We start from the raw sequence: 240,140 nt of genomic DNA, 5'->3' as shown, positions 1-240,140 counted from the left end.
AGGTGCCACCGGAGTCCTGGATGAAGGACATCCAGAGGTATGCGGTGCACGGCCCTGTGGTTCCTGTGGTTCCTGTGGCTGTGGGGACAGCTGGAGGATGTCATGAGGCCCTCCCGTATCCCAACAACAGCAGAGCAGGGAGGAGACCTCCCAAAGAGAAACAATGTCTCTCCTCACCCTGCGTCCACATTGTACTAAAATTAGACAGGGTACAGCTGGGATTCAACACAATGGAGCCTGTCTGACACTGTCTTATATTTAGCCAACTGATACAGTTTTGCTGATCAAACAAAACTTTTGTGTGATTTTCCCTCATTAAGCTAGTAAGGGATTTCTTTCACAGAAACCATTGAGGAACATGAACGTGCCAACAGGTTAAAGTTTCTCCCGGGTCCCTGGTAGATGCTTGGTTTAATCTGCTCCACAGCTTCCGCTCTGTGAAACATCAGGAAGTTCAGGCAAGTTCACTTCCTGAACTCACCAAGAGACTCATCCCCAGCAGGAGGAAGGGAGCAGTAGTGTGACATTTCCTCCTGCAATACAGATGAGATAACAGGCACACAGTCGCAGAGCATCCTACCCTGAATGAATAGAGATGGTCCCAGCCCTGATTTGGTTTTAAGATAAGTGCAATCCTGCTGTCTCTGTTGACAACTCAGAGCTAAATATAAAACCGTGTTTTAACTCGGAAGCAGAGCTGACTACTCTATCTGCATGGCACCAGTGCACATTCTTGTGTACGTTTCTGCTTGAAGCGTAACACGTCTTGATTCATTGCGCAATTCCCTGGTCACTGGATGCAACGGGGATGAATACGACATTGTGATGTACAGGATGTGTGCAGATGCCATCTGGACAAAGACATGCTCAGAGAGATCATCAACTCACATCATCTCATCAAAAGGGAATCCTCGTGAAATAATGTCCTCATGAAATGATCGATAGAAAGTGACGGGAGGGATTGTGGCTCTCCAAATGCTCACCTGACCAGAGAGACAGGCGACGGAGAGATGCTCACCGTCCCTGTTGTTTATCTTGGGGAGATGGTGTGGTTTACTTTGTTTCCTCTTCCAAAACACAGGGTACAAGATGCTTTGATGTCATCAGATTTGTGGTCCCTGTTCACCATTTTCATACTTTACCTCAATCTGGCAGTGTTGTGACAAACAGAACACTGTTAGAAAAGGAGAAAAACATAAAATAAACTCAATTTGCACTCCGACTCAAGGCGGCTTCATTCAAACCTAAAAAAAAGAAGGAAAAAGGAAAATGTTCTCTAACGAATCAGTGCAGAAATATTTGCGAAACCCTGCCAGAGTCTGAGACAAGTCTTCCTTTATTCCCAGCCTGGTGAGGCATTTCTGCACCAGAGGATGTCATCACTACTGTGGACTTGGTTAGTCTTTGTTATTCTCCCCAGTGAAGTGTGTCTATAAAACAAGGCTTCAGCCCTGCGCTACAAAGGCTACAACAGCTGAGGACAGCACCCTCTGTTCTGTGTCCTTCCGAATCCCTGACTTGGCATTAATCCCAACACAGCGACACGCATTGATCCAAAAAGAGGGAATGTATGCTGTTCCCGAGGTACGAGCCTGTACCCACCATGTAAATGCCCAGTGCAGATCGATACATATGGCTAACATGGAAGACTCCTCAGCCTCAAGTCTGTCTTTGATCCATTATTAATACTGCTGAGGTGCTTTTAAGTCATCCAAGGGATGCCCTACTTGGGTAATTAGTGCCTAGAGAGGGCTGGTTTTGTGCACACTGCTCATTTTCCAGGAGAACACAGAGGTGGCAGAATAACAAATCATGTAAACATGCAACACACTGGAACCTGAAGGGTAGTTTCAGCTCCTTTTCGAGATTCTCTCGACCCCTTCAGGTCTATGCCTGGTGAAGGCTTCCAGGACAGGGTGTTCCAGAGGTCGTTGGTGGGAGACAAGTAGGACAAGAAATCCCTCCCTACTGGGTGGGTGTTTAGAGGTCCAGGAATTACATAAGAGATGTATGAAGGACACTCAGGCCTGAGGGTGTGGGGAGGGGTTCCTGTGTACACCAAATCACACCTCATCGTCCCCCCCCCCCCCCTCTTGACCATGAAATGAGAGGTAAGTCAATACTTAGATGGAGACAGAGGGATGGAGGGAAGGATGGATGGACAGAAGGTGAGTTGGGTCACTGGAAATCCAGATGTTACTCAAAGGCAGGAATGTGGCCTCTTTTTTCTGGGTGTAACCCCTGGGTTCATCAGGTTTGGTCATATGGTAGTGGGTCGGGATCCTCCATGACTGTTTTCAAACTAAAGGAGGAGGAGAGCGGTAGGCTTGCCTCCAGCGGTGACATCAAGCCCCAGACATCTCCTGGTGAACAGCTCCCTGGGGCTGCTCTCTGGGATTCTCCACGGTTCTCTGCATCTCCAACTCTGGAGATGTTCAGAAGCGTGTCGTTTTCCAAGAACCCAACCCTGATGGACATGTTCCTGAGTGTGGAAAAACTGCCCTTTCTTTGAGGTGACCTCAGTCTCTACTGCCCATTTATCACCAAACAAAAGACTTTTAAACTACACAACTGTGACACCGAGACACGGAGTAGAAGAGGTCTGTGTATTTTGAAGCATGATAAACGAACCGAGGAATGAACTCTCTCGACACCCTAACAGGGAGTCAGACTACACTGAGCCCTGCAAGGTGACAGCACAGGAGGGTGACAGGCAACATGACGCTTGCTACATTGCTACTGCAATATTTTTTCTAGACAAAACAATTTATACAGCCATGGATAAAACATGGATACAAAAATTATGAAGGAAATGTTTAGCAAATAACTCTGAATGTACCATATGGATTGCTCTTTAAAATAGCTAACAGAGAGTTCAATCATCATCTGTTTGACCTTTTGGCGACCTCAAGGGAAAGATTATGCATGGATCTGAGGGCAAAGCCACTTTATATAATGAGAGGATGGGAATGACAGAGGTAATAGATTGTTTGGTTGTAGCACATATTGATCAGGATACATCTCAAAGGATGGAGGCAAAGGGTTGAGGCTTGAGCTGACCTTTGTGAGGCTGTGGTCTTCTAGACCATTGTGTTGCCCATTCTCTCATTGCATCTGAGTGGCATCTATGGACTTGGATGAAATGTGATTGATCAGAGGTACGATTGGAGAGTTCAAAAGCATTTTCCTGAATTCCGAGGCCTCCTCCCACTGAGACTGTGAACCCTGAACAAAATAGATGAACTAGGGGCCAGCCCATTTCTAATTCAATTTTACTTGGCTTTCTTTCCTCCTGCCCCACCCATACCCTTAACATGATTTAATTGGTCTCGGCTGTCGAAGACCCTAGAGAGAGAAAATGGCTGCCGTTCCAGATTCCTGAATGGAAACATAGTTTTAAAACGCCTCAACATTGAGGTGGAGCTCCTTACAGACAAGACTGTCAGGCAGAGCTTGAAGCTGGAAAAAAGCAGCATTGAAGATTATGCCCTTCTCAGTAGTTCTGGCAGCGGCTTTCAGTAACCACAGATGTAGGTAGAGATGACAAAGCAATAAAATAGTTGAATGCATCAGATGCATTGAAACAAATGTGTTAAACTGTAAGACCAATTGCTATTTCATCACGAAATGAAAGCACTATCAAAATATTTCACAGTTATCTACAAGACTTGCACACTGTCTGCCACACTGCTTGCAGTTAATGGATTGTGTGGGATCCAGTGAGCTGCAGAGAGGTGATAAGCCCAACAAAGCCGTCTGAACAGGACAGAAACAGCCTTAATCTCACCATATTTCGCTCCCACCTTGTGCCTCAGTTCTTGGCAGTGTGTCCGGTACTGGGCCTTCACTTCTAGCAGGGTGGAAAAGATCTTATCTCCTAAAAAATGTGTGTGTATGGACAGAAAGAATATGAGGAGTAAAATATGAAAGAAAGCGAGAAACAGACCGACGAATGGTCTCTCTAACTGCTCTGCAGACACGCTGGATGCTGATGTGGCTGATCAACAGTCCGCAGCCCACCGCTGGGCCTCATCATGACTGGAGTGTTCCTGGAGGACTCTTCACTTCCTGCCCTTACCAAGCCATTTCCCCCCCTCCGCTCCCCTCTCAGTGGGACACATGGGGGGGGAGCCCTCAAGGCTATGGTGCCAGAGCAAGAACCTGATTGCCTTTGTCTGACACACACAAAGACAAACAATAGCAGACCACCAGATGAAGCAAAGCAACTTCAAAGCTTTACAGAATGGTACACACCCTGCCCCCTATCTAGATTTCACTGGATCTGTGAATGAGTGTGCAGATTCATCACATGCAGAATATTCCCACATCATGATATAATGTATCTCGATGTTATCACAAACGTAATATCTCGGACTCCTGTTCAAATGAAAATGAATAGCTTCCAATGGGTTTCTTTGTCTCCCTCAGGATACACAGTGGGACCATGGCATTCTCTAAAGTGTACATAATTAGCAATTATTCTATTCCTCAGTAAAAAGATGTAAATGTCAACACTGCAGTGTTCTCTACTATTCATGAAAGGTCAGGCACAGTAACCCCAAACAGCTCTTTCAAACTGGTACCATTTTCTAAAGAGTCCATTACCACTGATAGCGTCCATTCATTAAATGTAAGAGGACTATTTGGACATTATAGATGCCAGATAATTGTTCGAGATTGACATACAGTCAGCTGTCCGGCAACAGATAATTACCCTTCTGTGCTTCGCGACGGCTCGATGGGAGAATTGGAGATGTCGGCTCTCGCCGTGTCAATCACGGTACTGCGGCCTCAGCTCTGCATAATGTCTTTCTTTCCCCCTGGATCTAAGCCCCATAATAGGAGGCTTTCACCCTCTTGACCAAGGCCTTGAGAGCCGGGGGGGGGGCGTCTTTGTCCTTGAAATACATGTGAATAAATTACAGCTGACCCTCACTGAGAGGAGTAACGGTGGGGGTGTGTGTGTGGGGGGGGGGTGGGGATGGGGTGGGGCGTAATATACTGACAGAGGTAGTACAGAGCTGATAAGACTGTTTGTTGTACTGTAACAGGGGGTCTGTGGCACAGTGGGGAGGTTGGGGGGGGGGGGCTGGTGGGGGGGCTGGTGGGTGGGGGGGCTTTGCATTTGGTTCTATGGGCATACCCCAGGACCCGTCCAGGGTTCATCCATGCAATTAAGGAGGCAGGTGTGAATACTAAGCTCCCCTTTCACTGATAAGAAAACACTCTCTCCGGGTGGTGGCGGTCACACGCACACACACACACACCAACACACACTGGTGGTTAATAAGGATCTGTAGCTGTGCTGTTTTAGCAGGGGGTCCCTCCTCTCCTGGAGATAACTAACAAATAAATAAACATGGAGAATGGGTGGAACTTAGATTAGGGGTCGTGCCTCAGCTGGAGAGAGAAGTTGGGGCAGAGCTGAATTTTCCTTTGGATATGGACTTCTTCAGGGTCTGAAGTAAGAGGCTGAGGAGAGGCTAAGGAGAGACTGAGGAGAGGCTAAGGAGAGGTTGAGGGAGAGGCTGGGGAGAGGCTGAGGAGAGGCTAAGGAGAGGCTGAGGAGAGGCTGAGGGAGAGGCTGAGGAAGAGGCTGAGGAGAGGCTAAGGAGAGGCTGAGGAGAGGCTGAGGAGAGGCTGAGGGAGAGGCTGAGGGAGAGGCTGAGGGAGAGGCTGAGGGAGAGGCTGAGGGAGAGGTTGAGGAGAGGCCGAGGAGCAGCTAGGAGCAGTGAGGAGGCGGGCGGAGCAGAGTGGTGCAATGAGACTGAGGCCGGCGTTCTTTGAAATATCCACCTTTTCAACCAAATAATAAACCCCACAAAATACATTTGTTTGCTGTATTTAACTGTCCCAGTGCTATATTAATGTTACTAGTATGATTTTAATCATGTTAAAGTAGCTCAGTCACCTCACAGCTAAAAGGTCTTGGATTTGGGGGTTGTTTGGTTTGAAACCAGGTCTGGAGAAGCAGACTGCTTTAGACTGAATGCCAAGACAGGTGTTCAGGCAGCCAGTCACCATTTGGACCCCTGTCAAGCAGGCCAAGCCTGGGACCAGATGGTCAAGAGAAGAGTGGCCTTGGAGGTCTAGGGGGCTCTGGCCAGCCTGAGGACCCAGCATATGGTAGACAAGACAGGGGGGAGGAAAGGAAGGGAGCGGGACAGTGAAAGCTGTGGAGCTTGGTGGGAATGTTCACACAGAAACAGCAGCAGCAGAAAAGCCTTGGCTCCCTCTCTGCACATCGAGGCAGGGGGTTGGCAGCAGGGGGGGGTATCCAGCTGTGCAAACCAATGCACCCCTCTCCCTTTCACCTCAGACAACATATTTTCTCAAATATCACTTACTCACCCCTCATTACCACATTCAGGGTTGGCAAAGTTAGTTTTTTTAATGAACTACGGCAGATCTTTTTGCAATGAGTCATTAGAGATTCTGTTATGTCCAACGGTATCTCATGGTAAAATAAATTCAGTATGAAACATAATTGAATGTGTTTCTTTTATGCTGCATAGTTGACGCAGTTGGGAATACTTGTCTCATATTGTACAAAACCCGAGGAACTGAGAATGTTTTGTCTTTAAGTCTCACAAAAAGGGGGGGGGGGGGGGGGCATCCATTTCTTTCCAACTCTTTTCACAGCATTTTTTTTCAGCAGGAGAGCAAAAACCCAAGCTTTTCTGTAAAGCGGCCATTGTTTCAGTCCTCCCCTGTCTCTATTCCACAGCTGTGCATGACTGATTCTCTCAAGCGAGAGGTTTTGGGGAACAATGCCCCACCGGCAGAGACTATTGATCCAGCCTGCGCTGCCGGTCTGTGGGCCGCCACAGCTGCTGAGGATGGTGGGCAGACCAGCCCGGCCCTCACACACACACACACACATACACACACGCACACATGCACAAACAAAGCAGCAGGAGTTTCAGCCTTGAACTGAAAAAACAATGCCAGTAATATTTATAATTTCCATAGATCACAAGACTTGTAATACCTCTGGGTAAAGATGATATATAATGGTGGTTTTAGACGTTTTTGTATTGCTTCTGTGTTGTTCATTGTCCATTAATAATCCGCAATGTTTTTACTGTAAAAGTTTAAGGAAGTTTTCTCTAGTCCCAATGGTAGAACATACCTACATAATTTAATCTAGCTCTTATTATAAATACACTAAAACACAAAGAAAAAACTCCCCCCTGGTTTCGGATATTAAAAACATTCATCAAACACTTATGCTTCCAATTTACTTGTTTCAAAAAGGTTTTTAAATGACTCTCTATGCACTTTGAGTACAGACAAGTACATGCTGAAAGGGTTATGTGTATCGGTATTGGCAGTAGTTGGCAGCACTCAATGCAGAATTGAGAAAAGTGAATTCAGGAGTGGATATTGCTTTTTGATTTGCTATACTGCTATGATTCCTGGTCTGGCTTGTCTAGACTAGCAGGCTACACCAAAAGAAACCTGTTCAATTTGTGAGCTGACTAAGAAAAACATTTAAAGGCTGACCACTGCAAACAAACAGATTTGACCACCTCAAAACTCTATCCTAACAGTTAACTCTTCTTTGAACAAACTTTTTTTGTTATTTCACTGCTCACCTGGCTGATCCACAGATCATCGTCACACGACAGGGCATGAAACCAGGAGTCATCTTGGGCCTCCTATTCAGCAGAATGGAGACAGACGTCACTGGTCTCTATTCTCCTTACGTCGTTTCATTTTTTGTGTTTTTCACGGCCAAGGGACGATAGGCATCTCAACCTTTTAACACGGCTAAATGGGAAATGAACAAGTGTCGCAAATATGATCCGATGAGATGTCCGACATTCCCAGCTCGCCCTGGGCCGCAGCGTGATGAGTGTGAGTGGTGTGCAGGTTCACACACTTGCCCCGAGATACATTCAACCCAGACGAACCCACTCTCACAAAATGATTCATTCCACCTATTATATGAAAAACACTCTGTGTTACGTTCAAACTGCTCATAAGTGCTGGAATGGGAAAAACCTTTGAAATATTGGACTGTACCTAGTGCATAGGCCTACATGTATGAAGGTATGGCGTGGACAGCTAGACAGAGATTAGAAATCCAACAGAGACATGTCAGAATGGACTTTAACTGACATGCCACCCTTTGTTCCTTCCTAAACGATGCGCGCCGACAGAGAAACACGGGCATTTCTGTTCCTTGGTGTCTGTCTGGCCTCGTGCAGGCTGAGGAAGCATGGGAAAAGAATGGAGGTGTCTGAGCAGCCCTCCTTCTGCTCAACAGGTGCTGAAGCTAGACTTGATTCCACTACAGGCACACTGAGACTCGGTTGGATCTAAACAGAACTTCCACCACCCCTGACCCCTGACATACTGTACGCGTCTGCTGCACATCCAGTGTGAGATGTACTAAATTAAAACTAAAGCTAGAAGCCGTGAGGCCAATTCTCACACATGTATGTTCCATATCTGCCATTATGTAAAGGCATCCACGTGACTGCAAAAATAAAATAAAATAGGAAGATACAAGGCAATGTGATGTGACACATAGTGTGACTGCTTTAATGTGTTATTGATTCTTATCAATGTGCCTCAAAGACTTAGCTATGTGGTGATATGAATTCATTCGAGGGTGAAATGGAATCTTCCATAGAAGTCCTTGATGCTCTGACAAAACTGACAATACGTTTTCCGCATGCGGTTGTCTTATTGTTTGGATTTGGAGAAAGAGAAGAGAACAGAAGAACAGATAACACTGCCAGTCGTCTGCATACTTTGTAGTGAACATCTCACCATGGGAATGTGTGGCAATTGATCTTGAAAACTGGGTAACCCCATATGCATATATATGTTTGCACATGGGAGTGTGAAGTTATTTACATCAAAGCCAAACAACCACAAACACTTTTGGATGCTCTCTCTGCAGACCACACTGTGTGCAGATGTCACTGTTCTAGCTGCATCATGCGAAACACCGCTGGGAGGGTCTGTGACAACCGGACAGCTGTCATCAATCTCATCTCTAATTTCTTCCTTCTTATGTAACATCGCAGTATAGAAAGGGTTTGTTTGATACAAAGGGCCTTGCAGAGACTAATTCAATTTATGGCCAGCTGCAACACATTATTGAATATTTGCAAAACGCTAGAGGACAGGTGCCCAGTTCTGTAGGTTACTTGTCACCAGATCACTTCTGTCGAGACACAATTAAGTATTTTTCTGATTCACTTCAAGCATTGCTTTATTTTCTAAGGCCGTTCAAGCGTAGATATGCACCTGTACATCTATCACCTACGATATGTTGATCCCGTCCGCTCCAGCATCGTTATATTAGGGTTCTCACTCAGGTGCATCCTGGAGTACAGCGTCATCATTTACGTCGGCCAAGCACTCCTGTGACAGTCTGATCGGTGCCGTTCGCAGTGACATCATCTAGGAATTACTCATACCTGTCCAAACATGCTTTTTGACTGATGGCTTCTAAAAGGGTGTTGTTTGCAGGTTCAAGACTAATAGCCCCCAGTTTGACCTCAGCGCCCTATGCATACACATCTTCTCTAAGACATAGATCTTTTGAAACGATATTTGGTTTTATTCCTTGAGTGCATTGACAGACAAGATGTTTTGTCTCATATTTTCTTATGTTGCCAGGCTTTTATAATGTCATGATCTAAAAATATTTTCACAATAGAAGAAATACAACAGCGAGCTTCACAAGAGCCTTCTGAAATGATGCATGTCTTTGTTATTTCCAATTTGGGTGAACTGATGTGTAAACTTGACATTGTTTTGAAAGTGAAGGCCTTGTATAAGGTCATGTGACTGGTCGAGAAATTGACAAAATAATTGGTTTCATTTGGGATTTATTCAAAAGGGAAAATATACAATTCAATAAATATTGTGGCAACATCAACGTGACAAACATACAAAGTGGACTTCAACATTCAAGACAAAAGTGATTAACTACAGATGAAACACTTCCTTATAAACAGTATCTTGTAATTTAAATACATATGCTACTGTACTGTAACAGCTGTCAGCTATCTGATAACACGCGCTTATAAAGATACTGATTCCAGAAAAGCACAGCCAGTTACTCTAGTACAACAGAAACAATGTAGCTTTTCCTGCAAAGCAAGATCCTTAAAAAGTGCATCTCTACCTTGAACACAGGGAACAGGAGTAGGGTACTCATTAATAACAAACATGCTTGTTTTGTCCAGAGAAAAAATGCTTGCTATTTGATCGGGATTTCAAAACCAAAACTTTGGCTGTCCTTCAACCCAATGGAGGAGAGTTTTCGATTCATTGTTCATTACTCTTATGTGGCACAGATTCAGACTATATGCCATACTTTAGAGATCTGAGATCAGTAATGGTAGTCTAGCTTATTCAGAACTATCTTTCCTTGAACAACTGTCTGTCTGTAGTAGCTGCATATGGTACTACAGATTCTCCTGTAGCCTGTGAGCATGACTGTATACCATGTATATCTTTACCTTCATCCCACTTGTAGTCTGAAAACCTTCAGGTATTTGAGAATTAGCTTTATACTGTTGTCAGAACAGAAAAGGACAAGAACACAATAGATTCACTCGCAACAACATAGAGAAAGAGATGAGAAAGAATTGATTTAAAACACACACAGTGACAGGAATTCATTTCAATACCCTCTGTTTAGCCAGGCCTGGGATCCAGTGCAAGACGGAGGCTTGTCAGGTTTGGTCAGGGTGCAATCAGAATAGTCAAAAGTCACAGTTGATCTGGGAAGGGGAAGGGGGGGGGGGGGGGGTGTAGGGGGGGGACCTCCCATGAACTACAAGCCAGGAACTCAACCTTTCCGAAATGACATCACTTCTCCTACACATTTCCCATGGAAGGCCTTGACCCCCCCCTTCCTCTTCAACCAGCTGGAGGAAGCCATGTCACTTCCTGGCAGCTCGCTGACGGGGGCTGATCCCGCTTCCTGTGTTGGGGGGTGACACATGTGAGGGTCAGGCGGGGGGGAGGGACATGAGGGAGGCTACGTGTAAAGAGTCTGAAGTCTTGGTTCGTACTGTGTACTCCAGTGACAGTTCACTGACACGGTCTGATGCATATTAAAGCCCACTCCAGGACAGGCCAAGGCCTTAAAGTGCAGGAAGGAGCTACACCCACTAACATCCTCACGCCACGCTCCATCCCCCCCCCGCCTCCACTCCCTCTAATGGGGTGAGCCTGGTCACATGACTGAGCAACTCTTGGCTTTGTCCTTCCGCAGATCTGCCGCCACCGCAGCCAGGTCAGGCCTACCGGGCATGTGCGAGATCCTCTTGGCGGCTCGTGCTGATTTGTTGCGTTTGACGTTCTTGGTGTTTTTGTTGACGCAGGCCAAGGTGGCCACGTGGAGTATGTCCCTCACGCTGTTCTCCGACTGCTGGGCCGAGCACTCGATGTAGGGGGCCGAAATCTGCTTCGCCATGTTGGAACCCTGCAAATGGAAACCGAAGGAAATAAATAGGAGCAACGTGGATGTCAACTTCCCATAAATACAGTACAGCACCTTTATTGGACAAACTGGAATCAATTTGTTATTTACTTTTCCATTGTACACTCGCTGCAGCAGAGTAACCTTATGTGGATGAGGTGTACCTGATCATATGACACCGGCGTCTGTCTGTGATTGGACAGCTCCACAAGGGTGTTGAGGTCTGTGCGCAGGTCTGACTTGCATCCCACCAGCAACATCTTGGTGTTGGGGCAAAATTCCTGGATCTCCCCTTTCCACTGTGGAGGACAATGAACACCACTTAGATGGTTAGACGGTGGATAGACGGCTAGACAAACAGGCTAACTTGTCTGGACTGAGTCAAGCCCCGGATGTTGGGGACAAAGGTCAGCACCACCACCTCCCTCTCTCCTTTTAAGAGGATGTGTGGCTCTTTGAACGTGCAGAATCTACAGATAATCCCTGCGTTTCCTCCCCAGATACAATAAGCAGTCTGTGATCAACCGCATTAACTTCTGGATTTAATCTGCGGCTAATGCAGGTCTCCAGACGGGGGAAGTTCAGGGGAACACAGGCAGGTGATTGTTTCGACCAGCTAGGGCCGTGCATTCTTAGAAGCCTTCCCATGGTCCTTTGCGAGGCAGTGTCAAATCTGAGGGCACTAAAAGCTCTCGGGTCTTTCTCCCCAGAGTCCATTAGTGGTGTTAGGGCATCACGATTCTGGATGTCTTGAATGAGCAGGAACATGCCTCAGAACTGCAGGTAGTGTTATGAGCACCCCACAGTGTCTCTCTCAACAGTTTAAAGGCCCCTTGACCCGGACCCAGTCACAGTCGGGAGAATCTTTCTGGAGCAGGTCTAGAAAACAGGTCAGCTCATTCTCTGACGCATATTCGGGTCTTGTGTGTTTTCTTTCCACACAGTTTAGAAGAGATGGGAGGTTTATGAAGGAAACAAACCTTTTTCAGTACACTGTCCAGGGTCCCCGGGCGACTGATGTCAAAACAGATGAGGACAGCGTCTGAATCCGGGTAGGAAAGAGGCCTCACGTTGTCATAGTACGGTGACCCTGAAAGAACAACACAGACACAAAGGTCAACACATAGAAACAAAAGCTATTGTAGCCCAGATACAATAGAAACGATGGAACAAAGGCATGTGACAGTGGAAATGTGCTTGAATAACCTGATATATTAATTGATACCATTCAGTAGCTCTACATTTTCCCAGAAGCGTCTAGCTTAGTCAGCAACACTTTACAGTACATATAGATGCCCTGCTTTGTGAGAGCATCTTTCAAGCAGTGGTATTAAATGACTACACATGCTTTTTGAGAAGTCTTTCAACCACAGAGAATGATAATTGAAGAAAACGGCTTAATTTAGACCCAGATGGTTCAAGGACAAACAAGACGGTTGATTCAAACGGTTAAAATGGTGAAACAGACAGCATAATTTAGGAATGTACAGCAAGACTTGACTTTTTACCGTTTAAGCACCACAGACATAAACGTAATTCAAGATTTTCAAGGACACAATCCTCGGTCCAAGTGAACATGCTGACTGACTACAACAGGACCAGACGTTAGGGGAGGGGGGAACTTCACTTAGGAGAGTTGTATTTTTTCATGGGGCCATTCCAAACCCCTAACTGGGACCATGTGTGAGAGAAACGTCCCGTCTACCGCTGGAACAACTTGTGCGGACAGAGCATGGCGCATACATCAAGGTGAGCGGGGTCACGTGAGCAGCTGTGGAGAGTCTAGGGGCGAGCCCACATGTAGCATAGCCCGCCTCGAAGAATTTGGGGAACTTTGTTTTGTTTTTTTACATGTCTAACGTGACGCCCTTGGGAGGTCTTATCCACAATGTTCTGCAGAGTGAAACGGGGAGAGGGGGCAGAAAGACATTAAAACACTCTATCCATACCATGATCCCCCCCACACACGCACACCCTCCTCATCCCCCCCCCCTCTCTCTGACTCAGCGCAGGCTTCCATTGGATGACGGGGGTGAATGGGGGAAACACTGTGTTTTTACGGGGCGAAGCCGCGGGGTGGGTGTCGGCTACGCTCGAGCCACAGCACAGGAAAGTGTGAGCTGCTCGACAGAGAGGAACGCAGAAAACAGCCACAAGTGTTGCTCTCGTATCGGCCCTGGCAGCCGCTCGCCACCACATCTAGACTTTCGTACAGCGGTCCTCCCCCTGGGACGGAGGGGAGATCGGAGAAGATAAGAGCGGTTACTGCTCTTTCACTCTTTCATTACATAAGAGATGAGAGGGTGGAGAAATCGCTTCTCCCAGAAAGAATTGACGAGCCTCTAACCGTTCTGACGTCCGTTCACTGTCAAATACCAGAAGAGCCTCAAATGCTCAACAGACATGGCCACCAGCAACGACTTCAAGGCTTCCTATGTGGGGCCCTGTTCTAATCTGTCATCCAGCCATCACGGATCCTCTTTGAAACTCCAGAATGACAAACAGCACGCCACAAACAGATGTGTTTCTCACAGCACATGGCTGTGAGTCTCTGCATGTTAATGGATGTCAGAGGACTTTCACTGGATGTTTCTTTCATGTATAAATGTCTGAGTGGTTAGTGTATTAGGTCTTCGGTATGTTTCTGTTTATCCCAGCAGTGGCAATCCCTCCCTGAGGTCATAGCCTGCCTCACATGCCTGCCTAGTCTGCATAGTCCAACCTAGACTGTCTGCCTGCTTGCATGCCGGCCTGACCCAGCAAGGCAAGTGGCAAAGCAGCTGAGGCTCTGTTGACCGTCCCCTCATAAGCTTCCGTCTTTGTCTCCCTCTGGCCTTTGAACAAGGAGAGAAAGAAATATGGTCAAAATACCCACTAATCTCTCACTCTCAGTGTCTCACTCTCCGTGTATCACTCTCTGTGTCTCACTCTCTGTGCCTCACTCTCTGTGCCTGTGCCCTCACTCTCTATATCTCATTATGCATCTCACTCTATGCGTCTCACTCTCTGTGTATCACTCTCTCTATGTCTCTGTGTGTTTTACTCTCTCTCTCTATGTCTCTGTCTCTCTCTGTCTCTCTCTGTCTGTCTCTCTCTGTCTGTCTGTCTCTCTCTGTCTGTCTCTCTCTGTCTGTCTCTCTCTGTCTCTCTCTGTCTCTCCCTCTCTATGTCTCTCTCTGTCTCTCTCCCCTCATTTGCAAACCCTATTCACTATTTCTTTCTTTCTCCTTCAAAGACACAGGCACGCCCTGCCACACACACAAACACGCAGGCACACACACACACACAGACAGACAGAAAGGAATGGGCAGCTGTCGACATATGCTCCCAGGGGGACAGGCAAGGTGGTAGCCTAACCATAGGAGCCTCGGTCTGGTGATTTACGAGGTGGTGGGGGGGGCAGGGGAAGGGGTGCCGAGTGGAGCCCAGTGAGGTCACCTGTGGCAGTGTAGACCACTGCAGAACAGGGAGTGTAGGGAGAGAGAGAGCACAGAGAGAAAATGAAAAAGATATGAATCTGTAATCATATCTAGTCTGTAATCATCAGAAATTATTACAGACTAGCCACTGATACACCACTGACTGTATTCGAGTATTTCAGAAGGTCACAGAGTGACAAGGGGATAGAAGCCGTGAGCAGCTATGAGACAGCTGTACCATCATCACCTGTTCTGGATCCATAGATGCCACCGCGCAGAACAGCGGGATGCGTCCCTATAAGCAAGCCCCTTGGCGACGCTTCTCGTGCTGCTAACTAGTCTGAAATCTCAAGGTTACAAAAATAACCTAATTCAATTGATTCCATTTCCGTTCGGCTTAACGAGGTAAAATCTTGACCGTAACGTGCACTTCTCGGAGGTTCGAGATCTTCCCAGCTCCTCGCGTACAATAGACGCTTTGTAGGAAGGAAGTAGCAACCTTTCGTCTGAGGAATGCGAGACATGCGGCTTCAATTCGCTGAGCTCAGAAATGTGATCCCCATACAACAATGGCTGCTGACAGTGGAGGGGAGGCAGGGGGAAAGGGGCATGCAGAGCCCAGTAGAACCAGAGCCCAGCTGTCCAGTGACAGGCCAGACAGTAAAGGTGCCTAATCGTCCCCAACACATACTTAGTGCTGTGTGTATGTGACTAAGCAGCGTACCACAAGCTTCCTCAGACACAATTGAAGCAGCATTTCAAAGACCAGGCATCCCCCCCAGGGGCAGGAAGTGGAGTCAGCACCATGGGACAAATGGGAGTTAATAACTCGAGGGCATTACCTTAATGACCTCCATTTTGTTACAACCCGACTCCCCCCCCAGCCTCTGCGACTGAGGTTCGTTAACTGCCTCTCAGACTGACAGAGAACAAAAGGCCATCCCAGTATGATGTCAGGGGGGGGGAGAGGGGCTTGAACTGACCCCCTTATTGCAGACAAAGGCAGAGGAACATATTGATTGGGGGGAGGGGGTCAGTTAGATAGGCATCCTTCAAAGGGCCAGTCAATCTGCTGCTGCAGGCACCTCCATATCAATCAGAGGACCTGGGGAGGTAGTGGAGGTGGGGGGTCTGTAGCTGGGCTGGCTGAATCTAAAAACAAGCAACCCCCCCCTCTCTCTCTCTCTTCTACCATTATCTTGACCCTGGGAGGATGTGGAGGAAGTCTCAGGAATGCCTCATGGTCTTCCACATCCCCCAGGCCTCTCTTCAGAAGTGTCAAGAGACAGTCAGCTCCTGTCATGGGTTAGATCTATGGAGGACACACAACTCCCCGCAGAGAAAATCAAGCTGAGACTAACGTCACGGAACACAACACAGGACAGAGCATCCTTTCAGCGTTTCCATCCTACAGCCTATAGGAATCCCAACACCGATCGATTCCTCACTCGAGCTCCCCCTCGATGTGGAAACCGTCAAGTCGTGGGGTCAGAGAGGCCATCGGTCGACCAAGGGACCAGAGCAGCTGGTAGCCGAGCAGGTCCTCCACCCTTCACACAGACACATCACGCATGGCTGCTAGCTTATTCACCAACCGGGCAGTGATGGATGGACTTGTTGGTGAGTTGACACAGTCACATACAGCTCCCCCTAAGCAGCGCTCAGAGAGAGGCCCTGAAGACGGCAGCTGGACCAAGCTGGGCGCACAAAGAGCCCAGTTACCAATCCCGAGTTGACCTCGGTGTGATTGGCATCTCACATGCTCCATGAGCACTGGGGCATTTCAGCTATTCCAATTCCTTTGCTGAAACCAATGCAAAATATCTACAACACATGTAATTGTGTGGGTGTGTGGGTGTGTGTGTGTGCGTGTAAGTGTGCGTACAGTACTGTATCGCTCCTTTGTATTCCGACCAACAGCTCTTGTCCGGTACATTTCTCTCTCTCCTTATCTGCACCTCAATGTCTCGCTCTGTGTCCTCAGTACGCCTCTTTCCATCTCCAGCCAGAGAAAAAAAATGGCAAAATAATGGGAGAGAAACGTGATAATGAGCAGCTCAGGTGTGCTGCAGACTTGTTAGTGCCTGGACGGAGGCGTTAGATCAAGCCTGCTGGCAGCTCTGAAATCCTGCTCCGTAAGAGACATTCCCTGTGGTGTGGGGGGTTTGAGCTGTCAGGACCTGCTTGGTCGTCGGTCTGCCAACGCTGAACCAGGTCGTCACCCGGAATCCAGTCTCCATGACGGCCAACAGCGAGTTTCCCGGTCCCATCCAACGTCTATAAAGCCGAACAATGGATTTTGGTGTTTCAAAACCCATTGACACTGTATGACTATGTTTAGCTTGTGTTCTGATCCTCTCTCTTACCAACCGTCTCTGGAGGAGGGGATCCCTCTCTGAATTGCTCCTCCCAAGGTTTCTTCCATTTTTTCTCCCGGTGGGAGTTTTTCTGGGAGTTTTTCCTTGTCTTCCTTGAGGGTTTAGGTTGGTTGAGGGGCAGTTCTATGGGCGCATGTGAAGCCCTCTGTGACATGCTTGCGTGTAAAAAGGGCTATACAAATAAATTTGATTTGATTTGATTTGAAGAGACACAGATCCCTGTGGGCCTCTAGTACCCCTCCTCTCCTCTCCTGTTCCCCAGCACACATGCTCAGTCTCTGGCCGGCTCACTAACCCCCACCGCCCCTCCTCCCAAATCACAGAGCCATGCAGGAGAGAGACTCGGGAGACTCCTACAATACCAATCAGTTAGACCGTCTCACTTCAGGCCGGGCTACAGCAACACTCCCCCCCCCCCTCCCTCTCTCCTCATGTGCACCCCCAACATCAGAGGCAGTATGCTGGGGACTGGGGGGTGGAAGGGGGGGTGGGGATTCCGCTCATGGGCTGGGAGAGACGGGTTAGAGCAGGTAATCACTTCCAGGCTCCAGCATGGAGATCCCTGGAGGGTTTACACTCCAACACTGGAAAACAGTCTCAGTGAGAAGCAGGTTGAGCTGATCACCTTGTACCAGCTAGAACACTGGGGTCTGCAAAGCACAAGGACTGCTGAATGAATGCGCTTATCTGGGAATAGCACATGGATTCACATGGAACTTCTCCCAGCATTGGTTACTGATTATTTAGACGTCCCCCCCTCCTCCCCCATGTTCAGATGAGGTTAACTTCCTCAGTGAGTAAACCCGTCCTAAAGCAATGGCTTCACATTGGAACCTACTGGGTTGGTTCATGACAAGAGAAATGTTGAGTAAAATATTGAGTATGTCTGTTTGACTAGCCCATCCCTGGCCTTCCTGAGATACTAATAGATTATACTGTATGTCAAGTGACTTAAATAAACTTCATGCTAATAATATAGTTTCAAAGCAATTCTTCATTCAACAGATGTAGGTCTCTCTAAACAGGATGGCCCCTAGTTTGCTAGTGCCCGCAACCAACAGGTCTGGACATGTCGGAATGCAGGCATGAATATCATTAGGGGGATACAAATATCTAATAGAATATAAATATTTTACCTGAAGTGTCCCACAAACTGAGTTCAATTCTTTGCGTGTCTATTTCAAAACTGGCAGTGTAGTTTTCGAACACCGTTGGCACGTAGTTCTAGAGATAAAAAGAGAAATAATCATCAATATCAACATAGATAATACAGCAACACTCATAATATGCTTAACATAAAACTACAACTTATAATAATAATAATAATAATAAACAGTCATGGAGATATTAAGCAAATAAACAACGATGGTATAAAAATGTGTTAGCTACATAAAGTGTAGACTACATTACAGTCATAAACATTCACATAACGATAAAGGTCTAACGATGGCATATTTGGTTTAATCCATAAAACCATGTGATGAACGCACCTCAGGAAAGCAATCCTTTGCAAAAACGTGAAGTAAGGCGGTCTTCCCACATTGGCTGTCCCCTACAACAACTATTTTGCATTTAACACTCTGACTAGGATCCATTCCGGATTTAAGAGATAACTTTTGACAAGATCTTCTCTCCTTCATTGATTAAGTTTATGGTCAGTCCGCAAGAGCACCAACTTCTTGGAATGCAGATGGAAAATTTAGAAACGAAATATCCTTTCAGTGTGTGATCAACGGCAGTTCAGAAGCTACTGTGTACATCGGGAAAGCGGCATTTGCCGGTATTTATACGCGACCGGTCCCTCCCACAACCTCCCTCGTGCCCGGAGCGTAGGTGATTGAGGTTTAAAGGAGGTTTAGCGGTTCAATTGTGGTCTTATACACAATGATGGCGCCCTCTTTTGGATGACATTACAACATTTCTAATATAGACTCAATAGTTGACATCGTTCAGAAGTCACCCATCTGTCATTTAACGTGATACATACACTTAAATACGGATGGCCAATAGTGTAACTGGAAAAACATGTTTTTTAAATAAAGGACTCACAGTCCTTACAACGTGAAACGTTTAATGGGAAGGACGTATGTTATTTGCTTTACTATGATATGCTCCTTCTCTTCTCTACTGCATTACCAGTCCTCTTAACACATGGTCAGAAATGCTGATGAAGTCTGACTACAGAGAGCCGAGCATTTCATCTCCTGAATGAAGGATTAAAAAAGCCCAGAGCATGTTAGGAACAACCCCAGAATAGTGCTGCTCACATAACATCGCATCAAATACTATTATCTCACTGACTCCATAACAGAACTAAAGAACAAATGAGAGATTGTTAAGTTCCAGGGCAAGGGCTTCTCTGTGTTGGAAACCTGGAAAATGACATTATGCCTGGACGTCATTAAATTCCTATTGTAGCCCTTAACTTGTTGACACCTTAGCCAGAATCCAGTTAGGTGTAGGTAGATTAGGTACTTCCCCAGGACAGGGCCCCTCATGGTGATTGGGGGTTCCATCCTGCCCTCAGCCTAGCCAGGCATACAGGATCAGGGAGTCATACACATTTACAGCCGATGACTTGACAAGCATCATACAGTACAGCTACATTGTTTGTTTGTGTGCTGCAGTGTGTTGAGTATCATGGATGCTGAGGAGACCGTGTGGTCCTGAGGTGGTGGATGACAGTGCTGGGTCAGTGGGTGGAGGACCCCCTGACCCAGCACACCCCCGGCACGCGCTGCTTACTGCCCTTCAGCCAGCGCATGTCTGGGCGCATGCTGTCACAGAAGCACTGACATTTACCGCTGGCACAAAATGTGGCTCACGTCTGTTTGGGAAGGGGTGGGGGGGGTTCTCTCTGGTTAGTCATGGCAACTTGTGTTGTGTTTAGATTTCAGAGCAGGAGGTTGAAGGAAAGAGAGTCATGGAATCCACATTGCTCGTCCTTGCTTTTGTGTACTGTTTTAATCATGGAAGGGAAAAATGATTGAATGGTACATTTTGTGAATTTGTGTGTATTGTTTATACTAGTGTTGATAATACTGCCCCCTCCCTGAGAAAGACCCAGGTCAAGATCCCCCCCCCCCACAACACACTCACATGCCCACCCACATCCACCTATGTCTTCCATCTCTCCTGCCTCCCACACAGCCTGGGTGAAAGCATGGCCCTTGGCAAGGGCTTGACATTTCCCTTTAGCAAGCTATTAACTAGATATGGTTCAGATCACAGACAGACGAGTGCAGGGAGGAAGATTAACGCTGTTTACACATTAGTCAACAGGGATCTGCCTATTACCCCTCACTATCTAACTGGGTTCCCCAGGCGTAAACACACATTGTTACTGTACATTGAGGAGGAGCCCCATAACCCAGTTCACAACATTGGAACATGAACCAATGTGGGGAGCGACCCGATGCAGCAGAGCGATCTGTGTAATTACAGATGAAATTGGTTTGCGTCGCTATTAGCATGTCCTCTGGTTGATCCGCATGATCAGCCAATAATCATATCTGTCTGTTACATTCAGAGAACAAAGGAATGCGTGTATGTATAAAGCCAGGCTTTTAATTCCCCAAATCCTCCTGAAAGGTCACAAAAACAATGCCAAGTTCTTGTCAAATTTGAGATGAGGCTCTCAGTAGCCCTCTGATGTAAGCCACTCCCTACTACCTGGTCTCAATAGAGTATAAGATGGCAGCATGCCTGGCAGAATTCTGTCAAGACAAGAGTAATTACAATCCTCAGTGAATAGTGATAGATGTAATAATGACCTTTAGTGAGAAGGTCAACGAGTGAAGTGACTCTTTATAATGGCCAGGAGGAAATTGGTTATTGGTTAAAACTGGTGATTGTCACCCAAATAGCATGATCATTCTTCTGTTTCTAGAAAACGATACAACGCATGTCCTGCACATGTTCACGGCTGGAAATGAATACCAGGACTCGTCTCCGCTCCGCTCTCTGATCTTCTCCAAAGCGTCTGGGTTGGCTGCAGAGCACGGATGTGGGACAGGAAGGCTCTGGTGGGACCCACCGCAGTGTGAGAGAGGCCGACAAGGGTCCCGGCGTTGCAGTGTTCGTGAGGATGATTTGCGAGGTGGAGATGAGCCTGACAGCAAACGGTTGGCCTCTGGTGTTTCCCAGCTCTTCCTCCTCTCATCAGAGGAGACGTGGCCCTGGTGTGCGTTAGCGCTCTGGTGTGCGTTAGCGCTATGTCATGCCCTTCATGTCAGACCTGATTAACTCTCACCTCAGATCACATCAGTCAGAGCACCAGTTATCAACTGCATCAAACAGCTGGATGACGTTCTGACTCCACATAACGCAGCAATACAACACACTATACAATGGGATGACATGTTTCCCTTGTCAAAAGGTCAAGATTTGACCATTGAAGATTGACTAGTATAGATTGATGAAAATACTAAGCCATATACCCGTCTCTGACAAATAATATTAATGATGAAGGGAAAGTCAGACATGGGATGCATTTCATAGTATTAATACAACACCATCTGTGTTCATTTTACTCGTTGAGTGCTTACATAGTTCCATTTAGATTTGAGTTTCTTTCCCACTGTATTGGATGACATGTATGAAAGTATAAGCATATGGTCTCTATTCATTAACGACTAACTTACCTAAATGTTTGATGTTTTGCAGTAAGGATCTGCCTTCTGGTGAGAGAGCCAGGGTGAGGGGATGACAGGCTGGACTCTCCTGGTCCTGCACCCCCACTATCTGGAGCCGCTCCACGGCCCCTGACGGTCAGGCTGGCCGCCCTGGAAACCCACGGCAGATGAAGTGCGGGTGCAAGGGTGGGGGGTGCACAGGATCATCCTTCCCTGCCCTAGGCGGAGGTCTGGAGAGAGGTGGTGGTGAGGGGAGGGAGGGTGGGGGGGAGTTACCCTAGGTCTGCGTTCACACCAGCAGTATGGTGGGTTGGAAATGCCGCCTTTGATCCTCAGAAGTGTTCTCAGATCTCTGGGGGGCCGAGGGCGGTGGGTGGAGTGGAGGCGATCGTGGGGGAGGAGGATGGGTGTATTGCAGAGATGCTGCTCCACGATGCTGGTTACTGTGGAAACTGAGCGGGGGGGGGGGGGGGCTTTGGAATCGGTGGTCATGGCAAAGTAATGAGTGGTTGCCACGACGGAAACACAGTTCTATTCAGATGGATGAGCAGTGAGAGCACAGCACATCCCTGGGCGCTTCACTACACGTGGACGTGAAGGCTGGCTTCTTCACCGTCTTCTTCCTGACTGTTCCAAACCTGACACAATCCTCACGTGCGAGACACCATCAGACTTCAGCAGAGCAATCAATGTGCAGCTGCGCTGCCATAGAAACCAACGCATCCAATAAATACCTGTACTGTAACCTTCCAGACGTTGCAGGAAAACGTACCAACAGTGGTAACAAAGCGACAGAGCTCTGGGGGCACAGAGGAGGAGGTAGAGGAAATGTCCTTGGCCTCTTGTGCCGCTTCTCGCTCCCCCTCTCTGCCTAAAGGAGTCCCATAAAACAAATAATGCTGTGCAGATGCAGACGTTCTGCCCGACAGCCAGCAATATAATAGGAGCAGTATGGCAGGAATGCCTTTGATCCAGGCTTTTATTAAGAAAGCAGCCCCTTTGATGATTTTGCTGACATTTGACGGGGGAACTTTTAAGAGAGCCAGGGATCTAATCAAAACCAGTGTGTTCTTTCCCACCTTTGACTCTGACTTAGTCTTTTCTAACGTGTCCCAGGGGATCTGACAGATCTGCATCCATACTTGGAGAACTTGTATCTTCCAGGGTGAATCAACTAAAACATTCGATTATATCATTATATCAAGGCCACAATCGTTACATTAATGGAGCTCCTCCTATAATTGACTGTAAAAGGGTTAATACTTTATTATATAATACTCTCAATACTTTGAGAGTTTCCTTCTCAAATGGCCAGAGACCTGGGTCTTCTGAAGTTGTTTTTCCCTCCAAATCTCTATAAACGACCACCATTCATCATCAAGAGATTCATTTGAGATGCTGTCAGAAGGTGCAGGTCGACGGTGAGACGGTGGCTGAGGTATAGAGGCTCCTCCCGCCGCCATGAGACGTTTTCTAAGGCCCAGAGATACTCCTCCCTACTCTCAGATCAATCATCTCCGCAGTGACGACCGTGAGGGATGAGCCCAGTGGCCGGGTGTATTTCTGGCGTCTCCCCATTGTCTGCACGCTCACCTGGAGGTCAAGAGGGGCATGGGTCTGCTTGGACAGAAGATTGCTCATTGGGAGGTATACAGTGACCTTTGTGAAGACCTCCAAGGAACAATGTTAACAGCTCAATGAGCAAGCGCAGAATGCCCCCCCCCCCTTCTCCCCCATCCCCGATGCTCTGTCTTGCTAAGTCAACCCATGTCTCTGCAGTGCAGCTTAAAATGTGTGTCAGGACAACAGAGTGAGTCAAGAATGGAAGCAAACACCATCCTCCCCACCCCACCCCCTGACACACACCCTTGCCAAAACAAAGTTATCTTGCTGTACAGTTTATTCCACTCTAAATAACACAAGATAGGGTTTGGGGGTCTCTATAAGAAGTGAGTCATTATAATGAGGTCACAGCCTTTATATTGGCATTATACTTCACACTCATCCGGTATCCTGACAGATAATTGGTAATAAAGCACTGTGCTCAACACGAGATGCAGTGCATCTAAACCCATTACTCGATCCTGTCAGATAAACAGCAGGTCAGTATTCCCAGCTGTGTGAGTCTATCTATGGGTTATTTCCATAACGCCACTGGGAACGAATATAAACCAATACAGCTTCCAGGACTGACAGGTGGAGAGAAGATCGTCAATATGGATGAAATATGATAAGATGGCCTGGTCTCCCAGGCATGATGATTGGAGGAATTTCTCAATTAGTTAAGTCATTGACAGGAGTTTTTTTTTAATGAGTTGAATGTGTTGAGTTGTAGACCTATTGATTATAGCACTTGAGGAGTTCAATGAGTTACTTTTGTTTTCAGATATCATCTGCGTAAAAAATCTTCTCCTTCACACTGCAAAGACTGATAGACTTTTGCATCAACCACCTTAATGGAGATAGAATCAGTTCCATATTATACCAGGGAACCACACCTCATAGAAAAAATGCTCATGGTTTATTGAATGAGAAAAGATCATTTACAAGGATATCTAAAGACACCATTATGGACTGGTACTATTGAATGTTTCCTCATTTCATTCCAAGCTACAATATCATCTGGGTTCACGTCCTTCTCATCCACAACCTAACAACACCGTATCCTCCTTTGTTGTCACATGTGGTACCCGCATGCATTAAATACAGTAGCCATAGGCTATGTACTCCGACAGGGTACTGCATTCCTCTTCCCCACATTTACGGTGAGCTATTTGCTACGCTCTGAGGAAAAGCTGCTTATTAAAGTGCTTCCTGGCTCATGCTTGTTCCAGGGAGGAGACGTGTATCTCTTTCATGTTCTCTCTCTCTCTCTCTCTCTCTCTCTCTCTCTCTCTCTCTCTCTCTCTCTCTCTCGCTCTCTCTCTCTCTCTCTGCGTTTGTTGTGTGGACAACTGGGGCGATCAAACCTTCAGTGCACTCAAGATAGTACCTGTTGGAATGAGCGTCGAGGTCTGCAAACGGATATTTGTGGAATAGAACAATATCAAAGGGGAATGAAATGGACACATTGCACTTGACAAACTCAACTGGAAACATCACTGATATTTCTGCCAGAGTAAGAATCAGCTAGCTCTTTCCTTCTCCCTCTTCTTTCTGTGTCTTCATTTCCATGAGTAGGACTACAACACCCATATGTGTCAGAGCAAGTGTAAGCCGGGTGGCATGTGATGTGGCACGTTCAGAGGTGATTACTGAGTCAACAGCCTCATCACACCAGCAATATGCATGAGAAAATGGAAAGCTACTATGGAAGATGCACCCACAGACCAGGCCATTTAGACAGCATCACCACAGAACAGGAGACCCAGTCAGACAGGATGCTGTACAGGGTTTGGCCACAAATCAAACTGAGCCTGTCAACACATATTAACCTGGCCTGTCTGTTTCTGGCCAAGTTACATGGAAACATGTCATTTATTGTTTAAAAGATTCCAGCTGCATTCCACCGTGGCCTACAACCTTCCTAAGCCTCTTAAAATAGCTATGGGTTGTTTGCAACTGGAGGGTTTAAAGATAAGCAACTGACCAATGATTTTAACCAATCAGTAATGGTTAGTAATGGGGTATGGCAACCCAATTGAGGGTAACACCACATGCATGGTTTGTATATTATTATCAACACATCACTTCATTAAGCGCATTCGGTCTTCTCTGACATTGGCTGCATGTTTGTTTACGTTCCCGAAAGGGCCAATTTCCTTAACAACCCCCATTCCTCAATTCGAAAACAGCACCCCCAACATGTTTGACAATAAGGCCGAACACAAATGTGGCCCCATCAACCCCTAACTGTGTATGGTCTGCAGGAGCCCATCTCCCTCATCCAGAGCACACTCCTATTCTAACCCCTCCATGCTCACCCTAAACCCCATCCCACCTCAATTTCATTAAATGTTTCCTTAAGGGACGAAATATCTTCTCCCCCCCTACCTTCCTGTGGGACGCTGCCCAGAATGGAGCCTGGTAATGGAGCTATCTGTCAGAGGTCCCCACTATCACTCACAGCTACAGCCCTTCCACCACCCTGGGAAGGACATCCATCAACCGCTACCCCACTCAGCCAGAGTCTGGTAATGGAACATAGATCTGTATGGAAATGTCCCCAGAAGCATGGACCTTCTACTAACATCAGGACTGGTGAATACAGCACAAACGTACGTGTGGCTCTTCGAAACTGTACTCAACATAATGCATCAAGATGTTCAGAGGCTTCATGGGGTTGTTAAAACACTAAAAAGTCAGATAAGACGTGTCTTCATAAACAAAATGCAGATGAATAAAATGCAGTGTGTTGTGTTCATGCATTTCTAAGATAGATGGCTGTTGGTTCCTCACTAACGACACTGTACTTTCACCTGGTCCTTTTCAATGCAGCCAAAGCAGTTTGATGGATAAAACCTATTAGCCAGTGTGTAATTGAAAAGATAAAGGCACTTTGAGAGGGACAAGAGGAAATGGAACACAGAGAAAGGTAAATGTGGGCGTTTGGGTGAGACAGAAAGAGAGAGACGGAATGAGTGGCTGGGGGCAGAGAGCTTCCTGAAAGAGGTCCTGTCTTTGTTCTGCAGGTCGTACTTGAGAGAGCGAGTCCCATTGGCCTGGGCCAGTCTGATGGATCTTCGCTATTGGACCATCTCTGGGTTTCTATAGTAACAGGCTGAGCTCTTAACTGAGAGAGAGGGGGATGTAATAGGATGTTTTACAGATGTACTGACAAACTATAATTAAAATGCTGTTCATCTAGCATACAAACAAATGAATAGACATATTGAAGAAAATTTTGCATCATGAAGCTAGACAGCACCTCCCATTTATGATCCAACTTTTCTATACATTAGCATTATTAAGTGACTGGTTGAAGTTGAGTACGTGAGCTATTTAAAGTGTTATTGTTGCCATGAGAACAAAGCTGGGTGTTGTGAGTGTAGTTCCTCCAGGTGTCCTCTGGTCCCTCCTGGCCCAGCCTGCCTCCTCACCAGTCATTGGACAGTGGGCCCTGCAGCCAGGGATGGCACCACCCAGGGATGGCACCACCATATGCTACCCTGGTGGCAAAGAGGCTTATCAAGTGTTCTTCAAGTCTGCACACAAAAGATATATGAATAATAATGAACTCAGAAATATACAAGTCAAACTGTGTGAATGGTTACACTTTTTTTATTATTATTTTTTTCTTACTGGTGACACAGACACACGCACACTTCAATCATCTCTTTATGAAGCATACTGGCAAGATGCCCATGTCCCTCCGTGTGCTCTAATCATTCTCCATCTGTCCCCAAATAGATTTACTCTGGCAAAGTCACCAAGAGGTTGGAGCAGGTTACTGGGCAATAAAAATGTGCTTGTTTGGCAAAACCCTTCTATCCTTACTACCCAGTCTCGTCAACACAGAATACAATGTTCAGGAAACTTGTTCTCACCACAATGCAATATGTAAACAAATGCAATTAATGACATGGATACCAAATCTAACATTTGACTGTACTGTACTGCTCACAAGAGATGGGTCAGCATCTGTCAGGTCTATACTGAGGTATTAATCATGAGCTTATCTTTTCTAATTAAAGGCTGGCTTCATAGCCAGGAGGCGTGATTAAAGAATGGGTGCCAACAAATAATTAACCAAGAAGACTGAACACATTGTATCAAGAACAAAGCTGCAGAAAGGGGTTTCTGCCATGGTAGCAGTGTATTTCAATAATTTAATTCGCCTGACAGCATGTACAAAATCACGTGCAATATACTTAATTTTCCAAGTATATTTGAACAAACAAAATTATCTTCAGGATATGGAATATGTGTTTGCAGGAAAGAAAAAAAACTTAACACAAGAATAATACACAGTTCAACAGCACCCTCTAGTGTTTAATCAAATTAAAGCATTAATGAGGAACACAAAGGACCATGTGTATAAAAGGGACAAAAATTAACATCTTATGTCTTATATGACACTTTCATGCTACATAATAATAATCTCTGGACTGTAAGGGACCTTTTGAAAGCAAAATAGGTACCCTAGTAAAGTGTAGGCCTACTGAAGGGAGCTGTATTTATACATGGTTCAGAATTAATTTTTCATATAACAGATAACTAGCCGTAGATGGACCAATAACCTTGATGCATGAGTCCAGCGGCACGTACAGAATATCCTTGTAAATAACACTGGCCTCGTTACAGAGCTGCAGCAACATCTGTCTCTCTCGCAGGTCATATCTTGTGCAGTTGATAATGTGGACTCTCAGTGTAGATTGTTGTCTAGACACCAGTGCATTCAGGTCTAACGCGGCTCCCTGCACACCGGAGCAGCCCGGGATGAGTCCTCTTAAGTGGACAGCGGTCAGGTCTGTTCCCTGCTCGAATCGAGCCGACACGTTGTGCTTTCTTAAACACCTGTCAAACTCCTCTTGGTTGAACTTTTGAATGTACATGAGCGTGCAGCTGTCCACCCAAACAGAGTCCTCCTCCCACTCCTCTTTATCTTGGTCATTAAACCTGCTCTCAGACCGCTGTGGCCGAGAGCACCCTGCAATCGAGCTCAGAGTGTTATCTGGGCTCGGCAATCCTCCCTGCTCCATCCGAGAAGAACAGCTGTTGGTTCTGTGTTTACCGATTAAATCTTCCCTCAGGGCTTTGACAGCAGTGAAGGGCCCCTCCATGGTAACTCTGTTCTGTTGAAGAGTGCAGATTCTCACTGACCTGTGTGCTGACCGCAGGCTCTGAATCAACGCCTTCGGGGCACTGAAGCCTGAGAGGTTTACCTCAGTGCTGACATAGATGAACACCTGTTGTAAGAGATTATGAGTATCATTATATGAATGGCAAGGTTAGTTTTACTATACACCTTTTATAATACCAATACTTACATCTGTCGTGAATTTAAATACAGTGAGTGTGTAGTCTTTGGGGAACTCCTCATCTCTCATTGATTGTTCTTTTTAACGACCCTCTCCGCATCTGTTGAAAATTCAGTTTTAGTGGGGCTCCATATTTCTTTGAAATGGCTGTATTGATCGTTTTTTAGTTTGTTATTTGACATACCTGCAATATTGTCAAATGTAACGAATGCAACTCCTTTACAGATTGTGGGATACAGTACATTCTGCACGTCTCCTCCATTACTTCTTAAACTCTGAAAATGGATGACCAACTTGTCGACCATCCGATCGCGGGGCAATATATCAGGCACTCCTGACACCACCACAGTCCTAATATCATCCACAACGTCCATGGCGTCCTTGCCGTTTACACCTACGAAGTATAAGCAAACCCGTGGAACAGAGTATTGCATAATTCTATATAAAGCAGTAGGGTTGAAACAGAAGGTCCGTTATTATTTTTAAATAAGATGCTTACCGTTCCAATGACTTTGAAAGGTAGACGGACGCAGACCACAACAAAATGCTGCAGCAGTTTTCTTTTAGTTTCAGTTTCGTCATGAATGTAGAAAAGTGGCGCTGGTGGCGAATGATTGAAATTCAATTCCGACAGGGGGCGCCATCTGCTTGACATGTTGCTCGATTTGACAAGTCTCACCGTTCAAGAAATAAAGATGCTAGTCTTGTGTCTGTCGTCATTGTACAGATTAAAAGGTACTCAGGATAACGTTATCATTTGAGGATAATCGTGCCTTTTAAGAGATACATGGTGTAAGACAGTAATCATGGGTCAATTAACAGTAAAGCCCTGTGTGCATCATAAGTAGCTAGACATTCCAACCTGCAAAAACAAAAATGCAAGACTCCCGGAAATTCCGGGAGACATGGGATGTCTGGATGGAGGTCCACATCGGAAATGACAGATTTGAACACATTTGGTGTAAACATTTATTGGTTTCAAACAGAAATAAAAACAAATCGCACCAGCCAACACTGTACATCTCTCATGAATCCACACATAAATAAATCTAAGGGGGGAGGGTGGACTTTGCTGTGTAAATCAACGTGCACACATCTTTCCAGGGACCCTAATGATGAATGAACATTTCAATTCAAAATCATAGGAATTGGGTGTTTCAACAAAACGGTGTGTAGTTCTAAGGACAGAATTGTCACAATGTTGTGATGAATTATCATAATAATTCTGTTATGATATGCTGTATTTTATCCTAAAACCAAATCAAAAATCAAAAACACAATCAAACCAACGCCTTCTCCTTGTGCCAGTGCAAAGATAACATTCAAGGTGTAAAATGGTGACTGAATAACTTAACTTGGTACAACTAGAATTTTACCTTGGGAGTAGTCCACAATTTACAATTGGCATTGGATGTTTTTGGGCTTGTTGGAGACAGCGGAACCCAAGTTGTGAGAAGGCACACAAAACAATGACTAAAACATTCTGTAGCTGACCGAGTAGGAGACTCTGATGTGGTGTTTACACGGCACACTTGTGGAAGGAGAAGGGCTGAACCACTTCCCACCTTGAGACCTAAACACACTTTTATTGAATGGTGCTTTGCTGATTGAAATGGAACATTTGTGTAACAAATTGAGTCAGAAACCAAGCCGGATCCGACCAGTAGTGAGGAGTACTTACCCGAAAGAGTGCGTGTTCCAGAATGAGCAGTTTTAGCAAAATTATAATCAAACCAAAAACAAAAGTTAGAAACATGCTAACCCCAAATCCATTAACGTTCTCAAGCCAATTTGGTATTGATTAATGTTTTTGTATAGTTTTTTTCTCTTAAACATTGGTACTGGCAGGTGTTTATTTTTGTTCATTCTCCAAAAGTAGGGGTCGGTACAAAAAACAACACATTCTCAAAGCTTCTAGAACCCGTGAAAACCTGTGACGCCAACGCTAGTGTCGTGAGAGTGGGGTGGTGGTGTTGGTGGGGTAGAGCGGAGGTTGGGATGATGTTGGTAGAAGCAGGAAGGGGGCATCAAGTGGCCAGAGAGGAAGGGGGTGTTGAGGGGTGGGGAGGAGGAGGGGGGGGGTTAGGCCCAAGAGCCCCCTTTCCTCCACCTCCCCACCCCCCCGTTTGGCACGCTGCTACTGAGAGCTCGCCCTCTCCACGTCGGCGGTCTCCTCGTGTTTCTTGCTAGTTCGGAGTTTGAAGGTGGTGAGGGGGCTGGCGTGGCGCAGCAGGGCGCTCTGTGCCGCGTGTCTGGAGGGGAACGTGGCCAGGATGGTGTAGGTGGAGGCCAGGTCGCTGCTCTCAGTGTTCCTGTCCCCGTTGGTGCCCTCCTCGGCCGGCCCACAGCGAGGCCCCGGCTGGCCCTCAGACAGCCACCTGATCATGGCCCCTCCTTTGCTCAGCTCCCCCAGGAGGCAGTGTGCCTCGTTGCGGCTCATTCCCTCCGGCAGGTCCGTCACCTCCAGGACTCGACCGTTTACTGAGCAGGGAGAGAGACGGGCACGTCTTCAACGTGACGGCAAAGAAGACACTGGGAATATTCCTTGACAAACAATAACATCAAAATACAAAAACTGACAAGGGCTCATACACTATTACAGAAAAGAATCTCATCCCTAGACAAAATCAGCACATTTCTGGTGCCTACTTTAGGTGCTGTGGTTTCATTTGCCAGGTGCGAAATCTGCCTCGTCTGAGAAATTATTCTGCTTACATTTACAAACACCCACCCCCTCAGCACCTTCAGTGCACAGCAAGCACATTCTCCCCCCCCATAAAGTGAATAAATGGATGCTGTATCAATATTTCTGCCCCCAACAAATGTAAGAATTGCAGCAAAATACAATATACTTTAAATCTCCCTATACATTTTAGTGGTCATTTTTCCAAGTTGAGGATGTCTGATTTGATATAGAGACAGTTCTGTTTGAGTAAGCAGAAGCTGGGAGTGAAACCATGACCATCACCGTCAAGAGAGACCTACTAGCCTAGAGTGAGATCCCTCTCTATTACCTGGTTCACCTACACTGAGATCTGTAGACAGAGATTTCCTGGTGGGCTTCCTCCCTCGGCCCCCATGCCGGACTCCCATGGTGCCCTGTGGGAGATAAGAGGCCTACTTCAGACGTGTGGACTGGGCTGTTTGGGGGGACACTGAGCACTGAGCAGAGAGTCCATACAGCGGGTGGGAACATACTCTGTTGATGCGATGGAGGAAGCCAAGGCTTATGAGCGTCAATGTCCAAACAGATCAAAGCATTGCGTCATTGTGTGTGTTGTCCTGGTTACCAACCTGGTGTCCGGGGAACATGTGTGTGCCGTGCAGCAGAGGGGAGCGGATGGAGGGGTTGTACTGGAGGGGCTGACCCAGAAGGGGGAACCTGGCATCACCTGGACGCGTCGCGATGACGTGACGAGACAAAGAAGCAGTCATGCCACACTTCCCTTTCAAAATCACTTGAACCGTTAACGCTAAGCGGGCTGGGAACGTGAACTACATGCACCCATCCAGGGGCGGTCCTCACCTTGTCCGGGGCCGAAATGTCTGGGGAAGTGGTGCGTCATGATGGGGATGGGCGCCATGCTGGCACGGGGGTTCTTCATGGAGGTGAGGTGCGCCGAGGTGGGGGGCGGGGCCGGGGAGGAGGCGGGGCTGTTCTACACACATGCAGGAGAAGGAGGGGTCAGGGGTGCAGGCTGGAGGGGGGGGGGGGGGACTGGATCAGCACTCTGTGGGTGCCCGGGTGTTGACGGAGAAGGAGGCAGCTGCCAGATACCTGGGAGTTGTCCGGGGGGAGGATCTCCATGGACCTCTGGCTGCGTTGGTGGTCCAGGCTGTAGTATTTGTTGTGTTTCCACTGGGGGGGGGAGTGGGCTCGCGGCTGGTGGTTGGGGGGGAGAGCCAGTTGCATCATCACCATCCCGCTGCCATGGGGGGGCGGGTGCATACCTAGAAGCAAGGGGGGGGGGATCATTCCTCTGACTTAGGAAGGTGGGAGCAGAATATCCTACCCATACACGTGTTCTCAGCCATTACACAGAGCTGTGAGTAATGAAGTACTGTTTGTATAAAGGCCTAGCTCAAATGAGGTGCTCTGCAGGGGTTATTGGACAAAACATTTACGCAGCGACGCACCCGTGTTGACTTAGGAATGATTAAGCTGCCTAGTCGTCCCAAATCCAGTTCCAAGGACAATGAGCTTATCGGTAGCCATCATCCCTGAGCACCCCAAAAGTAGCCAATTAAATGTGTTTACTGGAAACTGAAGGTGAAAGCGTCTGCCGACTTTCCTGGCCCCCCCCCCCCCCCCCTCACCTCATTACCGTCCAGCTGAAAAGGATGCCTCTTTGGTAATTATAATATGAGGATAATAGAAGGTGGAAACGTGGGCAGGAGGAGTCATCTCAAGGGTAACAGAGAAGTGCAGAACTGGTTTTTAGGGGGCGGCTGGCTACACTAACACTTCACACTTGGCCAATAACTATAGCATTGTATACAAATTAATAAAAAAAAACATCTCTACCGAGAAAGTTGTTTAAAAATCCAAGGGTGTTTGAAGGTGACGGTGTGTGTTCTCACCTGAACACTGCTGTCCTGGGTGCTGCTTGGATCCGCACGGAGACGACGCCCGAGGAAACTGCATCTGCTCCGACCCTGGAGGGGGTAAGAAGCCCACCGTCGAACTGTGGAAACACACACACAGTCATCTAGGCTGCCTAGGGATACAATGAGCCATTACCAGGCTTGCAGGCTGCTTGAGGTGTGCCCCTGTAGCAGCTTTGGCCTCTACAGCGATGGATGAAAGGAGAATCCTGTGGAAGCAACCTGGGACTGCAGCTTGTTACATGAAGACAGGCTGCAGCCTACCTAGCACATAGTATATATCATCTTGAAGGCTGCCCCACTAACAAAGGATGCTTTTCGTTTGTGAGGAGGGGGGTGGCGGGGAGAGTGTGACCCCCCTGCTTCTCCTCAGCCCCCTCTCTCTGCAGCTCTAATCCCTCGGCCTGGTCTCTGATTGGTTCAGGGCCTGTGCCCTGTGCTTGCCGGAGGAGGAAATTAATTACATGTTTGTTTTCCCAGGACTGGCACTATTAATCAGAGATAATTACAGACCTTTCGACACTTGAAAACTAACGCTGGAGATGAATATGGGCTGGAGTTTCACAGTTGAACAGCGAACAGGGAGTTGAAGCTGCAGAGGTTCCTGGCCCGCAGAGCGACGAACACACACACACACAGTGGATGGTTTGTGCTGCGTACCTCACGGTGCCAGGCTGACTGGGTGGCATCATGCTGTAGTAGACCTGCATGCTGGTCATGGGCACGGGGCCCTGGCTGGAGTGGCTGGAGAGCACCATGGGCTGAGGGTAGGCCTGCTGAGGGTAGGCCTGCTGAGGGTAGGCCTGCTGAGGGTAGGCCTGCTGAGGCATGCTGGGGGATCCCTGGGGCATGGACACCTGCTGAGCACACCCCAACACCACACTTTGGATCTCGCACTGGATTTGTCACGACAAAACAACGAGTAACTAAGGTGGGTGTGAATTCACCCCTTTTTCAAATTTGGGGGGCTTGGGTTATTCAATTTCCGGAAGGGAAAAATATGCTCACATGAGCATACTAACATGAGTGTGTGTGTGTGCGCGCGCGCGTTTGTGTGTTACCTGATAAGAAGGCATTGAAGGATACTGGACCATCATGCCTTGCATCTGGTTTCCCATAATGCTGTGCTGCTGCTGGCCTCCCACTAGATTGGGATTGGCTGCTTGTTGCAGCCCCATGACACTCTGGTAGCTCTGGGGAGGGTTTGGCATCACGGTCTGATAAGCTGAAGGAGAGAACGAGACGGAGAAGCACACTTGCCGTGACCACTCGCTTTGTCGACAAACAAAGCACACGAAAGAAGGAGGCCAAACAGAGAAACTATTGTCCACGATGAATATGCATGGGAGGACGGATCAGAGATCGCTGTGAATAGGTTTATATTCGAGCAAAAATAGTCGGGCTTTGAAGCAAGTGAATAGGTTGATGCAAATCATGAGATGACTGAGGTTTCCAGCGTGCTTAATGGCTAGAACTGGGATTTGGGAGGCGTGTGTGGGGCGCTGAGTAAATGTCAAGGTGAGGCAGGGGGTGAGGCAGGGGGTGGGGGTGAGGCAGGGGGTGGGGGTGGACCCCTCCTGAGACAGTCATCCTGACGAAGGAGAGGCGTCCTTTTGGAAAGGTGGCGGAATCCTTCATGTCAATGAGGAGAAAGTGGAACGAGGTGATGAAGGGTGAGAGAGAGAGAGGACAAGAGAGAGAGGGAGAGAGAGGGAGAGAGGACGAGAGAAAGAGGACGAGAGAGAGAGAGAGGACGAGAGAGAGAGACAGAGCGAGAGAGAGGACGAGAGAGGGAGAGCGAGAGGCTACAGGGTTGGCTATTTTTACCATCAGTCATCCGCCTCCACTTGCAAACCATGCATGAAATGACTATTATATTAAACTCACACCCTCCTGACAGAGAGCAGTGAAGGAGATGTTTGAGAGTGTTGGCCTTATAACAGAAGAATAAGTGAAGGGGACGCTGCATATTGGGAGACCTTCAAATCAGTAGGACCACCGAGGCCAAAAGAGGAACCCTTGATGATGCCAAAGACACCCGAAGCAGAGGAGTGAGGGGCTGAAAAAGAGACCGGTTCACTGTGAGAATCATAGGCCTCTCAGACAGCGTCCCGGCCCCGGGTTCAGCCTCGCTGGTTCCACCTCCCTGGTTCCACCTCCCTGGTTCCACCTCCCTGGTTCCACCTCCCTGGTATGGCTCTTCTTAGTTCGTTGCTTCCGTTCTTCATCTGGATTCAGGTTCCCATCCCTGCAGCACCAGCCCCGTGCCCAATTATGACCAATACATCTGAAGACTTGATTGCACAATTTGTCCACTCAATCCTCACTTCCAATAAGTTGGTACACCTTTATTTGAAGCATTCCATCTCATCACGGCCAAGTAGCCCACTGTTTCACCAAACGACATCCCCCGGCAGTGGCAAACTTGATGATGCAAGTCGTTGGAAACAGCTATTAGCTGCCGTGTGATTGGCTGGGGAATGGCGGCGGGAGAGGCCGCGTGCTGCAGAGAGTAAACAGCCTCATTTGTCCTCCCGTGACTCGCCCTGGCTCCCCTGTCCGGGGGAGGCTCCTGATTTGGGAGCGGACGGCTGATGGAACGGTTTGGCAGCCAGTAAAAAGATGCGAGCTGGCGCTAACTACCCTGTCCCCCGCGGTGCCGGGGAAAAAAACGGAATACGGAATGAGAACGGGGGCGAGTGCCCGGGAGAGAGCTCAGCTCATAAAGACAAACATGATGGGGGGGGGGGGGGGGGTGGAGAGGGTGAAACAGATGAGGTGGTAAAAGAGAGGGTGTATGAGAGAGAGAGAGAGAGAGAGATAGAGAGACTAGCTGCTGCAGTCCCTAGCCCAACCAGATTGATGAGGAGTGACAGTCTGGAGCCGTAAAATCAAAAAATGACTGCCTGGTACCATATGGGCGAGTGAAAGTGGAGGCTGTGCTTGTGTGTGTGATTACCTGTCGGCGTGGGGGGCAGGGGCTGAGGCTGGCTCTGGGGGTTGTTGTAGTGCACCGGGGTGACAGGGCGATAGTGCTGGTTGGAGTGTGAGTACTGAGCAGGGGCACAGTAACACGTAGTCATCTGACAGAGAGAGAGAGAGAGAGAGAGAGAGAAACAGAGAGACAGAGGGTCAGTGTTGTTCAGCCTGGACTGTACATCTGTACATGTCTCAAAACATAACTAGGGCAACACTAGACCAGGAGCTCCGAGGTTTGACCTACCTGCTGAACAGGCTGCTGGATATAGGTCTGCTGCTGCATGACTGGCTGGCTCACAGGAAGGCCAGGGGTGGGGTAGGCCTGGGCCTGGCCGGGGGGGCCCAACATGAAGCCGCTCTGCTTTTGGGGTGCCTGGAGGACCACCTGGGTGGGGTACATGGTGGTGTGGGGGTCGGGGCCCTCGCCGGACGCCTGACGCACCAGGCTCATGTGGCTGAACTGAGCACCCAGCCCGTCCTGTTGCTGCACAAGGACACACACAAGCACACGGTTCATGGTGGAACCCAGGAAGACCAGGCTGCCAACTGGATCACCCCTATCATCTAAGAAAAGCTGTTCTGTCGGAAGCGTTTTTACTCGTGGATTATTTAGCCCTCAGCATCTGGTGGGATCAATTATTCAAAGCAGTTTCCACTCCTTTAATTAGTCATAGAGGGATATCTTCGGTTTGAGAGAAAAAAAATAAAAAAATAAAATGAGGTCAGAAAAGAGGTCATCAGAAAGCATGATCCAAAAGGGTGGTTGGGGTGTGTGTGTGTGTGTGTGTGTGTGGGGGGGGGGGGGGGCTCCATATGGCTTCAAATGTAAACTTGGTGTACACGCACCAACTCGACACAGAAAACCCCTAATAAGGACTCATGTCTACATGTGGCAGTGTGCGTTTGTCTGCCGACTCGTTAGATAAAGGGTCACCACACAGCAGGACCCTACGTTAGCATTCGACAAGGTGCTCAAGGAGGCCTAAGGACATGGATGAGGAGAGAGAAGAGAAGGATAGGTACCACAGTGTATTGTTGGTTAGGGTTGACAGGCAGGTACTGAGGAGGAGGAGGAGGAGGGTAAGAGATGGTTGAGTACTGGAGAGGCTGAGCCGAGGACTGGAAGGAGCGGGGCGGCTGGTGGAGGAACAGGAGACAGGCACAGGACACAGGAACAGGACACAGGAACAGGACACAGGAACAGACAGGAGAAGGAAGACTCCGTGAGAGAAGGCAGAGGTTCAAACGATGGGAGGGCTCAACACCAGATCGACACACGCACTCGCTCATCATTACCACACAATTGGAACAACAGTCACCATATTCAGCGATGAGTAATGTGATAATGATGAATGCTCTACACATCGCCCTACTGTAGGACACAATGGCCGTGCTTCTGCGAGGAATATGATGTCAGAGGCTACAGAAAAAAGACTGACAGACGTTTCTACTTTGAGAAAAGGCTCCTATCGAACAGAGACAGCAGAGGTGGGTTCATGCAGAAAAGACCTCGGTCGAAGAAGAAACAACGTGCGTACATCACAAGCACTTAGAGTCCTTGTCAGATCGTATCAGTGTTGTAACTGGCTCTCTCCTTTCCTTCCCTCTGTGCTTTCAGGAGCTGTCTCAGGCCAGAGGCAGCCCTAACTGACTGTTTATGACTGGTACGCTTCTTCTACATTGGTGGACTGCGGCAAACGCCTCTGTCCTGGAAGGCCTTATTAAAAGCAGCCAGCCCTATTCCACCCTGCTGAGAGTCGTTGGGAAGAAACGGCCTGTGTTGATGGTGTCTGAGGCACTGAAGCATCCAGGAGGCAGGGGTGTTGGGGGGCAAGCAGATGCACACCAAACTGACCTGGGAGAGGAGGTGATTGGCTGGGGGGTGGAGGGCAGCGGGGGCTGGAGGAGGGGGCTGCTGGGTCCTGGCCTGCTGGGAGCTGCTGCTGGAGGGGTTGTACACCACGGGGCTGCCATCTGGGTTCACAAAGGGCTGGCCTACACAACAGGACACACACTCGTTGAGATGGATCCAGAAATGCATCAATACATCCTGCTGAACAATCCTCAAAATGTTTCCCCATTTAAAAAGGTTTAATAACATTGCGTGATAAGCAAAGAGCTCAATAATATTTAACTCCAACCCTTTGAAAGTGGAGATACTGAATGACTACACCATGCTTCCTCATTACATGCTATGGAACAAACCGGAATAAGCAGGCAGCAAGTACAAGATGAATGAGTAGTGTTAGTTTTACAATGCATACATCTGGGAAAAATACATAAATGGGATGATATCGGATCCCCCCCCCCCCCCCCTAAAAAAAAAAAAAAAAAAAAATGGTACACGTTGAACCAAATGCAAAACATGACACGGTACAACCAAACACAGCCAGCAGCACACAGAGAGGCTGCCCTGGCCTCAGGTGGGACCAGCTCAGTGAGATGGGAGGAAGCTTGGTTACATGGTACCAACCTGTGTGTGGGTTGACCAGAATACTGCCAGGCGGTATCCCTGCGGCTTCCAGCGGAAGCAAATAGTAGCTAGCGTTAGCAGCGGCCGGGGCCGGGGCCGGGGCCAGGGCCCCCCTGCCCCCTTCGTACTGCCCGGGGCAAGTACTGCCGGCGGTGGGGTAGGGGACGGGAGCGCCAGGGCCGGCTTGGGTTAGAGCTGGGGTAGGCGGGGGCAGTTGGGGACGAGAGAGCGAGCTTGTCGAGGAACCTACACTACCGGAAGATTCTGAACCTGTAAACAGGGAGCAACGAGAAGAGCTTTACCTACAGACACAAGAGGTTAGCATGCTTAGAAGGCTTCTACAGGGGGGAAGGGGGGACTTCCAAGGGCACATCCAGGCAGGGTGTGTGGGCAGGGGCGGATATGGAAGCATGAACGGCAAGAATAGAATTTGCTACATATCTTCTACGGACTTGCAGGCCTAGGAACATGCAGTTAGTGTGTTAATTATGCAAGTGTATGAGTGTGTCATATTTCCGTTCCTGCAGCGCACTGCTAAAGACCATTTCATGGATCTCCCCTAAACTTTTCTCTGATGTCGGACATCAAACGTATCAGAAGTGGGGAAATCAAACGACCAAAACCAATTAATTCAGACTTGTAATGACGATGCAATCTATCAGGTTTGTAAAGATGGATACAAAGAAGCTAGAGCACAGTTTGTGTGCTGGTGCATGCAGGTTGCTTTTGAAGGGGCGTTTCAACCCTGAATGATGGGTTTCATGGAGAGATGAGCACATGACAGAACTAACAGGCACAAGATGTCTTCCACTGCAGCACACACTCTGCTGTGCAAAGTGATGGTGCCTAGCCTCGTCGTAAACAACTTCAAAACAACCCGAGCAACAAACAAAAAAGAAGCTGGGTGCAGTGCACTGTGAAAATGGTATTGCACCCCCCAAAATAAAAACACGATATAAAATCCTTTGCATGATAGTGAAGGCAGAAAAAAAATAAAACTAAAGTGGATTGAAAGCTGAGAGAAAATTGGTCTCCTGTCTCTCATCCATCTCCATTTTTTACCAGGATGCTCCTCACAAGCACACAGTGAGAAAACCATTTCAACCATCTCATCCGGGAGGAACCTCTGTATTACAGTGGAGCAAAAGTTATCCCAGCGGCTCTAAGAACTAGTAAAAGAAAATGAAAGATGCCGTCTTTGTCATAGAGAAATGTTTCTGTCGATGGACTTACACAACTGTTAGAGGAAAAAAATGAGAGAATTCTTCACTGTGGTGTGTTTACAAAGCATATTGGACAGGAGGGGCATGGTGGGGGGGTGGGTGGGTTGTCATGGATACGGCCCACCATGTGTGCGTGAGGGGCTTCTCCACTCGCCTGTCTTGGAGAGGCGCCCCGTGCCGGTGCTCTTGCTGCTGGCTGTGCTGTCCCCCCGGATCAGGACCGAGATGCCGCTGAAGCTGCTGGCCTTGGTCATGGCCGGACGCAGGTTCCGGTTGGAGCTGTCAGAGTCCGTGCTGCTCCAGGGCCGTGGGTCCGAGTACTTGGGCTCGTTCTCCGAGCTGCTCTGGCGGCTGTTGCCAGAGCGACCATCCCTCAGTCTGGGGGGGGGGGGGGGGGGGGGGAGGGGGAGCGAGGGGGTTTGGTTAAATGGATCAACAGTGTCCAGTGTCTTCTGAAGAGGTGTGGTGCTCTGCTCTCTGCTCTGCTCTCTGCTCTGCTCTCTCTGCTCTCTCTGCTCTGCTCTCTCTGCTCTGCTCTCTCTGCTCTGCTCTCTCTGCTCTCTCTGCTCTCTCTGCTCTCTCTGCTCTGCTCTCTGCTGGGACATACCTGAAGATCTGCCGCCTCTGTTGCGTGCTGATGCAAGCCTCTTCTTCATGCATCCTGGGTGGACATATAAAAAAAATAAAGGTTAGCTCGCTAGAGGGTTATGGGAATGTAACCATTCATTCATTCAAATAACTATAACACGTTGCAGTAGATAGAAACACATCACGCATCTTGATCTGACTGAAACACTTACCGTCTGTCTAGATGAAAATGATCACCCTGAGGGAGAGAGAAGAAAAAAAGAGACAACTTGATAATGATGATACTTACTTAACATACATCTTTTAATGGAAGATCATGATAGTACATGATAATTAGGTGTCATATCACTCAACCGTAAATCTTGATCAAGTACACAAAAATAATGTACAGTATTCCTGGTATTCACAACTGGTTTTACTATTAGGTGGTACACCATTTTCCCCCAAATTCTCACATCTTGTGCAAATATCCTATCTCTGGCTCTTTGGTACTCCTCCTCTCTCTCCTCAATAGATTTGCTTCTCCTGTCGTCTTTCAGGCGCATTCGTATCTGCAAGGACATGCACAACTTAGCAGCTGTGGCTGCGGCACCAGATTGTCACGCTTTCACAAACATGTCACAGAGAGTGACGGTGCAGACAAACACCTACCATGCTGTCCTCCCGATCAAAGCTGGAGCTGTCTCTCTTCAGGATGTAGCGCTTCTGAAAGTCCTCGCTCTTGTCGTCTTTAATGTGTTCTGAGAATTTCTGATCCGGGCTGAAGGAGAGGATTTGTACTGTTGTTGTTTCGCGACATTCTTTTGACAATAAATAAAATGTTTTTCTAAACATTCAGCTATTTGTACTTATTAAATATGTACTACTGTGTACTCCAGCTTGTTAGCCGTTTTAAATTCATTAAATCTAAAACCAATTCCAAAAGGACTTACATTCTTGTATTGCTAGTTTTGTTAATGATGACCGATTTCCCTGTTGGATCCACATTGTGATCCATCCCAAAGTATGCTGCGACTCTGTGTAAGAGCATTCTGTGGTACGATGTCATGGGAGGAAACTTCCTCTTCTGGCTTCTGGAACAAACAGAAGGTTGGTCTATATGAGGCTCCGGTATGTAAACAAACATCAACAGAATGAATTTGAATTTAACTAGATTTATTTATATTTTTTCACTTACTCGTTATTGTTGATAAAATCCAGAATGTCCTGTTCCAACTTCAACAGCATCATTCTGTCTCTGTAACATAAATGGTTAAAAAAGTATTAATTGACATTGCATAATAGAAATACAATTGCCATTAGTCACAATGCAAGAAAATAGTTCAAGAGATGTTGCCATAATAGTCACAGAGTACACATACCTAGGGTTGTTCTTTAATGTATTGACAAGGAACTCATGGAGGTCTATGCCAGTGGAGTCTGTATAGTCTTGACTGGAATCTAAAACATAAGGCAAAACTTGGTTCAATACAACAACAGTGAGAGTGTGTGTGTGTGTGTGTTTGAACAGTGCTTTAACAAGATTCCATTTTCAATATTTTTCCCTGAAAGCTTCTAGACATTTCTTCTCTTGGGAACCCAGTTTATTAGCTTGCTCTAGGCGCTTCTGCGATCTTAGTTCGGTGGTCTCTCATAGCTACATGCTGTGTTTGCAAAGGTTTCTCTTGTCTGAAGACAAGGTTGTTATTTCCCCTTACTGAGAAAAGTCCAACTGTCCTTTCCAGCCCCCCCCCGCCCACACACACCTCTTGACAGCATTTTCCGAGGCATTTTCTCTGGCTTCTCCATCTTGTCGCAGCTCTTCTCCTTTTCTTCTTCATCCTTGGAAGACACTTCCTCTTTTTTAAACGACTGTGAGATTTGAATATGAATTCTATCCTGGAGACAGAAGGGGGAGCATTAACGTTATTGTGCACGGTTAAAGAGGAATTCAGACAGTCATTAATAATAGACATTTTGGAAATTTGCATTTAATTCTCGGCAATCTCTCTCCCTTTCCCTCGGTGGGAAGTTAATTAAAAATGGGTTTCTAAAGTGTTCTACTCAGCAAACAAGGACACCCCGAATACGAGCACATCTCTAGTTAAGCTGGCTGGGTTATTACAGGAAATGTGTTTAAATAAGAATTTAGGAAAACCTCACAACGTCTGTTGTGATAAGCCTTTATACATAATCGCCTTGCCAATTAATGTAAGGATTAATCTTGTTGATTTGGCACCTTAAAAAAAAAAACTATTTGGAGGATGATCAAATAATGGCCTTTTTTTTCTTATGACAATAACAATGTTTTCTTTCGTTTTTTTGTTGCTAAATTCAACAATTATTCTGTGAGATGTTCCCTTGAGCTTTAAATTGGCCTACTCCTCCAATTTAGTATCTGTAAATTCTCCAAAACCCTGATTGACATCATTCAACCCCAGTAGACTTTTCCTCTCATTCTTGTCCATCTGCACCACAACAACACCTTGAAGACTGGTTTCCTGAGTGGCCAGTGAAGGATTGATTCGACCCCTCTTCTCCACCACCTCCTCTTTAACCCTGAATGTCACTCCCACAGCTGAAGCTCAGGTTTGCTTTATTGTTGTTAGAACAAAATGGCAGCTGAGTGGCCGGATGAACACAGGTCATTTCGACGCAGCACCTGGTTTTGGGAGTGACAACTGAGCTTGTAGCCAGGAGGACTAGGCCTTACTGAGACAGGTGCAACAACCTCACTTACTAGTCAAGGACATGACACTGATTAAAGAACAGTTTTCCTTCAACACCAACAAGGTTCTCAAGTATCTCTTTTATTGGATTTACTGTCACACCAAAATAGATGGATATTTGTATTTTACGAAATAAACCTTAAAATATGCATTGAATACCGTAAAAAAATGTTTTAGGGTGAAGGGAAATTCGATTAGAGGCATAATACAAACATTTTGCTAGAAGAAATGCCATTTTCCTCTCTGAGAAATCTTGTCTCAAAGGAACAGGTGGAAACATCCTAGCTGAGGGAAATATCTGTGGAGCGGGTATTCAATTATACCAATCCACATACCCTCTGTCGCTGACATGTGAAAATTGTATTTCCCAGAGATGATTGATGTGAGTAATACCACACAGTAATACTATACACACACACACACTCACTCACTCCCGCGGTGGTGGGGGAAACAGTAGTGGAAGGTGGTAAGGTTTAGTGGTGACTGCATGGAGGCGTGGTCCACTGAGAAGAGAACCAGCACTGTGACACCAGCAACATGAGCCAGAGGTAATAGGGGGGGGGGGGGGGGTTGGTACAGTTGCTACTTGGTTTTGACAGAGCGTGTAGAGAGCCAGAGTTCCTGATGTCGCTACACTGCAGCGGTCCTGCAGGCTGGTGTCCATGTACCATCTCCGCAACGAGATAGCGCTAGCACTGTGCTGCAGCCCTGAGTGGGGAGGAACATTTGGCATTCACACGGACGACATCCCATAACTCCCATCTGCTACCTCAGACCGCGGCCAAGCTGATCGAGCTCGTCCACTACATTCAACTGGCCCAGTGAATAAAGATGAGATCAAGTGTCCCTGTGTACATGCACTGCCATGTTTACATTCAGACGTTTCCTATGACACCAAATGTGAGCGAGGGGACTTGATATCCGATTTACCTGAGGTTCTGCAGGCAGTTGGGTAACGGGAGGAGGAGAGGACTCTTCACAAACAGCCAGGCTCCGCACTAACTTTAACTTTGTATTGGACTGGGGGAGGGCGAAGACGCATGGAGTTAAAGGGATTCCTGATTTGACTGAGAAAGCTTCCAACTCAACACACACAGAGAACGGTGACAAGTCCAAACACAAAGCACAGGGTGGACACAGCAAGGCCGGGGAGCAGACAGTGTGCATGAGACAGGGGAACGTTTCCCCAGACCACATGGTCAGCGGGATCACGTGTCGTTCCCTTCAGCAGCTCAACTCATTTGTTCTCTCTCGAATGTCATGACAACCATGCTGCCTACAAAGAGTGCAGGGTGGGGGGGGGGGGGGATTGCCAAATACATCAGTCATTTTAAGAGCAGGCAAAATCTAGGATCTCCTCAAAAATGATGAGGCTAATTAATCTTAACCGACAGAAAATTGCAGAAAAAAAATAAAAATAAAAAGTGGGAGCAAAACCGGTGGGGCTCCAAGCAAAGACAAGCATCTCTACATGCGTCTCAACTGTACCTTTGACCTCTTCCCGGCCTGCCCAGGTGACAGAGCGGGCTGCTGCTGCTGCTGCTGGGAGGGCAGCAGCGGAAACAACAGACCGAAGAGAGGGAGAATACAGAAAGAAGATTTGAAAAGGTGTTCCTCCCCAGCACAGGAGGAAAAGGTTACATGAATACAGATTTTAGGGGGGGGGGATAGATGCATGTCAAATCATTACCCCCCCCCCCCCCCCCCCCCCCCCCACCCCCCCCCCCCCCCCCCCCCAAAAAAAAAAAAATTGATGAATTGCAAATCAAAATGAGCCACAACAACTTTATATTCTTTCAGCAGTGAGAATAGAAGTGGATGAGCTATCAATGCACAGCAAAATAAAAGAAATACAGAAAATAATTGACAACTGCCTGCTTAGCCCACCCGCTGTGCCCTGTTTCCTTGTCGAGAAGAGCAGAGGACTGTTCTGAGGTGAAGAACGGAGCAGGGAGAAGCCAAGCGGGAGTGAGACTGTGTGTGTGTGTGTGTGCGTGTTTGTGTGTGTGTGAGGGAGAAAGACAGCTCAGTGCCTCTGTGCTTCATGCACCAGCAGTCGTGTGTGCAGTGTGTGTGTATGTATGTATGTATGTATGTATGTGTGTGTAAACAGACGGTCTCTCAGTGGCAGCCTGAGAGAGGCTGGCAGGAGGGAGGGAGGGGAGGTAGGGGAGGGGGCTGACAGGAGCTGTTGTCTGAACTAGAAGCAGCCGTTCTCCTCTGCACTGTGTGTGTGCACACTCGAGGACTTGGTCCTGACGACACCTGCTCATGCCCTCTAAAAACCAAGCAAAGGACACATCCCTGCCGGGCCCCAGGGCCAGATAACAAGAATAGAAAATTGAAATTGAACGTTCACATTTAGTGGTCGTGTGACCGACGAGGAGCACGGGGCGCAGGGGGTGGGGGGGGGGGGCGGACAGTAGGTAATATGTATCGGTGAGGGGAACGCGTGCACTTTGAGCGCACCACTAGACCAGCTAATTGAGCAACGCGGAGAGGGGCGCAGTGAACAATGTGAGGGAGATAAGAAAGCGCTGGAGTCAGCACAAACGCACCACGAGGCACCTGCCGCGCTCAGGGAAAGTGCCAGAGGCAGATGGCGGCAAAGTCACAGAGCCTCGCCTCCCCTCCTTCTCCTAACCCCCTCTCTCTCTCCCTCTCTCCCTCTCTCCCCCTTTCGCTCTCCCCCTCTCCCTCTCGCTCTCTCTCCCTGCTCTGCTCCCATTCCGTCTCTCAGGGTGACACACAGGAAGTTTGCAGATAAGCCAGGATTTGAGATCAAGATGATCTGGCTTCCTTCTGCCTGGCTCCAGCCACCAGCCTGGCCTGGCCTGGTTCCTATATATACACTCCTGTGGCCTGGCTGTCTGTCGCATTATTATTACTTCCCCTCCCAGACACAGCCCCAGTTCCTCACGGACAGACAATGATCTATTAAAACATCAAAAAGATCCTTTATTTTCATCTCTAAAAAAGAATTTGAATGGCCGGTTTTCAGTGTGATTGATTCAGATTCATTAGCAAGTCAAAGCCCTTTGAGGTCAGACTTCCCTTTGTAAACAAAAAATAAAATAATAAATCTGCCATAACAACTCCCTGACAAGACCCTTTCTTAATTCCCACTAACCCAAAAAATATATCAATAATAGTAATAGCACACTGAATGACATCTGAGGGACTCTAATGACTGCGGCCTGTGCCGCTAAACTTAAAAAGGTCTCATCATTTGTCTGGGGAGAGAACAGGCTTCTTGTCGCTGGCCGTTTACCTGTGCCTCCCTCTTGTTGTCGCGGTGGCTCTCGTCTCCGTCTGACCCGTTGGGTTCCGTCCTCTCAGACGTGCTGGCGCCCGCCTGGGGCGTGGCGTCCGTGTGCGCCGCCTCCGACACCCTCATGGTGTCCGTCTGGCCCTTTCCAGTAACAGTATCAGACATCCTCATCAGACACGCTTACTGGGAGGCTTCACCAAACGCTGGGAACCTGCAGGACACCACACACACACACTGCTTTTCTCTGCTGGAGACACCGGAAAGGGCAGCAAAGTACAGCAGGCAAACACGCTGAATTAAAAGAAAAAGATGGCCAGTTCGGAGAACCAGCAAGCAGGGAAAAGCTAAATATATATACAGTATTGTTTTAATGTATCCGTCATCAGGGAATAGGGCGACCTATCCATGTCAAAGGGGCTGGCGAGGGAGTCAGTTCTTGCTACTAATTATGCAGTGGGTTCTATGCAGTAGCAACGTCGAAGGAGGGGGAGACATCTGGTACATGAGAGCTATGATTAATGTGTTAATTAGCGCACAGCCCATCTGATTCACTGTTTGACACTTGAGCACAGCGAGACACACACACACGAGAGAGAGAGAGAGAGAGAGAGAGAGAGAGAGAGAGAGAGAGAGAGGAGGTGGTGTGTGGCTTTCGCGGCGACAAAGGCGAAGAAGTCCAACCACCATTTTCATCAGATTTATAATCCACCCCTCTCCACCGTCTAGCTGTGTGAATGTGTTTATCAACTCCTCATACATCCACCAGCCCTCCCATTTTCCAACCTCCATTACATCTATTTGGCTAATGAGTGCCTGTTTCTGCGGGAGTGATGTGTGAGCAGTCTGAAAGGCCGTACGGCGAGTGGAACTTGATCAAGATTAAATTGTCATCTGGGAGCGGTGACAGTGGGTGAGAAACCCTCCAATGTGGCAATGCCAGTTCCTTTCTATTGGTCTGGGTAATTGACTTCCAGCTAAGCATAGGATCTATTCTGACACTCAGACACAGCACGCCCCGGTTCAAGCTGACTTTGAATAGCTGTCGTTTTCGACGGGGGGAGGGTTCAGGGCAGAGAGAGCCCCCACACGTACTTGGTGCTGCTGGGCCGTGGGCGAGGTGACGTCCCGCTGGTGCGAGGGCTGAACCCTGGGTCCCTTTCGAAGCTGTCCGCCGGGTTGTCACTTGTGCTGAGCCTGCCGCAAGCTCTGAGAAAGAGTCCCATGTCCCTATCGCCGGGCCTGAACAACGACCACGCTGCTGCTGCTGCCCTCCAAGCTGCTCATTCCCCTCAGAGGCCTGTCACAGAGAGAGAGGGAGAGAGAGACACAGAGGGAGAGAGAAGGGGCAGGGTCAAAGGGCATGCTCTTTCAAGACCTGCTACTTCAGGATACAGGGTTATAGGTCACTGACAGGCCGGTCCACGTGGACCGGCAAAAGATCACAACTGTGTGTGTGTGTGTGTGGCTGTATATAAATCCTGCATGAATAGAATCAAGAGATGGGATGAAAGCAGTGAACTCTGCCAATGGCAGCCATGTAAAACGGAGCATTAAGCTTTCTGTCTGCAGCAACAGATTTATCAAAAAAAATAAAAAAAGGAGACCAGCCAGCATTTTTCAATGAATACGCAATGATATCTGAAATACCAATTTGCGTAAGTCGTCTGCAGCCAGTAACACCCTTCAGACCAGCCTTTGGAAAATAGACAAGGCACACTGAGCTCCTTCATTCTTCATGGCTAGGCCACAGAGGACCATATTTGCCCAGGCTGGCTCCCTCCCCTCTTTCCTCTCCCTCCCCTCTTCCCTCTCTCCCCCCCCTCTCTCTCTCTCTCTCTCTAATCTCCATGCCGGCTCTGGAGGCCGGGCAGAGCGCCATTGCGCTAGTACCTGGTGCCAGTCCAGGCTCCCGGTCCGACACACCGCCCTGGCATGGAGCCGCATGCTAGAGAAAGGTCAAGTGGATTCCTGCTTTACTTTATAACCCCCCCCCCCCCCACCCCACCCCCCCCGAGGTCTGAGGTCAGACTGACTATAGGACGCTCTCAGACGACTACAGATTGGGCTGTACTCCCGGCTCCAGTCATTTCTCAACACCGACGCGACTAGCGTACACGGGTGGAGCGGTGTGCCGCGTGAGCTTCCTGCAGGCTGCAGAACACCGGCAGAGAGCTGCATACTGATAGCCTATCACAGCAAACATCCAGTGGCAGCGTGCTGAGGTGACTGTGAGCCCGGCCCTGGGAGGACAGGGGGGAGCTTAAGAGAGGGACAGGAAGAGGCGGCAGGGTTCAGGAGATCACCAAGTGTCACTGTCAGTTCTGCGTCGGTGACACAGGGGAGAGGGAGTCAGTGACAGGGACAGGTGGCCCCCGCGCATGTTAATGGACCAGACGCACGCAAGCACGTCGACAAAAGCAAGCCGCTTCACCGCGAGCACAAACGCACACCCTCGCATACATAAGCGCCGATGTGCAGATGTATGACGTTTATACACAAAACCCTCCGCTGTTTTTTCAAACCCCACGGATAATCTTTTGTCTCCCTTCACTAAAACAGAATCTCATCTGTATTTCAGAGGAGCGCTGGGAGGATGAACCTTAAAGAGCTTCCCTGAGGCATTGTTCTCTGTCAGAAGCCCCTCTTCAAACTGCCTTTATCTACATTCCCATAGGTGGGTAAGTACTATGTACACACACACTTACTTTAGAGTCTCTCCATTTGCCTGGAATGAATTCTGAAAAGTCTACAGTGGAGGTCAAGGAGGCCAGACGCAGAGCCAGCGGCGCTAATCACACACCTGCTCTAAATGGACCACTCTACAGCAATTATGTCTGTTGGAGTCAGTGAATAGGGAATAGCTCCACCGCCGTGCGCGAGGCCGTTCATGCACCGGGCCAAGAGCGAGCGACCCCCACGCTGCCCACCCCCCTCCCTCCCTCCATTCTTCGCTGACCTTTCCATCCTACGCCCCCACCACACAGCATGCACACTTTGCCGAGGGCTGGGGGCTGAGGAGAGCTGGTTGAAGAACCGTTCTGCAGAGCCACAGAACAAATAGATCTGCGGCGAGAGCACCCGGGGTTCCGAGCAGATGTGGAGTGACGGGAGACAGACAGAGCCCAGCCTGCAGGGCGGGGGAACATCAGGAGGGGAACCGCACACACAGATGCTCCTCCTGTGTGTGTGTGTGTGTGTGTGTGTGTGTGTGTGTGTGATGGAGATCAACAGCTCCAGAACAGAACCCAGATAAGGCATATCTGCATTGCTCTATGTGGGCTGAGCCTACAGGGGGGTCATGAGCTCTGCTTGTATGCTGTCTCTTGCACTGACGAGCACGCACACTACAAGTTGTGTTACACCAGCAAAGACTTAAACGTCATTATACAGGTTTAGGTTAATTAGTTTGCGTAACACAAGAGGAATAGTATTAATGGGCTACCACAGCTCTGCCTATAAAAGCTGATTACATGATACAAAACGCATCACACATTTACTGTTCAGACTGACAGTTACTGTTACAATCTGTATTGGCACAATACAATTTAGAATCCACCCCACTAAAATGACAAGATAGTAAAATTACTGAAAGTATATTCACATGATATGATTTCAACGTCCACACAAGGAACACATCAATGAGATATCCTCATTAATTTGTACCATTAGAATGATTAGTTTATTGTGAAAGTCAATGGTAGAGGCAAACAGACAGACATCATCAAGTGAGCTAGATTAACGCATCTGTGGTTTAGACTAATTACTGCTGCTCGTAAGGACTTTAATAGCAGTCCTCAAGGAGTACGGTAATCGATATGATTGATTTCAATGTTACACTTAACTTGCTTTATAATCCCATATCTTTCAACAGGGTTTGCTAATTGCAAATGAGGAGCGGCTGTCGACATAGATAATTGGACCTAAATCTCAGAGCAAAAACAACATTTAATTTCCACGCCTGTCGAACTAATTTCAGGTATAAACTATTATTGCCCAACAACATATTGCAATGTACAACACATCGAATTAACAGTAAAACCACGAAAGAATTAATCGCTTGTACCAGAATGCTATTTTTCAGGAAGGTGTCCAATTAGGCGGAAAAACTATAAAAGGGGGAAGTAGAGCACAGATAGTTATGATCTACAGAGAAGTGCGATACATGCATAATAGCGCTGCGTCGGTAGTCATTAAAACCATATCAACACACCTGCACAACAAACGTGAAGACGGAGAGAGCCGGGCCAGCTCCGGCGAAAAACAATGCAAGCTTCTTAATGGCTTATCTATGCTAATGAGCGCACTTATGGAGAGACAGGCAGAAAAGCACTAGGAAGCGGAGCCGCAGCTTCAGTTCACTCACAGGCAACCTTGCGTTGCTTCATTAAAAACAGCCATTAGTACCATGGCATTAGAAATATATTGCCTGTCAGATAACATTTGGCTGTCCGGAGAAAAAAAACTAACCCCCAAACAGCACTCATTGTAGTAACACAGCGTTATCCATGACTGTACAATGTCAGCTAAGAAAAAATAAAATAAAAATAAGACAGAAGTCAATGATGAAAATAGACAAAAGAGACAGGAGATAATGCAGTCCGTCTTTCTCTGTAGACAGGTATAAGTAGAAGTAAAAGAACATGGAAATAATAATTTACCAGAGGCATTACATTCTACCATTGCCCCAGACAACCTCACCACTCCCTCACCTATAGTAAAGCGCCAATCTAGCCTTGCTGTTACACAGGACCTACCTGCCACACACTCGCCCTCATCATGTCCACTGGTTGAGGCGGGTTTAGTTTCCATAGTACAGGAGGCAGCATTTGCTGAAGGGAGGGAAGCCGCTTGGAGCCAGCTCCCAGGCAGCAGCCTCTCGTAGGCTTGCGTGTGAGAGTGTGTGTGAGCGTGTGTGGGTCGCGGGGGTCTACCTGCCAGAGCCCATCACCCATCCACTCGGCCCCAGCCTCAGAGACAGTGCCAAATCAACAGCTGGCCTCTGTGATGTCAGCTCCAGCTCAGCCACTCACAGCAGCCTGCAGCACAGCGCAGGCTAAATTGGGCTCTTCATTAACCATTCTGTTGCCCTGCCGTAGTGTGCGCTACTAGTGGAGAGGAGAGGAGGCGTTGGGACGGGAAACAGGAGTCAGGAGCAGAAAAGGGTGGATAGATAGAAAACGGGAGAATGAGGGGATGAATGAGAACACCGGAGGAAAATGAGTGGTGAGGGACAGATAGGGGAATGGAGAGATGGAAGAGACAGGGGGAAAAGGGCAAAAATAAGAACAGAAAAATGACAGTGTGGCAGCGTGTTGGGCAAACAGTGGAGATTGGAGATGCCTTCATGGAGCCAGTTCTGATGGCCCAGGTGGGCACGCGATGGGAGGGGACAGCCACCAAGAACACCGGCTGTTCATGGTGCACCTTGCCATTACAGTTGGCACACACTGGCTTTCGACAAGACCGGGCAACAACAACCGCAAATGTGCCATTCGATAGCACTAGTAAAGTGCTCTGAATGACTCACATTAACAAAGCAGGTCTAAATGACCATGATACAGTAGTTTAATAAAGAGAAGCATAGGAAGAAAATATGCTAAATAAAGATAAGGTTGTCAACTTCTGAGGATGAATATAATCGAGACAAATGTTGACTGCTGTTTTGATTGTTTAATTCGGTTCACTCCCTGAGCCCTTAGAAACAAAAGCTATGATAGACAAGCTGGTGGTGTGTGTGTGTGTGGGGGGGGGTCCCCTTGTCCCTTAGCAACAAGAGCAAGTCACTGACAAGTGATCTGATCCAATTCTGTGGCATTCGTTATGCTCACATTATTGTTGCTGCGCATCTGATGAGAGCCAAACAATATAAAGACTTTGCGATACAGAATAAGAGGATTATACTATTTCAATGATAACCATATTGGTGGGAAAAATAAAGAATGCCCATTCTCATGAAAAATGTTGATTTCCCCTGAAAACCATTGAATTATTAAAGCCTTCACTTTAGAGAAATCAGACTACTGCAGCATCTCCAAGCTTATCAATACTTAATAACTCCTTAAATTCCAAATGTCCTACATCTATCACTGGAAAAGGTGTGCTGTTACAGTAGTGGCCTACTGTGCACTAGCTTTCCTTTTCATTTCAGTCACTCCACAAACAATAAGATACCTGGTAGAACATCCATGTTCCTATATTGGAAGGCATGCTTGCGTGGTGCTGTCATGTTGAATACCTGATGTTTGTTTTAGCTGCAGAAAGGCATCAGCATCGTATGTGACTTCCTTTTGAGCAGTCTAGCATTCCTAGATCGGAAAGACAAAACTTTCTTTTTTGGGGGGCTTAGCCGAGTACCAAATCAGTGAAGAAACAATTGTCCCCTCCGAATACGCACACATACAGTAACTTGAGTTTTTTTTGTTCCATTTCTTCCCATATTTATAAAAACTTTAAAAGAATAAATGACAAAGGCTATTAAATATTCTGAATTTACACGCCTAATTCAACCATAAATCAGGGGTTGTGTCAGTGCACTCCTAATTACAGACCCTCTGGCTCTGAAACCAAACTGTCAAGCCGTGCATCAACATTATTAATGGCAGGGTGAGACAACCAGGATTGATTGTTAAAAGCTACAGGGAACTCACACTCATCACAACAGTAGGCACAGTAAAGTCAGTGAAACTGTTTGGTTAAGACAACATAGGCTCAGTCTAGAAAGCCTGGACTTATCATTAAGCTTGTCATTTCTTGATGACTTTCACATTTCAGCAGAGCCCAGAAACATGTTGATGATGACTGAGGTCACTGAGCGAATCTTATCGTCTGGCCACACAAAGCAACAGCCATGAATGGATTAGAAGAACATAGTGCTATGAAGGGACGTGTTACATTATATGTTGAGACAGTCCTCTAATGTTGCAAGAAAGCACTTCACTTGCTAAATGCAGTTCATTATTAAAACTTTTCAACCGCAAAAAACAGGTATATTTTCAGACGATAGTTCTCAAACTTTCCTAGCTTCTGTCACACAGGTACTAGTACTTCTGATGAACAAGCACCCATATAAAGAAGTGGACAGGCCAGCGTATACATACCATCTCCAATATCGCAGACAATCAATGCTGACGTTCTACCGGCACTGTAGAACAGCTACCACAATCTGTTTGCAGCTAATGTAGCTAGCTAGTTAGTTGGTAAAGCACGGTACAGTTGGCTGGTTTGGTAATGTTACTTTTCTAACATATGCTGCAAGCTAGATCCCTAAAATGTTGTAAGGGCCTTGCAGGGTTGGTAATATGCTTCTTAGTACTGGAGAGAGCTTGTCATTGTGTACCTAGGCCTTTGGCAAACGATTGACAGTGACTCAAATAGAAACTAGCTAGCTTCTTGACAATATTACATTGCTAGTCTTGCAAGGTACCGGTAAGTCATTAAGTTAGTTAGCTACAACACCGTGGGCCATTTGGTATCCAACAGAGTATAGTCAATGACAATGTGTTGTAAGAGTTCTTCGTTTAGCAGACATATATCATGGTCAGTTGTGTAAAGCCGAGGGCGGTGCGGCCAAGGATGTTTTTATGTACATAGAATTTAAACATCGACAACCCCACTGCACTGCCAGGAGACCCGGGCACCGTAAACGAATTACTGTGTTAGCTATTACTGTGTTAGCTACAGTATTGCTAGCCTTCATTGCTATGCTACCAGCTAGCTAGCCTAATAAGCTTCGGAGATAATGCCATTTGCCAACGTATTTACATTTCGTCCTAATCAATGACAATGACACAGTACGATAAAAAAAGCTAATGTTGCCTTACCAATCGCTTCAGAAGAATAGTGAACGTGGGTGGACAAGTATTGTAGCTACTTCTCACTGTAGAAATCGGCAACAAGCGTTAACAATCAACCTGACTGGGTAGCTTAGCTAGCTAGTAGTAGAAAGAGTGACAGCATATCCGGTGTTATGCCTAAAAGTGAATCCATGCGGCACTCACTCTCAGCATGTGCGCGCGCTCCCGCGTCCGGTCAAATATAATACTGTTTATGTTGCTAAAGTAATCTCGATTTAAACTCGTCTGAGAATTACTTTTCAAGAAATGTGGCCTCACATTCATGTGCGTTGTAAGTTCGAAGTTGACTTGTTCCACGAGACACAATAGCTAAAAAAACAAACAAATAAGAAACACACCACAGATGTCTGTCCATGTGTTGGTCCAGATCCCGCCTTGCACTACACATTCATTGGGTGAGTGAGATATGCATGTCGAGACAGAGCACCATGAGCTAGCAAGCGACATATCGTCGTAGCAAGTTTCAAAGGTTTTAGTAGTCGACTCGAGATAAAACATAAATCTGCTACTGACAACTTTACAACTAGTTTTCAATGCTTCATTTTGCAGCCAACAGTCTCGGAATCTTCTGGTATGTTGTGTTTCCTATTAGTCTTTCTTGTATCGCCATAGTTTTAGTGGCACCGCAGCAAGTAAAATGGTAGATTACTGTAAAGTCAATATTAGTATTGGTACTACAAAATCTAACCCACTGAATTCATATGCCAGCTCAGCGGAAACTTTTACTTGAGGCCGGGTGCATTGTTCTTGAGTATATAGCCACCAGCCAGCATAGCTGCAGATTAACTAGTGAGTCCTTTACCGTTTCTAATTTTCAAGATAAAGTATCTGCAACCAGAAAATGGAGAGTGATTCACCAACGGACCTCCAAAGATCACCCGATGAGAGAGGATGTGCCAGCCACTTGTCAGTGCTTCCTGAGAAGCTACAACAGAGACTGATGCCGTTCCAAAAGGAGGGAGTAGCATTTGCGTTATCAAGGGATGGAAGGTAATTAACTAATTGCTTCACAAAGGAAATTGCAACTCAATTCAAACTCTGAATCCCATCAAAGCTTTTAAACTTTCTCCATTTGACTTAAGCCAAAAAGGAGATTTGTCGTTCTTCAGCTTGGGCAGCAGAAATTGTCCAGACTTGTTAATTTCCTCAGCCTAGTCAATGTAAGCCTTTGGGGATGGGGAGGTCAGGGGAGTCAGCCTGACAGTGCTGGGATAAAGCATCTGATCGATGCAAGGGGCAGTGGGAGTGCTGTTCTATGTGAATGGGCCAGCCAGTCAATTGGTTGCAGGCATCAATGTGACAGGAAACACTGTCTGTTCCCCCACCTGGCTCTCCCAGGAGATGTAATGGTGGTGATGCAAGCTGTTGGCAATCAGCAAAGCAGGTACAGTTTATGTAGTAGCGTCATCACTGTACTATACCTCAAACAGAGGTCCTTACATGTTCATGGATATCTTTTAAATGGAAAAATTATATACATGATCTGCTTAATTGTGTAAGGATTATATTAAGATCACTGAAAGACAACACAGTGTGAGCCGTTAAGATGTGTGGAGTGCACAGTTCCTGAGGTGGAGTTTAATTGGCCTAACATGTTCGTTTTGGAGTATGGCAAGTGGAAATTGTATATTGTGTATAATAGAAATGCTTGAGAAACCAAACTTGACTCTAGTAGTTCAGAAATGATAAGGATCATTGCTAATGGGATGCCTGCTAACTGCAGTAATGACTTCAGCTAGCATCAATAATAGATGTGTGAATTAAGGTGACAATTTATTTGTAATATCACAGATATTTTATTTACACGCCAGATTCACATTTGCATGATAATTGTAGTCTCAGTCTTGTTCCATTCAGCTATAATTGCATTAAAACCATTTAAATCTGAATAAAATACCTTCCACATTTGGCTCAACCAAAGTGTTTTCATTAGCGGCTTGTTGATATGAGGCTAGCCATGCGGATGCCATAACAAATCGATAAACAGCTGAGCGTTGTTGTGTGCCACCGATCTACTAATGTCCCAGTGACGATCAATACCAGGGTTGGTGCTGACGCTTTCATCTGGCCAAGATGGGTCACGCTCCACGCGCTCTCCAGATATGGAGAACCGCAGGGAAGGTTGTTGCACTGCACGTCACATGTCCCTGCTTCACCCGTCACGTGGAGTTAATGTTGAGGTTTTGCCAATGGTTTAACAACTCTGATTGAAGCACACCTTATTTAGTTTGACTGCCAGCATGTCTCACATAGTTTCATTACAATGGTGGCAACGGCTTATTCAGAACTCCTACCTTGTCAGGTCAAGCTGTCCCAGTCTTTTTGGGTAATCATTTTTGTCAGACAATTATCAGGTAATGTTCCCTCACACACCACACAAAGTCTCTGCAGTCGTTAAAATTGTATTGATAAAATAAATTCTGACACTGTTGATGGAATTATCATAAACGTTTGGCAAGGACACAAAATGGTGTTTGTACAGTTACTTCAGTCCCAGATAGTGGTGACAAGTCAGCAAAGCTGACTGCTGATGCAAACCAAGCAGAAAGAAATCAACATCAGTTGCAGAGGAACATGAAAATGCCAATTCATCATCACGCAGCATTGAAATTGAAAACTGAAACAACAAGAATGTCTAACAACTTTCTTTGTATGCGGGCACAGGCTAATTGCCTTGTTCAATGATCCCACAGATTTGACCAGAAGCAAAGTGGTTGTTGTGTACTGTAGGCCTACTCCCACCAACACAATCAGCTGATTGTATTGTTGAGACTTGGAATTTATAGCAGGCAGCTTTCATCAAATAGCCCCACTAGAATGGCTGTAGTGAAGGTAAAGGTGAAGAATGAGACCTTATTCATCGTCGACAAGGCTGAAGCCGATTATTGTTTCTAGTAGGGTCATAGCTCCCACCGCCCCTATTCTTTGACACGTTGGGCCGGTGGGCTTTGTCAAGATACCACAACAGAAAAAACATATATACTTCTTTTTTTCATGGCGTTGTCAAGCAACAGAGGCTGAGCATTCTCGGTGATGGCAGCCGTCTGGCAGGAGTCAGGGTATTTAAAGAAGAATGATTAATGCGCTGAGAAATGGCAGGCACCTGCCCCAGTCTCTCCCATTGTGTGCGTATGCATTACGCTGACTGAGCCCCGTGTGCAGGCAATTAGAAAAGAACACCAGTGGCAAGGTGCACATTAATCATGCTCTTCAAGTGAAGGGGGAAACTGGGGCAGGTGTGGGTGGGTGTGCGAGTGGGTGTAGGAGAGTACAACTGCAGCTTCTTTCCATGTCATGGGCTATCATTATCACACTGGCCGGTGTTACCTGGTTGCTGGAATCATTTATGAATAGGAAGGTGTGGAATGGATAAAGGAGTTTTGAAAGGGGTGGGAAAGCCAGACAAGGCTTATAACGTTGTGAGGTGAAGATAATAAAACTGTCAACTCTGATCAGTAGATCGCCGCGCTAGGGACTGGCTAGGGAGAGCGAGACGCCTGTTTGATGTTTTGAATAGCCGGAGCTCAATAGTTATTTATTCGTTTGGAAAATCGTCCGTTCTCAGTGATATTTTGGTTTGTTTGTTTGTAGAAGTGATGAACTGTCAACTGAATCAGCAAAGGGATTCCGTTATTTGGGCTGAATCCAATTGTTGACCGAAATATAGCTGTTTTTCACTTAGACTCTCCTGAATATGAAAGTGTGACATTAGAACGCTTCACTGGGTCGAGCTTTAAATTGACTCAATGCAAACCAAACTCAGTTGAGTCCAGACGGCCTCATTAGTCAGAAGAGCTCATTGTTTGCAGATGCTTTAGTGCTACTGTTTCATGATTTCTATTTCATGATTATTCTGTGGTTATGGTAGCACGGCTTGAGATCAGATCTTTCTTGCAAGTGTGTGTGCTTACCAAACACTGTCATCATTTCTGAACCCTTCCTGTTTTCTTTTATACTTTTCAGGTGCATGATCGCAGACGAGGTAAGCACACAACCAGCCAAGGGGGAAAAAAACAACAACTCTAGGATGTATTCTGAATTTAATTTGTCAAACTCAAGCAGGGTTCCCAGTCGTGTAATCATTTTTGACACCAGGTCATTCCAGAACGTATTGCTTTCAGCTCTCGTGAAGCAGACTCCGTGTCATATGCAATCTGCCTGTGAGCCTGGCGTGTTTGGGTTTTAGTTTGTTTTGAGACCGGTGGGCTCTTCATTTGATCACCCAGATGGGTCTTGGGAAGACGGTCCAGGCCATCTCGGTGGCCTACTCCTACCGGCAGGAGTGGCCGCTCCTCATCGTGGTGCCCTCCTCCCTCAAGTACCCCTGGATCGAGGAGATGGAGCGCTGGATCCCGGAGCTCAACCCCGGAGACATCAACCTGGTGGAGAGCAAGAGCGATACCACGTGGGTCCCCTGCTACTGCTCACCAGCTCACAAGGTTATACGTTTGGCTGGACGGAGAAGCTGTTGGGAGACCTGACCGTCTGTCTTTGTCCACTGCAGGGGCATCGGCACCAGTAAGGTGACCGTGCTGGGTTACGGCCTGCTTACCACCGATGCTCGCTCCCTCGTGGAGGCGTTGACCAGGCAGAAGTTTGCCGTCGTGGTGGTGGATGAGTCCCACTACCTCAAGTCCAAGAACGCTGCTCGCAGCAAAATCCTGGTGCCGCTCATCCAGAGCACCAAGCGCGCCATCCTGCTGACGGGCACCCCCGCCCTGGGGCGGCCGGAGGAGGTATAAAACAAGTGCACTCCCTGTAACAGTACCTCAAACAAACGCACAAACCTAACATTGGCATCCACAAACTCAAAAAATTGGCCATGAAACTGATCGAAATGAACAAGTTAGAACCACTGAGCTCTGACAGCCTACATATTCGTCTTTTCTTATTTGAGGTTTTCCAGGTTTCTATTTTGACCGAACAAATATATTCTGCTGTTCGGTGCCAATTTTGAGCAGCATATCAGCAGCTTTGTTTTTCTAGGAGATTGTTATCCTATTCTTCCCAGAGGGTTGCATCGTTCTAAATGGGAATTTTCCTTAAACTGACCTCCATCCGCCTTGAGTATTTCACAGACACAGATCTCTGTTTAACCTGTTTTCACCTCGGATCAGGAGCCTGGCGCTTTCACACTGTCTGGGATTTGTTGCTAGAAATGAGATGACTTTATTATAAAGCCACCCTAAACCCACCCGCAATATGCCTCTTCTCTCTGTCTCTGTCTCTCTCTCTCTCTCTTTCTTTCTGTCTCTCTGTCTCTCTCTCTCTCTGTGTCTCTCTGTCTCTCCATTTATGTTCATGTTTAGTTTCCAACAGTACCTGATTCGTAAACCGCAGGCCTGTCTTCTTTCTGCCCACTCGTCGCCAGGCCTTTCATCTCAAATGGAGAACTAGATTCTCGGCGTGTGGAGCAGAGCCACGATTTGATTAGCACCTTCACACAGTCTAGTTATTTCCGACGCCTGGTGAAAAAAAGAATGTATTTGAATAATTGCCCATTATTATCCCGGCGAGGTTGCTTTCCAGTTAGTGCTTTCAACTGCGGCACTAAACACAGATGGCCCACTCTGGATTGGCACTGTCGTTTTTTTAATATAATTTTATTTCCAGACAGAAGTTGCACAGCTAATGGTGTGGCGTTTGAATCGCTTGTGATGAGCTAATGGATCTTCCGCTCTCCGTCACAGGCCAAAAGGGCTTTGATACGATAACATAGAGTACACTGTCAGGTCCTGGCCACTTCTACCATCCTCACACGCACACTGTACACACACACACACACACGCACACTGTACACTGTACACTGTACACACACACACACACAGATAGGTTTACACTGTATCCTTTGTGCTGAAGGGCCAGAGCTGGATGTTCTTCCCTTCTAAGTTGGTTGTGATCAGATGTATGTCTACAGCTCTTCACACAGATCGACTCTCTGTACCCCAAGAGGTTTGGAACATGGAGTGACTACACCAAGAAATACTGTAACGCTCATTACAGGTAAAGAGCCCAGACGCACACACTTACAACACACGCAAGCCTCCGCCAAATGAGACTTTCATATTGACGTGTTGGGAATCATTAAAGGGCTGATTTCATTAAAGAAGCATTGTGTCTATGCTGAGGGTGGGGGGGGGGGTTAGAGGTGGGGGGACATCAGTGCAGAAGAGGCAGCGACAAAGGGGGCCCCGCGCCCGTTATCTGTCCCTCCCAGGTTCTTTGGCAACCGGAGACAATGGGACTGTCGGGGGGCGTCACACCTGGAGGAGCTGCATCAGCGTCTGAGCGAGATAATGATCCGCAGACTCAAGACCCAGGTCCTCACCCAGCTCCCCCCCAAGATCCGCCAGCGCATCCCCTTTGACCTGCCCAAAGAAGCTGCCAAGGTATCCACCTCCCCATCTCTTTCTCCCCATCTGTCTGTCTGTCTCTTTCTCTCTCCCACTCTTTCACCCTCTTTCTCATTCTCTCTCTTGTGTATCTCCATAGTTCTCTCTCCAGCTCTCTTTTTCGGTTTCTTTTTCATAATCCCCCCCTTCTCTCTCTCTCTCTCTCTCTCTCTGTCTCTCTCTCTCTCTCTCTCCTCTCTCCTCTCTCTGTCTCTCTCCTTCTCTCTCCTTCTCTCTGTCTCTCTTCTTCTCTCTCTGTCTCTGAGGAGGAGGAGGAGGAGGCTGCAGCCCAGAGACAGTGGGTGGGGCTAAATATAGCGCCCTATTATTACAGCCTTGCCTCTCTGTTGCCCAGCGATAGAACCCCAATTCACGCTAATTATCATTTTATCTCTCACGGCCATATGGTTTTTATTTCCTTCTTGCCCTTTTCGTTTCATCCCCCTGCCCTTTGTCGGGGAACCGTCCAGCTGTCTGGCAACTGTCACCGTAAATATTCATTCAGGAGCATGTGGATGCGTGTGCCATTTAACAGAATGAGCAGATTCTCAGTGAAATCTTTTTACACCTGCGTATGTTGTCTTTATTTATATATTCATTGGCTTTTGTTTTGAGCTTTTATCCGGCACACACGTTGTGTGTGTGTGTGTGTACGTCGTGTGTGTGTGTGTGTGTGTGTGAGGTAGCCTCCCTGTCCCCCCGTGCTGTGTGTGAATCTGCAGTAATGAGGCTGCTGAGGCGGCAGGGCACATCCTCTCTCACTCGTATCCTCGTTCTTTCTCATCTACCTTCTCTCTCTTTCTTTATCTCTCTTTCCTCCCTCCCTCCCTCCCTCTCCCTCTCTTTCTCTCTCTGTGTCTCTGTCAGCTGAAGGAATGCATGCCCAGCACATTCCCCTGCTCTGTGCCAGCCTCCCAGCAGTACAAAGAGCTCTCACCTACTGGTGAACACCATAAATCACCCGCTGTCACAGACACACACACACACCCCCACATGCACAGCCCCTCATCTGCCTACATGCCCCTTAGGCTGATTAATTAGGGACTTTGCGTCATGTATTTTATTCAGTGTGAATGATGGAATTCACAGCATCCCTGCACCATACAGCATCATTCAACTCTGTAGCTTTTTCCAGTGTTCTTTAAAGCACAGACTCGACGTCTGAAACAATAGTTTTCCTTCTAAATCACATCTGGTCGTTTTGTTGATCTGTCCTGGCCTATATGTCCTCCAGCTGGCTTAGAAGTCTTCTACGCCTGAAGTGCCCCCATGTTCTGCTATTGTTTCCCCTCCACTTTCTATCTTCCTTAAATACTCCTCTCGTTTCACCTTGAGAGGCGAACTATCCGTCTTTGATTTATCGTAGCGGCCCGCCGCGTCCTCCATCTTCAACCCCGGGTTGTCACGGCGCCTGCTATAATTGGGCCAGCGTGTGACCCACCTAGGCAGCGCCGAGGCCTCCTGGTAGGAGCGGAGCGCCGTCTCGGGGAATTGTCTCTCCCCCCTCCACCTCCTCTCTCCCAGCTGAGAGAGAAAAGTAGGGCAGCGTTCGTGGGCACCATTAATTGTTCCGCCCTTTTATAGCTGAAACGAGGAGGAGGAGGAGGAAGAGGAGGAGAGGTAAAGAATCATCCGGTGCGTTGTGTGACTTCCAGGAGGCGTGCGCCAGCTTGGAGGAGTGGGAGAGGCTGATGAAGAGGCTGGGCTCGGGGCCAGCAGCCCCCGACACTGACGGCAGCCCCTTCACCCAGGTCATGGGCGTCATCACGCGCATGTACAAGCAGACCGCCGTCGCCAAGGTAATGCAGGGCACACGGGAACGCCCCCCTAGTAGGTTTTAAATCCACCCCATACACACACACACACACACACACACACTGGACCCCTGACGGAAGCTGAGGCTGCTGGGAATCAGAGAACCACATACTTTTATTACTACTTCAGATAGTGTGGGTGTGGGTGTGTGGACGTGATGGTTGGTGTTTGAGCTCAACCCTGTTCAGCCAGGGATACAAGGTTGTCCCATATGTGAGATCACGACTAATGGATCATATGGTCCAAAATATACACAAGGTGTTTGAAGTCTATTTCTTGACGGTCCAGAGAGGAAGGGATGGCTTCTGGGCTCCGGGGTAACATTGAATTGAAGTTAATTGAACTGAATTGAATTGAACACGATGTTCTCCCTGTATCATTTTTCTTTCTCATTTTTGGCCTTCATGTTATTCACAAGACCGATCTTTGCCATGGTAACAGACCCCAACAGGCGCAATGCAGTCAAAGCACTCTCAAGGTAGGGATGCAATAACTGTGGCCTTTCAGTTTCCTCCTGAAGTCTTCTACGAGTCTCTTACAAGCCCCCCCCCGCACACACACACTCATACGCACCAACCTAAGTACAGACCTTTTCCAAGCTTGTCTCCATGGTGTCATCGCCATGGCAACGTGGGAAGTCAGCGCTGACTTTTATGTGACTTTAGAGGAAGTTGAATGAAGGGAAAGGGGGGGGGGGGGTGACACAAGCCTGATGCTGACTACTGTGCCAAGCCCTGAGAGTTCATCCTGCACAGTAGCTTCACAATAATCCCCCTGCTGACACAGTCCATTTAGGAGGTTGGTCAATATCACCAGCCAGGTGCAGACACAGCCAACACGCCCCTCAGATGCAGGGAGGGGGGGGGGGGGGGCATGGTGGAAGTTACACAATACTGTAAGGTCTGAAGTTTTGACCACCTTTCTAAAATAGTCCACACCCAGCCTCAGAGCCTGCATGATAAGAAGGTGGAGCCCAGGGGGAACTTTAGGCAGAAGAGCGCTGGCTGAACGCAATCATGGAAGCAACACCCTCCTCCACCCCTCCAGCGTCAATGCCTGGGTTTCTTGCGGTTGGTGTTGTTTGCTGATTGGATTTTCGCTCAGCTTACCTTTTGGCCTCCCATGATTAAAGGTCCGGCCGTGTGTGTGTGTGTTTGTGTTTGTGATCCTGTCTTGTTTCTTCTCCCCTCTGTCTATTTCTGCCTCCTCAAGAGACCTGTGGATGAATTCACACATCTGTGTCAGTCGAAGGCGTAAACACCCCCTCCTGACTGGCTGGCGACCGCTTCGCGAACATGCCCAAGGTTGGGGGGGGGGGGTATTTTTACCCCGGCAAAAATCTGTTCCCAATTACCCAGGGGAGGGCGCTTCTGATGCCGGACTTTAAAGAGAGCTAACGCCGCTTCAGAGCGGAGGAACTTTTGTGCCACTAATTAAACTCCACAGAGGCAGCAACTCGCAGTAGGCCAGGAGAATGAGAACCCCCCCCCCTTCCACACCACAGTCTGGCTTCACTTCATTACGGACCCTCTGAGCAGGGGAGTCATTATGGGGTGTGGCGGCTCTGTCCTCGGCGTGGGACAGGTGCAAAGTGCAGGTCGTCGGGGGCGGGAGCTGTCAGCCTCCCGCAGCCACGCCAGGCAGGCAGAGTCATTTTGGGTCAACTTATTATTTTTAAATATTTTTTGGTCAGAAAAGAAAATGTTACGGGGACAGCTTCTCGTGTTCAGTTCAATTAACATGTCACTGAATACTAGAACATCAATATTAACATCCACTTATACCTGGGGAGGAACTGTCATTACTGTGTCATAGCCTCCCTTCCTAGTATCATTAGAACATGGACTTACTGCTACCGATTGCTTGTAATAATCTAATAACAAACCTTTCTGGTACAGTTCTGTAGGTTGTCATTGGGATGGTAACAAGGTAGTTTTTTTGAACCAGTTTTCTCTGACTCATGGCATTGTGCGGGTGTAGGCTGGGGCAGTGAAGGACTACATCAAGATGCTGCTGGAGAGCGACAAGCTCAAGTTCCTGGTGTTCGCCCACCACCTCACCATGCTGCAGGCCTGCACCGAGGCTGTCATCGAAGCCAAGGTACACACACACACACCACCTCCCATCAGCACTCGCTGACGACGGCGGCTGGGCTCATTACCTGGAAGGTTAGGCGGGCCGTTGTCTTGCCCGCGGCGTGTACTCTTTGGGTGCGGGGGAGGGGGAGGGGAACTCCTGTCACTTGAGATGTCAAGGAGATGTTCAAGCAACACTTTCTCAGCAATTACTTGTGGCCGAGTGACCATGGTAAAAGGGTGGCCAGCTGCATGAGTTGAGGCACTAGTTAGCATCTGTAGCAGATCCACCTGTCAGATGTGCCCTGTCCCCGGTCACAGATGGACGACGCGCTGCATGCCCAGCACACAGTCATCACGACCATAGCCAACCTCTACCTTGAGAGTTACAGCTCAACCAGTTTTTTGGGGGGGAACCAAACTTTTCTTCTTCTTTTTCTTTCCTCACAGTTTAGTCTTTGAAGCCAGTTTCACAACTCATGAGCAAACGATTTTCTCAGCTCACAGGCAGGAATGTGTGAGGCAAGGGGAGGGGGTTTGGAGTGGGGGGGGGGGAGAGAGGTGTCTGCTGGATGTGAAGTATGCGATCCCACCTTCTAATGTGAACGCTGTCCCGCTCTCTGACTCATAATCACCAATTAACAGGAAGAGGGCTAAAAACAGGAGCGTCCACCGTGATGAACGCCAGGCTGCTGGAAAGGGGCTGGGGGGGGGGGGGGGGGGGTGAGGATAGGTAGGGGGAGGGGGGGCGAGAGCAGAGAGGGGTGACTAAACGAGAGCTCATTAAAACACCATGAAATTAGTCACGTCAGTAGCACAGAACGCCTTCCTTTCACGGGCACGCGCACGCCTTTCCGATCGAAATCAATTTTAGGGTTTGCAGCAGTAGCCGTTTCTGGAAATGGGTGGAAGGGAATGTATTCCTATCATCCTTTCCTGGACAGTACTTCTCTGTGGCTTTTCAAGTAGTCTACACCAACACACACACTCAATCCTCTTGTCTTCCCAGGCCGGTTACATCCGCATCGACGGCAGCGTCCCGTCGTCTGAGCGCATCCAGCTGGTTCATCGCTTCCAGAACGACCCCAGTACTCGCGTGGCAGTCCTCAGCATCCAGGCAGCCGGTCAGGTACGCACACACACACACACACCCCTTTTGTTTATTTACCAGCCAATATTACTGAAGTGTAAGGGGGACATCATGTGTGTTGTGTGTGTGTTGTGTGGCCAGGGTCTGACGTTCACAGCGGCCTCTCACGTGGTGTTCGCTGAGCTGTACTGGAACCCGGGCCACGTGAAGCAGGCCGAGGACCGCGCTCACCGCATCGGCCAGACCGCCTCCGTGCACGTGCACTACCTCATCGCCAAGGGAACGTTCGACACGGTCATGTGGGGCATGCTGAACCGGAAGGTAAGCGCCAGCAGCGACGAGGCACATCTCCAAAAAGACCAAACTCTCTCCGCTACCCTCCCCCGCCCCCTTCTGTCTGTCTGACCAGCAAAGCCTTTCAGAGCTCCTTTGCCGTCCTCGTTTTGACGTTGTGGTCGTAGCTCCACGTCGCGAAGGACGCTTTCTGAGGCTGGCTTGTTCCACAGGAAACGGTCACGGGCAGCACCCTGAACGGCAGGAAGGAGTACCTGAATGCCGAGGTCGGGGATAAAGACAAGTGGGACTTCCTCAACTTCTCCAGTGCCTGGACACCCAGCACGGTGCCCGTGGGAGGGGACCCAGACGCGGACACAGACGGCGTCTTCTTCTCCCACGTGAGTCACCATCGACGATGTCTGCGAGTGCCGTTGCCGCGGGGGATTGTTTTGCGAGCGCCTGTTCCTGCGGTCAATTGTTTTTGGAACAGATGCGTGTTCATGTTGTGTGTCCACCTGTAGTTTGAGAGGGACAAGCAGCACGACATCCGCTCCTTCTTCTCTCCAAACGCGACCAAGGAGAAGAAGAGGAAGAGGACCTCGCTGGAGGGAGAGGGAGCCAGGCCTGCGCTGGAAGAGGAGGGGACCCCGTGTCCAGCACCCAGCCAGCCAGACCAGGACTTCTCCCCCCAGGTGAAGAGGCTGCGGACGCCCGGCCCCAGCCCCAGGTCTCGACTGGAGGCCAAGAGGAGGTCCTGTGCTGGGGGATCCAGCCCCCAGTGCCCCCTGTTTGGCCCCCACAGGCTCTCTGAGAGAGCCCCGCCCAGGCCCGAGGTGGCAGGGCAGGGGCTAAAGTGGAGCTGTGGGGCTTGTACTTACTGCAACAGCACTCTGCTGCCCTACTGTGAGATGTGCGAGTCCCCACGCCCCACCTCTGGTGAGTACAGTGCACACACACACACTCGCGCACGCGCGCACACACACACACAATCAGGATAATGGCGTGCTTCATCGACAGGGTCGTTACTGAGCTTATCAACCTTTCTTGAGAAGAAAAACCGCTCACACCCGCAATGAATAGATGAATCAGTTCTGCCAATTAATACCAATTTTGTTCATCAACATAACTTGGTGTTGCCAGTGCGTTTCCACCCGTTTGGGAGGCGTTTGGAGTCAGAAATAGATTACATTGGGGAATGTCTCTGCAAGATGACAAGCCTGGCATCATTCTCACCTGACAGATAGTGCAGAGACCCTCTCTGCGTGCCAAGAGTCTCAAAGTTTCGGGGGAAACTTTATACATCCGCTCAAACCAGAAGTTTGGCGAGGAGCGCCCTGTCACTCTGTGATGCTACCTAATAAGAGAGAGTGGGGAGGCAAAGGGGAGACAGGGAACAAAGGAGACTTCTATTCCTTTTCCTCAAACACGACAGGTTTCAGTCGGCCTCGTGTGACGGGGGAGGAAGTGGTGTGGGGGAGGGGTGGGGGGTGCCACACTGTTGTTCCATCCGTCAAGACGCGGCACTGCGAATTCGCGCACACACGACACCCTGCCCCCACCACCCCCCCCTCCCCCGTTTTGCCTCTCAGAATAACCCTTCTGCTGCTGCCTGGGCTTTGACTCCGCCTGCCACTTTAGTACAGGCTGCTGTCATGCTCCTCCACCCCCCACCTGGCTGCCGTCTCAGCCCCGAGCACAGGCTCAGGTGTGGGGGACGAGGCAGCGCGCCGCTGGCCTCTCGCCAGCGCTCTGGACATGGCCTTGGATGTTGGAAGTCAAATGTTTCTTTTTATTTCATTTATTTGTACAACTGGTTCAGTTGTCTGTTAGCAATATGAGCACACGTTGTACACAGTTTCCTGTATGTGTGTGAGTTTGTTCAGTTTATCTTGAAACCCGCTGTCAGAATAAACAGCTACTTTATCCTTACCATAGTTAAGTAGTCCCCTCTTTGGGATCCTTTAGCAGAAAAGCCCATCAGTATGGGAGGAAGCGGCTGTTTTCTCTGCTGCGTCTCTGAATGGATGAGATGATCGTACACAGCTCAGAGCCACCTCCTGCACAGCCCACTGACTACATATTCTCTGGTTCCTGCTGGGTCGGAATGATTAATAACATCTCATATGAACCAAAGAATAAAAACTGTCTACTATTCTCTCTGGTATATCGGTAGGGCAAAAGGTACCGTAAGTACCATCCTAAATTGATGCAAAAAAAATATATAAAATAGGTGTGTGAATATTTCCGGCAATCAGATGTGGACTAAAAGTAGGAGATCCCTGCCAATGGCATCCTTATTGAGCATGTTGTCCATTACAGCAAGGCTTTTTAGACTGGCGAGTAAAGGAAAGGGCATGATGTCGCTTCAGTGTGAAGTGTGAGAAAAAGCACTTTGTTTGGCCTCATGGTTTAGTAGTAATTACTAGTTACATACATATTATATTGCTTTTTTAATCTTAGTATAACTACCTCATTAGCAAGATAAGAGCATTTAAACACCCTCTAACACTGTCATCATTAGACAATAAATCACCCCTACTCATAAAAAGGTACTAAAGGTACTTACTACTTGTGTAAAACGAGATCAGCACTAAATCTACACGTCCTTTTCTCATGTTCTTGCGAATAATGTGAAACTTAGGGGACATGCAATTGAACTCATTTCCAAGCGATATTTTTGAAAGGCGAGACATTCTAGAATTATCAAGATTATGTCTCACTCAGTACGAAATCGAGTCCCTTGTCCCCGCAGCTTGTTAGTGAAGCAGCCACTGGGGATCACAGGTGTGTGGGGGGGGGGGGCTGGGACAATTCATGTGACATTTGAGAAAATCTATAAGAGGCTGGCCTTTCAGAAGCACACCTCCAAGTAGAAAGAGCAGTAATTAGCAGCATGTCTCAGTCTCTCACAAGTTCAGACTTCCTCACAAACTCAACAGAAAAGGCTCTTCAGGAAGTCACATTGCTAGAAAAGATTGCTCCTTCTGTCAGTTGGGTTAGTGCTACACATGGTGGAATGTTTTGAAGACTTCATTAGCATATCAGCCAGATTCTCTCAGCCAGATTCTCTTTCCACCTTATGTTTCTGGGTTGTAAATGTTCATACATGTTGTATCTAGAGGGTGGTGAAGCTCCTGAAAGCTCGTCCTGAGGGGGAGGGGGGGGGGTCTCACTTGGGGGGTCTCAACTCGTCTCACGCCAAGGTTTTTGGAAAAGTTGGCAGCCCTGACATTATTAGAATCAGCTTTATATTCGGCAAGTAAGTTTACACCATCAAGGAATCTTGCTGTGTTTTGTCTCCATGTTCAGAGCCCACTGCCTCTGCCGTAACACAGCCCCTCAGCCCAGCAGAGCCCCTCAGCCCAGCAGAGCCCCTCAGCCCAGCAGCGCCCCTCAGCCCAGCAGAGCCCCTCAGCCCAGCAGCCAGAGACAGAGACCTCCCCGACCCGTGTGTCGGCCCAGCCGCCAGCCAACCACAGCCCAACCCTGGCCCACACCCCGGCCCACACCCCGGCCCACACCCCGGCCCACACCCCGGCCCAGCTTCTCACACAGCACCTGAGCCACACACAGACGCACCGCAACCAGAGGAGGACGAGAGGCCTGGAGGCAAACAATCAGCGCTCTGTGATCACACGGAAGGTAATCCACCTGGAATCCACCCCACAGACCGCCCAAACCCCCACCACCCTCCCACACTTCATATGTAGGGAAATGATTTGGGATAACTTGTCCCCCCCACTGGTATAATACAGTAATACCATCATTCCAAATAAATGTGGGCATATCAGTATTCCATCTGCTGCCTCAGAAGGAAATGGGTTAGGGGTGCATCTTATTATTATTATAATCTGGCAGAGGATATTGCCTATCTCACTGCTTCACAGTAGACCTCTGGATTGAACACAGCTAGGGATGGTATTTATTCTTTTGGCCTTCTATCGCTTTTTCTCTCACTCACGTGTTTTGATGCTTTTCATTATTTCACTACCATCTGTGTAGATACAAATTTCATTCTTTGCACAGCATATAAGCCTACGTATAGTCCCTGAGAGAATTTGCACCCGTCATTAAAAAATCGGTATTCATCGTGTGAATAGCCTATCCAGAAACGTATTGAAGTGTCCAGGTTATGGTGAATTATTGAACAGCCTGTGAGGACTTCTATTCAGTCCTGTTTTCACGACTAAGCGTCAAAGTTGCTTCACAAAAAAAAGAAACCCTTTTCGCCAGCCTGTCAGCACATTAATTCACACCCTTCGCAAACGGCGCCAGATCGGCACAGGGTCCTTTCATTCCTGAAGAACCTTTGCACATGGCAACCCATAAATATGGCTTCAGTCACAAAAAGAAAAACACACACACATACACAAACACATACACCAAATTCAGTTTTCACACAAAGACATGGTCTTCAGAGAGCTCCTAACGTCCTGCCTCGGCTTGTTACCATTGTGTACTTTTCCCCACAAGCTGATTGATGGCAGCTAATGGCCTTATGTGATTTCCGATGTCACACGGTTGTGGGCTATTTTCAGACGGCCATTCTTCAGTCTCCGGGGGCGACGGGTTAATGCGAAACACAGCAGCGGGCCAATAAAAGTGACCTATGCCATCCAGAAGGGCGTCTAATGATTTCCTCTACCTGAGCGTGGCATCTCCGAGGCGCGGTGCGGACCTGTCTGCAGCGCTCGCCACCTGATTGCCCTGAGATTAGTTTCCTTCGTGGCAGAGATGAGCAATCAGTCCTCCAGGCCCTGTCTCTCTCAGCCTGGACCCCCCCGATCCACGTTTCTGAAACGATTGAATCATGTTGCAGCAGTGTTGCTTGTTACTTGGAATGCACAATTAGAGTTTTTAGGAAGAGGATCGGGGAGTGGGGGGGGGGGTGGACACACAGGCAAACAGACTCGGTCCAATTAGTGTCTCTGTTTTCTGCTGTGGAATGACAAGTAAATTCCCACGGGTCCGCGAAGGGCAGCATTCATACTCTCTAAGTGACAGCCTAATAAGACTGCTTTGTAAGATAAATTACCCCCCGTCTTATAAATGTCCCACTTAATTCACCCGCATTCCACCACAGGTAACCAGCGAATGTGCTGATAAGCAGTATTGCCGGGGATCCGCAGAGATCTTGGAGCTCCCTCTCCAGCTGAACCCACTCTGGACGGGCCTCTCTCATTTACTAAAAGGCATTAGCACGGCGTTAGAGGCCATCATCCAAAAGGCACCTCGCTGTGTCGCCACTGTCTCATCCCCAGCAGGCTGACCTTTTCCTGCGCTCGCTTTGATTGGGGGGCCTCGGTCTAGACAGTAATGACCTGCCCTCTCGCTCCTCCTTTCCCTCCCCCCCCCCCCCTCCATCCCTCTCTCTCTCTCTCTTCCTCTCTCCTCGCCCGCCCGCAGCCCAGAGAGACAGAGTGTGTGCGTCCAGTCCGAGTGAGGAGCACAGCTCAGGCGGTCTTCCTCTGTACCCCAACCTGAAGTTCTGTACCAGCAAGAACACAGACAGGGTCTACCTCTACACCAAGGTACCACCTCTCATGCGCACTGTCTGCACAAAGGCTTTGGTCATCTTTGCACACCCACCCCCCCCCCCCCCTCCCCCACCCCCCCTAGCTCACACCTTACCACCACCACCACCATCTATCCCTGTCCAACACACTCTCCGTCACACTAAGCACCACCCTCACACACACACACCACACCCGCACAATTCCAATGTGGAAATATCACTATGGTGTCACTAAAGATAGACATCAGTCGTCTTTTCACATAATACCCATCAAAGCCAAGGAGGCGAGAGCCTGAAGTTCCAGTAAATCCGACACCACTCACACAGCCTATCACACAGCCCATCACCAGGATTTATCTCTGCGGCTGAAACCCCAAAGAAATATTATAAGTCTCTCGCTCACAGAATTCATCGTCAAATGTCTTTCTCTTCCTCTCCCCCCCCCCGAGCTGCAGTGGTATTGTTGTCCTGTGATATCCCAGCTTGTGTTATTCTTGTTTAAGCGTGTTGAGGTTGGGTAATCCGTGGAGGCATTTGTGCTGGGCTCAGTTTACAGCCACCCCCGTGTATTTTCTGAAATCTGCTCAATGTGAATCAAACTCAACCGTTCCCCCCCACCCCCACCTACTCCCGTCTTCCTCCCCCCCCCCCCACAGGATGGTGCTCCCCTCAACTGCAACTTCATCCCCCTGGACATCAGCCTGGACAACTGGGAGGACCTGCCGCCGGCCTTCAGACGCAGGGAGAACAGCACCCAGGTGGGCCTCGGTCTCTGGGAGTGTGGGTGTGGTAGGAAACCAAACCACATTGCAGGGGGGCTATCCAATACAGATGGAGCGAGGGAACCTCTAGCCACGCTGTTGTAACAATGTCAAGACGAAGCTGGTGGAACTATACTACCTAAATGGACTGCGGCAGATTGCCGCTCCACAACAGATGTCCGGGTTTTACCGCTTGAAGAGGGGTGGGGGGGGGGGCTGTTTTATGGGTGTCGTTAAACGAGGAGGATCATCACCTTATCGCCGCCGTGCTGGGGCTGAGCTAGCATCTGCTGCATTAGCAGGCAGCCATACCTGCTCAGCAGGAGCTGCCAGCGACGCTAATCACAGCCAGGGAGCGCCGAGGACACAGACAAGACCCCAGACCTGAAGCACATGCAGGCACGGAGGACCCCAAGCAGCCTGCTTCAAATAGTCGAGGCTACAGCAGGTCCTGCTCCAAGAAAGAGAGGCAGACATGCTACTTGTCCGCTGGTAGTGACAAGTGCTAGCAGCGTAAACAGCTGTGTGTGTGTGTGTGTACGCGTGTTTGTTGTGTGTCCAGGTGCTGAGGTTTGTGAGGGAATGGACCACTCTGACAGCCATGAAGCAGAGGCTGGTGCGTCGGAGCGGTCAGCTGTTTCACAGTCCCATCCTGGCCCTGGACGAGCTGACCAGCACCCAGCGCAGACACAGCAGCACCAAGAGGTAGGCTCGCGGGCGGGCAGGCAGGCAGGCATACGCGTGTGGGGGGGGTGGGGGGGGGGGGGAGAGGAGAAAACCACTTGCAAGTGAGTGTTTTTACAAAGAAGTGTGTGTCTGTGTTTGGGTGTCAGCAAATAAAAGATGCTTTTTAGTGTGGGCTCTGAGCTTGCCGATAGGGAGTGTTGAGGCTCGCTGGTCAGTGGGAGGGGGGCAGCTCGACCCAATCAAATACCTATCCTGAGACAGGTTTGTCTGTCTAAACTCAATCAAACAGTGAGTCTGGGGGAAATCAGCAAGGCTGATTCGACAGCTGTTAGATTTATACTTTAATCAGGGCCAATCATGACCGTCCCATTGACTCTCAGGAATAAACACTGCTCCACATTCAGGTCATGCGTATATAGAGTTACAGACTGATAATGCATGTGTACCCAGCACGTTATGACAGTGGTAAACCAGACTGAAACAGGATGAAGCTGCTGGAGGCGTAGAGAAGAGGGTCTTGATGACCACTGAATGGCCGAGTGGGAATCAACCGGCCTCTAGAATCCCTACTGCGGCTCGCACCCCCACCCCACCAACGGCTTTCATGTCATCCTGCTCGTTTCATCCGCCCAACGGCTTTGAAGCCAAGGAACTCATACCCCCCCCCACCCCCACCCCGATGCTCCTTCCTCCTCCTCACCCAGCACTCGCTCCTCTTTGATGTGTCCTCCTCCTCTTCCTCCTCAGGTACCTGAGGCGGGAGGACGTGGCGGAGGCCTCCCTCAGCAGGGCCCAGCAGGAGGGCGGAAGCGTCCGTGTGATCGCCACCGAGCGCTTCTTCTCCAGGAGGAGATCTGCCCCCCAGGCTTCGCCCCCCGCTGCCCCCCAGGCTTCGCCCCCCGCTGCCCCCCAGGCTTCGCCCCCCGCTGCCCCCCAGGCTTCGCCCCCCGCCGGCCCAGAGAGGTACATTGGTTGGCCAGAGCTGGAGGGGTTTGCTTCTGCAGTACCTGACCAAGTCAGGTCTAACGTCAAAGAGAAAGATTTTAAGCTCACTGGATGAGAACATTGCTATGGCAACCGCAGCAGTCTCTCTCTCTCTCTCTCGGCCTGTGAGCCTTGCTGAGGACCACAGGGGTGCCGAGGAGAGCGGGGTCCATCTGTCCCCAAACACATTGGCAGGACCCCACTGGAGCACTGTGGCAACCGCCCAGACTGTGCAGCCCTCCTCTGCCAAGACACACACACACGCACACACACACACACCATATGCCCCACTGACAGCTTGGAAATGCTAATATACAGTACTAGATGTGACATTCCTGTGAACTGTTTTACTTTACCCGTGGGCAATTGTAGTTTTATAAGCAGACTATGAGGTCAAGTCCTCAGTGTTGACCTGTACTTCCTCAACCACCCTGCCTCCCTCCCCCCTCCCCCCCCCCCAGAGACAGTGAGGCTCCAGCCCCTCCCACAGGGGACCCCTCCGAGCCGGGGTACCTGCAGGCGGTGGACAGCGCGGGGGTGCCCCTCTGCCTGCTCTGCCAGAAGGCCTGCCCCCCTGTTCCAGAGGGGGCCTCGGCCGACGCCCGCTTCTGCAGCCAGGCCTGCCAGGAGGAGTTCCAGCTGCGCTCCAGCCAGGCCTACATGAGGGCCCGCGTGCTGCAGACGGAGCAGGGGGTGTGTCAGCACTGCGGCCTGCAGGCCCACCAGCTGTACCTGAGGGTGAGGGACGCTCCCCCCGCCCACAGGAAGGAGATACTGGAGGGAACCTGGCTGGAGCAGCTGTCACTCAAACAGGTGGGCCCCCCCCCCACACACACACACTTTGCCCACTATAAATAGCTAACTCTATTAAGAGCACACGTAAGGAAGGTAGAGTGGTCCTCACAGCCAACATTCCCAGGGAGGGGTTGGGGGGGGTACATAAATGTCATTATCTCCCCCTCTCTCCCACGGTGGAGCCGCCTCGTGCTCAGAGGAGATAAACGATCAGGAGCCGCATATGATGCTGTCTCTGAGGAGACAGGCAGCTATGCGGATATGGCAGCGCTTCACATCCAGGACAGTGTGTTTGTGAGGGGAAAGGCTAGTGTGTGTGTGTGTGGGTGGAAGAGGAGGAGGTGTGTCCAAGCCCAACCACACAGGTTCATCCAGGCTCAGGGTAAATGGATTGCCGGTGCCTCTCAGATCCCCGCATTGATTTTTCACACAAGCTCAGTGCTGCCGAGAGCCTGTTTGATTTGGTTTGCCATTTTCCTGCAAAGCCCCCCCAGCAGCAACGGCTCGCAAATCAATGGGCGGATTTAGGCTAACTGGGCCTTGCAGAGACCTGGCCATAGCCCCTTGGTAATAAATTCCATGGGCGGTGCGTTCGAGTGTTGGCGTGGAGCTGGGGTGGGGTGGGGGGGGTATTGACCTGAGGGGATGCAGGGAGATAGCAACTCAGCTCATGAGCACTGCCTTTCCCTGCCTTTCCCTGTCTGCTTGAGTATCTCTCTTTCTCCCTGGGTTATGATGAAAGAGAAAGAGCGAGGGACACACACACACACACACCAAGTATGGAGATTGATTTCTCTAAAATCTCTGGCTGCATCCCCAGGGGCTTTTCTTCCATCTGAACAGAAGAAGAAGAAAAAAATACAACTCTGATTGAAATGCCACCATTTTAGTCAGGCATGTGATTTCCTGCCCCCTGTGCCCCCCTGCTGGTTTCTGCTACATTAGAGCCTTGTCAGTCCCCCTCCCAGGCCTGTACCTAACCCCCAGGCCAGCCAGGGGCCCTGCAGGAGCTGGGCTGCTTACACGAGGAGGAGAGAACATTAAGCAACACCAATCAGAAGTCCTCTGTGTTTCAGTTGGTCGCATCATTAGTTTTTCTGCAGGCGGGCTTATTGGGCTTTTTGAGAACCTGCTGTATGGTTTCGAATGATGCCGTCATTGACTTGATCCATCCTTGAGATATTTCTGTGTCCCCATCTGACCGTGTGTGCGTGTGTGTGTGCGTGCGTGTGCCCAGCTGAATGAGATGATCCGTAACCCAGTGGAGGGCCACTTCTGGCAGGTGGACCACATCCGGCCGGTCTACAGTGGGGGGGGGCAGTGCTCCCTGGACAACCTCCAGACCCTCTGCACTGTCTGCCACAGATCTGTATGCTACCCCGCCTGTTCACACACACATGCACTCTCACTCTGCCCCATGGCATGTTACTTCTTGACAAGAAAGTGTATGACAGTTCCATACCTCTGGGGTCTGCTTTGTGTCTCTCAATTAGAGACCGTTTAGTCCAGAAAGAAAGCATGCAGCAATACATTAGCCGTCTGTATGAGCCAGTAGGGTCTCCCTGTAGTCGGACTAGAAGCTGTGGGCCCTTGGATGCTGTAGAGAAATGCTTTCTGGACATCTAACACCAAACTCAGCTGCACATTTGGCCCGGGCACTTAATGGATCAGTGGAAATACAAATATATTTGTGTTTGGTTTTCCAGAGGACTTCTCAGCAGGCCAAGGAGCGCAGCCAGATGAGAAGAGGACTGTCAGCCTCCAAGGTTACCTCTGACATCAGCAGGTTCTTCATCAAGAAATGACATGGTGTCACCGGGGAAGACACCGTCTCTTCTCCTGACGTGTAGGCTTGCTTAGCCGTCGCTTCCCCGTGTCTTACGATCACGTTCAGGTGAGGTGATGGAGTGAGTTAGCACAAAGGCTGTTGCTTCAGGGTCGCTGTTGAGTTTGTCGAAAGAGGTTTAGCTAAACAATGCGGCGTGCATCCGTCCTCGCCCTCGAACCGTCAGCAGCGAGCCATGGCTTGATTTATGATGGGCCTATCTAGCTCAGAGCTGAGCGGAGCTTGTTTCAAACACTGGGGCTATTTTAAGGTTGCGCAGACTTGCTGGGCAAAACGCATGAAGAGAAACAAATAATAATTTGATTCTTCGCATCTTTGCGGAACCCACAAACAAATTTTTCTTTTTAAGCTTGCACAAGTGTTGGTTTTTTTTGTGTTCGGTTACCAGGTGTATGGAGGAATGTTGACTGAAATAAAATACTGAAATGTTCACCTCATTCAGTGATTCACTGTTAGTTTCCTTTTCATGTGTGAGTCAGTCATTTCTTTACAGTGCAGACACTAGTGTTCTTGGCCTGACAATGCTAGAACCTGTGCTTGGTGAGATAGAAAAAAATGGAGAGACTCAACAGGAGAGGAAGGTAGAAAATACATTGCCTGCGGTGAGAACAAAGAGTTATTAATGTGCACCCTCTGCCAGTTCTATCCATCTTCCTGCAACCCCCTGTGTTCTTCTAAAAGGAGTTAACTCAATATAGAGGCTGGAGAGAGAGGAAGTGGTGGAAAGTTACTATGGAAACAGACCTTCACAATCAGCATTGCGGAGAGTATCGAATCCTTTTTACAGCCTCCGTTTAGAGAATGGACACACACACACTAACTCCATTTACTCAACAACATCTCACTCTAGTTTCAGAATGCTGTCGGAACCGATCCGTCAGTGTTAGTTGCCCCGACCGTTCCCATCAAACATCTAGATACACACACACACATACACCAGTGCAGTAGCTTACAGAAGCAGCACAGGCTACCTCCAACCAAATGCTTACAGTAGCACTATCTCCCATCCTTCAAGCCCACCTGAGCCTCCGAGGCACAACCCCCAGCCCCCCCGCTCAAAAGGAGAGGGGCTGGCTGAGAGAGACCCCCCCCCCACGGGTGCTCCAGGTCTCCACTTAATAAGGCTGTTGTCCCTCTGCCTGTCTGAACCCACAGGACCCTGGGAGTAATGAACATCTCACAGAGCACCTCCTGACACGGCCTCTCAGCCTCCTGTCAGCTGCCAGCTCCCTGCCCACACCTGCCATCGCCTGGCTGCCTTCACCCCCCCTACCCCCCACCCCTCCTCCCTAAACACACGCGCGCCTCGCTCCTTTATTACACACGAAGACTGGAGGACTTTAATAACACGGCAGGCAGAGCTGTATTGAGTGGAGTGGAGGCTTGGGGGGGGGGGGGGATGCGCCTGAATCCCTCCCTGAGGCCCTGTTGAGTAGAGAGCAACCTGGAGCCGTGTCACGACGCTCCTGTTTGCTTTAGGCAAACTCCTTGCCCGCAGAAACGACAACAACAGTGTTGGTGGTGATGATGTGCAGATGCATACAGAGAGGGCCGTAATCAGAGATGGAATCATATGTGTGTGTCTTTTATTGGGAAGGTACATCCATAGGGGTAGTGGCTTTATTCTCCTCTAGTTAACACGCAGCTTGTGGCAATGGCTTTTTACATTGATATTGATGCTGTTGTTTCAGGGACTATAATGGAGAAAGAAAAAATCACTGCAAGATATCAATATCAGAATTCATTTTTATCGTCTGGAGAGACAGATGACAGGATCATCATTCAGGCCCAGGGAGGTACATACAGTAAGTGGTTGACTGCAGGATCCACATTATAATTACATTTTCACGCAAGTGTTTAGTGGAATGATATCGAGGACTATCAGTCAAAAATGATCCAATTAATCTATTAAAAGAAAATTGTTGATCGGATTACTTTCACTCACCAAAAAATCAATTATTGTGCAGTGTATACTTTGTCACTGAACCACACACCATTTAATGTGTGTATCAAATTACACAATTATTTAGGCTACATCCTTTTTTATTAATGTCATATGGAGGAATGATCTGATGTACAGCGGGACGTAAATGCTCTTTCAGCTGAGCAAGAGGTGGCTCTCTCGCATCCTAAATCTATTCAGATGGCGCGCTATCGTTCCCTAAAATGCATTGCATGCAAGGGATTATTTCCGAAAACGCAATCAATTCCCACAGTGGGGAATCAAAGCAAAATAAGACAAGGCTCTTAGCATAATTCAGACATTTCGCAATCTGTGTGGATTAATGTAGGCCCTATAATGCTGGAGCAGCTCTGTCTCACCTGGTGTTCATTACAGTGCGCAGGGCTCAATGACCATTTGTGTCCCGGAGTTAGAGTGCTAAGGTATTGTTTTGGGGTGGACTACATCCAAGAGTTTACAGTTTCTGTGACAGTGATTTACCAATAACGAGTTATGAATGGCACAATTGGGGCGGCCAGAATGTAGCGTAGGTAGAGTGGAATGTGTTACTGCCAAATGCGTTGTGGTATCACTCAGCGAAGCCAGTGATTAAAAGAGGAGCTTGTGGTCAAATGTTCAACACCCTGCCTTGTGGTTTCGTTCAACACCTTTCTTGAAATATTTTATATCGAGGCTAGAACCAAAAATTAAAGGTCGTTAATTATGAAAAATAAAACGATGCACATTCCCCGTCTGTTGGTGCCATATAAAAGTCCAGGCAAGTGAGGGACAGTGACAACATCATTACTGGGGTATAGCAGGCGGTCCCCTCCATCACCCCCGTGCGACAGGCAGACACCCTAGCACCATGACTGTCACCTCCCTAGTGAACATGCAGCCAATGACTTGCATCTAATGAGGACCGTATTCGAACAACACAGCCTATGGGCTGCAATTGGTGAAGGCAGCAAACAATCAGATGTGCCCAGCTCTAGGCTACAATTTCTGTTCAAGCTGATCAAATATCCAGTGGTTTTCTATATGAAGCTTACTTTGATTGTCAATTGTTTTGATGGTAAACGACAGGGAAACTGTGTAGGCCTTGTCTTTCATGCGGGGTGGACATGCTGTATGCGGAGAAAATAGAAACCACAGTGAGAAGCTTACCAAAATCTACCGTCTTTGAAGTGTCCTTTAACCCAGACGGAAGGGTTATTATTCTGACTATAATGAAACAAAAAACCTCTCCTTAGCTTGAGGAACCATTAGCTGTGCTCTTTAGAGAATATAAATAGGATGGTCTTGGGGAACAACACTCCACCCTCTCGCAGACTAATTAAACCAGGAAAGGGTGAGACTGTAGGGTCCTCCGCCTCGTTATAAATGAGGAGGCGATGCCTTGAATTTCAAACGAACCACCCAGGCAGTAAGCACACCCCTGGCCAGCCAAGCGTGTCCACAGAGGCGTGTGATTGAGAATGTCTGGGTAGTACCGGAGCACATAAGTCAATGTTTGTTTTCGCTGGCGAATACTCGAAGGCGTGGGTAAAACGCCCTCAAGAATTCCATGGGCCTGCACCTGACAAGATATAAACGCTAGTCTTCGGTAGGTAGCCTCGGCTATCCGTTCCGTCATGGTAGCCTACACCAAAATAAAAAGCAGCAGTCTCTCCATGTCTTTCTGGACCCTGTTCAACTCAAATAGGTCACTGATGTGCCATAATTAGTTCAAAAGCCGAGGTTTGTGAATAATTGATGGTCAGGACATTTCCCCCACGTTTTGAATGACAGCTAGTAGAGAAATAAAGTAAAGTAGCTAGGCTAATGTGTATGGTGGAATTGAGGAATTAGTATTGGAATTTAAAATCTAGACCAGAATACCGGAGGGATCAGTACATGATAGATCCATCTTGGATCGCGTCTGATCTTGTGGATTTATCTCATGTTAACGCCTGCATCCTTCCGGGAGCTGGTGTCAGCAGGAATCCAGGACACCCCAATAACCGTAATTGGAGTTATGGCCACCAGAAGAGTAGTCAAACTTGGAGGGGGCTAACTGCGATCTGGAAGTTCAAACAGAAAGGGTGCAGGCAGGGTTTGGCTCCTTCATAGTGGGTCACGGACTTGGATTAATTTTACATGTACGTACAGTTAAAGCCAACCCTAATTAACAAGCCCTTAAATATTCAGTGAACTGCAGAGCACATGTGATCAGGAGACCTTGGTTCTTGTTCTTAGACGTACAACGGTTGAAGCTTAATTTGATCATAGTGGAACGTGCTCTTCCATTTCCAGACATGATTTGCGCTTGTTCTGGATACTTGGCACTCACATTTTACATGCGAATGACTTATTTCGCCAAAAGTAGTCTATATTTGAGTGCAAAAGATTGTAATTAATTCAATACATGACAAATTGGACAAAACACATTAAATATAAAATTCCTTGCTACAGTACATTATTTCTAGAGTATGTACTGTATTGTATGTTGTCTTTCTGTGGTGTCAGGTATGCTGTTTGTTGTATTTTATGATGGATTGAATGTGTTTTCAGACCTGTCTATAAACACATTTCCCCTAGTGGGATCAATAAAATTGACTTGACTTAATATTAAAGTATACCATAGTATTATAACTTTGAGTACCCAGTTTTGCACTCAACTATTTCATGTCCTCAACTTTACTGACAAGACTGCATTGTCATCTCTCCAGAAAATAATGACCAGTTCTTCTTTGATAGCAACCAGTGACTGTCATGGAGACACTTGTGCTAGCTTATCCCTTGGCTGACTCACCTGCAGTTTCTACTGAGTGAACTGGGCCTCAAACAGCACCTGGCTAGTCTGGGAGAAGCCAGACATGGCCAGTTCTGAATGTTATACATGTTGAATGTTATGAGCACAGCATTCAGACCTGAGTAATTAATCAGAGCCTTTTTCATAGACATATCTGCCTAGTCAACAGGGTTAAAAGACCCAACATTTTGTACCATCTGTCCCTCCAACCAGTGATGGAATATCCCCACCTAGTGGAGATAAAAGAAATACATTGTTCAAGAAGTTGTACATGGTTCACATTGACATCAGACAGTCCTGTGTTGTGTAAAATTGGGTTTTACACGTTTATTAGGGCTCCCGGCACACAAATCAAGAATATGTTCATCAATACAGAAAGTCTGCTTTAGGCCCTCATAATACACTGAATGACAATGTTTGGACTGGGCCAACTGTTTATAACTCTGAACTACAGTCCTATATACAATCTTATACAGAGGTCTTTTCAGATGGTTAATTAGACATTTACCATTTTGAATAGCAATTGACAACTTACAATCACAAGGCATTTTGCAATTTTGCTGAGATCTCAAATGCACTTCACAGCAGATAGTTTTTTTTAAACGTAAACTTCATTTATAGCTCTAGAATGGTCTGCGTTTAAGCTTGGAGGCTGTCTCAACGAGCAGTTTCAGGACACCACCAGACAGTACATGGCCTCGACTAGCAGTGTGAGATCAGTCCCACTCTCATCATACAAACCTACAATTTGTGCCCTCTTGTGGACAAAGACACAAGCTCCGGAGACAAAAGCTGAGCCTCGCCCATAGCAACAATGGACAAACGTTATACATCTCCACAGATAAAAGGCAGGACACCCAAGGAGAGGAAGGTTCTTTCTCATATCAAAAGTTTCAAGACCTGAGTTTTTTTTTTCTTTTCGTTCAAGGAATAAAACGGTAACCTAGACAAATGTACACAACATTAAACTGTCAACCATCACCTGCCTAGTTCTTCCCTTTTGTGATTGAAACATGCACGTCACTTAAAAACAACATAAAAAGATGGCTTGCATTAAAACAGAATTGAAATCCTCTTTTTCATCTTTCCCCCCCCCCCCCAATCACAGAACCAAACCTGGCACACACCTCGAGTTCTCAAACAGGAAGCTCAAAGCTTTATGTCGTACGAATCTGGCTAACCTTTAAGGATACTCAATAATTAACACAGGAAAGGACTGGGGATGATGCGGAATTGACATAACTTAAGTCATAAAATTATTTTTTGTTCCTTACTCCACATTTCTTAAAATCATGAAAACCTAATTCTTAAATCTATCCGACGCCTCCCTCCATGGACCCTGGTTCACAGGTTCATCCCTTGGGCACTTAGCAGAGAGTCCAGCATGTCGAAAGTGTCTTTGTAGTCAGTGTGTTGGCCGTTGGAGCCAAGCGTTCCGTTAGTTCCATCGTGGCCGTGTCTCTCCACCGTCCTCTGGTTGCCCTCTGAGGAGTAGTGGGCGGAGCCCCCGGCATTCTTGGAGCTCCTGCTGCTCTTGGCAGAGTGGTGGTGGTGGTTGTGGGAGCTGTCAGGGTGGCCCCTTTTCCTGGAGGAGCTGGAACCAGAGTCGCTGCTGTGGCCCGTGGGACCCCTGAAGGCCAGTGTGGCCCCGTCCGCCCCCCCTCGCCCGTTGCCGCTCATGGGGTAGGGGTGGGAGTGGCCGTGCTTGGGGTGACGGTGGCTCGAGTGGTCTTTGTGCTTGTCTCTGCCGTGTGTGGCCCCGCCCTGCTCCGAGGCGGTGTGGGAGCGCTCTGACGACACCTTGATCCTCATCTTAAGCTCTTCGCTGCTGGCGCTGCCGTTCTCGGCAAAGGACGGAGGAGGACGGGGTTTTTTCGAGCTGGTCTTGTCCCTCCGCTCGCCCGCCGGAGGGGCTTGCTGGGGCTGCGAGCGTTTCTTGTGGTGGTGGTGGTGATGGTGGTGGTGACCGGAGGGAGTGGGGGACAGGTACACTTCCCCCGGCTGCTCCTCACGCCCGTTATGCAGGGCCAGGTCTGCAGCGTGCTTCTCTCTGTACCTGTCCAGTGTCATTTTCAGAGGACGGTTGAAAGTTGGGGGGTTGCTGGGCTGTGGGTGCTTCTCCCCACCACTGCCCGCTTTATGTTCGTGTTTACTTGGGGTGTACTTAGAATGGGTGACTAGTGAAGGGAAAAAAGGACCCTGGTCGAAGCCGCAGGCATCGGATGGGTCTCCGAGAGCTGGGTAGGAGCCGTAAGACGCCCCTGCTCCGTCCAGGGAGAGCATATCTCCAGAGTCCAACATGGAGGTGGAAGGGAAAAAAGAATTGCTGGTGACACCAGGAATGCTGTCCATGGAGGAGGTCCCCTGGAAGGCATTGTCCCCCGACTGGAAATCTGTCTTTGGCTTCTTAGCAGCTTGCGTGGCCTAAGGGAATGGGGTTAATGTTGGTCAAGATCGGTTCAATGACGTCCCACAAAACAACTGCTTAAATCACTACTCTTCGGAAAAGAAAAATCGGTCATTTTCAAATCAACGCGACAGCACTTACCCTCCAGTTTCGTATCCTTTTCAACCTACTGGGCGTCTTTTCTAGTATCTGCAGGAACTCGTGGGTCAGCTCTACACAGACGAAACACAACTCCATCACTAGACTGGCCCGCTTTGGAAACTGCTGATTTGGGTGTCTATATTTGAGATTATATCACTACTGGTGTGGAATAAAGATGGGGTATCTGACTGATTTTCTACAGAACACCTGAACACAATTCTACAGGTTTGTTGACGAGGATTTGGCGCAAAATCACGTCTACACAACACCCCCTAAAGACACGGTGCTGACCACGAGTGGAGCCAGAGTAACGTCAGGGAGAGACAGTCTGTATAGCGGCGGGACATACCATCCAGCAGCTGCAGCGTGACGCTCCGGTCCAGGTACTCCCACCAGTGCTTGCCGTCAGTGGAGACAGGGATCTCCCAGTTGGACCACTTGCAGGCCAGGTGGATGCAGACGCAGGCAATGACTGTGGGCTTGTGCTGCAGGCAGAAGGTGGTGAGGTGCAGGCTGAGAGAGGAGACAAGAACACAAAGGAGACACACCGTCATTAACCAAAGGCTGGAAACGGAAGGGCAGATGACATGATTATTATACACATCATGCATGCACATAGTACAGCAGTCATACGCAAGTCTTTCTCAACCGGAGACTTGAAGTGAGGGCCGACTGTCACATAATTCATCTTTTCCGAGAAACAATTATGTTCTTGACACATACACACCCTTACCTTATCAACTTTGATACTTTACTTTATGACAATTCTAGGTGGTCACTTGTTCTTTGAATGTACAATGTCTGAACATGGTCCCATTCTGTTAAATAACAGTTCCCGCTTTGTTGTCTATTTACCCATTTCAGTTCAGACATTTTCAGATACACGGTTAATTAAATGGTCCTGAATTATTGGTCTTGTTGACCAAGTCTGACTTGTTATACATTCATATAGCCATTTAGCAGAGTAACATGACTCCATTCACATTATACAAGATTACAATTGTATTCAACTCATTGAAAAGTCATTTACACTGTCCAGACATTGTATATTGCAGCTGGAGATCAATTGCTACGAAATAGTCATCCATGGCAGTGTAACTGCTGTTTCTAAAACAAAGTGGAAAATAATCAAAACTAAATAATATAACAAACTATCAATTAATAGAATTCACATGTTAACTCAAATATAAAAGTGTTTCTCAACCCTGAGTGTGTAATGATGCATCAGTTAGAGGATAAAACAAACAACTATTCAGTTGCAACTTTATATTTTGGATGCTAAAGAATAAACCTTAACAGACAAGTCTTTACACCAAATAAGATTGAGAAACACCACTGTTTTTGAGACTACTGGATTTGAGACTCAGGTTAAGAAATGCTCTTGCCCCAAAACTGGACTGCAAAGGTTGTGTAGCCATTTTATGTGCATACAAAACTAGATGGTTGGTCTTTGTTTAAGTTTTATGTTTCTTCCCATTTGACAGATTTGTTACATTGTCGAGAAACCAAGTCATGGTCTGTGTCTTAAAGGCTCCAATTGTCACTAGTCAACTGTCACTAGATGGCATCTAACTTTTACAGTGTAGTTCTTCAAGGGGCACTGATTTCAGCCTATAACTTAGTCAAACAAATATATAAACAAAAATTAAATTAATATCCTTCATACTTACCAGGACAACTTCTAAGTTTACATCTTTGCAATCTTTAGTGGCAATCTATATTCAGGCTACCAATTGTGTTTTTTTGACATATGCACTCTGTACCAAGCAAACGTGAGGTAAACAGCACCACTACACTTCACATTGTGCATTCAACCCCTATGTGCCAACATTGAGCCCTTGTACAATACACCGCACTGCAACCTGGCCGGTACAACCCTGAGGGTTTCCCAGAAACCTGGCGCAAACAGGGCGTTGGACACAGGAAGGGGGACCCTGCAGTACAGGAAGCTATAGTGTGCCATCACAAGTGCAACAAGTGGGAACAGGATAACAACCTGTTGGTAGCCATGAAATAGGAAGTCTGTGCCAAATCCTTGCTTGCTGCAAGAAAGAGGGCAAAAGAAAGGTTAGGGTTCAGCATCTTGCTGTGAAAGAGTGATGTCATGGACTGGCAATACAACATGGCTATGAAATGTAGTTTTTACAAGACAGATGATGAGAAGTGCAGAAAGAAGCCTCTACCTCGTACTAGCTGGGAACATCTCACAACATCAGTGTGAGGATGTTCAATTGTTATTTCAAAACCTGTAAAGATGGATTCCATATGAAAAAAAGTATCCAGCTAATTTCACGTTGAAAACAATATACAATGTATTCATAACATAATGTTAACACCGATTCATTGCTCGTGTAAAAGTAGGATGTTAAAACTACATAAACAAGATTTATGCCCCCAAACAACATGATTCCAAAACTGACAGTTCCATAGAACTTACCCAGCGTTTGCAGTACTATCGTTTCTAGTAAGACCAGCTCTTGAGCTTGCTGATGGTATGCCTGAAGTTCAATGGATTATATATTTATAAACAGTTTCAACATTTCCGTGACCAAGGTTGACTTGGGAACATTTTGTGTGAATCGGGAACAGATTGTGGATGCCATAATGACACAATTGCCGCTAGAAGGAATGGAACTACAGTGGTCACTGAGCAGAATTCACAGTGAATGTCCCCTTCAGTCTCTATCAGGAATAGATGGTTAAACCTAGATTTGCCCTTTACATGAACCATTAACAGGATGTTTTTTTTTGTTTTTTTTTTACAGTTGCTGTGGTTTGTGGTCAGGGTGACCATACATTTAACTTTACTGATAATGAAGCACATCCCACCCATAAACATCACTTACATTACTCTTTGTATCTAGAGGGGGATCTTGAGGGTTGACACAGGCGTGTGCGACTTTAATCACATGTTCAAGCTTCCTAGGTTGTTCCTCGACCTTGGCGGCCAAGAATAAAGTTGTTTGAGATATTATCTGTAGAGACATCAAATTGAAAATTAGACAGGCTTGATTTAACATCAGTTTATGTTAGCGTGCAAAATTAGAGTGTCATAATGAGGTACAATTAGAAGAATCACTTACATTTCTGTGAAATTTGGCGAATGAGTGAATCATATAAAATCTGTGCATGTAAACAATTGCTGTATTGATAATTAGTTGAGACCTGTAAACATAAGTTAAGGAATGCATCAACTACAACTGCACAAATTAATTATGCTCCAGATAGCTAGTCAAAGAGCTAGCTAGCTTGCAACATACTAGTCAAAGTATTTAGTGCAGTAATCCTTGCTTGATACGCACGGTTAAAATTGATATGATAGCTAGTAGCTAGCCAGATTGCGTAGACTATATATTTTAGAACGCTTAAATAATTTGATGTCGAATAGCTCCTACTAATACTAAAACAACAACGTTGACACTAGATTTTTTAAATATTTCTAGTTAAATTATGCAGTTGTTCAGCAAAAGATGGCTGACTTATTATCTATAAATTGGTGCAACATCTTCCTAAACGTGTGCATGTGATACGCCCAAGAAACTAGCTAGCCTAGCTGCCGTTGTACCTAACCAACAGCTAACGTAGTGCTAGCTAGCTAGCTTTACCTTGAAGATTAAAAATCAACGGTAGCGTGACTGGTAACATTGTATATACTAGTGCTAGCCAGGTCAATATTAGCTAGAACCATCACATTGATATTGAGCAGATATCAATTGAACTGTAGTATTAAAACAATCATTAGACGTGATGTGGGAATCGCCAGTTTGTCATGCAAGATACAGAACAACCAACAATGAACGTGGAGTCATCATTATCACGTCGGTTAAAAAGCTAGCTACCTAGCCTTAGCCTCACAAAGACAAGGCCACATCCCAAGCAACACACAAATAAGGCTCAGTCTATTTGCTGAAAACACAGCGTGCTAGCTAAGGTACCATAATGATGAAAGCTCCAATAAGCATAGTGGACTAGGACCACAATTGCATTTAAATGCTGATGTGTGTACACCTGCAATGTGACCAAACTTCAAATTAACGTATAAATCCGCCCTCTTGAAAATGTATAATGTTTTTTTTGGTAGAATATATATTGATTCTAGTGGTTCTCCAGGAAATATACTGAGCAAATTTCCTTGATGAAATGCTTTTCTTTGAATCAGAAAGGATACACATTAAGTCTCTGGCCCATATCTTGAATTAGGTTGGCGGCTTGCTGCCGATAGGAAAGTTCTCTATCGGATTCCACCCCGGTACGACGAGATGGTGTATCTTCGAGCTGCTCCCGGGAAAAGAGCCATTTCGAAGAAGGTCCCCGGTGCGCCGCCATTACGCTCCAACATCAGCCCCGGCGACGTTGGCGGACAAGGAGCGGAAACTTCATTGGCGCATGCGCAGCTCCATCTCACACTGAAGCACATTATTTTCTTCTTCCGTATCACTTCAGGATATCTGAAAACGTAACAGGCTGGACTCCTCCAAGTGCTGTTCAACTTTTTATCAATTTGACTTCTTATCTGCAAATAAATGAAAGGAGCTCTTTCTTTTTCAAAGGTAAAATTAAAAACAAAATTAATCTAGAAATTCTTAATATGGACAAAGCACCTAATATAATTGTATAACAGCACTCAATCATATTGTACAGTGACCTATAGGCTATGATGAACTGTAGAGAAACGTTATACATTTGTCAGCGGAATGCACATTTATTTATATACATGTATATGAATGTCTCCTTATACCTAACAAAAAGTTAAGATTCTTGAAAAGTCACAATTTGGAGGTTTGTACCACAGCCATGAGGTTAGTTGCTCAAGTCTCTGGAGCATATCCAGTTGGTGAAGTTCCCAAGGCAACACCAGCAGGCTTTTCACCACCAGCTACCCTCTTTGGCCAATCCTGCTATACCACATTTTCCATAATTGATGAATTGAACCCAGTCCTGCAACCCACTAGTGCCTGTCATCCCACCTCCTTCAGCTCTCACAGATAAGTTTGGCCACAGAGAGGAAGGCTTGCATCAGCCCTAGGCCCTTTAGAGCGCTGCATGCCTGGATTTCCCACATTCGGTCCTTATAGCTGGGAAGCTCCAGCAGGTTGGACACTTCCCGGATGGTCATAGAATTGGGAAGGTCCTTCTTGTTAGCCAGCACCATCAGAGGAACATCCTTCAGGTTCTCGTCTGCCAGAACTTTCTTCAGGGCTTTTTGGGCCTCCCCCATACGAGCCCGGTCATTACTATCCACCACAAAAACCAAAGCCTTACAGTCGTCCAAGTAGTACCTTAGGTTAAGATAATGTCATAGTTAAAAGGTGATAGCAGTGGGAATGATAATATAGTTCATATGTAATAACTAGTGGAGTTGGGTTATATGGTTAGCAAGCTGTGCATTTAATGGAGAAGATCATATGTTTAATAGTATAATGTTAGAATCATGTTTGTATGCTAGTATGATGTTTTACATCTACATTCTTAAGGTTGTAATGTATCGCCACGTTGTGCATCTGAAAGAGTAATAAGCTGATTTCTTGAAAGAGGTGTCAGTAGGTGTAACTCTAGTTAGTGTAATTCTTTTATACATTATTTAGAGCCTAACACTGATAAACAACTGACATATTTTATGTACATGTATTAACCAACCTCTATCATTCCATCACTGTCATGTCCCCAACACAGAGAAACTAGAGCCATACCTCCAGTTGGATCTCATCTTGCTTTGGCCTCCCACGTCCCACACAATGAGAGATGTGTTCTTGTTCAGCTCCAGAGTCCCCACATTGAAGCCCACAGTGGGGGAAGTGTCCATGACCAGACCTGTTTGGAGCATGGAGAGGAGGGTGGACTTTCCAGAAGAATCCAGACCCAGTAGAACCACCTGAGGAGGCTTCTTGATATTTCTGGACAAAAGTTGACCCATGATGACACCTGACAAGCTAATCCAGCTGTTGATGGTCAAATAAAACAAGGTACTTTCTCTCTCAGCAGTCTTTCTGATTCTAAACAATCTTTTGGGTCCTCAACGTAAATATCAGGAGAAACCATCAGTTAAGACAGACTCCTGTCAGTATAAAAAATAACTAAGCCAAACTGTATCTGAAACAATTACAGGTGTGTGAACACGGACGTGTCCACTCTCTCACTCTCACTTCCCTGTTTAAACATGAAGTCCTCAGGGAGGTGTGTGTCTCCAGTGTTAGATCACATGACAAAACCAGTCTTTCCACATTTTTACGTGGACGGGTTTTGTAGGTTTAACTTAGGTTTAACTTGGCAACCTGTACAGCAGAAAGATGCTGCAAGGTAGAGGAAGAGAGAATTGATCGCAAGAATAGAGTGATGATCAGTCTGGCTGTGTTTAAGGTCAGCTATCATGAATGGTCTAAAAAGAATTAAGGATTTTATGAATACCTGATGACAATCAGGTGTGTGACTGATGTGATTGGCTGAGCAGTATGAAGTGTGTGTTCATAAAATGGCAGATGAGAGTTGCGGTGTGGTTTTCTCCTCTTGAGCTGTACTTGAACTTGATATACTTTGTAGCCTATTGCCTGTTGTATTAGAGAGGCGTTCGGATCATTAATCACAGACATAATAGAAGCTAACATATGACCTTGTATCGATGTAGCACCATGGGCACAGCATGGCTGCAAAATGTTGCGAATGGAACGCTGTCTAGTCAATGATGACGTCAGTTATTTTCACAAGAATACATGTCATGAACGCAGAAGTCGGGAAACTGTTTGTGTTTTCTCATCGTTAATGCCTAAGTGAAAGGACTATTTCTGGTAATTTACCCACGAATCAGATGCCAGTGAGGTATGCCAATGAACTGGATGTTGAATGTTTCTTTTTTGTCTCCCCCCTCAGTTTTCTTGGTGATAAGATGATGGAGCGATGCTCTAGGTAGGCTACGGATAGACTGCTAGCTAGGTATTAGTTCTTCTGTGTTTGTAGCGCTAGTTTGTACTGCCTGGCTGTCAGCTACCAAGCTAGTTAGCTAACTAACTCAAATTCTGAAAGCGTGGGCGGTTAACTATTCATTTTTATGTAGTAGAACATAATCCTGCTGGCATGCTTGTGGATCTACTTGCTATTTTGACAGTAGATCGTAGCTAGTTTGCGTTATGTGGCGTAGCTTTGTGTCCTAAGTTAGTACAACAAGCTCGGCTCGATTGCTAGCATGCTCGACCCATCAGGTTCTATAAATTGCTTCTTTGGACGTTAGAGTGATTTGGCCTAAAGCCAAGCTTTATAAACCAAACACAGTCACAACGCCATACATTTCAGAAAAGTCTGAATTATCGTTCAATTAAACCTTCGTTTCTGTCTCTGTTTTGTCAGCACATTTTAATCCTTCATCTGCATGTCCGTGTAGCATGAGTCTGAAACTTCAAAACTTATTCTTTTTTAATTTTGTGAGAAACTGCTTGTCTCTGGTGGTTGTCTTGCCATGTCAAGTGTAAGTGGGGATAGTTTCACTGGCCCTGCCAGTTCCAGTCCCTCCCCTCCTGCCACTGGCCCAGCTCCAGCCACGACTCCCTGTCCCACCCCTCCGCCCAGGCGGGCTAGGGTAAGGTACCAAGCCATGGTGGATGTCAGCAAGTGGCCTCTGTTCACCCTCCTCGGGCCTCAGGACATCTCCTCCATCCGACAGGCCTGTGTGTTCGGGACCTCTGCCAACGAGGCCATCTACATCACCCATGACGATGAGGTGAGACCGCAAATGGGTCCCTATTGTTTACCCTGTTCCCATGCTGTGGATTGTTTAACCCTGTTCTCAAGTTCTGTGTTGTACCTTACACTCACTTTACATAGAATTAGATGTTTGGTCAATTCAAAACCCTTCATTTTTCAGAGGACTAGTTCATACATGGGCTATGTGCCTGTGTTTCACCCCTGGCTGTAGGTGTACGTGTTTGGGATGAACTGCAGTAACTGCTTGGGCACAGGGGACAGCCTCAGCACCATCGTACCAAAGAAGTTGGATTTCCTGCGAGGGAAGAAGGTGGTCAGCTTGAGCTATGGAAGTGGACCCCATGTCTTACTTGCAACCGAAGGTATGCGCACCCCGCTGCACGGCTACCTTCAGCCCTTTTAGCTTTGGCTAAAATGGAGAATGCTCTATGGTGTTGCTGTACCCAGCAGCTCTTCAGAACAGTCAGTTGGTTCCGTCTTACTGATTCTTAATAAATACATGTAAAGTATATTGAGAACTTTAAAGTATATTGAGAACTTTACCCTATCGTAATGCATCATGATGTTGGACCATTACTGCCCATATATCGTTTTTTTGTGTAAATATAACCATCTACTTTGCCGTTCCCTGAAGAGTGTTGTTGTTCCAGACGGAGACCTATTTGCCTGGGGGCACAACGGATACAGTCAGCTGGGTAACGGCACTACAAACCAAGGGGTGTCCCCCATCCTGGTGTCTGCCAACCTGCCGAACAAGAAGGTGAAGGAGGTGGTGTGTGGCTCGCACCACTCCATGGCCCTGATGCACGATGGCGAGGTGAGGAAAGGCAGTGAAAAGGTTTCCTTCTTCACACATGGGTTCACAAGACATGGAAACAACTGACATGAACATGAGTTTCTATGAGGGCTTCTTATCATTCGAGATGAGACACTATTTATGGTTCCATTTGCCTCCTGTCCACCAGGCCAATAAATAAGCCGCAACTTGCTCACTGCCTCCACCCTCCCTATCTCTCCCAGACTAATCTGTTTATTTTAATCTCAAGGTCATTAGCTTTGGTCAGGCTGCCTGAGGTTCACCTGCGGTCAGCCAGTAAATAGTCTTTCAGCTAGTCAGCCAGCAAGTTATACAGTGAGTCTGCTAATAGACAGTCAGACAAAGGGAAAGTGTTTGCGTGAGTCTTACACTGATTTTCCATACTTCACATTGATTGAGTTTGAGGTAGTTCTGTTGTTTTGACATTGTGTGTGTGTGTATGTGCCAGGTGTTTGCTTGGGGCTACAACAACTGTGGCCAGGTGGGCTCTGGGTCCACGGCTAACCAGCCCACCCCACGCAAGGTGTCCGGCTGCCTGCAGGGAAAGGTGGTGACGGGCATCTCTTGCGGTCAGACCTCCTCCATGGCTGTGGTAGACAATGGAGAGGTTAGCAGAAAGATACCCAAGATCCTAAAACAACCTAATTTAGCCTTTTCATTTGCAAACAGAGAACTGCTCAAAGATTGAGTAAGACCTCTTTAATGTGTCAAACACAAGTCTTGTAGCACAACACTGAGGTGTAACTGACGAAAGTATGTGATAGTGATGTCTCTGGTTCCTCCTGCAGGTGTATGGCTGGGGTTACAACGGCAACGGACAGCTGGGGGTCGGTAACAATGGTAACCAGCTGACCCCCTGTCGCCTAGCAGGGCTGCAGAGCCTCTGTGTGCTGCAGGTAAGGGAGGGGGGAGACTACTGACCCCTGACCCTGCTGGTCTGTTTCCCAGGGTGTCCAAGCAACACTGGATCCCAGAACCACCTAGTTCCTAAAACCCCCTGGCCTTAAACCGTCCCATGTCTTTAATCCCCGTGTTATGTTCCAAACCTCCAGATAGCGTCTGGCTACGCTCACTCTCTGGCCCTAACAGACGAGGGCTTGCTGTACGCCTGGGGGGCTAACACCTATGGCCAGCTGGGAACAGGGAACAAGAGCAACCAACTGAATCCTGTCCAGATCATGGCAGAGAAGGAGAGGTAAGGAACCGTGTGTGTGTGAGGGTCCAGGGCAGGCTGTGGTGCATTACTGACAGGGCTCTCTGCTTCCTCTTTAGGAGCTTCCCTCCCTCCCTACCCACCCAACCCAATTATTGACTTGCATACACTGTACAAAATATCCAGTGAATGCAACCACAATCTTTAGGTCACTTCACCCAAGAAAACCTAGAATGGTTGGAGTAGAGGCCTGTGATTGCAGCCAGTGCTATTGTACTATGTATAGTTTTGATGTATATTTAAAAAAAAAATATAGGTGAAAAACCTAGTGTTTTTGTACTCAGTGGATATACACTAACACTAATTTTGGTCAGGCAAAAACATTTTGGCCTAAAAGCACCTTCAAAGTTGATTTCTTTTCTGCAACTCCATCTTGGCCTTGATAAGACTTGTGCTGGGCAGTGTGGCATTGCAGAGGCTTCCGTTTAGCAGCTTCCTGTTTGGAACGTCTACAATTCTTCCCTTTGTGGAAGGAGGTAATTTAGGGTACATCCTACAATTATTCTTATCCTCCAGTTCCGCGAAACGTTTACACAGTAGAATCTGAACATTTAACATTTCAACATGATATCCTTTAGCTATATAAGCATGCTTATAACATTTATTATTTTATTAATTGAAATCCTGAACATTAATACACATTTGTGGACAGAACTTGATGTGCCGTGTGTAGAAACACATTTATATTTTCCTGTCTCCTCCAGCTTTGTAACAGGCAGGTTATTTGTCAGTGTTTGGATCACGGCAGAGGGAGTTTAGTTGTGGACGAGGGTAGAAGATATATAACCTTGTAGGCGGGGTTACAATATAGCAGCTTGAGTTTGTTTATGCTGCACTGTAACGAGAAACGGGAGGGCTGGAAATAGCCTGGAGAAATCTAGAGAACAGCCTTCAGTCTTCAGCAGGGATGAGACTCTGAAGAATGAGACGCTGCAGCCCCACGCGTGGTGCGAGTACTTCTTGATCATAAAGGCTCAGGTGTGTGTGGTCCGTCTAAACCTCTCTCCCCATCGACAGCAGGATCGTGGAGATCGCAGCGTGCCACTCCACGCACACGTCAGCCGCCAAGACGCAGAGTGGCCAGGTGTTCATGTGGGGCCAGTGCCGGGGCCAGTCCATCGTCCTGCCCCACCTCACACACTTCAGCACCACGGATGACGTATTTGCCTGCTTCGCCACCCCCTCTGTTATGTGGAGGCTGCTGTCCATGGGTGAGTCTCAACATTGCCAGCTCTGGCCTGTCCTTAGTCTCTGCATATGGTTTCAATTGTTGAGCAAGACAAAGGTAGAAAGTGACTGATAGTGGCGAGGGGACAGATTTACCTGCTGTCTGTTTTTAGATAGTATCTTAGCACCTAAAAACACTGACAGTGTCTTCCTTGTATCAAGTATATTATTATTAGTAAAGCAAAGGTGCTTTACTAAAATAAACTAGGAATCTTTTTTTCAAAACGGAGTCCTTGTTGAGGTGGAGGCACACAAACAAAGCGACCACACGCCAACCCCAGCTAAGGCATCATGTCATGTGATCTGTCCTAGAGCATGATGACTTCCTGACCGTGGCCCAGTCCCTGAGGAAAGAGTTTGACAGCCCCGAAACAGCCGACCTCAAGTTCAGCATTGACGGCAAATTCGTCCACGTCCACAAAGCTGTGCTCAAGATCAGGTACGCCGATTGGCTGAGGGTCCTCTCGCCTTGCTGCAGTGGCGTGATGGAGGATTCACTGATGGTTTGATGTGTCCTCTCATGTCTCCCCCGTGGTCAGGTGTGAGCACTTCCGCTCCATGTTCCAGTCCCACTGGACGGAGGACATGCAGGAGGTGATCGAGATCGACCAGTTCTCCTACCCCGTCTACCGCTCCTTCCTCGAGTACCTCTACACCGACCAAGTCGACCTGCCCCCAGAGGACGCCATAGGTCAGTGCAATCCTGCATGGTTGCCCTGAATGTATTCTTATGAAAAGGCACAGTTGCTCACTTCCGTAGCATGCATGTGCGTCTCACAGGCCTGTTGGATCTGGCCACGTCCTACTGTGAGAATCGTCTCAAGAGGCTGTGCCAGCACATCATCAAGAGGGGCATCACCGTGGCGAACGCCTTCTCCTTGCTCTCAGCTGCCGTCCGCTACGATGCTGAGGTGAGACACACACACATTCATGAGATTGCTGGAAAAAAAGCATTTAACTTTAGGCAACTTTAGCCTAACATGACGTTAAGGGATACACGTCTTCATTGAAATGCAGACACAGCTGTTGTCCTCGTCTTTACAATACAGCGTCATGTCTTTTTGTCTTATTTGTTTTAACATTATTTGAAAGTAAACCAATGCGTCAGAGTGCTTTGGGTGACTCTCAACACCCGAGACAGGTGTAGTAGGCCTTCTGGGGTTTGCCTTGAAGCTGGAACATTGCAACTCTAGGCTGAATTCTCCTCAATTGCAAACCTGCATGATTTTGTCACAGAATTAACCAAATTTAGACCGCTTCCTAAATGGGACTGCATGTAACCATATTTTTATTTCTCATGATTAGAAATCAACCTGGTCAAATCTGCAGTTGGTTAAGGAAACACGTGCAACAATTTTAACCTTTCGTTTAACCATTCACACCCATGTACATCTGATCCAGCAGACTGTTTACGTTTCACCTTTGACCCATCAGGACCTGGAAGAGTTCTGCTTCAAGTTCTGTGTGAACCACTTGACAGAAGTGACCCAGACGGCTGCCTTCTGGCAGATCGACGGCAACATGCTCAAGGAGTTCATCTGCCGCGCCAGTCGCTGTGGCGCCTTCAAGAACTGACCAGAGGCGCTGCCACCCTGCCCCAGGCTCAGGGTGGTCAACTGGGGCACCAGCTGGCACTGGCAACCCTCTCAAAGCATGGAAACCTAACGAAACGACCAAAACCTGCACTATTGTTATTTGTCACATGTCAGTTCCAGCTGAACTGCCTCCTGGGAGGAGTGAGTGAATGCCACTGCCAGTTAAATGGCCAAAAACCTGATGGTGGATGACGCTCGTGTCTTGTCTGCACCTGCTCCTTGACACAGACAGGTGGCGTTGTTCTTTGAGGGAAGACTTTAAACTAAGTCTAAATCATTGCAAGTTTACAACCCTGCATCATTGGGAATATGCATACTGTCCACATAAGTTAGATGTCTGGTACATTTGTGTCCCACAATGCATAGTAGGCATCTTGCTTTCGCTATACTGATAAGTTGTGACAAGTTTATGCACTCGTTTGATTGATTTTATATTACTTTAGTACCCAGGTACTATACCACTTCTTTAACAGGTCACATAAAAACAGGGAAGCTGTTATTTAAAGTGTTATGTTACAATGTTTGAATCCATGTGAGTTGGGCAAGTTGGTATGTCATTGGATCTTTCTGGAAAATTGGAAAGCTTTTGACAGTTTGATCAGAGAGAAAGTAAGGACAACATGACACCGGCGTAGACTGCATGTACGCAGTGTTTGGTCTGGCGTGCGTCTGCTCTTTTCTCAAGGGGTTGATGGCATTCGATAATGGACCATCAACAACTTTAAAACGGTATTTGTTTTAGAGAGTAAGCATTTTTATATATTATTGTTACATTCCTGAGTTTACTGAGATTTGTATTTGGCTATGTTTTTATTGGTTTCTGTAGTGACCCAAATATTAAATTTTTCCTTAGTAATTGTACAAGAGTAAATCACATGCCTTGTTGCTTTGTTACGTTATAGCAAATGTACAACTGATGTACCGTTTTGTTACTTACATTTTTAGATGCAAATAGGAATTATTGCTAAATATGAAAATATTATTAAAATTGCTCATACTTCCTTGTGCGTCGATGTGTGATAGGCCTGTCAGTTCGAGGGGTTGGGCAACTGACAGTCTCCGCCTATTTACCTACGCCATAGCAAAATACTGTAGAAGCCAAGGCTGAAGACGGAACGCGTACATCATTTTGATACTTATGCAGGTCCGAGAATTTAGTCCTCTGACAAATTGAATGGCAAGAGCAAACAACGCGAATATAAATGAAGCTTTGCAGCAACATTGTGCTGTATTGTGTCATTGTAACGGAGGTCGCGATGTAAAAGAGGCCGGTACACAGACCGACAGTAAAGTACAAGGTGAGAATCCATCACTGAATCGAAACCTAGAGTAAAGTTAAGCCTCACCATGAATCATCAAATTGCACGTAGCATAAACCAACTGACCATAAACAACAAGCGTTAGCATTTAGCACTCGGTTTGCTAAAAACTTGTTCTCGATGACATTTGGTTTGTGTTTCAGGGCATGGCCCCAGATTGTCAAAGGGCAACCTTTTCACACTACTTAGTCTATGGATGGAACTGTTCCCCAGAGAAGAACTCGTACTAAGAAATGACGACAATGAGTTGGTAAGCTGGACAGCTCACAACTGTAGAAAACTTCAGTACTGTACATCTGTCCTTGCCTTTCCTTCAATGTGTACCAATTTGAATGATCGATTCCCCTTACATAAAATCACGTTGAAATTACGTTATGACAAGCTCCAGATAGTCTAGGGTTGATCACACTAGACCAAGCATTTATTTTTTCCTAATGGATTAAGTCGGATTTTTGTATTGCATTTAATTATCCCTGGAAAGTCCACCTATGAATATCAGGATAAAAAATAAAATATAAGATTTGGAAGGATGTAGTAAAATGTTCTCCTGTGGGTCAGGTGCGAGGAACAGGCTTGGTGGTGGTCCGGGAGCACAAGGTGGTGGGTCTGCACTGCTCTGGAGCTGAGCTGCATGCAGGCCAGTTGGCTGTGATCCAACATGGACCTCGGTTGGCTTCCTGTGAGCTCTACTTCTCCAGGAGACCCTGTGCCACCTGCCTCAAGATGATCATCAATGGTAGGCCAGCCCAGCTTCAAACAGTCTTCAAACCAAATACTACATCCTTGGCACTGGTGTAGAGTGGCAATATCTTCAATATAACCCTATATTTGTTTCTTATCATATTGGACATTGACCTGTTCAATCAGTTTCAAATTTTAATCACAACAAAAGATTTGACATACGTGGCAATGACTCAACTCATTGCATCCATTAAATTCAATTGCTGATTGATTTTTCTTGCCTAGCCGGGGTGAGCAGGATCTCCTTCTGGCCTGGAGACCCGGAGATGAGTCTGCTGGCAGGAGCTTGTGACCGGACGGACAGCATTTCCCAGGAGGCTGTGCTGGATGCCGTGGCAGTTGAGAAGATGAAAGCCAACAGTCGCCCTCACATTGGTGTCATTCTGCAGCCCCTGGCCCATGGCCTGCAGCAGTTTGTGAATGAGACCTCCAAGAAGTGTGACTTCATGGAGAGGGTGTCCAATGACACTCCCGATCTGGATGTAGAAGACCTCTTCAGGAGACAGTGGAGACAGAACTTGGGCAGGTTCTCCAGGTTCATACTTCCGGAACAGCCCCACAGACACGTTCTTACCAAGATGGGCCTAGAGAACTTCTGCATGGAACCGTACTTCTCTAGCCTGCGGCAGAACATGAGGGAGCTTGTTGAGGTTCTTGCCTCAGTGTCTGCCAGTGTTCCACTTCTCCAGCATGGCTTCTACAAGATGGACAATGACAGGTGAAACATACCTTATTAACCCTTGCTGTTACTTAGGGTGATTCAAGTCTTTTGACTTTTTTTTGTGTCCATATTTATGATCCTCCTGAGGTTTTCTGACTGGTTTACTGTATGTCAAATGAGCAGTCCTAACGTAGCCATGTCTTCTCCCCACAGGAAGGAGCCACTGGGTCATGATCTGCCTCAGGCCCGGCCGGTGTCCCAGGAGATCGCCCGGCACTGCATCATACAGGCCATGCTGCTGGCCTACAGAACAGGTCTGTGCTCTCCTACTCCTTTCATCTCTCTGTCCACCCCTCCCTCCCTTCCTAATTCCACACATTTAGGCACTCTACCAGCGGTCAACACGGATGTCCTGACGCAGCAAAGATAAGGCCGGCCTGCAATCCCAAACAACACATTGCAACCTGTTCAGGTGCAGAAGAGAACCTTGTCGGGATACAAGTTAGAAGTTTACTGATTGCTAGGTGCTGTGTTGCCCAGAGGGACATCTGCTGACATGCTGGTAGTTGGAAGACATGTTTGTAGTCTGACAGCTTTGGTGCCAGAGCATATTGGTATTGAGGATTGTTTTAAATTAGCTGTTGGTGAGCATGCATAAAAGTGGCATTTTCTACTAATATTCCAGAGGACCATAAGGTTGGGGTCGGGGCTGTGATTTGGGCAGAAGCTAAATATGTAAGTACCCTGTTTGCTTTCTTACCTTATAGTCAACAAATTTGGGCTGTATGGCAAACTTATAGTTTTCACAATAGTACCTCAGACTTGCAGACATACTGCATGTACAGTTGCTTTAACATCCAGTTCTTGAAATCCTCCTTCATTGACTTTCAAGATTCTAGCTGCACAGTAAGGAAGACGGATGAACCTTTTTGGTATTTATTTAATGATGGTTGCGTCGTTGTGGTTCAGGGACGTTGTGATGGTACCGGGAGGCTGTACCTGGTGGGCTGTGGGTACAATGCCTACCCAGTGGGCTCAGAGTATGCAGAGTACCCCCAGATGGACAACAAGCAGCAGGACCGGCAGAGACGCAAGTACCGCTACATCGTCCACGCCGAGCAGAACGCCCTTACCTTCAGGTAGGGAGGATCTTGGGTGTAGAGGAATCAGGGATTTGGGTATTTTATAATTACTCTATCGTATAAATCTTACATTTGCACTACTGGGGCTTCTACATGACTATATATTTTATAAACAATAATTTAATAAATACAATAAATACTTTGAATATACAGTGAAGAAACCCTCCTGTGTTGCCATGCAGGAGTTCTGAGGTCAAAGATGAGGAGAACACCATGCTGTTTGTGACCAAGTGTCCATGTGACGAGTGTGTGCCACTGATCCTGGGGGCGGGCATCAAACAGATCTACACCACGGACCTGGACAGCGGGAAGGACAAGGGGGACATCTCTTACCTTCGCTTCAGCAGCCTCCCAGGAGTCCAAAAGTTCATTGTGAGTAGCCTATCTTGTGCCTCTGCTCTGACTCTGCCCAAACAACAATGGTTGTGGACAGGAAATGATGCGTCATGACCACAAGACCATAAGAGAAAGCCAAGACTCCTACTTATGAAAAAAATAAAACTTAACTTTTTGCTTCGTCACAGTGGCAGAAGACCTCCCAAGATACATGTGCCTCCGCACACGATGCTCATCATCTTGCAAGTGAGTAGTACATTTCCATTAGTTTGTAAGGCCCCACTTTGGCCCCTAAACTGACACTCACTTTACCACATACAGCCCTACTGCACTCTTATATTTTTTGTTTTATATTGTATAGTTCTGTCAGTATTTTTTTGTAATTTCCATTTTTATATTGTATATTTAAGGGTAGCACACACACTAAGATTTTAGGATTCAATATGTTTATTATGTTTACTGTATGCACCTGCCCATTAAATTAAATTCCTTGTTTGTGAACACTTTGAACACAATTCTGATTCTGATTCATGAGGCTGGTGTAAACACCATGCCTTACCATACTGTTGCATTGTTTTGATCTTGCATGAATTTGTTGTTTTGATTCCAGATGGATGCATGGGGAAGCACGACAGACAAGTGGAACAGGAGTCCCAGACTAGCAAGAGACATCGGCCGGACCACTTTAGCAACCTTCCACCTGTCTGAACAACACTCTTAGTAGATAAAACACCCAGGGTGTGTACAGTACTGGAGAAACCAACTGAATATCCTGCTGTAAGATCCCATCCCAGATGGGAATGCATTTTGAAGAGGGGAGAAAGAAAGACAGCTTTACATGGATCCAGTGGAAGAAAGGAGGGAGGTTAAGGTGATTCTATATTTTAAGCGGTACACCAAGGGTACTACATACAGGGTCCCCGCGGGAACTTTTAAGGCCTTAAAATGTCTTAAAAACAGACAGATTTTGATCCGATGTCTTCAATTTAATTTAGTCGGGTCTAAAAAAAGGTTTTACCCTAGTTTATTTCCAGAATCGCTGGCCGCAAAAAGTTGTTACAAATTAGCATAAAAGTATTGAGTCATAGCCTACAAAGAATAGCTCTAGAGTCCAGGGTTCAAATTACGGGGCCGCTTGGGTGGTTAACACCCTTAATCAGGACTTGGACCCCCCCCCCCCCCCCCCCCCCCCCCCCTCCAAAGAGGTAAAAACAACAGGTCTTGGGGGTCGATACATTTATATATCGTTCTTACCTGTAATCGTAAATATTACTTTACGCCCTGGAGAAAAAGCTGACCCCTCCGATTATCATTGTACAATTCGCACTCTGTTTCTACCAAACTAAACTAAAAAGAATCTTCCTGAGATTAACAAGCGTTTGGCGGACAGGAGAGAGACGATATATATGAAACTGAAGGTGAAGTCTCACATGACCACAATATAACTTTTAAGTTAAAATAAACTATTTAAAGTTTGGATTTGAATCCAGGCTATTGCGGTACTGCACCAGAATGTCTGAAAGAGCATGCACACTAACCCAGTGAGCTTAACAGGGGAGCCCTGCTTTCTTCTGGTTTTCTGACACCCCAAGTCTGCAGGTTGTTACGAGATAGTTCAACGTCAAATTTGATGTTGAGTGGAGATTGTTAAGATCCCTGATAGCTCAGTGGTTAAGGATGAGGGCTACTGTGTGAGGGGTCTTGTGTTTAAATCTGGCTGAAGGATCTTTTTATAGCTTAAGTTTTGCTCTTGGACTTATAAATAAAACTGATAAAAGGTAAATTCATTTTTAGACTCTTGCAAAAGTCTTCAATTTCAATCTTTATGGTCTTCAAATGTCTAAAAAAGGTCTCAAATTTGACTTACTGAAGTCTGCAGGAACCCTGTATATAGTAATATATATTATGTATTTTTTAACATAATCGAAAATATTGGTGGACGCTCAAGCAGTTAAATAAGCCTCCATTTTGCATCCCAGTCAGTGCATGCTACCTCGGAGGTATGATTTGTAAAATAAAACCTATTCTGGCAGTCTGCTCCACTACTCCTGTATAAGTTAATGTTAGTTGGTATGAGAAGGTTGAAATAATAACCCATCTCATTTGAGTGTTTCCCGATAAGCAATTAACCATTACTTAACATGACAAACACAGTTTTCTGTTCTATCCGTTTTATTGGTGATGTCATACTGTAGCATCAAGGTGGAAAATACACATGGTTGGTTTTCAGATGAATCCCGTTGTAGAGATGGGCAGAATGTCCAATTGTTTTTAATTTGACCATTTAATTTGAACATTTAGTCCAGAAACAGAGGATAAGTGAAGAAGAATTAGATGAAATTGGCTCAGGTGATGGTTCAGTTTGAGAATGCCTGAATCTGTTAAGTCTCGTTTTAAACATGTAGAATATTGTCACAGCTTAAGTCTTCTTGCGGCTTTGTTTTATCTCCAAGTATACAAGTGCATTATGACACAAAAGTAACTATTTTTGTGCCTTGTGCCTTGTTCAACCTATCCACAATTTGGCAATATCAAGAACAACCAATAATTATTTTCCTTCTTCATATTACACATTATTGATTGATTGGTTTTATATTTTTCTTTGTTTTGCAACTAAATCACAAATTCCGGTCATACAGAGTGTGATAATGAATTTGTTTCACCTCCATGCATTGTTTTGTGGTCCTTGGCTCCATGTGATATATTTGTTCACAGCAAGATGGCGCCACCTAGCCTGTCCATGGTCAACTCCTCCTAACATCCTCTTAGATTTGGCCTCTTGGTGCAGCATAACTCAGATATAGTGAGTCAGAGGTTCATTGCTTAATCACACAAAATATGGTCAATCAGACCATATTTTCAAATTAAGAATTAAGCTCCCCTAGAAGGTGTTTAAAGTATACTAAAGAGAAAAGGAAAACACAAAACCAAAAAGGCACCTCTGAATGTTAGTCCCCAACTGTTAGTGTGTTCCCACAGTTCTGCTTCTAAACTCCTATCTAAATAATGACAAAAGCTCAAAGAAATCACTTATGTATAGAAAAAAAAAAGAAAAAAAAACATCTCCCCATATCCTCCTTCAACAGAGGTCTCCCAAAAAATGCCTTTGTGGATTATACTATGTCACTCACAAACAGATACAACCAGCATTCATTCACATGACAAAGGAAACAAACACTTTAATTAAAGTAAAAATAATCATGACCAAGCCCGTGGAGGAACCAAAAGACACCCTAGCATTCAATAAAACGGAAAGTAGCCATCAGCCTCTCATGAAGAGAACCAATGATTAAAATAATAAGTCATATCAACTGTAACTTTCATATTAAAAATAAACATTATGCTTATTTTAGGTTCATAATTAGTCTTCAAAAAAAAAAGGGGAAAAAAAAGAATTTAGATGTTTTAATATCCAATTACCTGTTAGTGTAAATGCAAGGCATTCACAGTAGAGCAAGGTCAAATAGGAGTTCCACACTAACAAAAATCGTATTAGCCTAGTTATGTACAAAACAGCACTACCATTTCTAGAATCTGTCAGGTGTATTTAAACACTGCTCATAAAGTTGAATTTCCTCATAATTCCAAATGGTAAATTCCTTTCATTGTTCTGCAGCAACATTAGGAGTGTTTGTAGAAGGTGGGAGCGATCTAGCTAACTCATGCATAAAATGGTAAAGAAAGACTCCTTTTAAGACCCCTGGACTCCCCGTATCCCTCCGCCATTGGCCAAATCTCTTCAACCATTGGTTCTCCCGAGAGCACAAAATTGTCTGCCTCAAACATTCCGTTGTGGCACTAGTTCACGTGAATGATCAAAGTCGATGAAGAAAAAAATAAGTCAAAATAAATTGAATCAGCATTTAAGGACTATTCTTTGAAAGATAAAAGAAACAAGAAAAGACAAATGTCTTTTGAGATTTTAAATAGAATCATAATTATTACGGTTAATGCATTTTTTTCTATTTTTTTTGTGAATAAAAAGTTAAGGTTTTAAGTATTGGGTGTGGGTTGAGGGGCGTACTTTAAGAGGCCGGTTTCTTAAGGTCGCGGATCTGTTTGATTAGATAGGTCTTCTCGTCGTTGAACTGCTCGTCGTCCGTGCGGTCTTTTTGGAAGTTGCTAAGGAAGTCGATGAGTTTGGTCTGGTTCTTCAACAGGATGTCCACAATGGGCTGTGTCTTGTTTGGGTTGGCCACAAACACCTGATAGGGAAAATGAGAGAGCCTGCTATTTTTGGGGCCGATCAATGTTCTAGAATCCCCCATCCCCAAAAGTAAATTCTTGTCACGGAATATTTAGCATGAAGCACATGACAGGATATGATGCAGCAGATGGGGGGGGGGGGGGGAACCTAAACCATCTGTGCTCTTACAGAACTCTGTGTGAAGGGGGGGGGTTGTGGTACCTTGAAGACATGGAAGGCCTCAAACTGGATATTGGGGCTCTTGTCCCTCAGCAGGTTCATCATGAGCTTCAGGTTTTCTGGCTTACTGATGTACCTGGTCATCACTGTGAAGTTGTGCCTGTCCAGCAGTAGCTCTCCCAACAACTGCAACACGAGCCACACGTTAAAGGTTTTGCAGAGCGACGGATTTGAGTAGAAACAACAAATACGCCATTGTAAAGCAGCTCAGACCTTTAACGACTGTCTCTTCGTCACATAGTTCTCAGAATGCAGGAGCTTTTCGTAGTCGGTGAAGATCTGCGACAACACAAAAGAGATGTTAGTGGCAGTGAGGTGAGGGTAGAATATTGATATGGGGTCTCTGCGGCTGGTCTAAAAATATATTTTTCAGTGGCCCAATCTGCATGCCTGTGCATTACAGGCCCCTAGAGGCCTCTGTCGGCCATGAAAGACGGCCTTCTCTACGGTGACCTGACAGCCGGGCCTAGTGTGGTCTGTTGTGAGGCCGGTGACCTGAACTGACTCAGACGTCCCTGCTCTTTCAACACTCTCCCCCTCCCCGAGTCCTAACCCTGTGCTACAGCCAACAGAAAAGCGGGTGTTTTCCACCTCGAGGCTCCAAAAATAAATACGTAAAAAAAGAGAAAAGAGGAAACCAGCTCACGGAGGGTTAAGTTGTAAATACCCACAGTCATGCCAGGAGACGGCCTGATGGCCTAAACTGTTCTTGTTTACTTTTTCCCCGGCAGCACAAGTCTAGCTGATGTTGCAACGGCTGTAGCATGTTCTGAAGGAGCGAGGGTACCACTCACAGCATCATAGTTCTGTTCTAGATATTCCGCCACCAGGACCTTGTGTCTCGTCAATAGATCCTGCGAATGGAGGGAAGAACGTTAGACCCGGAAGCGATAACTATTTTAAATGCAGCACTTTACTATTCGATACCATTTTGGGCCTTGTGCTAAGTGCTAACAAAGACATCAATCGTGCTAACCTTTTAGGAATCATAATGTGGGGCTTAGACATGCATGTGTGCGCGTTGGCCTGACCTTGAAGGTGGCGAAGGCGTCCGAGGCGATGTCGAAGGTGGACATCTCCACGTACTTGAAGAAGTCGTGCAGGTGCTCCGAGTGGAGGACGACCTTGGCCAAGGGCTCGTGTCTGATGCACTCTCTCAGCATGATGCCACAGTTCAGCGCCACCTGGGGCGTCTCGTACCTGCCACACACACGCGCGCGCGCACACACACACGTGTTGCATTTGTGGAACTCTGTGTTTTCCTGGGATGTGTGTTCCTGCGCATGTGTGTGTGTGTGTGGGCCAGCTCACCCCTTCTGCAGCACAAACAGCACCTCCTGGTGGGAGCAGAAGTACTCCACAGTGGGGCTGCGCGTGCCGATCTGCCTCCGCAGGATGTTGTTGAAGATCTGACACACGTCCTTCTTTCCCTGCGCGCGCACACACACACACACACAACGCGTTTACCACAACAGAACATCTCCAGAATGTTCCATCTCAGTGTGATGGCCTGGAAAGTCCTGCGCATGCGTGTGTGTGTGTGTGTGTGTAGGTGTGTGTGTGTTTCACCTCAAAGTCGATGACTTGCAGGTTCTCCACCAGCGAGATGAGCAGGCCGCTGTTGTAGAGCTCCTGGGCTAGCTGGGCCACGGTCTCTGTGTGAGGCTCCTTGTCATTGGTCCCATACAGGATCTCCTTCATGGCCACCAGACACTTAGAAACCTCTTCAGACGCCTGGGAGAGAGGACAAACAAGCACAGGGTTAAATGGGCCAGTGAAAAGGGCCTCAATAACAGTACATAATGTTTGTGTACAAACTCAAAACTGTGTTTGGTTGGTCTGGGTTAGAGCCGGGCTGAGAGGTAGAGAGAGGGAGGGAGAGAGGGAGGGAGGGAGAGAGGGAGCGAGAGAGGGACGGAGGGAGCGAGAGTCTTTACAGTGGGGTGTAAACAGATGACCGGGCTGGGCTGCAATGCAACTTTCACAGCCCGATGTTAGATAGAGGGGCGCAAAAACAACCACAACTGACCGGACCCAATATCCAAGGCCAGAAGAGGCCCTAGGCAACATGGCTCCCGCTCGCTCACACACACGTTACCTTCTCTGTCTTCTTGTCCTGTTTGACCAGGATGGCAAGGTTCTCCTTCAAGGTCTTGACGATGTCTGCCGGACTCTTGTGGGATTTACCGAACAGCGGCATACTGGCAGTTCCACTCCTGAGTCTCTCCTAAAACCTGAAACACCACACAAAGACAAACAAACCCCACATTAGAGCACACTAACCACTCCTTCTAAAAGAATGCATAAGTAGGCTACAACACACCACACTACTAACTTATAACTGATCCTGCTCACAGTATGATATAGACGAAGGGATAGATACTGTAAAGCTGTAGATGGACGGGAGGGGGGTGGGGAGAGAGAGTTTCCTCTCTGGGACTCAGTGATTCATAAAAGACCATTAGACCCGCATTCTCCTGAGTCAGACTGCCCTCTGCACACCTCACCGAATCCAGCGACGCACTGTCACCATGGCAACTCAACTACGGCACGGCAGCCAAACCGCAGCTCGAACAGGTGTGTGTGAGAGAAAGACAGTGAGCTAGACAGAGGGAGGGGGAGAGTGTGTGTGTGTGTGTGTGTGTGTGTGTGTGTGTGTGTGTGTGTGTGTGTGGGAGAGAGAGAGACTGTTAGCAAGACACTGAATCAAAACGTTGTCTGTGGCAACTACAGTAGCAATGCTGGCAGGCACCAAAGCAACAGCTATCGAGAATAGCACATTAGAACATTACTGTCATGGAATGCTTGCATGTTTGCTTAGCTGCTGGGCGGGGCCTAACAGACCGTGTACAACATAAAAAGAGGAGGAGTTGTGGGAGGAGGGGGGTTAAAACTTGTGACTGATAATCCTGGCCTGGGAGTGCAAGGCCAGGGTATTACCTCCCTCCCTCCTCCAGCTGACCGCTGCTCCTGCTGATGCCAGGAGCTTGTCACTTTGATCCAAGTCCACATCAGTGGCCTCAACAGAGGGCCCAACACTTAAGAACATAAACCTACACTGCCCTGCAGGCCGGACTCAGACCCGTCCTGCCTGAGCAGCAGTTTGAGACATCAGCGTTTCTTTGTTGCGGAACACACACACACACACACACACACAAAAAACCCCGGCAACGTCACAACGCCAATTTCTTCAGACCCATTCCCCTCCAATGGCCCACCGACCGAAAGAACGTCTCCCCATGGCCACACTCCTGTTCTACTCACCGCATCGAGGGACCGCATTTCCCAGGGAGCAGCTGGGATTAGCGTTAGCTGTAATGAAACTTTAATAAGCCACCCATCAGCCAGTCAAACGGTAAATGCTCTCTTGGTATGTGTCCGTCACAGAGGGGATCATCTCCTCATTTGGGCTTCAGTCACCAGGGGAAAGGAGAGACAAGGTCCCTAGTGACATTGCTTCCACGTTTTTCCCCATCACTGCTCTCAACTGTGATTGTTAAGACACATATTTCCTCCTTCTCCCCTTCCTCCTCATATGCTACCTGTCATGACATCACAGATCAAATTCTCTTATTGAATGGAGAGAGTTCCAAGACAACTTCTCATCTCCATTCAGAAAATACTTGGATCATGCTCTTAGAAATGGAACCATGACTAAGTTTACACACCCTCAAACCCGGAACGTCTTTCATGGATCACAGCAAGCATGTACATACAGCAGAGCAGGGGATCTGAATGGCTCCTGTCTGAGACTGGCCATCTACACACGCTCTGAAATACTCTGCTGGGGCCAGGACTATAGTGTCTGACACCAAACCTAGTTTACACCACACCAGCCTATGTGGTGAGGTGGTGGGGAATAGCTAGACATTAGGCCTGCCTGTGTGCCCTGTTAATATCCTGGAGTGGATCACAAACACATCGGGGGCTGTAGAGTGGAGTCATCTATTAAACATGAATAGGATACAGTGAGAGACATAAGGGAGATGGGGGTGTGGGGCAGAAAGAAAGACAGACACAGGAAGTAGAGAGACAGAGAAGGTTCCAGACACAGTCACCAATATTATGTTCCATAAGCTTCTTCATCTAGTTAACATCACTCCAGCACTGCAAGCCCCAACAACACAGATGGCTCACTACTGATCACTATAGAACACTAGCTGGCATGGAACAGTGTGACTGTCACGAGTGTTAAACAAGTACAGATATATCGCTTCATTGATGACTGTTAATGTTTTTAACGTACACTATCAATAAGCCTTCACACACACACACATCTCGGTTATGAATTGCTTACGTATTGCTCAACCACAGAAGCCACATTACCACATCACAAACAAGTGATTGTAGTTTTACATTAAACGCCCTATTAAAATTACAACAACTAGTTTTTTATTTTGCAGCGGATATTACAAAAAAGAACAGCTGCCGAGACAGACAATACTAAACGACGGGCCTAACGATGGCCTGTTTGCCTGCTGTCAATAGACGTTGCCCCTGCGCACGATGCATACACAAGGACGGCATCTATGGCATCGCTATAACAAAATCAAAACAAATACGAGCACAAAGGCTGACTTCACACAATCAATGCGTGACACATACACACCCCCTTGTTTTCTGTTCGTTCGCTTATGAGCGAGAACGGTATTTTCAGGGTAACGCGTCTGTTTCAGGACGAAGGCGTGTAATGTCAACATTAGTGATTTGACAGGATAACGAGAGACATTTATGAACGCTAATACAGAGGCCTGTCTAAACTTCATTTGACACAATAGCTCGCAGAAACTGATCCGACAGTGTGTTTTTGTGTGCTACACCCTAGTTATGATAAACGTTTGCGAAGCTGTGAAAGGAAATTGATAATGGCTACATAGTTAGCACGCATATCAATTCGATTGAAGTTTGTAACAATGTCAAGGGCGACATCAGAATATTACATTTGGCTAATTATTGTGCTAAAATAGCCTAGCTTTCGACGATGCACTATCAATGATGGGTACTTACAGTGCTACGTTATTAATAGTTTCTTTGCTCTCGAATATCTTGACTGCTGTCCCGATCCACAATGTTACCGAGCAGCTTTTCTGGTCACGCCAGCGCGGTGTACGTCGCTGGGCAAAACGTCAGAGGAATGTGTGTATGTGCGGAATCTTTTAAGAAGGCAGTGCAGAATTCCATTCGGTCTGATTCGAGATGAGGTGCAGTCCCAAACCAGAACTTCACAACAAACCATCTTATTGGAGCTTTCCTGTAGGTGACGTCAGGTCACATTTCCTGTCTTTCCTGGATTGTTGCATTTTTGCTTTCTATAATCCAACAGTATTAAACATGCAAAATGTCTGTTTTTGTCTTTCAGTATTATATTGTGTGTTGCTGTATAGTTAAGTTAACAATTAAAGGGAAACACTGTATACCTTTGAATCGAAAATACTAAAACGAGAGAGAACACATGAAGACAATAAAATATGCCTTTTCGCTGTGACCATAAACCTCAATAGTCCTACAGCTCGTCTGTGTGATTAAGAAAACGAATTTTTCTGTTTTTGAAACACGTATAATAATATTGTAGGTCAGCTGTAATAACAGACACAATTCCTTGTGCATTTTAAATCCCTCCTTATTTGCAGTAGTATTTAATGCCATTTGATGCCATGTTAAAACCATAAATGAATGCATGTTGCTAAAGTCTGTGGATGACGATTAGGCTAGTAAATATAGTGTTCCTTGGTTCTTACCTCAAAGACTGTAGAACTGTGTACTTCAGACACTTGATCTTTCGATTTGCACTATTGGTTTGTTACTTTAGAGCCCTATCAATGTGTAATGCAGACAATTCTGACCTATGGTCAGGTCATGATCACTCTTATCATACATCTACTATAGGTATAGTTTTAGTGTGAAAGTGTTATAGAAAAAGTTAATAAGCTGTTATTTAGCAATTTCATGGAAAAGTAATAGTGATACTAACAATACATGTGGTGTCTTATACAGATGACACCTAATAATACAACAGTTTCAGAAAAATTATAAAAAATGTTTAAAACCTTTATTGAGTCTGGTGAGACACTTAAAATGGTGTGTCTTGTTCAAATTCAGACACGACAGTTCAATTTTCACCAGGGAGTTTTAGACAACGACATTCGAACCATGCCACAAAAGTCAATAAAATCTCTTTGATACACAATAAGACCGTGATCCACCAAAACATTAGAGTCTTCATAGCCAATATACATATATTCAAAGACAAATCTGAGGTATAAGGTGATATCTGTACAAATGTCATTTCATGATAAAATAAGTTAACCTTTACATATTGATCAATAATGCCATAGAGAGTCCACACTCTCTGGTTCAGTTTTCACAGTTGTTTCAGACCACATGAAACTACGACATTCTTCAATATTTGTAGGAATCTGACCCCTCAGAGGTCTTGTGTGGGATTCATCTGACTTGAGTCATTGTGAGGCAGGCTATCCCTGAACTCAGGTTTCTGATTGAAATTGACCATGAAAGACCAACGACCAAAAAGAAACCTTGTTCAGAAGAGAACTTGACTAAGAACAAAATAGACAGATATGTAATGTAACAGAGCTGACAACATTCCCTAGTCAAGACCGCAGAGAATGATTACAGCTCAAAAACATACATTTTTCTATCAGTGTGTTCTGCAACATAACCTTCTCAATGACAATCATACAGGAAGTGTATATCTCATGTCTGCAAGCAGCCTGGGGCTGGGTGGAAGCCATGGATTCAGATCTGGGGCAATAGTACAGGTGTCGTCATGCAAGTTCAAAAACCTTCCACACAACAATATTACTCTTCTGATTTGAATTATACAATGTTAAACGTCTTGGAATTTACATTGTAAAAATAATGTGCCCTGTTGGAACTGTACGCTGACAGTAATGTGTTTATTTAATATAAGTTTTGTTTTATTTATTACTTGGTCTAGGACAGTAGTTTTTGTGTTATGCACCCATCTGCCTACTAAGAGGCACACATATTTAAAATCTCAATGGACATGACTTCATGTTTATAGTAACCTTGGGGAAACAGTGACACATTAAATATAACATTATCTCCTGAAGGACTGAGGACATTTTGACAGACTTCTTATGACAAGAAGTCTTACAACACACAGGTTCTCCTGGAAAGACGAGGGGTCCACGACAGAGACTGAGGTGTGGTTTTCTGTGTCCGTGCTGAGGGAGGGGATGGGGGGCAGGGGGTTAAGTGCAATTTCCTGGTTCTTCCTCATCTCTTTGTTAGCAGTCTGTGTGTGTATGAGGGAAAGGGGGGGGGGCGCCAAGGCTGTTAGTGAGGTTGGTGACGCAGGACAGGTGAGATAAACAGGTGGGCCGAAACTCCTGTCACACCACTGGGGGAGGGGCCAGACGGTAGATCACGTCCACCCCCAGTGACAGTCTAGTCACTGCTTCAACAAAAACAGCTTCTCACTCACCTGCTATAACCAGGGCCAATCCCACTCCCAAACTCAGGGGATTGTGTACATAAACACCTTCCTTGCTTCCTGAGAGCTGTGATGAGTGGAGAGCAGTTTGAAGTAAACACCTCCTTTCACACTGAGGGAATGGTGAGCCAACTTAGAGCTGTCCGTTTACTTAATTCCAAGCTGCCTCTGTTACTGTGTCAACACACTGTGTGTGTGTTTGTGTTTGTGGTAGAAAAGTGCACGTGTCATGAAGCAGTTCTGAAGTTTTCAAGCAGAGAAGAGGCATGTCCTCAGGGCTTGATGTCAGAGAAGCTTGTGTATGTTCCTGTCTCACTGCAGCTGGAGGAAGTGCTGAGGTGGCCCGACACACTTCCCTCTGGAATATGACACACAACAAACAGGAAAATCACGTCATTGTAATTAGTGAGGGTGAAAGAAAGAGAGCTAGAAAGGGAGGGGTAGAGAAAACTAAATAGAAGAAGGAATGAATAGATAGAAAACAGGAAAGAAAGAGGCTTGAAGCAAAAACAAATGAGTAACTCTCCTTCACACACACACGTACACAACCAAACACGCACACACAACCCAACACACACACACACAACCAAACACACGCACACAACCCAACACACACAGTACCTGAGCTGCTGAGAGACTGTGAGGACTTGGATTCTGAGATGAAAGTGAGGAGGTTTGCTGCTGCTACCCAGCCTTCTTTGCTGCTCCGCAGATTCCTCACAAACCTGGGGAGTTCAGTATCAACACACACCCCGTCACCTCCGTGCAACATCGACTTCAGAACTCATGCAACACACACATGCTAACAACATGTCACTTTGATTCAGGTATATATATATATATATGGTTTAATAATCGTTTGATGGAGAATGAGAGGGCAATGTACCATTGGCTGTCCTCTCCCTCTCTAATCAGTTGGACCATATCCCCACTCTTGACGCACAGTTCCTGGGCCCCTCCCTTCTCGTAGTCTGCCACCACAGTGTATCTGCCAGGGGCCTGGGAAAACAGGTCAAAGCTCACACACCTACTCAGATGACTCAGGCCATAGACAGACGCTGACCAGATATCAAATCAAATACGGGTACATTATGGTACATACAATAGTGTTTTATGCAGAAGTTTGTTCCACTGTTTAACTGTATCTGGTCGATACTAAGAAGGTAGAGAGGCGAGTAAAAGAAACCTGTGGATCCCCTGAAGCTCATATCCTAATCCCCATGTTGACTCACCAGCTTCCTTCCTCCCTCGTCCTCGGCATCAGAGTTCAGGGGCTCCTCAGCGCTGGAGTACCCATCCTGTTCTTCTGAAGCGTCTACTGAGAGGGAAGCCTTGTTCCAGCCTGGTGAGGAGAGAGGGAGGGAGACAGAGAGAGGGAGACAGAGAGCGGGAGACAGAGAGCGGGTAACAAGGTTGAATGTTTAGAGAACTGAAGGAGTTTTATGAGTTCATGTGGGACATTGTCGGTCATGTTGTCATGATGATACAATCATAAACGACATTGTAGGCTTTAAAGATGAAGAGAAATGACACTCCAGGGTGTGGAGTGATGAGAGATGAGGAGTTATGACACCACACCCGCACATCATCTGTATTTGTTAAGTCGTGTTGACCCATAAATCCCAACATCTTTATTTTATGTAAGGCCAAGGTGACTGCTCTATAATTGCAGCCACATAAGACATTGATTCATTTAATGTACAAGCTAAGAAGCTCAATTATAAAAAATAGTTGGAATAGGAGCACAGTTCACCCAGAGAACTCGAGAAGATCAAGGGGATAGCAATACAGAACCAGAAAACCCCAATTGGAACCCTCCATAACATGGTCTGAGGAGCATGAGCTGAGAGAGGAGGTTGTGAAACCACAGTTTGTGTTCAGAGAGACTAGAGAGGGAGACCAGAGAGGTGGAAGGAGTCTGCTGGAGAAGGGGTTGGAGGAGCACAGCACAGCACACAGCCAGGACCAAAGCCCTACACGGAGATGCGACGATGAGGCGACACTTTTCCATCGATTGACACATAAAAAGGTCGTGGCTTATAGATCGTTCTTAACTGCAGCTGTTTCCACCTCCATCCTCTGGAAAAAGACTCGGTTATTCTATCGGTTAAACTAGTTTGTGCCTCCGGTGCTTTCATCGTGGCATCTGGTCCCGGGGCTGAGGTCCGTGGTCAGAGGACTACCGTACCTCTCCTCTTGGACTGGAGCAGGCTAGAGGTGCTGAGCCACTTGACCCTGCTCAGAGACACATGAGGAGACTCTGAGGGAGGGATGGAGGGACGGAAGAACATGTCAGTCCCGTCCAGACAGACAGACAGACAGACTGGCTGGCTGGCTGTCTGCCTGTCTGCACGAGCACTTGTCAACCAGCCAGTCATTCAGTCATCCAGCCACCTTTGTGTTTTTCTCTTTGTTTAGTCTTCCAATTAAATTAATTTCATTTAATGTAATGTATGTCATGTATTAATTTAGCAGACACTTTTATCCAAAGCAATGTACAGAAGACAAGAAATTAAAATGAAAAAGGACAAAACCTCCCCAGTCAACTTATAAACACACATACACCCATCAAGAAACAGTCAGTAAGGTGATGTTCATCCCCAAACCAGTCACCCAGCGGTCAGTGTACTAAGGATGGGGCTTGGTGACGGTGCTGGGATCTACACACTGCATGGGGAGGGAGGGTGGCACCCACACAGCCCCACTGAATGAGACAAACTGAAGATGCTTTTAACCATGGATCTGTCCACTAATCACAGTGAGGATGGCCACGGTGTGGAGACAGTGAGGTGCTGAGTGTGGGGAGCATGCTATTGGTGGAGGGGGTCAGGGATGCTAGTCACACACGGTAGGAACGGCCCACAGCATGATGGCTGTAGGACCTCTAATGGGCTCCAATACCTTTAAAGCCAAAGGGAGTAGGATCACTCTTTCTCAGCTGGTGTTTGGTTTTGAGGTCAGGGCTCAGAGGAGATCCTGGCCACAGTCAGAGGAGAGGCAGAGAGAGGGAGGAGGAGGAGGAGGAAGAAGAACAAAAGGGTTTTAAGATAGAGTATGTGAAAAGAAAAGCAGCGGAGAGAAAGAAGAAAGAGAGACTCATTCCCGGCCTCCAACTAAAACAATGGAAATCCTTACTTTGAGAAAAGCGAAGAAATAAATGAAATATAGTATTCCAGTGAATACATGTTAATCTCTGTGATGTGTTTTACAGTGAGTAAAGGGAGTAAATAATAATTTATAAATACATGTTATACTGTTCCGTGCACTAAACTCTAATCTTCTACTGTAACAATCTCTAGTACATGACTATAATTACAGCTACAAGTCCAAATCCAGATTCAGATACAAACAACCAAGATCTAACCAACAGACTCTCGTCAAAAAAACCTTCTACAACCTACTTCTAGAATGTGGCTTTACTCAGATGTTGCATCTGAAACCTGAAAGTACCTAAACTACAAGTCCCACAATGCCTTAGACTCAGTACCTGGTGGACAGAGTGTGACCATGGGTAATGTTAGACTTTTACCACCAGGGGGAAGAATGTCTGAAAAGAAAAGCATAGAACGATTCACTTGACATTCCTCACAAGTCTGAACGTGTAGTTATCTTTCATGGGACTGGGTAACAGGACTCAAATGTGTACAGTGAAGACTAGCGCCATATAGGGACTAGTGGACCGTTACCTTTCTGGCTCTTTAGATTGCTGAAGCCCTGTAAGGTAAAGCGTTTTTTAGCCACTGAGGCCCTGTCTGTGGTTGGACTGGTCACTGTGTCCTCTATAACCATGGGAGAGAGGGGGAAGGGGGAGAGAGAGAGAAAGAGAGAGAGGGAGAGAAAGAACGACAAATAGAGCGAGAAGGATGAGGCCGTGGGAGCGATTGAGAGAAGAAACGAAATGCAGTGAGGGGAAAGAAAAAAAGGAGAAGGTCAGATTAGTTTATTAAAATAGCAGAAAGTAAAGTGAGAGAGACCCATAAGAAGAATCAGGAAATCGATACCGCACGAATGTACCATCTGTGGCAGTAGAAAGAGGGAACAACATTAACTCGGAGTGTTTGACTTCCTCTTTGCTAACCACTCACCTTTCTGCTTGGGGGAGGAGTTTGAATCAGATGGTACTGTAGGCTCTGCCTTTTTATCTTCCTGTTTCTTCACACCTTTCTGGCTACTTCTGAAAGGACTGCAAGAACACACACACACACGTAAAAGTCTATTAAATGTGTGTGTGTGTCTGTATGCATGACATGCTCTTGTTTGTGTATGTGTGAAGCTGACCTGAGAGAAACCGATGAGTTATTGCTGCTTGGGGATGTTGATTCTGAGCTTTTCAGTTGGCTTGCTTCTGAAAGACAGGGGTTGTTCACAGTTATCTAACAATCCTTATGCATACAGAGATAGGTTTATTCTCTTGGTTTAGTAGCAATGAGTTATTTTTCATGTATCAACTTTGGAAAGCCAGAGACAATGTGTGAATATGGTTGTGTGTGTACCTCTACAGGCCTTTAGCTGGCCAGTAAGAACCTTCCGGATCTCGTTCACCCATGATGTCTTGATCTCGGGGGTCGCAGCCTGGAGGAGATCACAGTATCACAAAACTGACCTGCAGTATGTTTCCTAAATGATTGGCCTTCTAATGTAATTCCAACAGCTACTCTACACTCCAGACTTCTAGATCAAATCGAGGTCAATAGAACAGTGTAGTTATACTTCCTCTGTCTCACCTGGACAATGAACACCTCCTCTCTGGAGTTGCACCAGATTTCAAACTTCTTGTTGTCCCCCTTGGCGTTCTCTGTGATGCCCACCGCACTCATCTGGATGAGGGAAGGTGGGAGCGACAAGCAGAGGAAAGGAGGGAGGCCGGGGAGCAGAGAGAGAAACTGTCAACAAACCAGCGACATCCCCAGAACATCCCGCGGGCCTCGAGTGAACGACGCGATGGCTGGACGTGAGCGTGCGAGCCTGCCACACTCACGTTGAGCGAGTGTTTGAAGCTGTAGGAGGGGGCCTTCTCGTAGCCCTCTCCGTTCTCCTCCCTCCTCTTGCAGAACAGCAGGGCCTTCTCATGCAGGAACAGGTGCCTCTGCATGGGCTTGAAGCGCGCCAGGTCCTTGACCTTGGCGTGGCCCTTCTTGTGCTCCGTCCACACGCTGAAGGATCCCTGCATCAGGAGACGGCCCAGGTCCGACAGGTTGGCCTGGGACGGAAGGAAGCGAGAGAGAGAGACAGGCTGTTTGAAAAGTAAACGCAAGTTAAACAAAGTGCTCCTTTGTTACACAAATAACCAGGCTGTCCATTCACTGATTCGTTCATACGTCAATGAATAGGCGTGACTCAGCATCTTTTTTGCACACACACATGTACACTGTGCCCTTTAGTAGGGTTTGATGGGGGGGGGTGTACAGGATGTGACATTGGGGGCTTGCTTACCTCATATCCTGTTATGGCGATGAGGTGCATTGAGTCGTTGACGGCCTTCAGGATGCCCAGGATGGAGGTCAGCGCCTCCTGCAGGTCCTCTGAACCATCGCACCCCTTACTGTACTTCAGCATCTCCTGGAGAGCGCACACAAGGTTTGGTTACGTGACGCACACACACACGCACACACACACACACACACACAGTTAGTTGAAGTCACCTTCAGTAGTAGCTGGTACTTGGTTATCCTCTGAACAGGTTTGAGGAGGTAGGAGTCCAGCCCCAGTTTGTGTTCCAGCTTCTTCTGGCATTCCTGGAACCCAGCAAACAGACCAGCACAGATTGAACCCAAGTTCATCCCAAAGTAAGCTAGTCCGGGGTGAGAGGTGAGAGGTGAAAGGGTACCTGGAAGAAGGCACAGTCTGAGCACTGCCGCCATAGGCTCTCTGAGCGAGGCTTGTTCTGGCAGTATTTCTCATAGATCTCCAGGTCACCCATCTAAGAAGAGAGCAAACCAAATCAACACAAGTCATGTGGGTCCTTATCTGTGTGCAGCTACTTTTGTCTGGGACAATGGCACCACTTAGCTGTTCCCCCCCAACAAATGCAAACTGCACACACCTGACTTAAAGACGCACAAAGTGACAGTTACAAAATTATTGAATCCCAAACTACTGGATTTAAGAGTTTAAAGTATGTAAAATAGTACCTCAACACAGGTCAGCAACAGAAAGGGCTAAATGATACATTACAGTTGCAAAATAGAGTACTAAAGTTGTATTCAAAATCCACCCACCCTCTCTAGGAAACATTGACCAACCAGCTCAGGACAGTCGGTGTAGTTCTCCAGCTCTTTGAGGAAAGTTCTGGATTAGAGGAAAATAGAGGTCAGCACTATGGAGTCTGGCAAGATCCAGATCAGAGAGGAGAGGAGGAAATGGGAGGGAAGGAGAAGGAGAGAGGAGAGGCAAGAAGAGAGGAAGAGAAGAGAGTCTAGGGGAGAAGTGGTAGAGTTAGGTACGTAGGGTAAAGTAGGATAAGTTAAGGTTCAGTAAAGTAGGGTAGGATGGTAGGCATGGTCACCTCTTGTGGAACTGATAGATCTCTGGCATGTTGCCAAACAGTATGTCCTTCTTGTTGACCAGAGTGGTAGGGATGAGATGAACCAGGGCTGGGTTGTCCATCTCAGCAGCGTAACCCTGAAATAAAAAGATTTATATTAATACAATTATTTAAATAACTGAATAAACACTAGTCTTATAGCATCACCAACGTAAAATGAAGATGTTGTCATATAACTACACAGACACGTGTAATTATTGGTGCTTTAGGAAAAGCTATTTTAGCATTGGGAGAATGCTACCCATTTACCAATGCTTCCTAGTAGTCTACCTAATGGTTATCTAATGACCTAAGGCCCTCTTTTGGTCAGAGGGTGTAATGACTCACCTGCAGTACACACAGTAGCTCCTCAACATAGGCACGTTCTGTCTCCAACAACTCATTCATCACATGACTAGGGGAACAAATTACACACCAACATGATTTTAATAATTAATTAATTTGTTCTATGTCTATTATTATTGCATTATTAGTACTATAATATCAATAATACTTATTGTCATTGTGGTGAACGTTAGTACTGCATTGAGACAGTATGTTCAAATTGCTAAATTGAAGAGAACAGTAGTCTTTTGGCCTCTTGACCTGAACTCCTGACCCCTAACCCCCGTGTGTCTTACCGTCTGAGAACAGCCAGATTCTCCTCTTCTTCAGAGAGGGAGGCATGTCTACTGCTGCCGTTCTGGAGGAGAGAGTCCACCTACACACACACACACACACACACACACACACACACACACACACACACATTGTTTAACATAAAGTTAAACAAGTCTATTGACACAGTATTAAAAAGAGAAAAGGAAACAGCAAAGCCAGATGATTTAAGGAGTTTAGGTACAATTCCTACTTTTTTACAGATGCTTGCATTCAGTATGTTCTCCTCAGACAGCTTCTCCTCCCGTGTCCTGTGGGCTGTGACTAAGACACCGAACAAGACACCAAAGATTAGAGGGTTACAATATGATGCAGATAACACCACAATAGGGTGAGAAGCAGGATAAAGATAGCAGAGACCAGTTTGAGTCTCAGAGGGACTCACCAGGAGAGGAGACAGGAGACTTGATGATGGCCTCAGGCCTGGGAGCCACAGGCTGGACCGGTCTGGTCTGTTTGGCTGCTAGCTTCTTCAGACTCACTCTCCTCTTCTCAAACATCTCCTGCATGGACGCCTGCTTCTGGAACACCTTCTCCACCTGGTCCTGTTACACACACACACACACACAGACAGGCACAGAGAGAGAGACCGAGAGAAGAAAAAGAGAGAGATAAAGAAGGTTACGGACAATTACACTCACTCTGTACCGCATCACTAAAAACACTCTACTCTGTCTGCATCCACTACGTATCCCTCCGCCGCCTCACCCTGAGCTCGGGGCAGAGCACCGCCTCGTAGTCCCTCCAGATCCCCGCCAGGTCGGTGAGGGTGTGTTCGGCTGCCGTGTCCAGGTAGCGCTCCAGCTCGTGTAGGGCAGCCTGGGCGCCATCCTGGGTCTGGCAGCGGTCCACGGGCTGGAAGGCCAGGAGATAGATCCCCTCCTCGCACCAGCGGGAGGCCTGGGGTGTTGGGAGGCGGAGGGGAAATGTTATCATGAGAAGAGAACTAGCAGGTTAGTTGATGGAACACATAGTGGCACACAAACACCATCACCTAGTCCTATACAGAGACTGACCCCAGACCCAGACCCCAGACCCAGACCCCAGACCCCAGACCCCAGACCCCAGACCCCAGACCCCAGTCCCCTGACCCAGACCCCTGACCCAGACCCCAGACCCCAGACCCAGACCCAGACCCCAGACCCCAGTCCCCAGACCCCAGACCCCAGTCCCCAGACCCCAGACCCCAGACCCCAGTCCCCATTACCTTCTCCAGGCAGTGGTGCAGCTCCATGGCCCTGAGCAGCAGAGTCTTCTTGGTCCTCAGGATGCAGGCGAGCTCCTCATACACCCCCCGCAGCTCACTGCACTTGGGCCTGATGGAGTCCTCAGCATAGTGGGCCCCAGAGATCAGGCTGTCTCCCTCCCCCGCCAGGGCTAGGGCCCGGTCAAACATCTCCTACACACACACACACACACACACACTTACTTGAGTACATACACATAACGCATATACATACATGAGTACATACGCATAGCACACACACACACACACACACACACACACACACGTACAATTCCCACATCCTCAAATGGACTGGACAGAAATCGCATAATTGACTGCATACAAAAGAATTCCTGCATGTACAGAAATGACATAATCCATAATGCACCACTGAAGGACAACCCTGCCTACGTAAGCCCCATTCCAGTCGTATGACACAAAACATGGAGGGCATTTACGACAAGGGTGCACAGCCAGCGTCACATGGCTGCACTGATGAGGCAGGCCACATGGGGGCTCACTGCAGTGCCTCCCCTCCCCCCTCTCCATTCCCCCACTCCACCCCCCTCCTCCTGCCACTCAGCAGACTGCAGTGCACCAATAGGCCTTCCACCGTAGTTCCTCCTCACATACGTCCCTCTCGCTCCCTCCTCCCCCTTTCCCTCCCTCTCTCTTTTTTCTCCCTCTCTTTCCCCTGCTACCTCCATCCATGCAGCCTCTCACAGTGAGTGGGTAGTGGTGGGTGGGCGGAATATAAAAGTGGATTGCTTCATTGACACTATCATTTGAAGGATCTCTGAAAGACAGCGATGCATGCATGTGCATGCAGAATTTCCGTGTGCGCGTTCATGCATGCACTGAGCCTAAAACCTATCATCACAAACAACCGTCTACCGTCTAGTCTGAGGATTACAGCATGTGGATGTTAGCGCGCGTGTGTGTGTCTGTATGTGTGTGTATACCTGTGTGTGTATACGCGTTTGTGCGCGCGCAGGGTTCTATGCGGCTGTGGCGCATGCTGAGTCAGTGGAGATGGATGAGCTGGTGAAGCTGAGCTGGGTCTCTGGAGGAACAGCAGCCCCTCGTCCTCACTGCTCCACTCTTCAAGCAACCCTCACTGTTCACCGTGTGTGTGTGTGTCTGGGGGGGTATGTGTGTGTGTGGGTGTTTCTTACGCAAGCTTTTTCTTCCTGGTTGCTGAGTTCTCGTAGGATGTGTTCAGCGTGACCAGGGCTGATGCCAACCTCAGAGAATCCTGCCAGTCTCTCTGCCATCACATCCAGCTGGGCACGCACCTACACACACACAGACACACACACACAGTTAGCAGGCGCACACAGAGCCACCAGAAAGTACACTGCAAACCTGTTCTTGTGATAATTGTTCAATCAGTGTCCGAGGAAAGACTTCAGACTATCAAAAGGTTTGACCAGATGTTTATCAGTGTGAGCTTGGATCATCAAACCATTTATTCCTAAAGGATTATGGTCCTACTGAGTGGGGTAAAAGGTTTCAGAATACCTTACATACATCCCAGTTAAAAAAAGTACTGACACAGGTCACAGAATATTTTTTTCTCGGGTACAACATTGAGTAAGCACATTTCTATCCTTCAAAGGGACACATGACAATATCGTAACTCATCAAAGTCCTGCGAGCTACTTTCTCCAGGCTGTCATGTATATAGAGCTGGGAAGAGCTGGGAGCTAGAAGTTCACCAAGTGACCTATTGACCTCAGAAAGAGCAATGTCTCACTGAAAACGCATCCAAACCACTTCAAGCATTGCAAATATGTGCTTTGACAAGCAGCTGGTTGGAACTACAATTCCCACAATTCTACTGACCTCGCGGAAGTGGTGCTCAAAATGGCGGAGCTGCAGACACTGCTCCAGCTTGGTCTGGTGCCGCTCCCAGAAATCATCAAACGCCGTCTCCGTCTCATCCAGCTGTCCCAGGAGTCTGCAGAGACAGGTGCCGGAGAGGGGAAGGAAAGAAAGTGGGAGAAAGAGCAAGTCCAGAGATGGTAGAAAATAGTGGAGAGATGAAGGGGTTGAGAAGGATTTAATGCGGTTATTAGAGAAAAAAACTACTTTTCAGGCATAATCCCGACAGGTTGTGAGAGTGGAGCCATTATGATCCAGCCTTACTAATGATGGTACTTTGTATATTTGGTATAATGCAGCTGTAACTGTGCACATTACTGATGGGGGGTCAATAAAGTACTTCTGTCCTCTACTGTACTCAGGACAGAAGACATTAGCACACACAGGAAGCTGAAGAAACGTAACTAGCTTTAAGACCAGACCCCAGGCAAGTACAAGAGGGAGTCCAATGTTCTGGGTCAGGGAATAGACCCAATTCAGCAACTGGGATAGGCCTGCTAAATCCACTCTCCAGCAGCACACACACACACACACAGCGTACCTCTGGACAGTGGCCAGGTTCTCCAGCTCGTCCTGGTTCATGCTGTAGTCAGGGTCTCTCTGTAGAGGCTCATTGATGCTCTCCAGGAGACGACCCCCCTGGGCCAGGGCTACACACAAGTCCTCCTGGAGGACACACACACACCGAGAGACAGAAGTGCACGCACACAATCAAGCTCATGTAAGTGCTAATGAGGTTAACAAAATAATCCGCGGTCCAACAGCACAGCTGTGTCCCCCGCCTGTCCTCCTATCACCTTCATCCTGTCCTTCTTGTCGGTGTGCGTGCCCAGCAGGGCCGAGGTGGCCTGGGCGTCGTTGGGCAGCTCCGTCTCAGCCAGCTCCGTGCCAAACGCCTGCAGGGTCTGAGCCGTGGTCTTCACCATGAGGGCAAAGGCCTCGATGGCCTGGGAGGGACACACACACACAGTTTACACGACCACAAACACACGCTGTAGACGGCCCCCGCTACAGTAGGAGATGGTGGTCCAGCGTTTAGACGGGTCCTCCTGGCTCCATGGCTTACCGTGCGGTGGGAGATCCAGGCGTCGTGGCAGTACTCCTGGGTGCCTCCTAGCTCCTGGGTCAGCTGGGTGCGGTCGATGTAGGCGTGGAGCTCAGTCACAGAGCTTAGCATCACCACCTGGTGAATGCGCACGCACACACACACAGAAACATGTTAGGCACTATTCATACACATATATGTAAAACCACAAACATGCACATAAACACTTTCACAAAGACACAGACACACGAAAGAGCACCTACAGGCACCTTCATCTTGAACTCATCCCTGTTGAACTTGAAGAAGATGTCGGAGAGGGTCCGCTGGAGGAGGGTGTTGGGCCGCAAGACCAGAACCAGATGTAAGATCCCAGGGAATGAACCCTGGGTGGCAGAGGGAGAGGGAGGCAGGCAGAGGGAGGCACAGGAGAGGGAGGGAGGGAGGGAGGCAGAGAACGAGAGAGAGCTTATATTAGATGGAGAGATTATATTTTAAAAATATGTTCCGCACGCACACACACACACTCACCCTAAATCTGCATCATAAACCTTTTCTCTCCCTGTCTCTCTCTCTTTCCCTATCTCTCTGTTGATGTCACCGCTTTGCCAGCAGTGAACATTCCATGATCCATACAAACCCAACCGCCTGCATGGTGTTGTCATGGAAACCCCACTCCTCCTTGAGCAGTAAGGAGAAGCCGTGCAGTGATGGTCATCTGTGGCCTCTCTCTCCATATTTCACTCCCTCTCTCTCTCTCTCCCTCTCCCCCTCTCTACCTCTCTCTCCCCCTCTACCTCTCCATATTTCACTTCCTCTCCCCCTCTCTCTCCCCCTCTACCTCTCCATATTTCACTCCCTCTCTGTCTCTCCCTCTCCCCCTCTCTACCTCTCCATATTTCACACTCTCTCTCTCTCTCCCTCTCCCCCTCTACCTCTCCATATTTCTCTCTCTCTCTCTCTCTCTCTCTCTCTCTCTCTCTCTCTCTCCCCCTCTACCTCTCCATATTTCTCTCTCTCTCTCTCCCCCTCTACCTCTCCATATTTCTCTCCCCCTCTCTCCCCTCTACCTTTCCATATTTCTCTCTCTCTCTCCCCCTCTACCTCTCCATATTTCTCTCTCTCTCTCCCTCTACCTCTCCATATTTCTCTCCCCCTCTACCTCTCCATATTTCTCTCCCCCTCTCTCCCCCTCTACCTCTCCATATTTCTCTCCCCTTCTACCTCTCCATATTTCTCTCCCCCTCTCTCTCCCCCTCTACCTCTCCATATTTCTCTCCCCCTCTACCTCTCCATATTTCTCTCTCTCTCCCTCTACCTCTCCATATTTCTCTCCCCCTCCCCCTCCCTCTACCTCTCCATATTTCTCTCCCCCTCCCCCTCCCCCTCCCTCTCCCTCTCCCTCTCCCTCTCTCACCCTCACCCTCACCCTCACCCTCACCCTCACCCTCTCTCCCCCTCTACCTCTCCATATTTCTCCCTCCCTCTCCCTTTCCCTCTCCCCGCTTCCTTTTCCTCAGACAGCCAAAACTAATATGTTTTCAAATCACAAAGGAAATGAGGTCTCTCTTCCTCTACCCCCTTCTCCCTCTCACGCTCTGAGAGACCTGTGTAGTTAAATGACACATGGGGCTGGTTGTGATTGATTCATTTGGTGGCTAACTAGCTAAACCTCCTTTTTCCTCGGAGGGCTTTCACTGGCTGACTGACACTCCAGCTGTAGTGCTGTGTGTGTGTTTGTGTGCGTGAACAGGGATTAACCATCCTGCTCGCAACATGTTATCGTCAATTAATTCTAGATCATGAGGTTTAAACCTGACCCTAGGGAGAGGTGAGAAGCAAACGTCGATTTATTTATTTATTTATTTAGACAGATCCTGTATTTATCCGCAATTAAACAATATAAAAATAAAACTGGTTAAAGATACACAGAGTTGATCACATGGCTGCACAAGGGAAGACACAGAGTTAACTTACTGGGTAATAAACAGGGAATGTACAAAATGTAACTACAGCAGATTACATTTTGAGACCTCATCCGTCATCCAACGATATAATCCTGAATATGAGGCTGTTGAAAGAACCAATTAAAATCTTCAAGTTAAAAAGAGGGTGGGGGGTTCTGCTATTGGCTCTGACCTGTCATTTCCATAACAATGGCCTCTCTTTGTGGAGTAGACTTGCACCCTGTCATCCAGCCACATGCCAGGCCATAAATAAATGATGATTATCCACTTATGTTGCATTTTTCACCCATATTTTTACAAAGATCAAAGTGTTTTACATTTTATACTGGTGCTGGGTGCAGGGGGGGGGGCTGCCACCACACCGACACACACACACCTCGAATAACCTACAGCTCCTTAGCTAGAGCATGGGATGTGTGAGGTATGGCAGCTGGCAGTGTGTGTGTGTGTGTTTGTACGGCGATGGAACGATCACTATGATCCAAGCTTTGCTCCCAATCAGATCTGAGATCCATAGTTGTTTGTGTGATGACCTTGACATGTAGAGAGATAAGGATGCAAACGACCTTCAGCACACTGGCACATTGGAGACACGTGAGATGAGCTTGCAAGGTCATTCCCCTCACACTGCTCGTCCTCTCACTGGGACAGACCCTCTACCAAACAAAGCCTGTACACACACACACACACACACAGTGTTACAGCACTGTCGGCTTCCCTTGCTTCTCAGATTTACAGTGTGTTTTTTCATGTAAAACACGCGCGCACACACACACACACACACACACACACACACAGCCCCTCGGCCCACACCCACCTCAGTGGAACTGCTCTGCCTGGGGGTGAGTAATGACACCAGTGTCCACATCCTCACCCAGCATGGATCTAGATCTCTCGGGACCAGCCGCGAAACACACGCACAATCATACGTGCACACGTACGCGCACAAACACACTGACTCACACATATACATGCATCACGGTACTCAGCAATTTAAAATGATGTTTCCTCAAGGTTGACTAGAGGCATGCAGCTTCCTCTTCAGTCCTTTATATGAACAGCACACACAGAGGAACTGACAGCAAAGGCATCTTGTCCTGTACTGTGCTGTACTGTCCTGTGCTGTGCTGTACTGTACTGTGCTGTGCTGTGCTGTGCTGTGCTGTACTGTACTGTACATGACAGAGTCAGTGTAAGAGGCAAGCAGACAGAGAGACAAAAGAAATGTGAGCAATGGAAGAGAGAGACAGGACAGCAATGGAGCCGATGAATATGTGTGTGCAAGTATGCGTGAGTGTGTGTGTGTGTGAAAGCAGGAGAGAAAAGGAGAAAGAGATTTCAGAAAAGAGAGAGACAGAAACAAACGAGAAAGAAGAGAAAAAGATCAACAGGAGAGAGTAAGAAAGTGAGGGAAATAGAGAGAAAGAAAGAGTGTTATTGAGTGAGAGAAAGGGAGAGAGAGAGTGTTGTCCCTGAGGATGTGCTGACACAATGCTGATCCTCCACTCTACTAATCAAGCTGGTCCCATCCCTCCCCCACACCCAGGACACCAGGACCACTGCAGAGGAATCAATACTAACACACTTCATTTAACTAAAATAATCATCAAATCTAGAGTGGAACTGATTCCACCCCAGTTCTATCCCACAGAAAGCTGACAATATTACAGATTAAAAACCTGCAGGATGTAAGAGATATATGGCAGATACTAATGCAGTGCACTATTGGCCATCTATGTGTATTAGGAATAATGTATCACAGCTCATTGATAACCCCCCTTCTCAGGGACATGTTAGAACCAATAGGCTGGAACATGGCCTTATAAAGGGAATGTTCCATTCTGTATTAGAGGGGGGACAGGGGCCATACTAGTCAAACATGGTGAGCGAGCACTACTTACCTTGCAGGAGCATATTACACTGTGAACTATTCCATGCAGTGCTTCTAGGAAATCCAACAGGCCGGGCATTAGGTTGTGTTTCAGATGTTTATCAGTAAGCAATTAGCATATCATTAACATGAATCTGCATATATTATACAAGAGTATGCTTTACAAGATGTTGCTGAAGGAGAACACAGGCTTTACATGTTCTCCATATGGAGGGAGCTGTCCAGTGGTAGCTGGTGCTGAAAAGTCTGTTCTCAGAGCCAGGAGGTAGGTTCTATTTGGCAATACAGCTGATTGTTTTGAAAAGCCATTCAAGGGTACACAAAAACTGTGGCTACCACTCAACACAGACAGGCACACATTCATACATGCAAACACTCACCCACCCCCACCCCCCCACACGAACACACACACGCATACAGAAACACCTGGTTTTCAGTTTACCATCCACCTGCGTTCTCTCTCTCTCTCTCCTTCCCTCTCTACCTCGCTCACCTCTCTCATTCTTGCTGGTCTTTTCCACGCTCACTCTCTTTCTGTTTTTCCCAAATGTTACCAACCTGGTCCTCTCTTCTTCAAAACTTTCTGTGGGAATGTCAAAAATAGAGGGAACGAGACACAGGCCAGGAAGGAAGAACAGGAGAGAGAGGGGAGAGAGAGAGCTTCCTCCTTCCACCCCAGTGTAGCCGGGAGCACATGTCACGTCTGTCAACACCAGAGAGGACGAGCCTGTGTTCAGCATCCGAGCTTATCAGTATATAAACTGAGCCAGGGGGCTAACGGCTACAACGCGAGCTAGCAGCGGCTAGCAGCGGGGTGACAGCAGGCAGCATCTCACCAGCGTCTCACCCAAACAGCACTGATAAGAGACGCTTCTGCTGGTCTGTTGATATGTTGTTTGAGGTGCCCAACATGTGTGCTTGTGCTATAGAACGCTGTGTGCTAGCAAATGCTAACTGTATCTGAGGTGTATAGTGTATCAGTACAGCTCTTCCACTCATTCCAAAACAAATCTATATTCAGTCTCATGTCACTGCATTCAAAAAACCAAGCTCTTTGCATCTGATATGAATCAAACCGGAAAAAAACAAATCCATCAGTGAGTCTCCGGTGATAATAGCATACCCCACACAGATGACAAGACTCCCACACACTGACACACACACACACACACTATGACTTACCGCGATGCGTAACAGTGTTCCCTTGACGGCGGCCCATCTGTCTTGCCGGCGGTCTATGACCAGGATGAAGCCAGATGCCGACACACTGCAATGACACAAGAGCCTTATTACCACGGCAACAGGGACTCCAAGTGACCGAAAGTGTGTTTGTGTGGGTGTGAATATTTTCCAAAATTAGAAGGTGTGCATATGCAAGACCGTTAGAGCACCCCCTTTAGATATGTGTGTGTGTGTGTGTGTGTGAGAGTATGTGAACACAGTGAAATGCTAGTGCTGTGAATACAGTACAGCCAAGAGTCTCGAATAACACAATTCACAATTATATTTAATCACATTAACCCCCCCCGACACACACATACCCCTTATATGAACACACACACACACGAAAGTCAATGAGCCAATATCAGAACAGTGCCTTCGTGGTCCATCTGTCCGTTAACATAGCCAGCAGTCAAACCCACCATTCGTGTCTCTCTCTCTTACACACACACAAACACACACACACACACACACAGAGAGAGTGAAAGCCAGCAGTACCCAGAGCCTGCTACTGCAGCTTCTTGTCTTCAGGTGAATCCCATGGTTGTCACGGCCACACGACATAAACCAGCTGGTAATCCACAACGATGTCCCCCCAAATACAATCCTCCAGCACCAACAGCCTTTTATTCCTCACTGCAGCTTCTCCGACATGGCCTGTCCTCTGAGCTCCCCGGTGCACACACACACACACACGCACACCCCAACCTTATGTTTACAGCTTGGACAGAATGAGGGCCAACCGCCAAGCCCCTCCGAACGGCTCTCCTTTGCCAACCTGCCCCTGCTCTCAGCCAATAAATCCAGACCCTACCATCTACTGTTTCCCTGACAGCCAATCACAGCTCAGAGATCCCTATGACAGACAGGCTGGGCTTGAATGGCTGATGTGGGAGAGGGGAGGCGGGCCATGGGCTGGAGAGAGAAGAGGGGATCCGCCCACACTTGGCTGGTGAGGTGAGGAGCCGCAAAATAAACATAAATTAGCTAACCGCCATGACAGTAGCATGCACCCCACACACACCCCCACCCCTCGTCCTCCCCTCACTCTTCTGCTCTGCCCCCACCCAATCCTTCATCTCCCTTCCTCCCCCACTCAGCGTGTGTATGTGTTAGCAGTGGAGCGAACCGCAGAAAGAGAGAGAGAGAAACAGAGATAGATGCAGCAGGTTTACCAGCAGGTGGTAGGAAGCCAGTACACAGGACTACCTTACCGCATACATGCACAGAATATTGTCAAGAATAAATCATCCTCACAAATGAGAACCTAAAGATATCGAGTTCAGTTGAAATGATCTCAACCCTGCCTAACTCAAGTAAGCAACTAAAGAAACACAGAGACATGGAAATTCAGAATCGGGATCTACCTTCTCTACAAACACTGTTCTCTAGGAAGGAGTTGGAACAAAGAGCATCAAGAAAATGGCTCTCTTGCGCCACCTGCTGGCTACACACAAATACTCCATGTCTACAATGTGAAAGCATGGCACACTAAACTAAGGAGGCCTGAGGAAATGATAAAAAATGATTGTGAAACATGAATTGATAGTGCGACTGTGTGTATGTCCTCACCTGGGCACACTGGTCAGGTAACTCAGCACATTGTGAAACTCCTCCTCCTGCAGTTCACCGAATGCAGGGAACTCTGGGAACACGATGATGGGGCTGCCATTTCCCCCTCGGCCCCCTGGGAAAAGAGCAAGAGGTCACAACAAGGTCACAAGGCCAAGTCACCTAGGAAGCAGACTACAATAACAGCTTTCCTTTTTAAAAGATGCCACCCCCCCCACACTCTCAAACACTCCCATATCCACCCTCCACAATACCACTGGTGTGTGTGTGTGATTTTTCATTTCCTGTTGTCTTAATCATCTCTATTATTCTGCTCCTGGATAGCCCTCTCCCTCCCCCCTCCCTCATATCCCAGCTAGGATTATAACCCAGACTGATCATATCAGGGCGGAGTGATGGGGGTGGGGTGGGGTTGGGAGGGGTGGGGAGGGGAGGGGAGGGAGAAGAGGAGGGAGGGAGCAGGGAAGATGAATGTCCACTGTCTGTTCTGTTGGGGCCTGTGGATGGTGGCTGGAGCTCTGCCAAACCACCCCCCCCCCCTCTCCCCCTTCACCCACACACACACACGGATGCAATGCATGCAAATATTGGAGAGTACACACACAAGAGAGTAAAATAGGTTGGTTCCTTATCACATTGCAAATAGAGTGTGCATGTGTGCGTGTGTGTGTGTGTACTGTGTCGCTCACCAGCTGGCAGCTGGCAGCCTTGAGGTTAATGACTACAGCAGTAGCCTGGAGTCAAATCTGACCTCCAAACACAGGAGGAGAGCACCCCCCCCCCCCCCCCACACACACACACACACACACACACACACACACACACACACCCACCCACACAATGGAGTTAAGGTGACACAAACTCCCTCATTGAGTGTGCATAGCTCCAGTAGGAGCCCAGACTAGACTGGATCTCAGGGGAGTCAGGTGGCTGAGCGGGTAGAGCATCGGGCTAGTAATTTGAAGTTTGCCAGTTCGATTCCCGGTCGGTGCACATGACGTTGGGTCCTTGGGCAAGGCACTTCACCCTACTTGCCTCGGGGAGAATGTCCCTGTACTTACTGTAAGTCGCTCTGGATAAAAGCGTCTGCTAAATGACTAATGTAAATGTAGATCTCACATGATCACGTGACAGCCAGACTAGACTGGATCTCACATGATCACATGACCAGACAGCTTGATCAACTCCTTCCTGTATGTATAACCACGACTGGCATCACCAAGCTGGGTCACGGACACTGAGTTGATAACAGAGACCATGTACAGTATGTTAACACTGATGATCCAAGAGCACACACACACAAACCTAGGCTGCCAATCACAGCAGATCACAGTGTCAACCCGTACTTGAAAAAAAAAAAAAAAAGTTGGTAGCTTGGGTTGCCAAGTGGATCGCCGTGGCAATGAATTATTCACGGTCCGTCTCCGGGCACCCATTGTTGGAGGTAACTCAACACAGGGCCCCCTATCTGGGTTGCCATGATCGCCGTAGTGACGGATTGGAAACACACATTTCCAGGAGGAGGCTCAAGCTCCTTGTCCCCACTGAGAGCTGCGTAGACTACAAGCACGTCTCCACATGTAGAACCTGCCAGCAGAAGCACTGGGAAGTGGGCTGCAGGGTCTGTTTCCAGGGGGGTGTGAGCCATGTCCGTACCAGCAACCCTCCAGCTGGGGGGTGGTGGGGTGGGGGTGAGGTGTGGGTGTGGCTGGGGATACAGACCTGAAAGGAAGGCAAACTGCTTTTGTAGGTCTGGTCCGATGTCAGCAGCATACAGTCGACAGCTCTCCTGCTGCATGATGTCATCTGAGAAAGAGGAAATGTAACATCCCAAAACAATTACTTTTTACTATACAGTACAATATCACCCACACCTTCCATCTCCTGCCCCAGCATCAGCACACCCCATCACCCACACCTTCCATCTCCTGCCCCAGCATCAGCACACCCCATCACCCACACCTTCCATCTCCTGCCCCAGCATCAGCACACCCCATCACCCACACCTTCCATCTCCTGCCCCAGCATCAGCACACCCCATCACCCACACCTTCCATCTCCTGCCCCAGCATCAGCACACCCCATCACCCACACCTTCCATCTCCTGCCCCAGCATCAGCACACCCCATCACACACACCTTGCGTCTCCTGACCCAGTTTAGATGGCAGGACCCATGTACATGTGTATGTGAATACAACCAGAGAGTGGATAAGATTAATCCGCCTTTGAATTAGACACCTGCGTGCATGTGTTTGTGTGGTCTGTTTTGGGGATTGGTGGTAGGGGTGTGTGCCAGTATAGGAGAAAGTGTGTGGGTGTGTGTGTGTGTGTGGGTGTGTCAGGCTGCTCACTCAGCAGTGACAGCACTGAAGTCGTTCTCTGTAAAATCAGAAACATGCTTCACGGCCCAGCCAGTCATCTTCAGGATTAACCGCTCAGCTTAGTCTCCATGGTCTGGTATGTGTGTGTGTGTGTCTCACAATGTCTGTTGACTGATAGTGAGGTGTTCGTACAGGCTCTCTAGTGAGAGGAGATTGACGACCCACCCCTTCCCTTTCCCACCCCTGTCCCCCAATCTCCCCACAAAGCTGCAGGCAACAGGGGGGCATCAGGCCCCCACATTCATGACAATGATGGTTGGGAGTGATGGTGAGGTTGGGGGTTGGTGGCAAGAATGTTCCCAGGCACCCCCTTCCCCTCTCTTTCTGTCTCTCTCACCCATCCCTCCCTCCCTCCTCTCTCTCCCCAGCACATTCATTCCCGCTGGGGGCTTCATTCAGAGAGGATAGAGATGGAGCTTTGCAGAATTCCCTGGACCTCTTTTTTTCTATCAAATAGAGCTCTGGAGTTCTATACAATGTGTTGTTATTTTTTTAAGCAGCATGTGAGTGTGTGTCTGTTTGTGTTTGGCTAAATTCCATGGAATGAGCCCCAGATCTGGAAGGCTGGATGTGTACAGAGAAGAGGGAGGGGGGGGGGGGGCAGAGGGAGAGAGGGAGGGATGGAAGGAGGGAGATGGTCGGTCTGGTAATGGGATTGAATGGACGACAGGGTTCTCTTACGAATGCCTACATATTTAATGTGGAGATGTGGCTCTAGTTTAAAAGTAGGGGGGAACAAGAGGGTGAAATAGGGGGGGTGGAGGGGGGGTGGACACAACAATGCAGCTTTTGTACAGCTTTTGACCAAACAGGAGATTTGACTACAAGTACCCTAAGAAGATCTAGAAATAACTTTCTCTCTCCATTTGTCTACTTTTCTATTTTTGGGCATTCTTTAAATGGAATGTGTCCTTCTTCAGGTAGAGATTGGATGAACACTGAGTAGATTTTCTCAAGAGAAATCATGATTCGGGACAAAGGGCGTGTTTTTGTACACATTATTTAATCTCCATTTTCCGTCTAGCTGGTTTCATAATTAATTGAATTGAACTAAATTGTGCGCATGTGTGTAAATGCACGCTTTATATTAAATCTAAATTAGCCCAACTTGGGACTCGGGCAACACAAAGTTAACCCCTCACCTCCCACATAGATTCCACAGGACCATGACCTTGAGCAGCCCCCCTCTCCCCCCCTCCCTCTCCTGTCTCACACACTAGGACACAGCTGTAATCTCCTTCCTCGTCAGGAAGTTTGTTTCCACTAGTCACCTAAACACACGTTGGCAGCCTCCACAACCCTGCCAGACCCAGTCTTGTCCCTGCATGTCTGTTACAAAATAAAACCACAGGTGGTACAAACTTTGATGTTCTTCCAGACAAAAGACCAAGACCCCCTACCGAAAAGGACCCCCTATCGCCCCCCCCTCCATAGTCTCCCCCCTCCGTCTTACCCTCCAATTAACCCCTGCCCCCATTGGTCACCACAACATGTTTGGTGAACCATGAGTGGTGTGGAGGGGATGGTATGGGCTGGGAAGGGCCATCTTGGAATGCAGACTTGGAGGCAACATGTGTACGTGGATACGGAGATGGGATTTGAAGTTGTGTCGGTTTGGAATGAGCTGGTAGGCCAACTGTTAATGTAGGGGCAAAGCACGGAAATGGGCAGCTGTGTGTGTGTGCACGTGTGTGTAAACAAGTTGAGCAGCCACTCCACAGCCGTGTGTGTGTGTGTGTGTGTGTGTGTAGATGTAGGGGAATCCAGGCTCGATTATCTGGTATTACAGTTAGGGTTAACCAAGCCCCATCTGCCAGGGCAATGCAATACACGCCGGGCACAAACACACACACAGGGCGTGGGGGCGGGAGGCAGCAACCAAACAACAACTGGGTCAAAACAGCCAACAGCCTGGCATGTGTCTACATTCCCATCTGCCTCACCACTCAGCACTTTAGGTCTCCCATCAGTGACTAATGACAGTTTAGCTAGTGACAGTAAGATATATTATCCATAAAAGAACATCTGATGTTCTTGGAGTTCAAGTTGTTTATTATTTTTTAGATTTTATTTAACCAGGCAAGTCAATAAGAACAAATGATCATTGTATGATCATTTCTATATTATTATTATATTTAATATTGTTATACTTGATTTGAATTTCTGTGTTCAAACCTCTCTTCAGTAATGAGTATTAGCCATCATGCTCAAGTCATGTGACTACTGAACTGAATACAACAGTTTGCCAACTTGAACAGTAAAGTTCAGTGTGTACGTATACGTTTACCAACTAAAGCAGAGTCACCGAGGAGCTTAAAGAAGATAGGAAGCCTCCAGCTTCCGGCTCTGGCCCGCTCTGTTCTGCTTGTGTCCTACTGACTGAGATGTGGGGCTCATTGGTTTCACGCTTGACCAGCGGGCCCCTGTGTCTCTGTCTGGGTGACTGGCAAGGCCTTCTCTCCGTCTGAACGGAGCAGGCTGCATCCCAGCGAGAGGACAACACAATTAACCACTGTTCTGTCTTCCATCCCCTCCGTCTCACAGCCTCGGCCGACAACAAACCAACAAGCCCACGCACGCATCAGGGAAAACAACTCCTCGTAACAACTCTTTTCTGACATGAGGGAACACCTGCCAATCACCTTTTTTCCAAGAAGAAAACAGCATGTGAGGAATTTGCTGATGTGTTTACACTTGTACTGATACAAAGGTGTGAAAGAAGAAGAATGGCTTCAGTTAAGGTTCAAACACTCATTTCCATGAACATTGTGTCAGTTCAGATGCTGTAGACAAGATGGTCACCACTCTGACCCTCAGCTCCAATGTATGGCACATCCAATGTTGGATATAATGAAAATACATGATTGTGAATGTGTTAAAAATCAGCTAGTAGTGAATAATTCAACAGCTGTGGATCCAGCTCAGTGACATCTGACATTTGTTTTGTGTGTGTGTGTGTGTATGTGTATGTGGGCATTCTTACTCTCCCTTACAAATGATCTCACTACTGTCATATCAACAATCCTACTGTGTGCATGACACAAAACCAAATGATCTTGAACCCCTCTGCTACCCTCGAACACCAGAATACCTGGCAGGGCCTGCTGGGTGAGATCCCAGGCATCTGCAGTATCAGTATTACACCCTAGCGTCTTATGTCCCATCTGCTGCTGCACATGTTCAGCCCAAAGCCAACTTTGGCAAGAACCTCGCCAAGACACCGCTCCTCAGCGACTTAGCCAGACAGAGTGGCTAGGGTGACACCTTGGGGTGCCACGTGCCAGGGGTCTGAGATGGCAGAAGGAGGGGTTGTACCTAAGCTGAACCCCTCCATCTGCCCATCTCTGAAGACAGGAGGGAGACGTTCAAATGCACTGACTCTTGACTCTCACTTCTGACACACACACAGACACAATCTCACTTGTTGCTGGCACCATCACTGGGAATCATGGACTGCATGAGTAGAAGAACTCCATAGAGGAGTTTTCAAATTCCCTCCTAGGTCCCGAATCTTGTCCCACGGTTTGAGATTAGACACATCAGAAGCTCTGGGGATCTGAATGACTGATTATTGAGTCGAACACTAGGACACACTAACTTGATAGGTGTATCCTTGATAGTTTCACACAATTTTATAGTTCAATCTTTCAGAATGAACCATAAAAATATGATTGTTTGTAGAAATCTGTTACAAATATATTTTCTCCACCTATCTGATGACACTTGGGGTACCTCACCTACACACACAATGTTGCTTCCACTAACCCCTACCAAACCACATATTACAGTATCTTAGGATAAGGACACTGTAAATAGGCTATACATCAACAGACAAGTGAAAAACAAGTGACACACACACACACACAGACACAGACCCCGTACCTGTCATCATCTTCAGCTGCAGCCACATCCTGGTGATATCGTGGCATAGCAGGGATACTCGGTTTAGGGCCATCCTGCCCTGCTGTGCCCCTCTCCCAGAGAGACACACACATACACTCACACACATACACTCACACACATACACTCACACACACACACACTAACACACACACACTAACACACACACTCTCAGAGTTGAAGAGAGAACCTTCCATTCCTCCACATCGTCAGAGCCCAGACTTCGGCTGAACACTAAAGGCTCTCACTCTCCCTCCCGTCCTCGCTGTGCAGTTCACATACACAAACACACACACATCCCTCCCCCAACACACACACACAGTCAGGAGGGAGGCGGGACTTCATTGGGACTGCCCACAGTTTCAACTTACACCCTCTCTCTGCTCACAGGTAGAGAGAGAGAGACAGAGAGAGAGAGAGATAGATAGAGCTAGAGAAGCCAGATTTAATTCCCCTAGATCCTGCAGCCGTAACACACACACACACACACAGACTGATCTGCACGTATAAGCTGGTCTAATATGTCAGTGAAGGCGAGAGGGGGGATAAAAGAGAATGACAGGCAGGCAAGCAGATAGGGGCGTGGCTAAAGCCAATGCTGTCCTCCTTTCAACGGACTTATCCAATCAGGACCCAGATGCCGGTGGAGGAGTGATGTCACCATGGTACTGACTGTTCTGGTACCGCCTCCATCTCAAGTGAACCCCTGACATTTCCCATAGTGTCCCCCTCCCAGAGGGGGCAGGCTGGTAGCTGCCTACACAAGCAAGCAGGATTGCTTTGGTGCTCCAACTCTGACTAGCCTGATTTATCAATGAGGAGAGACTGATGTTACGGTCACACAAGTGGGCTCTCTCTTATAAACACACACCTATATTCTACCCCTAGCCCTACCCAAATCTCTTTTACTAATTCCCACCCACCCACACGTTAACTTTGCAGCCTTACCCTGGAGAGTACCATCTTTAGGTTCCTCTCCCCAAATCCCTGTTAGAACAAACCTGACTCAGCTTTTCAGACAGATAATCAGATGTGGCATCAGATGTGCAGCATTAGCGTAGAGGAAACATCCACATGTTAGAGGAAACATCCACATGTTAGAGGAAACATCCACATGTTAGAGGAAACATCCACATGTTAGAGGAAACAGCCACATGTTAGAGGAAACATCCACATGTTAGATGAAACAGCCACATGTTAGAGGAAACATCCACATGTTAGAGGAAACAGCCACATGTTAGAAGCTGCCCAGGAACAGGGGTGGTGTCCCTTCGCCTGGCACATGTTTTATCTATGGCCTATGCATATCAGATAATGATGTACTACAGTGAAAGAAGGGCATTTTATTTGGAAATGACAGCAAAAATACACTTATTTTAATCTGTTTAGTAACCATGTGTTGACTGGTGTGTGTCCTGTCCGCTTGGCTCTCCAGGCTAGAGGCTGTCAGCAAGACTCCTTCTGTCCTTCGCAGTACGTCTGCCCAAGGGGGATATTTGCGGGATTAGGAACAGATTACGTTCCAGATTATGTCTCATAAAATATAATAACACAGGCCAGTCTACAATCAGAATGTATGAGATTTAGTGAAGAATTATGCTAGATGGGATTAGAATGACTAAAGAAAGACGGATGTAAAGAAGAGACTAGGAATATGTCATCAAGAGGTTAGGACTGTTTGGAATATATACATCATGTCAGCTTTCCCAGCCTTGTGTGTGTGTGTATACGTACGTATGAGTGTGTCGCAATAGACACAATCACACACTCATACAGAAGATAACATATCTACAGTAGGCATTCATAGTACAGCATCCTCCTTTAATAACTTAATCTTTGCACATTTGGATGGGACATAAGGGACTGTTATCCTTGGGAAGTGTGTATGTGTGTCTCCACTTCCACCGGGAAGTGAAGACACATCGTTGTGTACACACTAACCTTCAGTGTCACTACTTTATCTGTCTTATGGTCAGTTTGTCCTTCTCAGTCCAGACATCCAGTCAGTTTCTCAGCAGCACTGACTTGTGATCTGTGGTCATATGAGCGGATGCCCCATGCGTCCCAAAGTGGTTCACAGCTACAGGAAACGCATCATTATAAACTCCCTCCCATTTCCTTTCCTTGACTCAGCGTGCTGCATCTTCCTGATCACAGTGTACACACACACACACTCTCACTCTTTTGTGTGTTGACACACACACACACACACACAGCCGCACACACACACAGCCATTCATCAGACAGAAAAAATAATTTATGAGGTATTCTATTGTCAAACTGGGTCTGTAATCTTACTTTCTTTCCAACTCAGAGTGCATCTTGATAATAACACCCACTCACAATCCAGTTTACAGTCAATGTTAAACTACATATATGACTTGACTGAATTTCCATGGAAGGGACGACTGCTGGTAATCTGGATATCAAACAACAGTGGGTGCGTCCTGTACTGCCTGTACAAGTGTGTGTGTGTGTGTACAGACAATTGTGCGCCCTGCATGGAATCGGACGCAGGGGAGACAGTAGGCCAGACGTGGTGTAACTTCTCCAAATGTTTGTTTATTCCAGGACTCTTTTTTGGCAGCATTTTTCAAACACTGTTTGTTCCCTCCCACCCCTAAGATAAACAGGAAGGGGAATATCGGTGTGAGCTAAACCCTGAGACATCCAGGCGGGGCTGCACCTAATACTCATACAACCTTGACCCAGAGCCAAGAACGGCAGCAGCAAGTCTGGGAGCCACAGCACGGGAGGAGAGAGAAGGTGTGTGGTCGTCATGGATGCTGTCAGGAACCTTCACAAGAGGGTTGGACCTACAGTGCCGTACAGGGTGTAGCAAGGAGACTTTAAAACCAACCCAAACATTTGCACAAGTGCTTCCGCTGATTCAATCTCTGACACGCTGGTATATGGTGAAAAGAAAAACAAGCAATGTAAAGTAGCATGCCAATTCATCTAGCCGGTTAGCGGTTATCATTCCAGAATGTTGATCGCAACTGGGAATGAGAGGGGCAAGCAAGTCATTGTCTTTCTGTGCCTGTTTCTGTCTCTTAACTAGTGCTTTCTTTTTCCTCCTTCACTGTTTCTTCTCTTGGGCCATTAGCCCCATTGGCTGGTTTCTGCCCGCTCTTAGTCACGTCCACCTCACAGGCAGCCTTGTGTGTGTGTGTGTGTGTGTGTGTGTGTGTGTGTGGACTGCAGACCACACAGTGCCCAGAAGGTGAGGGAGATGGGGGGCCACTCCTACCCTCTTATCTCAGTACTGGGTTTCTAGAATCTGGCTGTAGTGACATCAAAGCAGCCTTGGTTATGGCTAAACCACCCAGGACTAATGGATGCTCTACCAACCTTGCCAGCTAACTCACAACCTATTCATGTTTAAGACAAACTGGTTGTGGTGCATTATACCCATTGATGCCGTAGCATGAAAACAGTGAGATCTTTCTATATTCAAGGATTGGGTCCAAAGACATCCAGGCCTATTTATAGACGAATATCTTGGATCTGTCAGTAGTGGAAACAATGAAAGGAGGAGAGGTACAAGAAGAAGAAGAAGAAGAAAAAGAAAAAGGAGGAGGAGAGAACAGTGATGTCACTCCAGGTGGCCAGCAGCCGAGACAGGAACAGATGAAGGAAGGAACAAAGAGAGACAGAAAACAAAAATAAAACATTGCAGGATGGAGGGATGGAACACTACCCAGTCCTCTGAACAGGTGACCTCATGCTACACCAAGGCATGCACAACAAGTTCGCATCCACAAAAACAAAAAGACCTCATACCATAACAACGAAAAACACCCTCTACTGCGTCAACATCTTACCGAAGTCTGGAAGGGGAGAGCACATCATATCTCCATTGGCGTTCACAGCTCTGACTGGGTAGCAAACTAATCCATTCCTCCCTCTACAGCAGAAGACCCAGACTGGACGGAACACTCAGGACAACAGTGAACTTGACTGACTGTGTGAACGGAGGGGGGGGGGTAGGGTGTGTGTGGGAGGAGGGGGTATCTGAAGCATGAGACAGGAAGGGGGTACGGGCCGGGGTGTGGAGAGTTGAGTGGTTCATGCTGACTGAGCAGACAGCTGCTGAAGGGGTCACCCCTGTGTCAGGGGGATCAGGGAAAAAGGTTTGCAGTTGTGTATGAGGTGGCGAGGGGGAGGGGTGTAGAGGATGTTGGGAACCATGGATAGGAAATGCTGACAAGTCACATGACTGTCACGACTGTTGTTGGATCTTATGGTTAAGGTTTTTGTCAGATTCTGGTGAGTTCAGCCCAACACTACCTCGAGATGGACGACACGTGACTTCTGACAAGTTGACCACGTCAAAATTCTAACTCTGTGACGTGCTTTTGAAGCGAGGCAAACTCTCACTTCTAACGGCCTTCATTTCTCCCTGACGTGACACTGCAGTTATTTTCCCAGGAATAAACATCACACAGTCTAAATACAGAGTGACGCCTCAAAGCTTATCGGACTGAACAACAAGATAGACTCACTGGCACACGGCAGCAGGAACAACCTTATAATACCAAATTAAGAAGAAGGAACCATTCTTGGGAAAATACGAACACAAAGTAAACTCTTCTGTAGCTTTCATGTATTGACCTTAGAGCCATAATCAATCACCACCTTGGGCAAACAGGATATACTGTGTCAATTCAGCCACTGTGAATTAAGAAAATAGGACCCATTTCCAATAAGTCATACAATTTACATTGTGCAATATGTGTTCAAGGCACATTGGGATATGACAGTTCGTACACACACATACAATATGGTATGTAAGTGCAAAAAAACACACGTACAAACTAGTGAAAGTAAAAGGTTGGGAACGTTTGCTTATAGGGTAAAAGGTAGAGTTGAGACACACGGACATGTCGGAAGGTTGGTACATAAACATGCACTAACACACACACACGTGTCCAGTACATAACCTCCAGACACACACCAACACGCACAACCACTCACTGTGCAGGCGATGACAGCACGACGTGAACCCGTGGTAACTCCTCATTTCCTCCAGGGAGATGCGGATGTACGGCCCTATCTGCTCCCTCGGCCCCAAACACACCTCTGTCTCATCCCTGGCTCCCATCTTCTCCTCCTCCACTTCCATCCCTAGTCTGACATGAACTGATTGGTGTGGCAGTCTCTCTCTGCACACCTCTCCTTCCAGTCCCTCTCTCTCTCTCTCTTACTGTCTCTCCCTCTCTCTCTCTCCCCCTTCCCCACCACACACCTGGCAGCGCACAGCTCTCAGACAGTTCTTTGCTCTTGTTTATGTGTCCCTCCCCTTTTCTCTCTCCTTCTCTTTCTCAGAACTAGTTAGATAAAGCTATGGTTCTCACCTGGTCCATTACAAAGGATTAAAGGTTGTGTGTGTGTATTCCGACTGATGTCATGATAATCTCTGATCTAACAACATTGGGATAGGTGAAAGCAAATGTGTTTTTACAAGTTTTGTGAGTGTTGAGAGTTTTAAGGGACAAGTGAACACTCACTTGTTCAGGTTAGCTTTTGAGTAATCTCTGTCTTTGGTCTATTGATAATTTTTAACTGTTTTATATATTTTTATTATTAGACTATTATGTTTTATTGACAATGTACATTGTACAGCACTTTGTGACCCTGTCTGTGAAAAGCGCTGTATAAATAAATTTTACTTAGTTACATAGCTCATACGAATCCTCATTTCAAATCAGTGATTCTCCCAGGAAGTGGAAGGTTGCATTGCAAAATTGTTATTGCTCAAAGTCTAATGTCATATACCTTCAGCCTAGGAACACTGCTAATGGTCTTCTGGTTTCCAGGACAGCATATTCACTGGGCGTCTCTCTGCTAGTATTGACATTTACACCTCAACATAATCTCCCTAAATCCCTCCATCAACATTGAACATTACACCATTGCATTTAAGTTGTCAACACACAAACACACACCATAACGTCTCACTCTGTGACTACCACACCCCTTTGGCCACAGTTTCTGTCTTCATACACCATTAACAACACAGCTTTTGAGAAAAGAGCGTGTCTCACTTTGATTTGATAAACTAGAACCATTGGCTGACACAAGTCCAAACTCACCCACCGTGTGCAGTCACCTGTGTGCTCCTGTAGCCCTCTCTTCTGTTCTTAGGTGCTCCCCTGCAACTGCACAGGCCGGCTAACATGTTCACCAGCTACCTTGGAGTATTCACACCCCAATGAATGCACAAATCCACCACAACATCACAAACTAACTGCAAACTAGACTGGCACCTTTGAATGGAGCCCTTCACAGGTGCTTCCTGACGAGAGGCTAATATGCTAACAAGCTATCAGACTCTGGTAATCAAGCAGCAGGGTTCAACATGGAGGTTACTCATTAGCTAGGATACTGGGGTTAGCTAGGGTGAGCTCGGTCAAAATGACTGTGGCGCTAATGTTTTGCCGGGTGATTTAGGTGGTAGGAAAAGAAAGGAGTTCTTTGTTTTCTTGGGTGGATACCTTTGTCAGAGTTTCTTACTCTATGAAAAGTTTTTTATGCCTCAAACAACAAATACGACACAGCAATGTAGTCCTAGATTTACGAGGAAAAAATCACAGTCTGGGGAATTCCACTCATCTAGATATCCTGTCATATCAGTGATATGAAAAACAGCTTTTCTCTCAATATTCATAACATGTTTACAATGGAAATCCTGGCTGGACCACTATGGATGAACACATTCGCACATAAACAGAAAGACACAATAAAACATACATACAGACATCCTTACAGAAAACACCCACAGGGTAGCTAACCTGTGGTCAGGTCCTCCGTTGAGCTCTGTCGTTTGGAGGTGCTGCCCTGGGGCTTTCCCTGCCCCAGGGGCCCCAAACTGAGGGTCAGACTGTGGACCACCTCGCCCAGTCTGGACAGGACACCCGACCCAGCCTCCTGGCCCTCATGCACCGACTCCGCCACAGACATCACCCACCAACAACGTGAGCGAGTGTGCGTGTGAGAAAGATCTTTCGGTGCCCACAAGCTAAGGCCCGAACCAAACCGACTGGGTCGAGGCAAGATGACGTTTGTGTCGATCCAGTCTATCCAAAACTCATGTTCCTCTCTCCTCACGTTCCTTCTGAGGAAGGTGGTCTCTCTGTGTAGTGTGTGTGTGTGTGTGTGTCGGAGGAGAGGAGAACATCTTAGCAGACGTTTAGCGAGGCGTCCGGTGGTCGGAGCAGAGGAAGAGAGGGGCGGGACCCAGAGCGGTGCTGTCTGCCGGTTACAACATAAATCCCCTTCTGCTGGGCTAATTATACTAGCCGCCAGCCAGCTTTAATCTGTGTGTGTCGGTCACATGAAGACAGTTTGGATGGACACAGATATGGAGACAAACTAAATAACACAAGCACACACACACACAAACACGACACACACACACAACACACACTCTCCACTATTTTGAGGATGTGAGGCCACCACAGACAATGACATTCTTCACTTCTGACAAAAAGCAGCAACCAGACAATAAAGGTCACATTTGTTCAAGCTTCACAGCCCAGTGTCTCTCTGTCTGAGCCGTCTCTGCTCACTCAATTACACCAGTGTGTGAGTGTGTGTGCAGCATTCTTTAACTGTGTTTATCCTACAAACCTTTTATAGAGCGTTAACCACCTTGACCACCCCCAGAGACTGAACACCAATTAACACAAACCAATTAGTGTTTGTGCAGAGGTTCACTCTGTGACGACTCGGCAGTAATACCTAGCACTCTAACACACACACGCACACCGGAAGAGTGTTGTCTCTACAGAGGACACACTTGGTTAGCTTACATTTACATTACATTTACATTTAGTCATTTGGCAGACGCTCTTATCCAGAGCGACTTACAGTAAGTACAGAGACATTCCCCCGAGGCAAGTAGGGTGAAGTGCCTTGCCCAAGGACACATCATGTGGCGCGGCGGGGAATCGATCCGGCAACCTTCTGATTACTAGCCCGACTCCCTCACCGCTCAGCCATCTGACTCCCTAGCACGTCTCAATCAGATAAGCAGACAGAGGGGCCTGTCCTCAGGACTACCTCTTCCAACCAGAACAACTTGCTTTCACATAGCCAGTCGTGTTCTCTGGACCAGACATTGGGATTTCTCACCATAACAAATGTGTAGGGATTTGTGCATATCTACCAAGGCTTATGACCCTGGATACAGGCCAGGGCTATAGGGCTTTGGGCTGGTCTAGAGGACAGGGTTGAGGTTAAGCTAGGGGCTGGGGGAAGGGTGTAGTTGTGGGTAAGGTATTTTGATTCTGGCTCTCCAGCTGGCTCCTCTCTGGGGCACACTTGACCAGAGGGCGGACAGCTGAGGGGATAGGGGGGCACCAGGACACCAGCTGCATTCTACAGCTCTCTAATCAACTCTTTCAGACATAGTAAACTGTATTGAATCCCAGGGAGCTGATCGGTTGTCAGTCAGAGACACTACCCCCCCCCCCCCCCTGTAAAAATATTGTTAAGAGTGTATAGACAGCATTAAATTGGCCACCTAAATTGTTACATCCCCCCCTATTTTGAGGTGACTAAGAAGACTGGGTCAAGAAAGATTGAATCACCTACGACATCGAGTGGAGTAAGTCGGAATAGCTTCAACTCGACTTTCACTGACTTTGACTCAAAAACTATCTACAGATCTTAGGAGGGGAGGACAGACAAACCCTGTGTCCACTATCAAATCTAGAGTCAAACACAACCACATATCACACACTACGTCAAACCATTGTCAGCATTTTGAGTTAAAACGAGGACAAAAGCTTGACCTGAATGTGAGAATAACTAAAACACAAGACCAAGTCTTATTATCTTTTACAATTACTGTATAGCTGTGGGGCTAAACACGACATTTAGAACCGAGTCACGATGGTGACCTACTTCTGAGCAGTTACTGTACGTAAAACACCAGAGTGATATGGACTAGTGTCCTCCTGGGAGCTGCTGTCAGAGAGGTGGTGGTCAGTCCTGTTTGAGATGCTTTGGAATAAGGGAAGAAACACAGGCATGAGTTGGTGTGACTGAGCATGGCTGGTACATTGTAACATCATATACTGTAAGATGTTATCAATTGATGTTGCAACGTGTGAACACACAAACACACACACACACCACTTTGACAGCATCCAAAATAAAACAAAATGCAAGTCATGCTCTTCCTAATGCATTCCACCCGAGGCCAAATTCCTAAGTCAAATGATCCTCTAATCGCCCTTTTTTGTCTTTTGAAGTCGTCAATTCCCTTGTGTGCCATCTATTGAATCTCGTTGGCTATTCGTGGAATGTAGAATAGCATTACTGTACCGGTGCACATGTTCCTTTCCACCCCTGAGGTAATATCGGATTCAACAATCCCCCACAATACCATCATACTGCCCTAGGGTATTCCATTGTATTTAGTGGCTAGTGTAAACCACTGTTTAGACCAACCGCGAGTGATTGATTTTGCCAGAGGATTCAGAGATTTGGGAAATTTAGTTTGAAGTTTTGTTGTTACAGTTTTGAGAACATGGACGACTGTTTCAAGAAATGTGTACATTTCCAAAACTTCTGACTTGTGGCAAAATCTAACACTCGCCCCTAAACCATGTTGTGCTCAAAATCAAACATGCTTTCCGATCATAAACATAGCAAATCCCAAACACAAGCACACCCAATTAGGACGGTATTGTGACCCGCCAAAACCAGACACATCCGAGACAGCGGTGTAACACTAAGTTGTCTCACACACATAAATAAGCACGCACGCGAAACGCGCTCTCACACACACCGATTATGTCATTCACTTTTCATATAAACTGTGTACCACTCAATCGTAGACAGCATGATCAATGCTGCCCCCGCATGGCCATTGAATTATAGGCTACCAGTCGAACTAGACATAAACTGTGACCTTTAGAAGCATGTTTATAAACAGATTGTTTTGTTTTTAGGCAAAAGTCAAATGACACAGAAACATTGTACGCAGACATCACGACAGCAATATTGTTCACATGACAAATTTACGCTCAGTGCTTCCATGTCGACTAGCGTGTAGATCATAATGCGTAACTGCGCATCAAACATAACGTTAACAAAACACAATTCATGATAACTCACCTGTGCCTTTGCACTATGTAAATATGTCTACTTTCCCTGTGTAATTCTAGGTATTGTGCCTTTTGACAAACTTGATCTTCAGTCTCCAACTGACCACCAGTGTCTTACGTCACATGATGAATTTCCCAAACCACTAAGAACGAAAGGGTCCAAGACAACTCATTAAATTTAAACTCAGCCGCAACTTGTTTCAGAATCTATGCCTTGTCTTTATGATAAGAAAAAGGCACCATTGCCCAAAGTGAAAAAGCACCAAAAATGCACGTCCTTTAATAAAAAAAGAGTTTATTAAAGAGTTGACAAGACATTTGTTTCCATAGTATTTACTATACATCTGTGCTATACAACGGAAATAATTTGACTTTTGACTTCCAAAGCCTGGTATCCTAGCGGCACCTTAAGAGGACATGAGATGGGAAGAAAGAGCACATAAGTCACATCAATAGTTTCATATTACCTCTTCTACCGGTCGTCACACATCATAAAGGATATCAACACCCTGGTGTTTAACTCCGACTCAGAAGGATATGGAATGATTTGACCAGAAACATCAACAGGTGTATTGTATTGTAAAAGAGGGGTGCTGACCACAGCGCCAGTCATTTTACCATGTTCTATTCAGTTCGCAGCTTCAAGCACTCACACAATAAGAATGGCAACACTGTTTCAGGATGTAAGAGTTTGGGGAAAGAGAGAAGGGTGATGTGTCCAAAAAAAAAAAAAAAAAAAAAAGGGGTTGACAATTCTGTCTTTTACAATTCTGGAATTAATTGACCATGTTAGTTCAGTACTATACTACTTGTAATGGAGAAGATCTGTCTTGCGAGGAAAACACAGCAACACCTAAATATGAAAAAGATTGAGACAACAATACCAGTCTTGGAGTTGGTTCTCAAGCACTTGAAAGAATGGAGATGCACAGTGCTGATTTGGCACCATCCTGCCATCTTACAACTGTTACAGTTCTTTAAGTGTTATAGACATATACACACAATGCATATTTTAAGACAATGGTAAGAAAAAAGAAATAAGTCAACATTTTGAAAAACTGCAACAATAAAATGTCCCATAAAATGTAAACAGACCAAAGGGGGAAACAAATCAGACTTTCAGGTGTGCAACAGGGAATTCTGATGAAATGGGTCACCTCAAACAAGCAAGCCTTGAGGGAGAACATGCCCTTGCATTACAGGAAATGACAAAGACTTCTACATGCTCCTTACTGAGGAACAGCCAATGGATGAGAAGGGGGAACAAAGTGTGTGTGCGTGTGTGTAGAGACGGGTGATTTGGCAAAAAACTTTAGGGGGGAGGGGGAGCCTAAATCTTTTTACTTTCCCTTTCATTAGTTTGACCGTGAACATAGCCCTATCTGCATCGGGGAGTATAAAAGCAACAAAAAACACACAAGGCCAGACAGAATTTGCTGCAATGGCCCCATTTCTCCAGCACCATAGACCGTAGGTGATGTCATCACTAGAGCTTGAACGGTTAATTATGACGTCAGAGCATCTGGGTCGTTCCATTGGAGAACCCCACTATGATGTCATGAACTCTACAGACAGAAATGACGTCAAAGCAGATTCTGTCTGGCGCCATCGTGATGTCACAACGTCATAACACCGGAGTCATTCCATCTGGGATGTTGCCCGTGACACATGAAGTCACAAACTCTCCCCAAGCCACCTCATGAACTCATAGCATAGGAATCCAGTCACCTTTCCAAGGCGACACAAAAGGGCTGTCACTGATTTCACAATATCGTCAGCCCTGTCCACCACCAGAGGTTTCCGGCTGGTTCTGCTGCCTGGACGCGTGGGGCTGATGGCTGCTGTCAGATGTTGGAGGATCGTCGCCCCCTGGTGGCCCCCAGGGAGGCGCGCAGGCGGGGGTCCCGGGCCCGGTAGTGCTCGTTGAAGTCCAGGCGGAAGCTGAGGAAGCGCAGACTCTCGTCCGGGCTGGTCATCAGCAGCACCAGGAACTGCTGGACTATGCCCTGAGACAGACACCCAGAGAGGGCAGGGGGGACAGACGGAGAAGTGGAGGGAGGGAGAGAAGGAGGAATTAAGAGAGAGAGAGGAAGGGATGAGGAATGGATTGAGAGAAAAATAGAGGTGAAATCAACTGCTGTTTGCCTGCTATTCATACACAACACATCAAACTGTCATGAGCATGAGTGAGGTGGGTCGGGTAATGGTCCAGTCACCCTAGCGACCCTCGAGAGACACCAGCGGACCGATGAGAGTCTGCGATGGCGTGGTGGTGGGGCGAGGGGAGGGGGTGGACCTCGTACCTGGTAGAAGTGTGTCAAGATTCGGAGCTGGGAGCGCATTTTGGGGATGGTGTCCTGAAAGTCCTGGACCCTCCTCTGTTCCTCTGCCTCCTGCTCACCTGTCACGCCCCACTCACCCTAAAAACAAAAGAACACGCTCAATAATTCACCACATTGGCCATTTCGACCAATAAAACATCCAGCAATCACTCCCCCAACCTTCCCACTGGTCCAACACCCCGGCACCCTGAAAGGCTTTTAGCCGTTGGAATTATGTTAATTATTCACACTTGCGACCTGTTGAAAAGACAGGCCTGGCAAGGTCGTTGTTTGTTTTTAAACACTTCGGAGAGTCACATCGACCGGCTGCAGAAAGATCAATATGGAGGCTGTTAGGAAGAGAGGGGAGTCAGTTGTTCATGGCTGGGCTCCAGATGCAGTACTGGTCTGCTACACGTGATTCATAGAGGGCGCAGAGGCCATTTTGGGTGCATCTCCTCCCCGGACCCACCTCCTCCCTGGACCCACCTCCTCCCTGGACCCACCTCCTCCCTGCACCCACCTCCTCCCTGGACCCACCTCCTCCCCGGACCCACCTCCTCCATGGACCCACCTCCTCCCTAGACCCACCTCCTCCCTGGACCCACCTCCTCCCTGGACCCACCTCCTCCCTGGACCCACCTCCTCCCTGGACCCACCTCCTCCCTGGACCCACCTCCTCCCTGGACCCACCTCCTGCTCCCGCTGCTTCTTGCGCTCCTCGTACTGCAGCCGGAGGGCCAGCTCCTCCAGCCCTGAGCGGTACAGAGCGTCCTGGGCCGTCTGGAACTCGATGATCTGGTCGAAGATCGCCCTCAGCTGGTTGAGCAGCGACTGGACCGCACGCAGGTGGGGAGGAAGAAGGAAGGAGGGAAGGAAAGAAGGAACAGTTAGTGTCCTTGTACACACTTTTCAGTTGTGGGTGTGTGAGAGCATGTGACAGGCTAGTGTCTGGGGGCTTCCTGTGTATGTGTGTGAGAGCGTCTGATAGGCTGGTGTCTTCCTGTGTATGTGTGGGCGTCTCACCCGGCTGTTGGTGTCCAGCAGACAGCGGGAGATGACGCTGTCCAGAAAGGCCTCGTGAGCTGCTATGATGTGGTCCAGGTCCCGGGCCTGCTGCACCTTGTTCCACAGCTCGTCCCAGGAGCACTCCAGCACCTACACGTACATGTTCACACAAGAACAAACAACACACTTATAAATCTCCATCTGGCCCCATCTGTGACTGTGGACATGGAGAAGTTGTGTTGGCGTGCGCTGCGTCGTGTCAACGATGACAGAGGGCGTGTTCTGGGGCTCAGACCTCGAAGGTGATGTAGTACTGCATCTGGTGGATGAAGTGGACCATCTCTGAGGCCAGGATGTGGCACTGGTGCAGCACGCCGGAGAGTTCTACACAACAACAACACCAGGTCACACAGGTGCCCCCCCCCCCCCCAGGTGCCCCCCCAGCTACAGTCTGGTTCGACGTCAATCCAACTGAGCGTGTAAAACGAGGATTGTTTACAGAGATGGCAAAATATGAATACCATTACAGAAAAATCAACTGGTCAAAACACGACTGAATGTTACTTAAAAGGATCTCTAATATCGAAACGAGGTTCGAGTGAACTGTCTCCCTCTGTTGGAGCTTAAAGAGAACTGCAGGCGTCTGCAGCACTTATGTGGTATTTCTTGTTTTTATTGGTTTACGTAAAATGTGTGTCTTACGCACCCGGCATGCTCTTGAGCAGCTTGGCGTTGCACATCTGGCCCTTCCAGATGTCAGTGAGGATGTACTCCATGCGCTTGGCCCGCCACAGGAAGTTAAACACTCTCAGGTAGTGGCTCATGCACTCGCGAGTGAACACCTGTCACATGGGGAACACTGCATTGTTACACCTTCTGCCATAAGCGCGCACACACACAACCACACACACACACACACACGGCTGGCTGAAAAAAAGACAGGGAGAGAGAGAGAGGGTGTGACACTCAAGATGGAGAGAAGGGGAGAGTGGGAGAGAAGAAAGTAACGAAAGCGTGAGCAAAAAAAAATAGCGCAGAGGTTTGCCTTACCGTGGCGATAGGTCCATCTACGTGGTAGTCCAGACTGAAGACATCCCAGCCTGTATCTCCAGGAGACACCTACACAGGAGAGACACGTTGTTACGACAACAAACAGCAACTCCTTCTGGCCACATACAGGTGATGGATCCTAAATCACAACACAGTAAGAATGTTGGGTTATAAACCAGAGTAGCATAAAGAGCAGAGTACGCTCAGTGGAACGTCAGGGTGAGTAGAGCCGAGTATAGCAGAGCGTAGCCTAGCCGAGTACAGCAGAGCGTAGCCTAGCTGAGTACAGAAGAGCGTAGCCTAGCTGAGTACAGAAGAGCCTAGCCCAGCAGAGCGTAGCCTAGCTGAGTACAGAAGAGCGTAGCCTAGCTGAGTACAGAAGAGCGTAGCCTAGCTGAGTACAGAAGAGCCTAGCCCAGCAGAGCGTAGCCTAGCCGAGTACAGCAGAGCCTAGCCGAGCACAGCAGAGCGTAGCCTAGCCGAGTACAGCAGAGCCTAGCCTAGCCCGGTACCTCCAGCAGGCGAACGTCCAGTCTTTTGAGGATCTCAGGACTGTCGTACTGGGCGTTGGTGGCCCTCACTGCCGTCTCCAGGATGCCCGTCAGGTTGTGCTGGTACAGGGTGGTGGCTGGCCGTGCCAGCTCAGGCCTGGCACACACACACACACACACAGACCAAAAGTGAGGGGATGGAACATACTTATGTGTGTATACTAACACAAAATCAGACCCAGCAGCCTGCAAACAAGTATGTATAGATTTGTTTGGGTGTGTTGGTGAGTGTGTGTGTATGTGAGTGCTCACTTGAGCAGGTCCATGAGGTGGCGTATGAAGTCTCCCTGGCCCAGCAGCAGGTAGCGCCTCATGGCCTGCAGGTGTTCCAGCAGCAGGTAGCTCTGGTTCAGCACGTTCAGAAGGTACTTGCTGGTGTCGAAGTAGGCGGCGTCAATCTTCCCCTGGAACGCCCCCTCCAGGTCGGACAGCAGCTCTGCAGCTGAGAGGGAGGGAGGGCAGTTAGAGAGGGAGGGGAACACAATGAAGGACCGAGAAGGTCATATACTGTCACAACTACTTCAATTTACAGCATTTATATATATATATATATATATGTATATACGGCTTCCTTTGGAATTACGTTTATTTTTAAGCACTTGAAATGTGAGTTTGAGAGACAGAAAGGGACAGAGACACAGAGCGAGAGACAGGGAGGAACAGCGAGGAGGGCTCTACCATCTTTGGGGGAGTCTGCAGACTTGGACACCTGGGTGATTGCTCCAGGGGGGGTTCTGTCATGGCAGACCTGGTGCAGGAAGTTGATGGATTTCCCAATGAGGAGGACCTACACAGGAGGACACACTCAGGACCACAGGACTGCAAAGGGTTGAAGAGTGTATACGCTACTACACAGGTTGGGTTTGAGAAAACCTAAGAAGCTTGTATGTAGGAGGATTGAATCTCCCAGTACTGACAGCATGTGTGTGTGTGTGTGTGTGTGTGTGTGTGTGTGTGCAGTACCTTGCGTGCCTGGTCCATGGTGATGAAGGTAGGGATCATGGACTTCCTCAGAGAGTACTTGTCATGCCACAGGCGGTCTGTCTTCACGTTAGGGTCGGACGCAACGAAGAACTGTCGGGAGAAAACACACACCAGTACGGTAAGTATGTCTTACACACACACACGATCCAAGTTCGAGTCAGGGAGTGCAGCTTTCGTCTCCTCCCCCTGCCCCCACTTCCCAACCCTGGTGATGTGAAGGGTGCCTGTACAGGGCCTGCCTCTGATGGTAAACCTCTCCATAACAGCTTCTTTACATCAGACCTGCTACCCCAGGGCTCGATACTGAAGGGCTTTAAACAAGAAGCTCTCAGAATAGCCTGTCCGGCTAGCATCCGCCTGCGAAGACCGCCGGCCACAACTCTGGCCTGTTCCCTGAGTCAGCACTTAGCGGGTCGAGGCTGGAGGGAGGGTATGGAGGGTCAGCTCTCCATTAGTTCTGTCTCATCACTCTTCATGATGACTCTTCCCCTCCCTTTTCCTCTTCCTCTCCTTCTTTCTCTCTCTGCTGGGAAGCCAAACTGTGTGAAGGTCCACCTGAGATGGAGCTCTCCAAAAAGCCTTGCATGTGTATGCGTTCGTCAATGGTTGAATCAGTGTGTGTTTGTGCTTAGCATGTGTGAGTTACTGTGTGTGTGTGTGTTTGAGTTACTTTGTGTGTGTGTGTGTCAGAGGCACCTCGTGGTAGGTGTCCTCCAGCTCCCCGTCGTAGATCCAGCGGTACAGGAAGTTGAGGATGGGGTGGGACACCAGGCTGAGGATGTGCTGGACCAGCGCCCTCATCTGGGGGTCGCCCGTCTTCCCGTAGGCATGGACCGCGGACGCCAGCTCGCCCCCCTTCCGCCCTGCGCACACCCAGGGAGAGAGAGAGTTCCACAATCCCCCACAGGAAGTGGATGTGCATTTACAGATCAGTAATGCAATCCATCAATCACTTGTGGCACTTAAACATAAAACGAAGCGCACAGACCTTGGCAGAAGTCGACCAGGGCGGCCAGGGTTTTGAGACGGATCTTGGGGTCGTACGTCCACACCAGCAGGCGTCTGAGGGTCAGGCTGCTCTCCAGCCCCAGGCTGACTCCCTGGTCATCCTCCACCTGCAACTGACACACACACACACACACCAGTGTTTCCCACACATAGACTAATTTGTGGCGGTGCGCCACAGAATCAACACCGGCCGCCACACATTGCGTTTCGTAAACATTTTTTTTTATCGCTATTTAGGTAAAAACACGCAGCGTATTCGTTCAGCTGCATTTCCTTTCCCTGCTCTCCCTCCGTCTCTTTCACGCACGCGTCTTTCTCACATACACACACAGTCACTACGTCAGCACACGTTAGCAACGATGCATACGCCGTTCTAGTGAGACCGACAGCTACATCAGCGAGCCTTCAGCATTAGTGCCGTAGCTAAAGGTCTAGGAAAGTTGAGGCTACTTTTCGCTAGGTACCGACGGACATGTCTTAATCGAAGGTTCCCCTTCGTTGTTTTGGTGAGAAGTTTCAAGAGCTAGCTACTTACCCGGCGTCATGGAGCCGACCAGTTAAATAGTTATTTAGCACCCTGTATGCAGCGTCGCTACCTGCATATGCAGAAATTATTTGTTTGTTGTTGTTGATTGATTTTGTGAATTATTTCGACCCCCCCCCCCGGTCTGACATGAAACAACACCCCCCCCCCCCCCCCCCCCCCCCCCGCCACATATAGCTTTCTAATCTGTGGGAAACACTGCACACACACAGTGTAAACCATGCAGACAGTGTTTGCGGAACAAACCACTGTGATGGCGAGACAGGATAAAACCTGAGAAATCAATGGATGAAAGATAAAAGATGGATGAAAGGAAGAAGAGAGTAGTGGAGAGGGGGGATGAGGCGGTTACCTGGGAGTGGAGGACTGACAGCAGCCTGTAGTACTCCTTCAGCTCCTGATGCAGTGAGGCACAGAAGCTCTGGAGGGAGGGAGAGAGACAGAGACAGAGACACAGAGAGAGAGACAGAGACACAGAGAGAGACAGAGACACAGAGAGAGAGACAGAGACACAGAGAGAGACAGAGACACAGAGAGAGACAGAGACACAGAGAGAGACAGAGACACAGAGAGAGAGACAGAGACACAGAGAGAGACAGAGACACAGAGAGAGACAGAGACACAGAGAGAGAGACAGAGACACAGAGAGAGAGACAGAGACACAGAGAGAGACAGAGACACAGAGAGAGACAGAGACACAGAGAGAGAGACAGAGACACAGAGAGAGACAGAGACACAGAGAGAGAGACAGAGACACAGAGAGAGAGAATGTCCTGTTAACAGCTCAACCACATGAATGCACTTCCTGTGTTCAAACCCACACTCAATCTTCACACAGTGCACACACAGCCACCCTTTTGGTTTTCACACGCACAACACACCTACCATAACACATGCCCTGAGTTCACACACACACACCTACCATAACACATGCCCTGAGTTCACACACACACTCACCTGTCCCACGAGGCCAAAGGCTCGGTCCAGGCTTCGGGCGTCTGTATACTTCCTGATCTTGTTGTGCAGCCAGCCCAGCTCCGACAGCCGACTGCTGGTGTCCCTCAGGGACTTACACAGCTCCACCTAGGGACACACACCCAGCATCACAACCAAGCTGGGCCATGCTACGCAGTGATTGCAAGTATGTCTGTCAAATATGTAGACCAACAGGTTCACTTCAACTAATAAAGCCCCTACTACATCCTTCTGGAGAACATGGGCATTCAAAAGCTATTTGGACCCATTACCAATATAAACCAATAACCAAGGACCCATTAGGCTGGAGTGTGTGTTTCCTTATCTGATAGAGAAACGATATATATAGTTCTTAGGGACCTGTGTTATAGGACCAGTGGACTAGAATTTGTGGAAATATTAAAATGATTTAGTAAGCCAGTCCTCTGGAGCAGACTTTAGCGTCAATGTGAAGCCTGACCAAACAGCCCAGCATCGACCCACTGCTGGTTTTACCTCGTTTTACCTCGCTCTCTTCAGCCTTGATGCTGACACGTTCGAGGCTGAGCGCTGCTGTTGGATGCGGGCAGCCCCCCCCCCCCCCTGTATATTACAGTCTGGCCATTTATAAAGCAATACAGTGATGCTGGTGATGTATGTTACTGTGATCATCATGTATAACAAGTTTCAAAACACTTTGGAGTCGGGCTTTGAACCAGAATTTACTGATGGTTTGTCATCATGGATATGTCCGTGACCGAGGAAGGAGCACCTTGGAGTCGATTTTGTAGCAGTTGTCGGCGCCGCTCATCTTGATGAACTTGCCGTCGATGCCCTGGAACACGTACAGGATGTCCCTCACCAGCGCCAGCTCGCCCACCTCAGCTAGGAGGGGGCAGAAGACAGGGGTAAGAATACGCAAAAGATACACAAATATCCACGATCAATAAATAACCGTGGTCTATTTAAAACTGAATCTCCATTGTAGACGGTCCGTTGCCAAAGTGATGGACCAAACGGCAAGGCCTAATGGTAGGATAAAGGAAGTAGACCAGACTGTCGATTCAGCTTGTTTCTTAGAGAGAGAGAAATTAAGTGTTTTAAGCTACCCGGAAACCGGTCGACAGCTGTGAACCTTATTGAATCAGACTGGTGCTGTTTACAAGCAAGGTGACCTCAACCCCCCCATCCCTTCTCCCTCCAATTCAAACATCAATCATTCACTCCCTCTTAGGCTGTTTTCAGCCCGGCCATGAGTAATGGATGTCTAAAATGATCTGAAATGCTCTCATATGTCACATGGTTATCTACTGCATATGACAAAGAAATCACTCCGAGAGGAGTGGAGAACTGGGCCGGTCACACACTGACACAGCCAGCACACCTGTCAGGTGCTAGACCCTGTGGAGGGGGCACAGCCAGCACACCTGTCAGGTGCTAGACCCTGTAGAGGGGGCACAGCCAGCACACCTGTCAGGTGCTAGACCCTGTGGAGGGGGCACAGCCAGCACACCTTTCAGGTGCTAGACCCTGTGGAGGGGGCACAGCCAGCACACCTGTCAGGTGCTAGACCCCGTAGAGGGGGCACAGCCAGCACACCTGTCAGGTGCTAGACCCTGTGGAGGGGGCACAGCCAGCACACCTGTCAGGTGCTAGACCCTGTAGAGGGGAGGGACACAGCCAGCACACCTGTCAGGTGCTAGACCCCGTAGAGGGGGCACAGCCAGCACACCTGTCAGGTGCTAGACCCCGTAGAGGGGGCACAGCCAGCACACCTGTCAGGTGCTAGACCCCGTAGAGGGGGCACAGCCAGCACACCTGTCAGGTGCTAGACCCTGTAGAGGGGACACAGCCAGCACACCTGTCAGGTGCTGGACCCTGTAGAGGGCTCACCATTGGAGTCTCCGTCGCGGCGTGCTCGTGGAGCCCGGGTGGAGAGAGCGGAGGGTCCCAGGGGGGGGCGTGAGGTAGCCTGTGCCAGGGGGGCCGGGGGGGGCGTTGACGGGGAGGTTCCATGCTAACCTAGAACCCAGCAGCTGCCCTGCGGACTGGGGAGGTTGTCTGGGGGACACACACAAACACACACACAAGCTTTCTGTAAGCAACACTCTGAATTTCGAGGAGCTGCTGTTCACACAAATCCTCCTCTGCCTCCTTCAAACAGGTTTACGCCCCCTAATGCACATCCAGTGGCCCCATTACCAGCCACAGGGCCCAGGCTGGTCCACTGTTAATCAGGGGGATCTGACATCCTACAACACAGAAAGGATCTACACCCCTGACGATTTGAACAGTGTTGATGATCAACTCAGCCCAACCATAAAATACATGCACTAACAGTCCAACAGGCACTTGAGTGCAGATGAAACACGGAGGGAGCTTTGCATAATTGATGTAGCCGACAGACTGAAAAGCTACAGGGTGGTTCAGTGTGAAATCGAAGCAGCCATGACACCTTCCATCTCAGATCCATGTTCATTGGAGTCTCTTTCTTTTCCTGCTTTCAGTATATGTTTTTTACTGAAAAGTACATGTTTTCACTATGTCACCTTCCCGCCATAGTAAATTCCTTGTTTGTGCAAACTTACTTGGTGTATAAAGCTGTTTCTGATTCTGTTTACATATGACTAATAATACATATAATCTAAAGACCAATGCAATTAAAAAATATTATTTTGGTTAGAGTTCTCTGAAGGCAAATTAAATTCAAATAATTATTTATATATATATATATATATATATATATATATATATATATATATATATATATATATATATATATTTGTGATTATGTGATTTATGTGATTATGTTGGCTTCAAATGCATAAAATCCCATGTCAGAAGAATAAGAGATGATGGGTTGTTAAAATGGTGATCTTACAGATTGATTGGACCTGGACAACCCCAAAAGTGTATATACTTACAGCCAACTTGTAACACATCAACAAGTCATCAGGCTCTCTATAGTTAGGGTAATGCTTGATTTCGGAGTTCTAGAGAGTAGCCCTTGGATTGATCTCAACAATGAGATCTTTGCTCTGATTCTAACTTTAGAATTCTCGCAAACGAAGGCAGCCTTGTGTCCAGTATGCATAATGTATGCACGTGTGGCATTGCAGCACGCGCATCCAACTTCACCATATCAAATCTCAACCCTGGTCCGTGCAGACAAGATAAAACGGCATTCTGATTGATCGTTTAATGTTATTTTATTGAACTGTATGCTAGCTTGTGTCTATATTACAAGGCCGACAGGTTATAATGGCCGCCGGGCTCCATACCAAGCGTGCTAAGTGGCTCTTACCCGGCCAGTAGGGACTGGGGTGTGGGGGTGGGCCCATTGAGGGAGTACACCCCAAGGCTGCTGATGCCGCTGGTGCCCATGCTGGCAGAGATGTGTCCGGCGGCAGGCCCAGGGCCTGAGCGCTCGCCGTAGCTGAGGGCCAAGCTCTGGGGACGGGTACAGTAGAAGGGCGTGGAGTGGGCGTCCCTGGGGAGGGCCTGGGCAAACAGAGCCCCATAACTACCAACCTGAGAATGATGCAGAGCGACCGTTAGGAAGGTTGTCATTCGACTATTTATTCATTTCATTTAGCAATGACATTGTACAGTTCTGGGATGAAAATCCTGAGATGAATGAAGGGACAAGGTAAGGCAAGACCAGGTGTGTGTGTGAAACCTTTGTTGATGTACAAACCCTGCTGGATGGTTTTCTTGGATCCTCACAGAGACTAAGCAGGAGGTATAAGATGGACCACTTGTGTTTCAGCACCCCCTGGGACATGACAGGCACACACACGCCAAATGACTTGTCAATCAAAAGTAAACTAACTCAAGTCTACATGCATGTACCAATAGGACTGGAAAGCCTTTCGAGGTATTCAGCCTTACTCCTGTTTGGCTGACTTGAGGTTAGGTACAATGCAGTGTTTCCAGAGTACTACTCAGGTGTGTATATGAGAGAAAGAGAGATAGATAAAGAGAGAGAGAGATAGATGAAGAGAGAGAGAGAGAGGGCACTGACCTGAGTCTGCAACTTTCGGTGCAGCTCTGAGAACAGGGCTGCGTCCACCTCTCTTCTCTGTTTCACCACTGCAGCAGAGGAACACAACACAGGGCCAAGGCGACCATTCCCCAGTAATAGTTATAGAAAGATTTACAGCGGCACAGTCTTGATAAAACTTTAAAGAGTGTTTTGTGTCTGCTTTTACTAAGCGTGGATCAATGCTTGGCTTTTAATGGAGTGACTTTCAACATGATCCAGTGTAATTTACTTTCCATCAAATCTTTGATTTTCCATCAAAAGTGAGGCCAAGGAGGTGTTTTATGGTGTAAACACAATTGAAGTACCCATGAATAAAATAACAACCAAGTGAAAGTGTCGTGCTCCAGAAAACACTCTGAATGTACTTGAATTGTGTGCTTGCCTACGACGTTCCCATCCAAGAACAGGAAAGATGAAGGCATACAAGGCCAAATTCCAACTTACTGTTCTTCTTTTGTCTCTTTCAAATATCCTTTTAAATCTAAGCTGAGGAAGAGATGCTCAACTGATCACTTACATTCTTTTTTGATCTTCTCCGACACCAGGAACTCATCTCGCTCAATGGTGGGGGCATAGTTACTCCCGACGACTCTCACAGCATACTGGAACTGGTGGGCTACCTCAGCTAAAATAAGAGAATACTAACGAGAAACTGCACTTCTTTGGTCCACATGGTTTAAAGGAACTGTACAGACTGAAGCATGCTAGATTCAAGGCCTGGTTTTATACTGTTTACTTGGTTGTCTACAGGCTAGATACGTAATCAGAAAGTTTGACTGCCAGGAGTAATGGCTTGGCCTCAACAGACATAGGTTAACTGACATGCTCACTCTATGGGATTGTCAGCGGTCTCTGGGCAGCCTCTAGGCGACTATAGCTAGCTTTCTGGTTATGAAAGTCCTCAACATGGATGCACCCACTGTCAGAGGCTACCTAGTTTGACCACACTACAGCTACTATTAAATCACCATGGCTCGAGTTCAAATGCAGCAATCAGGCCAGCCAAACTGTCAATAATAAAAGTAAATGTTGCCAAAATGACGCTAGACTGCCAACTCCGCCCTATTTCTCTGTTATGAATTAACTAATTGCCACTAATCTAGCAATATTATGTGCAGAGTGGCTAACGTCCTAAATTGACTATGAAAGTAACGTTAGCTGAAGCTGGTGATCATGTAGTCTAGCAAACTGTCTTGAAAACGCACACGTATGCTAACGGCAAGCTAACATCAGCTGCCAACTCTGCTTGACAGTTAAGTGGTTATTGTTGGCTGGCTAGCTAGCTAGTTAGATACCTAGGTAGATGTTAGCTTGTGAACTAGCTAAAGCTAGCTAGTTAGCATAAATGAATAGACACCGACGTAGCAAGACTAGATTTCTAGCCTACCTTCGCTCTTCCCAGTGATCCTGCAACAGAGACTTTGAAGAAGAACGTTGGGAGACTTTTGATCAAGGGCAGCCATAGTTAATAGCTTGCTGTCTCCTTATAAAACACGGTGGAACTAGCTATAATGGCAGATAACAGTTATTCCCGCTACGGCTAGTTGATTCGGGGCTCCCACACTCCCAGCACTAACGCCATACTTCAGCAGAGCCCGCCGAAAGCGTACGCTGCGTTGCTAGCAAGCAAAACCGTGACATGGGAAAGCGGAATAAAAATATTGCCCTCCGAAACAAACAATTTTATGAAAACATTCCTACTCTAATTGTTCCTACCCCCATGTGTAGGCTATATAAAAAAAAGCTTAGGCGTATAATAAATTATGGTCATGTTGTTTTAGATGTGCAATACACATGTAAAGATCTGCCTTTAATCGGTAGAATAGGTTCTGAATTGTTGAAACTTAAAACGTAAAGTCACCTATTCACATGTGCGTGGGTTTCAGCACTACAAGCGGGGACAGCTCCCGTACCCCGTTTCATGGGGTACACAAGTTTCAGAGTGGATATTTAACGCATGAAAAGGCTTTTATTTATTTATTTTTCATCCTCCTACATTCAGCTTCAATTGGCCTTCTAAAACTAGGCTGCTAAGTTATTGTACTGTTATATACTTGTTCTTTTCTCTGTCTCCACAAACACACATACAAACACAAATGCGTATATGATGTATTTTGCGAATAGATGACTCACTCGGCAAATAAAACAAAGGATATGTGCAACAAGCGAAAAAGTCAGCTGTACTGCAAAATTTCCCTAGGCATTTATGTGACACTAGAGTGCGCAAGCGCTCACGGCTCCCGTGACGTATTATGAACGAAAAGCTCATTTGCCCACAGCAAAACCTAGAAGATTACAAGCGCAAGGAAGGTGAGAGAGAAGGGAGGAGAGGAAAGGGACTAGGTAGTTGTGTAAATTACTTTAGAGAAGTAGGGCGACCGTGTTCCTGTCGAATTGTAATTTTCTTCGTATAGAAGGACGACTGCATTGCTTGTTGAACTAATGAAAATGTTTAAATAAAGCCAAATTATGTTGTCCAGAAGCAGTAGGGTACTTCTCCAGTAGAAAAGGAGACTGTCCGAAAGTCATGGAGCGCAGAGAAGATATAGAAACAAGCTAGCGTCAAACCACTACAACTACGTGCACGGATCAAGAAACTCCTTGAACCAGGTGGAACCGGTGAGAACATGGATTTTAGCACAATTCGGAACCTCATCAGCAGATACGTAAGTATTTCTACTTTAATGCCAACTTGCACAGTTGTCAGGAAGTAGTAGAGAGTGGATACAAACCTGCAAAGGTTTTGAATGAAGTCAAATTGACTCAAAGTTGACTGTAGTCTACGCTTCAACTGGATTGAAAGCTGAGAAACTAAAGCGTCTAAATAGGCTCGTGAACTCTCTTTGACCAGGTTTCTCCATTTCGCTACACATGTTATTACTGGCCTTTCAATAGCATTGTAATTTAAATCGTTAACGAGCCAATGCGGATAGTGTTCCACATGGTCACCCATGTAATAAGTCCAGAAAAAAGATAGGCACCTGCACGAACGCTATAGCCGCCATGAGTTACACCATTAATTTATATTGCCCCCATAGACTACAGATATGATTTTCATTGTATTATGTGATAATCATGTACAGTAGCCTATGCGTTTTATTCATTACTATCTTACACAATAACAAGCAGATAGCATGGTTTTAAAATAAGTGGTAAGGATAATTATCCAGCGGGTTTAAGCGCTTCTAAATCCCAGTGTGTATGGTGGATTTAAGGGAACACTAGTTATGTATCTTGAACAGTGATCCGAAACTGCTCACATGCAAAGGCAAATGGCGTAAATGTGCAAAAAATACATATTGGCGCATATAACTGAGGGCAGTGCTATCATCAGTTGAAAAGTTCCATCCTATCAAGACTATACTACAAAATATACTCTAGCTCACTAAAATCACTTATCTGTTGTACACAGTACATCATACAGAGAAAAAAGTAAAAAACCTCAGTCAATTACTGATAGAAGCCGTGTGCGTTTATGAGGCTATGTGATATTGGAAGTTGCGCTGTAATTGAATTGACTTCTGGGCTACATCCACTCTACCGTACCTTTGAAGGTCACGACTTGTTGATCGTGTTGAGACCTGTGTTTGAGGAGCAAACACACCGGCTAACAAACAGACAGGGACTCTGATTCATTTGGAGCCATGCTTGTTGTAATGATGAATAGTGGCGGCCAAATTCTCAATAGCGCTTACGTAATGAACATCACTACCTTCAGTTCTGGCATCATCCTCTACACACCCATGTCATCACCACCTAAGGACGCCATAGCTTGAAATAAGTAAATTAATACATTTGGCTAGTACGACTTTCAAAAACATTTGGAATGCCCGTCTTTCTTGGGTTAACAATTTATGTTTCGGTGGTGTGGTATTTCCAGCAAAAACAATGACTAGAAGTCCGGTTCAATGGATTTATGTAATCTTCTCCCGTGCACAGCAAAACCAAAAATACGTGTAATGATATTTGCTTTGACCAATGGCCAAAATTAAAGAGCATCTCTGTGTGTGCGGAATAGAGAGCATGAAGCCAGTAGAGTATACGCGTTGAGTTGGTTTGTCACATAGAGGCACAGTGAAGAGAAGATGATGTGTTACGAAGAGGATTTCTGGCTGGCGTGGAGAGCAGACAGGAGAGGGGGATGGAGTGGATAGGGTGTGCAGGAGACATCATGGAGAGAGAGAGAAGGTCAGATTTAAGAGATAGAAACGGCAGTTTCTTTTAACCATAAAAGTTATGAATATAGTTGATCATCCTCATAAGGCATCAGACTACAGCAAACCATCAACTACATTCTGTAGATTTCACGGTCAACAATAAACAAACATACAAGAATATTTCTTTGAATACAAACATGAAGTGCGCTACCACACTGTCCCCATTCAATGAAGAGGAACAGCATTCCCTAATGAGCATCTTGTGTCTAGAGACAGTCACAACTTCACCTCAAACTAGATTAGATAACCTCCACACAAACAGTTACGTAAATCTCCCTATACTTCCTGGCTTGAAACGACATTTCAAATGGTCATGTCACCAAAAGCACGAGACTACACAGCTCTCTAATCTCCGAGCCTGTCAGTTTTGTCTCTTCAAAAGCGTAAGGCTCTCCTTGTGAAATTTACTGTGACACGGGATTACCAAGAGAGAGCGAGAGAGGTGGCGAGGGGATGGAAATGGGGGGCTGCTTTCCTCTCAGGTATGTCTGTGCGTTTCTTTCTGTTCCATTCACAGTAATGGACTATTGATAAATTATTCCTTTGGAACCTGTCCCCAGACTCATCTGCCAGTGCTTCTAGAAGGGAAACTCTAAAGGTTTGGAACAAGCATCAGGGGAAATCAGATAGTCCTATGGGATCATGTCATCACCAACATGATAACACACATTCAAATGTGATAGACGGACTCTGGGTGAATCAGGCACTAAACCGTATTCAATGGTTCTTTGCAGCACCTGAGGTTCATCTAGTTATAACCTTGGTGTTACAGTTGTAGATCATTGGTCTGAATTATCCCGTTCTTGTTGGCTACTAGACGTGTTTTGAAGCCCAGGCCCATTGTTGTTTACTAGTGACACCATGGTTCTACGGTAATGGGTGCATAGCCAATAACAAATCTACTGCTGACTAATTTGGATTCCTGAATAGGAAGGGCGTCACCTGCTCCTCCCTCCCACTTCCTGTCTCTGAGGGATTAGAAGGCCATTTGAGCCCCATGTTGAGGCAAGGTAATCCCATTTACTGGCTGGGATGGGGGTGGAATAATGTTTACAGTAAGACTACTGTATTAAGTGGTCAGACTGACTGTGCAGAAACATAATTATACTGTCCTGTTAAGCTCATGTTATTGAGATGGAGTGTAATCAACCCTAAACTCATGGTTTGTGTACTCTTACTGCTCATTTGTTTCTAATGTGTAGATTTAGTGGAACAGGAGAGGTGGTTAGGCAATCCTTGACTATAGCCTGGAGTACATTTATTCATTTAGCAAACGCTCTTATCCAGAGCGACTTACAGTAAGTACAGGGACATTCCCCCTGAGGCAAGTAGGGTGAAGTGCCTTGCCCAAGGACACAACGTCATGTGGCACAGCCGGGAATCAAACCAGCAACCTTCTGATTAATAGCCCGATTCCCTAACCGCTCAGCCATCTGAACAGGCAGGGCTACCAGATGAGTCAATAAAAAGTAATGGTCAATCAAAATGGAATGGTCCTAAAAGCAAAACAACCATAAAGGGTAAATTCATCTGTATCCCTTTGAATATTTGATGAAATAAATGTGTAGGTGAAATACTTTTGACCTACGGTACTGTCCGCCTCACCAGATCAACAGATGTACCGCATGGCCCACTTGCAGTTTGAATCATTTACAAACGATTTAATTAATACTGTAACACAACTTGAGTGTCAGGCTGGCGATCTGCAGTGCAGCGTATGCTGTATTTATCTCCAGTAAACTGGAGCTAGCTTGAGGTGGGTGATTGTAGAGATCAGTGGCCAGTATTGGGTCAGCTGGATTGAAGCCAAACGGATAAAGACTCTCCTCTTGACTCTCCTCTGGGCTATGATATCACTTGTCGCTAGCAGCACAAGGTGGCCAGGGTATGTTCATGTGTAGAATCACATATTGACACAGTATGATATTGTAGCTCAATACCTTTTATTATTTTTTTTATTTTATTTACATTTAGCAGACGCTCTTATCCAGAGCGACTTACAGTAAGTACAGGGACATTCCCCCCGAGGCAAGTAGGGTGAAGTGCCTTGCCCAAGGACACAACGTCATTTGACACGGCGGGGACTCGATCCGGCAACCTTCTGATTACTATCCCAACTCCCTCACCGCTCAGCCATCTGACTCCCCTTTTGCTTTGTTTTTAGGGCCACTCTTACAATTGGAAATTACATAAGGGAGACATATTGTATTTCCTTACAGATGGGAATACCAGACAAATGGAAATGATTCCTGACGAAATCCTTTGATTCAACTATAGGAAGAAACCTTCAGGGTTTGAAGTCAACCTCCTATATCTATAGCCCTATAATGACTGTTTGAACACTGTACTGTAATTACATATAAGCCCCACCTCACTGCACTTTAGTACCCTCTGTCTTCTTCTCTCTCGTTCCCTCTCTCTCTTTCCCTCTGTCTCTCAGGGTCTCTCAGCCATGTGCTAATTACTTAACAAGCCTACTGTGGATCCCTGTGGAAGGGTTGAACTTCTTAAACGGGATTCTGCAGGCTCCTCCTTAATCCATTATGTGTTGTTATTTCCTTTTGAACATATTATCCTGTTATCCTGACCGGGTTCGAAACCACATTTACGTAAGTTAACAACGACCAAAAAACGACCATAAACGACAATAAATTCCTACTACAGGAGAGGAGTAAAGGTATTTTAGCAAATAACAGACACAGATGCCATCACTGACTGACCTTGATCAATATAGAGAGGAAAATACATGATTAGTGCTTGCTTTGCAGATATACACAACTGCATTAATGACCCGACCGGTACTGGATTGTCTTCCAGCGCCAGCACTACAGCTGGGTCTAATCCAAAATCTCCCCCAGAGTTTGCCAAAGCCTCTCATCTTCTGTTGCTATGTGACGGTCAACATGCTCTGGGTGCTGGGTGAACGACAGTGGCGAGGACTACTCTGTGTCAGTAGAAAGAGGCCTCATGTGATGGATTGCATTGATGTAACAGTGCATGAAAGGCCACATCAGTGAGTGAGGGGAACGAGAGAGAAGGTTTTGTACTTTGGTAATGTTCCACTTTGGTTTCGGAACCTTGGAAAAGAACACTCAGGACCGTATAGAATGTCCCTGCATGTCTGACCCCTCACTCTGTTGTTCCTCCATGGTCTATGGGTCCTTCCTATACAGTTAAGCCAGAGAGAAAGATCCGTATTTACTTAGTTTACTTTGTCCTATTGCCTCCTTTCTCTTATTTACCTTATCTAACTTTCTTCAGGATCTTTCCTTCACTTTTTTCAAGTACATCATCCCTCTCTCTATTCTTCCCTCCAAATTTCCGGCCATCCAGGCATCAGAGCAATTTACGGCGTACCGCTCAGAGAGAGTTATTGATTATTGGCTGGCGCTATAGACTGCTTTAATGGTGTTTCAAAGCAGTGCATAACGTTTACATTCAACCTCCCCCTGCCTACACCACAGTTCCTGTGCCCAGTTTCTGTTCTCTCAGACCGCAACAACATCGTTGGAGATCAATGGCGTCTGACCGTGCGTTGCAATTGATTGGGACTCGCTGGCATCCCAGTGCCCCGAGGGGAAGTTCAGAACACTCCTCTGTGCAATCCTACTGAGGCTAAGCTGGCTAGGCTAGCTATGCTAGCTATGCAGAGCCGTCCTGGATGAGTGACGTAGAACTACAAAGGTCCTGCTCCTCAGTGAAACGTCCTGACGGGATGCCCTCCATGGACAGTTCATCCCATTTCTTCTAAACAGTCTATCTACTGTATCTGGGGGAGGGGGTGCTAGGCCCATTGCTGTTTCCTTGATCTGGCCTATGAAAGGCTATAGGAACCACTCTATCTGCAGTGATCAGAGCAGAGCTGGGGAGGCTTCTCGCACGGTAGCCAGTGGTGATGTAATCACCATGATGTGGTGGATGACCGTGTGTCAGTTTGATGGGGCTGTGAAGTCAAGCGTGAGTATAATGGGAGAGATTCTTTAGGTTTACATTTTGAGGAGCTGCCAAGCTCGATCGTAATATTCTCATCAGAGACTTCAGAGACAGAGAGAGAGAACCTGTCATTTTGAGAGAGAGCCCTTTCATTTTCAGAGAGCGAGAGTGAAGCATTAAAAAAGTAATGTGAGCACACACAATCAGAACATATTAAGTACACTTCGAGTTGTGTGTAAAAAGATACATGGAACCATGGAGAGAAAAGCTACTTGCTAACAAGTTGTGAGAAAACAAGAGAAAAAAAAGGGAAAGTGTGAGAAAATGTGTATGTAAAAGGAAGAAAAAAACCATAATGAAAATAGGTTATACCTACGAACACAAGGAGCTATGGGTGGGGAAAAAACGAGAGTGAGAATAAAACACCGATATGGAGGGAAAGAAGGACTGAAAAGCAACGGGCAAACATGAAAGGGCGCCGCCTGGATCCTCTATCTTCAATCTGACAGGAAGGTAATGCAGAGCCAACAGGTGCGGCCGTATTGTGTCTAGGTGAGAAAAAAAGAGATAGATAGAGAGAGAGAGACAGAGAGAGCGAAAGAGAGAGAGAGAGAGAGATAGAGCACACTGTCCCGTCCCCGAAATGACAGGCAAGGACAGCAGGATTCATACATTCAGAAGCAGCCTCTCTTGTGTCCCCACCCCTTTCCTCCCCGTCGCTGGAGCGGGAAATGAGTGTGCGATCTGCCTCAGCAGTCTGGGGTTTAATGGAACACGAAGATGGGGGATTAGGAGTCACAAGCTGATCTAACCCACCAGGTCTTGGGTCAGGCTGGGAGCATCATCATCACAATGACTAAGCATTACAAAGAAAACATATTCTGGATTTATTGGATGGTGTATATTCATCTGTGTATATGTATTCAACTATATATATATATATATATATATATATATATATATATATATATATAAACAGTACCAGTCAAAAGTTTGGACACATCGGGAAAATGTGTCCAAACTTTTGACTGGTACTATATATATACATAAATGTTTCTTCAATTGAGGGATAATTAATAAATAGTCTTCTTAATGAAAGGTAGAGAGAGTTTCAAAGAAAAGGTGCAGTAAAACCAAATTGAGCGAGAGTGGTGGAAGAGATAATGTCATGTTGGACAGAAGTTTCAAGACTGAGGGGTTTCTCTCCAGAGAGATCATTTGATCGGCATGTGACTGAGGCATCGGGGGTCACACCAGGGACCCAATCAGGATTCTTGGAACCCATCATCTATGGGATCTCCCCATGAGACAGACAGCTGACTGCTGAGCGCTAATAAGTGGAATGAGAAGAAACCACGCTTCTAATTGGCTAAACCTGCAACGGAATCAGAAGGAAGAGCACCTGACTGGTCAGGTCTTATCAGTCTTCCTCAGAGAGTTCAGAATCCTAGTTTGAGGAAACAGTGAGAGTCTGTGCATGGAGCAGGACACTGACCAGGGGATCTGACCAGGGGATCTGACCAGGGGATCTGACCAGGAGATCTGACCAGGAGATCTGACCAGGGGATCTGACCAGGGGATCTGACCAGGGGAGCAAGCAGGCGGACTCAGAAGACAGCCATATCTGATGGACTCTCACAATGTCTTCCTGAAAAGAGAGACAACATGTTACCACAGGTAAACATCTACCTGGTGCTACGCGTCCTCATCTCGGTTTTCTGGACACTTCTTGGATTCTATAGATTTGAATAACAGGTGGTTCGTCAGCGGGTGGGTAGAATGATTATTTTTTGGTCTAAGTGACCGGAGACACTGGTGTCCTGATCCGCAAGCTGGCTCTGGACTACCTGTAGGCAGCCTTGAGTGATGATGTGTAAGCCTCGTAGCCTCATGCTGTCAGGAGGACCAGGTCTTGGCAGCAGGTCAGATGCTGGCAGAACGTCGTGTCACTGTGGGCCGTGCCAGGGAGGTGTCACGATTCAACACGCTTCCAGAACAAACGACTGCAGGAGGAAAGGCATTACACTGCACTTCTGTGGGATCCATTATAAGGACACCGAGAGTGAGTTACTGCCCTAGTAATGAGAGGAGGATGAGAGAGAGAGAGATGAAGGAGGAAGAGAGACAGAGGCTGAGAGGGACTGAGAGGGACTGAGAGCAAGTGATGGAGAGAGGCTGAGAGGTAGCACTGTAATGGGGGTGATGGAGCAAGAATTAAATCAAAGAGGTTAATAGAACGATATCGCCTCTGGGTGCTTTGTGATCAGCTGCTGAAGGCTAGACAAGTGGAACACTGAAAATGCTTTAACAGGGGTTTTCTGAGGTAAACCACTAACATTGTATCTGGCCCCAAACCTTGGGCAGCGACTGCACTCAACTTTGACCCTTTCTTTTCAAGACTTTTCTGTCACCCCAAATCACCTTCCCACAACAAATCTATAGTTTGTGTCTCTATTTCCCTAAGTCTTCCTCCTTGATCTCTTTTTACCACAGATAAAGGCTGATATAGGCTGGTGTCAAATTTGATTTTAGGATTTCTGGCTGCCAAAGAGCCCCTCTCAGTATCAGTGATGTGGTGAGTGTTTGTGCAGTGCCAACAGATTGATGCAGACGTTTAGAGGCAGGAGAGGCCTGAGGCACAGGGAGCCTGCACAGCCTAGCATCGCTACGCCTCTATGTCTGTCAGTGTGTGGGCTCCCATTTGAACTGGATTTAAAGCGCTCCAAACAACAACCCTGTTGTCACATGGTCAAATGACACTGATGCAACACACCGTTTTACAACCTTGACAGAATAGAAGGAAGAAGGTGCAAACCATGTCAAGTTAGCCCTTACCAATATGGTTGACAGGGGTATTTTTGGTCTGACAAGGGTTGGGCTGCTGAATGTTTTATGGGGGTGTACTGTAGCTTTCCGTCTGTTTGGGGAACACAGGGACGCTAGATGTGGATAGAGAATTCTGTTTGGGGAACACAAGGATGCTAGAGGTGGATAGAGAAGGAGAGAGAGCACCACAGACAGGTCCTCGTCTGCTGCTAGAGCACTGTAGACATCTAATGGATGGTCTTGACAGCGAGGAAATACAGTGACGTCTCTCTTTATCCACCCAACCCCCAACCCCAATCCATGTCACTGTCTTTGGGAGCCATGAAGTAAGAAAATGCCAAAAATGCAGATTTGAGCCCAGTACCAGAGGCTTCGTAATCCTACAGGCATCTCGAGGTCTCTGACCTAGTGAGAGGGGTCAGCTGATTTCAGTAGTTCCACATCACATGACTGGGGGGCTGTATGTTGCTGATGCCACTGCATCCTGGTCCAATGCATTCCACAGGCTACCCTGCGTGTGTGTGTGGATGTGTGTGTGTGTGGATGTGTGTGTGTGTGGATGTGTGTGAGGACAACAGGAGCTTGTTCGAGGAAGTCACAGATTGGGCATGTGACTAGGAGACTAGCAGCCAGAGGAGTTTTACTGCTCTCACATACACCATGTTAAACCTTTGAGAGCACTCAAGCATGTGCACACAGTCACACACATGCAAACACACACACACACACAGACACACACAGACACACACACCCACTTTGTGCTGAAGCATTCATGTCAGTGGTTCCATCAACGTGGTGCTTAACTGTAATTTATCCTCTCTAAATCGATGATGGACGAGCAGTGTTTGGAAGACAAGGCAGAGAGTCCAGACAGAAATGGAAAGATACACAAGAGAATACAAAGCAGAAAGGGGAAGACTTGGAGAAAGGTGGATTCATCTTTTCTGCCCAATCATGAAATTAAGTTCTGACTACTGTGGAGAATCATTCCGTCTCCTTTCCCATATCATCCTCCCCTTCTCAAACAGAATGCATCTCTCTGGCTCTGCACACACACACACACACACACACACACACACACACACACACACACACACACACACACACACACACACACACACACACACACACACACGACAACAACATATTTTCCTTCCTGTCCAGAGTAGTTCTAATGTGTTTTCTCGTCTGCATCCCTAAAGACAGCAATGACTCAGGACTACTTTGTGATCAGATGTGAGAGCCCAAATGAATGGAACTTGGCTAATGAGTCTGGTTCACACACACCACACTACCACACACGTACGTCAAACTTACAACACTTCTTTACCCTGGGGTCAGTTTGGGTTTGGCTCACTGCTCTAGAACACCTAACTTCTGCAAAAACATTCATCTTCAGACTAAGGTGCTGTGTGGCAGTGTGTGTGTGTGTATGTGTGGCAGTGTGTTTGCATGTGTGCACATGCATTTGTGTTTTTCACAAACTACAACCTGTGTTCCTGCTACGTGTCTGTGCAGGTCCTTGTTTTCCATTTGTTTATGTGCCTGAGCCATTTGCCTGGTGCACTATTTCAGTCTCTCAGCTGCCTTCTGGAAACGGAGAGAGCTCACCCCTGCCAAGTTCTCTTATCAATCAGAACACTTACCAGGCTTAATCACACAGCAGTCCCACAGATGGGACTGCACTCTAGGTGGGATGGTGGATGCTCTACTGTAAATCTGACAGTATTGTATGTCCACATAGTACAACCTGCACCCCTGAGACAGAGCCAAGACCGATGCACCACATTTTTATGCTCTCGTTCTCTTTTTCGATCCATTTCTGCCCCTCTCTCCTAGCCGTGTGACATGGTATGGCTTCCTAGAGAGAACAAAGGCAGGAAGGAGGGGCTGGCTGGGTGATTTATGGGACAGTGGACGGTGGACGTCCCTGGAGGGGTGGGGAGGGAGGTGCCAGAACATACTTCCTGTCCTACTCTACTGTGCTTCTACTGGGCTCTATTAATAAGACCCAGTGAATGATTCAGCACTCAGACACCACTCCTGTGACTGGTGTCTGCTGCGTCCAGGTGCTTTTCTGTGGCGATTGCTCTGGTCTGGCTAAGTGTCAGATGGGCACAGTATGGACCATTGGTTTTATTTAACCAGGTACAATCAATCACAAAACAAACTTTACTCTGGTTAACAATGGCAAAGGTGGTAACAGGACATTGGTTTCATTTGTCCATGCAGGCAGTGCAATCAAGCATGTGCAATGTGCAAGATTCCACATTAATGAAGACAATCCCACACTGTAAAGTGTAAAGGAGAACATATTAGTACGTCATGGACTTAGAGAAGGCTTCTCCTACGGATGTGAAAGCTACATGTCAGGTATTTAAGGTGATCTGGTTATGTCAATGTGATTACAAAACTTTCCCTGGTAGTGGTTTAGATGAGGACTTTCCTGTAAAGAGACAACCGTGCTGCCGGGGTCTTAATGCTGATGTGGCTCGGCTTGACATCTGTTTCGGCGGATAAAAAAACAAACACGCAACGTGACCTTGTGTAATTATGATGTAATTACAGCCATAGATCATGTTTGCCAGTTGCTGCAGTGTAATGGATGAATGCGGGAGCGAACGATTGTTGTATCAGCATGTAGAACGAACGATACCTCCATCCCCCTCCTCTCTTTTCTTCCAACTCCCAGGCGAGCTTAGCTGAAACAGTTACTCTGCTGACCCCCTTAGAAACAGAAGGAGGTTCAAGGGGGGTCGTTCGTTCCCGCTGCATTTCGAGAAGGGAAAGTAGTGGTGAAGTCTCCCCTCTCGACACCTCAGGCCTGCTGGCTGCTGACACTGCTGACTGCTGCTTCTGTCTGCCAGCCAGTTCTGACCCCAGAAACCGTATGGACACTGAAACGCTCTAAACGACAATAAATCGTGAAGATGGTCATATCATATCACATGCCAACTTGTAACTATGCGCTCATCTGTCAAGTGGATTAGAGGAAGTGTCTGTTGTTGTCTTGAGAGAATGTGCAGTAGGTGCTGGGACTGTTTGCTATGCTGAAGTGTGCATTCCAGTGTTGGGCTTGGTCTGAGTGTGTAATACAAGACTGTGTGTAGAAACTCAACAGGCTGAAACTCTCTGCCTGGTTTGTCTACATAACAGACACTCTAGCAGGTGTGTGCAAACACACACACACACACGCACTCACACTGGCAGTGGGCCACTGTGGTGTGTAGCAGAGAGGTCAGGGCGGGAACCAAAGGAAATTATATTACTGCAGCAGATGGATAATTACCAACCCCACGCTCCATCTTTCAATTAGTACAGAACCACAGGACTGATTGGCAGTGGAGCCTAGAATATTCAGCCATACTGTATATTCTGATTCATGGAATATCTAATCTCTCACCTCACTGTTAACCCCTACCTCTTTCTCCCTTTTCTGCCTGTTTTTCTCAAGCGATCTCTTTCTGCCTGCCTCTGTTCCCCTGTTTCTCTGTCCCTCTCTCTCCTGCTCTGCCTCTGTTGTCCTCTTTCTACCTACACTGTCTCTGTGTTTTTTCACAATAAGGGCAGGTGAGGACAATCAATCAATTACATTGCTGAACTACACGAGGACACACACATAGGACCGATAGTACAGACTGAGATTATTCAGCATAAAGCTCGCGAGGGGACCAGGCAGACGGTGTGTGTGTGTGTTTGTGTGTGTGTGTGTGTGTGTGTGAGAGAGAGAGATTGAACAGCATGGGCGGTCACATTTTCCAAACGTGACTGGCATGTGAGATCTCTAAAGCCCCTGGGGCACTCGGTCATCCAGGCTGGACCACAGCGGTCTGCTCTTAAGGGTTTACCCCATTACTTTGATGTCATCTCATCTGCATCACCCCCCCCCTCCCCCCGCCCCTATGTTTGTGTTTAGAGCAGAGTTCTGCTGCACATCTGGGCGGGTGAATACACACACATACATAAACACAGACACACACACACAGCTGTTCTGGCATTGCACACATGGCAAAGAGTGTGTCCCCCCCTCCGGATTTCAGATTTAGGGAGGAGCTACAGTGTATTATAGATTAAGCATCAAAACACCATAATGCTGCAGAATACAGCACTGTTAAGATACTGGTATTTTGGTTTACTGGCATGCATGCCCGTACCTGCCTATGTAGTGAATGTGTACGTGCCTCACAGTGTGTCCTGGATGCCTGATACTGTGGTATGTTCATACACGAGCAACACGGCTTGGTTGGAGAAGCTTGACTGCAGGTTGTTGTGTACATTTGTGTGTGTTTGTGCTTGTGTGTGTGTGTGTGGGGGGGGGGATCAGTCTTAGCTTGGTTGCAAGGCCTGTTCACCTCCAGGCAGGACCGGGGCCAGGCAGCACTAGACTCTGGCAGATGGAGGGCACAGCTGGGGTGTCATCTGTGAGTCAGGCTTCTAGACGCAGCCAGAGATCCAGCAAGAGGAGCGACGCCTCCCCACGGTATGCTGTGCGGAGGCGGCAGCTCACCTGCACGGACGCAGGGCCGTGGAACAGATGGACGGACAGACGGACTGATGGATGGACAGACAGTTGTAGTTTGTTTCAGTTGCTAAATGTTGCGTGGAGCCCTTCCAGTGTGGTGACACTGGGGGGAACTCTCTCCGTCCTCGGGCTGCTGCTGGCCTTTCACTGAGACATTCCTGTCTTTTGTATTCTCACATGAATCGGTTTGGTACTTTGGCTAGACAGACTGATGGTGATCTGAAGACAAACCACAGTTGAGAACCAGAGAAACCACAGAGGCAGGGACTTCTTGCAGACTGTTTAGTTAGTCCAGGGTGTAAATCCCTTTCTCCTTGACTTCTTTCTTTCTCCCCTGGCAGTACCAAATCTTTCCAAATCTCTACCGCATTAGGGTGACCAGCCTAGACAGGCCTACACTCACACACACACCCATGCTTGGAAATGCATACATACACACAGACACATATTCAAACAAACTCACTTTGCCTCTTGTTTAGCGGCAGTATGTTGCACTTGTCACCTGGGGAACAATGATATTGTCTCTTCTTTGTGAGTGTTTATTTAAAGCTTGAGGGGATCTGGTGGCCCTGGGGAAGGGCAGCAGAGATTCCCCTTATCTCCCCACCTCAGCATGGGCATGACGTTATCGCCCCGGGTCCCTCCTATCAGAGAGAACGCCTCCTCGTCAGCCGCTTGACCCATTGTTCCATGGCTCTGTCTCTACGACGATTTTACGAGCCCCGGCGCTTGTTGAGTGTTGAAGGAGAATGGTTGTGTTACTGTAGTAACAGGCTCAGTTGCCGAGGTGGGACAAAGACTATGATGTGGAGACGGATACCCCCTGTTGTGAGGGTCAGACAAGGGATGCGTCGTGACGGGGGTGGGGTGTGTATTTCTGTACAGCAGTCAGGGTGACAGAAAAGTCAGTCAGTCCTGTTAGATTACGATCTGATCACTCTGTCTCTTTCCTTCGCTCTGTCACTCACTCTCTCCTTTGCTCTGTCTTTCGCTCGAGGTGATTGGGCCAGCGGGCACATCCTGGAGAGTGCAAGGTTGATATTTAACCACCCCCCCTCCCCCTAACTCCCCTGTGGCTGTCGATATGAAGCCTGCATCTCTGCTGATGCTCTCTGCTCAACACATCAAATATTAACACACTCAACCTCGACTTTCCTTCTCCTTCTCTTTCTCTTTCCCTCATTCTCTCTCTCTCCCTCTCTCCCTCTCTCCCTCTCCTTCTCTCTTTCTCCCTCTCTTTCTCTTTCCCTCATTCTCTCTCTCTCCCTCTCTCCCTCTCCTTCTCTCTTTCTCCCTCTCTCTCTCTTTCCCTCATTCTCTCTCTCTCTCCCTCTCCTTCTCTTTCTCTTTCCCTCATTCTCTCTCTCTCCCTCTCTCCCTCTCCTTCTCTCCTTCTCTCTCCCTTTTGCCTAGGTGGGGAGAACATGGGGGGATGGGGGAAGGGTGGTCAACTGTAGTACTTCCTGTTCATGGGCCGGTGAGCTGCTTTAACAAAGTTGCTGAGCCTGCCTTGCACAAACACACACAAGCACACACACACAAACACACACGCCCACTCATAGTATTGCGTACACTCCCCTACATTTTTTTTTTAGTTAGTCAACTTCTGTTTCCTGGAATACAAAAGAGGCCATCCAGAGAAAAATGCACACTTGAAAACAAAGGATTATGGGAAAAGGTCTCAGGCTAAATATATCCTGGAGTGACGACCTGCACAAGCCAGGCAAACCTCAGGTTTTCAAAGGGAAGCAGCGTGCAAAGGAAGAGACCACTGAGAATAGGGTAAAGTCGATGAGCTCTCTAAGTGAGCGTAGCAGACAGGAAGAAAGCAGCGTTGGTCCAATAGCCAAAGCTTTTTATTGATTTGGCCCCGCCCCCTCTCACCAATGTTTTCCTTTTTACCTATAAATATGCCCTTGTTCCGAAACCTGACACAACACCAAGTGAGATTGAACCCTCAAGAATAGAACAGGTCTCATAATACTCATGTTGCATCCAAATGGCAATTGGCAGACTAATCCACAGTCTGATTTGATTAAATGCAGACAGGGCCCTTATAAATGCGTCACTTAACTGGAAAAATTCGAAGGGGCTCAAATGTAATCGATAAAATGTTTGTCAGCTTATCGCTCTGCCATGGGCTGAAAGATAAAAGAGGTGTATGAGAGAGAGCATGAGTGAATGAGAGAGAGAGAAATGGAGGAAGAGAGAGATGGAGGAAGAGAGAGATGGAGGAAGAGAGAGAGATAGAGGGAGAGAGAGCATGAGTGAATGAGAGAGAGAGATGGAGGGAGCGATGGAGTATGAAAGAATGAGTGAAAGAAAGAGAGAGAGTGAGTGAGGGCAGAGACACCAACAAGGTTAAACATACATTACCTGAGAGAACTCATTCAGGATCTGTGTTGGCTCCAAGATCCTGATGAATGAGACTGCAGAGCATGTGATGGATATCACCCACCCAAAACCCTTCTCTTGATCCCAGACTCTGACAGGACTCGAACACAGCCAGACGCAGACATATAAAAACCGCCAGGCATGAAAACACAGAACACACAAACAGCATCAACAGAACTGTCAGATGAGAAAAGGACACCAAACTAGACAGCGTGAAAGCTTTTTAAAAGGTCATCTATTTGAAGTTTGGAGTTAAATACCTCTCTAATATATTAAAGCCTTTGAGAATAACAGACCTATTGAACACATCTCCAACGCTGACCGACTGGTATTTGTACAGTTTAGTCGCCCCCCCCCCCCTTCCACCCCCCCCCCCCCCCCACACACACACACACACACATAGACTAAACTGCCAAGTAGCAACAGGATGTGCATTTTCTGGAGTGAAATTGGAGGCAGGTGGAGAGAAGGATGAGTGGGATAGAGGGAGAAGGAGAGAGAGATAGCGAAGGACAGAGGGAGACAGAAGAAAGGTTGAGACATACCAAGAGTGTGTGGGTGAGCGTGTTGGCAGGATCTCAGCCAAATCCAAGCTTCTCTCTCTTTTTCTCTCTCTGTGTCGCTTCTCTCCATCTCATGCCCCCACCTCCCCTCTGTGTTCTATCAGCATAAATGCCTGCATACATTCTGCACTACAGACAAGGATAGTGTTCCAACTGTTTACTACTGGCCCCCTCAACACTCAGTCACACACACATACACACACATACACACAAACACTTGTTCCTAGAAGTAAACCAAGATCTCAGAATCCCCCAGATCGATGAATGTAACATTCGAGCCCAGTGCTTTGACGGATTCAAACATGCTAAGGGCACTGTTATGCATCAGGGAAAGAAGGAACATCTCAGTTAGTCAACCAGATCACATCTGCCTAGTGACTACATGTTCAGACCCGACTGATCTGCTTTCTGATAGGAGGAATTGAAATCCTGTCCTTGAATGTGATCTGTCTTTCTCTCCCTTTCTCTCTTATGCGCTTTTTCTGAAACGCTCTGCTTCTATCTCTTACCCTATCGACAGAGAAAAAGATCAAATGACAGTTGGGAAGAATGACAAACAGAAACAGGAGGGGGAAGATACGTGTGAAACACACAGAGAGACGTAGTGTGAGTAGAAGGCGGAGCGTGTAAGTGTGTCAGCGTGTATGTGTGAGGGTGAGATACATGAGGAAACAGAGAAAGAGAGAGGAGGGCAGCTCACAGCTGTTCCTTGTCGTCTGTTGATTGAACGCTCAGACTGCCGCTCTCCCTCTCCTTCTCTCCCCATCTTCTCCTGTCCTCCATCACCAGCAGGACACATCAGCCACAACCTGCTCTCATCTCCTCACCCACAGGCCAGACTGTACTGCGGATCAAAATACTGTCTCCTCTCTAGAGAGGCCCACAGTGGATGGATGGGGAACTGGAGAGATACCACAAACTTGTTTGTCCTCAGTGGTATCGTCCAAAGGGGGTGGCATGCTCAGCGCAGGCTGGTAATCGAGCACAGAGAGCGGTCTTCCTAGGGTCTGGTTAGATCAGGGTTCAGACCCTGATGCCTCCCCCTGAGCTTCCAAGCTCCAATACAGGCTGTATACAAGCTCAATACAGGCTGTATACAAGCTCAATACAGGCTGTATACAGGCTCAATACAGGCTGTATACAAGCTCAATACAGGCTGTATACAGGCTCAATACAGGCTGTATACAGGCTCAATACAGGCTGTATACAGGCTCAATACAGGCTGTATACAGGCTCAATACAGGCTGTATACAGGCTCAATACAGGCTGTATACAGGCTCAATACAGGCTGTATACAAGCTCAATACAGGCTGTATACCGGCTCAATACAGGCTGTATACAGGCTCAATACAGGCTGTATACAGGCTCAATACAGGCTGTATACAGGCTCAATACAGGCTGTATACCGGCTCAATACAGGCTGAATACAGGCTCAATACAGGCTGTATACAGGCTCAATACAGGCTGTATACAGGCTCAATACAGGCTGTATACAGGCTCAATACAGGCTGTATACAGGCTCAATACAGGCTGTATACCGGCTCAATACAGGCTGTATACAGGCTCAATACAGGCTGTATACAAGCTCAATACAGGCTGTATACAGGCTCAATAGAGGCTCAATCAGAGGCTCCATAGCACCCAGGTACCGCCCCCAGCCCCCCCCACCCCCATCCAAACTGACAGGGGTTAAAAATAGCTCTGTGGGTCTGGGAGACCTGACGGGCGAGGGTAACTTGAGTAGAGGTGGAGGTTGGAGGATGCAGGGATGGGTGGAGGAGGCGCAGACGCACTGACTTAACCCTAAAAGACCTGGTCCGGAAAGTGGGCCATGGCGTATCTGAAACCCAATCCCATTCACCAGACAGGGATTACTGTCACCTCTCATTAAAGCAGTGTCTGTGTGTTTGTGTGTATGTGTGTGTGAATAAATATACAAGATGGCCTCGTGGTCATCACTTCTACTGTATTTCATATGGGGAGCACATTTTAGGGGAGTTCATGGTGATCAGTTCACATGAATACTTATTAAGCAGCATGGGCTTTAATGTGAATACTTATTAACCAGCATGGGCTTTAATGTGAAGTCGGAATTAACTTTGTTGTTCAACCTTGAGCAACATTAACAACAACCACATCAACACTAACTGGCAGAGGGGCTGACAAGGTGCAGTAGAGAAACACTGCTTCAATACTGTTGTGCCGTAACAGAGAGAGAGAGAGAGAGAGAGAGAGAGAGAGAGAGAGAGAGAGAGAGAGAGAGAGAGAGAGAGAGAGAGCGTAAAAGGGAGAGAGACATGCAGTAAGATGATAAAGACAGTCCTAAGGGCCTGTCCTCACACAGTAGCTGAGGGGATTAGGTCTGCTTACCAAGGCTCAGGATACACACAAGCAGCTCATCTCATCCATAAGCCACTACAATACTGAGAGAGGCAGGAGGAGATATTTGTTACCTGGTGGCTCCCAAATATACAGCAGCCTGTACACGATCATCAGTGTGTGTGTGCTTGTGTGTGTGTGTGTGCTCTCTTTGTTCAGTCTCTGGATCTGTCTTCTTCAGTGACGACAATAGCATGCTTGTGCAGCCAGGGTAACCAGAGCTCTCATTCAGTGAAGAGGAAAGTTAGTCATTCACTATTACATTTACATTTAGTCATTGAGCAGACGCTCTTATCCAGAGTGACTTACAGTAAGTTCAGGGACATTCCCCCGAGGCAAGTAGGGTGAAGTGCCTTGCCCAAGGACACAACGTCATTTGGCTTCGCGGGGAATCGATCCGGCAACCTTCTGATTACTAGTCCGACCCCCTCACCACTCAGCCATCTGACTCCCAGATCTGACTATTACCTGGAAGTCTGGAGTTAGCAGCTGATAGGAAAGCAGGAGAGAACAGCTCTCTAGTATATAGTATGCAGTGCACAAAATAAATCAATAACACATTACTGCCTTCACATTCATGCAAATATTCAGATAGTGTCAAATTCACTGGAAATGCTTTTGGTTGATTTATTGAGTTTTGATTGGCTTATTGATTCACATGACTTCATAATGGTATATATAAATGCTACAAATCATACATCGATTCCAAGACACTATGAAACTTAAAAACATAAATTTCCAAAGTAGTCCTAGATTATGACAAATGAGGTTAATGGTTATCTGATCAAATTATGTTCGATTCTGCACACAAGAATGATTACTTTCAGGCCTTTCTGACTTCCCTACCTTTCTAAATGAAAGAAATCGCTAAATAAATATTGCAACAGTTAACAGTAATACCATGGTGAAAGATTGCAGTAGTTGCAGTTGTGGTGTGTTGAATGTTGGGTAACAGCTAATGAATGTGGCACAACTAGTCCAAGAGCTAAACTGAGGTCTGAACTGTGAGCTGATACTGAGTTATATTACATATATAATTCTCAGACACCAAAGAGGAGCACTCTTAGATAACATCACAAGAAACTGAAACTGTTTCTGGAACATTATGTACCCTTTTATCTAATGCTTGTGTTGTAATAGATTTAATTGAACTCTGCCACATTCATCACCAATTTGCCATCCGATTTTGAAGTCGGAATTACCTGTTATTTTATGTTTGTGAAACAGTGTACTTTATATCATAATAGAATTGGGCCCATTTGGCAAAGGGAATAAAAAATTGTCTTTATGCTCTGTTAACAAAGTCATTTTACAGTACTGCTTTTTGATTAGTTAAGATCTATGCTTATTTCCACTCCAGTTTAGAGCGTTTCCCGCCTTAAACATGACATCATGTCTACTGTAACGACACAATGATGTTGGTGTGTGGGTCATAATGTGTAGAACAGGCGTGCCGGTGGAAGATACGGTGACAAGTTGAAGGCCAACAGATGAGTCAGAGCCCTGACTCACCTGTGTGTATGTGTGTACCAGTGTGTGTGTGTGTGTGTGTGTGTGTACCAGTGTGTGTGTGTGTGTGAAGTCCCAATCCACAGTCAGCACTACAATGGGTGTCACAATAATCTATTCATTGGCCAGTGTTAACCAGCAATTTGACCTTTGAACCTCTGCCCTCGTGTGCAGTGTACCGGGGAGGACAACTGGGTGGACAACAGGACGGTGTACATCTCTCACAAGGAGCCCCCGCCCGGAGCAGAGGCTTACATCCCCCAGCGTTACCCCGACAACCGCATTGTGTCCTCCAAGGTGAGTTTGGGACATCTGAAACATGACCTACAGGCATACAAATAGCATCATACATAAGTAACTGTGTGACCAATCTTTGGATTAAGTGCACAATGATAAATGTTGTAATTTAGGTCCTTAATTATTTTTCTTCCTCATTTACAGTACACGTTTTGGAATTTCATACCGAAGAATTTGTTCGAGCAGTTTAGGAGGATTGCAAATTTTTACTTTCTTATCATATTCCTTGTACAGGTGAGATGTATGACTGTTATGCAAAACCAGTAATGCTTGGAAAACTTTAACGCAACAGATGAGTTCTACAGCATAGTGCATGTACATGGCTGATTGGTGGATCTCTCTCTCTAGTTGATCATTGACACACCCACCAGTCCCATCACCAGTGGACTGCCTTTATTCTTTGTCATCACTGTCACAGCCATCAAACAGGTGACTCCCACACGCACAGTACACACACACACACACTTTCTTCCTCTCTCCCTCTCTCTCTGTAGTTGATTTGGGGACTGCAGTTAGTCATTAACTCCCTTCTTCTTCTTTACTCTCTTCATCTCTATTTGCTCTCTCTCCTCAAACCCCCCCCCCCCCCTCCCCCCCTGCCTGCATCCAGGGTTATGAGGACTGGCTCAGGCACAAGGCGGACAACTCCATCAACCAGTGTCCCGTCCTCGTGGTGCAGCATGGGAAGGTGATTCGCAAGCAGAGCCGCAATCTCAGGGTAGGTGGGCCACGCGTCTGGCATCGGCCCGTCGCCACGAGGACGTCACACTGACAGACCCGCCGTCAGTCAGGCACTCGGATACACAAACAGACAGGCATTCTGACACCCGAATGGACAGACAGCCTTTTAAGTTTACCAACGGTTTATCCTGTCTTTGGTTTTTGGCATTGCTTTTCTCTGAATTGCAAAGCCATATCCCTTTACTAGTGAGGATTGATGTTATCCACCTGTTGGGCTGTTGGAGGGAGATAGCAGGAGTCTGGGAGCCGGTGGGTGCCTGTGTGTGTGTATCTACAGTAGGAGCTTAGATGAAAGAGAGCCAGAAAGACTTCTTAGCGCGTGTTTGTTGGCAATGGTTGGTATTTTCCTGCGTCTAAACTATAGCTTTAGCTACTCTATAAATAGAGTAGACTCTATTTGATTTTGTTAGACACACAGACGTTTAATGAAAACAGAGGATTGATAGGCTGTGAGTGCTTCAGTATTATTGATACCTATGAATACGAGAAACCCTCTTTTATGTGCGCTGTATTCAATGTTGCTTTGGCAATTCCACTGTGATCAGTGTTTTTAAATGCTCAAATGAGTTGTGAGCACTAATTTCTACTGACATAAAAATGTATGTTTTTTCCTCTTTCGCTTCACAATTCTCCTCTTCTTTCCACATTTCACCATCTTTCTGTCCATCCCCCTTTCTCCCTACATTCACATCCCTGCCACCCTCCCTCCCTCCCACCCTCCCTCCCTCCCACCCTCCCTTCCTCCCTCTGCAGGTAGGAGATGTGGTTCTGGTGAAGGAGGATGAGACCTTCCCATGTGACCTGGTCCTCCTCTCCTCCAGTCGGGAGGATGGGACTTGCTTCGTCACCACTGCCAGCCTAGATGGGGAGTCCAGTCACAAGGTGGGTGCAGAGGGACGGGGGAGGAGGGGTCTAATGGAGGACTGTCAGGGTGGGAAGGAAGTGTCATCTTCCATTACTGCAGGGTGGTGTTGGTGTATGAGTTTTGTGTAACACATATGGTATGTGTGTAGGGATGTGTACATGTATTGTGTGTGTATGCACAGATGTGGGTGTTTTTCAGGGTGTGTATATTGACTAACCCTGTCCTCTCTGTGCCCTCCCCTCTCCTGTCCTGGCCCACACAGACCTACTATGCAGTGCATGACACTAAGGCCTTCAGCACAGAGGAAGACATGGACACCCTGCAGGCCACCATTGAATGTGAACAACCCCAGCCAGACCTCTACAAGTGAGTCTGCAGGTCTCTCTGCAAGACACAGCCCAAAGCTGCACCGCAGGCTGTCACGACAACCAATGAACATGCCCACTCCCACTCCCACTCCCCCCCCCCATCCCCCCACAAACACTGAGTAATTTCCTGTCCTCTTTCTGTCTCTCTGTCTCTCTGTCTCTCTGTCTCTCTGTCTCTCTGTCTCTCTGTCTCGATTTCTTTCTCTCACTCCATCTTTCTTTTCATAGATTTGTGGGCAGAATCAATATATATCTGAACAGAGACGAACCCATCGCCAGGTAATATATATCCAGAAAGTTACCCTCAAGATGTGGTGTGCTTTAGTGTCGAGGCTATCCCCAGGTCCGCGCTCTGTCTGGAGCCTGCTGGGAAGCTTCCCCTAATCTATTTCTTCCATCTGCATCCCTCCCTCCATTCCTCCCTCTTCTCCAACCTGTCTGTTCACAGGCCTTTGGGGTCAGAGAACCTTTTACTCAGAGGAGCCACACTGAAAAACACAGAGCACATCTATGGTAAGGCCTTTAATAATTCATACTTTCTTGGATAACTCATTATCTGTTGTCTGTCAGTTATAATTGGTGGCAGTGGGGGATGTGGGATTGCTATGGGATAAGATCACCGGCCAACTGGTACTACTTTACCAGTCAAGACATGTGCTCTGTGTCTAGACTGTGTGTGTGTGTGTGTTGGGCCAGTTGAGGCCTGTGTGCTGTGAATGAGTGACTGTGGGGGAGGAATGTAGTGTGTCACATACCACGCCCACATTAGAGAAGAGAAGGAGTTAAGAAGGGAGAGCAGAGTGGGCAAGGAGGGATTGGAGGAGAGGATGAGATCGGAGAGGTGATGTGTGACGTGTGTAAGAGCCGAATAATCTCATGCAAATATTTGTGTTGAGTGTATATTACGTGTCAGTACGTGTCAGAGCCTTGCGATATGCCTCGTGAACAAGTGGCTTACAAAAAAAATTGGAAACAGACATTTTGCCATGACACTGTGGTTTTCTCTCTACCAGCTGTGGCCATCTACACTGGCATGGAGACAAAGATGGCTCTCAACTACCAATCGAAATCCCAGAAACGCTCGGCTGTGGAGAAGTAAGCCCTGTACATACAAATGCACACACACACACTTCTATATCTTCCAATGGACTCATCAGCCCGCTCTTATATTCAGTATTAACACCTTAGCTTCCTGAGAAGTCTCACTCTGTTCTCTGGCGCCCCCCGCAGGTCAATGAATGCCTACCTGATCGTCTACCTGTGCATCCTGATCAGCAAGGCTCTGATCAACACAGCACTGAAGTATGCATGGCAAGCCAACCCTGACAGAGATGAGCCCTGGTACAACCACAAGACCGACAGCGAGAGGCAGAGACACGTTGTACGGCAGTACTGCAACTCCCACCATGCAACATTCCTTGCGTATAATTATGACAATCTTTATTGTATTTTTCTGTTCTTCTTTGACTGCTGCCGGTCATCTGAGTTTTTCTTTTTTTTTTTTGTGCTTTTTTCTTTTCTTCTCACGCTCTTTCCCCCCTTCTCTAATCAATACAACCCCCCCACCAATCTCTCCTCCCTTCTCCAGTTGATAAGGGCATTCACAGACTTCCTGGCCTTCATGGTGCTGTTTAATTACATCATCCCCGTCTCCATGTACGTTACCGTGGAGATGCAGAAGTTCCTGGGCTCCTACTTTATCATGTGGGACGACGACATGTTCGACGAGGAGCTGGGGGAAAGGGCTCAGGTCAACACCTCCGACCTCAACGAGGAACTGGGACAGGTACACACACACAGGACAGCTCCCAATGAAACACCCACACAGGACAGCTCCCAGAGAAACACCCACACCTGCCTCTCCTCTCTTCATGAGGTGGTATGTCGTTGCAGGTGGAGTACGTGTTCACGGACAAGACGGGCACCCTGACGGAGAACAACATGGAGTTCATCGAGTGCTGCGTGGACGGCCACGTCTACGTGCCCCACGCCGTCTGCAACGGTCAGGTGATGCCCGGGGCCGTGGGCATGGACATGATCGACTCATCGCCCGGCCCAGAGGGCAAGGTGAGTGGATGGAGGGATGGGGGCAGGCATGGGTGGATGGACGGAGGGATGGATAAATAGATGGATGGAAGAACTCTCTTAGAGTTAGGTCTATAGACAGATGGGTCGATGTTTGAATGAATAGAGGAATATATGGATGAATGAATAGCTGGATGGATGGAGGAAACATGTTTACAAACACCCATCCTTCTCAAAACACTATGTACATTAGGCTATATTTTCCTTCCTCACAAAGCCAGTTATTTACAGTTGGAGCTTTTTGCAGTATAGTAACAGTAACACAGAGGTTAAGTAAAGCTGAGACAATCCCATTGCCCCTGTCCCCTATACACCCCTATCCCCTGTACATGATTAAACTGCTATATACAACCCCTGATCCTCTAATAGAATTAAAACTGAAGCCCCTTAATGCATGTATGTACTTGTTTGTGTGCGTGTGTGAGAGAGAGAGAGCTTGCATCATAAAGGGGAACACTCTGTCCATAACCGTTTCCAGAATGTTCTGGGTGAACAGTAAAGCCAGACACTGATACCCGCTCTAAGGATGGCATATCAGTGTCTAGTCCCAGTCTCTTGTATCACAAACAAACGCGTGAGCCAGGGCCATGGACTCAGGTGACCCACCTGTGCCGTCATCTTGTGTGTGTGTGTGTGTGACATGCAGGAGAGCGAAGAGCTGTTCTTCCGGGCTCTGTGTCTGTGCCACACGGTCCAGGTGAAGGAGACGGAGACGGTGGACGGCATCAAGCAGGGCCTCCACCAGGGCAAGGCCACCTCCTTCTACATCTCCTCCTCCCCCGACGAGGTGGCCCTGGTGGAGGGCATGAAGAGGTGAGCCGCAGCCTCACAGACACGCACACTGAACTGGACTGGATGGACGGACACATGGACTCACTCATCCATTCACTCACTCGCTAACTTGCTCACTCATTCACTCACAAGCCTTCCCTCCCCCCATACGAATAATGGTCTGTCCCCCCTGTCGCCCTCCAGGCTTGGTTTCACCTATCTCCGACTGAAGGACAACCACATGGAGATTCTAAATAGGGAGGACGAGATCGAGAGGTGAGAGCCCTCCCCATTACTCCTGACAGTGGTGCCCGGGGCAGTGCATCACTGGCCAGGTTCTAGCAGCCTCCATGGTCGCGGCCCCGCTAGGAGCTGTGGTACAGGACGCTTTGCAGTTCAGCCCGCTGCAGTCTGGAGCTAAACATAACACTGCAATCTAGTTGTGCATGCTTTGGGCTGCATGTTGAAGCAGCTCTTCACTGTGCTGCTGCAGGTTCCAGCTGCTGGACGTGCTGACCTTCGATTCAGTCAGGAGAAGGATGAGTGTGATTGTGAGATCCAGCACAGGTACAGCCCCAGATCCTACACACTGTGTGTGTGCGTGTGTGTGTGTATGTGTGTGTATGTGTACATTATGTGCACCTGTGTGTTGTATGCTAATAGAGGTGGCTATATCTGTGTAAGTAGGTCAATAGCCAGATGGCATACTAATGACTTTGTGATTATGATTTGAACTGCTGTCACTGTGATCCTGTGGATGAATCTGTGGTGTAGTAATGTGTATGTGTGCGGTCTGCAGGAGAGAACTACCTGTTCTGTAAAGGGGCCGATTCGTCCATCTTCCCCAGGGTCATCTCTGGCAAGGTGGAGCAGGTCAGGGCCAGGGTGGAGCACAATGCTGTGGTAAGGACGCACACACACACACACACACACACACACATGGACAAACACACACACACACACACACACACACTCACAAATTAGGCTGTAAAAGCCATTCCCAATACTCAAAGTCATGGTGCATTTATCGTGTTAGCTGGTGATGACTGGCCGAGGGGTCCAGCACTCAGAGCAGTGTTGTCATGGAGCATCTACCATGAAGGAGGATCCACCGAAGCTCCTGGCTTCTCTCACAGACGCTGACAGATTGAGGACAGGCACGCTGCCAGCGACGGCATGACTCTGAACGCTGTTCCAGTCGCCGTTGGCAACGGCGCTGACTTGTTTCTGCGAACTGTCAGAGAGGACAAGTTTCCGTGGTTACGTGACAACGGCACGTCCATCAACAGGGACGGTGTGGGACCGGTGGTGGCTGAGAGTGAACGATAGAGAGAGAAAGAGAGAATGATGAGCGGTAGAGAGAATAAGAGGCAGACAGAGACAGATAGAGAGAGACAAAAAGAACAGGAGAGACAGTCAGTGCAACCATGAAAGATTGCCCAGTGTCTCAACGCATCTCTCTCCCTTTTCCTCTCTCTCTGTCCCTATCTCTCCCTTCCTCTTGCTGCTTGACCCCCCCCCCCCCCCCCCCCCCCCCCCCCCCCCCCCCCAGGAGGGTCTCCGGACGCTGTGTGTGGCATACAGGAAGCTGAGTCCTGCCCAGTATGAGGAAGCGTGTCACCTGCTGAACGGGGCAAAGCTGGCCTTGCAGGACCGGGACAAGAAGCTGGCTGAGGCCTACGACCTCGTGGAGAAGGATCTCATCCTGCTGGGAGCCACCGCTGTGGAGGACAGGTACCCACAACACTTCTAGAGCCTTCTAGAACTTTTATTCCGGGCACTTACAGCAGAACGTCAACAGAACATGTTTTAAGTGTGCTTGTGTCTTTATGCAAGCATAAATATGGAAAATTCATAAGCTGACAGGAAAGTGGACCTCATACCTGTGTATGAAATGTTCTACTCTGTGCTGGAAGCTATTGAACTGGCTAGCTAGCGCCTCAAGCTCTGGGGACAGGGTTAACATTAGCTACACCCATCAGTCAATATGACCTCTCTGCAAGACCCCGGTGCTGTCAGCTAATGAGCAGCTAACAACATTAGAGTCTCGTTGGGATCGATCTGTGCTAGATGTTGGGTCAGGCTGATGAAGTGTAGCCCCACTGACGTTACACAGGTTGTCAATACTGAAAGAGTACGTTAGAGCAGGGTTCTGCATGGTGCTGGGTTATGGGAAACGGAGGGTGTGTGCGTGTGTGTCGGCTGTGACACTAATTACCAGGGAAGTGGGGAAGCGAGACTGCACAGAGCTGGGATTCCAAATTGCAGTGCAGTTTAATTACAGACCCCAGTTTGCTGTGACCTTGGCACACACGCACACTTACTCGTCATACACGGATACTAACAAACTTGACACTTTCTAGCCCCCCTCGTCTAACAGACTTGCCTGGTGCAACCTTCACCTCCCCCTCCCCCCAGACTCCAGGACAAGGCAGCCGACACCATCGAGTCCCTCCACAAGGCGGGCATGAAGGTGTGGGTCCTGACCGGGGACAAGATGGAGACGGCGGCAGCCACGTGCTACGCCAGCAAGCTGTTCCGCCGGAGCACCGTGATCCTGGAGCTGACCACGAAGCGCACGGAGGAGCAGAGCCTGCACGACGTGCTGTTCGACCTCAGCAGGACCGTGCTCAGGCAGCAGGGCGGCATGACCCGGGACAGCCTGTCCGGGTGGGTTGAAACAAGTGCACCACATCAACATCAGACATGGGAGAAAGCGCTGGTCACAAACACAGTGGTTGCACTTGAGTTGTTTCTCACCCGCTACCGCAAAATGATTCCCTGGTGAATGGCAGCTGTGAGACACATTAAACGTATTCCAATGATACTGATCTCTGTAATGGACACAGATCTGATGCTCACACACACTCTCACGCCCCCCTCCCCTCCCTGTATGTGCAGACATGTACAGCTTATCAATGCCCTCTGGGTGTGTTCCCCCAGCCTGTCAGGAGACTGCCAGGACTACGGCCTGATCATCGACGGGGCCACCCTGTCTGCCGTCCTCAAGCCCAGCCAGGACGACTCCAGCTCGGGGAACTACAAGGAGATCTTCCTGGAGATCTGCCGTAACTGCAGTGCCGTGCTGTGCTGCCGCATGGCCCCCCTGCAGAAAGCACAGGTAGAAAGCATGCAGAGACCTGCAGAACGCCTCCTTGGCCTGGATCCAGTTTTTTTTTGACTCACTGCTGAGACGGTACAGCCGATACAGTTTGAAGCACTGTGATGTATGACCCTGAATGTGACCACCCCCCACCCCCCTCACAGCATGGAGACTTGAACCCTGTTGACTTTGTTCCCCCCCCCCCGTTCCCCCCCCCCCCCCCCCCCCCCCCCAGATAGTGAAGCTGATCAAGGCATCCAAGGAGCACCCCATCACGCTCGCCATCGGGGATGGCGCTAACGACGTTAGCATGATTCTGGAGGCTCACGTGGGCATCGGTCAGTCTCCTGTAAAATACCTGCATGGCCCGCCATCACCCTCAGCTATAAGTATACTGTTAGCTTATAATAGCTACAGGTGTACTATTATCTACAATTAGCTATGAGTGTAGGTTCTGTCCAAGCTCACGGCTTTACATTTTTGTAAAATGAGTCTGAGCCATCTGATTGGCTAGACGCTTACATTGTACGCCCACAGGCATCATGGGTAAGGAGGGCCGGCAGGCGGCTAGGAACAGTGACTACGCCATCCCAAAATTCAAGCACCTGAAGAAGATACTGTTGGTGCACGGACACTACTACTACATCCGCATCTCTGAGCTGGTCCAGTACTTCTTCTACAAGGTTGTCTGCTCTTTTTACTCTGGTTTGGGGTTCATGTTCACAATCTGTTCTTTTCTCGTAGTTACACCTGATCTATCTTTTTTCTCTTCCCAAAGACTTCTCCAAAACAATAAAAATAGAAAAACACATTTTAAACTTCAATATATTTTTTCTTTCCCCCAGAATGTTTGCTTCATTTTCCCACAGTTCCTCTACCAGTTCTTCTGTGGTTTCTCCCAACAAGTAGGTCCACTGAGTGTCGATGCTACAGATGCAACAAAAATCATCTTGACCTGTTTCAACATGTTCAGAACTCTCAGTGAGCATGTGTTCCGTCTCCCTCCAGCCGCTGTATGACACGGCCTACCTGACTCTGTACAACATCAGCTTCACCTCCCTCCCCATCCTCCTGCACAGCCTCATCGAGCAGCACATCAACATGGACATCCTCAAGAAGGATCCGTCCCTCTACAGGTACGTTCTGTCTGTCTGTCTGTCTGATGGATGCAGAGGAGCAGGTATGTAGTGGTCAAATTGAAGTGGGTAAATGGTGGATTTGATTATTTCTTTATTATTAAGTTTCATTTAGGTCCATTAAGATGGAACCGGGATGGTTGGCTTGTTACCTGCATCATCGTATTTGAAAGCATGTTAGTAGGCTTGCGTTTGTCCTTGTCTTAACGCGATGTTGTGCGAACCAAAAACAAGTTTAAAAACATGAGTTGACCTTAGGCTACTCTGTACTTGAGGCCTTTTGCTGGCATCTGTGGGAGTGGGAGCACTCGATGGTCTCTTCCAAAATGATGGCAGGACAAGGACCCTTTTATGTTAGGTGAAAAAACGGCCTGATATAATGTGTATCCCCACCGTAACTTTTGCTAGAAAAGAGCAGACATCTCCATATTATCTCAGGTTGTTCATTGTGACCAAAAGAACATAGAAAATAACACACATGGAGGAAAGGGAGAAGAGGAGGGAGTGAGGGAGGGAGGGAAGAAGATAATGGTTTCATTGTCTGGAAAGGATACAAGTTCTGCCAATGGTCAGATCAACTTTCTACGGAATGTTCATCTTGGGGACGAGGCTGCTTATTTCAATAATTGAAAAATCCAATTTGTCCTCAGCAAATGCTACCCTCTCTGTGTCCTGGAATAAACTTTGCTGCTTTCCAAAACTCACGTCCTGAGGAGCGAAGAGTCACAAGATGCTTGCATAATAAACAAACACAACAGAAATAGGCATCTCTCACGCTCTTGTTTGTCTACATTTTTGATAATTATAGTGTAATGTTGCTACTTGGCAAACACACATTTATGAGGTATTCCAGGGTAATGTGGAACTTTCCTGTTAACATTAGCCTTGTGTAACCTTTTGTTTCCTCTGGTTTGCAGAGACATAGCTAAGAACTCGCTGCTACGTTGGCCTATCTTCATCTACTGGACCTTCCTGGGCTTGTTTGACGCTGTTGTCTTCTTCTTTGGTGCTTACTTCCTGTTTGACAACACCACCTTCACCAGCAATGGACAGGTAAGGGTGCTGTTGCCACGGAGACCTCGTAGTCAGGTCATGTTTTGAAGACTCCTGAGAGTGTAACTCATTGTGGTTGTCTTGGCCCATGAAGAGATTCACCACTCAACATATTTTTTCAATATTCTTTCCTAGTTATTTCCATGTTTTTTAAATGACATTTTTCATGGGATTGAGTTAATACACGTGACTAACCCATGACTTCAATGTCGTTGTTCTGTACATTAAAACATTCACTTGTAGTCTGTAATGATATGGGAACTGAGTGTTGAGTTCATGTTGTTGCCTGATGGTGATAATAGGTTTGTGGTCATTTTTGTAATGCCATTAAGGATCTTCCTGCCTGCTGATTCACTTCCTGTGTTCCTCTGCGTATAAACCACAAGTGGGGCCTGTCATTCACACCGACAACACAATAGCATGTTGGGTTTCCAGCCATCTCTGTCTGTGCTCTATCATTTGTTACTCTCACACAAACCTTTTGGATTGCTTGGATTTCCTGTTTTCCAATTGATTTAAACATGTTTTGATCCAGACTCCATCTTTGATTTTCTTCTTCGTCCTACTCTTCTTCTTCCTCTCCTCTTATCTTTGTGTTGCTTTTTCTTTTTGCTTCTCTTCCTTTCCTCAGCTAATGACAACCAACACACAGATGGTAAGCCTGTCCCTATCTGTCTGTCATCCCAGTTTAGTTTTAGTTGGACTGTTTTATACCCTCGTCCTTCTCTCCACTCTTCGCCACATTGCATAACCGAAACGCCCATGATCACATCATCCTATAGGGGTCCTCCATTCATCTTATGTCCCACCTCCACTGCGTGCTCTAAGCCAATCAGCTGTATGTGTATGTATAGTAAACCCCCTCTCCTAATGCCACTCATTCATTATGTCCTTGTCTCATTGTGCGGTAGACATAGACGTGTGTGTGTCTGTCTGTGTGTGTGTGTGTGTGTGTGTGTAGGTATCACTGTAGTCTTATGAAGGACTATAGTATGGTTAATATGTCATTAAGTCCACATGATGTACAGTGCCTTTTTTGTAATTCAACAAATCTCCATACACTCAACAAACACATATGATTTGTGGGATATCCTTATAAAATGACTCTTCTGAAGATACACTATTGCTTGTTCTGGGCCACAATCAGGGCCTTTCACAGCATGTCTTGTTTGCCAGTTATTATTTGAGAACATAATGGACTGCAGTCCGAATCGGTATGCCGAGGGGAACATTTGTGAGCATTTCGATTCAGTCTGGGCACACTCACCAAGCTGCTTTCCATGCTGCCACTTAGGCCATCATGATTCTTCCTCATTCCTCCACCTCTGCTCTTCTCCGCCACCGCAGCGCAGCCCTGTGTCTTTCAGACTGACGCCATCGCAACTCCCTGTTAGACCGTGAACTCATTTGTGAGACGACACATGTGACATGATTCGACCTCACCAGCTGTCATGCCAGCTTCCTTTCGCCATATCATATTAGTCTCAGCGGTAGGACTTGTCCTTGACGGGGGTCTGTTGGGTCCTAACGTCTTGTGGTCTAACTTCTGTGTCTGTAATTCTTTCTTTGTTTCGCAGATGTTTGGCAACTGGACGTTTGGGACGCTGGTGTTCACTGTGCTGGTGTTCACTGTCACTCTGAAGGTACAGCCAGCCACCTCTCTAGTCTCAAGTATCCCTCCTCCTACTATTTTATAGCCTGTTTCACTCTGTAGACAGCAAACATATCCTTGCCATTCACAGTCTTTAGGTCCAAGCAATATCTGTTACTCTGTCTTGTTAGAAGTTGCCCCTTCCATCTTGCCTCAATGTAGTTGATCTTTCTTGGTTGGATTGTAGGAAGCACCTTCCACTACTACTGCATCTCTCCACTCACCTGGCTGTCTCTGTCTGTACATGTCCCCTCTCTTACCGTTGTCCCTTCGTCTTGGCTCTCATGGTCTCCCTCCTTCCCTCCATCCTTCTCCTCCTAGCTGGCCCTAGACACGCACTACTGGACGTGGATCAACCACTTCGTCATCTGGGGCTCCCTCCTCTTCTACGTCATCTTCTCCCTGCTGTGGGGGGGCATCATCTGGTAGGTCCCCTCCCCCCCCCCACCCACCTCAAAGACAGCTCCACACTGCCGCTCAGTTTAGGGCAGGCTCGTGACGGACCCTTTCACAGCGTGTAGTGGTTGAGGAAGCGCAAAGCTGGCTTCTCAAAGGACCTTAACCCATCCTGTTTGATCATCTCCCCTCCTCGTCCGACCCCCCTCTCCTCCCAGGCCCTTCCTGAACTACCAGAGGATGTACTACGTGTTCATGCAGATGCTGTCCAGCGGGCCGGCCTGGCTCAGCATCATCCTGCTCATCACCGTCAGCCTGCTGCCCGACGTGGTCAAGAAGGTGCTCTGTAGAGCACTGTGGCCCACCACCACCGAACGCATCCAGGTGAAAACACATGCACCTGCCTGCCTCTGACGTTGTACTCACATTTCCGTTATGGGGTTTTGATATTACATGGTTAAATGTCAATGTTTATACATACGATGTGTTGGTGGGATGAATGTGTCGTAGAGCACATTGTGATTTAATCCGTGTTCACTACTCGCTGGACGGCAGATGTGTGCTGTCTATGGATATGTGCCTGCTCTACAGGAAGTAAGTGAGTGGTCGCGTCTGTGTGCTGTGTTGCACTTGTTGGAAACAGTAACACAGGGAACCACGCCGGTTCTGAAGAACTGGGTTGTTTATCGACTGTGTGAACCTCACGGCCCAGCTCCATGCTGGTTGTTGGTTGCTTGCAGTTGTTTATCATTTCAGTCTCACCTCTCTTTGAGACGTGACCCGGGAGTACCTTCCTCTAAAGTCTTCCTGTTCTGCCTCGCCTCTCCTGAAAGCCTTGTCCCCGACATGACTTCGGAGGAGAGCAACCCACTGACAACTGTTCCTTTCTCTCTTCGTTTAACTATCGTTTTTAAGAACCGCTCTCTATTAACCCCTCTCTCCTCTCCTCGCTCGCTCCCTCCCTCCCTCCCTCTCTTGTCTTCCCTTCCCGTGACGTTTGCCCTCTGCCCTGGCTCTGTCTGGGTGTCGCTGGGTGGCAGACTAAGCAGCCGTGCCTTACCTCGGAGCAGTCTACCATCTTTATGCTGTCCCAGACCTCCAGCCGAATCAGTTTCTAATCCCCGTCTGACTGACCAGGAGGTGACCCCTTATGACCCTCTCTGCATGCCATCCTCCTCTCTCTCTCTCTCTGTCTCTCTCTCTCTTTCTCTCTCTCTCTCTCTCTCCCTTACTTCCTCTTTTCTCTTCCTCTCCCTCCCCTTCTTTCACCCTTCTCTCTTTCCCTCTTTCTCTCTTTGCATGCTTGTGATGGCCGCTCCTAGCTGTCATTCAGTGTTGCATGCCCACTTTCAGTGTACTGCCTGCTGCTGTAGCCTTGCATGTCAGTGTCTGGGAGTGTCTTTGCACATGACCCTTCACAAGACGGGTTTCAGACGACAACGATGCTGGAAGCTGTTTCTCTGAAGATGGGTCACAGTTTTCAGATCCCTACCGTTATTGTTTAAGTAATTGTTTTCCAGCAAGGAACACCAGTCCTCAAGAACAGAGGCTCTTTTGTGTTTGTGTGTGTGTGTGTACGTGCTTTTTGGCACGTCTACCCTGTGTGTATTTGTGTCTAGTTTGTCATAGGCCTGCTGAAGAAATGTTCAGTCAGTGTGTCTGCCTGTAGACGCATTGAGCGTGCTCGTGTGTCTTCTGTCCACAGTGTAGGATGACAGATAGAAAGTTTGACAAGGCTCTGATGTTCAGCCATGACTCCCTGCTAGACGGGGGGGTGTCCACCTACCAGGCCTAGCATCACCACGGTAACCGATTGGTAAAGAAGACGGTCGTACTTGGAGATGGCCATAGAGAGGGTGTGGCCATGACTGCTACATGTACATCTGCCAATTGGGTGGTTTGAAAAAACAAGGGGTTGTGGGCAATGTTTTTTTATGGCTGTCACACCATGACAGCTTTGCCTACTACATCACATGATTATCTTTCATTGCATGATGATGATGATGCTCTTGAAACCCCACCCAATGGGTGAACGTATCGTGCCAGCAATGTTGGTTATCAACCTACAGTATAACAACATGGTCACACTCTCTCTGTGTGTGACTCCTGTGATTGGATTGGAGTGGGCTTATGAATAAAGGGAGTGGAGTGGGACTTTGCCTTGTGGTCCTCAGGTGTGTGTGGTTTGTGTCTTGTTTTTGGTTTGGGTATTTTTACTGCTGGATTTGATGGACTAACACCAATTGTGTGTGTTTGTGTGTTAGTCTGTGTGTGTGTTTGTCTGTGTGTTTGGGTGTGGTGTGAATGTATCGTTCGGCCCAAGTTCACATGCTGTTCAGTCCCAGACTCGTCCCATCGCAGTGAAACACTCCCTCTAGTGGTTTACAACTGTACTGAAGTTGTCGAGGACAACATACTGGGGCTGAACAGCTTTATACTCACACGTCCAGCTCTCATAACATGCATGTTTATGAATATGCCTTTGAGTTTGCACACGTTTTTGTGTTTTTCTTGTTTGGTTTTATCTGCGCATTCTAACGGCTTCTGGTGTGTTCTGAATGTATTGTCGCTGGGGTTACGGCTGAGGTGTGGATAGGTGGCTCTCCCTTCCCTTACACAAGTAATAATACCTGTCCTCTTGTTCTCCTCTCTGATTTCTTCCACCCCTTGCAGAATGCAGACAAGCTGTACAAGGGCCAGCTCTCAGAGTTCACCCCCATGGCTTCTCTCCACGCCCCCAGGAACAAGAGGGCCGAGCCCCAGAACCTCAACCCAAGGAGGTCTGAACCATTCACCAAAAAGCTCATGTTCACCCAGTGGCGGAGGAAGCCCAACTACTGCACTTTCACCCCTCTCATCCGATTCGCTGGTAGCTCTCGTCTCTCCAGAGCGGGCTACGCCTACAATGGGGCGGGTCCTGAGACTTCTGTGTAGACCAGACTAGTCTAGACTTTGCTTTACAATACATGTCTGGGACCAGAGCCTACAATCCTGTCGGTTATTTAGCCTGCAGTTTGCAAGGCGCCAATATCGCCCCCTGGAGGTCTGTGGCCCAAACCCCACCTGTTACACAGGTCCTATTACTGTAAAAGACTACAGGGGTACGCATGGATGCTGTTCTAAGGCTGTGCACTGCAGGGAAACCTGATGAAACCTGACGGTTCTCAAGAGCACCTAACCGATATATACTTACAGAAGAACAACCCTTTTTCACAGCACACAGGTCCACACACATCCACCCTGCGCCCCAGCGTTGTAGCTGAGGGGACTCAGAGGAGCCTGTGGGGTCAGCTGTTGGGCTGTTGGGTTGTCAACTCTCCTCGTGATGTCACAAACAAATCCCTTAGGCTGTCGATGGTGTTGCGTGTGCTCTGACTGACCAAATTGTCCTGTGTCTTCTCTTTTTTTCTTCTTTACTTTGTTCTCTTCCTGTCTGCCTCTTCTAGAACAAACTGGTGTTGCCTCTGTGCAAATCTGTTTTGGAGGAACACACCATAGGATAGATTTATCTTATCCTATTGCATTGTAAGTGGCCAGGATACAGTGGTAGCTCACCTTAGCTAGACAAAAAGCATTACACTGTGTGTGTCTGTGTGAATGTGTATGTGTGTGTGCTTTCTGTATTTATAGTTTAGTGTGACTATTGTGTCTGTTTAATGTGGTGAAGTAGAATTATTCTCCCAGCCCTCCCATGTGACTCTCCCCTAACTATGTCACTTCCTTGTAGAAGACCCATATTGGGCTTCTCTTAGGCCCAGGACCCCTTGGCATTAGTATACTGCACCTACAGTAGGATCCCTCGTCTGCCTTAAGATGACAGTATGCTCTCAGTAAACTGAAACCAAAGGGTTCTGAACAGAAAGACAGTACCGGCTCAATTCCATTTCCATTTCAGTCTTTGTTCCTTTCCCTTTCCTCCTACCCCCTTCCTTGTTCACATTATGGAAAATGCTTGACAGGGAAAGACCATGGGGCTTTTAATTACGCACGTTTTTGTCCTTTAGTCTATTAGGCATGTTACATTTGGCGGGGTAGGGGCAGAAATGGACTTTGCCTATGAAGACAAGGACAGATGACGAGGTGTGGTGTATGTTTGGAACCTAGCCATTTAGCCTTAATGCTCACCGGCAGTGAGAAGTAGACTTTGTATTAAATCTGGAAGGGAACGTGTCCTTTACCCCCCAAGTAAAGGTGCTAGAAGCCTTAATGGAGAGATGGAGTACAGCTACAGCATGAATGTCACATATATGTAAGATACAGTATATATAGTATAAAATAATGAGACTTTAGACTGCGCTTTTTGTAATATGGCATCTGACTAATTGGGCTTACACCCCTACAAGTGTCACAAGATGCATATAATAGCCTAACGTTCTTTGTAGAGTCTTCGTAGGTCATAGATACATATCATATTATAATCTTGGGCCTTATTGTAGGTGTTATCTATCTCTACGTCCTCATGTCCTCTGTGCTGTTCTCACCTTCAGAGTCTCCTCGGTTATTCATGCCTTCCATTTTTGCTTTTCTTCTCTGATCCTCTCCTCACCCTTCGCATCTCTCCTGTCCTTGAAGCGACACTTTGGCGGATACATCCTTTCAGTCCTCCTCCTCCTCCTCTCCTCTTCTCTCATCCATTCCTCCAATCAGCCAATCATCCTCTAATCCATGCACTGCTTCAGCTTGTTTGGCATCCCTCAGTCCATTCATGCATCCATCCATCCCAAAGAGACACAACCACCTTTAAAGAAAGAAAGAGCAGAGTGGGAGATATGTATGGTACTTGCCCAAAACCAAGGATTTTATAGACACAATTTGAACAGCTTGAAAGGAGGTGCCTTGTGGTACTATCTGAAATGTAACTCAGTATGTGCTCTACATCTGTTAAATGTGGTGGTCTGTATCTGTTAAAGCCACTTCGGGTCACAATGACCTTTTCTGGTGCTGTGTTGAGCATGTGGGTGTGCATAGGAAATGTCAAGACATGAATGAACGTTGTCCTTCTGGAAAGAAAAGGCATGACTCTTCATTCAGGACAGACAGACAGTCAGAGCCATAATACTGGAATGTTTTAGCTACCGTTGCGACAAGGTTAACACAGAATGAATTCCTAATGAATGATGTATCTGTGAGTTCTTTTGGAGTGACAAAGCGAATGCCACTAGGGTCATGGGTTTGGATTCAATGGACTGGGGTCGTCTGTGTGGGCGATCTGACTGTGACTGTTTCTTTTTAATGGGGGTGGGGTGTTTTGTGTATATTCATGTTGAGTCACGTAGACTGTTGGCATGCACTTGCTGTGAGTCACAGAAAGTATCCCTGGTCCCACAAAGCTTGTGTTTTTGCAGTCTGCATTCTGAGAGTGGATATCAGCAGCATCTCTAACTGATGGTTCTGAAACCTACTGGACAAACATGACGTATTTGACTCATTCCCTGTGGCATCTCATCTACCATGTCTGACCTTGCAATGTACTTGCTTAAAAAAAACTTGCACTGTTTCTTTACCATGGAAATTGATTATCCGTATTGATCAAGTTATGTGACATTGAGATTCATTGGGTAAAATTTCTAAAATCTCGTCTTGTCTTGTTTCTAACTAGTTTCTAAGTTCTTAATTCTTTTAAGATCTATTTTTATCTTTTGTATTAGGAGGTAAATATTGATCTTCTGACTATAAAGTATTGTGAAAGATTATAGATAATGTGCATTTTACTGTTCTAGTTATGTTTCTTGTTACAAAAAAGAATCCCTCAGGATAACAAATGTATAAGAAGGCCTGTTTTTATTATTACAAAATACATCCTAAACCTATCGGATCACGTATCGTCTTATTGCGGCCATAATAGCAGCCACAAATGCTATTAAACAAATGTCTAGCGAAATCATTGCTGTTGACTTCATTTTGAATGAATCTGACACTAGACAATAGAAAATTAGGGCATAGAAGTGATTTAATGCCCATTAGAGCCCACCCTTTGATCAGAATCATTTAAAGTAGATATTTAATTTTTTATTTGCGATAAATCATGTTTTGCTACTTTTCTATTCAGATGAAATGGTCAATAAACTTGTTATTTGTTTGAGATGAGTTTTGTAACAACCAAAATACACAAAAAAGATATAGAAACAACGAGAGAGAACCATCTAAATCAAAACAACATAGCTTTACGATTCTGCTTCCAACACTATACTTAAAAACTACGCCTAAGAACTAACCCTAAGTCCTGACTAAAAGAGTTTCTGCCTGTCTGTAGAAGTCAAGTTGTTCTAGGCTTTCTGTACAGCATTGACTACAAAGGCTGATAAATGGTATGACTATATATTCTCTATATTGTCCTACAATAATGTTTGTTTGCAGACTTAGTGGCAAGCTTTACTGATTAACAGAATGTGTATTTCTCTTTTTGAATGCGATGACAGTGTTATGATATGACTCATAACCGAGACTATTTCTGTAAATCCATGTATTTATCTGTTCATTCTACAATATACATAAATATATAGCAATGTTAAATTAATGTACAGTTTTGGGGTCTTTTTTGTATACAGTTTTTAACAGATTCATATCTGTAGACATCGATTTTTTGCCAGCCTTTCCGTAGCTTTTAATGCAAAGAACTGTACATTGCTTGTAATAAAAACAAAAATAAAAAATCAATTGTTTTTCCTAGATCATTATATAATTATTCTGTGCCAGACTCAGTAGACAGTACTGGTATAGTGTCATGTACATATAACAGGTGGTTTCCAAAGTTTTAAGGAATCAAATTCACTCTCCAACCACAGAGTGGTGCTAGAGTATGGCTTATTGATGTTCATTGCAGTCACCAACAGGATGATACTGAGCTAGTCAAAGTTTGATGGGGACAGGATAAGAGCAAAGCCACTCAATTACTTAATGTCAACATCCTTCTCAGTTTTCTTATGCTTTTATATCCTGGATCATGTATGGAGATTAGGCCATCTGTCAGAGGAAAGATAGGTGGACCAGTGCAGGTCCCTGTCAAATCTACTGTTTCACGAACAGAGTATATTTCTACAGTAATCCATCCATTTTGACAAGGGGACAAGAGACAGGTGAAATGATTAATATTCTATATATTTATGTACATTTACTGAACATAGTTTTACAATGCCAGCTTAATGGCCAGCCGTTATTCTTCAAACATGTCCCTTGTGTTTCCCTTCGTCTTAGTGCAACACGGGTAAGCTCACTGGCAAAGTGTTTTATTTGGGTTAAAGTAAATGTGGACATGAGCAGGGGGATTTTCATCATCGGTGCGCCGTGCGTGCCAGGAATAGGGGTTTAACGCTCACTTAAAGACGCTCCGCTCCCTCAGGATGTCTGCTTGGCAGCGGAAAACAGGATTTGGTCAGAACTCAGAAAGCCGAACATGAGAGGAGCGAGAAACGTGGAAGAGGAGAACAGTGTAGAGGAGAAGAGGAGAATGAAAAGAAGAGGAAACAAGGAGAGGGACACTGAAAGAGAAAGCCAAAGAGACGGAGGTGTCAAGCGACAGAGGGAGGAAGCGAGTGGCTAGGTCTGGAGCACACCAGCCCAGAGGAGAGACTCTGACAATTTCACTTGTCACGCATCCATCAGACACATCCCCTTCATGTCAGAACAGCAGGCTTTTCAACCAACTACTAGTTTTACTTCAAAATACTGTTCTTTGTGGAACTGTGAGGTTTTTGGTAGGCATAAACACTGGTTTGAACAAGACTTAAGTATCACCTGAGGGTGTGTGTATTTCATGCCCGTTTCTGTTTAAACACGTCCAAGCCAGAAAAACCGAGCAAATCTTTTTTTAAACTTAAAATGTTCACGTGCAAAATGTTTCATGATTTGAACTATGTAAATTTGCTCCGGAGTCCCGACCTCCATTATCCCTGTATCCACACACACACTGGTGTCTCTTTTGGGGCAACAGCAGTGTTATCCTGCTGGTAATCCGTATAATCAGTCATTGGAGAGGCCATGGAGAGACCCTTAGTCTGAGAGAGAGGTGGAGCTGGGTCCCTGATTAGACACCCTGGAGCAGACTATAGAGTGGCAGAGAGGAGAAGAGGGGAGAGGCGAGATAGTGCAGAAGGAGAGGAGGGGATGGTCGATCAATGAGGAGAGGGGGAAGAAGAAAGTCACGGGAGGAGAGAGGAAAGGGGGTAAAGTAAAGAAGGTAGAGGAGGAAAAGATGAGGGGATGAGGAATAGAAGTGGAGTGAGCAACAAGGTGGGAAAGGAGAAGGAGTGAAGTTCTGATGAGGAGTGAGGGAGTGAGTGTGTAAGAGGCTCCAAAACCAAAGCGGAGAGGCACAGCTTGAGAGGATCTCCACAGGTAGCTAGAGAGGGAGCGCTTGGAGCTACATCAAATCTAACCAGGGGTCATGAGAAGATAGGCTAAAAATAATTATGGAGCCCAGAACAAATCTCGAGCAAGTGCCTCATGACTTTTCAAGTTTACAATATATAAAAAATGTTTATAATAGACTCACTAAATAATTAGCATCTGTTTGTCTGATCATCTGATGTATACAATGTCAATCTTTCAGTTCAGTTTCAGGACCACCCAGTGTTTGTCAAGCTATGGAGTTTTCATTAAGCTTTACTAGCCTAAATACTAGGTGTCCATGATAATTGTATACCAAGGCTGAGCCAGCTGACAAACTACATATTTCATAAAATAATGATCAGCAGTCTGTAGCAAACATTTTGTCACATGTAAAAACATGCACTGTTGGCCACTCAAAGCAGTAAATGGGACTGTTTGCAACTATATCTGCTTGAGTTGAATTAATTAATCGTATTAAGTGACCATTTATGGTGCCGTCTCACTTTTTTCTTTTGACTTGAGGTGGTAATCTTAAAATAAAGTCGCTATTCAGCCAGTTAAATGGAGTGTGTGTAGAGCCGCTCGGACGTAAAATCTCAGAATTAGATCTGAAATTGCTGTTATTTGCTAGGATTGTTTATGAATCATTACACATTTTTCTTTTTCTGTGGAGTTGCTCACTCATTACTGACATAAAATAGCTTTTTAATGGATCAGTAGGCACTGAAGTTTGAGTTAGGATGAGTGCCAGGATTTAGACACGTTTTGCTTAGAATGACCTCTATTTTATTTAATTAAAGATGCCTCTCAACTCTGCAGTGCAGTTTATTCTTTATTATATAAAGTTAAATTCTTAACTTTATTGTTAAGGAGACGTCATAAAAACATTAGTAACCACAGTAGCAGATACAAGATTTGATCAGGTACTCCGGTCATAAGGTGCTGAGCAACAGCCTTTATTTTTGTATTTTTTTTCATTTTCTAATTACTGTACATTATTTATAATTAAAAATGCATCTGACTATTATTATTATTACATCTTTTATTAACTTTTGGGATTATATATTTGATGAAAAATGACAGAATGTCATTGTTCTATGGTAGGCTTATGGCATTTCATATGACTATCTTGAACGTGAATGTTGGTTTATTTTGCCATTTTGTAAAGTAAGGATGATTGTATTCTATTTTGGGATGGGTTGTGTTATGAACTAATTCATTTTCCAAACGTATGCAAATGTTACATTCTAAAGTTGGGTTTTGCCTTTTACATGACCAACTCATGATCATAATGGCCTGCGCCTATGGCTCATCTGTAAGGTTTTATGTTTGTACTTGGCCTACGTTGTATACAAACTCGAAATACAAATTTCGATTAGACTGTACAGCTACAATTTCCGTCATTGTCATCGAATCCCCAGTATTCTATCAGAAATATTTGGACATTTAGACCAGAAAACATTCTTCCGATTGACAACAAAAGGATCTGACCACGCGTGGCAGTTGCAATGACACCTGTGACTTTCTTCGAGCCCTTCGTTGCAACCCCTGAACTCCACTGAACCTGGAAACAGGGGAACGGTCGAACGATCAGAAAACGAATACGACAACCTTCACCTCTCCCCATAACGGAGGCAATTGTTTGGAAATTCCATTCCGTAGCCTGGTCTCGGCTCGCTTAGATGTAACTATGCAACCATGATTCAACACAATACTACTTTATGAGTCCTTCAAAAGCAATTTAGAAGGGCATCATAGGGATCGGAAGAAAACAATGGCGGTGCATACATCCTTGAACTGTGACATTGGCCTATTCAAACAGAAGTGTCTGGCTGTGTGTTCTGCGTCAAAGTCTTTGTCATGTATCGCAAATCGCTAATACTTATTACGTATTATGATGGAAGATATCACAATAATATTTGAAAAGAGCGTTCTGATCAGCGTTTGCGCTACAATACTGTACAATTCACCGTGTAGGCTACTTTTGTATTTTGACAGATAGGCCTATATTATTAAAATATCATACGCTTTGTAGTTAGACTGATGTGCCGGGGGAATTAAGAAATATTATGACAAGACATACTTAGCTATAGGCGATAGCAGTCCCACTAAGTTAGATTAGTGGGCGGACCGAAGCGAGCAGGACACATCCATTATAACATTCTTAAGCCAGACTCCGCAGAGTTCATCAGTTCCAAGTGTTTTATTAGAATCAGAACTCCTTTAATCCAATTATGTTTCTTTCCTTCAGGATTTTGAACCGACTCCAAATGCCTTTAGCACAGCAGGCTATTTCTATTTTTTCTCTTGGAAAAAAGGACATTATGTATACTCAAAATCATGTTAGGAGACTATTTTACACATCATTTGAAAAGACAGAGAATCAAGTGGAAGTCCTTTGAGATATAAAAGGAAATATTTGCATAAGCTCTTCATTTTGCGGGACATTTATCAAAAGTCATTTGTCAATGCAAATCGAATTACTTTTGAGAAAATCAGGAAATAATGAAACCAAAGATGAATATTAATATCAAACAATCACGTCAAAATGGGTGGGCATGATATTTCACTCAATTCAATATTTATCCAACCCATTAAGATAAAGAACCTCTTTATGGGTGCAAAATTGCGTAAATACAGTATAATGTATTCTGCAGGCACAGAATACATTACATTCGGTATAAGTTCATTTGGATTCTGTGAAACCAAATCTGTCCCAGATATTTTCCTTTCCCCAATTCCTCCCATCTTCTTGTAACTGCTCTCTCTTTCCCTGCCCTGTTTCTCTCCCTCACTTCTTTTCTCTCCATCAGTCTGAGGCTGTATGCCAGAATGGGGCACAGCCTTTTCCTCTCTCTCTGTCTTTCTCTCTCCGTCTCTCGTCTCCTTTTCCTTCTTGCCTCCAATCAAGTTGATTGATTTTATGCCTACTCTTATCAAGAAGAGCAGGCGTCGTCAATAACAATGTTGTCTTAGGACTCCACCCTCCCTCTCACAGCCCAGACAGGGAGAGGGAGAGAGAGAGAGAAAGAGAGAGAGAGAGACAGTCAGACAGAGAGAGAGAGAGAGAGAGAGAGAGAGAGAGAGAGAGAGAGAGAGAAAGAGAGGGAGAGAGAGAGAGCTCTGTTGTAAAACACACCAATAATTGCCATATAATATCAGCCTTTGGCCAAGCCAGCCTCAGCCTTGCACCTATCTTCAATCTCACTACAAACATATGACCCAATCCTAAACCCTAGCCCCAAACCCTAACCCCTAGCCCCAAACCCTAACCCCTAACCCCTAGCCCCAAACCCTAACCCCTAACCCCTAACCCCTAACCCCAAACCCAACCACATCCAAAGTAGCCCTATCCCCTGTCATGCCCTGGCCCTGGGTGGTTTTCTGAGCACCGCTATCGATCACAGTTAAGTGCCTTGTCTTTCCCACCTCACTGTTCAAAGCACTTGGCCCGTCGTACCTCGATGACAGAGAGGTGAGGATGTCATTCTCTGCCTGTGCCAAAGAGGGGCATTGTTTCACAAGGATGCAAATGTAAACATTCAAGAACAGTAATGTAGAAGGGAAATGCAGAGACTGTCCTGAACCCCAGCCCCCCAAACACACTACCAACCATTCCAATCCCTTACTCTCTCATGGATACCCTCCCTAACATTGTGTACTCTGTGAACAGTTTTCTTTTCTTCTTCATAACCCTCGCATCTCCCCTGTTCTATGTCCCCAAATAAATAGTCATAGAGCTTTTGAAAGTGCAAAAAATGCGAGGCTTAATGACTAAGCTTAGACAAACAGAATCATTTTTAACATTTCAACAAATTTAAGAGGCTGTATGAATATTTGTAAAATGTTTTATCTGACTGTCACTTGCAATATAGGGGCTATAGTGTGCTATAGGCTTACTGTGCTACAATTCATAGTAAAAAAAGGCACAGGAACAATCATCAGCTGAAAGAATTTGGACTCCTCCACCATTCTCTCTCTGCCCCTGCTACCCACATTCACACACAGAGAAACACACACACACACACACACACACACACACACACACACACACACACACACACACACACACACACACACTTGCTCCGGCTGCCTGCTGGGCTGTGGGTGGCTATGGAAACGGTCCGCGCCTAATTAGCCAGTGAAATGCGCTCCCCGCGTCCGAGGGGCCATTGTGCCGGTGTCGCTTTTCTTTCCCGACGGTCTTTCAGCGCAATGCTAGATTGGCACTGTCCGCCTTGCGTCTGTGGGAACCGGGGCAGTGCTCTATGTCGCTGCCCCCCCCACCCCCTCGGGTCGAGATCATTACACGGCCAATTAAGTCGGGTCAACGGGCTTGGGATCTCAGGAACACCGGGAGCGATTGTTACCCAGTCTAGCCCCCCCCCCCCCCCTCCTAGGGCTGCCTGCACCTCTGCCCATTTCTAACTCCGCCAAGGTGGTGCCTCTGCCTCCTTCTTCCTGACGGAATTGCATATTACTAATCGGACGATGTTTCTCTGTGTTTGGTTGTCCGGGTGATGAGACAGCAAACATGACCTAAAAAAAATTCAACACAAAAGTATGTCCTACGTGATGTTGAGTTTGCAGAACAGACACACATACTGCACACACACACACACACACAGGTGCTGAGAGTAGAACAAACTGCATGTTCCACCTGGGCAGTCTGCATGCTCAGACGGAGTTAAACAAAGAAACAGGTGAACATGGGAGCATGTGTACTGTGGTGAAAGGAGACAGTGTCTCTGTGTGTGTGTGTGAGTGAGTGTGTGTGTGTGTTTGTGTGTGTGTGTGAAAAAAGGTGTGAAAGAAACAGACAGAGAGAGAGAGAGAGTGAGTGAGAGGCAGAAAGAGAAAGGGACAGAGAAACAGATAGAAAAACACAGTGAATTGTGTGACATGGGGAAAAACAAAGGTACTTCCCCTCCAGTTTCAGTCCTCCCCCAAACATACACACAACCACTGCCAACAAACACCAGCACGTTGTGGAACCTTGCACCTGGCCCTGGTGGTGTCTTGGCAGTCTCCAGTGACCTCCAGCAGATGTTGCCTTCCTTTGTGGCGGCCCTTCCAAGTGGCGAGGCTCCTCTTTAGAACCAAACCCCGGGGTGGCTTCACTCCTCCAGAACGCTCCTCAGGAGATAAACAGACTGCGCTTCCCCTTCTCTTCTCTCTCTCTCTCTCCCTCTTCACTTCACTGAAAAGGTGAAGGGGTGGGTGGTTGGCGGGGGAGGGGGGGAGGAGGGGGGGGGGGCAGGGTGGCCTGTTTGGCACGGCCAATTTACTCACCATTTTTAATTAGCAGGTGCTCAGAAAGTAGCCCTCTGCCCCCAGAAAACTCCCCCCCCCACTCTAAACATGTCCCTGTACCCTAGCCCTTGGACCACTTGCCTTTTGGTGAACCCTGCATACTATATCCCCCTCTAATCACCAATACCAATCTTCCAACAACAGCTAACAGTCTAAGCCATGATGTCCTTCGACAAAGACCTATCACACTTTTACACATCACATTATTTTGAGTGGAGAAAATGTGAAGAAAAAGAGACATAGGCATAGAAAGAGAGAGTGAGTGAGAAAGAGTGTAAGAGAGAGAAAGAGAGAGAGAGACAGAGAGAGAGAGAGAGAGAGAGAGAGAGAGTAAGTGAAAGAGAGACAAAAGTGAAGTGAGAGAGAATTAGCTGTTTTTTTCACAACCTTATCTGACCTCTTCTTTCTCTTTTCTCCTTATCTCATCTCCCTCATCCTTGTCCTCAAAGTGTTCTTCTGCTCTTCGGGATAAACATGGACACCCTTGACAGCTGAGAGGTGAGGCACCTCGTTGCTCCTACAGTATTTACCATTCCTGAGCTCAAGGTATTCAGGACCCAGACACGACAAACTGCCTACTAACCTTGAACATACTCAACATCCGTACCGGCTTCACTGGATGAAAGAAGCGTATTTTGCCAGGGCTCCCTATTCACAAATGGGTTTTAATTGAAGACGAATGATGTTGAATGGATCACCTCCTCTCCTTTGTTCTCTCTTTACTGCTTTCTCTTGTCTTGCTTAAGGTTATTGAACGGAGGGGCATGCAGGGCCGAACGCAGACACCTCTCCCACACCCACAGTAGAGCTATCCTCCGTGTGGCCTCTCTGCCTCTTTGGCTCTCTCTGCAGTCTGAGTGAATCAATAGAGGAGCAGCCTTGGAAGGCTCTAACCCAGCCAGTAGGGATGGAGTGACTTCTGTCTTAGCTGCGGTGAGGAAGGGCACACAAAAGGGACTTTGCGGATGTGATCTGAGGTCGACTCTGAAGAGGAGCTTTTCAGTACACATGCGCTTTTGTGCCATGTTGACACGGTGTGACATGTCTGGACCTTGTTGGTGTGCTGGTGCGTGCGTGTGTTTTGTGTCCGGATGGGACGGCTCAAGGAATGACCCACTTGCGTTAGCGTTCTTTACCTCTCTCCCTCCGCCGTCCTCCTCGCCTCTCCCTCTTCTCCTGCCTCCTCCCTTCTCTCCTCCGCCACCTCCCTCCATTCCTTCTCAGTCACAGGATATGAGATGAAAGTTGGGCGCCAGCCCTCCCCAGGGGTAGCCTGGGCGCCAGCCCTCCCCAGGGGTAGCCTCATAGCAGAGCGTGATGGACAGCAGGGGATTAGTGGGACAATGAGGTAGCGGACCAGCCCTGTGACCTGGGGCTGAGTGATAGTGGCCACGCCCCTGACACAGGTACCAGGGAAGTGGCGCATCAGTGTGACATCGAGCCCAGGAGGAGGTTCCGGTGGCTTGTTACAGAAGGTCAAGAGCGGGGCCCTTGACATGTAGAACACGACCAGCTCACTCGCTCGTCGACACCCTCACTTGGTCACACGTTGCCTCGTACGATCACCCACCGGCTCACTGGCTTGCTCGTTTCCCCCAAAGACGAGCACTCCAACATAATCAAAATGACTGTATCATGACTTTGAGATTAACTTTTAATATGACCTCCACATCACTCCTTGAACCCTGTGGGAGCATAGTAGTTACCCCCATGCTGTAGGTACAGCATACCCTCCAGGTAAGCCATGCTGTTTGTACCCCACACTGTACAGGAGTTGTCCCACGTGTGCACATTTATGTGTCTGTTTGTGTGCATGTACGTATGTGTGCATGTGTGTGTGCGTGTGTGTGTGTGTGTGTGTGGGAGTGTTGTTCCTTACCGGGCTGTTAAAGGATTAGCGGTGTCTTACATCATCTGAGACGCTCCCTTCCAGCCAGTCGCCAGGCAGCCAAGGCCGCAGTGGATCTGGAGGCGTTCATCATGCATATCTCCCTCCACCTCTGTACACAACCATACAATATGAACTGTGCAGTACATTCATTGTCTCAAACAAACTAACGTTTCAGTTCAATATGAGAACAAAGAAACTTGGATATGATGAAAAGGGGGAAGGTGACAGCGTGTGTGTGTGTGTGTTTAAGGAGTCAGGTGGATAGTGTGTGTCACAGAAACTGCTGACGGGTATATATATTTCTCTTTTTCACACACACACACACACACACACACACACACACACATATGCACAGAGAAAGCCGTAGGTCGGCCTGTTTCCATGGATTCTATGCCGAGTAGAGACAGGGAGAAACACAAACAGAGAAAGAAAGAGACAGAGCGAGAAGGACAGAGAGAAAGAGAAAGTGTGTGAGGGAGAGAGAGAGAGAGAGTTGCAAAGCAGGCCTTGTGTTGTAAACGGCAGATCCCCCACGGCTTGAACATGATCCCCTGTCCAGCCACAGCCCATAGGATTGGTTTACGTCTGATTGACAGGTCTTGGCCCCGGTCCTGGGGCTGCAGGGAGGAACGCTTGGCCACCAGGCCAGGTGAGACCAATCAGATATCACACAGGTCAAAGACGACGTGAAGTAACTCACCTAAGTCAATTGGAGGTTTATTTGGAAGGTTTATTTCAGAAAGAAGAGTAGCATGTTAAACAACTCAGCTAATGTTGTGCCATTGTCATCGTATGATCATTTGTTACTGATTACTGTCTTTTTGGTGGAAGGGAGGTGTGATAGACTTTTATTGGATTTGTATTAAATTTGACTGAGAACCCAGGCTTGAGTCTTTAGAAACATCACAACTTTGATTGGTTCCTACTGTGTTTGGAGTTCATTCAGACGCAACAGTTGGCTGAATGTTTGTGTGTGTGAGAGAAGGGGGGGGCATCTTTAAACCCCTGTCAGTAATATAATTGATTACCAAATCTACAGTAACAAAGCTTATGTTCACAAGAACCTTCTCTCTCTCTCTCTCTCTCTCTCTCTCTCTCTCTCTCTCTCTCTCTCTCTCTCTCTCTCTCTCTCTCTCTCTCTCTCTCTCTCTCTCTCTCTCTCTCTCTCTCTCTCTCTCTCTCTCTCTCTCTCTCTCTATGTTTCTTTCTTATCAAGCCACTGGCCCACTAGTTAATTAGAGTGTACCATATCTAGCTATCCTTGGCTGATGGAGGTTTGAGGCTTTATCGGCGGAGTCCATCAGCTCATTAGGGCCTGTATGGTGAAACCCCAGAGCCCTCTCATCTGCAGACTCCCAGCGGTGGTCCTGCCCTCAACAATAACCCAGATCAAACAGGAGCTCTTGTTCCGAGGCACAATGAGCTACTTCCATGTATAGGCTTCCACCCCTTGCCCCCCCCCCTCCCCCCATGCCTTGTTAGAAAGTGGTCCTAATCAAAGGTAATGTAATGACCGTGCTCATTGTGTTTCCACAGTGATGTAGAGCAGCTGCAGGTCAATTAGCTTCCTGCTAGGGTCTGTTAGGTCCTTGGTCTTTGGGGAGAATGTGTTATTTCTGCTCTGCTTGGATGTTGTGAAGTCTGGATGAAGGGGTAGTAAGGTAAATGACTGGTAGTGCATCTGAGCATATTGTCAGGGTGCTATCCAGATGTCGTCATCATACCAGTAGAGGATCAGAATCTGACTTTTCAGACGTGGTTCATGTGGAGGGGGGCACCATGTTACTGAAGTGTACCTAAAAGTGTTATCGGCACTTCCCAGCAGATTGAAAACAACGTTGTAGTTGAGACGATGGACGTTTTCTCCAGTACATTGACAATGAAAAGCCCAAAAGGAAATCAGGAGAGATACTTTTATTTGACAATCTTGGAATTAATAAATAATCACCAGTTACCCATGATAAAGATACCTTTATCAACATTACTGTTACTGTACAGCCAGGAGGAAAAGGCTTGTTGCTGATAGAAATCCAACCCAGGCTGTGTTGCACTGTTACACTGAGTTGATAGATGGCAGTATTAGGGCTAAATCCATCCATAAATGCATGTAAAAAACAACCCATCCACAGTACTTCATCCTCACACAACCTTCCTACCCTTTTATACCCTTCTGCTTCTGCACTTCCTAAGAAGCCAGCAGGTTGCATCCTAGTTCTCTGCTTGTTCTGCAAACCCTCCCTTCGCCTCCCTCCCTTTCCCTTCTCCTGCCCTACTCTCCTCTCACATCCCCAGTCCCTCTCTTAGGCTTCCTTCTCTTACTTCCACCCCCTCCCCCACCCCTGCCCTCACCCCTGCCTTTGCCCCTCTGCCAAAGTCGAGCCCAGCTGGGTGCATCCCATTACCAGTTCTCTTCTTGCTCTTTACTGCCTGTCAAACTAAAAGCCTGGCCCTCTTTGCTCTGAGGTTAAAAGGTACAAAATGATTCCCAGCCAGAGGGGCTCTGACGTCTCCAGGCTCTGATTGCTGAACCATCAATAGATGATGAAGATGGTTCCTATGATAATCGTCCTCCTTCGGCTCTGCAGAAGAGGCAGGGCAGGTCTGGACAGGGGAGGAAACAGACGTGAGGCTCTTGGCTCTCATCTGGAAGTCTGAGTCAGTCCGTGTTGTGTTGGGTGTGTGTACTGTGTGTGAGCAGAATGTGTGTGTTTGTGTCAGTCCATTCGCATGTCTGTCTGTTGCCCCTCTTCTATGGCCTGTCTCTGGTCCATCGTCCCTCAGTCCCTCCCCTTAGGGTGGTGAGGAGAACAAGAATCTCCTTCATCCACACCAGATTCTTTCCTGCCAATCAATGTATTCTCTGGTGGCATCCGTAAACGGAGAGATTGGTCTTTACCCCCTGAGGAAGAAACATGAAGAGAAACAGCATTAGAGGGTGTGTTCTCACCGTATGTCACTGACGAACCTGTTAAACATTTTGATCAGAATGGAAGCTTGTAAGCGAGAAAGCAAGGTGGTTGGGAGGAAAGGAATCAAGGGTAAAATAATTCCTTTGTCAGTGTCTTGACTGTAGCCACAGATCCAATGTGATGGGATTGAGGAAGGCTGTGCAAAGGCAAGATGATTTTGGACAGTTACAGTCATTTAAGATTAAAAAAAAAACTTTTTACATCGGTTTCAGGACAACTTTAACAGTTAAAATGATACTGGGTCACAGTGGGTCAGTAAAGTATCTTTACTTATCTTTAAGCATGTCCACTTGACATACACCTATCTACAAGAGTCTTTACTGCTCCCAAATATCCTCCACATTCACTTCTATAGCGCCTTCTAGCCCTCTCATCAGTCTACCTGCTACAATTCATTTGATACTCTGTAGTTGTGGGCATAGTACAAAAACTGGGAGAGTGTGTGGACTGAAGTCATGTGACCAAGGTGTCACACAAAGAAGAACAACTGCTCTTCCTGGTGGAGGAACCTCAAGTGGAAGCCTCTCCTCCCAGCGACACAGGCCCCAGTACCCCCCACCTGCACTGACTGGAGCCAAGCCCAGTAACAACTACCATATCTGGGCTAGGATTGTCAAACTGGGGGAAGGTGGATCACAAACAAGGAGAGAGACAGACACAAAGACAAGACAGACAAAGAGCCTGGAAGACCAAACCTATCAGAGAGACAGCCAGGAATGACATGCGTGTGCGAGGGGAAGCATGCCTGTGTGCGACCAATGCTTGATGTGTGTGTGTGTATTCGTCTCGCCACCTTAATGTAACCTCTCAGTCAATGCAAAAACAAAGGTCACAACTTTGGGAAAATGTCACTTAATTCCCCCGATCTGCACTTAGCATGCCTGGGGAGAAAGAGAGGGGCTGGTGGGCCGGCCAGTGGAGACTGGGGGGCAGAATAATGTGGCGGTAATGTGTCCCTGTGGTTTTGGCATGCACTTTCCCCGGCTGCAGGGAAGCAGGCAGGGCCGGCTCGGCAGGGGCCTATTGTCCCTGCCTCTATGTTCGAAGCTAGCCAGAGACACAGGGGGCCGCGCTAAATTGGTACAGTAAAATAGGGCTTTAGCGATCGAGGTTCGAAGTTGTAGCTACTTTTCTCTGGGAGGTCTAAATACACTCAATCGCCTCCCTGCCTCCATTTCCCTTTGGCCCTCTTTGCCCCTCTTTGCCCCTCTTTTCAAGCAATGTTTGTGTTTTATATGACCCTTTTCATTTTTCAAAGTCATGGGGCTGAATTTTGAATTTTGGTTTTCTACGTTCTTATTTTTGTTTATATAAACACGTATCAACATAGCATAACACAGACATACCACGTACAGTTGCTGGGTAATAATTTTCCAAATGTGAAAGTTTTAATATTTGAAGTTTAATATCTGAACAGAGAAGGTTACTGATCTTTCAAGGCTACTCATGTCAGCTATGCTGGTTGAGAATAATACCCATTGGTGTCAGGTACAAAGTACTTGAATTCAGGACATTTTAAAGTGAAAATTCACACCATGTCACGTATAACTGCTTAAAAGTAAATACCCTCGTAAATACTTTCTTAATTCACAAGTACTTGGCCCTTAGATACATTGACTGGATTTACCTATTACTAATACAGTACCACTACCATACTAACTTCTGTCATTGCATTACAGTGATGATTTGAAACTGTTACATTATCTGTGACTTCTGATGTATTCCGTCGCCTCAATAAAGGAGGGTTGGAGCATTTGAATGTGTCTCTCCATGAGTTAAAAACATACAGTACAGCATTTATAGTCAGTGTCACCTAGGGTGCTACTCTGAAAACACATAAAGCATACAGTATTGACTGAAGTGTTCACACTACGTGTGTAACTTGCATGAGTAAGAGTGCACCTATTTGTACGTGAATGTTAGTGTGTGTGTGCTTAAGCAGGTGTTTGTTTATGTGTGTGTCTAGGTGTGTGTGTGTGGTTTATTTGCCACCTCATCTCTCCCTTCCTCTGCATCCCTCCGGTAGCACTGTGCCTCTTCCATAGCATGACTGATCAGATGATTATTTCTGGATGAGATAAGTGGCTGAAACAGAGATGAGGTGGTTCAGGTAATCAAGGCTAGTGAGGATAAAGGCATTGGGGTCCGGGCTGTGCAGGGCCATGCCAAGCCACCCCAGATAGCATTACTTGTCCCCATTCAGACCACATAATGAGATCACAGTAACCCTAAACGGGTGGGGGGAGGGTAAGGCTGTGGGGGGGAGGGCAGGGGGAGGGCGGGGGGGGGGGGGGGGGGGGTTGAGAAATCTGGCTGTCTGTCAAGTTCATTGTGTCAACTTTTACAAACAGGGGCAGATCCGGTTGCCCCAAAGCTGTAACAGGACCCCAGAAGGACTCCACCTATCAAAGAGTATTTGGCCTTGACCCCTCCCCCCATATCCTTCCCCGCTACCTCGACCCACCCCCCTCCCCCTTTCCCTCCCTCCTCCCCCAACCACCCTGACAGGTACCCTGACTTATAGCTCTGCCAGCTAACCGGTTGAGGAAGTGGATTCACCGTGAAAAAGGAGGACTGCACCACTTCACCTGATGTTAAGTAGGCCCTCTTTGTACGATGATTGGACACACCTTTTTTGCTGGAAGGGGGTAGACAAAAATGTGTTGTGTGTATTGGTTTTGTATTTGCACAAAGACCAATAAAAATGTGTACTATATCTGTAGGAAAACTTGATGAGTATTTTGATTTTGACATGCAATGTCAGGTGCTTACAGAAGACAGAATATGTGTGTATGTCTGTGTGTGTGTGTGTGTGTGTGTGTGTGAGTGTAGGTGTGTGTGTGTGTGATGGTGTTGGCAGGCAAAGGTGTGTGTTAAGTGCAGTACACTGACAGGCCTCACCCTGTTGGGGGTGTGACGGTGTACCGTCCTCTCCCCTGTGCTAATTGCTATTTAGATCTGTTCTGTTCTCTCTTCCCCAGTCATGTTGATACAACCTGCGTTTAATTTCGTTCTCTCCTTCCCTCCTCACCCACACATCTTCCTCCCCGGTCTCTCTCCCTCTCCCTCTTTGTCTTCCTCTTGCGTGTAGCTTTGCTGCTTTCTCTCTCCCTGCCAGCCCAAGCTAATCCTCTCCCCAAAGCACCTTAGCAACGCTGGGAATTTGGAGATTCAAAAAAAAAAAAGAAACTGCCATGTACTTAACGTATGCAGGCGCCCACTGGCAGAGAAGGAAGGAAACACTAATACATCTTCAAATGTATTTTTTTAAAGCATTTCAGAACACTCTGCTGTTAGGTGATAACTCCACACAGTTAAAGGCTTGGGCACCCCCATGGTTCAAAGGGATGGGCAACCCCTTAATGGTCTCACTAGTTTTTTTGTGTCTAAAGTGTTGAATTAGTTTAACGCAAGAATCTGACTCTATAGAACAACAGTAACTCCTGTGTGTAGAACAGACAACTCTTGTGTGTAGAACAGACAATATGTTTTGTTACTGTGATTTGGCGTACAGTAGTTTTGTACTTATATTTTTACAATAACAATTCAACTCCTAAAACAACCTATTGAAATCCACTTATTTAGACACGTCTGCATCCCCTATTCGTTCCATGTAGAAGTGATCTAGATTGAAGAGAAACTACAGATTTGATCCGCTAAAAGTGAAAAATCTGTGAGGTAAAGGGGACAGTCGAGTGGAAATGGCTAAGCTTGTGTGTTTGTATGCGGATTCAGATTATGAAGCTATAATGAGAATCTGTAAATACCTTCCGACTGTTCTCTGCACCATGTTTAATCCCGGATCCATGCTACTACACTGCCAATAAAGATTCCCGGCTCGCGGACAGTGTAATAATAACTATGAAAGTGGATCAAGGAGGTGGGTGTTTGTGCAAATCTTTAGCCAGGGTATCACTACCAAGCATGGCTCTTTGGGTTTAGTAAATCCCTCTGCCTGGGATTTGCATACTGCTCTGCACAAGTACAGCAGACATAAACACACACACAACATGCACAAACAGCACATGGTACACACACACGTAAAACTACACTGACACTTTTGCATACTATAAAGGCCACATGATTTCCTGTATGTCTGCTTGCATACCTGCCTGCATGCATCTGTCTGTGTCTCTGTGTGTCTGTGTGCCTGTGTGTCTGTGTGTCTGTGTGTCTGTGTGTCTGTGTGTCTGTGTGTCTGTGTGTCTGTGAGTCTGTGTGTCTCAAACAAATGTCTTGACTGTCTGGCACTCCGAGACTGTCTTACTATCACACACAGACACAAACACACATCTGCACATTCACGCCACGTCTCCTCGCAGTGTCTAATGGAGACTAAACCCGTGCTGGCCTGTGCCCTAACCCCCAGGTCAGTGGATTATTACGAGTTAATTAAGTGCCCCTGGGGACGCGGCTCGCTTTGACTTCCACACATCTACAGGCTCTCCGTGTCAAAACGCCACTAAATTACACAGCCGGCCTTCTAATTGACACTAATTTGCAGCCGTTTATTTTTTTGGCAGAATGACAGGAGAAGGCAGAGAAAGACTAAGACGTGGACAAAATGTACCGAGGATTGACCCACCTGCAGTCTGCAAATTACATAGCAATGACTCGTGCAGGCTCCCAGCGATGAGAAAGAGCACCTACTGTAGACCTTTGACTTGGTGATTGGTGACTACAGAGCTGATGCTAGAGTTGGGCTATTGGGATAAATGCTCTTCAGGTCATTTACTTAGTTTTTGAAAGTGCATGGCTCAACTTCTCAGGAAGGCTGTACCTGATGGAGTCGCAGTAATTGTTCAGATTTACAGGCTCAAAATAGGAATGTTAATTCAAGTTCTTAGGACGAAAATATAAGCTAGTCGCATCCTAATCAATTGTGTGCGCGCGTGTGATTGTGCAACAAAGAGAATGCTATAGGGGCGGGGGGAAAGGGAGAGATATACACTAAATAAAATACCAAATCGTTTGGTTCTATAAAATTAAATGCAATAGTGCGAATTAAAATCTATCACTTTAACAGACTATTTAATGATATTTAGAATCATCAACATTCAAATCTAGCCAACCCAAAAGGTTTTGGCAACACAGATTGATGGCTATCCAATGGGTCCAGTGCCTTAAATCCTTTGGAAAGTGAAGAGACAGTAAGGGTGTAGTTTAAGACGTTTCAATGGCAGTTCAGCACCTGGACAGCTCCAGGAAACAAACGTTATTGCTGGAAAATTCTGTGAAATGGGCATATTGACTTTTGTTTACCCAAAATACATTCTTTGAATGTAATGATTAAGATATTTTGTAGGGAAAACAAAAGCCACATACATGCACAATTTAATATAATCAATGATCATCGCAGTGTCATCAAACCATGTGAACATATTGTTTAGAAAAGTCGTGACTGTTGGTTCTCAAAATGCAACATTCTTACTTTTGGAAAGAAGCCTATATCCTCGGAAAAGTCCTAAATTGATAGGATCTGGCTTGACATTTTTTTTTTTACTTACAGTATACTAAATATTGGTGTGTGTGTGTGTGTGTGCAGGCGAGACGCAAGGCGAGGGTACTTTAACCCGGGATTATCAACAGTGTCCTGGACAACCACGGAGGTGCAGCTGCATGGTGCTGTGAAATGTGCCGAACAATTGGGAGCTCTGTTCACCATCTTCTCGCCTTTCTTAACCATTTGCATAGTCCGTTCTGGTTGATTGACTACCATAACCGGCCCGGGATACTCCTTTTGTCCGATAATCACCCGAGGATGGTGGGGGTGAGCGGGGTGACAGCAGCTCAGGGCTCCGGTGACGGACTAGGCAGAATCCAGTGCACGGTACGAACATGGGAACGTGTAGAGGAAATTATGCATTAATGCCTCTGCTGCCATGGATTCCTATTGGGGCGTATTCAAAAACGCTGCCTGGAACTTTGGTCCAAGCGATGAAGACCATGTGATCTGAGTGTTCTCTCAGTTTAAAGCCTGCCGAGCCATTCATTTAAACATGTTAAGTAGGCATTGCAATTCAGAGATGGAAGTCCTGGTACGAAAACGAATGACATTTCGAATCTGATTGTCTGATCAATCAGAACCGAACTGAACCCTTTAACATCATCTTGTTTTAAAGAGGCGACTTTCGTCAAATCGAACAGCCCAGAAACAGTTTGCCAGCAATCCTTAAGTCTGTCTACGCAGTAAGAATCCCGATAGGCTTGATCACTAAAGCTTGCAGCGGCCAGACTGGGCTGATTACTGCTCCCACGGGAGCTTCCTCGGTAATTGATTACTAGAAAATGTTCTAATTGAATATGACGTTATGTTATCCCGCCAGTTATTGTTCCGCCATTACAGACCAAATATGACATTTGACAAATGAGTGTAAAAAAAATAAATACATACGTTGCCCAAATACCTATAAACAATAGCTTATTTATAGTATCCTAAGCATTTGTGGAATCAAATGATATAGCCTTTGGTTATAAAACCATAATGCAGTATGTTAATCATCCTACAACCAAGTCCAAAGAAAATCATTCATACACAGCAGTGAGGCTAGAGAAGTTCAGTAAAAAAAATATGTTTTAAGATTTTAGGATGGTGCTTGCATGATTGCTCTCTTTCTGTTTCTCTTTCTCTCGTGGCTTTTTTCCAATATCTGTAGGTCCATATCGGACGGGCTGGATTTTTGTGTGGTCCTGTGGATTTGTCCCAATGGTTCTCGTCATGCGCAATGAGGGGGCTTCTGGTCTCCCTTGCACCTGCGTCGCATTTCGTTGCCTTCAGGAATTCGCTGAGGCTTGTAATCAGCTTTGTGAAGCCAATGACAGCACGGTTGACTGAGTGAAACTTTCCAACCAGCCAACCCACTACATACACAAAAGCGCGCACGCACACACACAGCCCGTTCAATGCATGGGGAGTCAGCAATGGGTGGCTTTCCAAACCCCAATCCCAGCCAAATTCCAGCAGAGGCATTCATAATCATCTCTGACCAGGCTTCGCAACAGCAAAATACTATCTTAAACTGGGGGTGAACCATAAAACGATTCATGTTTCATTCATCAAGACGTTTGGACCTTCTAATATATAACATGGAGTTAATAACTGAGTTTAATGGGCCGATGCAGTACTGACCGATTAAACTTTCTGTCCTAATTTTTTTACATTTAGTTTGTCATCTTTTTATTAATCCACGCCTGCTCTTATCCTTTGAGAATTGGTGGTTGGTTGGGAAAAGTTTATAAAACGTTTAGCAATTTATTCAATCAGCACCCTTTTGCTTTGCATTCAGATTTCGGTTCAGGGTGTGTAGTGTTTTACTACAGAGCGCATACACTGACAACACAGTCTACTTTTGGAAGGGGTTTCGGATTAAGAGGCTGAAAATTGTTAAACATGTCAACGTGTAATTGCACGATAAGGCCCTCGCGAGGAATTTATTGGCCTTGGTTGCTATTTCTATTCCACGCTAATCTCGTTTCAGCACATTCGGTTTTTGCAATCTGTCTCCGTAATCTCCTGTGACAGAACGCCGTCCAATAGCAACGGAGAGTTTTTTGGGAGGAAAGAGGCAAATATGCGGAGGCCTGATAAACGGGTGGTAATTATCCACATTTAGGACACAGAGTGCAAGAGATCGTGGTTTTACGGATAGCGAGCAGCGAGGGCTTCCGAGTGCGGAATGTATCGGTGTCTACAAGATAAGAATTACCTTGTGGTAGATATTTAATGTTCATGGGCCTCTGCTTTCTCCTCCCTTTCTCCCTCTTCCATTGAGTGGGGATTCTATTGTGAATTAAAATAAACAAAATATTTCCACTGAATTTTAAAGATGTTCTGTGTGGACAATGTTGTAAACACAGTCCCTCAATACGATATGGATGTAATGGCTAGTCTGATCTATGTAGGCCAACCATGTAGCCAGGATATATAGTAGTTATTATCTTACATACATAGTCTACATATCCATATCTGTATTTATCCATCCATCCATCCATCTATCTATATATATATATCCACATCCATATCTGTATTTATCCATCCATCCATATATACATATATATATGATAGCCTATATATAGCCTATATATGTTTACCTCATATCTTAGCCTAGTAACTAAATTAGGACTTTCTGCATTACTGTTTTAGCAAAGCCTATATATGTCTATATATTAAATGAGTATAGCATACAATGATTGACAATTGTGATGTATACTGTAGTAAATAAGATAAGCATTTTAAGTATTTATTGGCCTACTTTAATGCTCTGCATGCATGGTCGCAGATTTTAGGGGAATAAAATTCAGACAATCCCTGAACAACGGGAAAGATAGCATGGATTTACAAATGTACACGCGTCTCCAATCATGCTTGGTTCAGTGAAATATTACTTGTGTCTTGCCGCTGTTCTGAGGAGTGATGTCATGGTTCAGGTGCCTAATCGTGGAATACTTTACTTGTCGCTGACCCTTGGGTGAGTCCTGCAGACCCTCCTAATCCTTTTCTGGACAGCACAAAACACTCTTCACAACGACACTCATTCAGACTAAATCCCACGCACCCATGAAAGACGCTCCTAGAAGGCGTATCCTACTGATGTAGCCATCACATGTTCAGAGCATAAAAGCAAACAGCATAGCCTTATCAAAAGAAGTCATAAAAATGATCATTCTATTGATGGACTAACACAAGCCTTCACGGTTGTCACCACGAACTCCATAGAATATTGTATAGACCTGCATGGGAATCTGGAGTTAATTCATTGACTGATGAATACCACGAATTGCATTGTATGAGCATCATTTACTTTTCATTGAATTTGCCTTAGTTTAGGATCAAGCTTAGGGGGGCACGACCCTGGCGTTCGTGGAAGGGAGCCTTGACAATGCCATAATACACTCCTCTGTCAATTAAATCAACATCGTGCTATGGTCATCTACATCAAATAGGAAGGAGAGGTCATCTCAGCAAATACCAACAGCAGGTCTGAAATGAGCATTCCTGAAAAGTAAACTTTCTATCTAACCTGCCCACACTGTGCTCATCATCGTATCAATGGCAACGTATCACGTTGGCTGCAGTAGTCTTAAAATGTCAACGATCAAATTAAAAATGAAATATTATTGTCAGAGTATATTTATTTCCCTTCTTGAAAACAGGTCATTTCAGACAAATCAAATATGAACGAGTTTGCATGTAGGAAATCTCATTCAGTAATATCATATGCTATTTGAGATTGTTATTTATCTTAAAATCAAATACAGGCCTATATAATGACACATTTTACTTTTCATTGACAAATAGCTGGTATCATATTAACTCGAGGAAATAAAACTTCAAGAGGGCTAATTGAAAATAGAGTAATCTGAAAGAAAAAATCTAAAATCCTATTTTTATCAACACATAACAAAAATTGAGGCTTAAAACAGGTTTAGAACATTCTTTTTCACATAAACGCAAGGGGAGATTTTTGCCACAAAGGATTTATGGAACAATCCAGAAACTATCAAAAGTAAATTTTGACATGAAACGAATTCAACAAGACAAGTTAAATGCAGTAAAGGTAATATATTCTGGCATTCGTTCCTATGCTTGAGTATCTTCTGTCTTTTCAAGCAGATAAAGGATTGAATGTGAGCCCGTTCGGAAATAAAGTCAGAACATGATTCGAACGAGATAAAGTTCCTTTCGCGCCAGATCGGTCACAACTCAACAGGTGTGTGCTTGCGAACCTGTCCTGCTCCCCTCTCATCGCGACTACCACATCGTCGTCCTTTTCTTTTCGTACTAAAAACAAAAAAAAGTATTAATAAATCACATAAAACAGCCACATACGTTATAATTTGCATGAACTTTTGATACGTTTTTGATCAGCTGATTTTCAACTGACTAATTTTGTGCTACAGTTTTACACTGATAAGGTTAAATATACACAGACATCGAGACCTGTAATGAAAACACACGTTTTAGAGGTCAGAGCCATGAACATATTATCATACTAATTTTAAGTAATATTAAAATCCTTAAAGAACTTTGATACAATTTTGGTGTTCATGCCACGCCGACAGACAAGTCAAACAATCACCCTAGTATTCGTCAATCATTATTAATTCATCCGTCTTTACGCATATTGCCTTGCGCCTTTCCTCATTTTGGGTCACAGAGCAATTTACTACGATTTAGTTTTTGACATGAGGCCTACTTGATAAGACTAGCTGCAGCCAACTTCCCTGTCTGAGAAAATGCAGTATCTGCGAAAAATGTTGATAAAAAGAGATACAAAACAACTGGACACTATGGGCTACATAGAATAAAATAATGGCAGGAAGGCCACACACAATAAAAAAATAAATCCTGTTTTCATAACCAGTGCAACATCTGAGAAATTTATTTAACTCAACGAAAAGGTTTTCTTCCTGACAGAAATGCATTAAGTTATGTACAGTTGTTATCAATTTCCTCTAGTATTTATTCACAATTTACAGTTTTTTTTACAACAACAAAAACAAATTGTTCAGTTACAGCAACGCACGTGTTTACAAACAAGAGAAAACGTGAAATTAATTGAAGTCTTATAAACTTTTTAAAACACTTTCCAAATTAATTCTAACCACAAGATTATCTCGTGTAAATTTCCTTGTTTCCAAAAACGGTTATATTCTCACAGAAAACCAAAAAATACTTCAAAATCACCAGCCTTCACAAGATAACCTAAATCGTCTCAAACTTGGCATGCCTTTTAGTTGGAGAGTAAGCACAACAAATACAGCTTACTTGCCTCTCAAACTTGAACAGACAATAGCCTACCCCACTGAAAACTTCCCTTTGCCTAATTGTAATTTTGAAGATTATTGTTTGTCTTCAATTTACAAGCCTACAAAACAAGTAGGCCTAGCAACAATCTAAAATGGATAAATATTTGGTAACGTTATTTCTTTGTGCTTCAGTCGCACATTGTTATTTTTAAATATGTGTCAAAGGAACTGTTCCATTTACCCCTGTCGTGGAGCTCTGATAGTGCTGTGGCAGCGCGTGAAGTCTACTTTGAACGGACGGGTCACCAGCAGCTTCCCCAGTCGGTAAATACATGCTTATCATGTCCCTCAAGTCCCCAGGACACGGTGCGCGCGAATGAGTGGAAACGGGAGGGCTTACACTTGGTTCTGATTTTACCAGCGACCCCAGTGTACCGATTGATCCAGACGAGGAGACGCCAGAACTCTGGTGCTGTGTGTAGGTTATCCCGCCGTAGCCGGACGGAGAGGCGCTCATGTAACTCTGAGAGTTCGAAATGGGGCTGTACTGGAGAGCGGTCATGTCGTAGCGGTGCATGGGCTGGGGATTGTGCGGGTGATGGTGGTGTGAGTGGGGGTGGTGCGCCCCGCTCCCCGGGTGCTGGCTGTAGGCTAGTTGAGCTTCCTGCATCATCGCCGCAGCGGCGGCTGCGGCAGCCACCTGGCCCGAGTATGCACCGTTCGCCCAGCCGTTCATGTGTGCGTAGCTGGCGGCTGCTCCGCCACCGTGACTCCCGGGGCTTTCCAACCTTTGTCCGACCCCCGGACTCATCCCGACCCCTAGGCCGACACCGGTACCATTACCTGCCCCTGTAAGCAGCCCACCAGCCAAAGAGTACTTGTCCTTTTTCAACAGCGTCTTGGTCTTCCTTCTCGGTCGGTACTTATAATCCGGATGCTCCTTCATGTGCATGGCTCGCAGGCGCTTCGCTTCGTCGATAAAGGGTCTCTTTTCTGCCTCGGACATCACTTTCCACTCAGCGCCCAGCCTCTTGCTGATCTCAGAGTTGTGCATTTTGGGGTTCTCTTGTGCCATCTTACGTCGCTGGCCCCGAGACCAAACCATGAATGCGTTCATCGGTCTCTTCACACGGTCTTGATTGACTTTGTTACCATTGCTTGATCCCGTGTGCCCCGAATTTGTGTTCGTTTGGGGCACTGGGGAGTGCAGGTCAGTCTCCATCATCATGCTATACATTCACCCGGCGTTAACTTTTCAACAAATACACAGAAACATTCAGTCACGGCACCTCCGTCCGGCTCGGCTGGCACAGTTGCGCACAGCAAACCTCCCACGGAAAAAGAGCACGGTAAAAACGTAGTTACAATCCAAAGTGACAAAGATAGGCTACTTCGATAAACTTCCACAGCGTCTTTGGCACTATTTTTCTCCTCACTTGTTTTTCCACTTCCAGTTCGATGAAAAGTCTCTTTGAGCTATACTTTCTGTGGCTGTAGTAGTAAAGTTAATAGAGCATACCCATACGATGCGCTTTGACAGCGACTAAATGAGGTGAAGGTGGCCAATGGCGCGCCAGGAAAGGCGTGATTTGCATGCAAGCGCGTGGTCAGGTGACGTAGAGGCGAAAGCTGAACGCTTAGGCTAGAGAGAGGACGCATAGAACCCGCCCCCGAGGCAGAAAGTAAACAGTGTTGCCTGCTTTGGCAAGTTAGGCTCGGTAAAAATATGATAACCAACTAAACAGTTAGCCATGATGTAGGATACGGCAACATTAGCTTTTTCACAAAGGTTATATGCATGCAGGAGGAAAAATCAGTAGCCTGATATTGAATAGCCTGGTGGAGTAAAGAGATCCTTATGCCTCTTCTCTGTTTCATGTCAAATCAAATGAAGCTAATTGTGAGCACAATAGTTTATACCCTCGACTTAAAATATATACCAGCTTGGATTCCAGCCTATAGTAGGCTATTGAAACTAAAGAATTCGTCTTGCCCTACAAAAAAGTCTGACCACGGCCAAATAGATTTATTCTGGATTATTATGAGTCAGGCAAATTTAATTAACAGGTTGGTGGTTCACTTATTGTCCTTTAAAAAAAATAGTAGGCATTACAAATGACAAGGACATTGGGCAAAGAAACTAAAAAATACTTTATGGAATGCCAACAAAAGAAAAACACAGGTCTTTAAACATCGTGAACTAACAGTTGCTTTCATTATGTCTTGAAATCTGTTGGGATGGAATTTGTTTTGGAATAGATTATTACGACGAACAAACCCTCTTTTCAAGGATAGCCTATTTGGAGCAACAGGTGTTTTCCTGTTGTGCTGGTTGCTAAGAAACAGGTGACTGACGCCCAGAGCACGTGCCAACCAAACCCCTTTAGTCCACCAAAAGAGGTGGGGGGTGGGTACTATTGGTATTGTGTTAGAAAGCACATCGGTGTCACCCACGATGAGAAAACCATTGCCGCCTACATTTGATACGGCCAAAGGCATGAACATTCTGTTTGTTACCTAATATGACATGAGCCACAACCACATAACGTAGCCTACAATATTAATCCACATAGGCCAAAGCCTACATTTTGGAACTATTGATGATCACAATAACAGTTGTAATACATCCGGAAAAAGTATTGTCTGCCTATTAAAACATATCTGCAGTTAATTCAGCAGCAATAAGCCCCTGAAAAGAAGCCAACAAGCTTCTTCTCAAACCAGACAATTGAAGAATGAGTGTCAGGACAAAAGGGCTCGGGGATGTGGAGTGCATGATGAACTTTAGTGTTTCTTTTAATAAATCACAGTTTATTGTGTTATATGCCATTGATCTGTAATTCTGTATAGCTGTATTAGATTAATTTATTTTTGACAATCTGACGTCTCTCCCTCCCAAAAAGAAAACAAAATCCATAAAAGTAGATTCCTAATGCTGGTTCTAATTAGCCAATAGTATATTCTAAAAATAAACAATCGAGAAAAAATAAAAATATATAGGCTATTCAACGAAAATAAACCCAATGTTTATATAAAATCATTCTATACCGTGACATACGGCTTATAAACATGTTATTTCACACTAAACTGGGGGCGCAAAAGAAGTCTCACATCTCCCTATCCGGGAAAGGTAGCTTTTATAGTCAAGTCTAGGAATGCCTCCTGTGCGACAGAGTGTTACCGCCGTCTGCTGGAAAACTGCTCCCTGCTTGCACAGAGCTCGCGCCGTGGTGCTGAAAGACAGCGCTCAATGAGCTCCATGGTACTGAGGATTCTTTTCCGTGAAGGCCACACAACTTCAACGAATTGCTTCTCAATTCAAAGGCGTAAAGAAGTATATATAGATTGTTAATACACTCAAAAGTAACCCAAACATAAGACAACAATTTTCATTGATAAGTCATGATTCGTTTAAAACATTTAAACAAACAATAGGATTTGCCTTCAAGCAACTGCAACCGAACATCCTATGTCACCGCACCGAGAAAGGACTTGAGTAAGTAAGCTAGATGATATATTTCATGAATATACGGGAATCTCACAGTCTATAACTGGTAAACAGGTGAAATGGCCATAGAATGCTACACGATACACTTTTTAAAATATTCGTATTATTGGGCTATTGGTATAATGTTAATAATAAAAACAACCATACTAACAATAACAATAATTAATACCACGCTTATTATCATTAGGTTTCTATAATAATGGTAAAAACATTAGGCCTACTACCACAAGGCCAATATACAAATTATGAAATCAATTATAATATCATTAATACCAACTATTGTTGATGTTCTACGAGGAGTATAATGTTAATGTTTTTATGGTCAACCACCATGTCAAGTTGAAATCCTGCTCAACTCACAATTACAGAGGTTGTTTCAGAAAATAGGATGCAGAACACTGGACAAGCGTTGAAAGTTTCTGTTCGGAATAAAATGAATTTCCCAAACAGTTCTCCTATCTATAGGTTCATTTGTGTGAGTTTGCTCATAGCCTACTTCATCAGATACTAGCCTACTAAAGTGCCACATCTCCGTATCATTCTTTTCTAAAATGCACGTTGAGTGTCTCTTGAACTCACGAGAATGCGTGGTTTAAAACGGTCAACATCTGCCAGGTGCGCCTGTTGCCTCTCATAGCTTTTGGGGATATAATTGGCACATGGGAGTGGGCAGGAAGAGCGCGTTTTACGAGTTTTCTAGTCTACAGCTGCTGTGCAATATTCCGCTACTGTCAACTACAGAAGGTAGCTTGCAGCTCAAGCCCCCCTAACCCACACTAGAGATCCCCGATGAGGTTTCTCGTAGGGTGATGGAAGGATTTCATTATGACAAGGAGGCGACTATTGAGCAAAATTAAGAGGCCAGGCCACGAAGTTTGAACTCAGCTTCTATTTTGGAAGAATCACATTTTACAGTGAGATTTAAACAAATATATATATGACGAGAGATTAAGTATGCAAAAACAGTAAACAAATGCGAACTGACCCATTAACATTAGCCTACATTGAATAACAATTACAGACATGCATGTACGAGCCTTTTCAAGTAAGCAACAGCGTAGAGTAACTATTTATGGGAATCGCCTAAATGAGAAAGATGGAGGAGTATATTTGAACAGCGTGTTTGAGACAACGTGCGGATGTAATATCGAACCAGTCATAACACTCCACCATAACACTCCCGGAGAGACTCGAAAATAGTCCACAACAATTGGCGACCAACCAGGCCAACCTATTAGACTTGCTAATCATCAAAACGCCAAACAAACCTATTATTGGCGTGTTGTTTGCACTGTTTTCTGAGTTTGATAATCAACAGTTTAGGGTTGTCCTCAGTGGGGTTCTGCACTGTTGCATTGACTAATCAAACAACGTCTTGTTTCAGACCTCTTTAACTGGCAGGTGGTACCACTTTGATTTGTCATTAAGATTTCTACAATGTATTATATGACACGCATTGCTTTCTTAACTTACGGTTGCTTTTTGCGTTTTCTGGTCTACGCCTGTCAGATACACAAAATCAGACACAAATCATTTATACTTATATCCAATGAATTGAGCTAATATTCTTCTTGTTATAGGCAGCCTCTAAAATTGTCTGTGGTTCTTTTACCAAAACCAATTTAATCCATGCTTCTGCAATGACCTTGGGGTAGGCAATAGCACTACAGTAGGCTGGACAATATGACTTGGAGTGATGAGTATTCAATGTCTATCAGTGCCAAGTTTCTTTTTCCAAACATTCCCAGTTTTGAGCAAAGGAACACTTGACACAGTTTGTTAAGACACGCACACACAGAAACACACGCACACACACACACACACACACACAAGAGGATCTTTATGACAGAAATGCTCCAACCCCTTTTCAATCGAAACTTAATTTATCCAGGCTAGCTCAAGGCCACTGTCTTTGCGCTCTGGTGCAGAGCCCGCCTTCTCTCCTCGCTACGTACTAGTTCGCCCACTGAAGCCCCTATCTCCTGCTTTGTTGCTAAGAGGCAGGAAATTTGGGGTCAGGGCTGAGTGCATGGCGAGAAGAGGGAGACAAGCGCATAAAAGCCGGGGTTGTGCGTTCCATCCCCACCCATATTCAGACACACACCCGTGAAGCCTTGCAAGCCTTTCTGAAAGTGATTGAACAAAATGGAGTTCAAGGGCACTGTAAATCAAACAGAGGCACAACCCCTGCTATTAGGGGACTCGGAGGGCCCACTGTTGAACCTGAGGCTGGAGGTCCCTCCACACAGGTATTATCAATACTTGACACTGAGATTATACCAGTCATCATACAGTTTGACACCCGTCTCTCCAATTCCAATAAGGTCACTCATGAACATGTTTTTTTCTCCCCAGCAGTTCAGTGCGGCGGTGTAGCAGAAATTGTGTTCCCAGCATGCATCTTGTATTACAACACCTTCGGAAGCACTACAGATGGATGGAAAATTGGCGATGTTACTTTATGGTCCATATCGTGAACAGCCTGTTCTGCTTATTGTACCTCAGTCAGTTAAGAATGAAAGTGTACCATCACTGAGTGACAAAGAGGTCCATCCTCGTGGATGTTCATTGACTGTAGTGTGTCTACAAGAATGTTGTACTGCCCCCTGGGCCTTGAAGATACCCCTCGCCTTTACTAGCACGCCACCCTTCCTTACCCACCACCAACACATACACCCCCCAAACTCTCATTGGGGAATGAAAGAGGCTTAGCAGATAGGCACACAGGGGGAAGTTCACAGATCCCTTCCCACCCCCCACCCTGCTGTTTAGCACAGGAATCTCAAAGCAGGCAGCAGCTACCCGGCCTGGGTCCTCCCCCTGCATGAGCTGAAGCTCCCAGAAACAACAAGTTAGCGCTCGGTGGGGGCTAATGGCATCAAAGGCATTTTTTCTGCCCAGCAGTTTGTGTAAGCTCGCTGTCACAGCAGATGTCAGCTCCGCTGGATTAAAGAGCACTGGCAGGGCTGGGAGAATGCGCTCCGTCACCCAGTTACACATGTCCTCTGGCTATCTCCGCAGGGCTCATTAGGTCTCATTACGTTAGGGCTGTAATTGAAAAAGGAACAACACTTTTCAGGAACGAACAATTACTCAATACAGTAATTACATGGTAGTAACTGTGACAGCTGACGTAGGTGAGGTGTAAAAAGCTCAAAGGAAGGATTTGACACCATGTTTGATTCAACATTGTTGGGATGATGGGCAAAACAACAGTTTTTTGAAAGAAAAAAAATATATTGTTCATTGTTGATTCCTGCCCTTAAAGTTTCAAGTATTTTAGTTGCAGTAGCTAGACTACATAAAAAACTCAAAATGATGGCACATTCAACTTTCCAACCAATTCTTATCAATTTGCTAATGTCTGTCAGAAGCACCCATTTGGGAGGGCTGTTAAGTATTGTTTCATTCATCAATTAATCATTACACCTTCTTTGATTGATATGTAATGAATGTGAGGGGTTTCAGCGGTTCACAGAGAGCTCACTTAGCAAAGTACAGTTAATGGGCCCTGCCAGCTCGCCCTGCATTTAATAACGTCAGCATCTCCAATCAAATTTATAATTAGCCTTGGTGTCAGTCATTATCGGAGTAATAGGACCTCAGCCATAATGGCTCCAAACCCAACCCCCACACTAGCAGCCAAAGTCTTCCAGGAGACATCCAGTCACTCTGAGTCTCTCTGGGGTCAGGACCTGGAAGAATGGGGAAAAAAAGCTCTTTGCACTCAGGAAGGCATAATGGTTGTCAGGACGTCAGTGAGAAGAGAGTATTTCTTGTTAACCACTTTGCTGCTCGTAGGCTTGGTAGCTAATGCACTTTCGCCAGGATCTGTTAGTTAGGCGATGCTATTTGTCGGGTTGGTTTCTTAGCTGTAGTGTTTTGCAACTGGTGGGAAATTAGAGGGGGGAGGGGAGGGGGGGGGTTGCTGTGGGGAACCGTAACTGAAATGGTTTTCTGACATAGTCACGTGACCTCTAAAGCTTTCTGTAAAAGTAATGTAAGTAGGGATTTAAGGTCCAACTGTATGCAGACGAGTACTTTTATTTTTCAACAATATATTAGGCATACACAGTAAGGGGGGAAACCAAAAAATACCTTGGGGAGATGTCTGGGCTCTCAACTTGACACACCACCACCCATATAACACACGACCCCCTGTCCAGAGATAGGGACACTGTTCCAGCTCATGGACCTCTTAACCTCCAACCACAGCGCCACACCCAAACAACACACGACCACGTCACATACACGCATACAACCAAATAACACACAATCCTCTATCCAAACCCTCGTACTTCAGTCCAAGCAACTCCAGATGCACACACACACACACACACGTCTGCTGTCAGGTCGCTAAACTATGGTACGCTGAATCTCAATGAGAGACTCTTCACATCAAAACTCCGTTTCCATTATGATATCATCTCCCGCGTTGCACTGTAATGCTTATTAATTCTGCACCTCTTCTCGCCAGGCCCGCACCAGCTAGCGAACACAGCGCCGGAGCACCGACAGCCCTGCATTTAATTTAATTAGTCCAGCTGGGCCCCCCTCTCCCCTGGTATTGTCAGCTCGCTCCCGAGCTAACACAATCACTGATTGCTTTTAGATAGGCAGAAATATGATTAGGGTTTTGGTGGGTTGGGGTAGGGGGTGGGGTGGGTGGAAGTCGGGAGCGGAACTGGGGGTTGGATGGGTGTGGGGTGGGGTGGGGTGGGGGGTGGAGACTGTATAGGCAGGGCCTTAAGCTTTATTAGTTTCATTTGAAATCTGCAGATAAATAGGAAAGTTTTTTTTTATTTGCTGTGTAATGAGATTATGGTTATTAGGACGAGGGCCATGCGACCCTTACGAAGGGGGATTAACAGAGCATGAAAGGATTATGAGCGATGATACACCACTGGCGGGACCTTCTATCCCGCCACGTTGCCTTACCAACAGGCACTGTTGCCCTACCAACTCCCTCCACCTCTCCCCCTCCAACTCCCCCAATAACATTTAACTGGCATCTGTTTGAAAATAAAGCTTGTGCAAAATGAAACAACCGAGGATAGGAACACAAATATGTTTATTCAAGGGGGAAGGACACTCTTTCCACTTATGTTCCTCTCGTTTCTGCAGTACAACAAAACAAACACGTCAAAGGTGCTACTGTTGTGGTGAACGTTCCGCTTTCAGTTTTGCCAGCTAGCTAACGGGGGGCACAGCTGACTGTCAAACTGCCATTTAGCAGCAGCCAGCCAGCAGCAGCAGCCAACCTGGTGACAGTGTCCAAGGCCACTAATCTCATTTAACCCCCTCCTGACAGCGCTGCAAATGAGATCTGACACACTAGCGACACAAATAAAAAACCCTTTTGGCGTAGAAAGTCAAGTCACGCTGGGTTGTCCCCCGACTCCTCCCAACCTCCTGACCTCCACTTCCTCCTTTGTGAACTTCACACATCTCATCTCTCCCTCTATCTCTCAAGCTAACCTGCAATCTCTGTTCTCAGAGGTCTGAACCTTCCCCACCCCACCTCCCCCACCCCACCCCACCCCACCCCACCCCCGCCACCCCACCCCACCCCACCCTCCCAAACGGGCCAAATTAGGAGACTAAACTCTCTCTTTCTGCCTTTGTATCCCTCACTGTCCCTCCATCCCTCCATCCTGTTGGAGTGGCTCTGAAGCCTCAGCCCCCCCATGGGAGAGGAGGCTGCTGCAGGCCATTTCTTAGCAGGGATAAAGGGCCTGTGAGGCTGGGGTGCACCGAGGCGGCCGGGGGCCTCCCTGCGGTGGGCCTCTGAGTGCAGCTCTTTGGGAGGGCCCTCCTCGCTGAGAGGGCCCAGCTGGGTGTCTCTCTGCATTCTCTGTGCTCTCACTCCTCCAGACTCCTTGCATTGTAAATGAGGTCATCCTTCCTGCTAGGAGCCTCTGGTTTCAAAGCTCTCTCAGAGCTTTAGCCCACCACCTGCCCTTTCCTTTTCCTCCTTGTGCTTCCTTTCTTTCTCATCCACTCCTTTCTTTTTTCATGAGCTCCGGCTCCTGTGCCTCTCAGAAGGAGGGCCAGAACGTCCTTGCACTCCTTGTCACTTGTTCAAAGTTGTATTTCTGTGGTATCCACACCTCAATAGGAGTTCATTTGTAGGGTCTCTCTGCTATCAACCAGTGGGCAGGGTCACATACATTACTCTTTCCATACAGTTTATTGCAGAAAATGTCTTCAAAAGTACATATTTGTTGTGGTTGGTTTATTAGCCAAGTTGTCTGTTAATGTTTATAAACATATTGAGCTCATTGTATAAAAAAAGATCAGGTTTCCATTTTCATCAGGCCTACTGAAAGATTTGCAACAACTGCTAAATAATTTGAAATGCCAGCAACAAACCTTCCCATTGGCCCAAATAGCTAACACATTTGGCAGACTTTCCAACGGGGAAGCTAGCATGTTTTACTAACAGGACAAAAAGGACAACGAAAGCACTGCCAACAAACAGTGATAACTGGGGCAATGAGAGTCAAATAACAAGACAACGTACACATGCTGTGAATGCATTACCTTACATAGCTTATGTTAGAAATCTACCTCCTAGTGCTTAGTGTTTGGAGGTAACAGTTTAACAATTCTTCATGAGCCTTTATGAATTACAAATATTTAACTCACCATACCTCACCTAGAAAACTTTATTAGAACTATAATTTGAAAGTGATGTGTATAAATGTTTACAGCTGCACACCTACAATACCCTAAACATTTATATACATCACTTTCAAATTTGAAAGTAAATAGTTCAAATGAAGTTTTCTGGGTGAGGTACCTTGAGTGGTTAGAGTTTGAGTGTACAGAGTTAGAGGGTTGTTTGAGGGTTAAGGTTAACACAGTATATAGCATTGCACTAAAAATAGAAAAAGAAAATACTGTAACATTTCTAACTTCAACTCCTCGTTTATTTGGCCGTTATAAATCTGCCATATCACCTAAACTAATGTACTTAGCACTACCTGTCTGACCTGTCAAACATGCTCAACACCAAGCTCCCTATTAAGCACCTATCTCTCCAAGGTAACAGATTAACCCCCCCCCCCCCCAGCCCCCTTACACACACTTTCACCCCTAGACCATCCCTGCACCCACCCACCCCCGAGATAAAAAACAAAACAAAACGAAAACATGTACCTCCAGCTGCAGCAGAGGGTGGTTCACCTACGGCCCAAGGAGGGATGGAAAGACGGGGGCAAGGAGGAGCACTCACTCTGGTCTCCAGCAGCCAGCTGCTCCTCGTTAGTCTTCCTCCTCCACCTGCCTGTTAACAGGACCTGATAACCCCGGAGTGAGAGAGCCGGCAAGATGGAAAGAGAGAGTCCGTCTGCCAGGCACACACGTGCTCCGTCTTCTTGCTCACCTGCCTCTCTTCCTTTCTCACCAGTCACCCTGACCTCGGACTGTGGCTCCCCTGCCTCCTCTCCCTGTCTGCAGGCTCACCTTCTTCTGTGACTGCCCTCCCTCCCTTCCTCCCTCAGTCCCTTCATGCCTGCCTGCCTGGCTGGCTCACAGCTCCTGCACACCAGCCTGCCCCTGACCGTCAGTGTAGCCTCTTAGCTCCAATAGAGTGGTTTATTTAATTTGTCAGTATAATGGAGGTGGCAGGCTCTGAATGAGGCGTGGGTTTTGGGACAGGGGGGGACCGGGGAGGGGGGTTGACGGGAGGTGGGAGGGGGTGACAGAACCCAAATGGAAAGACGTGTGTTATACAGAAAACAAAAGCCCTCAAAGTAGCACTATTTTGATTGACAGTACAGTACACATACACACTAACCCCTTTTTTATTCTCAATTACTTTCAAAGTGTGGGATATCCATTTTGGCAATACACAATAACAAAGCAGAACAGTCTTGGCTTATATTCACATTGGCTTACGTGAATGGTTTCGGGGGAGGGGGGGGGGGGTGGCACGAACAGTGGCTCTTGTACATTCAGGGCCCAGAATGCTGCTATAAAAGATGTACTGGGAGGGACTATAGCCGTCATTGTGCTGCCAGTGTCAACAGCGGCCGATGGGAGCTGGATGGCATGTGGGAAACAGAGGTGCTTTAACCCTCCCAGTCCCAGCATTATCACAGGAGGCCGGGGCCATGCTGGGTTTGTTGGTTTTGTTCTCACACACATCGAGTCTGAGAGGGTGAGACAGAAAGAGAGAGAGAAAGGGAGAGAGAGAGAGGCCCTCTTAGTCTTTTTCCAGAAGTGCTAGATTAATAATGTATGCCTTCATTTCAGTCATTTTGACTGTGTCTAGTGTTTTGTTTTTGTTAAGGCAACTCTGGAGGTATCTCCATCTCTCTATCCCTCGCATCTACCATAACCTCCTTGCTCCTTTACTACCTCTCTCTCCCCTCTTCCTTTTTCTCCATCCATCACTGGCACACCCAATGTTTCACAGTCTCTCACTCACCTTCCATCTTGCATTTTACATACTATCCATCTCCACCCCTTCCCCCCCGCCTCCCTCCCTCCCTCTCTATCTCCCTCTCTCTCTCTCTCTCTCTCTCTCTCTCTCTCTCTCTCTCTCTCTGTCTCTCTCTCTTTCTCTCTCTCTTAGCTGTCAATATCATCTGTGGTCCATTCATTGCAGCTCCACCTGGGAGACACACCACTGTTTACACTAGATTATATTCCCCCGGGCATGGAACAAAAACGTTCCGCTATTATCCGGGCACGGCCGTCGCAGCCTTGAGACTGCTGGCCTAAACAAATAAGCCCGCGGAGGGGAACAGAAAAGCCTGTCATTACCAGCCAACAATGGCCCGGGTCCACCACACTCCTCAGAAACTCCCCCCAGGACGCAAGGCCTCGTCTGGGGCCACTCACACAGGAGAGATATGTCCAGCTAAAACCATATCTACTACTGTAATAGAGAAAGAGGGAGAAAGAGAGAGAGAGAGAGAGAGAGAGAGAGAGAGAAGGAAAGAGGGAGGGAGGGAGGGAGGGCGAGAGAGAGAGAGAGAGAGAGAGAGAGAGAGAGAGAGAGAGAGAGAGAGAGAGAGAGAAAAGAAAGAGAGAGAGAGAGAGGGTACTTATAAGGCAGCTTATAAAACAAAGCAATGGTATACACAACATACAGTGCCCTCCAAAAGTATTGGAACAGTGAGGCGAATTCCTTTTTATTTTTGCTGTAGACTGAAAACATTTGGGCTTGACATCAAATAATGAACGTGAGACCAGAGATCAACGTTTCAGCTTTTATTTCCAGGTATTTACATCAGGATCTGATGCACAACTAAGAAAATATCACATTTTGTTTGAATCCACCCATTTGTCATGTGATCAAAAGTATTGGAACAGATATACTTAAAACATATTTAAGTGAATAAGACTTAATATTTAGTTGCAAATCCTTTGCTTTCAATAACTGCAGCAAGTCTGTGACCCATTGACGTCACCAAACTTTTGCATTCTTCCTTTTTGATGCTTTCCCAGGCTTTCACTGCAGCCTCTTTCAGTTGTTGTTTGTTTTGTGGGGTTCCTCCCTTCAGTCTCCTCTTAAGCAGGTAAAATGCATGCTCTATAGGGTTTAAGTCTGGAGATTGACTTGGCCAGTCTAATACCTTCCATTTCTTGCCCCTGATGAACTCCTTTGTTGTTTTGGCAGTGTGTTTTGGGTCGTTATCTTGCTGCATGATGAAGGCTCTGCCAATCAGTTTGGTTGCATCTTTCCTTAAATTGGCAGACAAAATGTTTCTGTAGACTTCCGAGTTCATTTTGCTGCTGCCATCATGTGTTACATCCTCAATGAAGATTAATGAGCCCGTCCCAGAAGAAGCCATGCAAGCCTAAGCCATGACATTACCTCCACCGTGTTTCACAGATGAGCTTGTGTGTTTGGGATCATGAGCAGTTCCTTTCTTTCTCCAAACTTTAGCCTTTCCATCACTTTGGTAAAAGTTAATCTTTGTCTCATCAGTCCATAAAACTTTGTCCCAGAATTTTTGAGGTTCATCTCTGTACTTTTTGGCAAATTCCAGCCTGGCCTTCCTATTCTTCTTGCTAATGAGTGGTTTGCATCTTCTGGTGTAGCCCTTGTACTTTTGTTCATGAAGTCTTCTGCGAACAGTAGATAGTGATACCTTCACTCCTGCCATCTGGAGGTTGTTGCTGATCTCACTAACAGTTGTTTTAGGGTCTTTCTTTACAGCTCTCACAATGTTTCTGTCATCAACTGCTGATGTTTTCCTTGGTCTACCTGTTCGACGTCTGTTACTTAGTACACCAGTAGTTTTCTTCTTCTTCAGGACATTCCAAATGGTTGTACTGGCTATGGCCAATGTTTCTGCAATGGCTCTGATTGATTTTCCATCTTCTCTAAGACTCACAATTGCTTGTTTTTCACCCAAAGACAGCGCTCTGGTTTTCATGTTGTTTTCACCTCTGAATACAGTCTGCATAGACAAAACCTATCTTACCCAATCTGAACCTGAGTGTAGACATTCAGTGGTATTTATTGATTGAATAATGTATGTAATAGGACACACCTGGGCAACAAAACACACCTGTCAGTCACATGTTCCAATACTTTTGCTCACGTGACAAATGGGTGGGTTCGAACAAAAAGGTGATATTTTCTAATTTGTGCATCAGATCCTGATGTAAATACCTGGAAATAAAAGCTGAAACGTTGATCTCTGGTTTCACATTCATCGTTTGATGTCAAGCCCAAATGTTTTCAGTCTACAGCAAAAATAAAGGAATTGGCCTCACTGTTCCAATACTTTTGGAGGGCACTGTATACTTGGTCACTACAGAGTTGAGGTGTAACACACAGGGTTGTCGGGGCTTAATCACTAATACCTTTAAATTGGATGAAAGTTCATATTTTAGCTACCCTTTAGCTTAAAGTTACTCCAAATGTGCCTCATTTCTTGGTATGATGTTGACTAACCACTGAACAGGTAAATAAGGTTATATCTCATCTTGAAATTAATATCAACTGTCAATTGACTCCAATTGACTCACTGGTCACTTGACTCCATTCAGTATTGGCAGATGAAGAGCATTAGGGCATAATAGAAGGGTTCTGAAACACAAAGATGTTCCACGTGCTCCGCTCTCTCCGCCATGGAGTGACAGTCAGGGATTTGAGCCAGAGCAGACAGAAAGAGCCAGGTCAAACCTGGACAGATAACCCTTTCCTGAATGGCCTGGAGGTTGTTTGTTTTCAGCGAAAGATGACATAAGCAGTTTTCTATTGGTTACCAAAGTCTATCGGACAACAGAGAGAGAGACAGAGAGAGAAAGAGAGAGAGGTGGAGGGCAGGGGAGAGAGAAAGAGAGAGGTGTGACTGCTGTTGCTCCAACAATAGGACAGGGAGAGGGAGAGAGAGAGTGAGATACAAAGAGACAGAAAGAGACAGAAATAGAAAGACTGTTGCTCCAACAATAGGGTGCTCAGTCCCATGCCATTCATCCAGACCAACAGGTCAGCATTGAGGGCCCCAGAAGCCAAACAAATCCCTGGGTCAGGAGAAACCTTGTGTGACCGGCAGCACAGCCTCCTGGCCGCGCCGTGGTTCACGCTCTCTTGCTGTTCCTCAAACTATCCTTCCCTCCTCTCTAGCACTCTCTCTAACTGTTGCCCTTTCTATATCTCTCTTGTGCCGTTACCCATCAACGCACAGCACACACACACACACAAACAGATGAACACACACTCACACGCCTTGGTGTAATGAGCAGGTTATCTGGTTAGTAAGGCTGCTGGCTGGTGATTCTGGGGCGGGCAATGTTGCCACACCCCACCTCGGGCCTACTGGTCCTCTCTCTCTCTTCCGGTGTAATGGATAGCCCTGCCATACCAGTGTCCCGGACAGAATCCACTGACCCTAATCAGACCAGGCTCCAGGGAGATAAAGGACGGGGTAATGATGGGCGTGTGTGTGTGTGTGTGGTGATGGAGGGGGGGGGGCAGACAAGGCTTTGACAACTAAACAAAAGCCCTAGAGGATAGGGGAGGAGGAGGGGAGAGGGGAAGAGGACGGGAGAGAAAAGGGGGGCCCTAAGCCACTGATCTGACAGGTAAAGCCACTGCGACTGACCTGCAGCCACAACAACCACAAGATACATAACCTGCAACAACACATAACCCCCGTCCCTGCCAGAAAAATGCTCTGCCTCTGTCAGTGTGGTGCTGTATTGAAGCACTTTGAACCAAACCTTGATTGTTTTTCAACAGTATTCTACCAACAACACACACTCAAAATATAATTAGTGCACGGTATCCCAACCATGACCAGTTCACATCAATCCAATCTGACCATGTTCATTTTCACCCCAGAGCCAGGGTTGAATCACTCCGGTAAATAAGTTTGAATGGTCTAAAAATTGAATTGCAAAGCACAGAGGCCATGTTGTGCTACCCTATTCTGCTAAACCTCTCTTCAGTCTTGCTACATCTACCTATTTTGACACCTGTCTATCACCCAGACGGAAAGGCCCATCCAAGTTCTGCCAAAACCAATATTCAGCAACCAGTCAACTCAATTAAGGGTTTCACGAAAGCAACTGAAGAACCTTGTCTCAGAACAACTCTGAGATATTCAATCATCGGAGGATAAGAAAATATGTCTATATGTTCGTCTTATCATTCTCCTTCTGGAAGTGTACATCTCCTTATCATTTTACTGTCAATGCTGAATTCCATCTGGCACATATTTTCCCAGATAAAATGCACAGTTTGCAGCTTCCCTCCCCCCTCCCCCCCCCCCCTCTATTTGGAGATACTGACAGTCTCTATCTGTTGTCTGGGGGTCACAGCAGCAGTCTGTATAGGAGAGACAGGCTGGCCGTGCTCACCCAGCATTAACCCCCTTCTCACGCGTCCCTGCCTCACAATAGACTACCCATCAGTCACCACTGTAAAGCTAGCATGCATTATATAATCTCTCCTCTCACTCTTTCCCTCTCACGCTTGCCTCTGTCTCTCGACGCACACACACACACACACACACACGTTCACACCATCCAGCGACAGAATTTAGCAGGCCATGCTGAGGAATCC

General features: G+C 46.8%; 13 protein-coding genes and 2 long non-coding RNA genes across 35 annotated transcripts; 4 read left to right on the top strand and 11 right to left on the bottom strand.

The window, feature by feature from the left end:
- Window positions 1–9,843: 9,843 nt before the first annotated feature.
- Window positions 9,844–19,018, bottom strand: rnd3a (Rho family GTPase 3a). Its single transcript, XM_047031532.1, has 5 exons — window positions 18,743–19,018; window positions 18,389–18,476; window positions 12,436–12,545; window positions 11,620–11,754; window positions 9,844–11,458 (listed from the first exon to the last, which is right to left on the bottom strand). Exons 1-5 carry the CDS (start codon window positions 18,890–18,892, stop codon window positions 11,210–11,212), a joined length of 732 nt encoding a protein of 243 aa, XP_046887488.1. The 5' UTR covers window positions 18,893–19,018; the 3' UTR covers window positions 9,844–11,209.
- Window positions 19,019–27,084: 8,066 nt separating this feature from the next.
- Window positions 27,085–29,384, bottom strand: LOC124474665. The gene is made up of 4 exons (XR_006956847.1): window positions 29,306–29,384; window positions 28,991–29,200; window positions 28,816–28,906; window positions 27,085–28,734 (listed from the first exon to the last, which is right to left on the bottom strand). It is a non-coding gene; the product is annotated as an uncharacterized LOC124474665 (long non-coding RNA).
- A 373-nt stretch (window positions 29,385–29,757) lies between these two features.
- Window positions 29,758–54,578, bottom strand: LOC124474871 (R3H domain-containing protein 1). The gene is made up of 27 exons (XM_047031330.1): window positions 54,474–54,578; window positions 47,746–47,950; window positions 46,654–46,864; window positions 44,871–45,032; window positions 44,313–44,402; window positions 42,420–42,552; window positions 42,036–42,114; window positions 41,852–41,911; window positions 41,607–41,747; window positions 41,326–41,434; window positions 41,130–41,225; window positions 40,887–40,912; window positions 40,694–40,747; window positions 40,241–40,464; window positions 38,864–39,133; window positions 38,246–38,385; window positions 37,414–37,527; window positions 36,635–36,874; window positions 36,315–36,494; window positions 34,473–34,766; window positions 34,072–34,268; window positions 33,388–33,491; window positions 32,585–32,757; window positions 32,333–32,465; window positions 32,101–32,198; window positions 31,821–31,905; window positions 29,758–31,287 (listed from the first exon to the last, which is right to left on the bottom strand). Exons 3-27 carry the CDS (start codon window positions 46,822–46,824, stop codon window positions 30,944–30,946), a joined length of 3,717 nt encoding a protein of 1,238 aa, XP_046887286.1. The 5' UTR covers window positions 46,825–46,864; window positions 47,746–47,950; window positions 54,474–54,578; the 3' UTR covers window positions 29,758–30,943.
- A 93-nt stretch (window positions 54,579–54,671) lies between these two features.
- On the top strand, window positions 54,672–80,947 carry zranb3 (zinc finger, RAN-binding domain containing 3). Of its 3 annotated transcripts, none has more exons than XM_047030711.1 (22): window positions 54,673–54,901; window positions 55,056–55,077; window positions 55,326–55,496; window positions 58,470–58,488; window positions 58,733–58,911; window positions 59,011–59,242; window positions 60,424–60,509; window positions 60,724–60,895; window positions 62,554–62,697; window positions 64,694–64,813; window positions 65,798–65,917; window positions 66,020–66,199; window positions 66,385–66,552; window positions 66,676–67,090; window positions 69,464–69,796; window positions 71,561–71,685; window positions 72,326–72,427; window positions 72,993–73,135; window positions 73,865–74,080; window positions 74,563–74,914; window positions 76,134–76,265; window positions 76,603–77,011. In XM_047030711.1, exons 3-22 carry the CDS (start codon window positions 55,348–55,350, stop codon window positions 76,699–76,701), a joined length of 3,486 nt encoding a protein of 1,161 aa, XP_046886667.1. In that variant the 5' UTR covers window positions 54,673–54,901; window positions 55,056–55,077; window positions 55,326–55,347; the 3' UTR covers window positions 76,702–77,011. The 3 variants fall into 3 exon arrangements, 2 of the variants coding, with proteins under 2 accessions (XP_046886668.1, XP_046886667.1); XR_006956841.1 differs by lacking the exon at window positions 54,673–54,901 and adding an exon at window positions 78,434–80,947 and having other exon boundaries at window positions 54,919–55,077; window positions 76,603–76,790; XM_047030712.1 differs by lacking the exon at window positions 55,056–55,077 and having other exon boundaries at window positions 54,672–54,901.
- An 828-nt stretch (window positions 80,948–81,775) lies between these two features.
- LOC124474710 (cyclin-T2-like) lies at window positions 81,776–84,643 on the bottom strand. Its single transcript, XM_047031099.1, has 3 exons — window positions 84,376–84,643; window positions 84,027–84,097; window positions 81,776–83,902 (listed from the first exon to the last, which is right to left on the bottom strand). The coding sequence occupies exons 1-3, from the start codon at window positions 84,641–84,643 to the stop codon at window positions 82,823–82,825; spliced, it is 1,419 nt and encodes a 472-aa protein (XP_046887055.1). The 3' UTR covers window positions 81,776–82,822.
- A 1,334-nt stretch (window positions 84,644–85,977) lies between these two features.
- Window positions 85,978–88,453, bottom strand: LOC124474712 (cyclin-T2-like). The gene is made up of 6 exons (XM_047031101.1): window positions 88,195–88,453; window positions 87,110–87,191; window positions 86,873–87,001; window positions 86,464–86,524; window positions 86,210–86,272; window positions 85,978–86,068 (listed from the first exon to the last, which is right to left on the bottom strand). Exons 1-6 carry the CDS (start codon window positions 88,350–88,352, stop codon window positions 85,989–85,991), a joined length of 573 nt encoding a protein of 190 aa, XP_046887057.1. The 5' UTR covers window positions 88,353–88,453; the 3' UTR covers window positions 85,978–85,988.
- Window positions 88,454–88,704: 251 nt separating this feature from the next.
- On the bottom strand, window positions 88,705–90,298 carry arl11 (ADP-ribosylation factor-like 11). The gene is made up of 2 exons (XM_047031102.1): window positions 89,717–90,298; window positions 88,705–89,305 (listed from the first exon to the last, which is right to left on the bottom strand). The coding sequence occupies exons 1-2, from the start codon at window positions 89,938–89,940 to the stop codon at window positions 88,999–89,001; spliced, it is 531 nt and encodes a 176-aa protein (XP_046887058.1). The 5' UTR covers window positions 89,941–90,298; the 3' UTR covers window positions 88,705–88,998.
- Window positions 90,299–90,828: 530 nt separating this feature from the next.
- rcbtb1 (regulator of chromosome condensation (RCC1) and BTB (POZ) domain containing protein 1) lies at window positions 90,829–97,431 on the top strand. 2 transcript variants are annotated; one of them, XM_047031097.1, is made up of 12 exons: window positions 90,829–90,926; window positions 91,482–91,734; window positions 91,930–92,080; window positions 92,369–92,535; window positions 92,984–93,142; window positions 93,324–93,431; window positions 93,588–93,730; window positions 94,769–94,959; window positions 95,288–95,414; window positions 95,515–95,666; window positions 95,756–95,886; window positions 96,410–97,431. In XM_047031097.1, the coding sequence occupies exons 1-12, from the start codon at window positions 90,829–90,831 to the stop codon at window positions 96,548–96,550; spliced, it is 1,821 nt and encodes a 606-aa protein (XP_046887053.1). In that variant the 3' UTR covers window positions 96,551–97,431. The 2 variants fall into 2 exon arrangements, with proteins under 2 accessions (XP_046887053.1, XP_046887051.1); XM_047031095.1 differs by having other exon boundaries at window positions 94,766–94,959.
- Window positions 97,432–97,564: 133 nt separating this feature from the next.
- Window positions 97,565–101,965, top strand: cdadc1 (cytidine and dCMP deaminase domain containing 1). The gene is made up of 10 exons (XM_047031098.1): window positions 97,565–97,868; window positions 98,033–98,139; window positions 98,448–98,625; window positions 98,856–99,348; window positions 99,505–99,605; window positions 99,977–100,026; window positions 100,261–100,430; window positions 100,616–100,805; window positions 100,958–101,015; window positions 101,380–101,965. Exons 1-10 carry the CDS (start codon window positions 97,745–97,747, stop codon window positions 101,475–101,477), a joined length of 1,569 nt encoding a protein of 522 aa, XP_046887054.1. The 5' UTR covers window positions 97,565–97,744; the 3' UTR covers window positions 101,478–101,965.
- A 958-nt stretch (window positions 101,966–102,923) lies between these two features.
- Window positions 102,924–110,396, bottom strand: cab39l (calcium binding protein 39-like). Its single transcript, XM_047031100.1, has 9 exons — window positions 110,203–110,396; window positions 107,294–107,429; window positions 106,765–106,929; window positions 106,507–106,625; window positions 106,227–106,395; window positions 105,990–106,049; window positions 105,409–105,474; window positions 105,178–105,321; window positions 102,924–104,974 (listed from the first exon to the last, which is right to left on the bottom strand). Exons 2-9 carry the CDS (start codon window positions 107,393–107,395, stop codon window positions 104,795–104,797), a joined length of 1,005 nt encoding a protein of 334 aa, XP_046887056.1. The 5' UTR covers window positions 107,396–107,429; window positions 110,203–110,396; the 3' UTR covers window positions 102,924–104,794.
- An 826-nt stretch (window positions 110,397–111,222) lies between these two features.
- mcf2la (mcf.2 cell line derived transforming sequence-like a) lies at window positions 111,223–144,116 on the bottom strand. 15 transcript variants are annotated; one of them, XM_047030507.1, is made up of 34 exons: window positions 143,752–144,116; window positions 132,398–132,481; window positions 130,676–130,790; window positions 129,065–129,149; window positions 124,291–124,410; window positions 124,049–124,165; window positions 123,780–123,929; window positions 123,524–123,648; window positions 122,944–123,058; window positions 122,274–122,393; window positions 121,081–121,272; window positions 120,582–120,773; window positions 120,259–120,418; window positions 120,067–120,137; window positions 119,837–119,916; window positions 119,544–119,610; window positions 119,178–119,293; window positions 118,891–118,960; window positions 118,500–118,592; window positions 118,315–118,407; window positions 118,106–118,231; window positions 117,651–117,872; window positions 117,397–117,489; window positions 117,166–117,244; window positions 116,951–117,017; window positions 116,758–116,855; window positions 116,359–116,451; window positions 116,160–116,219; window positions 115,574–115,648; window positions 114,861–114,932; window positions 113,905–114,014; window positions 113,559–113,671; window positions 113,294–113,397; window positions 111,223–113,030 (listed from the first exon to the last, which is right to left on the bottom strand). In XM_047030507.1, the coding sequence occupies exons 1-34, from the start codon at window positions 143,918–143,920 to the stop codon at window positions 112,945–112,947; spliced, it is 3,732 nt and encodes a 1,243-aa protein (XP_046886463.1). In that variant the 5' UTR covers window positions 143,921–144,116; the 3' UTR covers window positions 111,223–112,944. The 15 variants fall into 15 exon arrangements, 14 of the variants coding, with proteins under 14 accessions (XP_046886463.1, XP_046886464.1, XP_046886465.1 ...); XM_047030508.1 differs by having other exon boundaries at window positions 116,951–117,014; XM_047030509.1 differs by having other exon boundaries at window positions 124,297–124,410.
- Window positions 144,117–147,376: 3,260 nt separating this feature from the next.
- Window positions 147,377–161,177, bottom strand: tubgcp3 (tubulin, gamma complex associated protein 3). Its single transcript, XM_047031255.1, is given in 23 exon segments — window positions 147,377–149,081; window positions 149,379–149,495; window positions 150,090–150,230; window positions 150,423–150,554; window positions 150,700–150,788; window positions 151,111–151,246; window positions 151,455–151,523; window positions 151,967–152,102; window positions 152,258–152,447; window positions 152,684–152,792; window positions 152,969–153,079; window positions 153,686–153,852; window positions 153,978–154,110; window positions 154,894–154,962; window positions 155,499–155,624; window positions 156,268–156,380; window positions 157,389–157,482; window positions 157,484–157,556; window positions 158,800–159,026; window positions 159,193–159,270; window positions 159,520–159,587; window positions 160,058–160,165; window positions 160,928–161,177. Coding segments are annotated over 23 exon segments (2,724 nt in total). The 5' UTR covers window positions 161,004–161,177; the 3' UTR covers window positions 147,377–148,919.
- Window positions 161,178–161,818: 641 nt separating this feature from the next.
- Window positions 161,819–201,011, top strand: atp11a (ATPase phospholipid transporting 11A). 4 transcript variants are annotated; one of them, XM_047030340.1, is made up of 30 exons: window positions 161,819–162,206; window positions 182,058–182,180; window positions 182,325–182,414; window positions 182,529–182,609; window positions 182,791–182,898; window positions 183,675–183,803; window positions 184,049–184,152; window positions 184,383–184,433; window positions 184,603–184,667; window positions 185,168–185,249; window positions 185,385–185,535; window positions 185,743–185,940; window positions 186,048–186,221; window positions 186,886–187,052; window positions 187,215–187,286; window positions 187,504–187,577; window positions 187,810–187,913; window positions 188,563–188,744; window positions 189,429–189,680; window positions 189,912–190,131; window positions 190,349–190,451; window positions 190,651–190,796; window positions 190,959–191,018; window positions 191,122–191,249; window positions 192,167–192,302; window positions 193,880–193,945; window positions 194,275–194,378; window positions 194,568–194,733; window positions 196,055–196,154; window positions 197,023–197,110. In XM_047030340.1, the coding sequence occupies exons 1-29, from the start codon at window positions 162,168–162,170 to the stop codon at window positions 196,142–196,144; spliced, it is 3,465 nt and encodes a 1,154-aa protein (XP_046886296.1). In that variant the 5' UTR covers window positions 161,819–162,167; the 3' UTR covers window positions 196,145–196,154; window positions 197,023–197,110. The 4 variants fall into 4 exon arrangements, with proteins under 4 accessions (XP_046886296.1, XP_046886298.1, XP_046886295.1 ...); XM_047030342.1 differs by having other exon boundaries at window positions 196,055–196,165; XM_047030339.1 differs by lacking the exon at window positions 196,055–196,154 and having other exon boundaries at window positions 189,954–190,131; window positions 197,023–201,011.
- Window positions 201,012–211,780: 10,769 nt separating this feature from the next.
- On the bottom strand, window positions 211,781–234,594 carry LOC124474977. Its single transcript, XR_006956867.1, has 2 exons — window positions 234,269–234,594; window positions 211,781–212,780 (listed from the first exon to the last, which is right to left on the bottom strand). It is a non-coding gene; the product is annotated as an uncharacterized LOC124474977 (long non-coding RNA).
- sox1b (SRY-box transcription factor 1b) lies at window positions 221,965–225,107 on the bottom strand. The gene has a single exon (XM_047031448.1). It carries the CDS (start codon window positions 224,834–224,836, stop codon window positions 223,808–223,810), a length of 1,029 nt encoding a protein of 342 aa, XP_046887404.1. The 5' UTR covers window positions 224,837–225,107; the 3' UTR covers window positions 221,965–223,807.
- Window positions 234,595–240,140: the final 5,546 nt, after the last annotated feature.

This window comes from Hypomesus transpacificus, chromosome 12 (genome assembly GCF_021917145.1).
Source record: "Hypomesus transpacificus isolate Combined female chromosome 12, fHypTra1, whole genome shotgun sequence".
Classification (NCBI taxonomy): domain Eukaryota; kingdom Metazoa; phylum Chordata; class Actinopteri; order Osmeriformes; family Osmeridae; genus Hypomesus; species Hypomesus transpacificus.
The sequence above is the reverse complement of the archived record's forward strand: the minus strand, read 5'-3'. Positions and strand labels throughout refer to the sequence as shown.

What these genes read in the sequence shown, in the direction of transcription:
- rnd3a (XM_047031532.1), bottom strand. Translation starts at nt 18,892, where the DNA reads ATGAAGGAGAGAAGATCTTGTCAAAAGTTATCTCTTAAATCCGGAATG. An exon ending in CAGTTTGTGGGACACTTCAG is followed by an intron (nt 12,546 to 18,388) that starts GTAAAATATTTA and finishes TTGTTCTTTCAG; the next exon opens with GGTCACCGTACTATGACAAC. An exon ending in CGCCGGTGTCATATGATCAG is followed by an intron (nt 11,459 to 11,619) that starts GTACACCTCATC and finishes TTCCATTTGCAG; the next exon opens with GGTTCCAACATGGCGAAGCA.
- LOC124474871 (XM_047031330.1), bottom strand. Translation starts at nt 46,824, where the DNA reads ATGAGGATGTCTGATACTGTTACTGGAAAGGGCCAGACGGACACCATG. An exon ending in TCCAGCAGCCTGTTCAGCAG is followed by an intron (nt 36,495 to 36,634) that starts GTAGGTCAAACC and finishes TCTCTCTGTCAG; the next exon opens with ATGACTACGTGTTACTGTGC. An exon ending in ACATTTCGGCCCCGGACAAG is followed by an intron (nt 32,199 to 32,332) that starts GTGAGGACCGCC and finishes CGACGCGTCCAG; the next exon opens with GTGATGCCAGGTTCCCCCTT.
- zranb3 (XM_047030712.1), top strand. Translation starts at nt 55,348, where the DNA reads ATGGAGAGTGATTCACCAACGGACCTCCAAAGATCACCCGATGAGAGA. An exon ending in AGCAGACCGCCGTCGCCAAG is followed by an intron (nt 62,698 to 64,693) that starts GTAATGCAGGGC and finishes GTGCGGGTGTAG; the next exon opens with GCTGGGGCAGTGAAGGACTA. An exon ending in AGACACAGCAGCACCAAGAG is followed by an intron (nt 73,136 to 73,864) that starts GTAGGCTCGCGG and finishes CTTCCTCCTCAG; the next exon opens with GTACCTGAGGCGGGAGGACG.
- LOC124474710 (XM_047031099.1), bottom strand. Translation starts at nt 84,643, where the DNA reads ATGTGCATGCATGATGTGTATAATAATCATGTCATCTGCCCTTCCGTT. An exon ending in CACGCTGCAGCTGCTGGATG is followed by an intron (nt 84,098 to 84,375) that starts GTATGTCCCGCC and finishes TCGTCTGTGTAG; the next exon opens with AGCTGACCCACGAGTTCCTG. An exon ending in AAAGGATACGAAACTGGAGG is followed by an intron (nt 83,903 to 84,026) that starts GTAAGTGCTGTC and finishes CCATTCCCTTAG; the next exon opens with GCCACGCAAGCTGCTAAGAA.
- LOC124474712 (XM_047031101.1), bottom strand. Translation starts at nt 88,352, where the DNA reads ATGGCGGCGCACCGGGGACCTTCTTCGAAATGGCTCTTTTCCCGGGAG. An exon ending in ATGGGCCAGAGACTTAATGT is followed by an intron (nt 87,192 to 88,194) that starts GTATCCTTTCTG and finishes TTATGTTTACAG; the next exon opens with GTCTCAACTAATTATCAATA. An exon ending in ATGTTCCCAGCTAGTACGAG is followed by an intron (nt 86,069 to 86,209) that starts GTAGAGGCTTCT and finishes TCTTTCTTGCAG; the next exon opens with CAAGCAAGGATTTGGCACAG.
- arl11 (XM_047031102.1), bottom strand. Translation starts at nt 89,940, where the DNA reads ATGGGTCAACTTTTGTCCAGAAATATCAAGAAGCCTCCTCAGGTGGTT. An exon ending in AAGATGAGATCCAACTGGAG is followed by an intron (nt 89,306 to 89,716) that starts GTATGGCTCTAG and finishes TCTTAACCTAAG; the next exon opens with GTACTACTTGGACGACTGTA.
- rcbtb1 (XM_047031095.1), top strand. Translation starts at nt 90,829, where the DNA reads ATGCCAGTGAGGTATGCCAATGAACTGGATGTTGAATGTTTCTTTTTT. An exon ending in AAAGCTGTGCTCAAGATCAG is followed by an intron (nt 95,415 to 95,514) that starts GTACGCCGATTG and finishes CCCCGTGGTCAG; the next exon opens with GTGTGAGCACTTCCGCTCCA. An exon ending in GCCCCCAGAGGACGCCATAG is followed by an intron (nt 95,667 to 95,755) that starts GTCAGTGCAATC and finishes TGCGTCTCACAG; the next exon opens with GCCTGTTGGATCTGGCCACG.
- cdadc1 (XM_047031098.1), top strand. Translation starts at nt 97,745, where the DNA reads ATGGCAAGAGCAAACAACGCGAATATAAATGAAGCTTTGCAGCAACAT. An exon ending in TTTGGGCAGAAGCTAAATAT is followed by an intron (nt 100,027 to 100,260) that starts GTAAGTACCCTG and finishes GTTGTGGTTCAG; the next exon opens with GGACGTTGTGATGGTACCGG. An exon ending in CAGGAGTCCAAAAGTTCATT is followed by an intron (nt 100,806 to 100,957) that starts GTGAGTAGCCTA and finishes GCTTCGTCACAG; the next exon opens with TGGCAGAAGACCTCCCAAGA.
- cab39l (XM_047031100.1), bottom strand. Translation starts at nt 107,395, where the DNA reads ATGCCGCTGTTCGGTAAATCCCACAAGAGTCCGGCAGACATCGTCAAG. An exon ending in CTGTTTGTGCTGCAGAAGGG is followed by an intron (nt 106,396 to 106,506) that starts GTGAGCTGGCCC and finishes TGTGTGTGGCAG; the next exon opens with GTACGAGACGCCCCAGGTGG. An exon ending in ACGCCTTCGCCACCTTCAAG is followed by an intron (nt 106,050 to 106,226) that starts GTCAGGCCAACG and finishes CTCCATTCGCAG; the next exon opens with GATCTATTGACGAGACACAA.
- mcf2la (XM_047030507.1), bottom strand. Translation starts at nt 143,920, where the DNA reads ATGTCTGTGGCGGAGTCGGTGCATGAGGGCCAGGAGGCTGGGTCGGGT. An exon ending in GCAGTTTGCCTTCCTTTCAG is followed by an intron (nt 130,791 to 132,397) that starts GTCTGTATCCCC and finishes CTCTTTTCCCAG; the next exon opens with GGGGCCGAGGGGGAAATGGC. An exon ending in CCAGCTAAAGGCCTGTAGAG is followed by an intron (nt 117,018 to 117,165) that starts GTACACACACAA and finishes CCTGTCTTTCAG; the next exon opens with AAGCAAGCCAACTGAAAAGC.
- atp11a (XM_047030338.1), top strand. Translation starts at nt 162,168, where the DNA reads ATGGATTTTAGCACAATTCGGAACCTCATCAGCAGATAC. An exon ending in TCCAGTACTTCTTCTACAAG is followed by an intron (nt 190,797 to 190,958) that starts GTTGTCTGCTCT and finishes TCTTTCCCCCAG; the next exon opens with AATGTTTGCTTCATTTTCCC. An exon ending in CCTTCACCAGCAATGGACAG is followed by an intron (nt 192,303 to 193,879) that starts GTAAGGGTGCTG and finishes TTTGTTTCGCAG; the next exon opens with ATGTTTGGCAACTGGACGTT.
- sox1b (XM_047031448.1), bottom strand. Translation starts at nt 224,836, where the DNA reads ATGTATAGCATGATGATGGAGACTGACCTGCACTCCCCAGTGCCCCAA.